A 252624-nucleotide genomic window follows, 5' to 3' on the forward strand; every position below is an offset into this window, starting at 1 on the left:
AAACGGAGGTAAGTAAACAACAAACCAACAAGGTGCAAAAACAACAAAACTAACGCTAGAAGCTCTAAGACTGATACTCTGGTAAACCTACTGTTCATGGCTAACCGATCCGGCAGGGAATGGATGTTAGGCCAGAGCCTAAGAAGGGTGATGATCAGGACCAGGTGTGCAGATTGCTGATGGGATGCAGGTGCGGAAATCAAGAGAGCTCCCCGGAGCGTTCCAGAACCCTCGGGAAACTGGAGATCACGAGCAGAAAAACTAGTCCACAGACAGGACCCGACTCAGACTGCCGGGATCGTTACAGTACCCCCCTCCGACGAACGCCACCGGGCGGACTCCCCGGAGCGCCAGGATGGAGGCGGTAGAAGTCACGGATGAGGTCAGCATCTAGGATCTGTCGCCGCGGAATCCAACTCCTCTCTTCAGGACCATACCCCTCCCAGTCCACGAGATACTGGAAACCCCGGCCCCGCCGTCTGGAATCCATGATGCGTCGCACCGTGTAGGCAGGACCACCTCCGATCATCCGAGGAGGAGGAGGAGGAGGCGGAGGAGGCAACAGAGGACTGAGGAAAACAGGCTTGAGGCAGGAGACATGAAAGGTGGGATGGACTCTGAGCGTCCTCGGTAGTTTGAGTCGAACTGCCACTGGATTGATCACCTTCTCCACCACAAACGGACCAATGAACTTCGGTAACAACTTCCTAGACTCAGTCCGTAACGGAAGATCCCGTGTGGCCAACCAGACCCTATCTCCGATGGTATAGGTGGGAGCGGGGATCCGGCGACGATTCGCCTGGAGCTGATACCGGTCCGAAACTCTAAGGAGTGCCTTTCTGGCCCGATGCCAGGTCCGGTGGCAACGACGAATATGGGCCTGAACAGAGGGCACTGAGAGCTCCTTCTCCTGAGAAGGGAACAAGGGAGGTTGGTAGCCATACAGGCACTGGAAGGGAGACATCCCAGTGGCAGATGTAGGGAGAGTATTGTGGGCATACTCAACCCAAGGCAACTGAGAGACCCAGGAGGTGGGGTTGGAAGAGACCAGGCAGCGTAGCGTGGATTCCATCTTCTGGTTGGCTCTCTCCGCCTGACCATTGGATTGGGGGTGAAAACCAGATGTGAGACTGACTGTAGCTCCAATGGCCAAACAGAAGGACTTCCAGACAGCAGAGGTAAACTGAGGGCCACGGTCGGAAACGATATCACTGGGCAAACCGTGGACCCTGAAAACCTCCCTAACCAGGATCTCGGACGTCTCCGAGGCAGAGGAAGCTTGGCAATTGGCACAAAGTGGGCGAACTTGCTGAATCTGTCCACGATAGTCAGAACGACCGTGTTCCCCTCAGAAGCGGGCAACCCAGTGACGAAGTCCAGGGCCAGATGCGACCATGGTCGCGGGGAATAGGAAGGGGGGTGAAGTAGTCCAGAGCTGGGCCGATTGGTACTCTTATTCTGCGCACACACTGGACAGGCAGCCACAAAACCCCGAGTATCCTCGGCCATGGCAGGCCACCAAAAACGTCTGCGAAGAAACGCCATCGTCCGAGCCACGCCAGGGTGACAAGCCATCTTGCTGGCGTGGGACCATTTGAGGACAGCAGGACGAACCGACTCAGGCACAAACAACCGACCGGGTGGACCGTTACCGGGACCGGGCTGAGTCCGAAGGGCCGCCATCACCTCCTCCTCAATCTTCCACATAACTGCTCCCACGACGCAGTTCCGGGGGGAGAATTGTCTCGGTCTTGGACCCACTCTCCTCCGTCTTGGAGAACATCCGGGACAAGGCGTCCGCCTTGCCGTTCTTAGATCCAGGTCGGAACGTCAGGGAAAACTTGAATCGTCCGAAAAACAACGCCCACCTGGCCTGACGGGAGTTGAGACGTCTAGCCGATTGCACGTAAGCAAGATTCTTGTGGTCAGTCCAGACAATAAACGGTTGCTCCGCCCCCTCCAACCAGTGGCGCCACTCCTCCAAGGCAAGTTTCACCGCGAGAAGCTCCCGGTTACCCACATCGTAATTCCTCTCCGCAGGCGAAAGGCGACGAGAGTAGTAGGCGCAGGGATGGAGTTTACTGTCCGTGGAGCATCGCTGCGACAGGATGGCGCCAACTCCCACATCAGACGCGTCCACTTCAACGACGAACTGACGGGCCGTGTCCGGTTGAGAGAGAATCGGTGCGTTGGTGAATCGCCTCTTCAAATCCAGAAACGCTCGATCCGCCTCCGGATTCCACTTGAAGGTCCTGATACTGGAAGTCAAGGCAGTTAACGGAGCGGCCACACGGCTGTAATCCCGGATGAATCTGCGGTAGAAATTCGCAAACCCCAAAAAATCTCTGGAGCTGCAATCTCGTACCGGGCTGGGCCCATTCCAGAACCGCTCTAACCTTCTCCTGGTCCATCCTAATCTCTCCCCTGGAGATGATGTACCCGAGAAAGGATGTCGTGTGGGCGTGAAACTCGCACTTCTCGGCCTTCACGAACAGGCGATTCTCCAACAATCGCTGCAGAACCTGCCGGACATGCTGGACGTGGTCGGAAGGTTCCTTCGAGAAGATCAGAATGTCATCCAGGTAAACAAACACAAAGAGACCGATCATATCTCTCAGGACGTCGTTCACCATACTCTGGAATACCGCTGGAGCATTGGTCAGTCCAAACGGCATCACCTGATACTCGAAGCGACCCATCGGTGTATTGAAACCCGTCAACCACTCGTCCCCCTCTCTGATCCGGACCATGTGATACGCATTGCGTAGGTCTAGCTTGGTGAACACCGTAGCACCCTGTAAGGAGTCGAAGGCAGAACTCATCAAGGGCAGGGGATACTTGTTCTTGACCGTGATGTCATTCAACCCCCGATAATCAATACACGGTCGAAGAGAGCCATCCTTCTTACCCACAAAGAAGAATCCTGCCCCCAGGGGTGATGACGAGGGACGAACGAGACCAGCAGCTAGGGACTCCTTGATGTAGGTCTCCAAAGCCTCACGTTCAGGTCGGGAGATACTGTATAACCTTCCCTTGGGGTAGACAGCTCCAGGGAACAGGTTGATGGCACAATCATATGGTCGGTGGGGAGGGAGTGACAGAGCCTTCTGCTTACTGAAAACTTCCCCCAAATCGTGATATGTCTCGGGAACCAGGGACAAATCTGGGGGTTTAGCCTCAATCACCTGACTGGGAACCGAATGGGGACAGGCAGTCTTGAGACAGTTAGCATGACAATCAAGGCTCCAACTCGTTACCTTGCCCGTCACCCAATCGAACGTGGGATTGTGTTCCTTCAGCCAGGGGTATCCAAGGACCAGAGGAACATGGGAAGACGGCAGAATGAAGAATGAAATCATCTCAGAATGATTCCCCGACAACAGCATCTTAACCGGTTCAGTCCTCATCGTGATACGTGCCAGACTACTGCCGTCCAGAGTGGTAGCTTCAATGGCTTCCGGCAATTGCTCCTTGGAAAGCCCCAGCTGTTCCACCAACTCGGCATCTAGAAAGCTTCCACCGGCACCTGAATCGATAAAAGCGTTAATCGCTAAGCTCTGATTCCTGTTCATAAGGGTAGCCGGGAAACGGGGTCTGACAGAGGTATTGAGAGGTCGAAACTGGCTCGCTAAAAGTCCTCCCAACTTTAGCGAGCCGCGCAGTTTGACGACCGCCGGGAACCAGTGGCGAGGTAATGTCCCGAACCACCACAGTAGAGGCAACAGTTAGTCCTACGTCTGTGTTGGCGCTCCTCCTTGGTTAACCCGTGCCGCCCCACTTGCATGGGTTCAGAATCGGGAGACAGAACCTCTCCACTAATCCTGTGTGGTGGCCGATGATCGACGTATTCTGATCCAATCCCCGACCCGACTGGAACCTGAGAAGCTGATCGGTTGGACGGAACCCATTGCTTCTCCCTCCTTCGCTCTCGGACTCGATTATCCACCCGAATAGACAAGGCTACCAAGCTGTCCAGGTCACTAGGCTCCGGATAGGAGATCAACTCATCCTTGAGCTGCTCCGACAGACCCTGGTAAAAGGCCGCTTGCAGAGACTCCTCATTCCACCCACTCTCCACAGCCAACGTCTTGAACTCGATCACGAAGTCGGCCACGCTGCGAGTTCCTTGGCGAAGCGAAAACAGGCGCCTAGCTGCGTCCCTCCCTCGGACGGAATGGTCGAAGAGCTTCCTCATCTCGGCCGTGAACCCCTGGTATGAAGCCATGCAGGGATCCTGTCGTTCCCAAACGGCTGAAGCCCACTCCAGCGCTCGACCACGCAGCAACTCAATCACAAAGGCTATCCTAGCCTTGTCTGTGGCATAAGAGTAGGGCTGTAGATCGAACACTAATCCACACTGCATAAGGAAGGAACGGCATCTTCCCAGCTCCCCCTCATATTTATCCGGCGTCGGAACCTTGGGCTCACGGAAGGACACAGCTCCAGAAGCGGCAGGCGAGATGGGTGAAACCGGTAGTGGATCCTCCACCGGAAACTTGCGTTGGTTCTGGACCTCCGTCAGACCGGTAGAAAGGTTCCGAACTGACAACGCGATCTCCTGTAGTACCGTGCTATGATGGCCCAACATCTTCTCCTGATGGGTAATGGCATGGCGAACAGAGTCCAGGTCCGCTGGGTTCATTACTGGCCGGATCGTTCTGTCACGAGTTACAAAGCCAGAACCCAGAAGCAGACCAGGACAAGGTAAGTTGAAACGAAGGTGAGTGTTTATTTACAAATTCAAGAGTGATGCTGAATAATCCAGGGAACAGAGCGGGCGGCGTTGATTAGTTGTTGGGGGTGCAGTGGTTGATCCCATCATGGCTCGGCAGCCGCCGACCACCAGGCAGAGGTTGGATGAAGGTTCCGGACGAGTGACTGCAGATGGAACAAAACGGAGGTAAGTAAACAACAAACCAACAAGGTGCAAAAACAACAAAACTAACGCTAGAAGCTCTAAGACTGATACTCTGGTAAACCTACTGTTCATGGCTAACGATCCGGCAGGGAATGGATGTTAGGCCAGAGCCTAAGAAGGGTGATGATCAGGACCAGGTGTGCAGATTGCTGATGGGATGCAGGTGCGGAAATCAAGAGAGCTCCCCGGAGCGTTCCAGAACCCTCGGGAAACTGGAGATCACGAGCAGAAAAACTAGTCCACAGACAGGACCCGACTCAGACTGCCGGGATCGTTACACTTTTTGTCCTGAATACAACGTGTTGTGCTTGGGGCAAATCCAATACAACACATTACTGAGTACCACTCTCCATATTTTCAAGCATAGTGGTGGCTGCATCATGTTATGGGTATGCTTGTAATCGTTAAGGACTGGGGAGTTGTTCAGGGGGGAAAAAATAAATGGAATGGAGCTAAGCATAGGCAAAATCCTAAAGGAAAACCTGGTTAAGTCTGCTTTCCATCAGACATTGGGAGATGAATTCACCTTTCAGCAGGACAATAACCTAAAACACAAGGCCTAATCTACACTGGAGTTGCTTACCAAGAAGACAGTGAATCTTCCTGAGTGGCCGACTTACAGTTTTGATTTAAATCTGCTGGTAAGCTTTGAAAATGGTTGTCTAGCAATGATCAACAACCAATTTGACAGATCTTGAAGAATTTTGAAAATAGTCATGGACAAATATTATACAATCCAGGTGTGCAAAGCTCTTAGACTTTCTCAGAAAGACTCACAGCTGTAATCGCTGCCAAAGGTGATTCTAACATGTATTGACTCAGGGGTGTGAATACTTACTGTATGTAAATGAGATATTTCTGTATTTAATTTTCAATAAATGTGCAATAATTTCTAAAAGCATGTTTTCACTTTGTCATTATGAGGTATTGTGTGTATATGGGTGAGAAAAACATAAATATTTAATCAATTTTGAATTCAGGCTGTAACCCAACAAAATGTGGAATAAGTCAAGGTGTATGAATTCTTTCTGAAGGCACTGTAGATCTCACTAGACATATTTTACTAATGTAAATCCAACCAAAACTGCAGCTTTATCTCGCATCCAGATTAGTGATAATCTGACTGTGGCAGGACAATCAGGACTAGGTTACCTCTGGTTATCGCCACAAGGTACTCCAGGTTATTGGAGGTGAATGACATCTCACATCTTTGTCTTCATGCTATCATCTCAACAGTAGTAATGACAATGTAGTAGGCCTAGGCCATAGACTTACTAGAAATACATTTTTTCCTGAGGGAAATTTATAGAACAAAAAATAAATGCTGTTATGAAGTCACAGGTACAGTCAATTGCATATTTTGGAAGTAGTATAACTGAGAAAAAAAAGTCCTGCACTGTATACACTGTAATAGTTGCAAAAGTAACTTTTCTTTTTTTGCATACCCGTGTATAGGCCTACTTGCATTATTGCAACTGTTAACAACTGCAATTGCTTTTTGCAAGGGATGCTTCTGGGAGATATTATACAATGCTCAGTGAAATATCAATACCAGTCTTAACGTCAACAGTGAAGAGGCGACTCCGGGATGCTGACCTTCTAGGCAGAGTTGCAAAGAAAAAGCCATATCTCAGACTGGCCAATAAAAAGAAAAGATTAAGATGGGCAGTCTGAGATATGGCTTTTTCTTTGCAACTCTGCCTAGAAGGTCAGCATCCCGGAGTCGCCTCTTCACTGTTGACGTGAGACTGGTGTTTTGCGGGTACTATTTAATGAAGCTGCCATTTGAGGACCTGTGAGGCGTCTGTTTCTCAAACTAGACACTCTAATGTATTTGTCCTCTTGCTCAGTTGTGCACCGGGGCCTCCCACTCCTCTTTCTATTCTGGTTAGAGCCAGTTTGCGCTGTTCTGTGAAGGGAGTAGTACACAGCGTTGTACGAGATCTTCAGTTTCTTGGCAATTTCTCACATGGAATAGCCTTCATTTCTCAGAACAAGAATAGACTGACGAGTTTCAGAAGAAAGTTATTTGTTTCTGGCCATTTTGAACCTGTAATCGAACCCACAATTGCTGATCCTTCAGATACTCAACTAGTCTCAAGAAGGCCGTTTTAACAGTTTTCAGCTGTGCTAACGTAATTGCAAAAGGGTTTTCTAATGATCAATTAGCCTTTTAAAATGATAAACTTGAATTAGCAAACACAACGTGCCATTGGAACACAGGACTGATGGTTGCTGATAATGGGCCTCTGTACGCCTATGTAGATATTCCATTAAAAATCAGCCGTTTCCAGCTACAATAGCCATTTATAACATTAACAATGTCTACACTGCATTTCTGATCAATTTGATGTTATTTTAATGGACAAAAAAATTGCTTTTCTTTAGAAAACAAGAATTTCTCAGTGACGCCGAACCTTTGAACGGTGGTGTAAGTTGATTTACATTATATAGGGATTCTGTATCTGAAGATATGAAAGGAGAGAATACTATTCCCGAATATGCTGTTAAATAGAACACTCGTGTAAATATTTAAACCCCTGTATGAATAGAACACTAGTGTAAAGGAGGGATTTGTGAAGAAGAGTATAATGAGTTACTAGAGACTTGATAAAGTAACAATGGAAGAAAAAAATATAATAATATACAACTTGCACACCCACACGTAGATGTACGTAAGTGGTGTTAAAGTATTCTGAGAAATGTTCAGAGTGGTCTCTTTATGGATATATATGATAAAGTTAAAGCATTGTATGACTGTCTAAAGGCTCTGGGAAATAAAGTCTCAGACAAAGATTGGCGCATATCCACTTTTGGTAAAGGTACGGGACCTGACTTACCCCTAACAAATAAAACTATAAACGCTTATGAGATTTCCTCCACCCCGGTTATACATTTTGAAACAATACCCATGCCCTGTTAAATAGAACCAATGAATGTTGAACATGTAGAGACTTACAATTTATTGTACTCCCAATTGAGTTTTTGTTGATATCCCAAATGAAGTTCGAAAACCGATTAGTGAGTAGGCAAAATGTAACCACTCCCCGAAACGGAGTCGGAAATTGGAAATTGTTTCCCATCCAGTCTATCCTGTCTCAGGTGCCAGACTTATTATGGACAGAGCATTCCATCTACAGTGGACTGATAGACAGTGCCAGCCCAGTTATAATACATGTTGATCCCAGAAAGTTTCTCTTCCCTTCTGAATTGGCCGACGTATTTTATAAATACGGCGCATTACATGTTAATCTTAAAATAATAGACATTTAATAAGTGTGAAGCAGAAAGTGAATATCCAACAGAAATTGGTAACAGATATATAGAGTAAGATTGTTAGGGTAGACTAAAATGAAAACAATGCCTTCCAATAAGGAGAAAGTTATCATGTTTGTTTTTAAACCTTACAATAGGGGTAAAAGCAGAACATTGTTTGAGAGTGATCCGTGTGTATTAGCAGTTGTGATTGGGAGGGTCTTGAGAGTCCTAGTTGAAGGAAACAGATATGGAGACTAGTGAGAGTAACAAAGTGAATGGTAATATTAGTGGCTTTCAGATAGCACTCTAATGTATTATCTTAGTAATTTGAAGTAAATGTTTCAATACAAGGTCACAAGACGAACAGCGGGATTGAGCCTTGGGCCATTATATTAGAGGCTGCCATCTGGTGTTTGGGTTAGAGGTAAGCTTCCTGTGGAAAATAAGTAGTACTCAAACAGGTTGTAAGGGACACAGTGGAACATTTGGGACAGAGGTTTGAATAATTGAATAAGATACTTTTTTGACAATTTCCAATTATTATTACTCAATTCTATAGTTTGGGTAACACCAGTGATTTAAGTAAGAACATAATGTCATCTAAAACAATCTGTTTCCATTACGTGGAACTGTGTCCAAAATTGAAGTAGATCCAAGTAAATGTTTTTAGTACCGAATATTGAGCTGATAACCCAGCACCAACTTTTTGAAGGACCTAGCAGATGTGTTAAACAACAGGTTTCATATTTTGACTAGTTGATGTCACAGGGACAGTCAGTACAGGACATATGTCAATGCAACAGGTCAAAATGATAAGATTACAAGAGAGGGGCTCTGGGATTGTTTACTTTAGAAGGTGCCTATTCCGCTTAATGGGACACTGTATCATCTGACGTGTCTGAAGTATGATTCTGTATACGCATGGTTTTATCAAATCTCCCTGCCCAAGATGCAGTAAACTTAGTTAAGATTCTGAATTTTTAGGAGTAAGACGTAACATAGTGAAAATTAAGTAAGGTTTTTTTTTTTTTCTTCCAGGAATGAATGATTCTGTATCCTCCCATTGAAAGGCTTCCTGAGGCAGGTGCCTTAGGAGAGCAGTTATTGAGACTGTGTACTATACAGTATAAAGGTACCCGGATCCGGCTGTTAAGGGAGCTCCCACATTAAGTAAGGCCTGGCCATTTTGTTTGTTTTTACCCTATGTTTTACCACACGCCAGCACCCACACACAACCCACATGTTATGAATATTTGTTAGTGGTGTTAATACTGTTTGATTTATTGTGTGGGGTCTTTTTATTTTGGTTTTAGTGGGTTTTTCACGGGTTAGAAAGGATGCACCTTAAAGGGCACACAAATGACATTTTCTGAAGTATCTATTGTCCAAGTTTTGGTTGCACACATGTACAGGGAAAGAAAAGGGAAAGAAAATGACCTCTGACCTCTGTTCTGACTTTCTGGTGGGGCCTGATCACCCTCACTAGAAAGGCTAGAGACATTGGGTGAGATTTAAATGTAATATGTAAACACTGATAATTAGGAAGAAGTTAATAATTTATCAATAGTCCTATGTGTGATTCGGACCGCGAGTGGTGTTTATTTTTTTGGGATGCATGAATTACGATGTGAGTCATGTGTCAAAAGGGAAGACGTGTATGTTGTTGTGTTTTGTTTTTGTCTTGCTTCAATACAAATCTCATCAGATTGGGTCTGCTGTATGGTCGGGATTTCTCCCTAAGGATTAGCCCTCTAACTCCCTGACCCTGTAACTCTGCGGTGAGATCGCCAATTTGCAAAAATGGTTTCAACTATGTGTTGTTATTCTCTTTGACATTTGTCTTAGACATTTGTATAAAAAATACTGGTAGAAGTAATAATGTGTCATACAGTGAATAGTTTGTCTGGATTTCCTGAATCAGAAATGCTCTAAACTAAACTGTTGTTCTGGTCTGTCCTCTCTCGAGGTTATGGCGAAGGTGACCACAGATGGTATCTAGATGCACGGAAGGGATAATTCGACCAAGAACAGTGTGAGCCTCACCCCCTCTAACCGGCTGAAGTAATGGCGACAATGGCGTTCACTATGGTCCTTCACCACTTCTGCCCGGAGACCTGAGTCTGAGCCAGCAACCTGTGCACAGCATCCAGTCGAAGCTATCAACTGCCTTTTCTCTCATGCCTTTTCTCTCAGGAGTGCGACATGAGTCCACGTGGAGTGAGCATGGAGAGAGATCCTGTCCAAACTTCTCTCATGCTGCTGGTGTACTGGTAGGAAAATGGACAAGACATAATGGACCATAAAGGATGGTGGTGGCGGCTCAGGTGAGAGATTCGTCTGCTTGGGAAAATCTGATTATTCCCAGATATTGAAATTGGGATATGATCAAGGGCCATCCACTTTGAACATGTGCCATTCGGAGTGTCTGGTTTAATATGTTGATTTTGCTTACTTTAAGAGAAGAACCTCCTTTTGATAGAATCTATAATCTAATGCTTACCTTAAAATGTAATGATAATTATCACAGAGTGATAAAAGGTGAAGGTGAATGTGAAGGAACATTTTATGTTTGTGCTTTTCTAATAACCAATTCGACTGGGTACATGCAAGTGACTGATTGATCATGCGAGGGAGGAATCCTCACTATCAGTATAAACAATATGGCAGTACGCCCAGAACATTGTTTTGAGAACTAAAAGGAGTGTCTAAGTTTCAAGGTCTCATCTTGGAGAGAAGAAGCCTCGTGAGGTATTGGTCAGTCACATGCATGAACCAAATGTTAATGATGAATAATGTAAATCATGCAAATATAACTTGTCTATGTAAGCAGTATATAAGAGAACTAACGGGACTGCCCCGACAGAGCTCACTTCAGACCGGTACTTTATGCATCTAAGTTTGACTGTGACCTCTCCAGCTTGCTGACAATAAAGAGTGATTTATTTAATATTGACTTCGAGTGTATTCTGTACAGTCTTCCTTGTTTTCTACTCTACAATGTTGTTGATCCATCCTCAGTTTTCTCTTATCTCAGCCATTAAACTCTAACTTTTCTAAAGTCACTATTGACCTCATGGTGAAATCCCTGAGCGGTTTCCTTCCTCTCCGGCAATTGAGTTAGGAAGGATGCCTGTATCTTTGTAGTGACTGGGTGTACTGATACACCATCCAGTGTAATTAATAACTTCACCATGCTCAAATGGATATTCAATGTCTGCTTTTTGAAAGTTTTACCCATCTACCAATAGGTGTCCTTCTTTGCGAGGCAATGGACAACTTCTCTGGTCTTTGTGGTTGAATCTGTGTTTGAAATTCACTGCTCGACTGAGGGACCTTAAAGATAATTGTATGTATGGGGTACAGAGATGAGGTAGTCATTCAGAAATCATGTTAAACACTATTATTGGACACAGAGTGAGTCCATGTAACTTATTATGTGACTTGTTAAGCAATTTTTTCTCCTGAACTTATTTAGTTTTGCCATAACAAATGGGTTGAATATTTATTGACTAAAGACTTTTCAGCTTTTCATTTTTAATTAATTTGTGAAAATGATGAAAAACACAATTCCACTTTAACATTTATTTTTATGTAGGCCAGTGGTAAACAATATTAATTTAATCAATTTTAAAATCAGGCTGTAACACAACGAAAAAGTGAAGCGGTGTGAATACTTACTGATGGCACTGTATCTCTTCAACATCAGATTTGCAACTTTTCTGTTTACATTAACCTTAGATGTGGTGTGGTCAAAGCCACATTCCCACTTAATGTGTAGGTGCAGCTATTAGCATACCGTAAGTACCACAGTATATAGACAAATAAAATAAGGATAGCAATTCAAACTATACAGGAGCTTCTCATCTAAACCATATTGCACATAGTGTTGCACACTTGATTAATGCAATGATTCACAAATGTGTGGATATTTTAAAAGCCTTTAATTTTCAATTTGGCTAACAGAGCAAAAATGCTGTCTACTGGTATTAGGTTAATTAAGGTAATTATTGCGGGGACATGTGGTGTGGGAGAGTCATTGTCTTTACACTGTACCACTCAGAGCGGGGTATGTGGTGTAGATGTCTCCCAACTCTACGTCTCTTAAAGAGAGATTTGAATCTAGATCCGTCTCTTTACACTACACAAGTACTGTATCTCTCCTGGACCTAGTTTGTGTCATCAAAGTAGTGTAAAGAGGCCATTTGTCACCTGTCTGCTTCTGTCTGCTTCACAACTCTAAGGGTAATTAACTCACAGTCCCAAGGAGAAATGAGGTAGCCTGGGCCGTCTATCGTAATGTCATTGAGGTACCATTAATCTGCCTGTAGTAGCCTAATTAAACATGGAAACACCAGTTTCCTAGAATGTGTTATGATGCTTGTAGACCCTGCACACTTTTCTCGCCTTTAATTCCCAGGTTTGTAATGCTTGTCACCTGGAAATTCAGACTGAATTCAGCGCTGTTGCTCATTTGTTTCACTCCACTAGTGAAACATAGGCTAATCTTTGAAGACAGGATCACACTATCTACCAGCCTCACAGTTTCACGTCAGAATTAGACATTCATCCATGTTTCTCAAACATCAAATGTAGAAGTTGTCCAAACATCACATTTCAAAGTGTTTAAGCATTAACTCCAAATTATTAAGGTTGGGCATTAACTCAGAATGGTTAAAGTAAGGGTTAGGTTTTGGGAAAATATCAAAAATAACTTTCTATTGCTGGATTCAAACTTTCAACCTTTGGAATCAGAGGCAGATGTCCATCCGCCATCCCGTCCACAATGCCCTAGCACAACTGAACCCTAGTTGAAGGTAACAGCACTCACTGTTGCCCCTAATGGTCCGGTTTCCACGTCATCTCCCAACAACCTCAAACATGGATGGATGTCGAATACTGACTTGTATCACGGGTGACCTGGCTGAGCCTATATTCATTACAATGTCCAAGGCTAGCCTATTTTCACTCAATTATCTTATTCTCAAAGTTCCAGTCATAGAGACTGTTGCATGTAGTATTTTGAGGAGACAGTAACTGTAGGACCTTATATCGCTTGCTTGGTCTACAGCCAGGGTATTTAATTGGAGGGAATCGACTAATCTCATAAGAGGCTAAAGCTGCTTGAGAACCAAGGGGAAGGGATGTAGACTAGTTAGGGGACTAATTGATTGTGGTAGGCTTGCTTGACATTTTATTGCAGTGAAAAAGTGAACATGCACTCCATTTTAAATGTGCCAGGCCTTTTTGGACTGACTTTTTGAGTCAGATCTGAAAGGTCATAGCAACACCAATGGAGGCTGAAGATGGCAGACATTTGTTATTGATGTTTCAGATCTGGATTACATGTTAGGCTATGCAGTGGTGGAAAAAGTACTAAATTGTCATACTTGAGTCAAAGTAAAGATACCTTAATAGAACATTACTCAAGTAAAAGTCACCCAGTAAAATACTACTTGAGTAAAAGTCTAAAAGTATTTGAGTTTAAATATACTTGAGTATCAAAAGTAAATGTAATTGCTAAAATATGCTTAAGTATCAAAGGTAAAAGTATAATAATTTCAAATTCCTTATATTAAGCAAACTTTTGGGTTTCAGGGAAAATGTAAGGAGTAAAAAGTACATACTTTTCTTTAGGAATGTAGAGAAGTAAAAGTAGTCAAAAACATAAATAGTAAAGTAAAGTACAGATACCCCAAAAAACTAATTAAGTAGTACTTTAAAGTATTTTTACTTACTGTAAGTACTTTACACCACTGAGGCTTGTATGCTAGCATTTTGGCTATGGTCTTGATTGTTACTAGCCTATTATTATGGCTAGCAGGGCCATGTATGTATTAAATTGTTTTGCTGTTTAATCATATTCTTAAAATAGCCTATATTTTGGACCAAATAAGTGTGTCATATGGTCCATGTTTGGAAATGGCATAGCCTAAGCTAAGTTTTGAAATAACAAGCCAGTTTGATTAGAATTGACAGCTTATAGACCTAGCTACTCAACAAAATGTAACAATGACTTAAAATATTAACACAAAAAATAAAAAGGGTGTGATATGAATATTATGTGCTTAGGCTATTGGGGTATAAAGCTAGAGCAGAGATAATACTAATGTAAGCCTAGATATTGCATTGCCTCTGTTTGATCATAATGCTATTTTTACTGCATAATAATGTCAAGTTGACTCTGGTTTCACCTGTAGAGCGACAACAATGCTACTTTTGGAGGTCTGCTGTTGCCTGATTGCCTGGATCTCACTCTACTTTGTATTATGTTATGTGAATGGCCAGCGTGGCAAGGAGTGGAACTGCAGGCTAGTGACACACATGGGATCCTTTAGTACGTCTTACTGCATATATTAGCTTCGTAACAGTGCGTTCAGAAAGTATTCAGACCCCTTTAATTTTTCCACATTTTGTTACGTTACAGCCTTATTCTCAAATTGATTTTTTTTAATGTCCTCATCAATCTATACACAATACCCCATAACGACACAGCAAAAATATATACAGTACCAGTCAAACGTTTGGACACACCTACTCATTCAAGGGTTTTTCTTTATTTTTACTATTTTTTACATTGTAGAATAATAGTGAAGACATCAAAACTATGACACATTTTTTCTTTGAGATTCTTCAAATAGCCACCCTTTGCCTTGATGACAGCTTTGCACACTCTTGGCATTCTCTCAACCAGGTTCACCTGGAATGCTTTTCCAACAGTCTTGAAGGAGTTCCCTCATGCTGAGCACTAGCTGGCTGCTTTTCCTGCACTCTGTCGTCTGACTCATCCCAAACCATCTCAATTGGGTTGAGGTCGGGGGATTGTGGAGGCCAGGTCATCTGATGCAGCACTCCATCACTCTCCTTCTTAGTAAAATAGCCCTTACACAGGCCAGAAGTGTGTTGGGTCATTGTCCTGTTGAAAAACAAATGATAGTCCCACTAAGCCCAAACCAGATGGGATGGTGTATCGCTGCAGAATGCTGTGGTAGCCATGCTGGTTAAGTGTGCCTTGAATTCTAAATAAATCACAGACAGTGTCACCAGCAAAGCACCCCTACCCATACCATAACACCACCTCCTCCATGCTTTACGGTGGGAAATACACATGCAGAGATAATCTGTTCACCCACACCGTGTCTCACAAAGACATGGCGGTTGGAACGAAAAATCTCCAATTTGGAATACAGACCAAAGGACACATTTCCACCGGTCTAATGTCCATTGCTCATGTTTCTTGGCCCAAGCAAGTCTCTTCTTCTTATTGGTGTCCTTTAGTAGTGCAATTCGACCATGAAAGCCTGATTCAAACAGTCTCCTCTGAACAGTTGATGTTGAGATGTGTCTGTTACTTGAACTCTGTGAAGCATTTATTTGGGCTGCAATTTCTGAGGCTGGTAACTCTAATGAACTTATCCTCTGCAGCAGAGGTAACTCTGGGTCTTCCATTCCTGTGGCGGTCCTCATGAGAGCCATTTTCATCATAGCGCTTGATGGTTTTTGTGACTGCACTTGAAGAAACTTTCAAAGTTCTTGAAATGTTCCGTATTGACTGACCTTCATGTCTTAAAGTAATGATGGACTGTCATTTCTCTTTGCTTATTTGAGCGGTTCTTGCCATAATATGGACTTGGTCTCTGTATACCCCCACCTTGTCACAACACAACTGATTGGCTCAAACGCATTAAGAAGGACATAAATTCCATAAAATAACTTTTAAGAAGGCACACCTGTTAATTGAAATGCATTCCAGGTGACTACCTCATGAAGCTGGTTGAGAGAATGCCAAGAGTGTGCAAAGCTGTCATCAAGGCAAAGTGTGGCTATTTGAGGAATCTCTAATATAAAATATTTTGATTTGTTTAACACTTTTTTGGGTACTACATGATTCCATATGTGTTATTTCATTGTTTTGATGTCTTCACTATTATTCTACAATGTAAAACAAATAGTGAAAATAAAGCAAACCCTTGAATGAGTAGGTGTGTCCTAACTTTTGACTGGTAGTGTATATTTGTACTGTTGCAAATGTATTACAAATAACAGAAATACCTTATTTACATAAGTATTCAAACCCTTTGCTATGAGACTCTTTGCTATGAGACTCGAAATTGAGCTCAGGTGCGTTCTGTTTCCATTGATAGTCCTTGAGATGTTTATTCAAGTTGATTGGAGTCTACCTGTGGTAAATTCAACTGATTGGACATTATTTGGGAAAGGCAAACACCTGTCTACGGTGCCTTTTTCCACATTTTGTTACGTTACAGCCTTATTCTTAAATTGATTAAATCGTTTTTTCCCCTCATCAATCTACACACAATACACCATAATGACAAAGCAAAATCAGTTTTTTTGAAATGTTTGCTAATATTTATTAAAAATAAAAAACTGAAATATCACATTTATATAATTATTCTGACCCTTTACTCAGTACTTTGTTGAAGCACCTTTGGCAGCGATTACATCATCAAGTCTTCTTGGGTATGACGCTACAAGCTTGGCACATCTGTATTTGGGGAGTTTGTCAAATTATTTGCAGATTTTCTCAAGCTCTGTCAGGTTGGATGGGGAGCGTTGCTGCACAGCTATTTTCAGGTCTCTCCAGAGATGTTCAATCGGGTTAAAGTCCGGGCTCTGGTTGGGCCACTCAAGGACATTCAGAGACTTGTCCCGATGCCACTCCTGCGTTGTCTTGGATGTGTGCTTAAGGTCGTTGTCCTGTTGGAAGGTGAACCTTCGCCCCAGTCTGTGATCCTGAGCACTCTGGAGCAGGTTTTCATCAAGGATCTCTCTGTACTTTGCTCCGTTCATCTTTCCCTCGATCCTGACTAGTCTCCTAGTCCCTGCCGCTGAAAGACATCCCCACAGCATGATGCTGCCACCACCATGCTTCACCGTAGGGATGGTGACAGGTTTCCTCCTTGTTTCTCATGGTCTGAGAGTCTTTAGGTGCCTTTTGGCGAACTCCAAGCGGGCTGTCATGTGCCTTTTACAGAGGAGTGGCTTCCGTCTGGCCAATCTACCATAAAGGCCTGATTGGTGGAGTGCTGCAGAGATGGTTGTCCTTCTGGAAGGTTCTCCCATCTCCACAGAGGAACTCTAGAGCTCTGTCGGAGTGACCATCAGGTTCATGGTCACTTCCCTGACCAAGGCCCTTCTCCCCCGATTGCTCAGTTTGGCAGGGCGACCAGCTCTAGGAAGAGTCTTGGTGGTTCCAAACTTCTTCCGTTTAAGAATGATGGAGACCACTGTGTTCTTGGGAACCTTCAATGCTGCAGAAATGTTTTGGTACCCTTCCCCAGATCTGTGCCTCGACACAATCCTGTCTCGGAGCTCTACAGACAATTCCTTCGACCTCATGGCTTGGTTTTTGCTCTGACATACACTGTCAACTGTGGGACCTTATATAGACAGGTGTGTGCCTTTCCGAATCATGTCCAATCAATTGAATTGACCATAGGTGGACTCCAATCAAGTTGTAGAAACATCTAAAAGATGATCATTTGAAACAGGATTCACCTGAGCTCAATTTCGAGTCTCATAGCAAAGGGTCTGAGTACTTATGTAAATAAGGTATTTTTATTTTATTGTTTTATACATTTGCAAACATTTCTAAAAACCAGTTTTCGATTTGTCATTATGGGTTTTTGTGTGTAGATTGATGAGGATTTTTTTTTGTTTAATCCATTTTAGAATAAGGCTGTAAAGTAACAACATTTGGAAAAAGTGAAGGGGTCTGAATACTTTCCGAATGCACTATAGATACACATTACACACGCACACACACACTTTTACACTCATCATTTGCTGCTGCTAGTCTGTTCTTTATTTTAGTCTTATTATTATTATCTATCCTGATGTCTAGTCACTTTACCCTGTCTTCATTTACACATCTACCTCAAATACCTCGTACCTCTGCAAATATGGTACTGGTATATAGCTCCATTCTTCTGTATTTTATTCCTCTTGTGTTACTATTAAATGTTTTATCATTAAACTCTGCATTGTTGGGAAGGGCTCATAAGCAAGCATTTCACGGTAAAGTTTACACCAGTTGTATTTGGCGCATGTGACAAACACAATTTGATTTGTCATAAATAATATACATGCAAGTAGACCGCTGTTTGACCAGCTCATCCTTCTCAGGAGTATGACATTATACTCTGAGGAAATAGCAATATTTTTTTTAATGGTCTGTTTGAGATACAAGTTTGAGGTGGGGTTTGGAGTCAACAACATTATTTGGGTATGAGTTAACTAAATATTAACTTTTAAAAGTGAGATTTCCACTCTACAGTTACTTTAAAGAGCGACTGCCCCTTAAAAGCAACTTCTCATTTTGAAAACGGCCCATGTGGTATGGATATGAGTCCGAAAAATGTATTCTGTAAAAATTTACTACAAAGTATAAATATGATAATTTTGGTCATTAAGTCAGTCTCATCCAAAACTGAGATTTGCGAGATTATAGGGAAAAATTGTGTCACAGAATGAAGGGTACCGTAACAGTTTTCCTTGGGTTCTGTTTATTTTAATCCTGTGCACATGCCCACAGCTGGCAGCACCCAAGTAATCATCAATTCGGAGAGCAGCTGCACAATTTGCTTTGACATTCGATATCCCTATGGGGCTAGTTATGGACCATCAGTAAATAACACAATGTACATGGGACAATATTTTAAAGATTTTCAAACCTTAACCAACTATAAATTGTAGAAATTCATAAACAAATATAGAAAGCATTTAATGATACAACTAAAAGATGTGCAACATTGACTGTCCCAAACTAGCCCCAGATATAGGCTATCCAATGTCAAAGCAACATTGCCATGGTCCACACCATCTGGCTGAAGCTAATTGGCGAAAGAAGTTGGCTAGCACTAGCTAGCCTAGGCGACTTCAAGACACAAGAGCTGGTTAGACTGTTTCAAGTTATCTAGAAGGGTGAGTGACTGTAACAGTGTACTGTTTTGGCAGAGTGAATGTACACATTTTTGCCATGTGCGAACACACACACTGTGTTCTCCTAACCTGTCAAGTTAGTTATCCTAAACTTCCACATTAATTCTCCTCACCTGCTATGTAAACAAACCACCATTGCCGACAAACCATCCGTCTCACTGTGATGTTTTCTGCCGTAGGATTGGATAGAGCGCAATCACCTCAACTGTCAATTTTGACACTAGAATAAATGTTTCTGACTAATATCGATGCCACATGGGCTGTTTTCTATCAGATAAGTTGTGTATTGCTTTCAGTTGCGCTTTAATGACTAAGACAAAAAACGAGGCCAAATCAGGAAGTTCAGCCCCACTTGAAAGTGATCCTGCAATACTTTATACGTCCTCTGGGTGTCAGTGTACTCCAATTTTATGTTTCCATGAGCAGCCAAGATTGAAATTGCACTAAGAGAAGTTCCTCCACAACAGTAGGCCCCTACCTATCAGTATTGATGCAAGTGATGTGGTGAAATGTTCACGCCCTGAATACTGTTATTGTTTGTCAGCAGGTAAATGTTATATACTAAACATGATGATTTCGGGAATCTCTTTTTGTACAGATTATTCTATTGAACATAGATCTAAGGAGGTTTCTATGGAGGTATTGACATCAATCACCTACTATAACCAATTGCATTGAACTGAATGTCAGAGCCACTTTGATGCACCGCTTTGTGGTTATTTTGTGACTAAATAATGATTAACTGCAACGTCCAATAACTAATCCTGATTATAATTAAGAAAGATTTGTGATGAGACAAAAAGCTTATTTCTCCCAAATGTATATGCACAAATTTGATTACATCCCTGTTAGTCAGCATTTATCTTTTGCCAAGATAATCCATCCACCTGACAGGTGTGGCATATCAAGAAGCTGATTAAACAGCATGATCATTACACAGGTGCACCTTGCGCTGGGGACAAAAAAAAAAGGCCACTCTAAAATGTGCCGTTTTGTCACACAACACAATGCCACAGATGTCTCAAGTTTTGAGGGAGTGTGCAATAGGCATGCTGACTGCAGGAATGTCCAAATCAAATCAAATGTTATTTGTCAAATGCACTTGTTTAGCAGATGTTATTGCGGGTGTAGCAAAATGCTTGTGCTTCTAGCTCCGACAGTGCAGTAATATGTAACAAGTAATATCTAACAATTTCACAACATATACCCAATACACACAAATCTAGTAAGGAATGGAATTTAAGAATATATACATATATAGACAAGCAATGACAGAGCGGCATGGACTAAGATACAGTAGAATACTATAGAATAGAATACAGTATATACATATGAGATGAGTAGTGCAAGATAAGTAAACATTATTAAAGTGAGTAGTGTTCCATTTCTTAAAGTGGCCAGTGATTTCAATAGGCAGCAGCAGCCTCTAATGTGCTAGTGATGGCTATTTAACAGTCTGATGGCCTTGAGATAGAAGCTGTTTTTCATTCTCTCGGTCCCAGCTTTGATGCACCTGTACTGACCTCACCTTCTGGATGATAGCGGGGTGAACAGGCAGTGGCTCGGGTGGTTGATGTCCTTGATTATCTTTTTGGCCTTCCTGTGACATCGGGTGCTGTAGGTGTCCTGGAGGGCGGGTATTTTGACCCCGGTAATGCGTTCGACAGACCGCACCACCCTCTGGAGAGCCCTGCGGTTGCGGGCGGTGCCTTTGCCGTACCAGGCGGTGATACAGCCCGACAGGATGCTTTCAATTGTGCATCTGTAAAAGTTTGTGAGGGTTTTAGGTGCCAAGCTTCAGCCTCCTGAGGTTGATGAGGCTCTGTTGCGCCTTCTACACCACACTGTCTGCGTGGGTGGACCATTTCAGTTTGTCAGTGATGTGTATACCAAGGAACTTGAAGCTTTTCACCTTCTCCACTGCGGTGCCGTCGATGTGGATAGGGGAGTGCACCCTCTGCTGTTTCCTGAAGTCCACGATCATCTCCTTTGTTTTGTTGACGTTGAGTGAGAGGTTATTTTCCTGGCACCATACTCCCAGAGCCCTCACCTCCTCCCTGTAGACGGTCTCGTCATTGTTGGTAATCAAGCCCACTACTGTTGTGTCGTCTGCTAACTTCATGATTGAGTTGGAGGCGTGCTTGGCCACGCAGTCATGGGGGAACAGGGAGTACAGGAGGGGGCTGAGCACGCACCCTTGTGGGGCCCCAGTGTTGAGGATCAGCGAAGTGGAGATGTTGTTTCCTACCTTCACCACCTGGGGGCGGCCCGTCAGGAAGTCCAGGACCCAGTTGCACAGTACTGGAGTAGTGGAAACGCGTTCTCTGGAGTGATGAGTCACGCTTCACCATCTGGCACTCCGATGGACGAATCTGGGTTTGGCGGATGCCAGGAGAATGCTACCTGCCCGAATGCATAGTGCCAATTGTAAAGTTTGGTGGAGGAGGAATAATGGCCTGGGGCTGATTTTCATGGTTTGGGCTAGGCCCCTTAATTCCAGTGAAGGGAAATCTTAACGCTACAGCAAACAATAACATTCTAGATGATTCTGTGCTTCCAACTTTGTGGTAACAGTTTGGGGAAGGCCCTTTCCTGTTTTAGCATGACAATGCCCCCGTGCACAAAGAGAGGCCCATACATAAATGCTTTTTCAAGGTCGGTGTGGAAGAACATGACTGGCCTGCACAGAGCCCTGACCTCAACCCGAACGAACACATTTGGGATGAATTGGAACGCCGACTGCGAGCCAGGCCTAATCGCCCAACATCAGTGCACGACCTCACTAATGCTCTTGTGACTGAATGGAAGCAAGTTGCCGCAGCAATGTTCCAACATCTAGTGGAAAGCCTTTCCAGAAGAGTGGAGGCTGTTATAGCAGCAAACAGGGACCAACCCATGATTTTGGAATGAGATGTTCGACGAGCAGGTGTCCACATACTTTTGGCCATGTAGTGTACATAAGAAAATCTATAAATCAGTACATAGTACAATAGAATGCATAATCTAGATTATATACTAGGTATACAAAAGCGGACAGAGAAACATCACCAATTATTGCTTATATGTATACCATGTGAACATTTCCTCAGAATGTCTGTAATAAAGCCCTTTTGTGGGAAAAAAAACCCTAATTCTGATTTGCTGCCAAGTGGGTGGGCCCATGCCCTCCCAGGCCCACCCATGGCTGCGCCCCTGCCCAGTCATGTGAAATCCATAGATTAGGGCCTAATTAATTTATTTCAATTGACAGATATCCTTATATAAACTGTAACTCAGTAAAATTGTTGCAGTTATATTTTTGTTCATAAATAGCTCTTCAGACTTGAGTAATTTAGGCCTACTACTTATATAACCTATAAATATGTATCTAGCCAATATAATATCATGTAGTTGATAAATATAAACGAATAAGTTTAATTTATCTGTTGGAATGTGCAATAATAGGCTAAATAAATGGGCCATCTACTAGTGTGTCATATATAGCATGGAGATGAGCTGTTGAATCATGACCATCCATCCCATTTAGCCAGCCTAGCTAAACTAACATCAAAGGTTTTGAAAGTGCTATTCCGAAAACGTACTCCGGCGTTTTGATTCCAATGCATGTACTGTAATTCAATGAAAAGTAGTCGTCTCTAACGCAAAATAAACTAGGTTACAGAAAACGGAATTTGTCGAGATCTGTGTGCTGCTTTCAAAAGTTGCTGTTACGAATTGCTGTTTCGGGACCCGGTTTGGATGGAGAGGAAAGATGATTTTTTTATTTCCCTTTTCCATCCGCACTATAGTACAGTAAAGAGTGAGAGGCCTGTGCGAAAGTGTGGATAGCTCATGTAAACTGAACGATATTTGGAACAGAGTGGTGAAACAATGTTTCACATTTCGTGAAAACCTTTAGAACGCAGGGAGGATCACTTTCATTGTTGTCAAAGTTGACGAAATTCTTCCGGGCATGAAGGACCAAATCCGTCTGGGTTAAGGGGCGAATCGGATGGGAATTCTACCATGGAAATATTTTTTGAAGGGAAAATAAGCGAACTATTCGAGAGAAACCAAGCTTCATTTGAGAGAATTTAACGAAAAGAAAACTATGACAAGAAGTCTTCTGAACGATTAGACCAGTCTTGTCAAGGCATTGGTCAAAGGAGTAACTTTGTGCAGTGTTATTTCACATGGAAACGAATTAACAATAGGTAGCCAGTGCTAATATTTTCCCGGTAGTCTATTGACAAAGACGGATGCAGATAGCGGCAGGCGATGCCCAGGATACAGTGTGTTCGCAAGTAATGTTTCTCCTAAAGATATTGAGAGGTTAACGTTTTATTTTCTAGTAACATTTCACCATATTCAGAGTTATCAGTGTAACATTGGCAATGCGTTATTTCATGCACGCCCCCGTAATGGTTTTGAAGAAGAATGTTTACAGTAACCTCTGATTTCTTGTCTGAACAATTGTTTTACATCAATTGTTGAAAACTAAATAAACCAAATAATTGAAGTCTTCACTGTGGAATCACCCATGTTTTCTTATTTTAATGGATTAAACGAATTTGAATCGTTGTGGAACGCCCTTGGACGGACATTGAACGCCAAGACGAAGCCATTCTCCAAAATACAGTTTGTCATTTTTGGTAAAAATGCTAGTTGGATAAAATCCGTGGGGAAAAAACAACGGAAGCCCAATGAGCAGCACACAGTCAACACTCACTGACAGGTAAATAATATCTAATTCCCACGATGCATGAATGGTAGCTAAACTCCTATACGGCTTATGCCGTTGCATTTGTCCCTCCCTTCCCAAGGCTATGTTTTGGTATTTTAATGTAACCAGCAGCATATTGTCATGTAACCTAGCTATGCACATTATGTAATTTGGCCATGTCATGTTTTCAGGCCAGGGGACCAACGCATTTGTTGTTTGTTATCAAACCCCATGTCCTTTTTTTTCCTTTCTAATGTAATTAGATGTGTCTGATTTGCTCCTACCCCATTCATAGAAGCTAACTGCTTTAGCGCCTATTGAAGATACTGTAGTAGCTTCTGACCGGGGGAGTTTTGTTTAGAGCCCTTACGCTTGCACATAACAAGCATTGCTTGCGTTAAGTTTTTGGAAACATAAGCAGTGGTGGAAAAAGTATCCATCTGTCATACCTGAGTAAAAGTAAAGATACCTTAAAAGAAAATTACTCAATTTAAAGTCACCCAGTAAAATACCACTTGAGTAAAAGTCAAAGTATTAGGTTTTAAATATACTTAAGTATCAAAAGTAAATGTAATTGCTAAAATATATAAGTATCAAAAGTAAAAGTATAAATCCTTTCAAATTCCTTATATTAAGAAAACCAGACGGCACGTTTTTTTAAATTTACGGATAGCCAGGGGCACACTCCAACACTCAGACATCATTTACAAACGAAGCAATTGTGTTTAGTGAGTCCGCCAGATCAGAGGCAGTTAGTTGGCATGACCAGGGATGTTCTCTTGATAAGCAAAATGTAATGAGTACTTTTGGGTGTCAAGGAAAATGTACGGAGTAAAAAGTACATAATTTTATTTAGGAATGTAATGGAGTAAAAGTTGTCAATAATATAAATGGTAAAGTACAGATACCCACTAAAACTACTTCATTAGTACTTTAAAGTATTTTTACTGAAGTACTTTACACCACTGAACATAATGAACGGATCTTTCATATCAGCAATAAATCATTTTCAAAAACAAAATATTAAATTACTACATACCTTTTATAGTGTTAGTGTTCCCACACGGACATATCGCCATGTTACATCGCTTGTTTACGTAAGACATAGGCGTCCACCTGTGATAATTAGCAATCTAGCGTGCTCCGAACATCTGTGTGTAAGCATAACTGGGGAGGAAGTGTAGTTCGTTAACTGGAGGCACACACAGCTGGTGGATCTGTGCAAAACTGTTACAGTAAGTGTATGATGATATGAAAGATAATGAGCATATCAGCATATGTTTGAAAGCGATTATTGACTTTTCTAAACGTTAAAACACAGCGTCAGAATTGTAGTACACATGCAGCCAAATGTGGGCGAATGTAACCGCTGAAAACCCTACATACGGAGAAGGGTTTTCAAGAGCTAATTTGCTCCATAAGTACGGTAGTAAGATAAGATACAGTGCATACGGAAAGTATCTACACACAATACCCCAAATGTATTACAAATAAAAAACAGAAATATCACATTTACATAAGTATTCAGACGATTTACTCAGTACTTTGTTGAAGCACCTTTGGCAGCGATTACAGCCTCGAGTCTTCTTGGGTATGACGCTACAAGCTTGGCACACCTGTATTTGGGGAGTTTCTCCCATTCTTCTCTGCAGATCCTCTCAAGCTCTGTCAGGTTGGATGGGGAGTGTCGCTGCACAGCTATTTTCAGGTCTCCAGAGATGTTCAATCGGGTTAAAGTCCGGGCTCTTGCTGGGCCACTCAAGGACATTCAGAGACTTGTCCCGAAGCCACTCCTGCATTGTCTTGGCTGTGTGCTTAGGGTTGTTGTCCTGTTGGAAGGTGAACCTTTGCCCCAGTCTGAGGTCGTGAGCGCTCTGGAGCAGGTTTTCATCAAGGATCTCTCTGTACTTTGCTCCGTTAATCTTTCCCTCGATCCTGACTAGTCTCGCAGTTCCTGTCGCTGAAAAACATCCCCACAGCATGATGGTGGCGAATCGCATCTCTGCATGTCTGGCCGACATATCAGTATGGATGACGGATCACCACCTCAAGCTGAACCCTGGCAAGACGGAGCTGCTCTTCCTCCCGGGGAAGGACTGCCCGTTCCATGATCTCGCCATCACGGTTGACAACTCCGTTGTGTCCTCCTCCCAGAGTGCGAAGAGCCTTGGCGTGACCCTGGACAACACCCTGTCGTTCTCCGCCAACATCAAGGCGGTGACCCGATCCTGCAGGTTCATGCTCTACAACATTCGGAGAGTACGACCCTGCCTTACACAGGAAGCGGCACAGGTCCTAATCCAGGCACTTGTCATCTCCCGTCTGGATTACTGCAACTCGCTGTTGGCTGGGCTCCCTGCCTGTGCCATTAAACCCCTACAACTCATCCAGAATGCCGCAGCCCGTCTGGTGTTCAACCTTCCCAAGTTCTCTCACGTCACCCCCCTCCTCCGCACACTCCACTGGCTTCCAGTTGAAGCTCGCATCCGTTACAAGACCATGGTGCTTGCCTATGGAGCAGTGAGGGGAACGGCACCTCCGTACCTTCAGGCTCTGATCAGTCCCTACACCCAGGCGAGGGCATTGCGTTCATCCACCTCTGGCCTGCTGGCTCCCTTCCTCTGCGGAAGCATAGTTCCCGCTCAGCCCAGTCAAAGCTGTTCGCTGCTCTGGCACCCCAATGGTGGAACAAGCTCCCTCACGACGCCAGGACAGCGGAGTCACTCACCACCTTCCGGAGACATTTGAAACCCCACCTCTTTAAGGAACACCTGGGATAGGATAAAGTAATCCTTCTACCCCCAAAAAAAAAAAAGTATAATTGTAAAGTGGTTATCCCACTGGCTATAGGGTGAATGCACCAATTTGTAGTCGCTCTGGATAAGAGCGTCTGCTAAATGACGTAAATGTGCCCTTGAGCAAGGCACTTAACCCTAATTGCTCCTGTAAGTCGCTCTGGATAAGAGCGTCTGCTAAATGACTAAAATGTAAAATGTAAATGTGCTTCACCGTAGGGATGGTGCCAGGTTTCCTCCAGACGTGACGCTTGGCATTCAGGCCAAAGAGTTCAATCTTGGTTTCATCAGACCAGAGAATCTTGTTTCTCATGGTCTGAGAGTCTTTAGGTGCCTTTTGGCAAACTCCAAGCGGGCTGTCGTGCCTTTTACTGAGGATTGGCTTCCGTCTGGCCACGCTACAATAAAGACCTGATTGGAGGAGTGCTGCAGAGATGGTCACCTCCCTTCTCCCCCGATTGCTCAGTTTGGCCGGGCAGCCAGCTCTAGGAAGAGTCTTGGTGGTGCCGAACTTCTTCCATTTAAAAATGGTGGAGGCCACTGTGTTCTTGGGGCCCTTCAATGCTGCAGAAATGTTTTGGTACCCTTCCCCAGATCTTTGCCTCGACACAATCCTGTCTCGGAGCACTAAGGACAATTCCTTTGACCTCATGGCTTGGTTTTTGCTCTGACATGCAACTGTGGGACCTTATATAGACAGGCGTGTGCCTTTCCAAATCAGGTCCAATCAATTGAATTTACCACAGGTGGACTCCAATCAAGTTGTAGAAACATCTCAAGGATGATCAATGGAAATAGGATGTACCTGAGCTCAATTTGTTGTCTCATAGCAAAGGGTCTTAATACTTATGTAAATGAAGTATTTCTGTTATTTTATTTTGTATACATTTGCAAAAATTTATAAAATCCTGTTTTCGCTTTGTCATTATGGGGTATTTTGTGTAAATTGATGAGGAAATGTTTTTATTTAATACATTTTAGAATAAGGCTGTAACATAACAAAATGTGGAAAAAGTCAAGGGGTCTGAATACTTTCCGAATGCACTGTATACCCTGTGTGGGGCATCTCCCCTCTGAAACATCACCTATTCAGGTATTGCTGCCTTAGTACCAGGAACATTATTGCATTTCTAGTTAATCCTAGAAATGTCATATACCAAAGATGATATGGGTATTCAATGTGCTTATCTCCCAGTGAAAATGGATAGCAAAACACACAAATTTGAATGGTGACCGTAGCCTGTGCAATGGACGAAGGGGAATGTCTTTTCACATTTGTATGACCTGGAAACTGTGCCCTATTCAGTTTGTGTGGGTGTGTGGTGTGTCTGGGGGAAGTTTGCAACATAGTACCTCTGGGTTCACAGGGACTGGGGACTTAAACCTGGCTTGGGGACATTGGGAACCAGCTAAATTCTCCATGTTGAGTTGTACTTGAGTTTAAATCACCTGTTTATTGGTGGGGGGAGGGGACATTAACAGGTGCGACTGTAGCAAGAGCTCACAATAAAACATGAAGACTAGGACAATACAGAAACTAAACACTAGCATGTGGAATAAAGAGTCATGCATCTCTGTCTAATATATTCCTATTTGAAACATGAATGGTCTGCCCTGTCGAATAAACCCACCAACTTATTTGGACAACAGAACATGCTGTGGTAGAGTAGACAGACATGCCTCCTTTGCTTTTGCCATTGTACACTAAACAAAAATATAAACGCAACATGTGAAGTGTTGGTCCCATGTTTCATAAACTGAAATAAAACATCTCCAACATTTTCAATATGCACAACATCCCTGATAGTGAGCATTTCTCCTTTGCCAAGATAATCCATCCACCTGACAGTTGTGACATATCAAGAAGCTGATTAAACAGCATGACATTACATAGGTGCACCTTGTGTTGGGGACAATAAAAGGCCATTTAAAAATGTGCAGTTTTGTCACACAACAAAATGCCACAGATGTCTAAAGTTTTGAGGGAGCGTGCAATTGGCATGCTGATTGCAGGAATGTCCACCAGAGAATTGAATGTTCATTTCTCTACCATAAGCTGCCTCCAATGTTGTTTTAGAGAATTTGGCATTACGTCCACCTGGCCTCACAACCGCAGACCACGTGTAACCACTTCAGCCCAGGACCTCCACATCCGGCTTCTTCAATATTTGTGTCGTCACAAGGAATTCTAGAACCCAAAAGCTTTTGGATTTTGCAAAACTGTTGTAAAATGTTCCATTGGTGCCAGTCTCAAACGCTTCGGCTGGCGTTCCTTTCATTGCACTTTATTAGCCTAAATGTCAGGGAATGGAATATACATTTCTTTCAGCAGTTTTGTTTCCATCACATTCACAGTACTTCATGTATTTATACAGTCTCGACACTCCATTGTCTCTGCACTCTTCTATGGAAAGACAAAAGCTAGAGGCAGTCATGATTGGCATCCAAAGTCTAACAAAGTCATTTGATGTCTTAAACCTCTATAATATGTATACAGATAACAGGATTACCCTTTTACTGCGGTTGGCTTAAACAGGGGTCCACACAGAACGTTTCTTGATAGTCTTAAACATATCTACTTTGAGACAAAAGTATACACCTCAAACATGGGTATGGGCTTACATTTAAGAATACACCTGTACCATGTATGATATAAAGTTGAAATATGTTTGTTTCCATCCCAATATTACACTTTATATACATCACAGAAGACTGAAATATAACAAAACGTCTAGTTTGTTTATTGAGCTGTACACTGAGGTGACTATTCAAAGATGCTCAGCTGGTTAATATTCCTCTTCAGTGATTCCCCAATATCTTTTCAGCATGTGCCCTGAAAATGGAGCAGATAATTTATACCAATCAGACTGTATATGCTTTTATCCACATCAAGGCCTACATGTCTTTTAGGTGTCCAAAACCTTTAAAAATCTTAAAATGTCTAATTGTGTAAGATCTTTCTATTCATTCCTATAACTTACATGACAGATTTTTATGGTCAAAATGACCTTTTTTGTTGTAGACAATCATTTTTTCATGTTTTCATGAGTGTTTGGGTTTAGGCCCATAAGTGGCCAACAACCTCTTCAAACACGTACGGTTATAGACCTATTCACAAAATATCTTACAGATATCTTACAGGCCTTTTCTCCCTCTCTCTTATCATGTTACAAGCTGACAGGCGCAGACCATAAAAGGCTCCAGCTCACTCATCTACACCTCCCCCTCTCCAGCATCAAGCAGATAAGGATCTGGCTCCACTGAACTGACTAATCAGCAGTGAGGAGACTTGACAGGCAGTGCACTCTGTGACCCCTTCAACACCAACTTTTATATCACCAACAACAAGTATATCATTCCATCTAGTGGAGAGGTGTCAGTTGCACAGGTCATGACAGTTTAGCTTTACCGAACATGTAGCTGTACCGAACACAGGCCATAGCCCATTTTTGAACTGTTCCAGCTTTACTCCATGTGGATGTTATACAGTCACCACAAATACAGAGCAAAAGACAGGCAAGGGAAATACAGGTAGCCTTGGTTCATGCAAAGGGGAGCTCTGGTCAGGGGCACAGATGCAGTGAGTAGTAGTACTTCGTTTTCTGTCATCCAGGGGAGAGGTTGCATCACAGAGGTCATCATTCCTGAAAGGTGAAATAAATACAATAGTGTTAATGCCTAGTAGTTTTGTCTAGGATTTTTTTTTAAATCCTGGGTAGCCAGCCTAAAGACACTATAATAATAAATAATAATAAATAATAATAATAACACTATAAAGAGGGGCCCTTGTGGGACCACAATTGCTTGGCAGCATATAAAGGATTTCTTTCAAAAGCGAGTCAGTAGGCTATACCATTTGAATAAACTAGATATCCTAAATAGGGTTCTGCTTGCATTGGCTCAAAGTGGCTATACAGCACTAACTCAGCCAGCCAGGAGTACCTGTGGTAGGTGAGGATGGAGGAGAGTGACTGGCGTGGATCAATTGTTTCATTCAAGCCAGGGTTTGAACATCATTCCTGAAGTAAAATAGAATAAAGGAATTATTCAAAAAGCTCTAAAAATGGCACTAAATACAAAATACACTCTACTGAATGTGCTGGGTAACGTCCGTGAATGTGTGGTAGCGTTAGCCTGCCGACTAAGACAGATAACATTATCATAACAACATGTTTCCAAAAGAAGACGCGCTAAACTGGTGTTGCTATTGAAGAATCCACATTGAATAGGTCAAAATACTAATGTCCAACTTCATAAATGCATTCTTTATTGATTGGAAAGTTATATTCGATAGAAGAATCCCCCACTACATCTCCTCTGTCCAGATGTAGTAATTGTTTGTGTGTGTCTGTAAGTTGTTGTTCGTATGTGTATGTTTGTATTATGAGGGGAAAAAAAGGGGAGGTCACAATTCTGTTTGTACACTTGTTTACATGGAATGCTTCTTAATAAATCAAGCCATTACACTTTGTTATTATCATGGCATTTCATCATTATTCAGGTTATTACTTAAATCAACAATTTAAGAAATGCCAGGCTGTCACATTTTTGTATTACACAACATGAACAGAGTCCAAATAAAGATACACTATATATACAAAAGTATGTGGACACCCCTTCAAATTAGTGGATTTGGATATTTCAGCCACACCCGTTGCTGACAGGTGTATAAAGTCGAGCACACAGCCATGCAATCTCCATAGACAAACCTGGGCAGTAGAATGGCCTTACTGAAGAGCTCAGTGACTTTCAACGTGGCACCGTCATAGGATGCTACCTTTCCAACAAGTCAGTTCGTCAGATATCTGCCCTGCTAGAGCTGCCCTGGTCAGCAGCAGCCTCTAATGTGCTAGTGATGGCTATTTAACAGTCTGATGGCCTTGAGATAGAAGCTGTTTTTCATTATCTCGGTCCCAGCTTTGATGCACCTGTACTGACCTCGCCTTCTGGATGATAGCGGAGTGAACAGGCAGTGGCTCGGGTGGTTGATGTCCTTGACAGAGCTTGAAGAATTTAAAAAAGAATAACGTGCAAATATTGTACAATCCAGGTGTGCAAAGCTCTTAGAGACTTACCCAGAGAGACTCGCAGCTGTAATTGCTGCCGAAGGTGATTCTAACATGTATTGACTCGGGGGTGTGAATACTTATGTAAATTAAATGTTTCTGTATTGATGTCTAAAAACATGTTTTCATGTTGTCCTTATGGGGTATTGTGTGTAGATGGGTGAGATTTTGTTTGTTTGTTGTTGATCCATTTTGAATTCAGGCTGTAACACAACAATGTGGAATAAGTCAGGGGTATAAATACTTTCTGAAGGCACTGTAAGTTATTTTATTTTTTTTACCAATGGCTTTTTGGTGGTTTATTGGGAAAAGTATTGTTGTGATCAAACTGGATATGTATTGGTTTCAATGGCTGACGTGAGCAGGGAAAATATATAATATGCATTTGTTAATTCCACTTTTAAAGTTGGTAATTTTATTTGTGTATTGGAAAAGGATTTATCAGAGTTGAAGTTCTCTGTTTTGGGGCACTTTTAACATGTAGGTGTGAGGGAAACTGAGGACGGGCAGGCAGCAGGTGATTTAATGCTCTGCTGACAGCTGTTGATTTATGACCATTTGTCAGAGGGGAGAGAGGCTGATAAAGATATCAACTGGTGATTTGGCTGGCTGAGGGCCTGTTTGACTAGGAATACTGGATTTTCTGCAAAATAAATAAATAATACAGTTTATTAAAATATGAATAAATGGAGCCTGGGGAGCCACTAGAGGGCGCTAAAGCAGGATCAGGTTTTAAGCAATTATCTTTTTGCGCAGTTGTTGTGCAACCAATAGCCTTCTTCACATTGTTTTGCTTGCCTCTGATGTTTTTCTATCACCAAGCCAACACCATTTTTGTTTCCAGGACTGTAGCTTCTGGTTTCATGATCAGGTCATGCGGCTGTCCAGATTTCATAAGGTACTTATTGTTTTGTTGAACTGAAAGCTCTCCTTTTCTTGTCTATTAGCTCCCTTCTAACTTTTGGTTTGACCACCTAGTAGCCTAATCATTTCCTTGTCCCAGGCCCCAAGAACCTGCTTTAAGATGATGGGCTAATTCAATAATATGAGCGATAGTCAACCTGAGCATGGAAATCTGCAGTATACTATTCGTGCTACCTGTAATTATTAAATCCTACGTTTAATAATTAACATTTTTTGAAATGTTTCAGATGACTACAAATGTGTTATAGCTTTTGATCAACAACTTTTAAAGGTTTGAGTGTTTCAAACTCTGAATGTCAGACTCTGTAACATCCATACTCTCTAAAGTAATAATACAAATTAAAATGTGTGTTCAGCCAACCTTTTCCTTCGAAATAGCTATCCATGTTTTGACCTAAGACAGACTTTTGCTAATATGTTTCGTCTTTTCAAAAAGCTTGCCCATTTCATGTAACATGCATAATGCCTCCCTTTCTCTTTTTTGGAGTATCCATTCCCCCCAACAGGTGCTATAGTCACACGCTTTACAAGTTTCATTTATAATTTGTTTGTACATTCTGTGAGACACTAAAGTTGTGATTTTGCATGCAAGTGTAACATCCGTAATGCTGGAATCGCCTATATGCATTGACCAATACTAGGCGAATATTATCAACATTCTAAACGGTCCAACCATGCCCTCTACAAAATGCTGTAGACCACCAATCCCTTATTAAGGTTTCTACAGACATCACTCTGTCGATCGACGTGTGCGTGTGCATGGGCGGAGTCAGATTTGTTTTTTGCAGCGCACACTTTGTCCACGTCATTGCGTTCCATCCAGAGAGGAAGTCCGCCTTGTGTAGTGTACAGTGTCTACAGAAAGTATTCACACCCTTCGATTTTTTTCCACATTTTGTTGTGTTACAGCCTGAATTTAAAATGGATTAAAGTGAGATTTTATGTCACTGGCCTACACACAATACCCCATAATGTCAAAGTGGAATTATGTTTACATTTCTTTTTTTTATGTATTACAAATGAAAAGCTGAAATATCTTCAGTCAGTAAGTATTCAACTCCTTTTGTTACGGCAAGCCTAAATAATTAGTTGCATGGACTCACAATGTGTGCAATAAGTGTTTAACATTATTTTTGAATGACTACCTTATCTCTGTACCCCACACACAATTATCTGTAAGGTCCCTCAGTCGAGCAGTGAATTGCAAATACAGATTCATCCACAAAGACCAGGGATGTTTTCCAATGCCTCGCAAAGAAGGGCACCTATTGGTAGATGGGTAGAAATAAAAAAGCAGACATTGAATATCCCTTTGAGCATGGTGAAGTTATCAATTACACTTTGGATGGTGTATCAATACACCCAGTCACTGCAAAGATACAGGCATCCTTCCTAACTCAACTGCCGGAGAGGAAGGAAACCGCTCAGGGATTTCACCATGTGGCCAATGGTGACTTTAAAACAGTTACAGATTTTAATGGCTGTGAAAGGAGACAACAATACTAACCTAATTGACAGAGTGAAAAGAAGGAAGCCTGTAAATAATAAAAATATTCCAAAACATGCATCCTGTTTGCACTAAAGTAATACACTTTTTGTCCTGAATAGAAAATGTTATGTTTGGGGCAAATCCAATACTACACATTACTGAGTACCACTCTTCATATTTCCAAGCATAGAGGTGGCTGTATCATGTTATGGGTATGCTTGTAATTGTTAAGGATTGGGGAGTTTTTCAGGATAAAAAAGAAAGGGCGCTAAGGGATGGATTGAAATGTACAGAATTGGTAGCTGGAGGAAAATGCTTTTTCAATTTCAGTCAAGGGGAGGGTTTAGTATTTTTTTTATGTAATCCAGGGGAGGTCATGCAATTTGTAATTGATGAAATTTCAATATTTCTCAGTGTTTTAGAATTAGTTGCTTATTAGGCTATATATCAATGTGCCTATAGGCTATTTAGTGTGGTCTCAATCAAATGATCCATAGCCAATAGGCTATAGGCTACGAAGTGCATGCTCGGAGAAGCACAGAGCAAAGTTATATTTCTAAGATGAATGGTGTAAGTAAAACTAGGCCGCATTACACACTGCAATGGATATTCGAACCCTGAGCCCCGGCCTGCTCTGCTCTTGCTGATCAAAAACCTTTTTGTGTGCTACCTAACCAATGACTGTGCTGTGTAGGTCTACAGTGGCAGTTCAGGAGGAGAGTCAAAGGCTTCTTCCAAAAATATATTTTGATTAGGCCGAGTCCAAAAAATGTACTATCTTGCATGCGGGCTAGCCTATAGCCCATGTTCTGTTCAGTTTGAGAAGGAGAGCGCAAAGATGAGAAGGACTGGAGGTCAACTTTTATAGCTTGCTACTACTATAATTGATTTTATTAAAAACCATATGTTTCTTGCCCATGATGTATTTATCAAGAGTTATTGATCTCACAATAAGCCAGATTCTAGTAACTTACATTGTGGTGCTGAAACTTGAAGCAGCAGCCGTGGCACAATCAATCGGAAATGGACAGCTCATGGTGCTGAAAGTAGGCAAATTCCAGTAGGCATAATTCATTTCAACCATCTTCATTTTAATTTACTAACAACAAGAGGGCTTTGTGTTGGAGCCTATTTCTTCCTATTCAAGAAATAAGAGGCAGCACTACCTGTTTGACAGACGAGATTAGGGTATAGGCTGCTACAGTATATCCATAGATTTGTCAGTCAATTCCTCCACCCACCATGCACTCTGTAAATAGCCTGTCTCTGTCAGTGAAGGTTATGAAAGGGTATACTATAGGCCTACCTTTTATTAAAGAAAATGGTAAAGATTTAGTTTAAGATTTTGAAGAAAATAAAAATGGATCAGATTATGTAAAGATACTACTGTATAACAGCGCTTTGGTCTGTCTAATTTGTGGAATTGCTTTCCTTAATGCGTTTGAGCCAATCAGTTGTGTTGTGACAAGGTAGGGGGGTATACAGAAGATAGCCCTATTTGGTAAAAGACCAAGTCCATATTATGGCAAGAACAGCTCAAATAAGCAAAGAAAAATGACAGTCCATCATTACTTTAAGACATGAAGATCAGTCAATACGGAACATTTCAAGAACTTTGAACATTTCTTGAAGTGCAGTCGCAAAAACCATCAAGCGCTATGATGAAACTGGCACTCATGAGGACCACCACAGGAATGGGAGACCCAGAGTTACCTCTGCTGCAGAGGATAAGTTCACTAGAGTTACGAGCCTCAGAAATTGCAGCCCAAATAAATGCTTCAAAGAGTTCAAGTCACAGACACATCTCAACATCACTTTTCAGAGGGCACTGTGAATCAGGCCTTCATGGTCGAATTACTGCAAAGAAAGCACTACTAAAGGACAACAATAATAAGAAGAGACCTGATTGGGCCAAGAAACACGAGCAATGGACATTAGACCGGTGGAAATTTGTCCTTTGGTCTGGAGTCCAAATTTGAGATTTTTTGTTCCAACCGCCGTGTCTTTGTGAGACGCAGTGTGGGTGAACGGATTATCTCTGCATGTGTATTTCCCACTGTAAAGCATGGAGGAGGAGGTGTTATGGTGTGGGGGTGCTTTGCTGGTGACACTGTCTGTGATTTATTTAGAATTCAAGGCACACTTAACCAGCATGGCTACCACAGCATTCTGCAGCGATACGCCATCCCATTCAACAGGACAATGACCCAACACACCCCCAGGCTGTGTAAGGGCTATTTGACCCAGAAGGAGAGTGATGGAGTGCTGTATCAGATGACCTGGCCTCCACAATCCCCCGACCTCAACCCAATTGAGATGGTTTGGGATGAGTCAGACCGCAGATTGAAGGAAAAGCAGCCAACAAGTGCTCAGGATTTTTGGGAACTCCTTCAAGATTGATGGAAAAGCATTCCAGGTGAAGCTGGTTGAGAGAATGCCAAGAGTGTGCAAAGCTGTCATCAAGGCAAAGGGTGGCTATTTGAGGAATCTCAAATCTGAAATATATATTTATTTGTTTAACACTTTTTTGGTTACTACATGATTCCATATGTGTTATTTCATAGTTTTGATGTCTTCACTATTATTCTACAATGTAGAAAATAGTAAAAATAAAGAAAAACCCTTGAATGAGTAGGTGTGTCCAAACTTTTGACTGGTACTGTACATCCCCGATATCTCCTTCTTCTCCTGCAAATGACAGGGATTTGGGTCTTGTCGGGTGTCTGAAGTAAATCCTTCGTGTCCGACTCGTTGAAGAACAAATCTTTGTCCAGTACGAGGTGTGTAATCGCTCTCCTGATATCCAGAAGCTCTTTTCAGTCGTAAGAGTCTGTGGCAGAAACATTATGTACAAAGAAAGTTACAAATAACGTGAAAATACACACATAATAGCACAGTTGGTTAGGAGCCCGTAAAACGGCAGCCATCTCCTTTGGCTCCATTATATTGTTGAAGCCAACAGATGTTGTCGCCCTCATAATAACCACAAATGGTTTTACCACAACAAGAGTAGGGCAACACCCTTCAGTTGAAGCGGCGGAAAACAATCAATTGGCCACATCTCTCACAAAAACGGATGAAAAAAATGAACTCATGGATAATTATAAGGGAGCAGAACTTAGAAATTAGCTAAAATAATTACAAGGACTTTTCTAGCACCAAATTGAGGAAATGTCTGATTTTCAAGATGGGCCTATTGCAGTACTTGGATTTCTGAGCTCCAAATTCACATTCAAGTACCCTACTTCAAGGACCTTGTATTGTTTAAAATTGCAGGTGTAAAATGGAAAACAACATGTATTTGTCATGTTATTTAATTTCCAGATCATATTGTGAATAAGCCCACTAGGTTATGTAATTTGTTGTCATTATATCCAGAATAATTAATAGGAATAGCGTTGGGTATTGCACAATAGTCTATCCTACACAATTGCGCGCAGTAGGCTCGGTGTCCAAACCGAGGCACAAAAACATATGAAAACATGAAATCATTACCTTAATGCTTTCTCTGTTAAATCTAATGAGAATCTGCTGTAAATCAAGCAGACGACAACAGATGATGAACATCAATTCGCTAGGGATATTAGATGCAACGTGGATCCAGGCAGAACTGTTCTTGACATTCCTCACGAACACCTTTTTTCCTGCACTTGGGCTGTTGTTGCATCGCATCCACTATCACAACAGCTGTTTGTGACTTGACTGTCATTCGGAAAATTCCTTCCTGGATCAGATGATGTGTGAAAATATCACAGATTAACTAATCAGCTGGACAGCAAATGCGTATCCAACAAGTATTATGCATAAATATGGAAGAACCACATTAATGACAGTATCGATTTAGGTTTTTATTATCAAGGTAAGGTGACTCTTTTGGTTAGAAGCATTGGATTTGTGTGCCCAAGAAAACTGTTTTCACCCAGTAACATAAGGAGACACGAAATGTTACGTAGTTACACTGCATTTCTGAGATCTCTAAACAAAAACTGTCCAAAGACGAGATCCAGGATTATTACAGGGTTCAAGTTCAATGTCTAATTTAAATGATTAATGCTTAATATATGATATAACGACAACTTACACTGCCATAAATGCAAGGACAGAAAAGTATTGGACAAATCCGTCAAGACACCAACCATGATAAAGGGTTAAACAGGTTTTAAATCAACTCATTCATTTTATTGAATATAGCTATGATCCCCACTTATATCTTCATGTAATGACATAAAAAAAAATAGGCAGATTATTATCAATGACTTATCAACAGCTCTAACAGGTTTTCCAGTGTAGGAAATCCTCACTGGTATCTAAGTTTTTAGAAAGACCAATATCCACTAGGGGGCTTGGGGTGCCAGAGTAGCTTACCAAGTAAGATGATCCGAGGCACTATTTGACTCTAGCTAGTGACGACATTTGAACATCCGGATCCGGTGTTCTATGCCTTTTTGTTTTACAAATACTAGCTAGCTAACTAGCTACATGTCTGGCTAGTATGGTGTTCTATGCTTTTCAACGCTACTTTTTAAGGATTTAACTATGCTGAAGAAAAATATAAACATAACATGTAAAGTGTTTCATGAGCTGAAATAAAAGATCCCAGAAATTGTACATACGCACAAAAAGCTTTTTTCTCTCAAATTTTGTGCATATAGTTGTTTACATCCCTGTTAGTGAGCATTTCTCTTTTGCCCAGATAGTCCATCCACCTGACAGGTGTGGCATATCAAGAAGCTGATTAAACAGCATGATCGTTACACAGGTGCACCTTGTGCTGGGGACAATAAAAGGCCACTCTAAAATATGCAGTTTTGTCACACAACACAATGCCACAGATGTATCATGTTTTGAGGGGGCATGCAATTGGAATGCTGACTGCAGTAATGTCCACCAGAGCTGTTGCCAGATAATTTAATGTTCATTTCTCTACCACACAACCGCAGACCACGTGTAACCATGCCAGCCCAGGACCTCCGAATCCGGCTTATTCCCCGCGGGATCATCTGAGACCAGCCACCTGGACAGCTGATGAAACTGTGGCTGCAGAAGCAAACATGTCTCTAAGAATACTTACTACTCAGGAGGATAAATAAAAGCAAACGAGAGAGAATATGGCATGTTCATCCACTGAACACTACAAGAGGGGACAATGGAGAATACATGTCTCTTGTCCAACCTATGCGAAGCATTGACAAGGAAATACATTTTCAATACTTTCGGATTTCGTCTGCCAGATTTTACGACTTGCTTCAGCGACTTGCCCCTCACATCTCGCACGAGAGAACTCACATCTTGCCCGTAGCTAAGTGCTGCAAAAAGGCTGGCTGTGACCCTTCGGTTTTTGGCGAGTGTCAGCACACAACAAAGTTTCGCTGCAAGGTATAAACTAGGAATCTCAACAGTTTGTGCCATCATCACGGAAGTCTACCAGGCTGACTGGCATGTCCTGAAGGAGGATTTTGTTGCTTATCCCTCCATGGCTAAATGGTCCAGAATCGCCAAAGTTTTGGAATCGTTAAAATTATCAATTTTGTGCACCAGCTGGTCGAGTGTCTTTCCAGTATGCTGCTATCACGCGTGGCATCCTACAGTAAATGTTCAAATGTTGGTGTGGTTTGGAAAATGTGTGCACCTACAGTATGTTCTCTTCCTCTGGATGATGACTGTTTATGTCATGTTGTGAGCTACACACTTGATTTGACTGTTTTTCTTATTCACACTTTACAAATCACAATAGAGTACCCTAATGACAGCCACTAAATCCTCGTGTTTTAGTTTGTAATATTTTTTTAAGGCTAAATACATTTACCTAATTTACATGGCCATGTACAACCTTATGTTGTGTAGTGGACTTTCAACATTTCAATGAGGACTTTCCTGTTATGGTACACAGGTGCCAATAAGAAGAGCATTGCGCAATATCAAACAAAATGTGCATTAAGAAGACTGTGCTCTCAAAAGACTGTGCTCTCAAGAATCAAGGTTCCGTTTTTATGAGTGTATTTTTGGTCTCATCTCCTTCACTCTTTCTGTGCTGTGTGCACTGTGCACCTTCCCACTCGCACACAGACACCAAGCCCCTCCCTCTGCCACTCACAACAACAAAGACTAAAGATCATCTTCTTCCTCTCTGATAACAAGCAGTTTCAACTCGCTATAAACAGTTGAGGTTTGGTCCAACATAATCGGTCATATGGACACCGAAACAAACACATTGAGACATTATTTTACTGTAATAGGAGAACGTAACCTTAATATCGATACCCTTTTTATGTCTCAACTCCCAACATTTTGAACAGAACAGACTCAACTAAAACGGGAGTATCATTGAACATGATTGTGGAAAATGAATGCTCCGTTTCTGGCACTCTAGCAGCATTTCGGCTGTTATGTGCCTGTCTAGTCTGTGTGTTATAAATGTGCAATGAGCATAAAAATACACATTTATATAAGGAATTGGCAACTCGTTCTCATTCTGAGAAATAAGCGTCTTATCCAGGTAGGCCACTTGATTTCAACATCAAAACAAAGTGAACAGGCTATGCTGTTCAAACAGACAGGAGGGTGTATTCATAACAGTTAAACTGTTCTACCTTGTCAGCAAGCAAATACAGTGCATTCAGAAAGTATTCACATCCCTTGACTTTTTCCACATTTGGTTGTGTTACAGCATGAATTTAAAATTGATTAAATTGAGATTGTTTTCCCACTGACCTACACACAATACCCCATAAACTAAAAGTGGAATTGTGTTTTTCAAAATAATTAATAATAATTAATTTAAAATGAAAAGCTGAGATGTCTTGAGTCAATAGGTATTCAACCCCTTTGTTATGGCAAGCCTAAATAACTTCAGGAGTTAAAAGTTGCTTAACAAGTTGCATAATAAGTTGCATGGACTCAATACAAGTGTTTAACATGATCTCTGTACCCCACACATACAATTATCTGTAAGGTCCCTCAGTCAAGCAGTGAAATTCAAATACAGATTTAAACACAAACACCAGGGAGGTTTTCCAATGTCTCGCAAAGAAGGGCACCTATTTGTAGATGGGTAAACGTTTAAAAAGCAGACATTGAATATCCCTTTGAGCATGTTGAAGTTATTAATTACACTTTGGATATAGTATCAATACACCCAGTCACTACAAAGATACAGGCGTCCTTCCTAACTTAGTTGCCGGAGAGGAAAGAAACCGCTCAGGGATTTCACCATGAGGCCAATGGTGACTTTAAATGGCAGAGTATAATGTGATAGGAGAAAACTGAGGATGGATCAACAACATTGCAGTTACTCCACAAGACTAAACTAATTGACAGAGTGAAAAGAAGGAAGCCTGTACAGAATACAAAATATTCTAAAACATGCATCCTGTTTGCAACAAGGCACTAAAGTAATACTGCAAACAATGTGCTAAAGCAATTCACTTTTATTTCTGAATACAAAGTGTTATGTTTGGGGCAAATCCAATACAACACATTACATTTTACATTTACATTTTAGTCATTTAGCAGACGCTCTTATCCAGAGTGACTTACAGTTAGTGAGTGCATAATTATTTATTTTTTCATTCATTACTGAGTACCACTCTCCATATTTTCAAGCATAGTGGTGACTGCATCATGTTACGGGCATGCTTGTAATCGTTAAGGACTGGGGAGTTGTTCAGTATAAAAAAAGAAATGGATTTGAGCTAAGCACAGGCAAAATCCTAGAGGAAAACCTGGTTCAGTCTGCTTTCCACCAGACACTGGGAGATGAATTCACCTTTCAGCAGGACAATAACCTAAAACACAAGGCCAAATCTACTCTGGAGTTTACCAAGAAGACAGTGAATGTTCCGGAGTGGCCGAGTTACAGTTTTGAGTTAAATCTGCTTGAAAATCTATGGCAAGACCTGAAAATGTCTAGCAATGACCAACAACCAATTTGACAGAGCTTGAAGAATTTTGAAAAGAATAATGGTCAGAATGTTGCATAATCCAGGTGTGGAAAGCTCTTAGAGACTTTCCCAGAAAGACTCACCGCTGTAATTACAGTCAAAGATGCTTCTACAAAGTAATGACTCAAAAATGTCTAAAATCATGTTCTCATTTTGTCATTATGGGGTATTGTGTGTAGATGGGTGAAACCTTTTTTATATTTAATCCATTGTGAATTCAGGCTGTAACAACAAAATGTGGAAAGTCAAAGGGTATGAATACTTTCTGAAGCTCTGTAGATCCAAGTTGGCTAGATTTTAAATATAAAGATTAGCTGGCTACTCACTAGCAGGTGGGCTTGTGCTTGAGAGATTGTTTTTGAGACCTCTGTTCAATTTCTATAATGCCTGCTACCAGAAGTTGGTCATTATTAGTGGATGTTTATTAATAGCATTTCGCTACACTCACAATAACATCTGCTAATTATGTATATGTGACCAATACAATTTGATTTGCATGGTTCTGGTTACGAAAGGGGACATTTTCATAGACTTGAAAGCCAGATTAGTTATTATTGACTGTTTTGATAAAATAATTTAATTATTAGTGGGTCTTATGGTTGAAGGCTTATATTTAGCCTAGGTATAATTTTACAAAGCCCTGAATTCATTAGATTATTCCCAACTATTTGAAATGTAGTGTATTGATCTTTAATTGTGCATCAAATCTTATTTAGAGAAAACTTTAAAATATATATATATATAGATGCACTACATGACCAAAAGTATGTGGATACCTGCTCGTCTAACATCTCATTCCAAAATCATGGGCATTAATATGGAGTTGGTCCCCCCTTTGCTGCTATAACAGCCTCCACTCCTCTGGGAAGGCATTCCACTAGATGTTGGAACATTGCTGCGGGGACTTGCTTCCATTCAGGCACAAGAGCATTAGTGAGGTCATGCACTGATGTTGGCTGATTAGGCCTGGCTCGCAGTCGGTGTTCCAATTCATCCCAAAGGTGTTTGATGGGGATGAGGTCAGGGCTATGTGCAGACCAGTCAAGTTCTTCCACACCGATCTCGACAAACCATTTCTGTATGGACCTCGCTTTGTGCATGGGGGCATTGTCATGCTGAAACAGGAAAGGGCCTTCCACAAACTGTTGCCACAAAGTTGGAAGCACAGAATCGTCTAGAATGTCATTGTATGCTGTAGCGTTAAGATATTCCTTCACTGGAACTAATTGGCCTAGCCCGAACCATGAAAAACAGCCCCAGACCATTATTCCTCCTCCACTTTACAGTTGGCACCATGCATTCGGGCAGGTAGCGTTCACTTGGCATCCAAACCCAGATTAGTCCGTTGGACTGCCAGATGGTGAAGCGTGATTCATCACTCCAGAGAACGCATTTCCACTGCTCCATAGTCCAATGGTGGTGAGCTTTACATCACTCCAGCCGACGCCTGGCATTGCGCATGGTGATCTTAGGCTTGTGTGCAGCTGCCCGGCCAAGGAAACCCATTTCATGAAGCTCCCGACGAACAGTACTTCTGCTGACATTGCTTCCAGAGGCAGTTTGGAACTTGGTACTGAGTGTTGCAACCGAGGACAGGCGATTTTACGTGCTTCACCACTCGGCGGTCCTGTTCTGCGAGCTTGTGTTGCCTACCACTTCGCGGCTGAGCCATCATTGCTCCTAGACATTTCCACTTCAAAATATCAGCAGTTACAGTTGACTGGGGCAGCTCTAGCTGAGCAGAAATTTGACAAATTGACTTGTTGGAAAGGTGGCATCCTATGACGGTGCCACGTTGAAAGTCACTTTGCTCTTCAGTAAGGCCATTCTACTGCCAATGTTTGTCTATGGAGATTGCATGACTGTGTGCTCGATGTTATACACCTGTCAGCAACGGGTGTGGCTGAAATAGAATCCACTAATTTGAAGGGGTGTCCATATACTTTTGTATATATAGTGTATATCGTGAATCACCCATACATTTGAAAATAAACGAGATACTGTATGATTTTTGGGCCATATCGCCAGCCCTACTACAAGCAGATGGCGAATACTTTAGAATACATTGCCATCTTAAAACATCTCTATGGGCTCCTTTGAGTTAAAATGCTCAAAGAACTGATTTCATACACACAGTGTCTGTTTTCAGATGTTTGAACTAGCCCTGCTAATCATTATGATAACAACACAGGCACAGGATATTTCCCACTCACAATTTCTCCCATCCAGAAATGAGCTGATTTCACATTTTCTAACTAGGCCTGCTAAACATAAGATCACTAACACACACAGACACTGTACAAAAGGACGCAGCTGCATGACAAGACTACATACCATATCTGGCATATTGGTGTCTGTCTGATGATGTTTTGCGTAAACACAAAGCCAGCCTAGTTGTCGGGCAATCGGCAGCAGACTTTCATGAATGTGATGACTGTTATTTATCGATTCAACTAACTATGATTAATTGTCACTCGATTAAATATACATGTAACAATTAACTCATTAGGATTTTGGGGCACCACGGAATAAGTTGTTTAACTAGTTACCATCTCCCGAATTAAACTCTTAGAAGATATATGTTATATATCGCTAATAGTCACTTATTAATCATTACCTCATATCAGTCTCATTCTGAACGTCGCATAATCCTTGAATCCGCAAGAACCCTAACCTTACTTATGAGTCAGCAATACACAAATTGGCTTAATTATTTATTTACTAGCTAACTAAATAATAACACAAAATACATACATACTTCATACATGAGAAAAGTCCCTAGTGGACTAACAACAGCATGACTGCTTGGTTATCAAAAAGGGAGGGGTCAATAGAAGGAGGGAGAGAGGGACAAAGAGAGTCAAACTTATCGTACATACATTTGGAAACTACGCTCACGGTAATCAGAATACTTAACACCCTAACCACCGCCCGTTCGGAGTAAGAAACCAATGAATGTATTTACGTATTTGCCGCTCGTCTATCTCTGTTGACCCAAGCCCTCTTGGAAAGGAGGTTTTGGCTGGGTCTTCGCTCAGCTCACTTGTAAGGCTCTGATTGTCAACCAGAGGTCACAATGTCCATTTTCTTTGTAGAGCTTCTATGGTAGTGAAGTGTTTGTTAGAACAGTTACTTCAGATGCACCAATGGTTGTCTCAGATGGGATTCTCCTTTCTTCCCACCTCGTGTCTTTAGTCAACGTTCTAGACTACTTTACATGTACAGCTGCAGACTGCCAATGCTTTTTGGTCTAGTGAGTTTATCTTCTTCACCTCATGTAGAGATTGAAAGTTCTAACCATTTTCAGCCACGTAGCCACAGCTACACGCTTTCTGATCTTTCTGGTCTAACCATTTTGTAATGTTGTAACGCTTTCGTTACAAAACGCCGACACAATGTCTGTGCTCACTTGGGGCGTGGTTACTGACTGGGCAAAACTTTATATGAAAAACAATTATCTCATTAGAAGACTAAAATCACATTCCTATCTTCACCAAAATACTCTCATACTTAATCATATATTTTATAAAACATTTAGATGTAAAGTTGACAAATAGAATGTGTAATCTTTCCGAGTGACAGTTATTTCTTGATACCATCCTTAATGACATCACAAAATAATAAACAATATGACATGATTATTCTTTAGGTCCCCCTGACCATTCGTAACATTCGAATGGTAAAAATAAATGTTCCAATTTGCCTAGCTGATCTGAGTCCTTTGATCCACTGTCAGGAGAGTAATGACAGTATGTGTGTTCAAATTTCGTGATATCTCCATACAGCTGTTATCTTTTCCTGAATACAACTGCATCGAAGGATTGTAGAGGTCATCGTATTGTCTCACCTCCTCACACAGATGCTCCTCAAAACTGGACAGAGACATAATTGAGTGTAGCAAATGTTGAAATAAAAGCACAAAGGACGCTTGCAGGTAGAATAGCAGTAGCAGCAAAATAGCAGCATGTCCATCTCTTCTGTGTTTATTCCAGAAGGGATGTGATGTTGACACAGGGCGGGACTTCTGTTGCAAAACTCATTCAATACTGCCCCTCATGTCTTCGCAAGGAATGTTACGGCACGTCTCAATTTCCAGGTAGCAAAAAAACTGTGTCAAATGCTGGCGCGCATTACAAGGTGCCGCCCCTTTGGTGAGAAAAAACAACATTGCAACACTGCACTACGCTCTGTACCTTTCGTCTCTGTAGTGTGTGAATTTACCTTAAGGCTGTGGGTTAGATTTTCTGTGCTTTGCCTATAGCCTAAAGCCCTTTTTGTTGGCTCCGGTATATCCTACCTCTGGTGTCCACCTGCAGAAATGCATGCTAGTTGGTGGAGCTCCTTCACAGTGCCTAAGAAGATGAGTTCCTCCACCTTCCGGCACAACCCTGCTCATTAAGCAGAGACTCTTGCAGGCTCCCAGGGAAGCATGCACTACCCAGGGCCGGATACAACCATGAGCTGATAGGGTCTGACATACAGTCAAGCCAGGAAGCAGGGTCATCATGATCATCATCTCCTTTGTATGCTCAGTCCATTGCCTCTGCTCATGGAGAGAGCACCAGCACAGTGGAGCAGCACTTTTATTGTGAAGTGATGATTTCTTTGGGCCTCTATTGGTTTTCCTCCTAGATTGCTATTTCTCCAGAGGGTCCACAACAGAAGGAGCATGACCGTTTAATTTACATTTCATTTTGGTTGAAAGCAGCAAATCAAAGATGTACGCTCGTGAAGATTCAGAAATGGTTTCGTACAGCTCTTACGTGATACGGCGATTTTGACTGAATTTCCCATACCATGCACGCAATGCACAAAGTCTTATTTTAAATCTAGAGATCCTCACTGTATTTGACAGACTGATCTTTTAATTTTGATATTGATCACACAGACACATACCAAATGGATTGCCCTTTGTCATCTGAAAATCAGAGCATAGTTTGATTAATTGCCAGAAAAACTCTTATGCGCCTCTTCCCCCTCAGGAAGTTGAAAAGGTTTGGCATGTGCCCTCAAATCCTCAAAAGTTTTACAGCTGCACCATTGAGAGCATCTCGACTGGCTGCATCACTGCTTGGTATGGCAACAGCACCGCCCTCGATCGCATGGCGCTACAGAGGGTGGTTAAGAACAGCCCAGTACATCACTGGGGCCGAGCTCCCTGCCGTCCAGGACCTATATATCAGGCAGTGTGAAAGCAAGGGCCGGAAAATTGCTATACACTCCAGTCACCCAGCCGTAGACTGTTTCTCTGCTTCCGCGTGGCAAGCGGTACTGGTGCATCAAGTCTGACACCAACAGGCTCCTGAACAGCTTCTATCCCCAAGCCGTAAGATTGCTAAACAGCGAACAAAATGGCTACACAGACTGTCTGAGTTGACCCTCTTTTTTCACTGTCTTTATGCACACTCACAGGACTCTACACACTCACGCACACTGACTCTCCAACACACACATAACATGCACACACATTTATACGGACTCTACACACACACACTCACATACAATCTTCATTTACGCTGCTTCTACTCTGTTTATCATTCGTCCTGATGCCAAGTCACCTTACCCCTATACATATCTACCTCTTATCACTCCAGTTTTTGTTCTACCTTATGTTATTTTTTTGTACTACATTGATATTGATCACTGCATTGTTGGGTTTAGGGCTTGCAAGAACGGCATTTCACTGTACTTGTGCACATGACATTAAAACTTTAAACTTTAAAACGTGAAAATATGTCTGTATGTCCATGACTGACTGCCACAGAGGTCCAGGGCATTCAGGGCCAGTTGGAAGTATCATGCAGCTGAATGACTGATGAAGGCTGGGAAATGCAACTGGTTCTATTTGCTCTTTGTCACACAGTTTAGCTGATATGGGTATTTTCTCTCTCCCCCCTCTCCACCCGCCCTCGCGGGAAGTGGTGACATCACTGATAAACAATGTTTGTCAGCCCGGCCAGGCCACCAGCCCTTCCTGACAGAGCTTCTGGCCAGAGTGGTGCAGGATGGGAATGAGCGGAGCCTTGCTGTCATTCTGCACCCATAACAAATTACAGCATCAAGGGCCTTGTATGTGTTTGAGCAGAGGTTCAGCTACAATGTTTTGACTATATTAGAACATTCATTCTGAATGTCAATTAGTCATGTCTCCTCTGCTTATTTCATGCAAAATTGCTTGTGAGTGGAGTTTAATTAACCAGTTATGGTCATATGAATGACTGTCTAGGGATACCAATATCCCTGTAGCTCAATTGGTAGAGCATGGCGCTTGTAACGCCAGGGTAGTGGGTTCGATCCCTGGGACCACCCATACGTAAAAATGTATGCACACATGACTGTAAGTCGCTTTGGGTAAAAGCGTCTCCTAAATGGCATATTATTATATATTATTATAACATCTGTATTCCTACACATGGAGGAAGTCAGACGGATGTAGTGGTTGCACTAGTTGAAATATATCAACACAGTGACAAATAATATCCCACAATTAAATGGTAGCTTTCTGTTTAGCTGATTATTGATCTATCAATTTTAGAGGCTTAATTTAAACTTTGTTGTCTGGCTTCTACATATAACCACAGTTTAACCGCATGTGTCCTATCGGTACGCACATGTGCCTCTTTCCCATAGATCTCTCTGATAGATCAATATATCCCCAAGCAACTGGAAGCGAATGAGCGGTCAGTTATGTACAACACCGAACCAATCACTTGGTAAAGCAGCACGGCGACATGAATCAAACAAGCCATGGCTTCCCCCAGAGGAAAAGACAAGGATCAACTTGGAGATGCAAACGAGAGTAATGAACAGCTAAAGGATATCCAGGAAAACAGCTAAAATGCTCTCAGTGCACACCAAAACAAACAAACTGCTACAATCTGTTGTTAAAAAAAGTAGATTTGCTCGAAAAGAAAGTAGTCTATCGTGTCAGACATGCACATACAAGGCGTGCGCATGAACGAACAAGACAACACAATTCTGGAAAGAATGTTGCGAACTTAAGAATATGAATTGGACCAGCAACAAAACAGAATGAGACTAAACAACATGGGAATATTGTCCTTACCGGAAAATGAGGAAAAGGGAGACCTTTCCAGCTACATGGTCAAACTGATATCAGAGGAACTTGACATGGATATATCACCAGAGGATCTGGAACGATGCCATGGGATCGGCGTGAAACAGAAAATGTTTAGGTACCCTCACATGGTAATCTTCAAGCTATCAGACCAAAGTCAACCATCTGAAGGCACAGGGGGGAAAGGAAATCAAAATCCACGGCCAGTCCATTCGATTCGTCCAGGACCTGTCTGCTAGGCGTAAAAAAACAAACAAGCAATACATTCCGATCAGACAGTCACTGGAGGACAAAGGAATCAAATCTCAACTCCGCTTCCCGGCAGTGCTGTGGGTATGGAAGGATGAAGCGGGAAAAAGTGATAAGCACACTAGGCTACATACAGTGCCTTCAGAAAGTATTAATATCCCTTGACTTATTCCACATTTTGTTGTGTTACAGCCTGAATTCAAAATGAATTCAATAGATTTTTTTCTCACCCATCTACACACAATACCCCATAATGACAAAGTGAAAACATGTTCTTATTTTTTGCAAATGTATTGAAAATGAAATACAGAAATGTCTAATTTACATAAGTATTCCCACCACTGAGTCAATACTCTGTAGAAGCACATTTGGCAGCAATTACAGCTGTGAGTCTTTCTGGGTAAGTCTCTAAGAGCTTTCCACACCTGGATTGTGCAACATTTGCCCATTTATTATTTTCAAAATTCTTCAAGCTCTGTCAAATTGGTTGTTGATCACTTGATTGGAGTCTACCTCTAGTAAATTCAATTCATTGGACATGATTTGGAAAGGCACACACCTGTCTATATAAGGTCCCACAGCTGACAATGCATGTCAGCACAAAAACCAAGCCATGAGGTCGAAGGAACTGTCCGTAGAGCTCCGAGACAGGATTGTGTCGAGGCACAGATCTGGGGAAGGGTACCGAAACAATTCTGCAGCATTGAAGATCCCCAAGAACACAGTGGCTTCCATCATTCTTAAATGGAAGAAGTTTGGAACCACCAATACTCTTCCTAGAGCTGGCCGCCCAGCCAAACTGAGCAAACGGGGGAGAATAAACTTGGTCAGGGAGGTGACCAAGAACCCGATGGTCACTCTGACAGAGCTCCAGATTTCCTCTGTGGAGATGTGAGAACCTCCCAGAAGGACAACCATCTCTGCAGCACTCCACCAATCAGGCCTTTATGGTAGAGTGGCCAGACGGAAGCCACTCATCAGTAAAAGGCACATGATCGCCCACTTGTCGTTTGCCAAAAGGCACCTAAAGGACTCTCAGACCATGAGAGACAAGATTCTCTGGTCTAATGAAACCAAGATTGAACTCTTTGGCCTGAATGCCAAGCGTCACGTCTGGAGGAAACCTGGCACCATCCCTACGGTGAAGCATGATGGTGGCAGCATCATGCTCTGGGGATGTTTTTCAGCGGCAGGGACTAGGAGACTAGACAGGATCGAGGGAAAGATGAACGGAGAAAAGTACAGAGAGATCCTTGATGAAAACCTGCTCCAGAGCGCTCAGGACCTCAGACTGGGGTGAAGGTTCACCTTCTAACAGGACAACAACCCTAAGCACACAGCCAAGACAACGCAGCAGTGGCTTTGGGACAAGTCTCTAAATGTCCTTGAGTGGCCCAGCCAGAGCCCGGACTTGAACCCGATCGAACATCTCTGGAGAGACCTGAAAATAGCTGTGCATCAACACTCCCCATCCAACCTGATAGAGCTTGAGAGGATCTGCAGAGAAGAATGGGAGAAAGTCCACAAATACAGGTGTTCCAAGCTTGCAGCGTCATACCCAAGAAGACTTGAGGCTGTAATTGCAGCCAAAGGTGCTTCATCAAAGTACTGAGAAAAGGGTCTGAATACTTATGCAAACAAAAATATATAAATTTGCAAAAATGTCTTAAAACCTATTTTGGTTTGTCATTATGGGGTATTGTGTGTAGATTGATGAGGGGGAAAAACACAATTTAATCAATTTTAGAATAAGGCTGTAACGTAACAAAATGTGGAAAAAGTAAAGAGGTGTGAATACTTTCCGAATGCACTGTATGTGGTCAGTGGGAGCTGTGTTGTGTTTGTGGGCCCTTTTTGGTGCTCAGTTCCCACAGGCAGAGAGGGAGACAGAGGGAGAAAGAGAGAAATACCCCTCTTGAAGAGGGAGGAAACGTACTCCACTCTCTCGGTCTCTCCTGTCGCCTGGTGTGTGTTTGTGTGTGTGCATGTGTGTGTGAGCGTGCATGTATTAGTGTGTGTGTGAGAGCAGTCCAGCACAGCGCCTCATGCCCCACACACATAACAAAGCGCTCAACTTTCCCAGCTGTGTCAGTCACCATGGAGACTGCCAGTAATATGCGGCTGCTTTCCCATCCTCCTCCCCCTCTTCCCTGTTCTTTCCTCCCTCCCTCTGCCAGCAGTGAAGAGGGAGGAAAAATGACTTCCTCAGGATAGCCTGACTGGCGACTCTCACACTGACCCCCACCAGCCCACTGCTCCTCTACACTTAACAACTATGCGTGCTATCACTTCACAGGCCACTGAGATCGATACTAAGATGGCGCCAACAGATGGCACCTCGCGTTGAGCTCTTACAAAACATTGCAGGTTTTTCTAGTGTTTTTCTAGTGTTTTTATATATTATTATGATTTTTCTATTGTTTCATGCACACCTGCACTGTTGGAGCTCAGAGCTTAAGAATTTCACTGTAGACTGCAACTACATCTGTGACCCTGTGCATGTGACAAAAACATCTAAAATCAAAATCAGGCCACTGAGATCTAACCGACTCTTTTCGGTTCTCACCACCAAGTCCATTCACATATCTATTACCTTGTTTTATACCTTGTCTGTGGGTTCATTGTTTACTCCAACAGAAAGTTGTCCTATTCTGTTGTTGAATCCCTTATTTTAGGACAGGCTAGGTCCACTCTAGAACTTGGGTCTGACTTTTAAGGACATTACATTTTTTATCACCCTTCCAGTATGGTGCTATTGTGTTTTTTCTAAAGCCATAATCTTCACAGCCCTAGCCATACGATAACCTTAAACTGGTTTTACATTAGCAATTGATCATTTGAAATATGCATGTGCTCTTTTTCTTGAAGCATATCCAAACATATGCCTGGCATCCATCATTAGCAACACAGCACTCTGTCCTTTGATATTGTTGTCTTCAATAGCGTGATTTCATAGCAGCTACAACAGACATGCTGATGACCTTCTCCCTCAGAATGATCCAGTAATTGGGTCAAGCACATCATGTTGCTGGGGGGGAAACCATTATCTGAACGTTACAGTCCAGGATGGCTGTTATGTTGCCCAATATTGTGTTGGCCTGAAGTGAGTTGGATTGATAGCAGCCCACCTCGGAGAATACTCCTCTGAAGTGAAGCCAGAGTCAGTCCATGTCTGGAGAGAGAAAGTGAGAGAGAGACGTGCCAATCTAAACATTACAGAGAAGTGTTATAGCTGCTGATTTGTTTCTGGACTTGTGATGTTTGCCTATGTAAAATGTTAAACATGAGTTGTGTTCTCAATGAGAATGTCAGTAAAAATATATATATATATATATATATATATATTTTTGTTTGGAAAATGTGACCACAAAAAAATATGCACCTGTTGGGTATATGTAGTCTATCTTTCATGTTCAATAAGCCGGCATATTTGGTGCACAAATAGTGTGCACATTTTATTTTTATTTTCAAAACTAGCCATCATTCATGAGTCAGTGACTTACAGTATCTCATTTATTTCATCTAGCTATTTAAAAAAAAAATCATTTGCTTAGAGCTTCAAATCACATTGTACCCCACAGTCACGATTAAGCGACTTTATTCACACAACATAGGAATTGCATGTGTAAGTGAAGGAAATTAGCCATATGCTTCAAGGTGAGTTGGCTTGGCGTACATGTGTCCCATGCACCAGGGAGAGAGAGAGAGTGGGGACCACTGCTGCTACTGCTGACTCCCATGTAGCTCTGAGGCAGTGCACCTGGACTGCAGGCCTTTAGTTCCTGTTCCTGTATCCCCCGCATGCCTCGCTTTCTCAGGCCCACTGGAGCGTGAGTCTCAACAGGAGGCGCGGTCACCCCGCCACTATCTTCACACACACTCTCACATGCACAATGCGCACACATATACATGCATGGACAAACTCAAACACATTACACACACACTCAAACACATTATGAACAGAGACACAACCCATGTTGTGCAAGCCTACCCAGCTGGCAACATCTGGTCTGGCTGCAGATAAGAGAGATCGAGTCACTAGCTACACCCCGCCGTGCCTTTATCACTACCATCGAATCAAAGTCAGCCAACTTCCAGCACTAACGGACCATTAACCGCCCCCCACGTGTGTGTGTGAGATAGAGGGGGAGAGAGAGAGTTAGTGGGTGTATGAAAGAAAGAGGGAGAGACTTGGCTTTTTGTGGAAGTGTGTGTGATCACAAAAGGGACTGGAACGAGCTGCAAAAAACACTCAAACTGGACAGTTTTATCTCCATCTCTTCATTCAAAGACTCAATCACTGACACTCTTACTGACACTTGTGGCTGCTTCGCGTGATGTATTGTTGTCTCTACCTTCTTGCCCTTTGTGCTGTTGTCTGTGCCCAATAATGGTTGTACCAGGTTTTGTGCTGCTACCATGTTGCGCTGCTGCCATGATGTGTTGCTACCATGCTGTGTTGTCATGTGTTGCTGCCATGCTGTGTTGTCTCTACTTTATGTAGTGTTGTGGTGTCTCTCTTGTCGTGATGTGTGTTTTGTCCAATATTTTTATTTTTTATCCCCCGTCCCTGCAGGAGGCCTTTTGCCTTTTGGTAGGCCATCATTGTAAATAAGAATTTGTTCTTAACTGACTTGCCTAGTTAAATAAAGGTTAAATAACATTTTAAAAATAAGCGGGGTATTGGGCATTACCTGATATTCGGTATCAAGGGTCATTTTAGTCTGGCAATGAACAGGTAAGCTCCTGTGGGTTCATGCGTTTGGGGTTCTATGTTTCGGCCTTGGTGTGGTATTCTCCCACATGCATAGACAGCAGCTGTGTGGAGGGCCATTGAAATGTTTGCACACTGTTCACACTCACTCTTAGTTAGGCCTACCCTACCACAAAGACAACTGCTGAGCAAAGGGCTTTTGGTTTTGTTCTCCCTAAACAAAGTAGGAAAACATTTAGAGCCCCACTAGTTATAGTGAGCACGTTTGTGCCGAAATGGACTCAGTAGAGGAGATGCGTCTTTGTCTAGCAAAGAAACCACTTGAAATCCTACAGCTGTTAGATGTTAAATGGACTTGTGTACAATGGAGGACTTTTCAAACCTCAGTTCTCAAACGGGTTTGAAGTCCAGACATGAACTTCTGTGACATTGAGGAGCTTGCTCAGGTTCTGCTGATCTTCTATGCAGGTTCCACAAACTAGCGTGCCATCTTGATATATCCCTCCCAGGCTTACTTATTTGATGCCATTTCAAATCAAATCAAATTTTATCTGTCACATACACGTGTTTAGCAGATGTTATTGCGGGTGTAGCGAAATGCTTGTGCATCTAACTCACAGAATCTAAGTAAGGAATGGAATAAAGAATATACTGTATACATATATGGACGAGCAATGACAGAGCGGCATGGACTAAGATACAGTAGAACATTATAGAATACAGTATGGGATGGACCGCGGGAATTATTTGCTAGGATAATAATTGCTTGTCAATGAATTAAATGTAATACAATGGCAATCCTGGTTATATGTTAGAATCCTATGCGTGAACTGCCGACATTATTACGCATATTAATTGATAATGATGGAAAATAGGATATGCATAATAAAAAATAAAAAAATAGTTATATAGATATATATATAGAGAGGTGAAAGCATTGGAAATGCTTTTGGCGGTTAACCTGCTTCTGTTTTGTGGGTGGCACTGTGTGCTGTTTTCGATGGATGGGTCCTGGCCTCTCGGGGCCTTAGGGATACGGAGGGACGTGGGGGGATGCTGATCACTGGGATGACGGCTCAACTTGGGATGGGGAGGGGCTTTAGCGGGGGAATTAGTGGAGAACAATTGAAGGGTTACTCCGTAGCAATGCAAATATCACGGTACAGCTATATGGACACTCAATCATTACGCTATTTTTTATTGGTAAATTTACAAACATATATAATGATAAATAGACTTGAAACTTGTATCTCATTATGGTGTATGGTGAAATAAGTATAGCCAGTTATAATTGTAATGGCTTAGCTGATAATAACAAAAGAAGAACAATATTTACATGGCTCAAAGAGAAGGAATATAATATCTATTGTATACAGGAAACTCATTCAACAATTCGAGATGAAGTAGCGTGGAAAAAGAATGGGGGGAATATACTTCTCCCATGGGCAAAGAAATTCAAAAGGGGTGATGATATTAATTAATAGTAATTTCGATCCGAATGTGCAAATTGTCCAAATAGATACGCAAGGTAGATGGATTATTTTAAATATGGTATTGGACAATAAACAGATATGGCTCATTAACCTTCTACGGACCAAATAATGATGATCCACAATTCTTTGACAATATATATAATAAATTATCAAGCCTGCAAGCAACTCAAGACAATATTATTATGGTGGGGGATTATAATACTGTTTTAAATAGCTCAATGGACCGAAAAGGAAATCACACCACAAACAATCACCCACATGCTCTTAAGGAAATTGTGAATGTCATGGATACATTAGAACTAGTAGATATATGGAGGCTTAAATATGCTGATCTAGTGAGATATACATGGCGGAGACTGAATCAAGCTAGTCGTCTTGACTTCTTTCTTATCTCATTCTCGTTGGCACCAAAAGTAAAAAAGTGTTGATAGGGGACAGAATGCGGTCGGACCATCATATAATAGGCATATACATTACTCTGACTGAATTTCCACGTGGCGAGGATATTGGAAATTTAATCAAAGCCTATTAGATGATAATTTATTTATAATTAGAACAAAGGAATTTATAACTGACTTTTTCCAACATAACTTAGGTACAGCGAATCCCCTTATTGTATGGGACACCTTTAAATGTGCCTTTAGAGGCCATGCAATTCAGTACTCATCTCGAAAACAAAAGCAATTTAGGTCAAAAGAGTTTATACTAAGAAAGGAAATAGAAAGTCTAACAGAACAGATAGATGGCAATAAAAACTGTAACATAGAGGCTCAGAATAAATTAGAGGAAAAACAAAAAGAAATGGAAAAACTTATTCAAGAAAGATCAAGTGTAATATATTATAAAAATAAAGCAAACTGGATGGAATATGGGGAAAAATGCACAAAATTCTTTTTTAATCTTCAACATAGGAATGCTACCAAAAAGAACTTAAGGAAACTGGTTACAATTGACGGAGTCACCCATAATTCACCTAATGATATTTTGAAGGAAGAAACAAAGTATTTTAAGCATATGTTTTCTTTTCAGTCGCCTCCATCTCCTCTAACTGAAGCTAATTGTAGAGATTTTTTCCTATTGATAATGTCAAATTAACAGCCACACAGAAAGACTCATGTGAAGGTGAAATTACAGAGGAGGAACTTCTGGATGCAATTAAAGACTTTAAGTCCGGGAAAACTCCAGGGTTGGATGGCATACCAATCGAGGTATACCAAACCTTTTTGATATACTAAGAGGACCGTTATTAGCATGTTTTAACCACTCCTATGTAAATGGTAGATTATCTGACACTCAAGAAGAAGGTCTGATCTCATTATTACTGAAACAGGATACAAGTGGAAAATATAAAGATCCAGTCCATTTACAAAATTGGAGGCCCCTTACACTTCAGTGTTGTGATGCAAAAATCCTAGCAAAATGTATAGCGCATAGAATTAAAAAGGTATTGTCGGATATTATTCATTCTAATCAGACAGGTTTTTTACATGGAAGATACATTGGAGACAATATAAGGCAAGTATTGGAAACAATAGAACACTATGGAAAATATGGGGAAACCAGGCCTGCTATTCATAGCAGACTTCGAAAAGGCATTTGATAAAGTTCGACTGGAATTCATATATAAATGCCTGGAGCATTTCAATTTTGGAGAATCTCTTATAAAATGGGTCAAAATCATGTATAGTAACCCTAGGTGTAAAATAGTAAATAATGGCTATTTCTCCGAAAGTTTCAAACTGTCAAGAGGAGTGAAACAAGGTTGTCCACTATCGGCATATCTATTTATTGTGGCCATCGAGATGTTAGCTATTAAAATCAGATCCAATAATAATATCAGAGGATTAGAAATACAGGGCTTAAAAACAAAGGTGTCATTGTACGCAGATGATTCATGTTTTCTTTTAGATCCACAACTAGAATCCCTCCACAGCCTCATAGAGGATCTAGATACATTTTCTAACCTCTCTGGATTAAAACCAAATTATGACAAATGTACTATATTACGTATTGGATCACTAAAAAATACAATTTTTACATTACCATGTAGTTTACCAATAAAATGGTCTGATGGTGATGTGGATATACTCGGAATACATATCCCAAAGGAAATAAATGATCTCACTTCAATAAATTTTAATAGAAAGTTAGCAAAAATAGATAAGATCTTACTACCATGGAAAGGAAAATACCTGTCAATTTGTGGAAAAATCACCCTGATTAACTCTTTAGTATTATCCCAGTTTACCTATTTGCTTATGGTCTTGCCTACGCCTAGCAAACAGTTTTCTAAATTATATGAGAAAAAAATATTCAATTTTATTTGGAACGGCAAGCCAGACAAAATTAAAAGAGCATATTTATATAATGAATATGAATTAGGAGGACAGAAATTATTAAATATTAAAGCATTAGACCTATCACTAAAATCTTCAGTCATCCAAAAGTTATACTTAAATCCGAACTGGTTCTCAAGCAAATTAGTAAGATTGTCTCACCCACTGTTCAAGAAAGGCCTTTTTCCCTTTATTCAGATTACAACCTCTCACTTTCAGTTATTTGAAAAGGAAATAATCTCCCAAATGTCACTATTTCTAAAACAAGCCATAGAAAGTTGGTTGCAATTTCAATTTAATCCTCCAGAAACGACAGAACAAATAATGCAACAAATATTGTGGTTAAATTCAAATATACTAATTGACAAAAAACCTTTATTTATTGACAGAATGTTTAAAAAAGGTATAATCTTCGTAAATGATATCATCGGTAGGACTGGTGGAGTTATGTCGCACATGCAGCTAATAAAAACATATGGAAATGTCTGCTCTACCCAAAATTACAACCAAATAATTGCAGCCTTACCGCAAAAGTGGAAGAGGAAAGTTGAAGGGGGAGAAAGTAAGGAACTTGTCTGTCGGCCTTGCATTAAAGAACATAATTGGTTAAGGAAAACTGTGATAAATAAAAAAGTATATCAGTTTCACTTAAGGACCAAAGGATTGACAGCAGTCCCATATAGATTGCAAAATAGTTGGGAAGAGATCTTTGACGTGCGATCCCATGGCATAGTGTTTATGAACTGACACGCAAAAACGACACGGATTCAAAAATTAGAATCTTTCAATTTAAATTATTATATAAAATTCTTGCTACCAATAGAATGTTATTTATATGGGGGATACAATCTTCCCAGCTCTGCAGATTTTGCTGTGAAGAGATAGAATCATTAGATCATTTGTTTTGGTTCTGTCCATTTGTAGCTTGTTTTTGGTCACAGGTCCAGGAATGGCTAAAGGATTGCAATATTTACCTGGAACTAACCTTGCAGATAGCATTACTGGGTGATCTGAAAAGTCATAGTCAATCAATCAATAATATAATAATACTTAATAATAATAATAATACTAGCAAAAATGTTTATTTTTAATTCACAATCTGTAGAAGCAATGAGAATAGAAAGGTTCAGAACTTTTGTAAAATATCACAGTATGGTTGAAATATATATGGCAAATAGAAATCCTATATGGATGGTGTTAAGAGATAGATGGGAGGTATTGAATAGAGTTGAAGGATGGGACTAATAACAAATAACAACAAATAATAACAAAGATAGCTAATAATGTAAGCATACTGTGTCCATAATAAGTATATAGGTTGTATGTTGGGAGCTTTTGGGAAAGAGCACAGTTAGAAAGATATGGCATTTAGAAGCAAACCGGATGGACATCATGAAAATGATCGGAGAGGTTGAGAGTAGAAGAAGTTCAGGAGCAAAAAAATAAATAATATATATATATATATATATATATATATATATATAATAGAATTATTGTAAAATTAACTGTGTCCATAAGGTGTAGATAGTAAGTATAGACCGGAAGTAGAGGCCTGGGCGTTGTTGTTCACTAATTTACTCCAAGTAGGGAAAGGATGGTGGGGTTGAAAAGTAATAAAGGGGAATATATATATATAAAAAATTAAAAAAACATGGGGGATTGGAAGTGATGCAGACAATTACATTGATAGAAGATACAATCTATCTGCAATATTAAGCTGATCCATCCCCCCGAAAAAAAAAAAAAAAAAAAAAAAGTACCACTCTTCATATTTTCAATCATGGTGGTGGCTGCATCATGTTATGGGTATGCTTGTCATCGGCAAAGACTAGGGAGTTTTTTTTGTTGATTAAAATAAACGTAATACAGCTAAGGATAGGTAAAATCCTAGAGGAAAACCTGGTTCAGTCTTCTTTCCAACAGAAACTGGGAGACATATTCACCTTTCAGCAGGACAATAACCTAAAACGCAAGGCCAAGTCTAAAGTGGAGTTGCTTACCAAGACGACATTTAATTCCTGAGTGGCCTAGTTTTGACTTAAATCGGCTTAAATCTATGGCAAGACTTGAAAATGGCTTTTTAGCAATGAACAACCAACTTGACAGAGCTTGAATAATTTTTTAAAGAATAATGGGCAAATATTATACAATCCAGGTGTGCAAAGCTCTTAGAGACTTACCCAGAAAGACTCACGGCTGTAATCCCTGCCAAAGATGATTCTAACATCTATTGACTCAGGGGGTTGAATACTTATGTAATTAAGAAACATTTTTTTTATAAATGTAAAAAAAAATCTTCCACTTTACATTACAGAGTATTTTGTGTAGATCATTGACCTTAAATGACAATCAAATCCATTTTAATCCCACTTTGTAACACAACAACATTTGGAAAAAGTCAAGGGGTGTGAATACTTTCTGAAGGCACTGTAGGTTACTCAACCTGATCTAACCTTAGCAAGGTTCATGAACCTGGCAAGGTAGGCTACAATGGTTCTAATGGTTTTTTGTGCGGTGCTTGACTGGTCACTAAAATGAGAGGAAATGCAGCTAGCTATAGTAAACAAAGTGTATTTGTGGGCATTGGTCCTCTTTAATGTGAATACACTCAATAAAGCGGCACTGTCTAGCAGTGGCTTTATTTCACTCTTTTCTAAAGAGGCTGAGGCAGAAGTGTTTAAGGCCCGTTGGTGGCCCATTGTCAATCATGAAATCTTGGCCAAGTCAGTGACCAATTAACTTGTTTCGATATTATGAGCGACAAAGTAGGAGAACTCTTTAAAGAGATATTGCGAGATTTGGGCATTTAAGCTGTTTTTCTACTTACCCAGATGTCAGCTCAATGACTGGAAGTCTATAGGTACAGTAGCATACACTAGCAGTCATTGTGCTAAAGATAGTTAGCATTAGCTGGTTAAACTACCTCTAATTTCCTTCATACTGCAAACAGAGACATTAAAATGGTATCCACGAGTTCATCTGACTCTGGTTAAGTAGCCATACTTAATTGTCAGAATGTCGCAGTATCCCTTTAACTCTTTAGCCCTGTTCTGCTGTAGCCTTAGTCTGTATTTTCTCAATGGCAGACAGTCTTCTATTGAAGACGGTTTCAGAAATGTCCTGGTCCTCGCTGCTCAGCCACCACAGAGGTCCTGTAGATCAGGGTTTCCCAAACTCGGTCCTGGGGCCCTCCCAGGGTGCACGTTTTGGTTTTTGCCCTAGCACTACACAGCTGATACAAATAATCAAAGCATGATGATGAGTTGGTTATTTGAATCAGCTGTGTAGTACTAGGGCAAAAACCAAAATGTGCACCCGGTTGGGCAGGACCTAGTTTGGGAAACCCTGGTCTAGACATTAACGACCCAGTGTTTGGCAAGCGCTCTCAGGAAAAGGGATTATGTCCCTTCACTGTTTATAATAAATCTGCAATTAACTTCGCTCTAAGTACCACAGAGAGTTACTTCTTAAAGAGCTTTGTACTGTACTGCACCCTCCAGATGTAGAGTAGGCAAGACATGACAAACACACACACTGTCAGAGAAATGGCTTCGTAATGGGCCATAGGAGTTCTAAAATGACCTTTTTCTATTCCTCAGCTTTTTGGAATATGTACAGGCACAGTGTAGGCCTACTTTTGCAAACGTGCGTAATCATAGGCTATGTGCTCGATAACCCACGGACAACGCTGAAAAAACGGATTGTCTGGTATGGCACCAGAGTTTTACTCAACCCCTGATGATCCAGTTAAACCTATCAAAGGTTGTTTTCTTGTGTAATCTTCACGGAAGACTAGTCAATTTGGTTCAAACAACCTAATTGGGTCCAGTCAGTCTGCGGAGACTGAAATAATTGAATCGATGTAATTGGAGCATGTCTGGGGTATTGATTTGTGTAGCGACGTGGAGAATCGTCTCCTCAGCTGCCAAAGCTGTGACACTGACTCCACTACCATCATTAGGCTACCCCTAGCCAGACAGCGAGGACATGGCTCGCCTACTCTCACCCTAGTTATGACACGAGGGGCTGCCACTATTGATCTCTCTCTAATGTATTCACTTGGAGATTAGCACTGAATTGGATTGATTTGATTGTTCTTGCCATTCTCTCCACCACCCCATGTGGTTAAATGCCTCCTCAAATTCAGTTTGGCACATTTTGCTTGATGTTCTGCTGTAAGTTCATTTCGTCTATATCATAATGTTGATGTAGCTTCATCTCATTTTTTTCAGATCTAATTATCAACTGCTCCCCAATGGCATATTGTGTTAGAGAATAAAGAACAGATCGTTTTTTTCAAAACAGACAACTAGAGGTTGTGAATGACTCTTTATAGTATTCTATGTTGCTAGCGGTAATGAAAAAAAGTGAGAAAAACACACTCAACCCTCTTATGCTGTGCTTAATTCACATTCCAGGCTAAATAACTATTAATGAGCCTAGTGCTCACTGATCTGCCCTAAGCTTGAAGGTTAATCCAAGGTTCTGTTATTACAAATCACTGGAATCTGATGCATGTTTGTCAGTTCCTCCACCGTGTTGGGGTGTGTGGGTGGTTGGGTGGGTGGGTCTCTCTGTGTCGGTATGATCCACACGGATGGGGGGGTACACTGTATTCTGTTTGGGAAGCCAGATGTACCACTCCCCATCTGGGGGGCACAATGGACGACCAATGGAATCAGACCTGTGGCAGGTTGCATAGTAGCCTGGTCTATGGCAGACACCGCAGGGGGCCTCCACACTACAGGGGCTTTTATGAGCTTACCTCACCACCAGTCTGGTGTGAAAGGTGCACACACTTACACAGGGTTGCTAGCAGACAATAAACACATACACACACTGGTAGACGACACACACACACACACACACACACATGGAGTGAGTGTAGCTGGCACACCGAGGCGGTGTTGTCAGCTCAGCTGCTGGTGAATCATCTGTTTGCCCAAGCCTCCCCCGCCTTCCCCTGACTGGAGCATGTCTCCATCTAGCCCCAGCTCTCACCTCCCCATGACCTCACTTGGGGGTTTAGCCTTACAGCACTGCTGCAGTGCAGCTAGGGTAGCCCTGACCCCAGACACACACTCAAGTGTTGTCTGTCTCAGTAACATTTGCCATTTGTGTTACATCATCATCATGACATAGTTTACTTGAAGCTCTGAGCCATATTCAAATGATGTGAGGTACTGTATATTGGTATGGCATCTCCCCTTTTGAAAACTACCGTTAGAAATAACCATGGAATGGATTCAGTCTCTGTGCTCCCATGGAACATTGTTTCAACGATGTTTCAATGTAAAAATAGATGGCTGTATGTGCAGTATTTGTTCTTAGATCTCCTGCACCTGCTTAAAACCACGGGATATGCATATAGTTTTTCCCCAAAAGAGGTCAGTGTCTACGTTTAACTTGAATGTGTCATTGTATCTACAATTGACTAACCTCCCAATGCCTCCCAATTATACACAGTGATGTAGTGGTAAAGAAAATTGGTGGGTAAATGCAGATAGAATAATCTGAAAATGTATTCTAAAACTCACAGGCAGCCAGTGCAGAGACTTTAAAACCGGTGTATTGTGTGCTCTCCGTCTGGTCTTGGTCAGTACCCGTGCTGCAGCATTCTGTATGTTTTGCAGTTGACCAATGGCTTTCTTGGAACAGGAGAGCATTACAGTAGTCAAGCCTGCTTATAATAGAAGCATGGATGAGTGTCACTGTACCAGCCTGAGATGGAACGTGTCGTACAACGTGGATGTGTAGGGCCCTATAAAATCTGTGATGCAGAGAACACAGATGGAATCACAGAATCCAGACATTAAAACGGAATTCAACAATATAAAAACATGTATTGAACTTAGTAGGGAATCAATTAAATATATTGGAAATGAATACATTTGCCCAAGTTTATCATAAGACATTAACAGAATGTGTCAGTGATTCGTATTTCCTGCAACTTTCTGAAGAGGCAACGAAAATTCCCCATGTCTATGTATGTGCATTGTGTAGCCATTAGCGATGATGCTAATAAAAAATATTCTGGTACAGTAGATGGAAAAGCTTTCCCAAAAACATTCTCAATTAAGTATTAACTACAAAGTAGCCTATGCTTACCTGGCAGAATTATATCATGATTACTTTCATCAATCCAGTGGGTACTTGTTTTGCAAACTATTCCATCACGTGTGCAACAAAAACGCTGCTAAACATCAGCCTCTTGCTAGGTGCACACTGGAATTAAAGTTGACATTTTAGAATTTTTTTCCCAGACCTCAAATGTGGTATCCTGCTGTGGTTTAAGCATTGTTGTGGAACATCCAATGTAGTTGTTTTTCTATTAAAGTGTGATTTTCAGCACAAAAACCTGAAAAAACTGTGGAAACGGAAACCTGGAAAAACTAAATGGAGAAAACTGAATTTTATAGGGCCCTAGATATGTGTGCCAGCATTTCGTATGTTTATTCTGTGCTTGCTGGGAGGTCATTAAAAGTGTCTGACCAGTGGAGATTGAGGTAGCCTGGCTGTGCAACAGGGCATGTGGTGGATGGGAAAGAGGAGAGGGGGAGGGGGAGGGGGAGGGGAAAGGGGTAAGTCAGGGTCTTGTGTCCACTTCCTCCATCCCTTGCATGATACAAATGGAAACGGACGTTGGGAAACGTCCACAGTTCACAAAACGCTGCAAGGCCAAGGATCTGGCCCAAATGGCACCCTATTCCCTATAGGACAATACTTCTGACCAGATTCCTATGTGCCCTGGTCAAAAGTAGTGAACTATAAAGGGAATAGGGTGCCATTTGGGACACATTCCAAGTAGCACCTCACTGCAATGCCAAACACCTCACAGGGGGTGGTTATGCATTTTCATTGTTTTACTGTCATGCCAGGAAAACTACACGGCATAGGGTTGTGATAATTTATTTCACTGAAGTGTGTGTGTGCGTGTCTTTGTTTGTTTGTTTATGATCCTATCAACATCTGGTAGACCTCTAAAGCCTGGGAGATTAACCCATCTGAGCGGTGTCACGGTGCTTTGTTACCCTGACGTGACACTACTAACACGCACGCACACGCACGCATGCACCACAGACAGACACAGCCGGACAGCCAGACAGTCAGACAGACAAACACACACACACTGTGTCAGTTCACTTCAGCTGCTCCCCACACTGTGGATAGTCTAGGGGGATGGAGAATCGTCTACACGCCCTGGCCCTGTATATTCAGAACAACAAGGGCTGTGGCGGTCATAACATTTTGTCACGCGGTTATTGTCATGCAAAAGACTGCCGGTCTCACGGTAATTGACCGTTAATTAACATGAACACGTTTAGTATCTCCAGGCCTCCAAGCATACAAGCTGCATACAAGTCGCTGATGCGCGCCTTTGCAACATCTACATTTAAAAGAGTCTAATAAATCTATTTAATATACACCATCACAATAAATTCATTATTTATTTTAGTCAGGTCTAAAGGAACATGATATGAATAAAATGTATTTAAGAAGAACAGAATGAGTTGGCCTACTGTATGTTATCTGGCTATGCTCCATGCCATAGGCTGTAGACTTGTACTTTAGCTGACAAGATATGCTTATAAGTCCTGTGCCATTATTTAAAATTTTTATGATTTTATAGTAAGAACAATATAATTGAACTTAGCTGAATAAAATAGAAAGGAAATTTTTCCCATTCCAGAGTGAGTGCACATATGAAGTGGCTATGTTGAGCGTAAAAGTAATCATTTGCAACAGGTCCTATATGCTAGATTTAGAGTTATTTGGAAACTTGAGTTGTGAAAGATACAAACCTTAGAATGTCTTAGAAATAAAAAAATAATATGCCATTTAGCAGACGCTTTTATCTAAAGCGACTTACAGTCATGTGTGCATACATTTTTACGTATGGGTGGCCCCGGGGATCGAACCCACTACCCTGGCGTTACAAGCGCCATGCTCTACCAATTGAGCTACAGAGGACCGACATATATGTGAACGATTCGGTCTTATGTATCAAAATTTGAAATTGTGTTTTTTACATTGGATAAAAGTAGAGAGTCAGAGCTACAAAATGGTATACCATACACTACAGTAGAGGAACAATGAGAAAGTAATTCTGCTTTGAAAGTTGATAAACTTGTAACCCCACTTTTGAGTAAATGGCCCTTGAATGTTTTGGTACACCTACTGGAGAGCTCTTCTTTGTCTACACCCATTCAGCATCGTTCACACCCTCTTAAGCCTTAGCCCCACCCATCTCTTTAAGGGTTCACATGTGTGGCCATGTACTAAACAACCAAAGATTTCAAGAGACAGTTGTCTATAGACAGTTGTCTCTGTGACATCATGAACATTCTATTGTCGTCCGAAATCAAACTTGTCGTTATGAAAAAGTATAAAAACCAAAACAACAGGCTGTATGGCATCAGCAGCCTGGTGGTCCAAAATAGCATAACTGGTGTATTTTAACACCAATAAACCCACCCGTTTAAAAATGAATTTAGTATATTTCAATCTAGCAAACCAGGCAACTAAAAGCAACTTTCGAAACAATATTTTGGTTCATTTCTAGCTTGTTAGCTAGCTAGCTAGCTAACTTTAAGTTAGCTGGTTAGCCAGTTCAAATAATGACCATATAATATAGCTGACAATGTCTTAACTTTAGCTCATTTGTATTCATTATTACAGGAAAATAAACTCACAACAAGGTCATTATTTACAAGTTAATGGTGAGCCAATTACAGAAAATAGCTTATGGTTTTGTGTGACGAACTAAAAGCAGGGCATTCTATCGAATAATTTTTGAACTTGGATACTGTCTCGTTGGCCTAATATTATATCCTAAATTGACTTTGGTGCAGGTCATGTTGTTTCTCACATTACCGTCACTGGTAAACACATACTGGTAAACACATACTATATCAAATAAAATCCAAGTTTATTTGTCACATGCACAGGATACAGAAGGTGTAAACGGTACAGTGAAATGTTTACTTGCATAGTGGAGTCTTTTGTTTAGACATGTAGCTAGCTAGCTAGCTAAACAATGAACCATAATCCCAACTCATAATGTTACTACCCTGCATGAATCTGCAGGTAGCTAACAAACCAGGTTTAATGTTAGCTAGCTTGCTAACATTAGGCTATAACAAAAAATGCAAATGGCTCTGAGATATGAATAATATTACTACACAGATCATACACGTAACATTAGCTAGCGAGCCAACCAGCTAACGTTAGCAAGCTAGCTAACAGCACGCTTTAACTTGCAATGAAAATGACTTTCTGACAAAATTTGGAACATATAATATCTGAAAATGTAGCTAACTAGACTCTCTTACCCGAATACATAGTGAACGCTTATCCCTCTCTGTCACGGATGCCATGGTTTCCTTAGTTTGAAGATGTAATCCGGAGATAAGTGTTTTATACAACAGCCTTCTGTGTGTTCTGTTTTCGACTCCCTCTGCTTATTTGCAATCAAATGCCAGAATTCTGTCCATCTCCTTACATATCATACTCTGCTTCCACTGGGCATTCCACTGTCCAAAATCCATGGATTACTGGCAGTATCCGTGCTGGGCTAAAGGCTAGAGCTACCGCTTTCAAGGAAATGGACATGGACATGGACGATTACAAGAAAACCTGCTAGATAGAATCCAACTACAACAGCTCCGATGCTCGTCGGATGTGGCAGGGTTTGCAGACTATTATGGATTACAAAGGGAAACCCAGCCAGGAGTTGCCCAGTGACGCAAACCTCCCAGTCGAGCTGAATGCCTTCTATGCTAGTTTCGAGGCAAACACTGAGCCAGGCATGAGAGCCCCTGCTGTCCCGGACGACTGTGTGATCTCGCTCTCTGTGGCCAATATGAGTAAGATTTTTAATTAGGTTAACACTCGCAAGGCCGCTGGGCCAGATGGAATACCAGGGCGCGTTCTCAGAACATGCACAGAACAGCTGGCAAGTGTCTTCACAGACATTGCCTTGTCCCAGTCTGTAATCCCAATATGTTTCAAGCAGACCACCATTGTCCCTGTTCCTAAGAACTCAAAGGTAACCTGCCTAAACGACTATCGTCCCGTAGCACTAACATCTGTAACCATGAAATGCTTTGAAAGGCTGGTCATGGCACACATCAACACCATTATCCCAGACACCCTGGACCCACTCCCAATTTGCATACCGCCCATCAGATCCACAGATGAGGCAATCTCTATTGCAATCCACACTGCTCTCTCCCACCTGGACAAGATAGCTCAGCGTTCAACACCATAGTCCCCTCCAAGCACATCACCAAGCTTGGGACCCTGGGACTGAACACATCCCTCTGGAACTGAATCCTGGACTTTCTGACTGGCTGGCCCCCAGGTGGTGAGGGTAGGTAGCAACACATCTGCCACACTGACCCTCAACACGGGGGCCCCTCATGGGTGTGTACTAAGTCCCCTTCTGTACTCCCTGTTCACCCACGACTGTGTGGCCACACACAACTCCAACACCATCATCAAGTTTGCTGACGACGCGACAATGGTAGGCCTGATCACCGATGACGATGAGACAGCCTACAGAGAGGAGATCAGAGACCTGGCAGTGTGGTGCCAGTACAACAACCTCTCCGTCAACATACAAAGGAGCTGATCGTGGACTACAGGAAACGGAGGGGTGAGCACGCCCCCATCCACATTGACAGGGCTGTAGTGGAGCGGGTCGAGAGCTTCAAGTTCCTCAGTGTCCACATCACCAAGGACTTAACATGGTCCTCTCACAGCTCCTCTTCCCCCTCAGGAGGTTGAAAAGATTTGGCATGGCCCCTCAGATCCTCAAAAAGTTATACAGCTGCACCATTTAGAGCAGGGTTCTTCAATTCCGGTCCTGGAGGGCCGAAACACCTCTGTTTTTCATCCTCTCCTTCTAATCAGGGGCTAATTCAGACCTGGGACACCAGGTGAGTGCAATTAACTACCAGGTAGAAATAAAAAACAGAAGTGTTTCGGCCCTCCAGGACCGGAATTGAAGAACCCTGATTTAGAGCATCTTGACTGGCTGCATCACCGCTTGGTATGGAAACTGCACCGCCCGCGATCGCAAGGCACTACAAATGGTGGTGCGGACGGCCCATTACATCACTGGACATTTTTCAACAACCCCAGGCATCAAAGCCATAGACTGTTGACTCTGCTACCACACAGCAAGCGGTACCGGACTGCCAAGTCTGGGACCAAAAAGCAGCTGAACTGCTTGTACCTCCAAGCCATAAGACTGCTGAACATTTAACCAAATGGCTACCTGGACTATTGCATTGATCCTTTTTCCCACTGACTCTCTTACACTGACTCTATGCATCGTCATTGGACTCTACCCACACAGTCACATATACTTACACTCCAACACGCACATATACGCACACACATCATACGCTCACACACACAAAACACACACACACACATGCATATTGACGCCACACACATACACACACTTTCACACTCTCCATATTCGCTGCTGATACTCTGTTTATTATCTATCCTGAGTGCCTAGTCTTTTACCCTTAACTACATGTACAAATTACCTCAACTACCTCGTACCCCTGCACATTGACTCTGGACCGTTACTCCTTGTATATAGCCTCGTTATTGCTATTTATTGAGTTACTATTTTCTATTTTTATTTTCTAATTGAAATACTTTTTAACTCTGCATTGTTGGGAAATGGCTCATAAGTAAGTATTTCACGGTAACGTCTACACCTGTTGTATCCGGCGCATGTAAGCAATACAATATTTGACTGTGGGCAGGGAATTTGGTTTTAGACAATTCTTCATACTGTACATTAAAACTGTAGGATCATTCCACGTCAAAAAGCATAAGAAAGAGGATTTCGACACCCACCGTCTCAGATTGTTCTGAAATACAGTACCAGTCAAAAGTTTGGACACACCTACTCATTCAAGGATTTTTCTTTATTTTTACTATTTTCTACATTGTAGAATAATAGTGAAGACACCAAAACTATGAAATAACACGTATGGAATCATGTAGTAATCAAAAAAAGTGTTAAACAAATCAATATATATATTTTATATTTGAGATTCTTCAAACAGCCACCCTTTGCCTTTATGACAGCTTTGCACATTCTTGGCATTCTCTCAACCAGCTTCACCTGGAATGCTTTTCTAACAGTCTTGAAGGAGTTCCCACATATGCTCAGCACTTGTTGGCTGCTTTTCCTTCAATCTGCCGTCCGACTCATCCCAAACCATCTCAATTGGGTTGAGGTCGGGGGATTGTGGAGGCCAGGTCATCTGACGCAACACTCCATCACTCTCCTTTTTTATTTTTATTTATATTTTTTAGGAGGTAGATCAGCTTTAATATTGCAGATAGATTGTAACTTCCATCAATGTAATTGTCTGCATCACTTCCAATCCCCCATATGTTATTTTTTTCTCGTATATATATACATATATATATACACATACATACACATACATACACACATATATATACACATATACACATATATACATACATACACACATATATATATACACAACATACATATATACATACATACATACATATCCTTTAAAAATATATATATTTCCCTTTATTACTTTCCAACCCCACCATCCCCTCCCTAATTGGAGTAAACTAGTGAGCAACAATGCTTAGGCCTCTACTTCATGCTTATACATACTATATACATTTTATGGACACAGTCACTAATGATATTTTGTTTGTTTTCTTGAACTTCCTCCGATCATTTTCATGAAGTCCATCTGGTATGCTTCTATATGCCATATCTTTCTAACTGTGCTCTTTCACAAAAGCTCACAATATATAACCTATATACTTATTATGGACACAGCATGTCTTACACTAGTTATCTTGTTGTTATTAGTTGTTGTTATTAGTCCCATCCTTCAGCTCCATTCAACACCTCTCCTTCTTGGTCAAACAGCCCTTACACATCCTGGAGGTGTGTTGGGTCATTGTCCTGTTGAAAAACAAATGATAGTCCCACTAAGCCCAAACCAGATGGGATGGCGTATCGCTGCACAATCCTGTGGTAGCCATGCTGGTTAAGTGTGCCTTTAATTCTAATTAAATCACAGACAGTGTCACCAGCAAAGCACCCCCACACCATAACACCTCCTCCTCCATGCTTTATGGTGGGAACTACACATGCGGAGATCATCCGTTCACCCACACCGCGTCTCACAAAGACACGCCGGTTGGAACCAAAAATCTCCAATTTGGACCCCAGACCAAAGGACAAATTTCCACCGGTCTAATGTCCATTGCTCGTGTTTCTTGGCCCAAGCAAGTCTCTTCTTCTTATTGGTGTCCTTTAGTAGGGGTTTCTTTGCAGCAATTCAACCATGAAGGCCTGATTCACACAGTCCCCTCTGAACAGTTGATGTTGAGATGTGTCTGTCACTTGAACTCTGTGAAGCATTTATTTGGGCTGCAATTTCTGAGGCTGGTAACTCTAATGAACTTATCCTCTGCAGCAGAGGTAACTCTGGGTCTTCCATTCCTGTGGCGGTCCTCATGAGAGCCAGTTCATCATAGCGCTTGATGGTTTTTGCGACTGCACTTGAAGAAACTTTCAAAGTTCTTGAACTTTTCCGTATTGACTGACCTTCATGTTTTAACGTAATGATGGACTGTCATTTCTCTTTGCTTTTTTGAGCTGTTCTTGCCATAATATGGACTTGGTCTTTTACCAAATAGGGCTATCTTCTGTATACCTTGTCACAACACAACTGATTGGCTGAAATGCATTAAGAAGGAAAGAAATTTCACAAATTAACTTTTAAGAAGGCACACCTGTTAATGGAAATGCATTCCAGGTGACTACCTCATGAAGCTGTCATCAAGGCAAAGGGTGGCTATTTGAAGAATCTCAAATATAAAGTATATTTTGATTTGTTGTCACGGTTTCGGCCGAGGCTGCTCCTCCTCCTGGTTCGGGCAGGCTTCGGCGGTCGTCGTCCGCGGAGTACTAGCTGCCACCGATCTATGTTTCATGTTCGTTTGGTTTTGTCTTGATGTTGTACACCTGTGTCTTGTTAGTCCTCGTTAGTGTCCTATTTAGTTCTCGTTGTGTGTGTTTGTCTTTGTGTGTGATTGCTCTTCTGTTTTGTGTTGGAGCTACGTATTTCCCTCCAGTGTTTTGGAGAGGTTTTTCGCACATGTTAGTGCTCCGTTTGTTTGACGCCTGTGTGCGACGTTATTTCGCCTTCGGGCTTATTGTGCTTATTTTCTACGTGAATATTGCACTAAAGTCTTTTGGACTGAGCTTCTGCGTCCTGCGCTTGATTCATGCACCACACCCACCTTCAGCACCCCTTGACAGAATCACACACCATAATGGAATCAGCAGGATCTGCAGTTACGCCTGAGTCGCTCGAGGAGCATGTTCGCGGCCAAGATGACCAGATACGACAACTGGGGACCGCTCTACAGGACGTCATCAACACCCTGCACCGATGGGAGGCCAGCGGGGTACCCACACCTCCACCTACCCTGCCAACCCCATCGGCCGGTCCACCAGTCCCAGGTCCGGAACCCAGGGGGATTCGGCTCTCGCTCCCGAGGGCGTATGACGGAACAGCTGCCGGGTGTCAGGGGTTCCTCCTGCAGGTGGATCTCTACCTGGCCACTGTACACCCGGTGCCCTCGGGACACGAGAGCGTTTCCGCCCTCATCTCCTGTCTCACGGGCAAGGCGTTGGAGTGGGCTAACGCCGAGTGGAGGAAGATGGACGCCAACACCATCTCCTACGCCGAGTTCTCCCGCCGCTTCAAGGCCGTGTTCGACCATCCACCTGAGGACAAAGCGGCGGGGGAGCGTCTAGTCCACCTAAGACAGGGGAGGAGGAGCGCACAGGCCTTTGCTCTAGAGTTTCGGACTCTAGCGGCGGAGGCAGGGTGGAATGAACGGGCCCTCATCGACCATTTTCGATGTAGCCTACGGGAGGACGTTCAACGTGAGTTGGCCTGCAGGGATACCCATCTCACCTTCGACCAGTTGGTCGATATGTCCATCCGTCTGGACACCCTGCTGGCCACCCGTGGACGTCCCGAGGGGGGTCCGTCCATTCCGCCCTCCGGCACCTCCGAGCCGAGCCCTATGGAGCTCGGGGGTGCCGGCGCTAGAGAAAGGAGGAGGAGGAGCCCGAGGGGGGCCTGTCTCCTGCACCAAGTGCGGTCGTGGAGGGCACACTGCGGCCAGGTGCTGGGGAGGGTTCTCCGGGGGAGAAGACAACAGGCCACGCACTGGGGGGGCCTCCCAGGTGAGTAGACGTCCCACTTACCCAGAGCTTTCTGTTGCACACTTTTGTATACCTGTGTGTTTTCCACAGGTTGCACCTCATTCCCAGCATAAGGCGCTAGTAGATTCAGGCGCAGCTGGGAATTTTGTTGATCGGAAGTTTTGTTTAGATTTAGGGATCCCTCTCCTACCTGTTGACAAACCTTTTCCCGTTCATGCCTTAGATAGCCGCCCGTTGGGGTCGGGGTTGATTAGGGAGATCACAGCACCACTTAGGATGTGTGCGCAGGGGGGTCATGAAGAGACTATACAGCTGTATCTGATCGACTCTCCTGCGTACCCAGTGGTGCTGGGAATTCCCTGGTTAAGCACCCATAACCCTGCTATTTCGTGGCAACAGAGGGCTCTCGATGGGTGGTCTGCTCAGTGCGAGGGGCGATGTCTGGGTGTTTCCGTGGGGGCGACTTCGGTGGAAAGTCCAAACCAAGTGCCCGCACTGCACATTCCGCCTGAATATGGGGATTTAGCTCTCGTGTTTAGTAAAACTAGGGCGACGCAGTTGCCTCCTCATAGACAGGGGGATTGTGCGATTGATCTCCAGGCAGGAGCAGCGCTCCCACGGAGCCACGTGTATCCTTTGTCTCAAGAGGAGAGAAAAGCTATGGAGACTTACATAGCCGAATCTTTGAGACAGGGATACATTCGGCCCTCCACTTCTCCCGCCTCCTCGAGTTTCTTTTTTGTGAAGAAGAAAGATGGAGGGTTGCGCCCGTGCATTGATTACCGTGGTCTCAATCAGATTACTGTGAAATACAGTTATCCACTCCCTCTGATTGCGACCATGACAGAGCCAAAATTGGATCTCAGGAGCGCGTATAACTTGGTGCGCATTAGGGAGGGCGACGAATGGAAGACAGCGTTTAGTACCACATCAGGTCATTTCGAATATCACGTCATGCCATATGGGTTGATGAATGCTCCATCAGTCTTCCAATCCTTCGTAGATGACATTTTCCGGGATATGCAGGGACAAGGGGTGGTCGTGTACATTGATGACATTCTGGTGTACTCGTCTACCCGAGCCGAGCATATAACCCTGGTGCGTCGTGTATTGAGGAGGCTGTTGGAGCACGACCTATATGTCAAGGCAGAGAAATGTCTGTTTTCCAGGAGTCGGTCTCCTTTTTTGGGTTATCGGTTGTCCGCGTCAGGGGTGAGAATGGAGGTGGATTGTGTGTCCGCTGTGCGTAATTGGCAAACTCCAACCACTGTAAAAGAGGTGCAGCAGTTCTTGGGCTTTGCGAATTACTACCGGAGGTTTATCCGGGGTTTTGGACAGGTGGCAGCTCCCATCACGTCCCTTCTGAAAGGGGGTCCGGTGCGCCTGCAGTGGTCAGCTGATGCGGACAGGGCCTTTAGGAGACTGAAGGACCTGTTTACGTCGGCTCCGGTGATGGCGCATCCGGATCCCGCATTACCCTTTCAGGTTGAGGTAGACGCGTCTGAGGCTGGTATAGGGGCCGTTCTCTCTCAACGGTCCGGCACACCACCTAAACTCCGCCCCTGTGCTTTTTACTCAAAAAAGCTCAGCCCGGCGGAGCGTAACTATGACGTTGGGGACAGGGAGCTGTTAGCTGTAGTTCAAGCCCTTAAGGTGTGGAGGCATTGGCTTGAGGGGGCTCAACACCCTTTCCTCATTTTGACTGACCATCGGAACCTGGAGTACATCCGGGCAAGCGAGGAGACTGAACCCTCGCCAGGCTCGATGGAGTATGTTTCTCACCAGGTTCGTATTTAAAATCACGTACATCCCTGGGTACCAGAATGGTAAGGCAGATGCGCTGTCCCGGTGGTATGACACGGAGGAGAGGTCCGTTGAGCCTACTCCCATACTACCGGAGTCTTGCCTTGTGGCACCGGTGGAGTGGGAAGTCGATGCCGAAATCGAGCGAGCGTTGCGTACCGACCCCAGCCCTCCACAGTGTCCTGAGGGTCGGAAGTACGTTCCGCTCGAGATTCGGGATCGACTCATTTACTGGGCTCACACGTCACCCTCCTCTGGACATCCGGGTATTGGCCGGACAGTGCATTGCCTTAGCACTAAATACTGGTGGCCCACTTTGGCTAGGGATGTGAGGGTTTATGTCTCCTCCTGCTCGGTGTGCGCCCAGTGTAAGGCGCCCCGACATCTGCCCAGGGGTAAGTTACAACCCCTGCCCGTTCCACAACGACCATGGTCCCACCTCTCGGTGGATTTTGTGACAGACCTTCCCCTCTCTCAGGGGAATACCACCATCCTGGTCGTTGTGGACCGGTTCTCTAAGGCCTGTCATCTTCTCCCTATGTCGGGTCTTCCTACTGCCCTACAGACCGCTGAGGCCCTATTTACCCACGTCTTCCGGCATTACGGGGTACCCGAGGATATAGTGTCTGATCGAGGCCCCCAGTTTACCTCCCGTGTTTGGAGAGCGTTCATGGAGCGTTTGGGGGTCTCGGTTAGCCTTACCTCAGGGTACCACCCGGAGAGTAACGGGCAGGTAGAACGTGTCAACCAGGATGAGGGTAGGTTTCTGAGGTCGTATTGCCAGGGCCGGCCGGAGGAGTGGGCACGGTACATTCCCTGGGCCGAGATGGCCCAGAACTCTCTCCGCCACTCCTCTACCAACCTAACCCCCTTCCAATGTGTGTTAGGTTACCAGCCGGTTCTGGCACCTTGGCAGCAGAGCCAGATCGAGGCCCCTGCGGTGGATGATTGGATGAGGCGCTCGGAAGAGACGTGGAACGCTGCCCACGTCCACCTGCAGCGGGCCGTCCTTCGTCACAAGGCGAGCGCCGATCTCCACCGCAGTGAGGGGCCGGTGTACGCACCCGGAGATCGAGTCTGGCTCTCTACCAGAAACCTACCCCTCCGCCTGCCCTGCCGGAAGCTGGGTCGGCGGTTTGTGGGGCCCTTTAAAGTCCTGAGAAGATTGAACGAGGTGTGTTATAGGTTACATCTACCTGTTGAGTATAAGAATATTAACCCCTCGTTCCATGTGTCTCTTCTCATGCCGGTGGTAGCTGGTCCACTCCAGGACAATGAGATAGGGGAGACTCCTCCGCCCCCACTGGACATCGAGGGGGCTCCGGCGTATACCGTTCGGTCCATCTTGGACTCAAGACGCCGGATGGGGGGTCTCCAGTATCTCGTGGAGTGGGAGGGGTACGGCCCGGAGGAGCGGTGCTGGGTGCCGCGGAGGGACATCCTAGACCCATCTCTCCTGTCGGAGTTCCACCGGGACCATCCCGCGCGCCCTGCTCCGCGTCCTCCTGGTCGTCCCCGAGGCCGGGGTCGGCGCACGGCTGGAGCCGCGCGTCAAGGGGGGTACTGTCACGGTTTCGGCCGAGGCTGCTCCTCCTCCTGGTTCGGGCAGGCTTCGGCGTTCGTCGTCCCCGGAGTACTAGCTGCCACCGATCTATGTTTCATGTTTGTTTGGTTTTGTCTTGATGTTGTACACCTGTGTCTTGTTAGTCCTCGTTAGTGTCCTATTTAGTTCTCGTTGTGTGTGTTTGTCTTTGTGTGTGATTGCTCTTCTGTTTTGTGTTGGAGCTACGTATTTCCCTCCAGTGTTTTGGAGAGGTTTTTCGCACATGTTAGTGCGCCGTTTGTTTGACGCCTGTGTGCGCCGTTATTTCGCCTTCGGGCTTATTGTGCTTATTTTCTACGTGAATATTGCACTAAAGTCTTTTGGACTGAGCTTCTGCGTCCTGCGCTTGATTCATGCACCACACCCACCTTCAGCACCCCTTGACATTTGTTTAACACTTTTTTGGTTACTACATGATTCCATATGTGTTATTTCATAGTTTTGATGTCTTCAATATTATTGTACAATATAAAAAATAGTACAAATAAAGAAAAACCCTTGAATGAATAGGTGTGTCCAAACCTTTGACTGGTAGTGTAATTTATTTAGTTAGAAACAGATCAGATAAGATTATTTAGTTGAAATATAATTTGATCTGTGAGAAATTAAGCTAATTGTTTTCACCCAAAGTGGCCATTTTAATTCATAGGTTTCATATAATATTCAATAAATATTGTACCCAACATCTGATTTGGACAACACAAAAAATCTAACAATGAGTAAGACATGAGGATTCCAAATAAATGGTCAAAAGCCACCCATGGACCCCCCACACCAATCCCAACCCAACAACGAGTATACAGTATCTGTTCTCTGTGTTTGACAAGTAGTATGGAGCTGCGGCTCTGAGTATTGTTTATTCATCCTATGTAATGCTAGATGGTGCTGTTCCTGCTATTAGGTGCTTTTTTAAACAATGTTAATTGGATAGTTCACCCAAATTACAAAATGACATGTTGGTTTCCTTACCGTGTAAGCAGTCTATGGACAAGGTACGACAGCAACCCATGCTTTGGTTTTGTTTCAAATGCTAACTTTTTAGCATTTGTGGCACAAATCCAATGCAAGTCAATGGTACCTATATTATCACTTTCACGCTTCATGTTCAACTCATCCTAAAGTATCTAAAAATGTATTGTCTAACTCAATTATCTTACTTGAGATGATTTGGATATGAAGACCCTCAACTTATTAGGTGCTAGTTACTTGCATTGAGACACGAAATTGGCTTGCACAGATTGCCCCTTAGCCATATTGATAATTTAATACACAAGCTCCCTTTCCCGCATAGCTATACATTACCAAATGGAGAGAGGGAGATAGAGACAGGGTTGTTGATTTGTCTCTGCACAGCTGGATCAGACATGACGGCGTAAGGGATACAAACACCCCCTCTGTCACTACTAGATCTTCTCACTCTGTCTCTGTCTGTGTCCCAAATTGCACCTTATTTCCTTTATAGTGCACTACTTTTGATAGGGCTCTGGACAATAGTAGTGCACAATATAAGGTAAAATGGTGCCATTTGGGATGCATCCTTTGTTTCACTTTCTCTACCCTCTTTTCCCCTCTAGCCTCTCCCACCATCTCGTCCCTCCCTCCCCTCTCTCTCCTCTTTCTTTTCTCTGTGATAAAACAAGGTTTCCCCTATGTGGGCCTCTCTCTCAATTCAATTCAATTCAATTCAATTCAATTTCAATTTAAGGGTTTTATTGGCATGGGAAACATATGTTAACATTGCCAAAGCAAGTGAAGTAGATAATAAACAAAAGTGAAATAAACAATAAAAATGTACAGTAAACATTACACTCACAAAAGTTCCAAAAGAATAAAGACATTTCAAATGTCATATTATGTGCAAACAGTTAAGGTACAAAAGGTAAGATAAATAAACATAAATATGGGTTGTATTTACAATGGTGTTTCTTCTTCACTGGTTGCCCTTTTCTTGTGGCAACAGGTCACACATCTTGCTGCTGTGATGGCACACTGTGGTATTTCACCCAATAGATATGGGAGTTTATCAAAATTGGGTTTGTTTTCAAATTCTTTGTGGGTCTGTGTAATCTGAGGGAAATATGTGTCTCTATGGTCATACATTTGGCAGGAGGTTAGGAAGTGCAGCTCAGTTTCCACCTCATTTTGTGGGCAGTGTGCACATAGCCTGTCTTCTCTTGAGACCCAGGTCTGCCTATGGCGGCCTTTCTCAATAGCAAGGCTATGCTCACTGAGTCTGTACATAGTCAAAGCTTTCCTTAAGTTTGGGTTAGTCACAGTGGTCAGGTATTCTGCCACTGTGTACTCTCTGTTTAGGGCCAAATAGCATTCTAGTTTGCTCAGTTTTTTTGTTAATTCTTTCCAATGTGTCAAATAATTATCTTTTGGTTTTCTCATGATTTGGTTGGGTTTAATTGTGTTGCTATCCTGGGGCTCTGTGGGGTCTGTTTGTGTTTGTGAACAGAGCCCCGAGGACCAGCTTGCTTAGGGGACTCTTCTCCACGTTAATCTCTCTGTAGGTGATGGCTTTGTTATGGAAGTTTTGGAAATCACTTCCTTTTAGGTGGTTGTAGAATTTAACGTCTCTTTTCTGGATTTTGATCATTAGCGGGTATCGGCCTAATTCTGCTCTGCATGCATTATTTGGTGTTTTACGTTGTACACTGAGGATATTTTTGCAGAATTATGCGTGCAGAGTCTCAATTTGGTGTTTGTCCCATTTTGTGAATTCTTGGTTGGTGAGCGGACCCCAGACCTCACAACCATAAAGGGCAATAGGTTATATAACTGATTCAAGTATTTTTTGCCAGGTCCTAATTGGTATGTCAAATGTTATGTTCCTTTTGATGGCATGGAAGGCGTTTCTTGCCTTGTCTCTCAGATCGTTCATAGCTTTGTGGAAGTTACCTGTGGCACTGATGTTTAGGCCGAGGTATGTATAGTTTTTTGTGTGCTCTAGGGCAACGGTGTCTAGATGGAATTTGTATTTGTGGTCCTGGCAACTGGACCTTTTTTGGAACACCATTATTTTTGTCTTACTAAGATTTACTGTCAGGGCCCAGGTCTGACAGAATCTGTGCAGAAGATCTAGGTGCTGCTGTAGGCTTTCCTTGGGCGGGGACAGAAGCACCAGTAGACATTTGACTTCAGATTCTAGTAGGGTGAGGCCAGGTTCTGCAGACTGTTCTAGTGCCCTCACCAATTCGTTGATATATATGTTGAAGTGGGTGGGGCTTAGACTGCATCCCTGTCACACCCCACGGCCCTGTGGAAAGAAATGTGTGTTTTTGGCATATTTTTACCGCACACTTGTTGTTGTGTGTACATGGATTTTATAATGTCGTATGTTTTTCCCCCAACAACACTTCCCTCAATTTGTATAGCAGACCCTCATGCCAAATTGAGTCAAAAGCTTTTTTTAAATCAACAAAGCATGAGAAGACTTTGCCTTTGTTTTGTTTGTTTGTAAATTAGGGTGTGCAGGGTGAATACGTGGTCTGTCGTACGGTAATTTGGTAAAAAGCCAATTTGATATTTGCTCAGTACATTGTTTTCACTAAGGAAATATACGAGTCTGCTGTTAATGATAATGCAGAGGATTTTCCCAAGGTTACTGTTGACGCATATCCCACGGTAGTTATTGGGGTCAAATTTGTCTCCACTTTTGTGGATTGGGGTGATCAGTCCTTCGTTCCAAATATTGGGGAAGATGCCAGAACTAAGGATGATGTTAAAGAGTTTAAGTATAGCCAATTGGAATTTGTGGTCTGTATATTGTATCATTTCATTGAGGATAGCATCAACACCACAGGCCTTTTTGGGTTGGAGGGTTTGCATTTTGTCCTGTAGTTAATTCAATGTAATTGGAGAATCCAGTGGGTTCTGGTAGTCTTTAATAGTTGATTCTAAGATTTGTATTTGATCATGTATATGTTTTTGCTGTTTGTTCTTTGATATAGGGCCAAAAAGATTGGAGAAGTGGTTTACCCATACAGTGGGGAAAAACAGTATTTAGTCAGCCACCAATTGTGCAAGTTCTCCCACTTAAAAAGATGAGAGAGGCCTGTAATTTTCATCATAGGTACACGTCAACTATGACAGACAAAATGAGAAAAAAAAATCTAGAAAATCACATTGTAGGATTTTTAATGAATTTATTTGCAAATTATGGTGGAAAATAAGTATTTGGTCAATAACAAACGTTTCTCAATACTTTGTTATATACCCTTTGTTGGCAATGACACAGGTCAAACGTTTTCTGTAAGTCTTCACAAGGTTTTCACACACTGTTGCTGGTATTTTGGCCCATTCCTCCATGCAGATCTCCTCTAGAGCAATGATGTTTTGGGGCTGTCGCTGGGCAACACAGACTTTCAACTCCCTCCAAAGATGTTCTATGGGGTTGAGATCTGGAGATTGGCTAGGCCACTCCAGGACCTTGAAATGCTTCTTACGAAGCCACTCCTTTGTTGCCCGGGCGGTGTGTTTGGGATCATTGTCATGCTGAAAGACCAAGCCACGTTTCATCTTCAATGCCCTTGCTGATGGAAGGAGGTTTTCACTCAAAATCTCACGATACATGGCCCCATTCATTCTTTCCTTTACACGGATCAGTCGTCCTGGTCCCTTTCGAGAAAAACAGCCCCAAAGCATGATGTTTCCACCCCCATGCTTCAGTAGGTATGGTGTTCTTTGGATGCAACTCAGCATTCTTTGTCCTCCAAACACGACGAGTTGAGTTTTTACCAAAAAGTTATATTTGGGTTTCATCTGACCATATGACATTCTCCCAATCCTCTTCTGGATCATCCAAATGCACTCTAGCAAACTTCAGACGGGCCTGGACATGTACTGGCTTAAGCAGGGGGACACGTCTGGCACTGCAGGATTTGAGTCCCTGGCAGCGTAGTGTGTTACTGATGGTAGGCTTTGTTACTTTGGTCCCAGCTCTCTGCAGGTCATTCACTAGGTCCCCCCGTGTGGTTCTGGGATTTTTCCTCACCGTTCTTGTGATAATTTTGACCCCACGGGGTGAGATCTTGCGTGGAGCCCCAGATCGAGGGAGATTATCAGTGGTCTTGTATGTCTTCCATTTCCTAATAATTGCTCCCACAGTTGATTTCTTCAAACCAAGCTGCTTACCTATTGCAGATTCAGTCTTCCCAGCCTGGTGCAGGTCTACAATTTTGTTTCTGGTGTCCTTTGACAGCTCTTTGGTCTTGGCCATAGTGGAGTTTGGAGTGTGACTGTTTGAGGTTGTGGACAGGTGTCTTTTATACTGATAACAAGTTCAAACAGGTGCCATTAATACAGGTAACAAGTGGAGGACAGAGGAGCCTCTTAAAGAAGAAGTTACAGGTCTGTGAGAGCCAGAAATCTTGCTTGTTTGTAGGTGACCAAATACTTATTTTCCACCATCATTTGCAAATAAATTCATAAAAAATCCTGCAATGTGATTTTCTGGATTTTTTTCCCTCAATTTGTCTGTCATAGTTGACGTGTACCTATGATGAAAATTACAGGCCTCTCTCATCTTTTTAAGTGGGAGAACTTGCACAATTGGTGGCTGACTAAATACTTTTTTTCCCCACTGTACATCTCCATTTTGGATAGACAACTCTTTGTGTTGTTGTTTGTTTAGTGTTTTCCAATTCACCCAGAAGTGGTTAAAGTCTATGGATTCTTCAATTACATTGAGCTGATTTCTGACGTGCTGTTCCTTCTTTTTCCGTAGTGTATTTCTGTATTGTTTTAGTGATTCACCATAGTGAAGGCGTAGGCTCAGGTTTTCTGGATCTCTATTTCTTTCTTAGGTTTTTGCGTTCTTCATCAAAACATTTGTCATTGTTGTTCATTTTCTTCTTTTAGATTTGATAGGGAAGCTGAGAGGTCAAATATACTGTTTAGGTTTTCTACTGCCAAGTTTACGCCTTCACTATTACAGTGAAACATTTTGTCCAGGAAGTTGTCTAAAAGGGATTGAAATTGTTGTTGCCTAAAATTTTTTTGGTAGGTTTCCACGCTACTTTCCTTCCATCTATAGCATATTTTAATATTATTCAGTTCCTTTGGCTTTGATGACGCATGATTGGGTATTGCTCTGTTCAAGTAGGGTGAAAATGGGCTGACTGTGAACGCTCTGAGAGACTCTGAGATGAGGTCAGTGATAAAGTAGTCTAAAGTACTACTGCCAAGAGATGAGCTATATGTGTACCTACTGTAGGAGTCCCCACGAAGCCTACCATTGACTATGTGCATACCCAGCATGCGACAGAACTGCAGGAGTTGTGACCCGTTTTTGTTGGTTATGTTTTCGTAGTTGTGGCTAGGGGGGCATATGGGGGAGGGTATTCTCTCTCTCTCTCTCTCGTTCTTAATCTCTCTCTTCATCTCCCCCCTTTCTCTCTCTCTCTCTCTCTCTCTCTCTCGATTATATACTTTGACCAGGGGAGCGTTCGGTCTGCAGTGCTTTGAAGAGTTCACTGCCGTCAGGAGCCTCAGAACTACATGGCATCAACATGCTTCTCTCTGCCTGGAGCTTCTCTTTAAACTCACTTTAACTATTTTCCATGTACTTTCCACCCCCGACTATACATTTCACTGGAAAACCGTGACCATTTAGTTTTAATGTCGCCGCATTACCCAAACACCTAGTTTGGCTAGGATCACCTTCCATATCTCGCCAATGGTATTAGAATAATGGATAATGATGATGATGGATTGGATTTATATGGTGCATCAAAAACTAAATTAATTATTTCACACTTTTAAAAGATAAATACATAATAACACTTTTTCCAAGTGCTCAAAGCACTTTGCATTGTAATGGGGCAACACATTTTACCCTCGTAAATCAATCTCTCTATCCAATACATATTTATTGGGGGTGCAGTAGGGATGTCCATCCTCCCCTCTAGTTTATCCCACAGAGGTTCCAGTTCTCATGTGACATCAGTGTTTCTAATGGATCAATGCATTATTCATTGCCGAGTCTCCAAAGTTTGTTTTCCCCCCAAGCCTTAAACGATAAGACAAATAATACATTAATTTATTCATAAAAGCACAGTTTCAACCTCCCGGCACTACAAAAACGACTTATCCTCAAGCATTTCACCCTCAAACCTCTTATGTTGGTCTCTTTGTTACTATAGGCTAGTACACTGCTCAAAAAAATAAAGGGAACACTAAAATAACACATCCTAGATCTGAATGAATGAAATCATCTTATTAAATACTTTTTTCTTTACATAGTTGAATGTGCTGACAACAAAATCACACAAATATTATCAATGGAAATCAAATTTATCAACCCATGGAGGTCTGGATTTGGAGTCACCCTCAAAATTAAAGTGGAAAACCACACTACAGGCTGATCCAACTTTGATGTAATGTCCTTAAAACAAGTCAAAATGAGGCTCAGTAGTGTGTGTGGCCTCCACGTGCCTGTATGACCTCCTTACAACGCCTGGGCATGCTCCTGATGAGGTGGCGGATGGTCTCCTGAGGGATCTCCTCCCAGACCTGGACTAAAGCATCCGCCAACTCCTGGACAGTCTGTGGTGCAACGTGGCGTTGGTGGATGGAGCGAGACATGATGTCCCAGATGTGCTCAATTGGATTCAGGTCTGGGGAACGGGCGGGCCAGTCCATAGCATCAATGCCTTCCTCTTGCAGGAACTGCTGACACACTCCAGCTACATGAGGTCTAGCATTGTCTTGCATTAGGAGGAACCCAGGGCCAACCGCACCAGCATATGGTCTCACAAGGGGTCTGAGGATCTCATCTCGGTACCTAATGGCAGTCAGGCTACCTCTGGCGAGCACATGGAGGGCTGTGCGGCCCCCCAAAGAAATGCCACCCCACACCATGACTGACCCACCGCCAAACCGGTCATGCTGGAGGATGTTGCAGGCAGCAGAACGTTCTCCACGGCATCTCCAGACTCTGTCACATCTGTCACGTGCTCAGTGTGAACCTGCTTTCATCTGCTTTCACCTCCTCCACGTCTCCTGATGTACTGGCCTGTCTCCTGGTAGCGCCTCCATGCTCTGGACACTACGCTGACAGACACAGCAAACCTTCTTGCCACAGCTCGCATTGATGTGCCATCCTGGATGAGCTGCACTACCTGAGCCACTTGTGTGGGTTGTAGACTCCGTCTCATGCTACCACTAGAGTGAAAGCACCGCCAGCATTCAAAAGTGACCAAAACATCAGCCAGAAAGCATAGGAACTGAGAAGTGGTCTGTGGTCACCACCTGAAAAACCAGTTCTTTATTGGGGGTGTCTTGCTAATTGCCTATAATTTCCACCTGTTGTCTATTCCATTTGCACAACAGCATGTGGAATTTATTGTCAATCAGTGTTGCTTCCTAAGTGGACAGTTTGATTTCACAGAAGTGTGATTGACTTGGAGTTACATTGTGTTGTTTAAGTGTTCCCTTTATTTTTTTGAGCAGTGTATATAGCCTAGCTATGTGGAAACAAGACCAGGCTCGGCCTTGCCTTCACTGCCTGCCTAAAGGGATCTAACATGGTGGATATGGAGGTGCTGGCTGGTCTCTCTCGGGGGCTGGCTGGCTGTTCTTCTAGTGGATTTATCATTCTCTCTCTCTCTGCACCCCCTCCCCGCCCCCACCAGTCCCTGGCCACGCTAATAAAACATGAACAGACAGTGTAGCGTGAAGAAATGTACGTCCCCAAGCCGCTTCAGGATGCACACTCTCTGATCAGGCTTATTGGGGCAGAAAGAGAGGGGAGTGCCTGTTCCCTCCCTTCAGGCCCTGGAGAATGAGGTATGGCGAGAGAGGGAGGAAGAGAGGAAGGGCAGGGATAAGGGTGTATGTGTGTGTGTGTGTGTGTGTGTGTGCATGGTCTGTTCTGACCTATGTTGAGTTAGACTGAGTATAGGGTCTTCAGATACCCTTTCAAGGCCAATTACTTTAATTTCCCTAGTTAGCATTACTGTGCATGCAACACAATATAAACACCTTTGTTTTGAATAAGAGTATGGTCCCCATTCAAGAAATGACTTCACAGTACTCTGTTCCGTGGTTGTTGAAAGCCTATTTGATTCTTCAAGTGTAATATTAAGGGATTAGTAAGTACCACCAATGGAGTGGTAGTAAGTCTTTTAGCAATCACATCACTATAGTGTCTTTATTCTTGATGTGGCAATGTACGACATACAATCTTTACAGACTTTACAGAAATGCATTAATAATATTGACAGCCTTGAGTTTAATCGGCTCTTGGGTTTCAGTCGCAGACTTCATGTGCTACAACGATGCATTGATACAACGGGCTGACGTTGATAGGCCTGATTTCTCTCTCTCTCGCTCTCACTCTCTCTTCAAATGCTCTCTCTCTTCAAATGTGCTCTGGTGTTGATCACACTGTGCTGTGCTCTGGTGTGTTCAGTGGAGGAGGCAGTGTGTTCGAGACGAGTTGTCATCTCACAAGCCCAGATCAAATCAGCCAAAATATAATTATTGTAAAATTGACTGTGTCCATAAAATGTATATAGTATGTATAAGCTGGAAGTAGAGTCCTAAGTGTTGTTGTTCACTAGTTTACTCCAATTAGGGGAGGGGTAGTGGGGTTGGAAAGTAATAAAGGAAAATACATTTAAAAAAAGGATATGTATTTATATGTTTGTACTGTATATGTATGTATGTGTATGTATGTAAACTCAGCAAAAAAAGAACCGTCCACTCACTGTCAACTGCGTTTATTTTCAGCAAACTTAACATGTGTAAATATTTGTATGAACATAACAAGATTCAACAACTGAGACATAAACTGAACAAGTTCCACAGACATGTGACTAACAGAAATTGAATAATGTGTCCCTGAACAAAGGGGGGGTCAAAATCATTGCATTAAGTACTGCAGTGCATCTCCTCCTCATTGACTGCACCAGATGTGCCAGTTCTTGCTGTGAGATGTTACCCCACTCTTCCACCAAGGCACCTGCAAGTTTCCTGACATTTCTGGGGGGAATGGCCCTAGCCCTCACCCTCCGATCCAACAGGTCCCAGACGTGCTCAATGGGATTGAGATCTGGGCTCTTTGCTGGCCATGGCAGAACACTGACATTCCTGTCTTGCAGGAAATCACACACAGGATGAAAAGTATGGCTGGTGGCATTGTCATGCTGGAGGGTCATGTCAGGATGAGCCTGCAGGAAGGGTACCACATGAGGGAGGAGGATGTGTTCCCTGTAACGCACAGCGTTGAGATTGCCTGCAATGACAACAAGCTCAGTCCGATGATGCTGTGACACACCGCCCCCAGACCATGACGGACCCTCCACCTCCAAATCGATCCCGCTCCAAAGTACAGGCCTCGGTGTAACGCTCATTCCTTCGACGATAAACGCGAATCCGACCATGAGACAAAACCGCGACTCGTCAGTGAAGAGCACCTTTTGCCAGTCCTGTCTGGTCCAGCGACGGTGGGTTTGTGCCCATAGGCGATGTTGTTGCCGGTGATGTCTGATGAGGACCTGCCTTACAACAGGCCTACAAGCCCAAAGTCCAGCCTCTCTCAGCCTATTGCGGACAGTCTGAGCACTGATGGAGGGATTGTGCGTTCCTGGTGTAAGTCGGGCAGTTGTTGTTGCCATCCTGTACCTGTCCCGCAGGTGTGATGTTCGGATGTACCGATCCTGTGCAGCTGTTGTTACACATGGTCTGCCACTGCGAGGACGATCAGCTGTCCGTCCTGTCTCCCTGTAGCGCTGTCTTAGGCGTCTCAAAGTACGGACATTGCAATTTATTGCCCTGGCCACATCTGCAGTCCTCATGCCTCCTTGCAGCTTGCCTAAGGCACGTTCACGCAGATGAGCAGGGACCGTGGGCATCTTTCTTTTGGTGTTTTTCAGAATCAGTAGAAAGGTCTCTTTATTGTCCTACGTTTTCATAACTGTGACCTTAATTGCCTACCGTCTGTAAGCTGTTAGTGTCTTAACGACCGTTCCACAGGTGCATGTTCATTAATTGTTTATGGTTCATTGAACAAGCATGGGAAACAGTGTTTAAACCCTTTACAATGAAGATCTGTGAAGTTATTTGGATTTTTACGAATTATCTTTGAAAGTCAGGGTGAGTTTATATGTATATTACCGTTCAAAAGTTTGGGGTCACTTAGAAATGTCCTTGTTTTCGAAAGAAAAGCAAATTTTTTGTCCATTAAAATAACATCAAATTGATCAGAAATACAGTGTAGACATTGTTAATGTTATAAATGGCTATTGTAGCTGGAAACAGCTGATTTTATAATGGAATATCTACATAGGCATACAGAGGCCCATTATCTGCAACCATTAGTCCTGTGTTCCAATGGCACGTTGTGTTTAAAAGGCTAATTGATCATTAGAAAACCCTATTGTAATTATGTTAGCACAGCTGAAAACTGTTGTGCTGATTAAAGAAGCAATAAAACTGGCCTTCTTGAGACTACTTGAGTATCTGGAGCATCAGCAATTATGGGTTCGATTACAGGCTCAAAAATGGCCAGAAACAAATAACTTTCTTCTTAAACTCATCAGTCTATTCTTGTTCTGAGAAATGAAGGCTATTATATGCGAGGAATTGCCAAGAAACTGAAGATCTCGTACAACGGTGTGTACTACTCCCTTCACAGAACAGCGCAAACTGGCTCTAACCAGACTAGAAAGAGGAGTGGGAGGCCCCGGTGCACAACTGAGCAAGAGGACAAATACATTAGAGTGTCTAGTTTGAGAAACAGGCGCCTCACAGGTCCTCAACTGGCAGCCTCATTAAATAGTACCCGCAAAACACCAGTCTCAACGTCAACAGTGAAGAGGCAACTCCAGGAAGCTGACCCTCTTGGCAGACTGCCCATCTTAATTTTAGGCAGAGTTGCAAAGAAAAAGCCATATCTCAGACTGGCCAATAAAAAGAAAAAATTAAGATGGGCAGTCTGCCTAGAAGGTCAGCATCCTGGAGTTGCCTCTTCACTGTTGACGTTGAGACTGGTATTTTGCGGGTACTATTTAATTAAGCTGCTAGTTGAGGACCTGTGAGGCGTCTGTTTCTCAAACTAGACACTAATGGATTTGTCCTCTTGCTCAGTTGTGCACCAGGGCCTCCCACCTGTATATGTGCTTTCTTGAGCAGGGGAAACTTGCGGACGCTGCAGGATTTCAGTCCTTCACGGCGTAGTGTGTTACCAATTGTTTTCTTGGTGACTATGGTCCCAGCTGCCTTGAGATCATTGACAAGATCCTCCCGTGTAGTTCTGGGCTGATTCCTCACCGTTCTCATGATCATTGCAACTCCACAAGGTGAGATCTTGCATGGAGCCCCAGGCCGAGGAAGATTGACAGTTTTTTTGTGTTTCTTCCATTTGTGAATAATCGCACCAACTGTTGTCACCTTCTCACCAAGCTGCTTGGCCATGGTCTTGTAGCCCATTCCAGCCTTGTGTAGGTCTACAATCTTGTCCCTGACATCCTTGGAGAGCTCTTTGGTCTTGGCCATGGTGGAGAGTTTGGAATCTGATTGATTGATTGCTTCTGTGGACAGGTGTCTTTTATACAGGTAACAAACTGAGATTAGGAGCACTCCCTTTAAGAGTGTGCTCCTAATCTCAGCTCGTTACCTGTATAAAAGACACCTGGGAGCCAGAAATCTTTCTGATTGAGAGGGGGTCAAATACTTATTTCCTTCATTAAAATGCAAATCAATTTATAACATTTTTGACATGCGTTTTTCTGGATTTTGTTGTTGTTATTCTGTCTCTCACTGTTCAAATAAACCTACCATTAAAATCATAGACTGATAATTTCTTTGTCAGTGGGCAAACGTACAAAATCAGCAGGGGATCAAAGACCTTTTTCCCTCACTGTATATATTTGCGGTTAAAAAAATATGGGGATTGGAAGTGATGCAGACTATTACTACATTGATGGAAGTTACAATCTATCTGCAATATTAAAGCTGATCTACCCCCTAAAAAAAAAAAAGGAAGAAAATATAATAGGTTAAAAAAATAATAAAAACAAAAACAAATAGATTAAAACAGTAAAAATAAAAATATAAAAAGTAATCAGCCATCACTAGCCATCTACCAGGTGATGCACTCACACAAAACACACACACACACACACTTCATACTCACACACACACAGCCAACTGTGCTGTCCAATGCTATAGAGACATTGAACCTCTGGTCGCATACCGTTTCACACTGTGTATTTAAATACTTTATCCCCAACGTAGCTCATCATAATATTTCTACTGCTGTACATTGTATTTTAGTTACACTGTTTATATACACTACATATTTATTAATGCACTGGATTATCCCGGTGCACATATGTATAGATTGCATTTGACTACTGCTACAGTGCTATTTAAGTTGTTAATCAGTTTAGCAGGTGTTATAGCGGGTGAAGCGAAATTCTTATATTACAAGCTCCTGACAATGCAGTAAAATGTCAAATAATTAAAATGTAAGGGAAGAAAATACGTATGTACACTGGGAGAATTTACAGAAGATCAGCTAAGAATGATATGTACAGCAGTAGATATATTAGAGTAAGCTATGTCAAGAATCCAGTGCATAAATACATTTGCCATTTGTGTAAAAATATTATGATGAGCTACGTTAGGGATACAGTATTTAAATACACAATGTGAAATGGGAAGTGACCAGTGGTTCAATGTCTCTATAGCATGGGACAGCAGCGTTGGCTGTGTGTATGTGAGTGTGTATGTGAGTGTTTGTGTGTTTGTGAGTATGAGGTGTGTGTGTGAGTGAGTGTGCATCACCTGATAGTGATGGCTGTTCAACAGTCTGATGGCCTGGTAATAGAAGCAGTTTTTTAGTCTCTCGGTCTTAGCTCTTATGCACCTGTACTGTCTGTCTGTCGGACGATAGCCGAGTGAAGAGTCCGTGGCTCGGGTGGCTGAGGTCCTTAATTATATTCTTGGCCTTCCTTTGACACCGGGTGCTGTATATGTCCTGGAGGGCAGACAGTGTGCCCCCAGTGATGCGTTGGGCTGCCCACACAACCCTCTGGAGAGCCATGTGGTTGAGGGTGGAACAGTTGCTGTACCAGGCGGTGATGCAGCCCAACAGAATGCTCTCAATGGTGCATCTGTAGATGTTCGTGAGGGTCTCAGGGGCCATGCCGAATTTCTTCAGCCTTCTTCACCACGATGCCGGTGTCTTGAGACCATTTCAGGTCCTCCGTGATGTGCACGCTGAGGAACTTTAATATTTTTATCCTATTCACTCCGGCCCCATCAATGAGGATGGGGGCATGCTCTCTCTTCTGTCTCCTGTAGTCCACGATAAGCTTCTTAGTTTGCTTGACGTTGAGGGAGAGGTTATTAAAAAAAAAAAAAAAAAAAAAAATGGCGTTTTCATCTTTTGAGCTTCTAGTCATGAAATCTATGCAGCCTACTCAATCACTTTTTATAGCTACTGTTTACAGGCCTCCTGGGCCATATACAGCGTTCCTCTCTGAGTTTCCTGAATTCCTATCAGACCTTGTAGTCATAGCAGATCATATTCTAATTTTTGGTGATTTTAATATTCACATGGAGAAGTCCACAGACCCACTCCAAAAGTCTTTCGGAGCCATTATCGACTCAGTGGGTTTTGTCCAACATGTCTCTGGACCTACTCACTGCCACAGTCATACTCTGGACCTAGTTTTGTCCCATGGAATAAATGTTGTAGATCTTAATGTTTTTCCACAAAATCCTGGACTATCGGACCACCATTTTATTACATTTGCAATCGCAACAAATAATCTGCTCAGACCCCAACCAAGGAGCATCAAAAGTCGTGCTATAAATTCTCAAACAACACAAAAATTCATTGATGCCCTTCCAGACTCCTTCTGCCTACCCAAGGACGTCAGAGGACAAAAATCAGTTAACCACTTAACTGAGGAACTCAATTTAACCTTGCGCAATACCCTAGATGCAGTTGCACCCCTAAAAACGAAAAACATTTGTCATAAGAAACTAGCTCCCTGGTATACAGAAAATACCCGAGCTTTGAAGCAAGCTTCCAGGAAATTGGAACGGAAATGGCGCCACACCAAACTGGAAGTCTTCCGACTAGCTTGGAAAGACAGTACCGTGCAGTACCGAAGAGCCCTCACTGCTGCTCGATCATCCTACTTTTCCAACTTAATTGAGGAAAATAAGAACAATCCAAAATTTCTTTTTGATACTGTTGCAAAGCTAACTAAAAAGCAGCATTCCCCAAGAGAGGATGGCTTTCACTTCAGCAGTGATAAATTCATGAACTTCTTTGAGGAAAAGATCATGACCATTAGAAAGCAAATTACGGACTCCTCTTTGAATCTGCGTATTCCTCCAGGGCTTAGCTGTCCTGGATCTGCACAGCTCTGCGAGGGCCTGGGATCGGGAGAGACACTTAAGTGTTTTAGTACTATATCTCTTGACACAATGATGAAAATAATCATGGCCTCTAAACCTTCAAGCTGCATACTGGATCCTATTCCTACTAAACTGCTGAAGGAGCTGCTTCCTGTGCTTGGCCCTCCTATGTTGAACATAATAAACAGCTCTCTATCCACCGGATGTGTACCAAACTCACTAAAAGTGGCAGTGATAAAGCCTCTCTTGAAAAAGCCAAACCTTGACCCGGAAAATATAAAAAACTATCGGCCTATATCGAATCTTCCATTCCTCTCAAAAATTTTAGAAAAAGCTGTTGCGCAGCAACTCACTGCCTTTCTGAAGACAAACAATGTATACGAAATGCTTCAGTCTGGTTTTAGACCCCATCATAGCACTGAGACTGCACTTGTGAAGGTGGTAAATGACCTTTTAATGGCGTCAGACCGAGGCTCTGCATCTGTCCTCGTGCTACTAGACCTTAGTGCTGCCTTTGACACCATCGATCACCACATTCTTTTGGAGAGACTGGAAACCCAAATTGGTCTACACGGACAAGTTCTGGCCTGGTTTAGATCCTACCTGTCGGAAAGATATCAGTTTGTCTCTGTGAATGGTCTGTCCTCCGACAAATCAACTGTACATTTCGGTGTTCCTCAAGGTTCCGTTTTAGGACCACTATTGTTTTCACTATATATTTTACCTCTTGGGGATGTTATTCGAAAACATAATGTTAACTTTCACTGCTATGCGGATGACACACAGCTGTACATTTCAATGAAACATGGTGAAGCCCCAAAATTGCCCTCGCTAGAAGCCTGTGTTTCAGACATAAGGAAGTGGATGGCTGAAAACTTTTTACTTTTAAACTCGGACAAAACAGAGATGCTTGTTCTAGGTCCCAAGAAACAAAGAGATCTTCTGTTAAATCTGACAATTCATCTAGATGGTTGTAAAGTCGTCTCAAATAAAACTGTGAAGGACCTCGGTGTTACTCTTGACCCTGATCTCTCTTTTGACGAACATATCAAGACTGTTTCAAGGACAGCTTTTTTCCATCTACGTAACATTGCAAAAATCAGAAATTTTCTGTCCAAAAATGATGCAGAAAAATTAATCCATGCATTTGTTACTTCTAGGTTAGACTACTGCAATGCTCTATTTTCCGGCTACCCGGATAAAGCACTAAATAAACTTCAGTTAGTGCTAAATACGGCTGCTAGAATCCTGACTAGAACCAAGAAATTTGATCATATTACTCCAGTGCTAGCTTCCCTACACTGGCTTCCTGTTAAGGCAAGGGCTGATTTCAAGGTTTTACTGTTAACCTATAAAGCGTTACATGGGCTTGCTCCTACCTATCTTTCCGAGTTGGTCCTGCCGTACATACCAATACGTACGCTACGGTCACAAGACGCAGGCCTCCTAATTGTCCCTAGAATTTCTAAGCAAACAGCGGGAGGCAGGGCTTTCTCCTATAGATCTCCATTTTTATGGAACAGTCTGCCTACCCATGTGAGAGACGCAGACTCGGTCTCAACCTTTAAGTCTTTACTGAAGACTTATCTCTTCAGTAGGTCATATGATTGAGTGTAGTCTGGCCCAGGAGTGTGAAGGTGAACGGAAAGGCTGGAGCAACGAACAGCCCTTGCTGTCTCTGCCGGGCCGGTTCCCCTCTCCACTGGGGTTCTCTGCCTCTAACCCTGTTGCAGGGGCTGAGTCACTGGCTTGCTGGTGCTCTTTCATGCCGTCCCTGGGAGGGGTGCGTCACTTGAGTGGGTTGAGTTACTGACGTGATCTTCCTGTCTGGGTTGGCGCCCCCCCTTGGTTTGTGCTGTGGTGGAGACCTCTGTGGGCTATACTCGGCCTTGTCTCAGGATTGTAAGTTGGTGGTTGGGGATATCCCTCTAGTGGTGCGGGGGCTGTGCTTTGGCGGAGTGGGTGGGGTTATATCCTTCCTGTTTGGCCCTGTCCGGGGTTTCTTCGGATGGGGCCACAGTGTCTCCGGACCGCTCCTGTCTCAGCCTCCAGTATTTATGCTGCAGTAGTTTATGTGTCGGGGGGCTGGGGTTAGTTGGTTATACCTGGAGTACTTCTCCTGTCTTATCCAGTGTCCTGTGTGAATTTAAGTATGCTCTCTCTAATTCTCTCGTTCTCTCTTTCTCTCTGAGAACCTGAGCCCTAGGACCATACGTCAGGACTACCGGGCATGATGACACCTTGCTGTCCCCAGTCCGCCTGGCCTTGCTGCTATTCCAGTTTCAACTGTTCTGCCTGCGGCTACGAAACCCCTACCTGTCCCAGACCTGCTGTTTTCAACTCTTTAATGATCGGCTATGAAAAGCCAACTGAGAGACCTGAGCCCTAGGACCATACGTCGGGACTACCGGCCGTGGTGACTCCTTGCTGTCCCCAGTCCGCCTGGCCTTGCTGCTATTCCAGTTTCAACTGTTCTGCCTGCGGTTATGGAACCCCTACCTGTCCCAGACCTGCTGTTTTCAACTCTTAATGATCGGCTATGAAAAGCCAACTGAGATTTATTCCTGATTATTATTTGACCATGCTTGTCACTTATGAACATTTTTGAACATCTTGGCATGGTTCTGTTATAATCTCCACCCGGCACAGCCAGAAGAGGACTGGCCACCCCTCATAGCCTGGTTCCTCTCTAGGTTTCTTCCTAGGCTTTCGCCTTTCTAGGGAGTTTTTCCTAGCCACCGTGCTTCTACACCTGCATTACTAGCTGTTTGGGGTTTTAGGCTGGGTTTCTGTACAGCACTTCGAGATATTAGCTGATGTAAGAAGGGCTATATAAAATAAAATTGATTGATTATCCTGGCACCACTCCGCCAGGGCTCTAACCTCCTCCCTGTAGGCTGTCTCGTCATTGTTAGCAATCAGGCCTACCACTGTCGTGTCGTCAGCAAACTTGATGATTGAGTTGGAGTTGTGCGTGGCCACGCAGTCATGGGTGAACAGGGAATAAAGGAGGGGGCTGAGCACACACTCCTGGGTGGCCCTCGTGTTGAGGATCAGCGTGGCGGAGGTGTTGTTGAAAGTTGACCTCAAAGTTATCTGGGAGCTAGCAACAGGGCGACCATCGCAGGCGTCATCTTGTGTGAAGGTCCACCTGTCTTGTGAGCAGAGCAGCAGAGTTCACTTCAAATCCACTTCAATTTGTTTTATGGTTAGGACTGAGTGCAGGTCAAATGTGTCCATAAATGTTTAAAGTTGACCATTTTGTAATGGAACGTGCTTGAATCAAGGGCAGTTGCGATAGGAAAGAAGGTGTGAAGTCCATTTAAGGATATCACTGTTTCTACCTGAGGAGGCAGGAAGTTCACCCCCAAACTGGATGTTATTTCTAAATGCCACTCTTCCTCAAACTTTGACCTCATATGGAACAGAGGTTGAAGTGAAAGATGTAGCCAGAACTGGTGAGTCACGATGAGATTCTCTCTGAAAACGTGTGCTTTGGATCCAACACAAGGGAAAAGGGTTAGGGGTTGTTCCATGTCATTTCAGCAAGCCATGACACCCATCATCTCCAATTGTTCTGAATAGTTCTCTGTAGTTAGAAACAGATAAGATTAGCATTCCAGCAACATTATTTTGTTGTTAGACAATTTTAACTCTGAAAAATTAAGCTAGTTGATTTCACCTAAATTGGCCATTTCAATTGATAGTATTCATATAATATTCAATAAATATAGTGCCCAACATCCGATTTGCACAAAACTCTTCTTAACAATGATGTAGATGTGAGGAATCCAAATAAATGGTCAAAAGCCACCTACAGACCCCCCAAACCCCACACCAAGCCCACCCCAATGGCCAGTATACAGTATCAGTTCTCTATGTTTGGTGGGGGTTTTTCCGTTCAGAGAAATTAACCATTAAAGTCACTTGCATTTTCCCCATAGATCACAATATCTACTAAGCTAACATAATATCTACTAAGCTAACATATATAACTGTTTTAAGATGGTCATAAAATGGATAATTTAGCCATTTGGTTTGGAATTTTAGGAACCCTGTAGGTATAAAAACAAATATATGAAACAATTTTTTTATGAAACATTGAATTTGGCCGTTACTGCTATAGTCCATAGAAACGATTTGAATAACACATTTGTACATGGCAAAACAGATAATAAGAAATAATAAGAAATAACGTTTTGAAGTATTCGTTCTATATCTGAGAGACTTAAGAAAACTCTGAATGTATTTTATTTTTTAGACCCATGTTTAGTCACTTTATTCATGGTACTTTTTACCCCATATGCACGTTGTGCCATTTTTACAGCCTGGTACTGGGTTATCTTCATATGACTCCCCAGAAGCTTGTGTGCGTCATAGAGCAAAACAACCGACACCTTCATGTTCGTCAGAGTCTCCCCTTTCCATATTGATTTGTAGCTCAAATGGTTCGGTCTGGACAGTTGGCTTTGTGAGAAGACGTCTTCGAAATTAGGACGTTCACGACAGAGTTCACGTCTTCGAAATTAGGACGTTCACGACAGAGTTCAGACGACTGCCGTAAAACTTGTGGATGTCATAGAGCAAAACAGTTCATGAGAGTCATATTTTAATGGTCGTGACTTATTAGTTTAGCTGAAACGTTTTGGGTTTTAAAGACTATTTCATGATGATTTTCTTGTAGAAAAACACCGCTTTCACAAACCCCATGTTACAGAATAGGCGCAAGCTTTATATCGTCGGAAAGAGGGGATTGCGCTGCAGCCAACAGTAAGTCTAACATAAACACACGGGGAGCAATTCAATATTCAAAAAGACGTCACCGTCCGGGTGCGTCAATCGACTCTAGGAGTTAGTGCTGAGCGATTAGCCGAAATGTCGGTTTATTTTTGGTTTTTAAAAAGCTAATTGATTATTTTAATTCCATTTAGTTTTTTTTTATATCCGTGAGCTCAACGCACAAATCAAGCATGAACTGCGGGACGTTATAGGAAGGTGTAGTTTTCAACAGGTTAATATTCATCATAGTTAGCGCAGAAAACGTGGTAATTAACTATAATGACAAGAATCCATTGTGCCTACAGCTGCCTGTTTTTATTGGTCCTTGCATGACAAGCCTGTGGGGCCAGCCTGGCAGACAGACAGACACAGAGAGGAAAGGAGGGAGTGGGAAGGAAGGTGTCGCGAACGAGATGGATATAGAGAGCAGTTGCTTAGGTATCTCTGCACGACACTACATCTAATTGATAGTTGTTATTCAGCAGTCTTAAAAGTATGCCTTATCTACTTTGAATAACTACTGAAATAGTGATTTTGTCGGACAGCAGGCAGCTAGCCAGCTAGGCTACTAGACTGAATAGGATGACTCTTTGGGGAGCACAGAGATTGATGGCTGGTTGGCTGCTACTGCCAGAGCAGAGATGAGATGATGACTTGGAATTAAATAATAAGTCATCAAATATTTGTTTAAATATACACAAAAACTGAAATATGTTATTAAAGTAATGTGAATATAGGATGCTTTATTAATTGAGTTTGTATTAATTAAATAACAAAGTCATCATCATACTAAAAAGCAATATCTAATATGCACAACCAAAATATTTAAAGTAATGTGAATAAATGGTTAGAGCCCTAATAAGTGATAGTAATGGGCAGTCACTACCATCAATTGTTTTATTCTTTGTTGTTACAGAATTCGACCCACATAATCCCTTTTATTGTTTAAAAAAAATCCTAACAAAAATTGAAAAACGTGATTATTTTTCTAAAACCAAACCGAAGCCGAACCCACCTCAAAAAGCACTAATCGCTCATCCCTATTAGGGGGTTAAGTGAAAGTAGCAGGTTTCGCCCACTAGATGCCCTTTTCCTTCTACTGGCCTTTTGTCCATTTTGCTGGTCTCTTGTGTTTATCAAATCTATCACAACATTTTCTTTGCAACTTTGGGTAGAAAACCAATAGTTTTGCTCATGAGGCGGCAGGTAGCTTAGTGGTTAAGAGCGTTGTGTCAGTAACCGAAAGGTCGCTGGTTCTAATCCCCGAGCCGACTAGGTGAAAAATCTGCCGATGTGCCCTTGAGCAAGGCACTTAACCCTAATTGCTCCTGTAAGTCGCTCTGGATAAGAGCGTCTGCTAAATGACAATAAAAAATAAAATAAAATGATGAAAATCAATTGTGTGGTTATGCTCACAAATCAAGCCAGTCCTCCATGAAAGCAATTCAGTTTGTTATTTTCTTAGCAACCTAATGCTTCAACCCAATTCTTCTTGAATAGTCCAACAAGTGGCAGCTCTCTGAGAGGGCTATTCCTATTGTGCAATTCTCATATGAAGCCCCAAAATTTGATGGAGAAATGGGCTAGTAACTCAAATGTTCTGACAAACCTAATAAAATAATACAATTATAAACCATTGTGTTTTTTTTGTTTTTTTTTATACAATTATTACAAAACATCTCTATATGTTGTGTGATTAGTGACATTTACCATTATACCTGTGGGAACTTTACAAGGATTATCCACACGTGTTTCAATGTTCATTGCCTTTGCTTGCAAACTACAAAATAATGGGGTATAGCCCTGTAAAAAAGGTCGAAAACAGGAGAGCAAAATACCCAAGTCAACATGAGGTAGTGTCCCATTGAATACTGAGCCAACTCTGGGTGATGACATCACAGGAGGGTAAAGGTCACGGTCAACACCAATGTCCATAATAACCATGCTCCCATGAATAGTAATAATACTATACTGCAGTGAAGTACACCACATATTCAGTAGGAATTATTTATATAGTGACATTTACATTTTTTTTCATTTAGCAGACGCTCTTATCCAGAGCGACTTACAGTTAGTGAGTGCATACATTTTTTTTTATACTGGCCCCCCGTGGGAATCGAACCCACAACCCTGGCGTTGCAAACGCCATGCTCTACCGATCAGGTCAGATCCCAAAGACTTACCTTTTCATGTCCTGCTGCTGCAGTGCTGCTGCCCTCTCTGCAATTTCCAACTTCCCCCCTCTTCTCTGTGTTGTTTTGAACCTCTTCCATAGACCTGACTGTCTTAGAAATCTTAAAAAACAACAGTGTCCCCGTGCCAGGCCCCCTGGGCAAACCTGTTACCTCAATCACACTTTCCAAGAAGCTTCATTTAGCTTAGCAGGCACCACTAAGCACTCAGTCTGTTATTGTAACCGTTTTAGCGACTCCACTGCAGTGAAGAGTTGAAGCATTTACACATCTCAGACCGGTGAGGTAGTCATGTTCGAGGCATGCAGGAATGGTGTTCATCCCTCTACATATGAGACTGGCACAAAATGGACATCCTTGAGTGCATCCCTCCATAGAACTTTTGTGCTGTTTTCTTTTTTTCCCCTCTACCTTGTTCACTTGTGCAAAACTGGGGTCAGGTCAGTAACATCAAAGAGGATGTGAAGCCAAGACGATTCATTCATAGCATTATCTGTCACACTTTTTTTGCATTGTTGTTCCTATGGAAATATTTCCTGTCTTAGTAATAAGTGTCTTTGACGACATTGGTCATAGGAAAAATAGACAAGTGATTTCACGAGGGAGGCAATGGGATATGACAATCACAGAACTGTTTACATGCAGTGTCTCGAGTGTCTCATCAGTAATGATTTTTGCTTGCCATTTAAAACTTTATTTAGGCTGGCATTGCTGCACTGCCAAGGCTATATATTTGCTAATTTACCCATTTTCTTTAGCTTTTCTGTAGTATTTAATGTAATAAATTAAAGGATCATTCAATTATTTCAAGATAACCATAAGGTTTACTTGATTTTCGCTACATAGTTGTCAATTTCTGGGTGGTCTCTTGCTAGATGGTGTTAACTTGGCCTTTATTGTTAAAGTATAACATAAACGTAATATTGATAAAGATTATTCAATTTAAAGGCTCGGTAGCATAAACGTAACCACATGTAACATATGGATTTGTATTAGAATACGCATCAAAAGTCCCAATGCAAAGTGACACCTCACTTTCCAAACTTACCGATTGAAGGCTGAGTTAGCTACCAAAGTCAAAGAAGAGCCAAGGCGAGGCCTTCAGAGGGAGAGGATGTTTCACCGGCCAAGGGAGAGTCAGCTAATCCAAAAGATGTAAATCCATATTGACTTTACCCGGTTTGTCTCCATCAATGCTGACACTGGCAATGTACTGGTAGGTTGGTAGGAAATAGAGGTTGCAGGCTTCACATTCATGCTCGTCACAGCATCTGGTTTCAGTCAGTCTCATTCCGAATCCTGCCTTCCACTGGTTAGACTAAGCCATCGAAAGTCCTCCGGGGTGAAATGAGCACCACATACAGTAGACGTGCACATGGTTCCCATACTCCAACCCGCTCGCTTCAACCAGATAAACCGGTCCCACTTCAAAGCTAGCTTCTCATTTTTGGGCCACAAATGAGTCGTAACCCCGTTCTTGTGGGTATTACTGCACTATGTGGGTATAACTGCACTAGCTACGAATGATGGAAAACTACTACAACGCTCGCTCGCTTGACTACCACTACCAAACGCACAGGAGAAGACGAGATACAATTTTTCGCATGAATTTATATGGCTTCATTATAAATGATATGGCTTTTTCTTTGTTTGGAATGTAATTACATGCTGGCATGGCTAGTAGCTAACGTTAGCCAGCTGGAACTAGCTAGGTAGCACCAGTTCTCCAAATTATGTTGAGAAATAGTGCATTGTAGTAGTTCCAAAGATATCCGGAAATAAGTTAATAAATATCTAAAAACCCTAAAACATGACTATGTTTGTAATTATAGGTAACCCGTGACTAGCGTAGACTGGTGTAGCGTAGGTAGCCTAGCTGTTAGAGCGTTGGGACAGTAACTGAAAGGTTTCTTGTTCAAATTCCTGAGCCGGCGAGGTGGAAAAATCTGCCGTTCTGCCGTTGAGTAAGGCAGTTAACCCCCACAACAACTGCTCCCCGGGCGCCGATGACGTGGACGTTGATTATGGCAGCCCCCCGCACCTCTGTGATTCAGAGGGGTTGGGTTAAATGCGGTAGACATTTTCGGTTGAATGCATTCAGTTGTGCAACTAGGTATGCCCTTTCTCACTAAGTTATTAAGTCTTTGACCACACTGTGTTGTTACTTAGGTGAGTAAAAACTCATGGTTCCTAACCTTTAAGGAATTCATTTTATAACAAGACTAAATAAATGGAAAGCTACTTGCAGTGGGACCTAACCTTCCGCTAAAGCTAACGGATCATCGTTAAAGGCAAGCAATCAATTTCCCTGCACTTGAATCTTTGTGTTTTCCATTGATCAGCCTTGTTAGCTTTAACATGATAACAAGCGCATTGTTCCCCTCAGGCTTTCAACGTACCCATTAGGCCTCTCTTTCTCCATTTTGAATGAGTCTGCATTTAAGGGTCTTTAGACTGCTTAGCCACCACCCAGTGAGCATGATGTCTTTCCTCACCCAGACAGTCTATCCCCTATCCCCTCCTAATCTCCTCAGGGCACATCAGAGGAGAACCAGTTTAATAACTCATCCTGTTCCCAAACAGTATAGTAGTGAATCCCATGTCACTCTAATTGGCAGGGGTTCAATATGCCTGGCTTGATGTCAGCTTTTTTATTGAATGATGTTAATTTACTTTTATAAACGGCGCTATTTGGTCGAATTAAGTAACTTTTAAACTATAAAGAGCTGTTCTCAAATCCAAGGCAGTAGTAGTGGAGTGTTGTATCACAGTGTATTCGGTAAACGTTATATATTACGGATCTCGTCCATTGTTACACTGAGTGACGTTTTTCTGTCAAAAGAGACTTCCAAGTACGAGCTCTGCAGTCTGGGTACTAGCACAGGATTTCCCAAATCCTACCCTTCCTGCCTTCTCTGAAACATACCCACTCCCCTTTATCCCCCTCCTCTTCTCCTCCCCTCTCACCCCCCACCCTCCCACATTCAGGAAATGGGAGCCCTGCCAGAAGCCCTCTCTGTTTCCGGGAATCTGTCCCACAATGCTGCAGTGTAGTAAGTTGGCTTTGACGTGAACGCCATTGTTCAAAGTGCAGGCCCCATTGTCTGAGAGAAGGAACAGCAACAAAAACAAAAACCACCCGCGGAAGGATGTGGAGGGGTAAAGAGAGAGAGAGAGAGGGGCCTGTGCTATTTATATGAATATCCCTCCCAGCCTCCTCCTATCTGTCAGACTTAGGGATCAGGGTAGGGTAAGGATCTACATGTTTGATATTTTAACCAGTGGAACAACTTGAAGCCAGAGGGTGCCTGAGGACATGGGGCTTATGTTGGCATCGTCACACCACCGCCCTTTTGATTATGAAATTAATTACTGTGGGTCTTGAGTCATTTCTGGTCCCCCTGTGTTATGGTGGTGGTGGTGATCCTGTGTTGTGTAAGCAGAGGATGACAGATGTTCCTATGATAGTGCACTCTGCTGGTTGGCAGCATTTTATGGGCAGTACCGGCAGCAACTTGGCAAGGTCAGTTTAGAGGTGGGGGAGTTAGAAGCTAGCTGTGGCTCATTGAGGATGTCACTGCACCACTACCAGAAACACAAACCTAAGTATACAGAAACATGCAGATGACAAGGGAGACAAGAGCTTATTCATAAAGTGCATCAGAGTAGGAGGGCTGATCTAGGGTGTACAGGGGGGACCTAATCCTGGATCAGCACTTATACTCGAAGATGCTTTATGAATACAGGCCCTGGTTACCCCGGGAACTGTTCATTTACTGTATATACGTATCATTTCTGAAAATGTATGTTTATTGTGTAACATTCTTGATGTAGCATGCAATGCAATCAAAAGTTGTAGAATATAGTCACGTGGTAGCAAATGAAGAATATCAGGGTGAACATTGGGTCGGTTTCTCAAACCCAGATTGAGCCTATTCCTGGACTAAAAAGCACTTTTAATAGATTCTCTATTGAACATGTTTTAGTACAGATACAGGCTTAATCAGGGTCTGGGAAACCAGCATATTTTTGCTAGAACATTACACTTGTTGCTTGATTTAACACTTCTGTACCTCACAGAGGTCCAAATTCTACAGGCCCAAGGGGTCTTCATACAGTTGACGAAAATTAACCTGTCTAGAAAAAATCTGAATAGGCATCACAATATAGAATTAGAACAGGACTTCACCAATGACAAATAGTAGTATGGGGGTGGCAGGTAGCTTAGTGGTTAAGAGCGTTGTGCCAGTAACCGAAAGGTCGCTGGTTCTAATCCACGAGCCGACTAGGTGAAAAATCTGTCGATGTGCCCTTGAGCAAGGCACTTAACCCTAATTGCTCCTGTAAGTCGCTCTGGATAAGAGCGTCTGCTAAATGACAAAAAAAAAATAAAAAAAAATTGCATAATAGTTTTCTAATCCTTTCTCATCTTTGTTTTCACAGGATTCCCAAAAAAGCAACCAGGTAAGTTGTTTCCTTGTTTCGGTAATGTTTGTCCACATTGTTCATCACAAAGGACTGCAATCATGACATCCAGACGAATATCTCCATATAACTAGAACGTCTTACCACAAAATAAACCATACGCCCCCAAGAGTTGGGACACCTGGTATGCGTCCGAAATGGAACCTTATTAGATGCAGCCCTGTATTTGAGTGGATTTAGCCCGATGTGATTAGGCTTTAGGACCCCATACCGTGCCTGACACTCTGCTCAGCATGTTAAGATTACACTTAATGTGTCTAGAATCTGACAATGCAGACTTTTTCCTCAAGCATAGACATTTGGCTGTCTACCTTGTCTGGTAAAATAGATGAAGTGTTTGTAAGTCCTTGGTGTCTAAGATCCAGTATGTCTGAGAGAGTATTGTTGCAGATAATATGTGGAAGTGTGAGATATTGAATGATATATTACATGTGAGTTATTTTTACGTCTTATGGTTTGGATGTCAAATTTGATTGGTCGCATACACATGTTTAGAAGATGGCATTGCGTATGCAGTGAAATGCTTGTGTTCATAGCGCCAACATTGCAGTAAAATCTAACAATACACAACAATACATACAAATCTAAAAGTAAAATAATGGAATTAAGAAATATATAAATATTAGGACGAGCAATGTCGGAGTCCGGAGTATAAATCAATATGAGTTGAAGTCGGAAGTTTACAGTTTACATACACCTTAGCCAAATACATTTAAACTCAGTTTTTCACAATTCCTGACATTTAATCCTAGTAATTATTCCCTGTCTTAGGTCAGTTAGGATCACCACTTTATTTTAAGAATGTGAAATGTCTGAATAATAGTAGAGAGTGATTTATTTCAGCTTTTATTTCTTTCATCACATTCCCAGTGGGTCAGAAGTTTACATACACTCAATTAGTATTTGGTAGCATTGCCTTTAAATTGTTTAACTTGGCTCAAACGTTTCGGGTAGCCTTCCACAAGCTTCCCACAATAAATTGGGTGAATTTTGGCCCATTCCTCCTGACAGAGCTGGTGTAACTGAGTCAGGTTTGTAGGCCTCCTTGCTCGCACACGCTTTTCAGTTCTGCCCACACATTTTCTATAGGGTTGAGGTTAGGGCTTTGTGATGGCCACTCCAATACCTTGACTTTGTTGTCCTTAAGCCATTTTGCCACAACTTTGGAAGTATGCTTGTGGTCATTGTCCATTTGGAAGACCCGTTTGCGACCAAGCTTTAACTTCCTGACTGATGTCTTGAGATGTTTCTTCAATATATCCACATAATTTTCCTTCCCCATGATGCCATCTATTTTGTGAAGTGCACCAGTCCCTCCTGCAGCAAAGCACCCCCACAGCATGATGCTGCCACCCCTGTGCTTCACGGTTGGGATGGTGTTCTTCGGCTTGCAAGCGTCCCCCTTTTTCCTCCAAACATAACGATGGTCATTATGGCCTGAGGACATTTCTCCAAAAAGTATGATCTTTGTCCCCATGTGCAGTTGCAAACTGTAGTCTGGCTTTTTATGGCGGTTTTGGAGCAGTGGCTTCTTCCTTCCTGAGCGGCCTTTCAGGTTATGTCGATATAGGACTCGTTTTACTGTGGATATAGGTACTTTTGTATCTGTTTCCTCCAGCATCTTCACAAGCTGCTGTTGTTCTGGGATTGATTTGCACTTTTCGCACCAAAGTACGTTCATCTCTAGGAGACAGAACGCGTCTCCTTCCTGAGCGGTATGACGGCTGTGTGGTCCCATGGTGTTTATACTTGCACACTGTTGTTTGTACAGATGAACGTGGTGCCTTCAGGCGTTTGGAAATTGCTCCCAAGGATGAACCAGACTTGTGGAGGTCTACAATTTGTTTTCTGAGGTCTTGGCTGATTTCTTTTGATTTTCCCATGATGTCAAGCAAAGAGGCACTGAGTTTGAAGGTAGGCCTTGAAATACATCCACAGGTACACCTCCAATTGACTCAAATGATGTCAATTAGCCTATCAGAAGCTTCTAAAGCCATGACATCCTTTTCTGGAATTTTCCAAGCTGTTTAAAGGCACAGTCAACTTAGTGTATGTAAACTTCTGACCCACTGGAGTTGTGATGCAGTGAATTATAAGTCAAATAACCTGTCTGTAAACAATTGTTGGAAAAATTACTTGTGTCATGCACAAAGTAGATATCCTAACCAACTTGCCAAAACTATAGTTTGTTAACAAGAAATGTGTGGAGTGGTTGAAAAACTAGTTTTAATGACTCCTACCTAAGTGTATGTAAATTCCAACTTCAACTGTATGTATATGTGTGTGATGTATAGACATTATGGACAGTATGTGGATAGAATATATAGTATACAGTATGTAAAGAATACGTGGATAGAATAGTATATTTACAGCAATAGTTGAATAGGATGGACTTGACTAGAATACAGTATATACATATGAAATGGGTAAAACAGTATGTTAACATTATTAAAGTGAAAACGAAAAGGAGAGTTTTTGTACCTAATTGTGCTACGATGCTCTGAGATTCGTACTTTTAATATGCGCTTTGTTTTACCCACATAATTTCTACCACAAGGACAAGTTATAAGATAAATAACTGCCTTAGTGGAGCACGTAATAACACCTTTGATTGGGATATGTTTCCCTGTTTGGGGGTGTTTGAAGGATCTACATTTGTAAGTGCCATTGCATTGAGCGCAGCCATTACACTTGTAGTTTCCATCCGGTAGAGGCGCAAATAAACGTTGTGCAGGGATATTTAGGGGTGGTAAATCAGAGTTTACCAATTGATCTCTGAGATTTCTGCCTCACCAGAATACGACCAAGGGAGGGTCCGAAAACACATTACTGATACTGTCATCGGATCTTAGAATGTGCCAATGTTTGTGAATGATTCCCTTAATTTGTTCAGAGCACTTTGAATAGCGTGTAGTTAGAATGCAAGAATGCTTCTTTTTACGAGACTGTCTTTGAAAGAGATCAGGTGTCGATTTGTTTTGAATTTTCTCAATGGCAGTATTAATCAGACCATTTTTGTACCCCCTCTCCTTGAATTTTCTTTGCGTCTCAGCCATATTTATGTTGAAATCTGATTGTTTTTTGCAAATTCTTTTGATTCGACAGAATTGGCTGTAGGGCAAACTGTTTTTCAAGGGAAGCGGGTGACAACATTATCAAAGTGACCAGTGTTCGATTATTAAAGTGACCAGTGTTCCATGTCTATGTACATAGGGCAGCAGCCTCTAAGGTGCAGGGATGAGTAACTGGGTGGTAGCAGGCTAGTGACAGTGACTAAGTTCAGGGTAGGGTACTGTGTGGAGGCCGGCTAGTGATGGCTATTTAACAGTCTGATGGCCTTGAGATAGAAGCTGTTTTTCAATCTCTTGGTCCCAGCTTTAAAGCACCTGTACTGACCTCACTTTCTGGATGATAGCTGTTGTGTCTAGACAGATGCGTCAAGTCTGTTTTTCCTGTGTGTGTGTGTGTGTGTGTTTGTGTGTGTCTGTCTGTGTGTATGTGTGTGTTACTCACCATGCCATCTGTGTTTTTGTGTTCCCAGGACCCCTAGCATTCTCAGCAAGGACCACCCCCCAGACAAGAAACCTAAGAGTGACAAAAACACAGTGCCACCTGTGCATGAGTTCGACCCTACAGGTAAGAGTTTGACTCTAGAGGTAGAAGCTGTTCAGGTGCCTTTTGGTCCCAGACTTGGCACTCTGGTACTGCTTGCCATGCGGTAGCAGAGTGAACAGTCTATGGCTTTGGTGGCTGGGGTCTTTGACAATGTTTCGGGCCCGTCAGAAAGTCCAGGATCCAGTTGCAGAGTTCAGTCCCAGGGTCCCGAGCTTGGTGATGAGCTTGAAGGGGACTATGGTGTTGAACGCTGAGCTGTAGTCAATAAACAACATTCTCACATAGATATTCCTCTTGTCAATGTGGGAGACAGCAGTGTGGAGTGCAATAGAGATTGCGTCATCTGTGGATCTGTTGGGGCGGTATGCTAATTGAAGTGGGTCCAGGATGTCTTGGATGATAATAATAATAATAATAATATGCCATTTAGCAGACGCTTTTATCCAAAGCGACTTACAGTCATGCGTGCATACATTTTTTTTTGTGTATGGGTGGTCCCGGGGATCGAACCCACTACCTTGGCGTTACAAGCGCCGTGCCATGACCAGCCTTTCAAAGCATTTCATGGTTACAGATATGAGTACTACCGGACGATAGTCGGTTAGGCAGGTTACCTTTGAGTTCTTAGGAACACGGACAATGGTGGTCTGCTTGAAACATGTTGGGATTACAGACTGGGACAAGTAGATTTTGAAAATATGCGTGAAGACACTTGCCAGCTGGTCTGCACATGCTCTGAGAATGCGCCCTGGTATTCTGTCTGGCCCAGCAGCCTCTCGAGTGTTAACCTGTTTAAAAGTCTTAATCACATCAGCCACGGAGAGCGAGATCACACAGTTGTCCGGGACAGCAGGGGCTCTCATGCCTACCTCAGTGTTGTTTGCCTCGAAGCGAGCATAGAAGGAATTCAGCTCATCTGGGAGGTTTGTGTCACTGGGCAACTCATGGCTGGGTTTCCCTTTGTAATCCATAATAGTCTACAAACCCTGCCACATCCGACGAGCTTCGGAGCCGGTGTAGTAGAATTCTATCTTAGTCTTATATTGACCTTTTCCATGTTTGATGGCTCGTCGGATGTCGTAGCGGGCTTTCTTGTAAGTGTCCATGTCTGTGTCCCATTCCTCGAAAGCTGTAGAGGGAGGGACAAAAGCAAACATTGCCCCCTCCCTAACTGATAGTGGAGTGGTAGATGCCCACTTTCCCTTATGGCTCAGCTCAGGTGCCTAATTACACCATAGACATATACACTGAGTGTACACAACATTAGGAACACCTGCTCTGTCCATGACATATACTGACCAGGTGAAAGCTATGATCCCTTATTGATGTCACCTGTTAAATCCACTACAGTCAGTGTAGATGAAGGGGAGGAAACAGGTTAAAGAAGGATTTTAAAGCATTGAGACAATTGAGACATGGATTGTGTATGTGTGCCATTCAGAGGGTGAATGGGCAAGAAAAAATATTGAATGCCTTTGAACAGGGTATGGTAGTAGGTGCCAGGCGCACCGGTTTGAGTGTGTCAAGAACTGCAGGGTTTTTCACACTCAACATTTTCCCGTGTGTATCAAGAATGGTCCACCACCCAAAGGAGATCCAGCCAACTTGACACAACTGTGGGAAGCATTGGAGTCAACATGGGCCGGCATCCCTGTGGAACGCTTTTGACACCTTGTAGAGTCCATGCCCTGACGAATTGAGGCTGTTCTGAGGGCAAACGGGGGTGCAACTCAATATTAGGAAGATGTTTCTAATGTTTTGTCCCTTAGTGTATATCATTTACACACACACACAAACACACACGTCAGCTCAGACAGATCCAGGTCAGAGAGGCCCAGCTCATGAGCTCCATCAGCAGCAGAATGGAAAATGAATGTGTTTATGCAACAAATGTTAGTGCATTGAATCGTATCGCATCAAACCGAATCGCATCGATTCGTTCCTCTAATCAAACCGAATCGCACCGAATCATTAAAAAAATAATAATATCGGAGCCCATGTATCTAACTACGTATCAATTCATCTTGAAAGGCCTTTAGTCTCCCATTGACATCAATGCATGCTGAAGACAATCATTTGTTATCGGCCCCTTTAGGACTGTAAACTTGTCATTGATCCTGCGGTAGGTAGCACTCCAATTCTCTCACTTACACATATTTGATAATTGAACGTTAATTTTGCAGTGTCTCGACGTGAGAAAGTGCTGCGGTGACATGCTATATCCTAGGTGAGAGCTGTAGTGCTTTAATACCAGTGTTGTATTCACTAGACACCAAACCGAAGAAAACAAACCGAAGCGTGGTGGGACTACCTTGTCCAATAAGAAAGGTTCATTTTTGTTTTCCATAGCAAACCGTTTTTCAACGTAAAATGTTTCACAACGAAAACAACATTATTTTTGCCTCCCACAATGTACCTGTTGCCTATAGTCCGAGACTGTTAATGAATATGACCCTGATATTAAAGCTCCACTCTGGAGACCAGGAGCTAATGTTTGGTCTGGGGTGGGGGGTGAAATGGGAGCACCGTGGCTCCCCAGCTGACAGACGGATAAACAGCCAGCACCAGGCTGATGCTTATCTTCTGTTAGGCTGGGGAAATGCCAGCAGCAGCAAGATTAAACACACACATTATCACACACACACACACACACACACACACACACACACACACACACACACACACACACACACACACTCACACAGTCACAGTAATACTTGCACACATGTCACTGCTGCTGGAGTTTGAGGTTGAAAGTGCACTAGTCATGTGATGAGGTAGTCTGCTCTAGACTATGTGAAAGGCTTTCTTGGAGTGACTATTCAATGCCCTAGTGACAGCATGTTTCCTAGTCAAAGCTGTTTGTAGTGTAAATGTATCCTCAGTACTGGGCGTTGTCGCTTTGAAAACTGTTCTTCTCACTGAGTTCTACTCAATGATAAATTGGACTAAACAGAGAAGTGGTATGGTGTCTACTACACTAAGGTTCCAGGTCTGAATTTTAATTATGCTAAACAGTAATGGTGTTGTAACATTCACCGCTGGTGTAAAAAATGCCCTCATAGGATATTCTGAATGGATAGTCTGGTACCACAGAAGGTTGTTAGTGTATTGTAAATGTTACTTGTAGGTCTAGGGAATGATGAAAACATGCCATTAAGCCTAACAATATACAGTATATATCAGTGTATCTCAAACTCCAGTCCATGGTATGTTGCTGACCGGTCCCTGAGACTCTAATCTGGTCAGTTATACAGAGCTAGTTTTAATGTAAGCTGTCCCGCAAGGAGGAAAAAACTAGTACAAAAAAGGTTGAGAAACATTTATCTTCATGCCTTCTTTTTCTTTGTATGAGCGCCATTTTAGGCTTGGCCTTCCTCAGAATCCTTCTTCTTTTGAATACTGCTCATCTTTTTTAACATTCATAACCTCAGTTACCTTCATTTCAGTTTTGTTTGTTTTCAAGGGTGCGTTATCTAAAACAATTACTAATTGCAACAAAATTCAGACTGACTGCTCACACTGTAAGGTGCATAGTCACACTGGTAAGAAAGACTTTCACTCACCCCCCCCCCCCCCCCTGGCACTAGGCTTTTTCACATTTCACCTATAACTTATCCCATCTGGCACTAGGGTTTTTTTCACATTTCACCTATAACTTATCCCCCTGTTGTTCACTCACGTCCTACACCTTTGTTCTCAGTTTATTTTATTTTGATTCAACTCACCTTTGCCTTTCATTGCCCTGGCAGTGAACTTTCCCACAGTGTTTGACAAACATTGTCTGGATGTTTTAGTGTTACCTGGCCAGAGCAGCGAGAAGGAAGATGTTTGGGTTGATGAGGGAACGCTACCAGGAGGATTTGAGGGGGGAAAGATGCACATGTTTAAGTCAATGTATGACGACTCCTATTTAGGCCTGAAAAATAATGTCAGTCTGAAATTTTAAAGGGGCAGTTCAGCCAAATTATCTATTTATTTACATGCTTTGGTGTCGTTAAACTAGCTACTGCCACCAAACGTTAATGTTAGAATTTTGTATCCAAAAACCTATGTATGTCAATGTCCACCAGTTAGCATGCTTTCAATTTCATGTCCAGAATATCTCTGAAAGGGATTGTGTTGCCCAATGACCTTGATGTGGGTCCCGTGTAGCTCAGTTGGTAGAGCATGGTGTTTGCAATGCCAGGGTTGTGAGTTCGATTCCCACGGGGGACCAGTATGAAAATGTATGTACTCACTAACTGTAAGTTGCTCTGGATAAGAGCGTCGACTAAAATGTAAAAAGATGTGATTTGGGCATGACATTTAAAGCATGCTAACTGGTGGACATGAACTTACTTTTGTTCTTGGCTAGAAAATGCTAATATAGCAGGGATTTTTCTGTATCAAAGTGGGGCTTAGGTGGTGGGCGTGGCAAATGGCATGGTGGGCGTGGCAAGTGGCAGGTAGCTTAGTGGTTAAGAGCATTGGGCCAGTAATCAAAAGGTCGCTGGTTCGAATCCCCGAGCCGACTAGGTGAAAAATCTGTCGATGTGCCCTTGAGCAAGGCACTTAACCCTAATTGCTCCTGTAAGTCGATAAAATGTTGCTGTTTTAAAGCGAATTTCATGCAATTCTACACATTTTGCCATGGGAATTTCCTGCATTTCTACACGTTTTGCCATGACTTATGCCACGTTCTTATGCTATCTGAGTGCCACAAACATTATAACAAAATCAGTGGGGGCCCCATGTCATTACAAAAATACTCCTGAATGCATCATTATTGTTTATTTTTTTTTATTCTCCCTGACTGTCTAGCTTTTATTTTGGTGATTGCTAGTTCTCAAAGATGATATTATTTTAAAAAATGTATAGGTCCATTATCTTTTCGCAAACGTCATATGAAGTTTACACTGAAAACTATTTTCCATCCCTAAAATAACTTTCTAAAAAATAGAAAAAGGTGTCCCATAAAGAACACCTTGGCAGTCCGCCCAATACTTTTACATTTTAGTCATTTAGCAGACGCTCTTATCCAGAGCGACTTACAGTTAGTGAGTGCATACATATTTTTTTTCACACTGGCCTCCCGTGGGAAACGAACCCACAACCCTGGCATTGCAAGCGCCATGCTCTACCAACTGAGCTACACGGGACCGTTTCTATGTTGAAAGAAGTATGTACAGTATCAGTTTAATAAAACCAAAGCAAGGATTGCAGTCTTTCTTTCTTCATAGACTGCTTTTAAGGTAAGGTAACAAATATGTGCATTTTAAATTTGGCTGAACTGTCCCTTTAAAGTGCTTCAAAGTGAGACAGCACCACATTTTGTCACACGTGCAATACATAATAAGTTGTTGGGTTGCAACATTAGCCATTATTTGACATTGCAAAATGTCTTACTGTACCTACTGCAACTTGGATTACTAGTTTAATCTGCTTTCTCGTTTGGCTTTTACAATATGCACTCACTGTATATAGTGATGATATTGGTTTGGATTAACCATTGTATTTGACTTCTGTTAGTGAAACTCACCTGCACGTGAACTGGTGTGATGAGTCAATGTCAAACCATGAGTGTGATCCATCCTGTGTGTCTCTCTATTTGCAACTCAAACAACTCACAATCTGTGTTCAAGGAAACATGACAGGGGGTGTTGTTGTCACTTATATCAATGTTCCCCAAACAACGTGTCCTTTTAAACTGTCTTTCAAAGATAATTCGTAAAAATCCAAATAACTTCACAAATCTTCATTGTAAAGGGTTAAACACTGTTACCCATGCTTGTTCAATGAACCATAAACAATCAATGAACATGCACCTGTGGAACGGTCGTTAAGACACTAACAGTTTACAGACGGTAGGCAATTAAGGTCACAGTTATGAAAACTTAGGACACTAAAGAGGCCTTTCTATTGACACTGAAAAACACCAAAAGAAAGATGCCCAGGTTCTCTGCTCATCTGCGTGAACGTGCCTTAGGCAAGCTGCAAGGATCGGTACATCCGAACATCACACCTGCGGGACAGGTACAGGATGGCAACAACAACTGCCAGAGTTACACCAGGAACGCACAATCCCTCCATCAGTGCTCAGACTGTCCGCAATAGGCTGAGAGAGGCTGGACTGAGGGCTTGTAGGCCTGTTGTAAGGCAGGTCCTCACCAGACATCGCCGGCAACAACGTCGCCTATGGGCACAAACCCACCATCGCTGGACCAGACAGGACTGGCAAAAAGTGCTCTTCACTGACGAGTCGCGGTTTTGTCTCACCAGGGGTGATGTTCGGATTCGCGTTTATCATCGAAGGAATGAGCGTTACACAGAGGCCTGTACTCTGGAGCGGGATCGATTTGGAGGTGGAGGGTCCGTCATGGTATGGGGCGGTGTGTCACAGCATCATCGGACTGAGCTTGTTGTCATTGCAGGCAATCTCAACGCTATGCGTTACAGGGAAGACATCCTCCTCCCTCATGTGGTACCCTCCAGCATGACAATGCCACCAGCCATACTGCCCGTTCTGTGCGTGATTTCCTAAAAGACAGGAATGTCAGTGTTCTGCCATGGCCAGCGAAGAGCCCGGATCTCAAGCCCATTGAGCACGTCTGGGACCTGTTGGATCGGAGGGTGAGGGCTAGGGCCATTCCCCCCAGAAATGTCTGGGAACTTGCAGGTGCCTTGGTGGAAGAGTGGGGTAACAGCTGGTGGCCACACCAGATACTGACTGTTACTTTTGATTTTGACCCCCCCTTTGTTCAGGGACACATTATTCAATTTCTGTTAGTCACATGTCTGTGGAACTTGTTCAGTTTATGTCTCAGTTGTTGAATCTTGTTATGTTCATACAAATATTTACACATGTTAAGTTTGCTGAAAATAAACGCAGTTGACAGTGAGAGGACATTTCTTTTTTTGCTGAGTTTATGAGTGTCAAACTGGGTTCTTAAAGGGTCATGTGTTATGCCATTATTCATAACAGCCTATCTTGGCATCATACTGATATTAAAGGGATAGTTCATCAAAATTGTTTAGATATGTGTTTCCTTACCTTAAAAGCAGTCTATGTACAAGGAGTGACTGCAATCCACACACTTTTGTTATTCTCTCCTTGCATAGACTGCTTTCAAGTTCAGGGAACAAAATATCTAATATGCAATTTTGCTGAACTATCCCTTTAACAACAATAAGCACTTTTCAAAATGCATCCATTTATTAAAGGCTTTTGAAGAAGAGAGTGAAGTACTATAATAACTGTGGTGTATTATTAAGTATTTGAAACGTGTGTGTGTGTAACACACCATATCTTTCTCTTCTGTCTGTCTGTCTGTGTGTCTGTCTGTGTAGGGCTTGTCCAGCGTTGTGTGATCATCCAGAAAGATGAGAATGGCTTTGGGCTGACGGTGAGCGGAGACAACCCTGTATTTGTGCAGCTGGTCAAAGAGGGTAAGGCCTTTTACATCCTATTCTAATCTACACCTTCCTGTGCTCAAGTCAAGGAAATGATGATGATACCCATGGACTTCCAGTCATTGCGCTAATGCTAGTTAGCATTGGCCCTCGAGAAACTACCTCTAACTTCCTGCATTCTGGACACAGAGATTTAAAAATGGTATCCACAAGGTCATCTGACTCTGGGGAAGTAGATAAAGGGCCAACAAATCCCAAAGTATTCATTTAATTGGTAAAGCATGGTGCTTGCAACACCAGGGTTGCTGGTTCGATTCCCACTAAGGCCACCCATATAAAATGTATGTATAATATATATAATGTTATAAGGAAATTTAAGTGCATATCTTGGGGGTGTAAACCTCTGACGTTAGATCAACATGTTTGATTGGGGGCAGAGCAGAATATTAATATATATTCTACATCATATAGTCTTGATACCCAAGGCAAAGATACAATGTATTGGATTTATCTCTGAATGTGTCATTATACAGTTGGATACAGTAATATCGCTAACCTTTTATCATTCTCACTCCCATTACCTGTCCTGTCCTGTCCTCTTCTGCAGATGGCGCTGCCATGCGAGCGGGCGTCCAGACGGGTGATAGGATCATCAAGGTGAGGCTCATTCCCTCTCTGGGGCCCATTACACTCTTCCTAGACAGTACCCTTAGCCTAATATTTCATTGACAGATGCATGTAACATAAATGGTAGTAGCATCTGTCAACAGACTGTGGGATGGGACGACTAACGAGGAACTTTGTTTCTGGTACGCTGATTTTTCGTCTCTGATCATTTTGGACAAATCACAATTTTGCAGGTGCTATTTGGCCTATAGACTTGCCCAAAACTTGCTGAGAGTTTTTGTTTAGAGGGGTGGCGACTTCGCTAGTGTCATTAGTTAGTACATTTTCTAACATGTCTCCCCCCAGAACTTAATTGAGCAAGTGACGCAATTACGCAAGATTTTAAATATTGTCAGAGATTACCCTTAGCCCTTAGCCCTTAGATTTAGGATCAGTTTATCTTCCCAAAATCTTACCTTATGCATTTTAACCAACATGCTAAACTGAACCTAGATCAGTGTGAAGGGGGGAACTTCATTCTGCCACTGTCTCTCAGACAGAGACCGATCAGGGGTGAAGTTTCCCCTAGGTACAGATCTAGGATCAGTCTCCCCTAACCTTAACATTAGTAGAGAAAATGCTAAACTGACCCAAGATCAGTGTGTTGGGGCAACTTCATCCTGTCTCAGACAAGAGAACCCTGCAGGCTACAAAGGTAGGTAATGGGTAATGGTTTAGGCCCCCTGCATACTTTACCACTCTGCCCCCTGCTGGGTTGATGAGGAGCTACACCATAACATGGCAATGTAATCCAATGTCATTGGAAAGGGCAGGATGCCTTCGTGCTGTGCATAGTGTCAGTGCAGAAAATGAATTGTTAGTCTGTGAGGGGGAATCCAAACTTTCCCATAAAGGGATAGTGTGAGACTTTGGCAATGAAGCCCTTTTTCTTCTTACCCAGAGTCAGATGAACTCATGGATACCATTTTTATGTCTCTGCGTTCAGTTTAAAGGAGTTGAAGGTAGTTTTGCGAGCAGTTGCTAACTAGCATTTGCACTATGAATGGAAGTCTACAGGTACAGCTTCCCTTTAAGTAAAATATTCACTTAGTCATGCATTGATGTTAGGATTTACACTTGAATGGGCAGATAGTGTGGCAGGTTGAGCCAGGAACCGAAAGGTAGCTGGTTCGAATCCCTGAGCCAACTAGGTGAAAAATCTGTGGATGTGCTCTTGAGCAAAGCACTTAACCCTAATTGCTCCTATAAATTGCTCTGGATAAGAGCGTCTGCTAAATGACTAAAATGTAAATATAAAATGAATGAACATTTAGAAATAAATATGGTGTTTCTTGGCATAGAAAGAGTTGGTATGTACACCTGCTCCTGTTGAACGTACCCATGAACTAATATGGGGCTTCCAATCTGGAACAGAATGCATAGTCCTCCCATAGAACGTTTTTTATTTTTATTTGATTGACGTTGATGTGACATGTAGCTGATGTTCTGTTTTTGTTGCAGGTTAACGGGAGCTTAGTAACACATTCAAACCATGTAGAAGTCGTCAAGTTAATAAAATGTAAGTCAAAGTGGCAGTTATATCTCTAATTGTTCGTAGACATGAAAAATCACAGTTTCTTCAAGAGATGCACTTTCTTAAAGCCAACAAATAGTAGGCTTTAATGCATTTTGAACTGCTTATAATGCATTCTAAGACTTGTCATAAGCATGTAGTGTATGTCTTATCTCGTAATGATCCTGACCATATAATAGGCTAGCCATTGTGAGTGAAGTAAGTGTTCAGTCAATTTGAGTTGAAAGCTACATAAAGAGACATAACATATTATAATGTTTTATAATAAGACATTATAAATGCTCATACATGCTTATAACAAGTAATAAAGCTACTGTAACCGAACCCTCTTGTCTCTCTGTGTCAGCGGGCTCCTATGTTGCCCTCACGGTGCTGGGGAGGCCCCCGGGACTAGCCCAAATCCTCCTGTCGGAGGGCGAGGGTGGAGACCTGGGGGGCCTGTCCTCGTCCCTCTCCTCACCCCACTCTCTGGGAACAATAGGGGGAACAGGGGAGCGCTGCTCCACCTCCACCAGCCCCCAGGACCACATCACCTCCCCGCTGCCCCTCTGGGTATGACCGACAGCCACCTTGCTCTGTGGCTGCAACTGAAATGGCATCCTATTCACTATATAGAGTAGGGTGCTATTTCAGACATGTGTCTCTTTAGTTCTCTCTCTCTCTCTCTCTCTCTCTCTCTCTCTCTCTCTCTCTCTCTCTCTCTCTCTCTCTCTCTCTCTCTCTCTCTCTCTTGGTCTCCACAGTTCCACATCCCTTCTTCACCCCCCTTCCTCCTTCCCACCTCAGCCTCCACCCACCCTCGCTCACTCTACCTCTTTCACTTTCTATTTGGATCTTTACTCTCACGCTTCTCTCACTAGTTTCCTCTATTTTGTCCTAAAGCTGTCACTCTCCCTCTGCTGCACTTGTCAGTGAAGTCCTGTCCCCAAGCACTCTTATCATTTCAGTTTTTCTTATTTTCGGTTGGTCCCTAAGAAGGAGAATAACGCTGTACACAACCAGAAGGTGGACATCTTACAGAAGATGCTGACCAAGGAGCAGCAGGACTTACAGGCAAGACACACACACACATACATAGTATCACCATGAGGAAATGAGACAGTCATCTAGTGTAACTTTGCGTCTTTGATTTGAATGAGAGAATTCAAATCCAGAGTATTCTTTTTTTACATTGGATTTTTTACATTGGATAAAAGTACAGACTCAGAGCTTCAAAATGGCATATCATACACTGTAGTCCGAGGAAACATGGGAAGTAATGCTGCTTTAAAAGTTGCTACATTTATAATCCCATTTAGGAGAGAAAGGCATTCAAAAATGTTGCTGTGATTTTCACACTTGCTCTACATTAATCCTTGGGAAACATATATTTAGAAAAGGAATACTTTCACCAAATTGCCTAAATGGATTCTCTGAACATGTTCTCACCAAGTTCCCCTATTAGGAAAACCATGTACAGTATTAAATTGCCTATTGTTGTATAATAAAGATAACCTTTCACATTGAACAGCTACAGTGCTGTTCATTGCTTACGCCCATTTAGCATCGTTCACACCCTCTAAACCAGGGGTGTCAAACTCATTTTAGCTCAGGGGCCACATGGAGGAAAATCTATTCCCAAGTGGGCCGGACCGGAAAAATCATGGTATATATAACTTAAAAACAACAACTTCAGATTGTTTTCTTTGTTTTAATACGATCAACATACAACATAAAGCTGGAGCCTGAGGACAGTGTGTCCAAAATAGTACAAGCACAACATCACTATTAATCATAAAACACGTCAAGTTTATTTGAAAATTCTAAAGAAAAAGAACACACAATGCCTCAGTGATTAACAGAACTGTTTCACAGATCACATAACTATATCAGGGTGTCATTTCTCAGGCAGAAATGTAGATAAAAATAATGAAATCCTGTTCCCCAAACAAGTGCAAGAACCACAGAGTCAAGAATAGGTTAAATATACAAATAAAATAAAAACAATTAAAAACAATAGCACATCAACATAAAAACATATAAACATAAAGCTGGAGCCTGAGGACAGTGTCCAAAAGCACAACATCACTATTAATCATAAAACACCTCAAGTTATTTGAAAGTTCTGAGGACAAAGAACACACAAACACACAATGCCTCAGTGATTCACAGAAGTATATCACAGATCACAGAACTATATCAGGGTGTCATTTCTCAGGCAGAAATGTAGATAAAAATAATGAAATCCTGTTCCCCAAACAAGTGCAAGAACCACAGAGTCAAGAATAGGTTAAATATACAAATAAAATAAAATCAATTAAAAACAATAGCACATCAACATAAAAACATATAAACATAAATCTGAAAGCGTTGCTCAAACTCCCGTAACAGTCCCGTTATTTTATCTTTGAACCGCTTCACGTCTGCCACATGTTGGGTCACGCACACATTTTTCAGACAGGGGAAGTGAGCTGCATCACTACCGGCAAGTTGCGTCTCCCACAATGACAGCTTCAACTTGAAAGAACGTATGCTGTCATAATACTGCGTGACAACTTTGTTGCGCCCTTGCAGCTGTTTGTTCAAGTTATTCAGGTGCTCTGTAACATCCACCATAAATGCAAGGTCCTGCATCCATTCTGCGGAATGAAATTCTAACACTGGTTTGCCCTTTTCTTCCATGAACTGTTCAATTTCTTCTCGTAAATCAAAGAAACGCCTCAGCACAGCACCTCGGCTTAACCATCTTACCTCAGTGTGGTATGGCAGGCCATAGATGTGGTCTTTCTCTCTGAGAAGGCTGTCAAACTGACGGTTTTTTTTTTATTTTTATTTCACCTTTATTTAACCAGGTAAGCCAGTTGAGAACAGGTTCTCATTTACAACTGCGACCTGGCCAAGATAAAGCATAGTAGTGCAATAACAAAAAAAAACAACAACACAGAGTTACATATGGGGTAAAAAAACATAAAGTCAGAAATACAACAGAAAATATATATACAGTGTGTGCAAATGTAGCAAGTTATGGAGGTAAGGCAGTAAATAGGCTATAGTGCAGAATAATTACAATAGTATTAACACTGGAATGCTAGATGTGCAAGAGATTATGTGCAAATAGAGATACTGGGGTGCAAAAGAGCAAAATAAATAACAATATAGGGATGAGGTAGTTGGGTGGGCTAATTTCAGATGGGCTGTGTACAGGTGCAGTGATCGGTAAGGTGCTCTGACAACTGATGCTTAAAGTTATTGAGGGAGATAAGAGTCTCCAGCTTCAGAGATTTTTGCAATTCGTTCCAGTCATTGGCAGCAGAGAACTGGAAGGAATGGCGGCCAAAGGAGGTGTTGGCTTTGGGAATGACCAGTGAGATATACCTGCTGGAGCGCAGACTACGGGTGGGTGCTGCTATGGTGACCAATGAGCTAAGATAAGGCGGGATTTGCCTAGCAGTGATTTATAGATGGCCTGGAGCCAGTGGGTTTGACGACGAACATGTAGTGAGGACCAGCCAACAAGAGCGTACAGGTCACAGTGGTGGGTAGTGTATGGGGCTTTGGAGACAAAACGGATGGCACTGTGATAGACTACATCCAATTTGCTGAGTAGAGTGTTGGAGGCTATTTTGTAAATGACATCGCCGAAGTCAAGGATCGGTAGGATAGTCAGTTTTACGAGGGCATGTTTGGCAGCATGAGTGAAGGAGGCTTTGTTGCGAAATAGGAAGCCGATTCTAGATTTAACTTTGGATTGGAGATTCTTTATGTGAGTCTGGAAGTTGAGTTTACAGTCTAACCAGACACCTAGGTATTTGTAGTTGTCCACATACTCTAGGTCAGACCCGTCGAGAGTGGTGATTCTAGTCGGGTGGGCGGGTGCCAGCAGCGTTCGATTGAAAAGCATGCATTTAGTTTTACTAGTGTTTAAGAGCAGTTGGAGGCTACTGAAGGATTGTTGTATGGCATTGAAGCTCGTTTGGAGGTTTGTTAACACAGTGTCCAATGAAGGGCCAGATGTATACAAAATGGTGTCGTCTGCGTAGAGGTGGATCTGAGAGTCACCAGCAGCAAGAGCGACATCATTGATATACACGGAGAAAAGTGTCGGCCCAAGAATTGAACCCTGTGGCACCCCCATAGAGACTGCCATAGGTCCAGACAACAGGCCCTCCGATTTGACACACTGAACTCTATCTGAGAAGTAGTTGGTGAACCAGGCGAGGCAGTCATTTGAGAAACCAAGGCTATTTAGTCTGCCAATAAGAATGCGGTGGTTGACAGAGTCGAAAGCCTTGGCCAGGTCGATGAAGACGGCTGCACAGTACTGTCTATTATCAATCGCGGTTATAATATCGTTTAGGACCTTGAGCGTGGCTGAAGTGCACCCGTGACCAGCTCGGAAACCGGATTGCATAGCGGAGAAGGTACGGTGGTATTCGAAATGGTCGATTATCTGTTTGTTAACTTGGCTTTCGAATACTTTCGAAAGGCAGGGCAGGATGGATATAGGTCTGTAGCAATTTGGATCTAGAGTGTCATCCCCCTTTGAAGAGGGGGGATGACCGCGGCAGCTTTCCAATCTCTGGGGATCTCAGACGTTATGAAAGAGAGGTTGAACAGACTAGTAATAGGGGTAGCGACAATTTCGGCGGCTAGTTTTAGAAAGAAAGGGTCCAGATTGTCTAGCCCAGCTGATTTGTAGGGGTCCAGATTTTGCAGCGCTTTCAAAACATCAGCTGTCTGAATTTGTGTGAAGGAGAAGCGGGGGGCATGGGCAAGTTGCAGCAGAGGGTGCAGAGTTGGTGGCCGGGTTAGTGGTAGCCAGATGGAAAGCATGGCCAGCTGTAGCAAAATGCTTGTTGAAATTCTCGATTATTGTAGATTTATCGGTGGTGATAGTGTTTCCTAGCCTCAGTGCAGTGGGCAGCTGGGAGGAAGTGCTCTTATTCTCCATGGACTTTACAGTGTCCCAAAACTTTTTGGAGTTAGTGCTACAGGATGCAAATTTCTTTTTGAAAAAGTTAGCCTTTGCTTTCCTGACTGCTTGTGTATATTGGTTCCTGACTTCCCTGAAAAGTTGCATATCGCGGGGGCTATTTGATGCTAATGCTGTACGCCACAGGATGTTTTTGTGCTGGTCAAGGGCAGTCAAGTCTGAGGAGAACCAGGGGCTATATCGGTTCTTAGTTCTGTATTTTTTGAATGGGGCATGTTTATTTAAGATTGAGAGGAAATTACTTTTAAGGAACAACCAGGCATCCTCTACTGACGGAATGAGATCTATATCCATCCAGGATACCTGGGCCAGGTCAATTAGGAAGGCCTCCTCGCTAAAGTGTTTTAGGGAGCGTTTGACAGTGATGAGGGGTGGTCGTTTGACCGCGGACCCGTTACGGACGCAGGCAATAAGGCAGTGATCGCTGAGATCCTGGTTGAAGACAGCTGAGGTGTATTTAGAGGGTATGTTAGTCAGGATGATATCTATGAGGGTACCCATGTTTACGGATTTAGGGTTGTACCTGGTAGGTTCGTTGATAATTTGCGTGAGGTTGAGGGCATCTAGCTTGGATTGTAGGATGGCTGGGGTATTAAGCATATCCCAATTTAGGTCACCAAGCAGTACAAACTCTGAGGATAAATGGGGGCAATCAATTCACATATGGTGTCCAGGGCACAGCTGGGGGCTGAGGGGGGTCTGTAGCAAGCGGCAACAGTGAGAGACTTATTTCTGGAAAGGTGGATTTTTAGAAGTAGAAGCTCAAACTGTTTGGGCACAGACCTGGATAGTATGATAGAGCTCTGCAGGCTATCTCTACAGTAGATTGCAACTCCACCCCCTTTGGCAGTTCTATCTAGACAGAAAATGTTATAGTTGGGGATGGAAATTTCAGAATTTTTGGTGGCCTTCCTGAGCCAGGATTCAGACACTGCTAGAACATCAGGGTTGGCAGAGTGTGCTAACGCAGTGAATAACTCAAACTTAGGAAGTAGACTTCTGATATTTATGTGCAAGAAACCAAGACTTTTGCGATTACAGAAGTCATCAAATGATAGCGCCTGGGGAGTAGGAGTGATACTGAGGGCTGCAGGGCCTGGGTTAGCCTCTACATCACCAGAGGAACAGAGGAGGACTAGAATAAGGATACGGCTAAAGGCTTTAAGAACTGGTCTTCTAGTGCGTTGGGTACATAGAATAAAGGGGGGCAGATTTCCGGGTGTTATAGAAAAGATTCAGGGCATTATGTACAGACAAGGATATGGAAGGATATGAGTAAAGTGGAGGTAACCCTAAGCGTTGGGTAACAATGAAAGAGATAGCATCGCTAGAGTCATCAATTGAGTCGGTCTCCGCGTGTATAGGGGGAGGTGCAAATGAGCTATCTAAGGCAGGTTTAGCTAGGCTGGGGGTCTACAGTGATATAGTACAATTAGAAATAACCGAAACAACAATAAACTAACCATGTTTGGGCTGAGGCTAAACATAAACAGGATGTAGTACCGTAAAAAGGAACAGTCCAGCAGATATCAGCTGTATAGCTGAGTTATCATAAGGTCCGGTGGTGAAGCACTAGTAAGAGGCCACGGCTAGCGTGTGCTAGCGGGCCAGGGCTATCAGATGGATGGAATCTTCGTGGTTAACGTCGTAACCACATCAGACGATTTCGTCGGCAGACCAGTCGTGTAGGATCGGCGGGGCTCCGTGTCAACACTAGGTGGTCCCGTCCGGTTGACAGAGAGGTAGATAGCCGGGAGATGGGCGATGGGCCTAGTTCAGGATGATTAGCCAGGCCACAGCGTCCATTTAGTTGAAGCTAGCTGGTAGCGATGAATCCGGAGTTAAAGGTCCAGTGATTCAGTGATTCCGGCGGAAAAACTGATATGTTCTGGGTCGATAACGCGCTGTGCAGACTGGCCGAATATCCGGTGATCAATGTCCAGTGATTAAAATGAATCCCGCAGAAAAAAATCAAATGTCCTGGGTGAAACACCGCTAGCTGTGGCTAATAGCAAATAGCAAGTAGCTAGTTAGCTGGCTAGCTAGTTTCAACTGGAGATTCTAGATTCTAGATAAAAGTAAGTCAAGGTAAGTCAATAATAGAATCCGTTCCACATTGAGTGAGGCGGGTTGCAGGAAAGTATATCTTGTAGAAGGATGAAAAGTCTGATAGGGAAATATGTACGAAAAAATAGGGTATTTACAGGCTATTTACAGACAGACGATAAAAACACAACTGCACTACTACGCCATCTTGGAATTGGTGATTCAGGCTTCTGGATCGGATGAAATTAACAGTTTGGATGACCACCTTCATGACGTTATCCATCTTTAATGACTTGCAACACAAAGCCTCCTGGTGCAAAATACAGTGAAAAGTAAAAAAATCACGTCCTCCATTTGCAGATTGCACTTTCTCTCTGAACTTTGTCACAACGCCTGCTTTTTTCCCGATCATTGAGGGCGCACCATCTGTAGCCAGGCTGACAGCGCGGGACCAGTCCACTCCGACCCTGTCCAGCGCGCCGGGCGAGTGCGGTAAAAATATCAGCTGCTGTCGTTGTATCTGTCATCGGCACCAACTCCACGAACTCCTCGGTGACGGTCAATGTGTCATCAACTCCGCGGATGAAAATGGCCAGTTGTGCAACATCTGTAATGTCCATGCTTTCATCAATTGCAACCGAAAACGCAATAAATGACTTTACTTTTTGCTTCAACTGGCTGTCCAAATCCACTGAAAGATCGGAAATCCTGTCTGCAACTGTGTTTCTTGTCAGGCTGATATTTGCAAAAGCCTGCCGCTTTTCAGGGCACACAATCTCCGCTGCCTTCATCATGCATGTTTTTACAAATTCACCCTCACTAAATGGTTTTGAAGCCACTGCGATTTCATTAGCAATGAGGTAGCTAGCTTTCACTGCAGCGTCACTGATGTCTCGGCTGTGAGTAAACACAGACTGCTGTTTCTTCAGACCAGCCAACAGTTCATTCACCTTCTCTCATCTCCGCTGTCCTTGAAAGTTGTCATATTTGTCGGCATGAAGACTCACATAGTGGCGACGAAGGTTATATTCTTTCAGCACTGCAACATGCTCTGAACACACCAAACATACAGCTTTCCCATTCAATTCCGTGAATAAATAGGATGACCATTTTTCTTGGAACACTCTGCACTCTGCGTCCACTTTTCTCTTTTTTGACAGAGACATATTGGGGCAATGAGGGTGCCAAAGCACATAATGTTAAAAGTAGAAGCCGTAATAAATATCGCGGGCAAAACAAAGTAGCTCATTGGCTGCACGTGCTTGACCTACTTGCTCTGCCCCGGTATAAACAGTATGCTTGCTTAACACAATTGCTATTGCGCCATCCAGTGGACACAATTGGAACAGCAGTTTATTTTATTGAAAAATTGCAGCGCATTTTTATACTTTACAAAATTATTATTATTATTATTAAAAAAAAAATCAAAATCATCTCGCGGGCCGGATTAAACCCGTTTGCGGGCCTGATCCGGCCCGCGGGCCGGACGTTTGACACCCCTGCTCTAAACCCTTAGACCCACCTAGGGCTGTTGAGGTGACCTCATTACCGCCACACATTTAAAAGAAAAATCATTTAGCAGATGCTCTTATCCAGAGCAACTTACAATAGTGAGTGCGTGCATCTTTCATACTGGTCCCCCATGGGAAGCGAACCCACAACCCTGGCATTGCAAGCACAATGCTTTGCCAACTGAGCCACACCGGACCGTCATGGTAATCTCCTCTTATGCACTCTGGACATTCGTTGGTGGTACCCAACTCGTTTAAAGAGTTAGCCCACAATTATAGTGAATTTGTATTTGATTTTGAATAGCCTAGTAATAGGGCATATTTTTTCTCATATATGATGACACATTATCTTTAGTTACAGAATATCTCACCACCTTGCGTTTACATCTCCTCTCTCTCCTTCATTCATTTCTCGAGCATGCAGAGAGAGGGGCTGTCAACAGTTTAATGAAATATGTTTCCTTGTGAAAACATGTTACTATCGATGTTCCCGAACAGATTTCACTTGCTTTCCCAAAATAAGCACTGGGTAGCTGCAGGAACAGGGTTGGAGAGCCCATGGCATACAGAGTTTGGGCAGAATATCAACTGTCGCGCAGCGAGAGGCTACATGCTCCTCAAACAGTGATTTATGCGTGGAGTGAAATAACCTGAGTAGCCTACCCAGCATGAAAAACTAACCGGCGGGAAAGCGGCCTCCATTCGCTAATCGAGTGCATACGGATTACCTGTCCCTGTTCCGGCCCATTTGATAATGGTCCATTCTAAATGTAAACTAATTTTACATACAGTATTAGTAAAGGCATTGAGAAAAGTTTGATTGTTGAAAATGTGATCACTTGATAAGAGAACAGCGTTTGCAGCCTGAGGCAAGGAACATAGCACAAGCTTTTTTTGTGACTTTCTCAAACCGTCAATAGCCTACAGTCGCATCATGCAGCCCATATATGTTCTGATTTCTAAGGTATTCTAAGGTTTGTATCATTCAACTAAAGTTGCCAAATAACTCTAAATCTAGTGTATAGGACCTGTTTCAAATGATCACTTTTACGCTCAACATAGCCACTTCATATGCACACTTGCTCCTGAATAGGAAAATATCATTTTTATTTTATTCAGCTAAGTTCAATTATATTCTTCTTACTGTAAAATCACAAAATATCCGATAATGGCACAGGACTTACAGTGTATTCGGAAAGTATTCAGACCCCTTTACTTTTTCCACATTTTGTTACATTACAGCCTTATTCTAAAATGGATCAAATAATTTTTTCCCTCATCAATCTACACACAATACCCCATAATGACAAAGCAAAAATAGTTTTTTAAAGTTTTTTACGGACATTTAACATTTACATAAGTATTCAGACCCTTTAGTCAGTACTTTGTTGAAGCACCTTTGGCAGCGATGACAGCCTCAAGTCTTCTTGGGTATAATGCTACAAGCTTGGCACACCTGTATTTGGGGAGTTTCTCCCATTCTTCTCTGCAGATCATCTCAAGCTCTGTCAGGTTGGATGGGGAGCGTCGCTGCACAGCTACTTTCAGGTCTCTCCAGAGATGTTCGATCGGGTTCAAGTCTGGGCTCTGCCTGGGCCACTCAAGGACATTCAGAGACTTGTCCCGAAGCCACTCCTGCATTGTCATGGCTGTGTGCTTAGGGTCGTTGACCTGTTGGAAGGTGAACCTTCGCCCCAGTCTGAGGTCCTGAGCGCTCTAGAGCAGGATCTCTCAGTACTTTGCACCGTTCATCTTTCCCTCATCAAGGATCTCTCAGTATTTTTGCACCGTTCATCTTTCCCTCGATCCTGACTAGTCTCTCAGTCCTGCCGCTGAAAAACATCCCCACAGAATGATACTGCCACCACCATCCTTCACCGTAGGGATGGTATTGGCCAGGTGATGAGCGGTGCCTGGTTTCCTCCAGATGTGACACTTGGCATTCAGGCCAAATACACTGCTCAAAAAAATAAAGGGAACACTTAAACAACACAATGTAACTCCAAGTCAATCACACTTCTGTGAAATCAAACTGTACACTTAGGAAGCAACACTGATTGACAATGAATTTCACATGCTGTTGTGCAAATGGAATAGACAACAGGTGGAAATTATAGGCAATTAGCAAGACACCCCCAATAAAGAAGTGGTTCTGCAGGTGGTGACCACAGACCACTTCTCAGTTCCTATGCTTCCTGGCTGATGTTTTGGTCACTTTTGAATGCTGGCGGTGCTTTCACTCTAGTGGTAGCATGAGACGGAGTCTACAACCCACACGAGTGGCTCAGGTAGTGCAGCTCATCCAGGATGGCACATCAATGCGAGCTGTGGCAAGAAGGTTTGCTGTGTCTGTCAGCGTAGTGTCCAGAGCATGGAGGCGCTACCAGGAGACAGGCCAGTACATCAGGAGACGTGGAGGAGGCCGTAGGAGGGCAACAACCCAGCAGCAGGACCGCTACCTCCGCCTTTGTGCAAGGAGGAGCAGGAGGAGCACTGCCAGAGCCCTGCAAAATTACCTCCAGCAGGCCACAAATGTGCATGTGTCTGCTCAAACAGTCAGAAACGGACTCCATGAGGGTGGTATGAGGGCCCGACGTCCACAGGTGGGGGTTGTACTTACAGCCCAACACCGTGCAGGCCATTTGGCATTTGCCAGAGAACACCAAGATTGGCAAATTCGCCACTGGCGCCCTGTGCTCTTCACAGATGAAAGCAGGTTCACACTGAGCACTTGTGAAAGACGTGACAGAGTCTGGAGACGCCGTGGAGAACGTTCTGCTGCCTGCAACATCCTCCAGCATGACCGGGTTGGCGGTGGGTCAGTCATGGTATGGGGTGGCATTTCTTTGGGGGGCCGCACAGCCCTCCATGTGCTCGCCAGAGGTAGCCTGACTGCCATTAGGTACCGAGATGAGATCCTCAGACCCCTTGTGAGACCATATGCTGGTGCGGTTGGCCCTGGGTTCCTCCTAATGCAAGACAATGCTAGACCTCATGTGGCTGGAGTGTGTCAGCAGTTCCTGCAAGAGGAAGGCATTGATGCTATGGACTGGCCCGCCCGTTCCCCAGACCTGAATCCAATTGAGCACATCTGGGACGTCATGTCTCGCTCCATCCACCAACGCCACGTTGCACCACAGACTGTCCAGGAGTTGGCGGATGCTTTAGTCCAGGTCTGGGAGGAGATCCCTCAGGAGACCATCCGCCACCTCATAAGGAGCATGCCCAGGCGTTGTAGGGAGGTCATACAGGCACATGGAGGCCACACACACTACTGAGCCTCATTTTGACTTGTTTTAAGGACATTACATCAAAGTTGGATCAGCCTGTAGTGTGGTTTTCCACTTTAATTTTGAGGGTGACTCCAAATCCAGACTTCCATGGGTTGATATTTATATTTGTGTCAATACCAGCAGATGTATTCAGGACAACACTGTTATTAAAAGCTGTAGCTACACCTTGCATGTTGTCCATGATGAAAATATGAGTAAATCCATATTCTATGGATCTTTCAGATATATGCGGTAGCAGAGAGCAGGACGTGCCATTTGACCCCTCATTATCTCAACCAATCATGGCTAGGCTAGCGGACTAAACTCCACTCCATGGTGAAGGAAGTTTCTGATTAACTTCACCAACAGCGTTGCGCCGAGAACATGCTTTGTGGTATCTAGCTCTGACTACAAATCAAATCAATTTTCTTTTGTCACATGCACTGAATACAACTGTTGTAGACTTTACCATGAAATGCTTGCTTACGAGCCCTTCTCAACAATGCAGAGTTAAAAAATAAAAGGGTAAAATAGTAACACGAGGAATAAAATAAAATACACAAGAATGGAGCTATCAATGTGCAGAGGTACGAGGTATTTGAGGTAGACGTGAAGGCATGAAGGCAGGGTAAAGTAACTAGGCATCAGGATAGATAATAATAAGAGTAAAATAAAGAACAGAGTAGCAGCAGCAAATGATGAGTGTAAAAGTGTGTGTGAGTGTGTTTTTGTTGTGGGTTTTGTGTGGGAGTGTCAATTTAGTGTGTATATGGTGTGTATATATAGTCTAGTTCGGGTACCATTAATTAACTATTTAGCGTTCTGGCTTTTTAGCGGTCTTATGGCTTGGGGGTAGAAGCTGTCTCGGTGCCTGTTGGTCCGAGAGCCGATGCGCCGATACTGTTTGCCGGACGGTAGCTATGGCTTGGATGGCTGGAGTCTTTCGCAATTTGTTGGGCCTTCCTCTGACACCAACTGATATAGAGGTCCTGGATGGCAGGGAGCTCGGCCCCAGTGATGTACTGGGCTGTCCGCACCACCCTCTGTAGCGCTTTGTGGTCAAGGGCTTTGCATTTGCCATACCAAGCGGTGATGCAGCCTGTCAAGATGCTCTCGATGGTGCAGCTGTATAACTTTTTGAGGATCCGAGTGCCCATGCATCATCTTTTCAGCCTCCTGAGGGGGAAGAGGCGCTGCCGTGCCCTCTTCACGACTGTGCGGGTGTGTGTGGACCATGTTAAGTCCTTAGTGATGTGGACGCCACGGAACTTGAAGCTCTTGACCCGCTCCACAACAGCCCAGTTGATTTGGATGGGGACGTGCTCTTCCCTCTTTCACCTATGGTCCATGGTCGGCTCCTTGGTCTTGCTGACGTTTAGGGAGAGGTTGTTGTCTTGGCACCTCACTGCTAAGTGTCTGACCTCATCCCAGTAGGCTGACTCATTGCCGTCGGTGATCAGGCCTACCACTGTCATGTTGTCAGCAAACTTGATGATGGTGTTGGAGTCTTGCGTGGCCATGCAGTTGTGTTGAAGGTCAGCGTGGCGGTGGTGTTGTTGCCTACCCTCACCACCTGTGGCTGGCCTGTCAGGAAGCCCAGGATCCAGTTGCAGAGGGAGGGGTTCAGTCCCAGGGTCCCTAACTTGGTGATGAGCTTGGAGGGGACTATGGTGTTGAATGCTGAGCTGTCTTTGAACAGAATTCTCACATAGTTATTTCCCTTCTTGTCCAGGTGGGAGAGGGCAGCGTGAAGTGCAATTGAGATTGCGTCATCTATGGATTTGTTGGGGCGGTATGCAAATTGGAGTGGGTCTAGGGTGTCGGGGATGATGGTGTTGATGTGTGTCATGACCAGCCTTTCAAAGCACTTCATAATTACAGATGTGAGTGCAACAGGGTGATAGTCATTTAGGCAGGTTACCTTGGAGCTCTTGGGAACAGGGACAATGGTGGTCAGCTTGAAACATGTTGGGATTACAGACTGGAGTAAAGATTGAAAATGTTTGTGAAGACACTTGGCCTGTGCATTCTTTGACAACACGCCCTGGTATTCCATCTGTGATTGCTAACCTGTTTAAATGTTTTGTTCACATTGGCCATGGAAAGGGAGATCACACAGTCATCCAGAAAAACAGGGGCTTTCACGCAAGGCACAGTGTTATATTCCTCGAAGCAAATATAAAAGGCACTTCGCTCATTTGGGAGTTTTGCGTCGTTGTAATCAGTTATTGTCTGTAAGCCCTTCGACATACGATGCCGAAGGAGATGGCTGCCGTTTTACGGGCTCCTAACCAATTGTGCTATTTTGTGTGTTTTTTCACGTTGTTTGTAACTTATTTTGTACATAATGTTTCTGCCACCGTCTCTAATGACCGAAAAGAGCTTCTGGATATCAGAACAGCGATTACTTACCTCGAACTGGACGAAGGTTTTTTATTTAATGAGTCGGACGCGAAGGATTTACTGCTGATACCGGACCAGGCCCAAATCCCTGTCATTCGCATGAAGAAGAGACACCAATATGGAGGACACAGGTCCGGGTGCCTTGTGAGAATTCGCCAGCTAGTGGGTAACCCGCCGCTACCATCCGTCCTACTGGCCAACATGCAATCGTTGGAGAATAAACTGGATGATCTCCGTTCAAGACTATCCTACCAACGGGACATAAAAAAACGGTAATATCTTATGTTTACCTGTAGTCCCCTGTAGCTCAGTTGGTAGAGCATGGCGCTTGCAACGCCAGGGTTGTGGGTTCGTTTCCCACAGGGGGCAAGTATGAAAATGTATACACTCAATAACTGTAAGTCGTCTGCTAAATGACTAAAATGTAAATGTTTCACTGAGTCGTGGCTGAACGACGACATAGATAAAATACTGTTGTCTGGGTTCTCCGTGCATCGGCAAGACAGAACAGCTGCCTCCGGTAAGACAAGAGGTGGTGGTCTGTGTTCTATTTGTCAATAACAGCTGGTGTGTGAAATGTAATATTAAGGAAGTCTCTAGGTTTTGCTCGCCTGAGGTAGAGTATCTCATGATAAGCTGTAGACCACACTATTTACCAAGAAAGTTTAAATCTATATTTTTCATAGCTGTCTATTTACCACCACAAACCGATGCTGGCACTAAGACCGCACTCAGCGAGCTGTATAAGGCCATAAGCAAACAAGAAAATGCTCATCCAGAGGCGGAACTCCTAGTGGCCGGGGACATAAATGCAAGGAAACTTACATCCGTTTTACATAATTTCTACCAGCATGTCACATGTGCAACCAGAGGAAAAAAAACTCTAGACCACCTTTACTCTACACACAGAGATGCATACAAAGCTCTCCCTCACCCTCCATTTGGAAAATCTGAACATACTTCAATCCTCCTGATTCCTGCTTACAAGCAAAAGTACCAGTGACTTGCTCAATACGGAAGTGGTCAGATGATGCAGAGGCTAAGCTACAGGACTGTTTTGCTAGCACAGACTGGAATATGTTCCGGGATTCATCCGATGGCATTGCGGAGTATACCACATCAATCACCAGCTTCATCAGTAAGTGCATCGATGACGTCATCCCCATAGTGACCGTACATACATACCCCAACCAGAAGCCATGGATTACAGGCAACATCCGCAATGAGCTAAAGGGTAGAGCTACCACTTTCAGTGGGACTCTAACCCGGACGCTTATAAGAATTCCCGCTACGCCCTCCGACGAACCATCAAACAGGCAAAGCGTCAATACAGGACTAAGATTGAATCCTACTACACCGGCTCCGACGCTCGTCAGATGTGGTAGGGGTTGCAAACTATTACGGACTACAAAGGGAAGCCCAGCCGCAAGCTGCCCAGTGACACAAACCTACCAGACGAGCTAAATGACTTCTATGCGCGCTTCGAGGCAAGCAACACTGAAGCATGCATGAGTGCACAATCTGTTCCGGATGACTTTGTGATCACGCTCTCTGTAGCCAATGTGAGTAAGACCTTTAAACAGGTCAACATTCACAAGGCCGCAGGGCCAGACGGATTACCAGGACGTTTACTCAGAGCATGCGCTGACCAACTGGCAAGTGTCTTCACTGACATTTTCATCCTGTCCCTGACCGAGTCTGTAATACCAACATGTTTCAAGCAGACCACCATAGTCCCTGTGCCCAAGAACACCAAGGTAACCTGCCTAAATGACTACCGACCCGTAGCACTCACATCTGTAGCCATGAAGTGCTTTGAAAGGCTAGTCATGGCTCACATAAACAACATCATCCCAGAAACCCTAGATCCACTCCAAATCGCATACCGCCCCAACAGATCCACAGATGACGCAATCTCTATTGCACTCCACACTGCCCTTTCCCACCTGGACAAAATGAACACCTATGTGAGAATGCTGTTCATTGACTACAGCTCAGCGTTCAACACCATAGTGTCCTCAAAGCTCATCACTAAGCTAAAGGACCCTGGGACTAAACACCTCCCTCTGCTACTGGATCCTGGACTTCCTGACGGGCCGCCCCCAGGTGGTAAGGGTAGGCAACCACACATCTGCCACGCTGATCCTCACCACAGGGGCCGCTCAGGGGTGCATGCTTAGTCCCCTTCTGTACTCCATGTTCACCCATGACTGCGTGGCCAAGCACGACTCCAACACCATCATTGCGTTTGCCGACGACACAACGGTGGTAGGCCTGATCACCGACAACGATGAGACAGCCTATAGGGAGGTCAGAGACCTGGCAGTGTGGTGCCAGGACAACAACCCCTCCCTCAACGTGATCAAGACAAAGGAGATGATCGTGGACTACAGGAAAAGGAGGGCAGAGCAGGCCTCCATTCTCATTGACGGGGCTGTAGTGGAGCAGGTTGAAAGCTTCAAGTTCCTTGGTGTCCACATCACCAACAAACTATCATGGTCCAAACACACCAAGAAAGTCGTGAAGAGGGCACAACAACGCCTATTCCCCCTCAGGAGACTGAAAAGATTTGGCATGGGTCCTCAGATCCTCAAAAAGTTATACAGCTGCACCATCGAGAGTAACCTGACTGGTTGCATCACTGCCTGGTATGGCATCTGCTCGGCGTCCTGGCATTGCAAACGCCATGCTCTACCAACTGAGCTACATATTACCTCAATTACCTCAACTAACCTGTAACCCTACACATTGACTCGGTACCGGTACCCCCTGTATATAGCCTCGTTATTTTATTGTTACTCTTTTATTTTTTTTACTTTTGTTTATTTAGTAAATATTTTCTTAACTCTTATTTTTCTTAAAACTGCATTGTTGGTTAAGGGCTTGTAAGTAAGCATTTCACGGTAAGGTCTACACCTGTTGTATTTGGCGCATATGACAAATCAAAGTTGATTTGGTTTGAGCGTCAGAGACGGTGTAATAGGATTCCACCTTCCTCCTAAATTTTCCTTTTGCATGTTTGATGTCTCGTCGGCGGTCGTAGCGGGCTTTCTTGTATGCGTCCATGTCCCTTTCCTTGTAAGCAGTAGCTCTAGCCTTTAGCCCAGCGCGAATATTGCCTATAATCCATGGTTTTTGGTTTATAGTCACTGTGGGGACGACATCGTCTATGCACTTACCTATGTACCTACAAAGATTCGACCAAGGTCAATACTTGTAAATAAAAAAAAAGTTAATTATGAAGCGCCCACCTTGTACCTATGTTTGTCCTCTGTAGTTGCGTGCCTTTCCGTGTTTGCTGCATTCCATGCTTTTTCAATAAACGTTCATCAAATACCACCACGACTGTTTCCTTGTTGAGATTCAATGAACACGTGCGCATTTGCGCTGAGTTGCCGTCTTAGAGAAACAGCAATGAGCAAACAGTCGGTGGTTGTATTTGATTAACATTTATAGAAAAAGTATGGATTTCAGCAAACATAGAAAGGCACGCAGCTTTAATATTACTTTTTTCCCCCTACCCTACCATCCCTACACTGATTGGAGTAAACTAACGGACAACAATACTTCTACTGCTATTTACAGCTAGTTTTGCTCATTTCTACCGTACCTGTAGTTAAATAATTATACATGTATTCGTAATTTCCTCTTTCTTCAAGTGTAGGATTTTGACCCACAGCAGCCAATCCACCATTCATTCTGATCTTAACTCCAACCCTCCGATGTCCACAGATTAACCCATCTTTCCCATTGCCATTTTGCTATTTCCTTTCGCAATACATCCCTCCTTTTTACTATGATGTCTTACGAGGGTCCTGAACCTCCCTATTTGTAACATTTCTACCGATATTGCCCTAAAAATAACAACTTTATCAAAGAGTATAATGATATTACCCATTGATTGATCGTGGATTTTCAGATCCCCTAACAATACCGTTTGCAGGTCCATCTGAACCCTGATATTATGACATAACAACCATTCCTGGATCTGACTCCAAAAGCGAGCCACCGACTGACAGTACCATACAAATGTTCTGAGTCTGTTTCCTCATGGCAGAGTCCGCACAAGGCTGACTGTTCATGCCCCATATATTGAGCATTCTTTTTGTAGCAAGTATTTTATATAATAGCTTCAATTGAAACAAACAGATTGATGTGTCAATTATTGTTTTATATGTCAGTTCATAGTCCCGATGCCAAGGTATTGGGACATCAAAAACCTGTTCCTAACTGACTTGAATTTTATACGGTATTGCTATCAAACCTTTTGACTTTAAGTGAAACGGATACATTTAGGCTTATCATTTTAAGCCATTTATGAATTTCAATTGGTGGCAGACAGACTCATTCTATAAGTAAATGTCTCTTCCAATTTTGTGGCAGAGCCGCGATGAGTTGGTTATAATTTTGTATTGAGCATATACCTCCATACACTGTTGTTAGTTGCTTGTGTGACATAATTTTACCATTCTTGTTTACAATGTCCTTCATAAATATTATAACCTTGAACATTTTTTTGAAGAAAATTCTTTTTTTCTCTATCAGTACATTGGAGTTTAGCCATATTATTTGCTGTAATATTAGATCTGCCTTTTCTGGAGGATGAAATTGAAATTGTAGCCAACGCTGTATGACTTCATTAAAAAGGATACTTTAAAACATGGATCCATTATCAATCCACTGAACATTTTAGTTTTAATCTGCAAAACACCAAAGAGCCCTGTCTTAAACATAGGATGGGCCTCTTTTAGTAGCTTGCTGGAAAACCAGTTTGGATTTAGATACACATTTTGTACAATAAAGGCTTTAAGAGAGATGTTTGTTTTATTTAATAGTTGTAACTCTCCAAACTCATGTTCATTATACATGTGCTCATTTAACTTTATCTGGTTTGACATTCCAAATAAAGTGAAATATATTTTTCTCGCATGATTTGAAACAGGATTCTCCTGGAACCATGAATAAATTTGTAAACTGCGATATCACTAGAGAATTAATCTAGGTATTCTTCCTGCAAATAGATTGAATCTTGAAACCGTGGAGAGGGAACTTTGCTAAGTTTTCGATCAAAATTAATCGTTGCAAGATCGCTAAACTTTTCCGGGATAAAGTTTGTATCTTTTCGACTTCACCATCTGCCCATTTAACCGGGAGACCACATGGCAATTTAAAGTTTGTATCTTTTAGAGACCCCAATCCATAATATAGTACACTTATTGTAGTTGGGTTTTAGTCCAGAGAAACTGGAGAAATTATCCAGGTCCTCAATGAGGACCTTAAAGATTGAGGACTCAAGAGAACTTGAATCATTGGCATAGATTGATACTTTTGTCACTAATCCCTTCATTTTTAGCCCCTTAATGGTATCATTAGCCAGAATGCTAAATATTTAAAGCTAACAGTTCAATGGCCATAATAAATAGGTATGGTGACAGAGGGCAACCTTGTTTTATGCCTCTTGACAATTCAAAGTTCTCAAAGAAGTAACCGTTATTTATTATTTTGTTGTACGTGACCTTTACCCATTTTATGAAAGATTCTCCAAAGTTGAAAAAATCCAGTCACTTATAAACAGATTGTAGACCTGGTTTCTAGTGGTTGTCTAATGTTGTCTCCAAAATATCTTCCTTTTAAGAATCCCATCTGATCATGATGAATAATGTTCGGTAGGGCCTTTTTGGTTCTATGAGCAATACAAGAGAACATTTGTTTAAAACATTTTACTTCCTCATTCAAGATCTCTGTTGGTGAGATAAGGATTCTCCATCATTTGTAACAATCTTTTGTAGGTTCTTTTTGGTTGCGTTTCTATATTGAAGGTTCAGGAAAAACGTTGATGCATTTTTTGCCGTTCTCTATCCAATTTTTTATTTTTTTATTTTTTGTAAATGAAACCTAATCTTTCCTGAATAAGTTCCTCAAAGTCCTTTTGTTTTGCCTCTAGAATATTCAGTGCTTCTGTAATGTGTAATGTTAGATTTTATATTTCTGCTGTAAGTCTTTTCTGTTTCTGTTGTAAGTCTTTTCTGTTATGAATTCCTTTCGTTTTTGTTAAGAAAGTAGTGGTTACATTTCCCAAAAGCCAATCATTCTTAGCACTAAACAGATACACTACAGTTACCATGTGTAACCACTGATAAACACTGATCACATCTTGCCCTCCCCTTACTTTCACTTCCTTGAATGAAAGACCATGAACTAAAACTAGGACTGTGGGAACTGGACACATTAACACGCATGTACACTCGTACACTCGTACACACACACTCACACACTCACACAGTCACACACACACACACACACACACACACACACACACACACACACACACACACACACACACACACACACACACACACACACACACACACGCACACACACACACACACACACACACACACACTACACCACCTCTTCTCTCTTTTCCCCCTCCCTTCCTGTGTGTTATGTCACGTTATGTCACTTTATGTCCAGGCTATGAAGGAGGAGTACAGCAGGAACCCCACAGAGAAACTACTGAAGGACATCCAGGAGGCCAAGAAACACATTCCTCTGCTGCATGGCCAGCTCAGCAAGGCCACAGGCACACCTCAGGTATACACACCTACGTATGCACATACACACATACATATGTTCACACACACACGTGTACGTGCATACGTATACAAGCACACACAAAAACACTTACACAATGACACTCTCTCTCCCATAGACACACACACACACATACACACACAAACACTCTCTTGCTGTCTCTATCTCACAGGGACAGACACACTCTCAAAGGGACAGCCCAGTTACTGCCTGGCCTGCCACACATTTATGGTAGGCGTGTGTGACACACAACTCTAACGATTGTGTGTGTGTGTGATTGTGTTTTCAGGATGGCTCCCTCTCCCCCTGGGACAGTGAGGTGGAGGAGGGGGGCGTTGGGGCGGCCGATGGAGAGCAGACCCCCTCCTCGCTGGTAGAGAGCGGCAGCGATGGAACCTGGACCAATAACACTGTGAGTCAACCTGGCCAATTAGCCTGTCTGTTATTATCACCAACAGATGCTCCATGACAACTACATGTGAATTGGTATTCTGAATACAATACCATTGTACTGAAATAAAAAATAAAAATAATAATCCTATGTTTTATTGTCGCATACACCCGATAGGTGCTGTGAAATGTGCCTTTACAGGGTCAGCCAGGCGCCCGTGGAGCAAATTAAGGAGAAGTGCCTTGCTCAAGGGCACATCAACAGATTTTTCACCTTGTCGGCTTGGGTATTCAAACCAGTGACCTTTCGGTTACTGGGCCAATGCTCTAACCGCTAAGCTACCTGCCAACCAGGGTTAGGGTCCATTCCATTTCAATTTGGTCAAATCAGGAAGTAAACTGAAATGCCAATTCCTATTTTCCTCAATGCTTTTCTATCAGAAAGTTTTACTGGAACATGTGGTATCGCTACCACAATGCCCATTCAAAATTGGAGACTGGCAAATGTTATACAGTATATGAATGGTGTGTGTGTCTCTCTATTTCAGGTGTCTCCCAGTCCCCTCCCTGAGAGTCCGTGCCAAAGAGAGACCCCCTGCCACAGCCCAAAGACCACCCCCCGAGACAGCCTCAACTCCTGCCCCTCGCATGACGCCGAGGACACGCCGGACTTGGTGAGACACACACACAGACGCCCACACAGACACTGTATATTTGTTGTTTACTCCAAACACTAGATTTAGAAGGAAGTAATGCTCATGTCTGTGTGTGTGTATGTGCGAATTAGAACTGTAACTTCCAGTGTAGTGTGGGCAGTCCCTCGTCTCGTCTCAACCCCCAGATCATCGGAGCAGAGGACGACTACTTTGATACAGAGCATAAAGAGGTACTGGTGGACTACTGCTAGACAGCTGGCTAACTGTCGGGTCTGTCTGGCTTTGTCTGGCTCTGTCTTTCTGGCTCTTTCTGTCTGTCTTTGTCTGTCTGGCTCTGTCTGACTGTCTGGCTGGCTGACTGTCTCTGGCTGTCTATCTCTCTCTCTCTCTCTCTCTCTCTCTCTCTCTCTCTCTCTCTCTCTCTATCTCTCATTTTGTGCCTGTCTGTCTCATTCTCTCAATGACTCTCTCTCTTAGCAAGCCTGGGAAAATAAAGCCAGAACGGCCCATAGGGGCAGGAGCTCTCCTAATTCTGTAGCGTGAGGCAGCTTGATGTAAAAGTACACCCCCTGGACAGGTCGCTAGTCTGTCGCAGCGCCTTACCGCAATCCATCTCCTTAATGCTGAATGCCAAGCAGAGAGGCATCAGGTCCCATTTTTAGAGTCTGGTATGATTCAACCGGGTATCGAACCCCCAACCTCTCAATCTCAGGATGAAAACACTTTAACCACAAGACAACTGAGTTGGTATCTCTTTCTCTCTTACTCAACTATACCTTTCTGTTGATCTCTACCCTCTCTCTCTCTTTCTCTCTATCTATCTCCCTGTCTCTCAGATCAACGGTCAGTGTAGTTGTTTCCAGAGTATAGAGCTGCTCAAGTCTCGGCCCGCTCACCTGGCCGCCTTCCTCCATCACGTGGTCTCTCAGTTTGACCCTGCGCCTCTGGTAAGACCACCACATACAGTGGGGAGAACAAGTATTTGATACACTGCTGATTTTGCAGGTTTTCCTACTTACAAAGCATGTAGAGGTCTGTAATATTTATCATAGGTACACTTCAACTGTGAGAGACGGAATCTAAAACAAAAATCCAGAAAATCACATTGTATGATTTTTAAGTAATTAATTTGCATTTTATTGCATGACATAAGTATTTGATCACCTACCAACCAGTAAGAATTCTGGCTCTCACAGACTTGTTAGTTTTTCTTTAAGAAGCCCTCCTGTTCTCCACTCATTACCTGTATTAACTGCACCTGTTTGAACTCGTTACCTGTATAAAAGACACCTGTCCACACACTCAATCAAACAGACTCCAACCTCTCCACAATGGCCAAGACCAGAGAGCTGTGTAAGGACATCAGGGATAAAATTGTAGACCTGCACAAGGCTGGGATGGGCTACAGGACAATAGGCAAGCAGCTTGGTGAGAAGGCAACAACTGTTGGCGCAATTATTAGAAAATAGAATAAGTTCAAGATGACGGTCAATCACCCTCGGTCTGGGGCTCCATGCAAGATCTCACCTCGTGGGGCATCAATGATCATGAGGAAGGTGAGGGATCAGCCCAGAACTACACGGCAGGACCTGGTCAATGACCTGAAGAGAGCTGGGACCACAGTCTCAAAGAAAACCATTAGTAACACACTACGCCGTCATGGATTAAAATCCTGCAGCGCATGCAAGGTCCCCCTGCTCAAGCCAGCGCATGTCCAGGCCCGTCTGAAGTTTGCCAATGACCATCTGGATGATCCAGAGGAGGAATGGGAGAAGGTCAAGTGGTCTGATGAGACAAGAATAGAGCTTTTTGGTCTAAACTCCACTCGCCATGTTTGGAGGAAGAAGAAGGATGAGTACAACCCCAAGAATACCATCCCAACCATGAAGCATGGAGGTGGAAACATCATTTTTGGGGGATGCTTTTCTGCAAAGGGGACAGGACGACTGCACCTTATTGAGGGGAGGATGGATGGGGCCATGTATCGCGAGATCTTGGCCAACAACCTCCCTCAGTAAGAGCATTGAAGATGGGTTGTGGCTGGGTCTTCCAGCATGACAACGACCTGAAACACACAGCCAGGGCAACTAAGGAGTGGCTCCGTAAGAAGCATCTCAAGGTCCTGGAGTGGCCTAGCCAGTCTCCAGACCTGAACCCAATAGAAAATCTTTGGAGGGAGCTGAAAGTCCGTATTGCCTAGCGACAGCCCCGAAACCTGAAGGATCTGGAGAAGGTCTGTATGGAGGAGTGGGCCAAAATCCCTGCTGCAGTGTGTGCAAACCTGGTCAAGACCTACAGGAAACGTATGATCTCTGTAATTACAAACAAAGGTTTCTGTACCAAATATTAAAGTTCTACTTTTCTGATGTATCAAATATTTATGTCATGCAATAAAATGCAAATTAATTACTTAAAAATCATACAATGTGATTTTCTGGATTTTTGTTTTAGATTCCGTATCTCACAGTTGAAGTGTACCTATGATAAAAATTACAGACCTCTACATGCTTTGTAAGTAGGAAAACCTCGGCAGTGTATCAAATAAAAAAATCGGCAGTGTATCAAATACTTGTTCTCCCCACTGTATGTATATACACACACACAATGTACATATACACACGCGCACACACCAAGGTTATTACAATTTGTGTTTTTCTATTCATTTTTCCATTAGATTCTCTAGTTTTTATTTAGTTGAAGTTTAGGTGTTAGGGACAGAAGGCATGGGTGGGAGGCTAAGAACCATTTGGGTTGTATAGTTTTTTTGTGTTTTTTGAGATGTCACTTCTTGCAACAGGGTGACAGTAATACATAAGGTGATGGGTCAGGTCATAGGTTAGGTTAGCCCATCTTATGACTCCAATACTATATTGGACTCATTCTACGTGCCTTTTGATTAGCTGAGGTGATCTGGTCGAGTGTGAAGTGCTCTATCTAGAAACAAATTATCTTTGGTTGCGAAATGGTTTTGGAAACCTTGAATACTCAACTTAATTATAATCCAAAAATAACTTTACGAATACAAAAGATATTGCATCTTTTGTATTTGTAAAATAATTCCAAAACCGTATTGTACGCTGTGATTATTAACAGTTAGACAGATCGTTGAGACAGTTGTACACATTGGCCCCGCTGTGGTCAATTGTTCAAATGAGAACCTTATGGCTGTATGGCCTTGGATTCTCAAGCGCTAAGGTTATAAAGTCAATCTCAATGTGACTTGGATTTAAAAGGAATAGCATCGACACTGGTGCAAAAAATATGGTGAAAGGAAACTCTCTCTCGCTCATGTTTACACCAACCCATTGCTTTTTAACCTTAGTAGTACATTAAGAAGAATCGAGTTAGCTATAGAGGAATTTTTTTCACCTATTAGCTAGTGATAGCTAGTGATAGTGATACACAAGCAAGGCCTTTTTGAAACATCGCCATCTCTTGGCCACATTTACCCGCCAGATTCAGTAGCTTGAAAACCCCATTAGATTTGTATTTTTATTAGTTTTGTAGTCAAAGATATGTTTCATTATAGTTGTAGTTTTTCAGACGGGTATGTTAATTATTTTATTTCAGTTGACTAAATCGTTTTTTCATGATCAGTTTTAGTTTACTATAATAACCTTGGCTCACACACAAACACACACACACACACACACACACAATCAAAATCCATGCCTAACACACACATGTTCTTACGCTCATTCACAATGCTCATAAAGTACATTCAAAATAGCTACTGTAGGCACATTTCCAATTGAGGATTTACCCCAGTGTTTTACCCAAAAGGCACAGACTTTTCTGTTTCCAATTAAATGTCTAATTTGGAGCCAAGGCAAGACCCTGGGTACTTTTCAGCTGGCATTTACATAACACTGGTTAATTGTGAACTTTAACACCTTCTCACAAAGCAACAGTCTTGAATGATGCAGAGGTTGTTGATTCTGCTCGCCACCAGTCTTAAGTGTCAGATTCCTGTTGGAAACACGAGCGACATTAACATAAAACACTGGCAGCCCACTGGTGTGGGGGTAAGTCTCATTGGAAAAGCACCATAAATGAACTGCAGGGGCTCTATTTTCGTCTGCCGTTAATTTCGTCATGTAAAAACTGGCGCACTGGCATTCTCCAGCGCTAACACCAGATTCAGCAATTTACCTGTCTTATATCAGCTCGCTTGCGCTCAGATGGGCAGGGCAGAAATATTTGAGGTGTGTCCTTAAAAACATTATCCAAAGTGATAATTTCAGGCAGCGCTGATAGGGATATTTAAGACCAACCAAAAGTAGCTGCTTTTGGTGCCTGTATACTTTGTATTTAGAAACCAATGTTTTTTCCCAAGCATAGCCTCCCCTCCTCTCAATGAAGGCTTTTTTTTGTCCTGCCCAAGGCAGTCATGGAGTAGTCAAGACTGTCGATAAAGGGTTTGGCTCCTGAGACCGTTTGGAAATAAATCTTAATCACCAAAGCTTTATTAATATATCACGTTTGAGAGGAGCAAAACAGTGAGCTGACGTTTCCTTTTTATCTATGCATTGTAGGCAGGCCCACGTTATTTGAGCCATGCAGGTCTTGTTTTGGACGTGCATAAAACCCCCTCCATGATGTAGGCTACATGTCCATCAGTGGCGGTCAGTGCCGTTTATGATGAGGGAGGACACATTTTTTTTTAATGAGCATGGCCTTATTTCTATTACAGCATGTTGGACGACTGTCATTCATATTCCATTCACCCAGTTCAATGTAATCGATAGGTTTAGGCTACTACATGACTCAAATTTTCCCTATACCCATCATGAGGTTGCTACAACCTAGCCTGTGAATGAAAGTTTACAACGTAGGTGCACACAGGTCGAGAGACACATTTGAGATGACAGACAGTGACACATGGACAGACAGTGACATTCAATACCGCCTTGCACACTCTTGCCTGCATCTAGCTGATATCATTAGTCCAACAGTTGCAAACAAGAGTTTTTATTGGACAAATTCAAGTATGTTTATCCCCGTTTTGTTCTGTTTGCTTCCGTTTAAGAAACGTTTTTCAACAGAATTGGCAGAATGAATATACCCCTGATCATGCGTAAATACACAGCCACGTTGTATTCCTTCTCGCATGCGCTCTCCTCCTCTCACCTCTTCCCTTCGCTTGTGGACTTCAATGCACAACACATCAGCTGGATGTGACCAGGTGAAAAAACCTTTCCAAGCCAAACCACTACACACAGCCTACATCGTTGTCACAATTTTAGCTAAAGTAACGTCATAGTCAGCATAGCTAATAGAACTAACGTGTTAGTAAACCCGCTACAATCATGCAGTGACGTTACAGTGTACAGTCAGTAAGCAGTTACACTGGCAGGCCCCGGTGGCAATAAATTAGTAAAACCAAAAGCTTACATTGACTTGGAAGAGTTCCTGTGTTGTGTTGGATAGTCATAGCCAGCTAGCTAACATAGCATCCCTCTGTTTGAGCAGGGTGTTTCAGTAGGCTAAACGAGCTAGCTGCATTTGCTAGCTAAGTAAGTGAAAATGAAAGTGAAAAAAAAAGGACATCTCTCTCTATATAAATATCTCTCTTGCTTCTCCTTCATTTTGGAAGAAATTAATTTGTTCAAAACTGTTCAACTATTGTCTTTCTCTCTCTTTGAGTCAACTACTCACCACATTTTATGCACTGCAGTGCTAGCTAGCTGTAGCTTATGTTTTCAGTACTAGATTACTTCTTTGATTTGGTGGACAACATGTCATTTCATGCTGCAAGAGCTCTGATAGGTTGGAGGACATCCTTCGGAAGTTGTCATAATTTCTGTGTAAGTCAATGGAAGGGGGTGAGAACCATGAGCCTACTAGGTTTTGTATTGAAGTCAATGTACCTAGAGGAGGATGGAAGCTAGCTGTCCTCCGGCTACACCATGATGATACCCTACAGAGTGCTGTTGAGGCTACTGTAGACCTTCTTTGCTAATTAGTGTGTTTTAATCAATTATTTGGTGACGGGATTATATTTAGTATAGTTTTATCTAAAAAGGATAACATTTTCAATGTTTTACATGGATGGGTGGCTATTTGAAGAATCTCAAATATAAAATATATTTTGATTTGTTTAACACTTTTTTGGTAATACATGATTCCATATGTGTTATTTTATAGTTTTGATGTCTTCACTTTTTTTCTACAATGTAGAAAATAGTTTTTAAAATAAAAATAAATTTTTTTGAATTAGTAGGTGTTCTAAAACTTTTGCAGTTGAGGAACAATGGGAAAGTAATTCTGCTTTGAAAGTTGATAAACTTGTAACCCCACTTTTGAAAAAATGGCCCTTGAATGTTTTGGTACACCTAATGGGGAGCTCTTCTTTGTCTACACCCATTCAGCATCGTTCACACCCTCTTAAGCCCCACCCATCTCTTTAAGGATTCACGTGAGGCCTTGTGGTAAACACACTCTATCTCAAATCAAATAGAAGTTTATTTGTCACATACACAGGATACAGAAGGTGTAAACTCTACAGTGATAGTACTAGCATAGTAGCAATATCAAAAACAGAAAGTGTCCAGATAAAAATATTTTATAAAAATGTATCGTTATTAGATGACGCTTACCCGACACACTTGTCTAAATTGATGGGTCATATGAAGGAAATGCTATAACCACTCCCCAGCCATATCTAGCTAAGTGGATGGGTCACTATTGTCTAGACATGTACACATGTTCATGAAATACAATAGATGGCCATAATCACCCCCAGACACACCTGGCTAATTTGATGGGTCATGTAATAATCCGGCCGAAGTGGAGTCTTTTGTTAGACATGTAGCTAGCTAGGTAGCTAGCTAGCTAAACAATGAACCGGCATAACCCCAACTCATACTACTACCAATACAAACATTGTCATAGCTGTAGTATGAATCTGCAGGTAGCTAAAGCTAACAAACTAGGTTAAATGTTAGCTAGCTAACATTAGGCTATAACTAGCAATGCAAATGGATTTCTGATTAGAATAATATTGCTACACACATCATACACATAATGTTAGCTAGGGAGCCAGCAAGCTAATGTTTGCTAGCTAACTAACAGTACGCTTTAACTTGCAATAAAAACGACTTTCTGACAAAATTAGAAACTTATATCTGGAAAATTTAGCTAGACTCTTACCCGTATACATGGATGAACACTTCACGGCAGACTGGAACTTTTTAACTCTGTTTTGTTTGTAGCTACATCTTGTTTGGCCAGCTTTGTGTCAAGTCACTCCGGTTCACACTGACCGTGGCGTGTGCAGAAAGTAGCCCATCACTTTTTCCTACTGAGCTGTCAATAGCGCCTGCTAAATTCAGGGCATTTTTATTTTTTATATATATATTTTTTACATATTTAGCAGACGCTCTTATCCAGAGCGACTTACAGGAGCAATTAGGGTTAAGTGCCTTGCTCAAGGGCACATCAACAGATTTTTCACCTAGTCGGCTCGGGGATTAGAACCAGCGACCTTTCGGTTACTGGCACAATGCTCTTAACCACTAAGCTACCTACCACCCCAACATCAATGTTGTTGAGAAAAGTAGCAAAACTTGTGTAGTTCTCGATGTAACGTTATATCTTTCAAAAACGGCACTCACATTATAGACAGAAGCGTGCTACATGGCAGACCAATCCAAACTCATCTCCCGGCATGTCCAGCCCATCCATTATCTCAGCCAATCATGGCTAGCGGGAAGGTTCCGGTCTTTTTCCGTGGCTAAACCAACTAGGCTCTAATTTAACCATTTTATTCGTATTTATGGATGGAATACAAGTTTGTTATTAAGGCACATGAAAGTTCACATGTTCCAGACGGCAATTCTGCCAAAAAAACGCATTTTGATAAAAAACTAATGTTTACGTTCAAATGCCGCTCCTGAGAAGTAGTGACTTGCAACATATGCCTAGTTTCCTGAAACGAGTCACATATTTCGCCATGGAGCACGTTCTGATTGGCCAGTGAAGAGCCTCGACACACACACAACTTGTTTATTCATCAAAACCCAGCCCTTTCACTGCAATGCCAGCAAGTGTGCCGAAAATTGTAATAGTGAAAATAACACAAATATTTCTGACACATCCATGAACCTATAGCGCTACCGCTTGCGCTTAGATTTACCATTGCCTTAAATTTGTTGAAATAGAGCCCTAGGCATACAACATTCTGGTAACTGTCCCAAAATCACAATTCTTTTCAGAAAATGTCCAGGGAATTTGGTGACATTCTACAACCCTAATAAACTCTTTTTTTCTAATAGGGTACAGCAGTTACTCTCTAGCACTTTGGTGGTTTGACCCCAGAATGCATTGGTCAGTATTTAAGACCTAACCACCTCTCGTCCTCTCCTAGCTGTGCTATCTTTACGCTGACCTGTACAAGCAGACCAACTCCAAAGAGACCAGACGGATCTTCATTGATTTCTATACTTTCTTCATGGACCGAGCAGCGGTAAGACACACATGTACACATACATTATGTGGGAGCACACACAAAGGCACGCACTGACGCATGCATTTACAAATGCATACACACACACTAGCAGTTAGAGTGGCGAGCTGGCAACCGGAGGGTTGCTGGTATCAAATCCTTGATGTCATTGCCTGCCGTTGCTACCTTAAGCATCACACTTAACCTCACAAGCAACAGCTCCCAGGCACTCAGTGTGGCAGCCCCCCGCACCTCTCCAAAACCTTTATGATTTTCTGGACAAAATGTTCAAATGACATCAGTTTGACCGGTTGTAAGGAAATAGAAAGCTGTGAAAACGACCCAACATGTTCTGATAAGATTTCAGTTCGGCTTGGAAGCATATTTTATGTGGTAGAAATACTATCAGCTTTTATGATGCTGATAAAGATAGCACCTCTACAGACAGTATCTAACTCAAGATGCTGAAATAAAGAAATCATATTTCTCCACTGCTGTTCCAGAGTAAATTTGTTGCCTACATTTGGAATGTCATTTTACTGCAAGAAATGCTTAATTCTGCAGGAGTTAATATTAACGCTATGTGCGAGGTTATAGACCTACAATCAGTGTCCAGATTTCATTTTCCATTTAACCCATCTGAACAGTAGGCTATAGTTTCCTTGACGTGTCATAGGCCTATTTGAAGTCCTCGTCTTGTGACTGTCGAATTTGTACAGCACCTCACACATAACATAGCCGGCAATGCTATCATCCTCTTTTACCACTTCACCAAATATTTTCCAAACATAATTTTTCTGGCCCTCCCTTCTCTTTATTTTCAACTCTCCATTTCTCAGCTTTTCTCTAATTGAATTAAACTCCGACATTGTTCTTTTTTAGCCTCCGTGGATTGACATTAACTTTTTCTGCCCGTTCCCAAAAGTATTTGACGATTGGCGTGTAGGCTATTTGGTGCACGTACAGGCCCTAAATCTTAGGCTTATGCACTAGTGCCAGATAGCCTAACATAATTAAAGAAAAACCTCAATGTAGCCTATAGATATAAATTGCACAATAATTATACATTTATGGATTTTTTAAGGTATTGTTTTCTCTTTATTCAACCTGCCAATCACCCACCCACCCTTCATCCACACAGTATTTCATGACCCTAAACCCACGCTGCGGATATAACCGCGGTGACTGCGGGTTATGAGTCAACACGCGCATTACTTGCGTTTGTGTGTGAATTAAAACCCCAGCACCATCCATTAGTTCCTCTTTTTGCCTCTCTCTTCTGCTCCTGTCTCTTCTGCTCCTCTTTCTTCTGCTCCTATCTCTTCTGCTCCTCTTTCTTCTGCTCCTCTCTCTTCTGCTCCTCTCTCTTCTGCTCCTCTCTCTTCTGCTCCTCTTTCTTCTACTCCTCTCTCTTCTGCTCCTCTCTCTTCTGCTCCTCTCTCTTCTGCTCCTGTCTCTTCTGCTCCTCTTTCTTCTGCTCCTATCTCTTCTGCTCCTCTCTCTTCTGCTCCTCTTTCTTCTGCTCCTATCTCTTCTGCTCCTCTCTCTTCTGCTCCTCTTTCTTCTGCTCCTCTCTCTTCTGCTCCTCTCTCTTCTGCTCCTCTCTCTTCTGCTCCTCTCTCTTCTGCTCCTCTTTCTTCTGCTCCTCTTTCTTCTACTCCTCTCTCTTCTGCTCCTCTTTCTTCTACCCCTCTCTCTTCTACTCTTTCTTCTACTCCTCTCTCTTCTGCTCCTCTCTCTTCTGCTCCTCTCTCTTCTCTCTTCTGCTCCTCTCTCTTCTACTCCTCTCTCTTCTGCTCCTCTCTCTTCTGCTCCTCTCTCTTCTCTCCAGTCTTCCTTCTGTTGCCTGAGGAATCTTTGTCCACTAAGTGTGTGAGTGTGTCTGGACAGCCAAGTTCCTTTACTAACGGTGTGCTTCTGCTGATCTCCAAGATGCTTAGTATCCTCTTAAATGTACAGTCTTTATCTGCTATGATGGGTGCAAAGGAAATGGTATTTGTGTTTGTTGGGATTGAATTGCTGAAAGTCTCTGTTCTTTTTTTGCTAAGATACTTGAAACTCTCTCTTTCTCTTGCAGAATTTGAAAGTAGCTGTGCCTGAGTCTATTGCCTCTGAACTAGGTAAGATGGTTCAACCCTTTTTGTTTACACTTAATCCTCTCAGATCTTGTATAAGTTTAGCAACAGTTATAGCAATACAGTACTGTATCGTCTACTGTAATTGATTAGAACGTTTCCAAAAAAGGGAGACAGCTTGAAACTGTGTGAGTGCAGTTGGCCCGTGTAGCTCAGTTGGTAGAGCATGGCGCTTGCAACGCTAGGGTTGTGGGTTCGATTCCCACGGGGGGCCAGTATGAGAAAAAAAAGATGTATGCACTAACTGTAAAGTTGCTCTGGATAAGAGCCTCTGCTAAATGACTGTAATGTGTGTGTCTAAATGTGTGTATGTCTGTTGACTAACATGCTGTTGTGTGTTCCCAGATCGGCGGAGACCTGAGCTGATCCCAGAGGAGCTGCACAGACAGTACACACAGCTGCTACAGGACACACTGCTACCAGACATCCAGGGGAACCTAGAGGACTTCAGGTCACACACACACACACATTCAGACAGACACATGTACACCAGTGGCGGTCAGTGCCGTTTAAGATGAGGGAGGACACATTTTTTTCATGAGCATGGCCTTATTTCTATTACAGCATATTGGATGACTGTCATTCATATTCCATTCACCCAGTTCAATGTAACAGCGATAGGTTTAGACTACTACATCATACTCAAATTTTCCCTATACCCATCATGAGGTTGCTACAACCTAGCCTATTAAATAAAGTTTACAACGTAGCTGCACACAGGTCGAGAGACAAATTTGAGGTGACAGACAGTGACACATGGACAGACAGTGACATTCAATACCGCCTTGCACATTCTTGCCTGCATCTAGCTGATATCATTAGTCCAACAGTTGCAAACGAGAGTTTCTATTGGACAAATTCAAGTATGTTTATCCCCATTTTGTTCCGTTTGCTTCTGTTTAAGAAACGTTTTTCAACAGAATTGTCAGAATGAATATACCCCTGATCATGCGTAAATACACAGCCACGTTGTATTCCTTCTCGCATGCGCTCTCCTCCTCTCACCTCTTCCCTTCGCTTGTGGACATCAATCCACAACACATCAGCTGGATGTGACCAGGCGAAAAAACCTTTCCAAGCCAAACCGCTACACACAGCCTACATCGTTGTCACAATTTTAGCTAAGGTAACGTCATAGTCAGCAAAGCTAATAGAACTAACGCGTTAGTAAACCCGCTACAATCATGCAGTGACGTTACAGTGTACAGTCAGTAAGCAGTTACACCGGCAGGCCTCGGTGGCAATAAATTAGAAAACCAAAAGTTTACATTGACTTGGAAGAGTTCCTGTGTTGGGTTGGATAGTCATAGCCAGCTAGCTAACATAGCATCCCTCTGTTTGAGCAGGGTGTTTCAGTAGGCTAAACTAGCTAGCTGCATTTGCTAGCTAAGTAAGTGAAACTGAAAGTGAAAAAAAAAAGACAAATCTCTCTCTATATACAGTGGGGAGAACAAGTATTTGATACACTGCCGATTTTGCAGGTTTTCCTACTTACAAAGCATGTAGAGGTCTGTAATTTTTTATCATAGGTACACTTCAACTGTGAGAGACGGAATCTAAAATAAAAATCCAGAAAATCACGTTGTATGATTTTTAAGTAATTAATTTGCATTTTATTGCATGACATAAGTATTTGATCACCTACCAACCAGTAAGAATTCCGGCTCTCACAGACCTGTTAGTTTTTCTTTAAGAAGCCCTCCTGTTCTCCACTCATTACCTGTATTAACTGCACCTGTTTGAACTCATTACCTGTATAAAAGACACCTGTCCACACACTCAATCAAACAGACTCCAACCTCTCCACAATGGCCAAGACCAGAGAGCTGTGTAAGGACATCAGGGATACAATTGTAGACCTGCACAAGGCTGGGATGGGTTACAGGACAATAGGCAAGCAGCTTGGTGAGAAGGCAACAACTGTTGGTGCAATTATTAGAAAATGGAAGAAGTTCAAGATGACGGTCAATCACCCTCGGTCTGGGGCTCCATGCAAGATCTCACCTCGTGGGGCATCAATGATCATGAGGAAGGTGAGGGATCAGCCCAGAACTACACGGCAGGACCTGGTCAATGACCTGAAGAGAGCTGGGACCACAGTCTCAAAGAAAACCATTAGTAACACACTATGCCATCATGGATTAAAATCCTGCAGCGCACGCAAGGTCCCCCTGCTCAAGCCAGCGCATGTCCAGGCCCGTCTGAAGTTTGCCAATGACCATCTGGATGATCCAGAGGAGGAATGGGAGAAGGTCATGTGGTCTGATGAGACAAAAATAGAGCTTTTTGGTCTAAACTCCACTCGCCGTGTTTGGAGGAAGAAGAAGGATGAGTACAACCCCAAGCCGTGAAGCATGGAGGTGGAAACATCATTCTTTGGGGATGCTTTTCTGTAAATGGGGACAGGACGACTGCACCGTATTGAGGGGAGGATGGATTGGTCCATGTATCGCGAGATCTTGGCCAACAATCTCCTTCCCTCAGTAAGAGCATTGAAGATGGGTCGTGGCTGGGTCTTCCAGCATGACAACGACCCGAAACACACAGCCAGGGCAACTAAGGAGTGGCTCCGTAAGAAGCATCTCAAGGTCCTGGAGTGGCCTAGCCAGTCTCCAGACCTGAACCCAATAGAAAATCTTTGGAGGGAGCTGAAAGTCCGTATTGCCCAGCGACAGCCCCGAAACCTGAAGGATCTGGAGAAGGTCTGTATGGAGGAGTGGGCCAAAATCCCTGCTGCAGTGTGTGCAAACCTGGTCAAGACCTACAGGAAACATATGATCTCTGTAATTGCAAACAAAGGTGTCTGTACCAAATATTAAGTTCTGCTTTTCTGATGTATCAAATACTTATGTCATGCAATAAAATGCAAATTAATTACTTAAAAATCATACAATGTGATTTTCTGGATTAGATTCCGTCTCTCACAGTTGAAGTGTACCTATGATAACAATTACAGACCTCTACATGCTTTGTAAGTAGGAAAACCTGCAAAATCGGCAGTGTATCAAATACTTGTTCTCCCCACTGTATATATTTCTCTCTTGCTTCTCCTTCATTTTGGAATAAATTAATTTGTTAAAAACTGTTCAACTATTGTCTTTGTCTCTCTTTGAGTCAATTACTCACCACATTTTATGCACTGCAGTGCTAGCTAGCTGTAGCTTATGCTTTCAGTACTAGATTCATTATCTGATTCTTTGATTGGGTGGACAACATGTCATTTCATGCTGCAAGAGCTCTGATATGTTGGAGGACATCCTCCGGAAGTTGTCATAATTACTGTGTAAGCCGATGGAAGGGGGTGAGAACCATGAGCCTCCTAAGTTTTGTATTGAAGTCAATGTACCTAGAGGAGGACGGAAGCTAGCTGTCCTCCGGCTACACCATCGTGCTACCCTACAGAGTGCTGTTGAGGCTACTGTAGACCTTCTTTGCTAAATAGTGTGTTTTAATCAATTATTTGGTGATGTGATTATATTTAGTATAGTTTTATCTAAAAAGGAAAACTTTTTCAATGCTTTATCATTTTTATTTTTATGAATTTCACTGAGAAGACTGGTCTTCCCCTTCCTCCTCTGAGGAGTCTCCACTGATATACACAGTCTCTTTTTTTCTCTCTCTCTCTCTCTCACACACACACACACACAAACCCACACACCATAAATGCACACTACAAACACACACGTGAGCACACTCACACTTCTCAAAGATGATGATTTGCACATAATTAATGAATGGATTAATCATACGTGTTTGTTTGCGTGTGGGCGCGCATGTGTCTGCCTGTGTCTGTCTGTGCATCTGTGCTTATCTGCCTATATGTGTCTACAGGCAGAAGCGCAGCATGGGTCTGACCCTGGCAGAGGGGGAGCTGGCTAAGCTGGACACAGAGAGGGTGAGAGACCGCGTGGCGCTGGAGAGAGAACGCTCCTGTGCCGAACACATAATCTCCAAGATAGAGGACGTGCTGTAAGTCTCTGAAATACATGCATACACACACAGGGACAGAAAAACGTGCGCGCAACACAGTGACAGAAACACGTGCGACATGGCACAAGAGTCAGGTCGAATACAGCTGTTGGCTCTGTTTTCCACGTACCCTTTGAGATAGACAGGAGGCGAGTGTAGTATACAATTGCACATTCTTTCTTACACACACACACATGCCACTACAAACACAGGAGCATGATGTTATCAGCTCCATAAGGATGATCTAGTCTGGTAATGGCATAAGGTGTAGGTTAGAGTACAATAGAGTGTTGTCTCCAGTTACTGTGTGTGTGTAGAATAAATTGTACCACATGCACACACACAGACACACCGACACACACACACACAGACATTCTGGGGGTTATTTCCAGGTCAGTGAGTGCTTGCGTGTCTCTGCAACTCCGGGCCTCAAACACTCCAAACTGGACAGATCACAGGGATTTAGATAGATAGATAGAGCTCTATCTTCTCACTCTCCGAAGACCGTCTCTCCTCCCTGAAATGCAGCCTTTTGTTTTGTGTTTTTGATGTCAGTGTGAAGTTTTAGGCCATTTCGGCATGTACTGTAACTAATAGCTACCAATGTTTTGACGTTTGCATGCCCATGCAGATTTGGGCCTTTTGAAACTGCGGTGCAAATATTTCTGTCCTTTGGGGTTTTGTTTGATAAGATAATAAACCTCAGTCGGTGTCTCTACTTACTGTTGTGAGTTATAATAGTAGAATATACCAGGTGCAATTTCGAAATTTGGTTGTCCATCAGCAGTTTTTCTCTTGTTGTCAGTCACTGACAGTCACTCAATTAGCCCATGTCAGCTACATTTTTTTTAGATTGGTAAATTAGTCTAGCCAGCTATCAAACCTTGTAGTAATCATGGTCAATTACCGACCGGGGGGCCCCCATTGATTTTGTTTGTCACCCTCACTCAGATATCATATTAAAAACTGCAAACATTTCTCTCCACCCTATGGCAAAATGTGAAGAATTGCAGGAAATTAACTCAAACTTTTTTCTCTCTCTACTGTCAAGAGGGGTGGGTGGGGCAACAAAATGTCACTTAGCGCCCCAAAAAGGCTAGGACCTGCTCTGACTGCATGTGTGGGTATGGATGTGGGTATGCAGACCCTCATGATGAGTTCAGATTTTTTGTGGCCCCCACCCCTATCAAAGTTGCCCATCCCTGAGATAAAGGCTAATGGAACTGTATTGCCATTACACCAGAAGACTTCACATTTGTCCTTTTGTAGTATAAGGGAAACTGTGTGTGGTGTGTGTCAGTTAACCCTGTGTGTGTTTTTCTCCTTCCAGGCTGACGTCACAGCCCACAGAAGAGGAGAAGTGGTAAGAAGGGGGATCTTTCCATGTACAGTGTCTAACTATAACCAAATGATGTTAGAATAAGTCTAGGACTCAATAGGTCTGTTGTCATACTAGAGTCTAGACAGTGGAAGTAGCGGTGTTGATTGTTGAATGAATTCAAGTGAGTGTGTGTTGTCATACAGTGGTTGTAGCGGGGTGTGGGCGGCAGGTAGCCTAGCGGTTAAGAGCATTGGGCCAGTAACTGAAAGGTTGATGGTTCGAATCCCTGAGCCGACTAGGTGAAAAATCTATCGAAGTGCCCTTGAGCAAGGCACAACCCAAATTGCTCCTGTAAGTTGCTCTGGATAAGAGTGTCTGCTAAATGACTAAAATGTAAATGTATGTATTCAATTACTCGTCAAGGTGAATCACACATACTTTATCTGGGCCAGTATTCTCTGTGTAGGAGTGCTGATCTAAGATAATTTCGCCCCTTTTGGATCATAATTAATATTATTATATTGACAGGGGGGACCTGATCCTAGATCCGCACCCCTACTATCATACGCTTTGTGAATGCGGGCCCTGTTCTGAAGTCAATGTGTATTGGAATCAGGTTCTCTGATACTTGGTTTAATACTCTATTCAGTGATTATTAGCGAGCTGGACACAGTCAAGAAACTGTATGAATGTAGGTCCATTATATTTTATACATAGTTTCGATTTGGTTTGAGTCATTTTAAAGTATATTGAGTTGCATGAATTCCATCAGCATGTTGTGTATCCATCCTGTGAGAAAAGCTGTTGGAGTGGCACAGGTTACTTTTGCCCAAAAGTAGTGCACTATATAGGGAATAGGGTTCCATTTGTGATGCATCCTGAGAGTCTGCCATCAGTGGTTATCATAGTGTCCTCTCACTCTATCTGCTGGAGATCTGTGGTACTACACACTTTCAGTTAGGTCGTGTTCATTAGGCACCAAATGGTAGAAAACAGACCGAAAGGGGGAGGGACTACCTGGTCTTGACCAATGCAAAAAGCCCATTTTAGTTTTCTGTTGCAAAACGTTTTCGGTTGCACGCCCTTATGAACACGACCCTGTTTTGAGATAATTAATCGTATTGAAGAATAAGGTGATAGTAAAAACTGATCAGGTCAGGTTTAAAGAAACGTGACCTAACCTTTTCATTCGATTTTCCCCAAATGTACTTCTAGTGATTGATAACGTGTCATATTAGACTGTTTTCAAAGAGCCTTGGGAGACATTTATGTATCATGAGATTTTCTTTTAGAAAATATAATTATTATTTCAGTTAATCAATATGATGGTTGAATGATTATAAATTATTTCATATTATTAAGATCAAGATGGCTGTACTGGACCTTTAATGTTAATTAAAAGTGTATTAATGGTAATATTAACAGTTAATTAAAGACATGCTCCAGAACTTTGGCACTACTAAGTATTTTTTAAACCTCCCGCTTTGGGCTGGATGTGTCAATGTGTAGTTCATACATGCATAATCTATGAGCAGAATTACTGTCTTACCTCAATTACCCACGAAATCCCTAGTTTGAAAGCAACAGTTTTTCTGGAAGCTGTGCTGCACCATTTTCCCTACAAATTGCTAGGGCCCTAGCAATTTGAGTTCAACCAATGAGCTTCAGCCCCTCACCGTATGAATGACTAGCAACATGCACATGATGCACCAACAGCAGAGCGAGAGAGAGAGCAATGACATGGTGCACATATCTGCACATATGTGACGTAGTACGCAATTATCTAGGATCACTTTTTGCTCGTGAGCGCTACTTTCAGAACTACTGGCTAAAAAGTATACAAAAGTACCAGAGAATCCCTTTAATAGTGTATTGTGTTGTGTTCCAGCACTACTATGCAGTATGTCATCCTCACCTATATGAAACATCTGGGAGTTAAAGTGAAGGAACCGCGTAGCCTAGAGCCCAAACGAGTCCGCATCAACTTCCTGCCCAAGATCAAGGTACAACACACACACACCTAGACGCATCAATTATGCATTTGAGCACAATACCGTAGTCTTTTACTGCTTGTAGGAACTTCACTTTTTAGTACTACCCAATTGGTAGTTACAGTCTTGTCCCATCGCTGCAACTCCTGTACGGACCCGGGAGAGAGCCATGCATTCTCCGCAACACGACCGCGCCAAGCCGCATGCTTCCTGACACCAATGTGTCGGAGGAAACACCGTACAGCTGGTGACTGAAGTCAGTGTGCATGCGCCCAGCCGCCACAAGGAGTCACTAGAGCGCGATGGGACAGGGACATGCCAGCCAAACCCTCCTCTAACCCGGACGACGCTGGGCCAATTGTACGGTGCCTCATGGGTCTCCCGGTCGCGACCGGCTGCAACACAGCCCGGGATCGAACCCGGGTCTGTAGTGACGCCTCTAGCACTGCAGTGCCTTAGACCGCTGCACCACTCAAGAGGCCAGGAATTCACATTTGATGTAGCATAAATCATTCTGTTTCTTCCCATGGTGGCACTGTTTTACTCACACTTGTTAACATTATTCCAGGGCAGCGTTCAGCAGGGTGCAATGTTGTGCAATGTTCAGATAGTAGCATAGCATAGAACAAACATGCCTCTCTGACATGTAGAATATGTGTAATGAAGGATAAAGGATCACATCAGCTCTATTCATGACATGTCTATCTGCAACGTTCCACAACGTTTGCTTACTAAATGTGGCCCAGCTTTAAATTCTCTGACTGGGTGGTTTGAATTTGTTTTTGTTCTGTGGAGCAGAAGAGCATCAAAACTGAGAAAGAGGGGGAGGAGAAGGTGAAGAAGCCTCGTTTTCCAAACATCCTCGGCCCTCCTCGTCGGCCCAGCCGTGTGGACTCAACTTCAAGTAAGTGTAGAAGTCTACAAAGTGTTCCCTCCTAGTGTGCAGCACCAGTGTGGAACAAAAAAAACACAATGGTTAGTTTGAGATGCGTAACAGGCTCTGTAGTGATGTCAAATATCAAGTTGAGATATGATGTTAATATTGAGCCTGTTACACATCTCAAACTAACCATTGTAATTTTTTGTAATTCTTAACTTTTTTTGAGATTCTCAACGATTCCATTTCGATTCAGTCAATTCAGGAAGTAAACTGAAATTCCAATAACGAGTTTTCCTCATAGAAAAGCATTGAGAAAGTTCTGAATTGGAATTTCAGTTCACTTCCTGATTTTACTGAATTGAAATGGAATTGACCCAAACCCTGAGAGGAATCCACGTAAAAAAGCCACAATTCCTGACATTTAATCCTAGTAGAAATTCCCTGTCTTAGGTCAGTTAGGATCACCACTTTATTTTAAGAATGTGAAATGTCAGTATAATAGTAGAGAGAATTATTTCTTTCAGTTTTATTTCTTTCATCACATTCCCAGTGGGTCAGAAGTTTACATACACTCAATTAGTGTCAATTATTGCTTTTAAATTGTTTAACTTGGGTCAAACGTTTCGTGTAGCCTTCCACAAGCTTCCCACAATAAGTTGGGTGAATTTTGGCCCATTCCTCCTGACAGAGCTGGTGTAACTGAGTCAGGTTTGTAGGCCTCCTTGCTCGCACAGCTTTTTCAGTTCTTCCCATACATTTTCTATATGATTGAGGTCAGGGCTTTGTGATGGCCACTTTGTTGTCCTTAAGCCATTTTGCCACAACTTTGGAGGTATGCTTAGGGTCATTGTCCATTTGGAAGACCCATTTGCGACCAAGCTTTAACTTCCTGACTGATGTCTTGAGATGTTGCTTCAATATATCCACATAATTTTCCTTCCTCATGATGCCATCTATTTTGTGAAGTGCACCAGTCCCTCCTGCAGCAAAGCACCCCCACAGCATGATGCTGCCACCCCCGTGCTTCACGTTGGGATGGTGTTCTTCGGCTAGCAAGCATCCCCCTTTTTCCTCCAAACATAACTATGGTCATTATGGCCAAACAGTTCTATTTTTGTTTCATCAGACCAGAGGACATTTCTCCAAAAAGTACAATCTTTGTCCCCATGTGCAGTTGCAAACCGTAGTCTGACTTTTTTATGGTGGTTTTTGAGCAGTGGCTTCTTCCTTGCTGAGCGGCCTTTCAGTGTGGATATAGATACTTTTGTACCTGTTTCCTCCAGCATCTTCACAAGATCCTTTGCTGTTGTTCTGGGATTGATTTGCACTTTTTGCACCAAATTACGTTCGTCTCTAGGAGACAGAACACGTCTCCTTCCTGAGCGGTATGACGGCTGCGTGGTCCCATGGTGTTTATACTTGCGTACTGTTGTTTGTACAGATGAACGTGGTACCTTCAGGCATTTGGAAATTGCTCCCAAGGATGAACCAGACTTGTGGAGGTCTACAATTTGTTTTCTGAGGTCTTGGCTGATTTATTTTTGATTTCCCATGATGTCAAGCAAAGAGGCACTGAGTTTGAAGGTAGGCCTTGAAAGACATCCACAGGTACACCTCCAATTTACTCAAATGATGTCAATTAGCCTATCAGAGCTTCTAAAGCCATGACATCCATTTCTGGAATTTTCCAAGCTGTTTAAAGGCACAGTCAACTTAGTGTATGTAAACTTCTGACCCACTGGAATTGTGATACAGTGAATTATAAGTGAAATAATCTGTCTGTAAACAATTGTTGCGAAAATTACTTGTGTCATGCACAAAGTAGATGTCCTAACCGACTTGCCAAAACTATAGTTTGTTAACAAGAAAGTTGTGGAGTGGTCAAAATGATTGGCACCCCTGTTTTCAATACTTTTGTATGTATTGTACTTTATTTTTTCCCCTTGTGAGAATAACGACACTGTGATTATTGTGGATAGTCGGTTAATATAATAGTTCGTTTAAACGTTTATATGCTTTGGAAGAATAACAATTTCCCTAATAATCCTGTTTACATGAAATCAGGCTACTGATGGTACTTTTGATAAAAGCAGAAAATTGGCAATCAAAATAAACGTTCTACCACAGTGACCATGTTATTTTTGCGAAGACTTTGATTCTGAGTTCAGACATATAAGGTTTATGTGAAAACTATTTATAAGATGCATACTTTCAGTTTTTCCGAACTCACTTCACTCGCGCATAAGAGGGAGCCTTAGTTTTTCTGCTAAGGGGACAGGACAACTTCACCGCATCAAATGGGTCGTGGATGGGGATTCCAGCATGACAATGACCCAAAACACACGGCCAAGGCAACAAAGGAGTGGCTCAAGAAGAAGCACATTAAGGTCCTGGAGTGGCCTAGCCTGTGGAGGGAGCTGAAGGTTTGAGTTGCCAAACGTCAGCCTCGAAACCTTAATGACTTGGAGAAGATCTGCAAAGAGGAGCGGAACAAAATCCCTCCTGAGATGTGTGCAAACCTGGTAGCCAACTACAAGAAATGTCTGACCTCTGTGATTGCCAACAAGGGTTTTGCCACCAAGTACTAAGTAATGTTTTGCAGAGGGGTCAAATACTTATTTCCCTCATTAAAATGGAAATCTATTTATAACATTTTTGTTATGCGTTTTTCTGGATTTTTTTGTTGTTATTCTGTCTCTCACTGTTCAAATAAACCTACCATTAAAATTATAGACTGATCATTTCTTTATCAGTGGACAAAAGTACAAAATCAGCAGGGGATCAAATACTTTTTTCCCTCACTGTATTTTTTGCACATATTGCCCAGCTCTACTCTGGTGTCAAAATTACCCCAGTCGGTAGCATGAAGGTTAAATGATGCGCAAAGCCACGAACCCTAAGACTCCTCCAGAAATAACAGGAAATTGTATACTTCTGACATCAAAGCCAACAACAAGCTACTGACGTAATACAGTATTATGGAAAATCTACAGTGTGCCTGTCTTTCATATGTCCACTCAACCATAGTCCCTCATGTATTATATAGATTATATATTTAAATATCTGTGATGAACATGAATTCAACTACTCAACTGGCATCCTTTCTTCAAATGAGATGTATTCATAAATGTGTACAGTATGGTCATACTTTGGTAGAACCACTGAACAAGCTAAATCTGTGTGATCTGTCCCTACAGTAGCATTCCTATTAGTGCACTTTCTCTGTCACAGCCCAGAGCAGGTCTTGCCTTCTCAATAGATGCCATTTAACCGGCTGTCACAATCTCCGTACAATCAGCACGAACCCCTCGGGATGTAGCGTTCAACAGTGCATCCCACAGAGCACATCTTGATGTTCTTCTTTATCAATAGCTACCGCAGCGCTTTTCCATTTCAGATAAGCGCGCTCTTCCATCCACCGTCACTTGTTACGCTCTGTGTCGCCCAGTACTCTCTCTCTCCTGAGCTGTCACTTCATTCTCTCTTTCCAGATCCTTGATATCCTTCGTCTGCTTCAATTCAAACCACAGGTTTTCAATGAGGTTCAGTGGAAGCAAAATAGCCCCATAACATCAAAGATCCACTACTATATTGTACTGTAGGTATGAGGTACTTTTCTGCATATGCTTCTGTTTTTCAACACCAAATCCATCACTGGTGTTTGTGGCCAAGGAGCTCTATTTTCATGTAAAGTGACCATAGCACCTCCTAGAGTTTGATAAATGGCATTGACACTTGGTTTGGAACCGGTGCTATTGTCAGAAGACATGAAAATAGAGCTCTTTGGCCACGACATCAGTGGTGGGTTTGGCCTTAAAAACAGAAGCATATGCAGGAAAGTACTTCGTACCTAAGGTAAAATATGGTGGTGGATCTTTGATGTCATGGGGCTATTTGGCTTCCACTGGTCCTGGGGCCATTGTTAAGGTCAATGGCATCATGAACTTTATTACCGTGGATTGCCCATGGATATGTGAGCTACAGTACTGACTGTAGTTTATTTTAACATGCACGTGTGCTTGTGTGTTTGTTTGTTTGCTTGTTTGTGTGTGTGTGTAGTCAGCAAGGCCATAGAGATGAACAAGCAGCGGGGCCCCCAGAAGCAGCTCTCCCAGCCTGCCCTAAGCGTCCCCGATCACCCAGAATCCTCAGCGGGCAGCACCCGCGGCAGCCAATCCAGCGAACCAGGCTTGGATGTGGCCACCCACCCCTCTGCCTTCATCGCAACACCCCCCCACAGTGCCCCAGCCAGCCAGGGCTCCGACCCCACAGGACGCGATTTTGACTCGGGTAAGGACCCCTTGTCTCTTCCCCACCCCCATGCCTTTCCTCCTTACTCTTTCTTCCTATTTGCCTTTTCCTCTCCAATTCTCTCGAATAATGATAGAAGGTAAAGGACTGTGTTATAGCGCTGAAGTGCTTTTCCAAGTGCTCAAATTGCTATATATTTGAGGGGCGGACTCACCTCATCCAATATCAACTATCTCTTTCTCTCTCTCTCTCTCTCTCTCTCTCTCTCTCTCTCTCTCTCTCTCTCTCTCTCTCTCTCTGCTCTCTCTGTCTCTCTCTGTCTCTCTCTCGCTCGCTCTCTCTCGCTCTCTCTCGCTCTCTCTCTGTCTCTCTCTCTGTCTCTCTCTCTCTCTCTCTCTCTCTCTCTCTCTCTCTCTCTCTCTCTCTCTCTCTCTCTCTCTCTCTCTCTCTCTCTCTCTCTCCATGTCTTCCCTCTAGCTTCCTCTCTAGCTTCCTCTCTATATTTCCCTGCACCACCCCATCCCTATCTCTCCCACGCTGTTTGTTTGCCTTTGTTCTGTGGTCCACTCCTCTCTGACAAGTTCGCTCCCTGGCTTTTTGTTGTCAGGACTTCATTACACTGGCTTAGCCTGTCTTACAGTGGCCCAGCCTTCTCGAAAATAATAGCCTTCTTTGGTTCTTCTTGTTTATTCATAATTGGGGGGCGGCCTTATTGTCCGAATGTCGTCTAGTCTTTGTCTGCATATGATCTGTCGAAACAACCCCTCTCTATTTTAGTTTTGGACGTCCTGCTATATCTCATACGGATATTCTTTCTTGCACTGCTTTTAGACTAAAGGGGATCTTTTTTTTGTTCCATCACACGATAAGACAATGAACACAGCGTAAATGTGGACTAACATGCTTCTCTTCGATGGAGATCTTGTTTGACCTTCTGAATGAAGAAACTTCTGTGAGCCTTCACCGTATTACTTAGGACATTATTGCCTCCTGTAGGACTTAAGTGGAGTAGAATATGACTTTATTAATTTACATGGAGAGGAACATTCACCCTGGTAGAATTGAATACAGCTTTATTAATCCACTTGGAGAGGGACATTGTGGATTTAGGATCAGTCTTGCCTTTTAGATCACAGCGAAAATAGGATTACAGGGCCAGTAGGGACATGATTGTAGATCAGCACTCTTACTCAGAGATGCTTTTTACATACAGCCCCTGACCTCTCCTCTCCTCCTTTGTTCTCTCCTCTCCAGGTCTCACTCCCTCCTCTGCCCTGCCCAGACTGAGCTCTGACGGGCTCCACTCGGGCGACGCCCAGGACAGGATGGCCCACACCACCAGCACACGCTTTGACTTCAGCCCCTGCACCCTGGACCAATTGCAGGAGGAGGAGCGCGAGAGTGACAGGTAAGTACGGGACAAGGTCATGGTGTCAGGGGTTGGATTAAACTCATGCTGACTATGCGGTGCTAACTGCTAGACCACACAAGCCACAGGGTCTATACACTTTTGATTGTATCTGTCTTATTATAACACACAGCTAGGTGTTGATTATACTTTGGGGAATATACAACTTAAATATGGAGGTGGATAGACATGGGGGCTTGGAATCATTGCCATCATTGGACATTCCTAGACAGTCGCGACCATTGTCATTCGAAATTCAGGCTAATGGGGCCATTGAAGTCAATTGGCTCCATGAGCCTTTTTCACGTGACCTTTTTTTTTTTAGAAAGTGCTATTTATTTATTTTACTAAACTATGAGGTAAGCGAGAAAACATGAATCAATGTATTTTACAACCCATGCAAAAAACAAAAGGAACAAAATAGTTTGATAATTTCTTTGCTTGCTGTGGCGTTTACCCCCCTCAAAAATCATATTGTTTACAGGTTATAGTGACATAGGCTTATCGACTTGGTGACAGCACCTTTCCATATGATGTGCTAGTTACTTAGCCTACATGACCATTGAGCAGTATGCCGCGTAGAAATACAGAGTGCAGATCTGCTGTAATCAAATGTGATGGTTTCAGCAATACATAGTGAATGTCTAATCTGCTCAAGGGTTGATAAACTCTAATCTATACCATCCTTTCATCTCAAACGGTAGATCTAATCTGAGTCAGGACTGTCTTCTGGGTCAACACAAATCTATGCTAAGTCTACATCCCAAATGGCACCCTATTCCTTATATAGTCAAAAGTAGTGCACTAAATAGGGAATAGGGTGCCATTCGGGATGCAAACTAAATCGCATGCTGGGTGAATTGCATGATCACTGAACTATTGGTCCGAGGAGGGAGCAAGCTTTCCCAGAAAAAGCCTTCCAAGGCAGAACGTTTTGCTGATGTGTTGGTCCACTGCCAAGCTCATTCGTTATCATCCAACATGACTGATCAACAGCAAAGTCTGCTGTCTCACAGTCACAGTCTCATTCGGCCATTGTGCCGGGATACACAGCCCATACTCAGAGCCATATCTGTTCTACTACAGCACTCAGTGACATACTGAAGACTGGAGCAATTGAAATACCTTTCTTTGTCTCTCCGATCATTCATTACATTGAAACTCATTGAGATAAAAGGTCCTCTTATGGTGTTTTACTTGGAGACTGGGAATTCTCCAACCTATGCCTTACGACCTCCGGGATTTGGTGTCCGGTAGAAAGTGTGTTGACGGGGACTGTGATCTTCTCTCTCCAGGGTTCAAGATGGAGGCACCCCCAAACCAGCCCGGAGGTGAGTCTTTTTCAACTTTTATTTGTGTTGTTGTTGTCAATTTCATGTAATGTTGTTTACAGACCTGGGTTCAAATACTATTTGAAATCTTTCAAATACTTTGAGCAGTTGCTCTAGCCTGCCTGGAGTGCCAGTTGGGTGGGGTTTGCAGTTTAAGGACTGTTCTATTCTATTTAGCCTGGCAAGCTCAATCAAGTACGGATAAAGAATTTGAAATGATTTCAAATAGTATTTGAATCCAGGTCAGTTTTTTTTTTTTTACATCTCTGTAGTTATATGAATGTTTGGCATGAATGGGAACTGATTTTCCTCAGTTGTTCTGTGGCACCAGCTATTCAAAGGGTTTGCGTTGCCCACACAATTTAATGAACTGAATCAGTGGTGCTTGATTAATCATGATTAACGTGATTAAGCTTTAACTTAACTCTGGCAAAACCTTTGAATAGAATTGATTTAGTTACTAGTCCCCCTCTCTCTACCCATTATTAAAGGCTTGACATCTGCACTTAGTAACTCGGTAACTTTCCCAATTAATCACACATTGATCTCAATCGTAGAGTTGCGCTTTAATGTTGTTTAAGTGGGCCCATGGCTGTGTTCATTAGGTACCAGGTCTCCCTTGTAAAAGAGGTCTTCTGACCTCAACGGGACTTCCTGGATAAATAAAGGTAAATAAAACCAAACAGAAGAAGACTGACTGAAACAGGGAGGGACTACTGTCCAATAAGAAATGCTTGTTTTCCATTTCCGTTGCAAAAATGTTGCCACTGCATGCCCTAATGAACACAATCCAGGTGTCATCACCAGAGACTTGTTGTTCTCATGTCAGGATGGAGGGTTTAGGCTGTGCAGATGTGCCGAGTGAGGACGACCTGGGGAATGAGATCGAGTGCGAGCAGGACCCTCCCAACTGGCAGACGCTGGTCAGCCGAGAGATCCTGGCAGGCCTGACGCCACAGGAGATCAAGAGACAGGAAGTCATCAACGGTGAGGCCGGTGACCATTTTTGTTCCACATAATGTACAGCTGCCTGGGGATCAGTCATACAGATAGAGTAGTTTCATGCTATCAGTCTGCTAAAGATAGATTTGTTGAATATTGCAAGTAGTTTCATGTTAGCTGTTAAGCCTTTGAGACATTGTTATTGAGATGGCAAGTATGATGTGCTGTATTAGAATGTGTCCTTTATATTTTCATACATAGCTTCATATCCTAGCCGCCCCAGCCTGACCTTATTAGTTATTTGAGTTTGTGTCCATGACCAAGGCTATTGTGTCCATTCAAGTCAAGTGGTGAACTTTTTCACCATGAGTATCAGTGATGGTGGGTCCGCTAGCTAAACAACAAGCCACTAAAGTGTGTGTGATGTTTTCATAGAAAACCTCAATGTCTTGTCAGATGCGGTCACTTTAGAATGATGCCATCTGTCGGAAGAAGATGGGTTCCACCTAGTTTATGACGGTCTGACCATAGAGATATATAATACACTAGTGGCTGATGTCATAGGCCTGCATAGCTTTAGAATGTGCTGACAATGGCAGCCATCTTGTTCTGTTTAATTATTTGGTTCTGACTTTGTGCGTCTCCACAGAGCTGTTCTACACGGAGCGAGCCCACCTGAGGATGTTGAAGGTGCTGGATAACGTGTTCTACCAGAAACTAACCCGAGACGGCATCCTGCCTCCTGGAGACATTAAACACATCTTCACTAACCTAGAGGAGATTGTCCAGCTACATGGTATGCTGTGTGTGTGTCAGTGTCGGTGTCTGTGTGCAATGCTAGCTATACTTACCATCGGGCCTCCTCTTCAGAGCTAGAGTTAAACTCCTCTCTCAGGGCTAATCCTAACTTCCACTTCACTCGGATTTTCACTTCCTAAATATTGAAATGGACCAATTCCCAAACAAATGTCTTATTTTCCCTGACTTTTTATGTTTTGCAGATCCAATCCTTGCTATCTCATTTTATGTAATCACTTAGCTATTTTCTCTTCCTCCCTACAGTGTCGATAACAGAACAGGTGACAGTCATTCGGAAGAAGAACGAGACGTCAGTGATAGACCTGATAGGAGACGATCTACTAGCTTGGGTAAGAAAAGACTCAACCTGCGTCCTAAATGGCACCCTATTCCTTTTATAGTGCATTACTTTTGACCAGAGCCCTATGGGCCATTTGGGACAAACCTTCCGTCACTGCAGGAGAGAAGAGGGGGGAGTATTACTGTACATCCAAAATTCATTGGGATAGCATTGTTGCGCGTGTGCGCGTGTGACATTTTCTGTGTCCGTGTGTGTGTTTGTGTGTCCATGCCCGTGTGTGTGTTTGTCTCTGTGTCCCTCCATGCGTGCGGGTGTGTCCATGTCCCCCCATGCGTATGTGTGTGCGCACATGTTACCATGTCCCTCTGTGTGTGCATGTGTAGTTCAGTGATGGCGAGGAGGAGAAGATCAAGCGGGCGGTGGGCACGTTCTGCAGTAACCAGCCCTTCGCTCTGGAACTCATCAAGACCCGGCAGAAGAAAGACCAGCGCTTCACCTCCTTTATGCAGGTACGACACAATATACTATATTTGTGAAGGTTCTGAAGGACTGGACGTTCTACTCAATGCATTTATAATTGCCGCTAATGAAGATTTTGTCTAAAGTGCATGATAGTGGCTTGGACACACAATTAGATTTCTAAAGGAAGCTAAACATTTGTAGAAAAAAACTGACTTTTGTCATCATTGTGATGTCATCAGATTGACTTTAGATGTAGTATAACGTTAGCTAGATAGGTAAGATTGAAGGAAAAGCACCGGATTTTAGCTAGCTAACTTTTCTTTTGCGAATGACAATATTGTCTAAATAAAATTTGACGACATCATAATATTATTTTTGGTTTCCTACTAACTATTCGCCTACTTTAGCAATGTCATCGTATTTCCAAGCCACTATAGTGTAATTTAGACTAAATGATCATTAGCCCCCATGGATGAGATGTCTTTAGAATTTTCAGGAGTCACTGTGAGTGAGACTCCTTTCTGGAGTCACTATGGATGAAACTCCTTTCTGGAGTCACTGTGAGTGAGACTCCTTTCTGGAGTCACTATGGATGAAACTCCTTTCTGGAGTCACTGTGGGTGAGACTCCTTTCTGGAGTCACTGTGGGTGAGACTCCTTTCTGGAGTCACTATGGATGAGACTCCTTTCTGGAGTCACTATGGATGAGACGTCTTAAGAATGTTTATAACAATGGCATGACGTGACCAACTGACTTGAGGTGCAATCATGAATACCAAACTATACTATACTATGCTTTTCTAAACTATGTATGTTATACTATTATGCTATTTTACTATATACTATTAAATACTATACTATATTATACAGTATTATACTATACTGCACTACACTACACTATATACTATACTTTGCAATTCAATACTATACAATATAGTACAATACGATGATAATCACTCCCTCAAGCGCGTCTTAGAGGGCATCATCGTAACCATACAAGCTCAGTTATAGATGGGGAGATTCAAGACATGGATGAACTGGGGTGATCTGGAGTGAGTGACTGTAGTATTGACTCGGGTGTGTCTCTCGTCCTATAGGAGGCTGAGAGCAACCGTCTGTGTCGCAGACTGCAGCTGAAGGATATCATTCCAGTGGAGATGCAGAGGCTGACCAAGTATCCACTACTGCTGGAGAGCATTGCCAAGTACACAGGTACAGTAGACAGACACCACTATAAAACACAATGTCTGTCCACACAATTTATAAAGGTTGAGACTTGGGCCTGAAAAGAATTTGGAATACATTTAATCTCTCTTCTTCTGAGTCCACCTGTTGGAAGATAAGTATTGCATTTCTTTATAGTTGATTGAAGAGGGGTGTATATCCAAGCCCTATGATCTTCTAATATTTAATACAATTACTGAACTGAGGGGGAAAAAAGGCAGTTCTGCAGATTTAGCTACTGAAACTTTTATAACCAGAGATTGTAAAATCTGAAGAAGAAATAATCCTGAAGATTAGGCTATAAATGAAGCCGTCATCATCATCCCTTCACATTCTTGGTCATGTGTTTTTTGTAGTGCACTTATTTGGCCCATTCCATAAGACTGTATTGCACTTATTTGCAGGCCCAGCTCCAGGATGACATGCTTGAGGGGGCATTTTAAATCCATGGGAGGGCACAACTAGTATTGCTTTAGCGCCTTAATAACACAAAGTAGATTAGTCCTACTACTGTTCAAATGTACAAACATGTATCTGAAATGAAGCTGTGCACATCAACAGCCGTCGCTTTATATAATAACAAAAGAAAGAGACAGTATGCACCCCACTACAACATGTGTATCCGAAATGCAACCATAGATGCAGTAGGCCTACACATAATTTGCGCCTACCAACACGCACAGATCAGCTCGACAGGATGAGCACCACTAGCTTATCAAATATTCTTACAGGTTTCATAGCTTAAACTTCAATAATTAGAACTATAGGCTAAATTTCTGTCGAATTTGTGACACTACGCAATGGGCGTAACCAAGCCGCTACTTCTCCAGGTGTGCAATATTTTCTGTGTGGGAGAGTTTCAGAAAAGCAAACTAAATCAAACTAAGTGCATATTCTATAGTAATAGCTGATGTGAAATGTCCTACCTGGCAGTAGCTAATTTGAATCTGCCGCGAATAAGAGTACATGCCCATTCCGATAGCAACACACACACACTATAGCAAGAGAGCAGAGATGGTGCGAAAAAGTAGGCTTTGTGTCATTTTGATAGTATTGACATCACTTTTACAGTAGCCTATCACACAATGACTGTGTAATGCAAATGTATGATAAGAGTGAAAGTGTGCCTACTTCTTTTAGTAGGCTACACATGGTATTGGTCCTACATACAAAATGTAAAAAAAAGATGTAGACCTATCTGGATTCGGAAAGTATTCATACCCTTTCCCCTTTTCCACATTTTGTTACGTTACAGCCTTATTCTAAACATTTTTTTTTCAACATCCTCATCAATCTATACACACTTCCCAATAATGACAAAGCGAAAAAAGGTTGTTTAGAAATATAAAAAACAGAAATACCTTATTTACATAGGTATTCAGACCCTTTGTTATGAGACTCGAAATTGAGCTCCGGAGCATCCTGTTTCCATTGATCATCCTTGAGATGTTTCTACAACTTGATTGGAGTCCACCTGTGGTAAATTCAATTGATTGGACATGATTTGGAAAGGCACACACCTGTCTATATAAGGTCCCACAGTTAACACTGCAAATCAGAGCAAAGACCAAGCCATGACTTTGAAGGAATTGTCCGTAGAGCTCCGAGACAGGATTGTGTTGAGGCACAGATCTGGGGAAAGGTACACATTTTATTTTCAGCATTGAAGGTCCCCAAGAACACAGTTGCCTCCATCATTCTTAAATGGAAGAAGTTTGGAACCACCAAGACTCTTCCTAGAGCTGGCCGCCCGCCAAACTGAGCAATCGGGGGAGAAGTGCCTTGGTCAGGGAGGTGACCAAGAACCCAATAGTCACTCTGACAGAGCTCCAGAGTTCCTCTGTGGAGATGGGAGAACCTTCCAGAAGGCAACCATCTCTGCAGCACTCCACCAATCAGGTCTTTATGGTAGAGTGGCCAGACGGAAGCCACTCCTCAGTAAAAGGCACATGACAGCCCGCTTGGAGTTTGCCAGAAGGCATATAAAGGACTCTCAGAACATGAGAAACAAGATTCTCTGGCCTGATGAAACCAAAATTGAACTCTTTGGCCTGAATGCCAAGCGTCACATCTGGAAGAAACCTGGCACCATCCCCACGGGGGGCCAGTATGAAAAATGTATGCACTCACTAATTGTAAGTCGCTCTGGATAAGAGCGTCTGCTAAATGTCAATTGGATTGGACAACATCATGCTGTGGGGATGTTTTTCAGCAGCAGGGACTGAGAGACTAGTCAGGATTGAAGGAAAGATGAACAGAGCAAGGTACAAAGAGATGCTTGAGGAAAACCTGCTCCAGAGTGCTCAGGACCTCAGACTGGGGTGAAGGTTCACCTTCCAACGACCCTACGCACACAGCCAAGACAACACAGAAGTGGCTTCGGGACAAGTCTCTGAATGTCCTTGATTGGCCCAGCCAGAGCCCAGACTTGAACCTGATCGAACATCTCTGGCGAGACCTGAAAATAACTGTGAAGGAATGTTCCCCATTCAACCTGACAGAGCTTGAGAGGATCTGCCGAGAAGGATGGGAGAAACTCCCCAAATACAGGTGTGCCAAGCTTGTAGCATCATACCCAAGAAGCCTCGAGGTTGTAATCATTGCCAAAGGTGCTTCAACAAAGTACTGAGTATATGGTCTAAATACTTAGAATAAGGCTGTAACATAATAAAATGTGGAAAAAGTCAAGGGCTCTTTTTACACACAAGAAAGCAAGCAATGTTGAAGAAAAGCACGATAAAGGATAACGTTAGATGCACTGCCAATTTCAGTGTCACCTCAGAGCACAACCAGTACACTACATAGGTCATTGTCCCTATACCCGTCAAATAACACAAAGCTGTATATCTATCAATAGCAATTAGACCCACAAAAGCAAGCAATGACATTAAGAATCAAAGATAAATCTAAAAGATGCATTGAAGTAAATAGCAAACTTCTAAAACTATGCGTTACATAAAAAAATCTGCCAAACAACCAGTAGGCTTACATGAGGGAAAACCAAATAATTAATCATTCTGGCACGGCGGCCAGGCCCATAAAGGTTGTAGCTTACCATTTAGACGAGTTGCAGCCTCCTCCATGCTGTGTTGAATCTCATGAGACGTTTCTGATTCCATTCTCATTCCTGGCTAAATTTACTTTTCTGGCCCCCTATCAAATGCCAGCTGGACAAGCTGGGCTTTTCGTTAATGTAACATGCTGCGTCTGTGTTCACTGAATACATTCTTCAGAGTGGAGAAGGAATTTTCGCACATTGTTGTAGATGTCCCAAATGTTAATCAAAATCCATGTTCCAGTGACAACAGCTGACAAAGGCCCGCCGTAACTTTGAAGAACACTGAGTGGAGTCCATTTGTTGTTGCTGGCTGTGGTTCCGATTTCACTTTGCAAGAATCAATAAACTCTGCTTCCACTGGTTCAGTTTTGGTTAGATCCAACAGGTCGTCAGATGCTAGTGGCTGGAGTAATGGAGGTGCAGATGCTTGTTGTGATGTTACCCTCATGCTGCTGATGCTAGGCCCAGGCTCTTCTCAATCTTGTTGGTCAGCAGGCAGCGTGGGGGATGGGCGGGTATTACATTTGCTGCTAGTCTCCTCAACCTCGGTGGATGGCGCAGAAGGCTGCTCGGTGAGCACGGCATCGCACTCCACATGGTGGTCCTCTGTTTTTTTGCTCTTGGCAGTGCCTAGCCATTTTCGGATATCCATACTGATTAGCCAGCTTTAATTATTCAGCTTGCCGCTACCAAAACTTAACAAAGCTAGTAGCTACTAGCTAGCCTATTATTAGCTGTAGCTGTCTGGAAAAGTGAACAAATTTTTTCCCTCTCTGTGACAAAATTACTGTCAATTTAACCCCGCCCTGGTACCTTATGACATTGCATGGCGAGGTGCCCAATCAGAATGCATTTTTGAATTTGAACTACTAAATATTACATTATTACATCCCCCCTCCCTCCCCCCTCCTCAGATCATGAGCGCACACCCAGCATAGACTCTGTCCCGGTCTGCACTACTGGCAGGCCCGACAACGCTACATTGCCAAAACCGGGCATTGTAATTCATATACCATTTGTTATGTTTATGGGGAGGGGTCCATGCCTGGCTTTGCCACCCCGTAGAGCAGACTCTGCTTATTTGGTCCACTCCTTAAGGCTGTAGTGCACTTATTTGATACACACCAGAAGATTGTAGTGCACTTATTTGGTCCAATCCATAAGACTGATTTCATCCGTTTGTGTGTTTTTTCCTGACAGAGGATGCAGAGGAGAGGGACAAGGTGAAGAGGGCCGGAGAGTGCTGCAGGACGATTCTCAACTATGTCAACCAGACAGTGAAAGAGGCAGAGAACAAACAGGTAACTGAATATGGAGAGGAGAATCACTGGGACTAGACACATGGTCAACATTGGTGAACACATGCGCACAGCTGAGCTACACCAACAGTTGTCCTGGTGGAGTCATGTTGATGGTGTATATTAAATGAATCGGTTGAAAACTGTTTGAGACTTGCAAGCAATATTAAGCGAAGCCAGTCAAGACGGGAAACTCAAGTGTTTGCATAAAGGGATTCAAACAACACTTCCTACCTTAATATGGCGGTCTATTTAAGTTGACCAGTTCTGCACACACATCCTAGCTATGCGATTGGCTTGTCTTTGCTGCTTAATATTGCTGCTGCTGTAACTATTGCTGCCACCTGCTATGCATTGTCTGTTTTCTGCTAGTCCACCACCACTCCAGCCTCAAACTGTTTGGTTCTGCTTTTGTTCCCATCAGCGGGATTGGAATATATCTCACTCATTGCCTGTATTAAATGTTAATAATTTATGCATTGCTCTGGCAGTGAGATCACCTGAAGGAGCAGAGCCTAACACCAAGACCAAATGGGTTCTCTTCTATTTTATAATAAATGGTTAAACGAATACATGAGTTTCCTGTCTGAACCGTATTCATGCAAAATGTAGTAAACGATGCAACTCTTATGCCTTCCACCTTTCTACCACAATATATCAGCTAAGGGACTGAATAGGTCCTGTCTAGCCACTGCTGATGAGTCTGTGTGCTCCTCTCCCTACAGAGGTTAGAGGACTACCAGAGACGCCTGGACCTGTCCTCACTCAAACAGAGTGAGAACCCAATGATCTCAGAGTTCAAGGTGAGACTCAACTCCTATATTCCTCCACTTGTCTCACCATTTATTTACATGTATGTACCTTTATTTGACCAGGGAAGTTGATTTAGGACATATTCTCATTGACAACAACCCCAGTTGGCATAAAGCTTTAGAAAGGTGCCTGTTCTGACGTGTGCGTCTGTCTGTGTGTGTTTGTATGTAATTGTCAGTGTCGCCAGCTGCATACCACCCTAGATCCCACTGCTGGCTTGCTTTTGAAGCTAAGCAGGGTTGGCCCTGGTCAGTCCCTGGATGGGAGACCAGATGGTGGTGTTGGTGGGCCAGTAGGAGGCACTCTTTCCTCTGGTCTAAATCTTTTTTTATCCCAATGGAGCCCCACAGTGGAGGTCATAATACCCATAAAACGTAGCGGTCAAACAGGGAAATGGTTCCAATTGTTTTTTCCACATATTTCCCATAGGGGATTTTAGAATCACTTAAAATAAGGGCTGTGTTTCGTGTAGGCTTACCCTGGCGTGACGTTTTGATAACCATGTAAATCTCTCTCGTACAAGGTGACTTTTATCAGTATATTCATCTCTATTTACTCTCAGATTTGAAAATGCTAATTAGCATCAAAGTAAACATCACGCAAGACTACAAATCCCTGCAAGCTCCTGCACATCATCTCTAGCTGACAATTTAAATACATTTTGCCAATTTATTTATTTCTAGATTTAGCTAACATTAGATAGTTCATCCAGAGATTCTTACCTTTGCCTCGATTCGTCGGTCTCATCCAGATCATCAAGGCATTTGTAGTTTTTTATGATAGCCGCATTGGCAGCCAATTAGCGTTTCATTTTTGGGGGGTAAATACAGGCAAATATATTAATAAAAGTCACCTAGTCCTATTTGCACGATTATGAAAACGTCACGCCAGAGTAAGCCTACACGGAACACAGCCCTTTTTTTAAGTGTTTCTAAAATCCCTATGGGAAAATTGAATGGTGGAAAAACTATAGGAATCATTTCCCTGTTTGACCGCTAGGTTTTATGGGCATTATGACTCATACTGTGGTACTCTATGCCCCAGGGCAGTGATTGGGGACATTGCCCTGTGTAAGGTGCCGTCTTTGGGATGGGATGTTAAACGGGTGTTCTGACTTTCTGTGGTCACTAAAGGTCCCATGGCACTTATCGTAAGAGTAGGGGTGTTAACCCCGGTGTCCTGGCTAAATTCCCAATCTGGCCGTCATACCATCATGGCCACCTAATCATCCCCAGCTTCCAATTGGCTCATTCATCCCCCCTCCTCTCCCCTGTAACTATTCCCCAGGTCGTTGCTGTAAATGAGAATGTGTTCTCAGTCACCTGGTAAAATAAGGGTTAAATAAAATAAAATAAAATGTGCGTGTGTCTTTAGAGCCTGGACCTGACCAAGAGGAAGATGGTGCACGAGGGACCTCTCTCCTGGAAGGTCAACAAAGACAAGACAATCGGTAGGTGCCCACAATTCAACATAATGTGTTTTAGCTGTGTAGAAATGTGGATAATGTAGTCAATTTATTTGTTAACCTTTAGGACAATGGCTAATTCCATTTTCAGCTTAGCCATTTCGTACACTAGAGTTGTCCTCATCAAATGCTGAAAAACTAAGTAGGCTACAACACACAGTAGAAAGCAGAAGGGTACACATGCTAGTTTTAGCCCACATAAGCACTAGCTTGTCTTCTTTAGTGTAAGTGCTTTTCTGTGTGTTGTAAACCATCTGCTCTCTATACCAAACGCCAGGACTGAGAGATACAAAACGTTCCCATACCTTACTCCCAATTAATCAACAAAATTTGCATCATATTGTCATGAATTTCACTTGTGTTTATCCATGTCTGTGACTTCCATTTGGGTATCAATAAAAACTTTAAAGCCCAGTGCAGTCAAAAACGTGATTTTCCTGTGTTTTATATACATTTCCACCTATGAGGTTGGAATAATACTGTGAAATTGTGAAAATGATGACAATGGCCTTTTAGTGTAAGAGCTGTTTTGAAAAGACCGCCTGAAATTTCAGCCTGTTTTGGAGGGATGGAGTTTTGGCCTGCCTGGTGACATCACCAGGCGGTAAATTAGTTAAGAGACCAATAGGAAAGAGAGTTCCAAACCTCACTGCCAATAACAGCTAATTTTCACTTTCCCACTCAGACCATTCCCAGACAGTCCTAGCAAAATTCTTGCTTGAGAAATTGTTTTTTGCTAAGAAGCTATATATAAAAAAAAAAATGTATTACTATTTTTATTGAAAACAATCACATTAAGGTACTTCATTGTTACCCATAAATTATTTGATATTGAGATAAAAACGGCTTCATTGGACCTTTAACTATTGAACTTCCTCCTACTCCCTCAGAGCTGTACACACTGCTCCTAGAGGACATCCTGGTGCTGCTGCAGAAGCAGGACGAGCGGTTGGTTCTAAAGTGCCACAGCAAGAACCTGGCGGGCTCCGCCGACACCAAGCACATCTTTAGCCCCATCATCAAGCTCAACACTGTGCTGGTGCGCTCGGTGGCCACCGGTGAGTCCATTCAATTCAGTTTAGTTCAATTCAAACTTTATTGTCCCCACAGGGAAATCCATTCTGCAGGAGTACATAAGACACGATACATACAGTATACACAAAGATACAAAGACACACATGCAAGCACTAACAAGCCACGCCCACTTTTTTAAATAAAGAGTTTTGTTTCAGTGGTGTGAAATGTTTTTTAAAATTCAGATAGAAATAGTTTGTGTAGAGCAGATGTAATTCTCTGTTATGCCGAATGGGCATTTGTGTCAGCTTTATATGTTCCATTTCTATCTGTCACATTCTGAATATTTCAGTGTCCCACTGAAAAGGCTCTTGGAATCAATGTCCAATAACATTTCTTCAAGCAACATATCTGTGGTAGCCTGGTCCCAGATCTGTTTGTGCAGTCTTGCCAACCGTCATGTTTGGCATGACAATGACATTGGACTAAGTTTGTTGGAACCCGCTTGATCTTGCGATAGCTCACATTCTGTTTTACTGAAGTGACCAGGCTACATTGGAGTTGGCTATACAGCACAAAGAGATCTGGGACCAGGCTATATCTTGTGGGATTTGGAGAGGAAAGACAACATAGTAAAGACAACATAGCAGACTGTCATAATATATGTTCTAATGATATGCTGTCTCTTCCCCTGACAGACAACAAGTCCTTCTTCGTGCTGTCTATGTCCGACAACGGAGCCCAGATCTACGAGCTAATGGCCCAGACCGTGTCCGAGCAAAGAACGTAAGTCTGTCTGTTTTCATCCCAAAGTCACTTAATCCAAGCTTCCCATTCAGTTGTCACCTGGCTAACACTTTATCAAAGTTCCCAGGTTTTCCAGAAATTCCAGTTAACGAATTCCGGGGGGGAATAAGCAGGGACAGGATCCTCCAACTAATATTTCTGAAAAAGCTGAATTTGCTTGGTTTTAGTTGTATTTTAAGTTGAATCCCTCCAGGCAAAGTTGCTCTCATAGAGATAGATGGCACTTGCCAGAAAGACGTGATGGGCTCTCTTTCTATCTCTTTGGTTGCTAAGTTTCTCATTAGCTCCTCCCATCCACTAGGTGGCAGTGTCTGATAACGCAGAGGGCAGACACCATGAAGACGAAACCGCACAACATAATACCTTTACCTCAGACCGAGTAAGTTCACTGGCCTTTTTGTGCTTTTTATATATATTATATTTTAAATATTTAACTTGTTATATATTCTGCTGTCTAATGAAAAAAGGCTCCCATTTTACATCGCCCTAGTTTATAATTTACGTGTGTGTGTGCGTTTGTGTGTGCGTGCGTGCATTTTTCATGTGTGTTGAAGTGCTGAGCGAGACACAGTGGAGGTTATCAGCACGGGGATGCCCAAACTGAGCAAAGACCCAGACCGCCTCTCCACGGAAAGTATCCAGTTCGCAGGTATCAATTACAAGATATTTAATCTAGTTTTTCAACCCTATGAAAAGTTATGTGAGTTTGACTATTCTTCATGCAGCTTTAAAACAACTTCATTACCCATGTTTCTGTATCCCCTAGAAAAATGTGTAACTTCCTCGCCTGGTCTGCAACCCACGCCCACATTGATCAACCCATTTGACAGCGTCAAATCAGACGACAAGGAAGAAGTGTCGCCGCCGCTGTTAGACAGAAGAGAAGAAGAGGAGGAGGAGGAGGAAGTGGAGGAGTTAGACGAGGAGGAAGTTGAAGTGTTTATGGATGGCGAGCTGGCAGACAGACTGCCCTTCCAAGGCATTGCCATCGACGACCAGGAGCCCCATGACGCCTTTGGCATGCCCCCCTCCAGAGCCGAGGAGGCCCTAAGAACCTGTGAGTTTACTACCTTGTCCTTAGTTAGACCAATATGACACATACAGTGATAGAATGACACACTATCATAATGTTTTGCTACGGAAACAGAAAATGAGTGTTGCTTATTGGCTAGTGCTGAGCGATTTGTGCTTTTTGAGGATGGATCGGTTTCATTTCGATTATGAAAAAATTATCACCGTTTTCGATTTCGGTTTCGATTACTTTGGATTGAATGCTGTAACAACACAGAACAAAACAATTAATAAAAGTCACATGATGGTAGTGACTGCCCATTACTGCTTATTAACCATAATTTATTCACATTACTTTACTTTATGAAAATATTTCAGTTGTTGTGTATATTACATTTGTTTTATTTTATAACTTTATTATTTTATTCCAAGTCATCATCACATCTCTATAGAGCTGCTGCATATGCTGACTGAAAAAAATCACTATTTTGTAGTTCTTCAAGGTAAATAGCCCTCCTGTAGCTCAGTTGGTAGAGCATGGCGCTTGCAATGCCAGGGTTGTGGGTTCGATTCCCACGGGGGACAAGAATGAAAAATGTATGCACTCACTAATTGTAAGTCGCTCTGGATAAGAGCGTCTGCTAAATAACTAAAATGTTTTAAAAAATTCTATGACTGCTGAATACCAACTCTCAATCACTTAGATCATGTATTTTCAGGTAGAGATACCTCGCGAAGGAACAGCTGCTGTCTATATCCCCATACGATCAAGCATTGTTCTGCCTCTTCTGTAGCAGGCATAAAATAATCACAGACCGGGCAAGTAGAGGCCCAATGGATTATGGTCATTGTAGTTAATTACCACATTTTATGCGCTAAACTACGTAGAATATTGGCCTGTTGAAAACTACAACTGTAAATCTTGGTGGGGCAAACTCAATCATTTTTTTTAGATGCATACCAGCAACGCCACTACACAACACACTAAACTATACATCAATTGCACTATAACGGTGACAAACGGAGCCCACAAACTGTTACGGCTTACATAAAGCAATTCAGATAGATGTTAGTTCAGATAAATTCAGCAAGATGTTGACTTTACTCTTCTTTAAGTCACCACACAGAGAGAGAGAGAGAGAGAGAGAGAGAGAGAGATACGCGCCGTTCGCTTACTATTTGAAGTATTTTATTAGGCCTATGTTGTCTAAAAAGGAAGGAAAATACAATCACGAGGATCCACTTTTATAGACAATATACCGAAGCACAGACAGCGCATTGTGCAAACAAAACAACCCTCGCAATATTAACTGGAATTACTGAACTTTTTGTTGAAAACAAATATTTGAATGGGAAGAGACTGTCACTGGCAAACATGGCTACATTCCCAACAACATTATATAGTATCCCCTCCTCGTGAAGAAAAGCACATGAGCTAATTTATGCAGAAGCATACAAGACAGTCGTTCTTGTGGGCAAATTTTGTCATCAAAGGTGCTTTCAAGACAACTGGGAACTCTGAAAAAAACAATGTCAAATCATGACGTTTAGTGATCTTCAGCTTGGAGCTCTAGAAAGAGGCCTGAGTTCCTGGCTTGGAATTCCGAGTTGGATGACCGGAGCTCGTTTTTTTCAGAGTTCCCAGTTGTCTTGAACTCACTGAAGTCTGAGATTTCCCAGTTCCGAGTTTCCAGTTCTTTTGAACGTGGCAGAAGTCATGCTGGATTGACAGCATGGCCAATGTATTCAACCTTTTCTCGTCCATGGTGTTGCATGTGAATGTTTATCCTTTTAAGCTTGGAAATTAGACCCTTAAACCCAGACTTGGACCACACACCCACTCCACTGAATAGCAGGCTAGTGATTGCTTTGCAACGCTTGCAGTTAGCCACTGATTCCTTCCAAACCACTCCTTGTTGAATTTGCCATTTCCGACTTGTTGTGTAATGTGTATGTCCAATGGCCGATGAGCACCAATACCTTTTTGCCAGTAGATTGTCAACGTGATTCATGATGATGACTGCTTGTCTAGCTTGCTAGCTAAGATTTTAAAAGTAACATGATCAGTCCAATCAAAGCTACGGAAGATATAACGTGATTTGACGTCATTTTGTTTGTGGCCAATGACCTTGAGCCTTCTTGGATGGGCACTTCTAATGTAAATCTATGGCAGCACCCAAGGGGGCTAGAACTGCCTAGCTCTCCCTGTAGATTCTGCGGTGACGTAGTGTCCCCATGAGTGACAGAATACTGAGCCAATCACGGCGCAACTAGAGAATATTATCAACGCCTACGCTCTGTATATTCCGCTGGCTGCCCCTCCACCACAGAAAGCACTGAGCTAGGCTGAAACACCTGCATTTTGGAGCTGCCTTACTCAAGAAATAAACTATGTTCGTATGCAGCTTTATTAACTCAATATTAATCGCTCAGCACTATTATTGGCCTAATGAACATGACCATGTAGCAGTTTTAACACACCACAGTTATGGAATACCTTACAAAACGAATTACACCTGGATTACCTGTTGTATTGATGGATTTCTTTTGTCCTCAGGGCACCATTGTAAATGAGACACTGGTCTCAATTGTGTTCCCCTGAATTAATAAAAGTTTATACAAATATATAAAAAAGTAACCTCTCTCTCTCTCTCTCTCTCCTTCTCCCAGTGGCAGCCCTGAGGCAGGTCCTTCTCAACCACATGACGAGCAGAGAGGAGGGCAGCGACAAGGACAAAGAGAATAGGAAGGAGAAGGAGCAGAGGAAGTGCCGGGCCCGTGGGGCACGCCTGCTGAGGACCACGTCACTGAGGGACCCAGAGGACAACAACACCAGTACATCGGGCCCTAGGAGTGCAGCAGCATCCTCTCCTGGCTCCTCTGAGAACAGCACATCGGAGAGGACCGAGTCGGGGAGGGAGGAGGGGGCCCCAGGGTCCTCGGAAATCCCGTCTGGGGACACAGGCTTCTTCGAGACATCTGAGGACTACGGTGAGCCAACTGGAACATTCAGGGAGCTGGACAAGTCATGGGAGGGCAGAAAACCTAGTGGCGAATCCCCTTCTCCTTAAGTCAAATTTTCACTTAGTCATTGATGTCAATAGGAGACCAAGTCCGAATTCGACTTAAGCGGAAGTTAGGATTCACCCTGTAATGTGTATTGTTCAAATATCCTCATAGCTGAAAAAGTTGTGTTTATAGCCGTTTTATTGCTTTTATAGAAAGTTGTTTTTATAGCTGATGTTTTATGATATCATTATGCATGTGTGAGGTTCCTCCTTTTTAATTGTGAAAGTTAAAGTTTTCAGGTGGGCATAATTTACACTTTTCAGAGATTATCTGCTTTATGGCTCTAAACCGGCATTTCCCAAACTAGGGGGGGCGACCCCATGTGGGGTCACCTGGTTTGAAAATGGGGTCGCGAGAGAAACTCTCTCTCTCAAAAAAAAAATGATTGCGCTTGGTTCATAGAACCAGGGTTACGTCAGTAAATGCGGTTGTAATAAACAGAGCGGTTTCTGTTTTCTTCCTGCAAATGTGACTCTATCTTTTGAACGGTTTAAGCTACAAAATAGTATGACCACATCACTGATAGATAAGACTAAGGAAAAAGTATGTGTCTTCTGTTTCCCTCTACAATGTCCACAAGCCGTGCAGGACTCATTAGAACAGAGTGGACAAGACCAGGCACTAAATCAAAATCTCTCTCTCTCTCCCTCTCCCTTTTCAGGCAGTTACATTGTCCTGGGGGGCTTGGGGGAGAGCAGCACAGACGACGACGGTCAGGCGAGTGGCGAGGGTGGGGGCGGGGCCCAGTGGGGCTCGGACTCGGGCATCGACCTGAAGAAGCTGCTCTCCTCATCCTCGCAGACAGGGGATGCCGGCCCCAACCTCAGGCGCCAGGTCATGACCCACCTCCGCCTGCTGCAGGCCAACCTGCAGCACCTGAAGGTACACCATCAACCCCCCTTTGAGTACCATGCAGAAGTTGCCCCCCTAGATCAGACCTGGGTTCAAATACTATTTTAAATAATTAGAAATACTTTCTGTGCTTTATTGTGTTCGCCCATTTAGCTCTTCAGGCAGGCTAGAGTAAACACTTAAAGTATTTGACAGATTTCAAATAGTATTTGAAGCCAGGACTGATCTAAGGTCAGTTTTGTGTTTTTAGCTGATCATTGATGGATGCCTCAGGGCAGCTTCGGCACAGAATCAAATAAAATAAAATGTTATTTGTCACATGCTTTGTAAACAACAGGTGTGGACTAACAGTGAAATGCTTACTTACGGGCCCTTCCCAACAATGCAGAGAAAGAAAATGGAGTAAAACACGTAATAATAAAAGTAATAATAGATACACAATGAGTAATGATAACTTGGGTATATACAAGGGGTGCCAGTACCGAGTCGATGTGCAGGGGTACGAGGTAATTGAGGTAGATATGTACAAATAACTAGGAATAAAGTGACAGATAGAAATCAGCAGCAGCGGCGTATGTGATGAGTCAAAATAGTTCGTGCAAAAAGGGTCGGGTAGCTATTTGGTTAACTATTTAACCAACTATTTAGCAGTCTTATGGCTTCGGGGTAAAAGCTGTTCAGGGTCCTGTTGGTTCCAGACTTGGTGCATCGGTACCGCTTGCTGTGCAGTAGCAGAGAGAACTGTCTATGACTTGGGTGGTTGGAGTCTTTGACAATTTTTAGGGCCTTCCTCTGACACCGCCTGGTATAGAGGTCCTGGATGGCAGGAAGCTTGGCCCCAGTGATGTACTGGGCCCTACGCACTACCCTCTGTAGCGCCTTGCGGTCGGATGCCAAGTGGTAATGCAGCCAGTCAAGATGCTCTCAATGGTGCAGCTGTAGAAACTTTTTGAGGATCTGAGGGCCGTTGCCCAATCTTTTCAGCCTCCAGTGGGGTAAGAGGCTTTGTCGTGCCCTCTTTACGACTGTGTTGGTGTTTTTGGACCATGATAGATCCTTAGTGATGTGGACGCCAAGGAACTTGAAGCTCTCGACCAGCACCACTTCAGCCCCGTTGATATGAATGGGGGCGTGCTTGGCCCTCTGTTTCCTTTAGTCCACAATCAGCTTCTTTGTATTGCGGACGTTGAAGGAGAGGTTGTTGTCCTGGCACCACACTGCCAGGTCTCTGACCTCTTCCTTATAGGCTGCCTCAACGTCGTCAGTGATCAGACCTACCACCGTCGTGTCGTCTGCAAACTTAATGATGGTGTTGGAGTCGTGCGCGGCCACGCAGTCTTATGTGAACAGGGAGTGCAGGAGGGGACTAAGCACACACCCCTGAGGGGCCCCCGTGTTGAGGGTCAGCGTGGCGGATGTGTTGTTGCCTACACTCACCACCTGGGGGAGTCCCGTCAGGAAGTCCTGGATCCAGTTGCAGAGGGAGGTGTTCACTCCCAGGGTCCTTAGCTTAGTAATGAGTCAATGAACAGCATTCTCACGTAGGTGTTCCTTTTGTCCAAGGGCAGTGTGGAATGCAATAGAGATTGTGTAATCTGTGGATCTGTTGGGGCGGTATGTGAATTGGAGTGGGTCCAGGGTGTCTGGGATGATGGTGTTGATGTGAGCCATGACCAGCCTTTCAAAGCATTTCATGGCTACATATGTGAGTGTTACGGGGTGAGTCAATTAGACAGGTTAACTTGGTCTTCTTGGGCACAGGGACTATGGTGGTCTGCTTGAAAGACTGGATCAGGGAGAGGTTGAAAATGTCAGTGAAGACACTGGCCAGCTGGTCAGCGCATGCTCTGAGTACGCGCCCTGGTAATCCGTCTGGCCCTGCGGCCTTGTAATGTTAACCTGTTTGAAGGTCTTACTCACATCTGCTACGGAGAGCATGATCAAAAAGTCGTCCGGAACAGCTGGTGCTCTCACGCATGGTTCAGTGTTGCATACCTCAAAGTGAGCATAGAAGGCATTTAGCTCGTCTGGTAGACTCGTGTCACTGGGCAGCTCACGGCTGGATTTCCCTTTGTAATCCGTGATAGTTTGCTCAGTGCGGATGTTGCCTGTAATCCATGGCTTCTGGTTGTGATATTTACGTACGGTCACTGTAGGGACGATGTCATCGATGCATTTATTAATGAAGCCAGTGACTGATGTGGTGAACTCCTCAATGCCATCGGATGAGTCCCGTAACATATTCCAGTCTGTGCTAGCGAAACAGTCCTGTAGCTTAGCATCCACTTCATCGGACCCCTTCTCTATTGAGCGCGTCACTGGTACTTCCTGTTGAGATTTTGCTTGTGTAAGCAGGAATCAGGAGGATAGAGTTATGGTCAGATCTGCCAAATGGAGAGTGAGGGAGAGCTTTGTATGCGTCTCTGTGTGTGGATTAAAGGTGATCTAGAGTTTTTTTCTCCTCTAGTTGCACAGGTGACATCAATCAATCAATCAAATGTTATTTATAAAGCCCTTTTTACATCAGCAGATGTCACAAAGTGCTATACAGAAACCCAGCCTAAAACCCCAAACAGCAAGCAATGCAGATGTAGAAGCACGGTGGCTAGGAAAAACTCCCTAGAAAGGCAGAAACCTAGGAAGAAACCTAGAGAGGAACCAGGCTCTGAGGGGTGGTCCCCTTCTGGCTGTGCCGGGTGGAGATTATAACAGTACATGGCCATTAAGACATGATGGTAGAAATTAGGTAAAACGGATTTCAGTTTTCCTGCATTAAATCACTGGCTATTTTCTTGTTTGCTTATGGCCCTATACAACTCGTTGAGTGCAGTCTTAGTGCCAGCATCGGTTTGGTGGTAAATAAACAGCTACGAAAAATATAGATGAAAATGTTCTTGGTAATAGTATGGTCTCCGGCTTATCATGAGGTATTCTTATTCGAACCTCAAGACATCCTTAATATTAGAGATTGCGCACCAGCTGTTGTTAACAAAGAGACACACACCGCCCCCCTTGAGCTTACCCGACGCTGCCGTTCTGTCCTGCCGATGCATAGAAAAAACAGCTAGTTGTATATTATCCATGTCCTTGTTCAGCTCTGTTTTCGAGAAACATAGGATATTACAGTTCTTCAAGTCCCGTTGATTGGATAGTCTCGAATGGAGCTCGTCCAGTTTGTTCTCCAGTGATTGTACAGTCACCAATAGAAAAGAGGGTAGAGGTGGTTTATTTACTCTCCACTGTAGTTTCATCAGGGTGCCCGCACGTCGGTCTCTATATTGCCGTCTCTTTCTCTTCCGAGTGTCCGGTATTAGGGCCTAGTCAGGGTGAGCAGTATGTCCGGCGCCGCCGACCTGTTGAAGTGGAAATCTTCATCCAAATCGAGGTTAGCGATCACTGTTCTGATGTCCAGAAGCAATTTTTGGTCATAGGAAACAATGGTGGAATCATTATGTAAATTTTTTTTAAGATCAGCACAAAAAAACACACAAAATAGCAGAATTGGTCAGGAGCCCGTAAAGTGTCTACAACACATTCCAGCGCCGTACCAGAACTGTATGAGAAGCACTTTAAGTAAAGTCATTCAATTTCTATAATTTCAGTCTCTCATGCGTTTGCCCATACTATTATATTTTTCTATTCATCCATCCATTCACCCATCCATCAACACACTAATTTTATCCCTCTCTCCTTATGTCTGTTCATCTGTTCTACCAGAGCTAAGTTTGTGTCAACAATCTACTTTCAGGAAGTGGAAACCAAGTATAATGAACTGCGCCAAAGGCTGAGTGAAACAGCTACTGACACAGAGGAGAACAAAGGTACTGTGAATTATTGATATTGCGTCCCATATGGCACCCTATAGCCTTTATAGTGCACTATTTTTGAAAAAAGGCTTTGTAAAAATTAGTGCACTTTATAGGGAATAGGGTGCCATTTGGGACACACCCTGATACTGTACTGATCATGAACAGATACAAGAGTAGTTTGCATGCACAAGATGCTTGAAAGGTCTTTTGGAGTACATGAGCGTAGATATCTTGTGCTCCACCAATGCATTGTAATTTCTGCAAGCATTGAAGTTTGAGTAAACCGTACACACGGGACAACAAACAGAATGCGTATCTCAACTTCGAACTAGATTTGTTGTTGGATATCGTATGTATACGTTTTGTGGTCAGATATCAAAGAGCAAAACACGATGAGGAAAACAAAATCAAAATATGTTTTCACTATTTCTCTCTTCTTTGTTTTCTGTCTCTCTTCAGATAAGAGTTAGTGGTGACAGAGCCCCTAATCCTCCACCACAAGAGAACAAAATAGTGACATTGATAGGGAGGGGGACACCTGGTCACCTCTCCCTGTCCTCTTGATACCCCCCACCTCACCCCCTCACCCCTCCCATACTGCTGTGACCTAAAGTGGAGACTGGGACTCGCGCAGGCCCTCCCAGGCACACATGGCAATCAGGGAAGAACACCACAACTCTCCACAGCCTTCTCACAAGGACCATTTGGCTATACCCCCTCAACCACCAGATATTTTCTCCTCCTGTGGATAAGAGTGTCATCTTCCCATTGCTCGCGTGCATTGGGCCTTCGGAACTCATCACTTTCAATGTATCCAGCAGGGTCCAGAAACACAACTGTACGTGATGCTATAGTCCAACTTAAAGCACCCCCATGTGGTGGCTAATGCTTTGGGCCTAGAGGATTATGTACCATAGCAAAGGCATACCAAAGTGAAAAGTGTGCAGAAGATATGGGGGGGGGGGTCAATATACTGTACCTATTCAGTTGTAATCATGCCATGATCGATCAAATTGCGCTAGAACAAAATATTTGAAGTTTAGAGAATGGTCAGTGGTTTTTACTAAACTTCAAAACGTAATAGTATGTTAAGTTAGCCCACCATCATGCCTACAATGACGTTCTGAAGTGATTATTTAATCACTTAGGGGTGAATCCAAACTTCCACTTAAGTAAAATGTTCCCTTCGGTAATCATAGATGTCAATGGAAGACTATTGGAAGTGGAAGTTAGGATTATCCCCTTAAGAGGTCCTCAAGTCATTTATTGGGTCTCAAGAAAAACAAGCAGTTCTCCAAAAAAAGGAAAATGTTGTGAATATCAAGAAAAAGGACTAGTTCGGTCTGCTAGATAGGTCCACTTTGCCAACCCAGTGAAATGCTGTTAGTAGTCACCGGTAAGAGCTCTTTTTCTTCACCTTTTACTGTGGCTGTATCTCCTCTGGCTGGCATTAGTGGCACTTGGGAAGCACGTGTGATATAGCAAAATACGAGAGGACAGTCCGTCGTTCCTGTTATTGACTTTCCCCTGAAGTAATGTGGTATTCATCCATTCCTAATCGACAGTGACCCTCCTAGATTGGGGAACATCTCCCCCAGCTCTGTGCCAAGTTGCTGTTTACCTTCCCTTTTCTCCGTTTTTGGAACTCCAAACTATCTGTGTTACTGTACATCATCCTTTGGATACAAGCTACTGAGGAACTCTTCACGCACAAATTAGCTTCTGGGGTGAGAGCACAGACCTCTGTGATTTCATGGTTGGATTGAGAAAAGACTGGCACAACAAATACTGTATATTAATTTCACTCCAATGTTAGCCCAGCCGGAAGACTGTGTTCAAATATGAAGTTGTGGCTTGGATTCTTGGATGAAAAAAAAAGAAGTAAACAACAACAAAGCTGAAAATAAAGATTTTTTTTAAGGACTTCTATGGACTATTTTAAATGTTTAAAAAAATACAATTACGTACAATAATGACCAACACTGCACCTCTTAAAGTAAGAGCAATCTTCACATTTCCTTGGTTTTGTTGTTTTTTCTTCTGCTTTCTACATCATACAATCATGTATTATTTTAACAGAAACTACTAAAAAATTTGAACAAATAAAAGACTGCAAGGTATCGCTAAAATATTAATGTAATCTGTATTTTTATTATTTTTGTCTAGATGTTATTATATTTGTATTATATTATTATGAGCACTATTATTAATATGGTCTCTGGCTCTGAAAACGTAAATAGTTATTTTTAGATGAGCGATTAAAATCTGACTGATCTATTGTTTAAAATGAAGGGAAAGATTGCAAAATGTGTCTTTATTTTATTTCAGTCGATCTTCCTGGGTAGAGAGAGGGAAATATGAGTTGGAAATATGATTAAAGAAGCTTGCTGGAAACACTGATGATGGTGGAGTATTATTCTCTGAGCTTGGATGTGAAAATACTGCAGCATATTTTGGTATACCTTCTTGTTTCGCATGTTTATGTTTCATTTCATGGGCAATGCAATGAGACCACAAACATTTTGCCCAAATACTTGGTAAAGACACTTAAAGGGGAAGTTCAGTATTTGACAACTTAGGCCGGGATTCAATCTGATCGCGCTTTGTCAGCTATGCAGCTTTTAAAGGCAATGTTCCCGTGTTCACGGAGACCGCATTCACGGTAAACGCTGCATATGTTGGTTCAATCAGAAATTACATTTAAATAGCCGACAAAGCATGATCGGATTGAATCCTGGCCTTAATGTTATATGATTCCTCACCTTGAAAGTATTTTACACACGCTATTCTTCAAGGTATGCCAGGGTTCTTTCAGAACTGATCCCAAAAATGCTGTACCTGTGTTGCGAATTAACAAGTGTGTATTAGCAAGGGGAGTCTCAATCAGCCGCTTTGGAATTGATATATTCTGACCAAGACAATTCAGACTTCGTTGAGCTCTTTTTCTAGAATACGCCCAAACAGAGCCCTGTAGTCCTACATGTGTTGATTGATTTATTGACATTGATTTTACTGGGAAAAAAAGATGCACTGAGTACAACCGAGGGAATAACACGTTAAAGCGAAATTCACTTGTCTACAACATAGTCCCTGATGGAATACAAACAATACAGACAAAACACAAGAACAAAACAGTAATCCCTACAGTACAAGACCACATCATACTGCGTAGAATAAATAAATAACTAACAAAGAAGATATAGTTCTAATCTCATCCTAATCTCATCTCCTGGACTCTAATATGTCGTTATCAACAATACTATAACAGCTAAGATTGCCTCTGGGCCAGACCTATGCATGCACCTTTCGGATGTAGCAGAGACATAAATGCCTGTCAGTGACACTAAGTGCTACTCAACTTTATCCGAAGATGAGCTCTGACCTGTCCTTTAAAAACACTCCTGGACTGGGACAGTTTAATAGGCAGTGGGAGCAGTGGCGGTCTGTGATGTTTATTTCTATTACACTTATTTTATTCATATTCCATTCATTCAGTTCAATATAACATCACATTTTCCCTATACCCATCATGAGGTTGCTACAACCTAGCCTATGAATGAAAGTTTACAACATAGGTGAACCAGTGGCGTTCGGTGCCGTTTAAGATGAGGGAGGATTATTTTTATTTTTTTATGAGCATGGCCTTATTTCTATTACAGCATATTGGATGAATGTCATTCATATTCCATTCACCCATTTCAATGTAACATCGATAGATTTAGGCTACTACATGATACTCAAATTGTCCCTATACCCATCATGAGGTTGCTACAACCTAGCCTATAAATTAAAGTTTACTACATAGGTGCACACAGGTCGAGAGAAAGATTTGAGGTGACAGACAGTGACATTCAATACCGCCTTGCACACTCTTGCCTGCATCTAGCTTATCTAGGGTGTAATCGTTAGTCCAACAGTTGCAAAGGAGAGTTTCTATTGGACAAATGTAGGTATGTTTATCCCCTTTTGTTCAGTTTGCTTCCGTTTAAGAAATGTTTGAACAGAATCGGCAGAATGAATACACACCTGATCACACGCAAACAGTTCACTTTCATAGCCACATAGAAACAGCTCGTTGTATTCCTTCTCACATCTATGCGCTTTCCTCCTCTCACCTTTTCCCTTCGCTTGTGGACTTCAATGCACAACACATCAGGTGTAGCTAATAGCTAATAGAACTAACATGTTAGTAAACCCGCTACAATCATGCAGTACAGTCAGTAAGCAATGAGCAGTTACACCGGCGGGCCCCGGTAGCAATACATTTGTAAAACCAAAAGTTTACCTTGACTTGGAAGAGTTCCAGTGTTGGATAGTCATAGCCAGTTAGCTAACATAGCATCCCTCTCTCTTTGAGCAGGTGTTTGAGTAGGCTAAACTAGCTAGCAGCATTTGCTACCTAAGTAAATGAAAGTGAAAGTTAATTTTTTTTAGAAATATATCTCTCTCTCTCTCTCTGTCTCTTGCTCCTTCATTTTTGAAGAAATTAATTTGTTCAAAACTGTTCAACTATTGTCTTTCTCTCTCTTTGAGTCAACTACTCACCACATTTTATGCACTGCAGTGCTAGCTAGCTCTAGCTTATGCTTTCAGTACTAGATTCATTCTCTGATCCATTGATTGGGTGGACAACATGTCAGTTCATGCTGCAAGAGCTCTGATGGGTTAGAGGATGTCCTCCGGAAGTTGTCATAATTACTTTGTAAGTCTATGGAAGGGGGTGAGAACCATGAGCCTCCTAGGTTTTGTATTGAAGTCAATGTACCCAGAGGAGGATGGAAGCTAGCTGTTCTCTGGCTACACCATAGTGCTACCCTACAGAGAGCTGTTGAGTCTAGTGTTGACCTTCATTGAAAAACAGTGTGTTTTAATCAATTATTTGGTGACATGAATATATGTAGTATAGTATTATCTAAAAAGGATAGCTTTTTTTTATGTTTCACTATTTTTATTTTTATTAAATTCACTGAGGAGGCTATTCCACAACAGAACACCAGTGTAGAAGAACGAGCTCCGTGCCACACTACATACTCTTGGCACCTTACAGCTGTGCACACTGGCTCTTGTGCTATGGCTATGTTGAGTATGAACCATAGCTAAGGTTGTTTTTTTAACACAGTCAGGCATGGACATGTTGGACATGATTTGACCTGTAATCTCTCGGTCACCCAGAAGATGGTGTCAAAATCTAAGGAAAACCAATAAGAGTAAAGCACTGGTGCAGGTTAGAGTTTAAGGCCAGGCACCACACCCTCACAGGGTAATTTCCCCCCCTTAATCATATCACAGTCATACGGACCCCTTAGGGGTCAAGGTGGAGAAAAAAAACAGCCAGGCTAAACCATTCCCTCATCTTTTTTATTCCTTCCCTCAATTTTTTAAAATCCATTTCCTTGTTTTTTTTATCCATTCCCTCCTATTTTGTATCTGTTTCCTCATATTTTTTTATCCATTCCCTCTGATCTTTTAACCGTTCCCTCAGATTTTTTATCTATTCCCTTGTTTTTTATTTGTTCACTCTTCTTCTTGTGTAGGCTACCATGACGGTCCCACTTGGCCGATAACATATTGCAGCCTAAATGTAATTCTATTTAGTTAATTACATGTTACTAATGGTGATGATCACTGACCATTCAATAGCTTATTTCCAGTTTATGTTTCATTCCCTCAATTTATTAATTCGATTTTGTCCCCTTGGATCTCCCCTGCAGATTCCAGCGCATGTGCTTACTGCTTATCATGGATCGATCAGAGTTAATTAAATTCTACTTCAATTTGGGTTTGAAATACAAAGATATTCTTCGCATTTTTTGTGTTAAACACAAGATCGTTCTCAGCCTAGCAACTCGTTTCCTGCGCCAGCAAGGGCTTTTTCGTCGTAAAGACTTTGACAACTTGGCAGATACTTTACAGTTTATTAGAGGTGAGCTACAGGGCCCTGGGGCTTTGCACAGGTACCGGTGGATGTACAGTAAGTGCAAAGAAAGGGGGTTGCATGTACGGAAAGAAGACGTACCCCTAATTCTACCCACACTTGACCCAACTGGCACAGAGATTCGAAGGAGCTGAAGACTTACAAGCCAAGCATACTTTGCCGAGGGGTCCAACTATGTGTGGCATGTCGATTCCTATGATAAATTGAAGCCATTTGGGATCTGCATTAACGGTGCCATCGACGAGGTCTCACGAAAAATGCGGGCTCAACGCATACAACACCAGCAGCAACCCCAAAGTTATTGGTGGCTATATCCTTGATACAGTTTGGGAAGTGGGGGGCTGTGCCCACATTGTAAGAGCAGACATGGGGACTGAGAACTATCGTGTCCGGGACATGCAACGGTACCTACGACGCAATGATGATGATGCCAATGGGGGTGAGAGAAGCTTCTTATACAGTCGATCCACCAGCAATCAGAGAATCGAAAGCTGGTGTGTTTCTGCGTAAAGAGTGTGTTGATTTTTGGCTTAAACACCTGCATAGACTGAAATATGAAGGTGTTGGATTCTAGTTTGGAATATACTTATTCATGTTATCATACTACTTTACATGTATAATTAATATATACATTGGGGTCAATGGAGGGTGGATAAGAGGGAGTGCAGAAAGTTTACATTCTGTCAGAACATGTTATTGTCTAATCTCATGTATCTTATTGAAATAGTATATCATACACTACAGTTGAGGAACAATGGGAAAGTAATTCTGCTTTGAAAGTTGATAAACTTGTAACTTCACTTTTGTGAAAATGGCCTTTGAATGTTTTGGTACACCCACTGGAGAGCTCTTCTTTGTCTACACCCATTCAGCATCGTTCACACTCTCTTAACCTATAGCCCGCCCTTAAACTCAGAGCGTTGTCAGATTGTCCATTCGTAAATTCAGAGCGGTTCACTCTCGGAGCGTTCAGAGCGTACACTGGACGCTCTGGCCAAGGAGTAGGGTTGATCCGAGCATTCTGTCCTAACAACAGCAGTCAAGCACCCAAGCTAACGTTGGCTAGCTTGCTAGCTATTTCCAGACACAAATGAGAGAACAGCTCACTCTGACCATTTTATTCGCCCTAGCAGAAATGGTTAGGCTGTTTTTATGTTATCCAGAGCGTTGGTGACTGCAACTGTGCTGCTGGCAACAATTTAATTCCGCTTTTTTGCCAATGTTTACTGACACCAGCCATATTCAACGGGTGTTGAGCGTTGGTAAATTATTCAGTTATTCTGCGCTCTGTGTGTGTAAAGTTTCAGACTGATCCAGTGAAGAATTACATTACTACACAATAGTTTGTATCAAGTCTGCCAGGAGTTTTCCCAAATTTCCCAAATTGTCAATTTATACATTGTCAAGTACATAACTATAGAGAGCCAGAGACAGCAGGGGGTCAAACTGTAGAACCCAGTTCCTACATTTGAATATAAAAACGGATTTTATCAAACAAAACTATGCTACATTTTATCTCTGGGACGATCAGGATGAGAAATCAGAGCAAGATTACTGAATTAAAGTACATTATTTACCTTCAGAGGTGAATGTATCAAACCAGTTGCCGTGACAAAAGTGTTTGTTGTTGTGCACTATCGTCAAACAATAGCATGGTATTTTTTTGCTGTAATAGCTACTGTAAATTGGATACTGCAGTTAGATTAAGAAGACTTTAAGCTTTCTGCCGTTACAAGACATGTCTATATCCCGGAAAGTGGGCGTTGTTTTATATACACTACCGTTCAAAAGTTTGGGATCACTTAGAAATGTCCTTGTTTTCGAAAGAACAGCAATTTTTTTGTCCATTAAAATAACATAAAATTGATCAGAAATACAGTGTAGACATTGTTAATGTTGTAAATGGCTATTGTAGCTGGAAATGGCTGATTTTTAATGGAATATCTACATAGGCGTACAGAGGCCCATTATCAGCAACCATCAGTCCTGTGTTCCAATGGCACGGTGTTTGCTAATCCAAGTTTATCATTTGAAAAGGCTAATTGATTTTTAGAAAACCCTTTTGCAATTATGTTAGCACAGCTGAAAACTGTTGTGCTGATTAAAGAAGCAATACAACTGGCCTTCTTGAGACTAGTTGAGTATCTGGAGCATCAGCAATTATGGGTTCGATTGCAGAATCAAAATGGCCAGAAACAAATATCTTTCTTCTGAAACTCGTCAGTCTATTCTTGTTCTGAGAAATGAAGGCTATTCTATGCGAGAAATTGCCAAGAAACTGAAGATCTCGTACAACGCTGTGTACTACTCCCTTCACAGAACAGCGCAAACTGGCTCTAACTAGAATAGAAATAGGAGTGGGAGGCCCCTGTGCAGAACTGAGCAAGAGTACAAATACATTAGAGTGTCTAGTTTGAGAAACAGATGCCTCACAGGTCCTCAACTGGCAGCTTCATTAAATAGTACCCGCAAAACACCAGTCTCAATGTCAACAGTGAAGAGGCGACTCCAGGATGCTGACCTTCTAGGCAGAGTTGCAAAGAAAAAGCCATATCTCAGACTGGCCAATAAAAAGAAAATATTAAGATGGGCAAAAGAACACAGACACTGGACAAAGAAAGATTGGAAAAAACGTGTTATGGTGTCACGCCCTGGCCTACAGAACTCTAGCTAGTTTGGTCAGGGTGTGAACATTCTAGATTTGTATTTCTATTTTGGCTGGTGTGGTTCCAATCAGAGGCAGCTGTCGCTCGTTGGCTCTCATTGGGAATCATTCTTAGGCAGCATTTTGGCACTGTCTAGTTGTGGGTTCTTGTTCCGTGTAAGGTTTGGTGTGTTGTATCTTTGGACTTCACGTTTCGTTTCCTTTGTTGTTTTGTCGTGTGTTTATCGTTAAATAAACATGTACGCATATCACGCTGCGCCTTGGTCCGACCCATCATTCAACGAACGTGACATATGGACAGACTAATCAAAGTTTGAGGTGTTCGGATCACAAAGAAGAACATTTGTGAGATGCAGACCAAATGAAAAGATGCTGGAAGAGTGCTTGATGCCATCTGTCAAGCATGGTGGAGGCAATGTGATGGTCTGGGGGTGCTTTGGTGGTGGTAAAGTGAGAGATTTGTACAGGGTAAAAGGGATCTTGAAGAAGGAAGGCTATCACTCCATTTTGCAACGCCATGCCATACCCTATAGACGGCGCTTGATTGGAGCCAATTTCCTCCTACAACAGGACAATGACCCAAAGCACAGCTCCAAACTATGCAAGAACTATTTAGGGAAGAAGCAGTCAGCTGGTATTCTGTCTACAATGGAGTGGCCAGCACAGTCACCGGATCTCAACCCTATTGAGCTGTTGTGGGAACAGCTTGACCGTAAGAAGTGCCCATCAAGCCAATCCAATTTGTGGTAGGTGCTTAAGGAAGCATTGGGTGAAATCTCTTCAGATTACCTCAACAAATTGACAACGAGAATGCCAAAGGTCTGCAAGGCTGTAATTGCTGCAAATAGAAGATTATTTGACGAAAGCAACGTTTGAAGGACACAATTATTTTTTCTATTAAAAATCTTTATTTCTAACCTTGTCAATGACTACATTTCCTTTTCATTTTGCTATATTTCCTATTCAAACTCATTTTATGTATGTTTTCATGGAAAACAAGGACATTTCTAAGTGACCCCAAACTTTTGAATGGTAGTGTATATTTCCACACGATGAGGTTGGAATAATACTGTGAAATTGTGAAAATGATTATCATTACATTTTAGTGTAAGAGCTGTTTGAAAAGAACGCCTGAAATGTCGGCCTGTTGTGGTGGGATGGAGTTTTGGCCTTCCAGGTGTCATCACCTGGCGGTAAATTAGTTAATAGACCAATAAGAAAGAGTTCCAAACCTCTCTGCCAATGGTGATTTTAGCATGTAAATATTGGTGGGGCAAACACAATTTTGGGGGGAGGATGCATGCGAGCAAAGTCACTACAACACTAAGCAATACATTAATTGCACTATAATGGTGCCAAACAGTGCCCACAAACTGTTAAGGCCTACATAAAGCTATCCCAACAGCAGAGTCCCAACAGCAGTCCCAACACCTTATCACTGCTACACCTGGCTATCAGCGGAGCCTTGTCTGGCATCGAAACAGCCTTTAAAAAAAACTAAGCTGATATGGGTGACTTGCTTAAACAAATGTGCTTTCTACTGACAGTTGAGATATACAAACTATGGCATAAGGGGACGATGAGCAGATAAAAAGCAATCTGTCATTTCAATTAAGACTTTAATGAGCGAGCTAGGACGGACGTAGTTAATATAACTATTTGTTCAGCACTTTTGAAATGTACAGCGACACAATTCAGAACATGGGCCATTCTTACAGTATTCTCCCTGTACACCAAGTCAGAATCGTAGTATAAATAAAGGGTGCATATAAGCAGACAATGAAAGCTCTTACAATATTCGATGATGACATTTCTCTAAAACAGGCTATAGGCTACATGTGCACCACCAAGTCAGAACAGTAGGCTAAGTTATGAGGAGAAAAGGGACCAAATTATTACGGTGAGGCACATGGGATACTAACAGCTTACTACACATTTTACATTTACATTTAAGTCATTTAGCAGACGCTCTTATCCAGAGCGACTTACAAATTGGTGCATTCACCCTATAGCCAGTGGGTTAACCACTTTACAATATTTATTTTTATTTTTATTTTTATTTTATTTTTTATTTTTATTTTGGGGGGGGGGGGGTAGAAGGATTACTTCATCCTATCCCAGGTATTCCTTAAAGAGGTGGGGTTTCAAATGTCTCCGGAAGGTGGTGAGTGACTCCGCTGTCCTGGCGTCGTGAGGGAGCTTGTTCCACCATTGGGGTGCCAGAGCAGCGAACAGTTTTGACTGGGCTGAGCGGGAACTATGCTTCCGCAGAGGAAGGGGAGCCAGCAGGCCAGAGGTGGATGAACGCAATGCCCTCGTTTGGGTGTAGGGACTGATCAGAGCCTGAAGGTACGGAGGTGCCGTTCCCCTCACTGCTCCATAGGCAAGCACCATGGTCTTGTAACGGATGCGAGCTTCAACTGGAAGCCAGTGGAGTGTGCGGAGGAGGGGGTGACGGAGAGAACTTGGGAAGGTTGAACACCAGACGGGCTGCGGCATTCTGGATGAGTTGTAGGGGTTTAATGGCACAGGCAGGGAGCCCAGCCAACAGCGAGTTGCAGTAATCCAGACGGGAGATGACAAGTGCCTGGATTAGGACCTGTGCCGCTTCCTGTGTAAGGCAGGGTCGTACTCTCCGAATGTTGTAGAGCATGAACCTGCAGGATCGGGTCACCGCCTTGATGTTAGCGGAGAACGACAGGGTGTTGTCCAGGGTCACGCCAAGGCTCTTCGCACTCTGGGAGGAGGACACAACGGAGTTGTCAACCGTGATGGCGAGATCATGGAACGGGCAGTCCTTCCCCGGGAGGAAGAGCAGCTCCGTCTTGCCAGGGTTCAGCTTGAGGTGGTGATCCGTCATCCATACTGATATGTCGGCCAGACATGCAGAGATGCGATTCGCCACCTGGTTATCAGAAGGGGGAAAGGAGAAGATTAGTTGTGTATCGTCAGCGTAGCAATGATATGAGAGGCCATGTGAGGATATGACAGAGCCAAGTGACTTGGTGTATAGGGAGAAAAGGAGAGGGCCTAGAACTGAGCCCTGGGGGACACCAGTGGTGAGAGCACGTGGTGCGGAGACAGCTTCTCGCCACGCCACTTGGTAGGAGCGACCGGTCAGGTAGGACGCAATCCAGGAGTGAGCCGCGCCGGAGATGCCCAGCTCGGAGAGGGTGGAGAGGAGGATCTGATGGTTCACAGTATCAAAGGCAGCAGACAGGTCTAGAAGGACAAGAGCAGAGGAGAGAGAGTTAGCTTTAGCAGTGCGGAGAGCCTCCGTGACACAGAGAAGAGCAGTCTCAGTTGAATGACCAGTCCTGAAACCTGACTGGTTTGGATCAAGAAGGTCATTCTGAGAGAGATAGCAAGAGAGTTGGCTAAAGACGGCACGCTCAATAGTTTTGGAAAGAAAAGAAAGAAGGGATACTGGTCTGTAGTTGTTGACATCAGTGGGATCGAGTGTTGGTTTTTTGAGAAGGGGTGCAACTCTCGCTCTCTTGAAGACGGAAGGGACATGGCCAGCAGTCAAGGATGAGTTGATCAGCGAGGTGAGGTAGGGGAGAAGGTCACCGGAGATGGTCTGGAGAAGAGAGGAGGGGATGGGGTCAAGCGGGCAGGTTGTTGGGCGGCCTGCAGTCACTAGTCGCAAGATTTTATCTGGAGAGAGAGGGGAGAAAGAAGTCAAAGCATAGGGTAGGGCAGTGTGAGCAGGACCAGCAGTGTCATTAGACTTAACAAACGAGAATCGGATGTCGTCAACCTTCTTTTCAAAGTGGTTGACGAAGTCATCCACAGAGAGGGAGGAGGGGGGTGGGGGGAGGATTCAGCAGTGAGGAGAATGTGGCAAAGAGCTTCCTAGGGTTAGAGGCAGATGCTTGGAATTTAGAGTGGTACAAAGTGGCCTTAGCAGCAGAAACAGATGAAGAAAATGTAGAGAGGAGGGAGGAAAAGATGCCAGGTCGGCAGGGAGTTTAGTTTTCTTCCATTTCCGCTCCGCTGCCCGGAGCTCTGTTCTGTGAGCTCGCAATGAGTCATCAAGCCACGGAGCTGGAGGGGAGGACCGAGCCGGCCGGGAGGATAGGGGACACAGGGAGTCAAAGGATGCAGAAAGGGAGGAGAGGAGGGTTGAGGAGGCAGAGTCAGGAGATTGGAGGGAGAAGGATTGAGCAGAGGGAAGAGATGATAGGATGGAAGAGGAGAGAGTAGTGGGAGAGAGAGAGCGAAGGTTGCGGCGGCGCGTTACCATCTTTGTAGGGGCAGAGTGAGTAGTGTTGGAGGAGAGCGAGAGAGAAAAGGATACAAAGTAGTGGTCGGAGACATGGAGGGGAGTTGCAGTGAGATTAGTAGAAGAGCAACATCTAGTAAAGATGAAGTCAAGCGTATTGCCTGCCTTGTGAGTAGGGGGGACGGTGAGAGGGTGAGGTCAAAAGAGGAGAGGAGTGGAAAGAAGGAGGCAGAGAGAAATGAGTCAAATGTAGACGTAGGGAGGTTGAAATCCCCCAAAACTGTGAAGGGTGAGCCATCCTCAGGAAAGGAACTTATCAAGGCGTCAAGCTCATTGATGAACTCTCCAAGGGAACCTGGAGGGCGATAGATGACAAGGATATTAAGCTTAAATGGGCTAGTGACTGTGACAGCGTGGAATTCAAATGAGGAGATAGACAGATGGGTTAGGGGAAAAATTGAGAATGACCACTTGGGAGAGATGAGGATTCCTGTGCCACCACCCCTCTGACCAGATGCTCTCGGGGTATGCGAGAACACATGGTCAGACGAGGAGAGAGCAGTAGGAGTAGTAGTGTTTTCAGTGGTAATCCATGTTTCCGTCAGCGCCAGGAAGTCGAGGGACTGGAGGGTAGCATAGGCTGGGATGAAGTCAGCCTTGTTGGCGGCAGAACGGCAGTTCCAGAGGCTGCCTGAGACCTGGAACTCCAGGTGTGTGGTGCGTGCAGGGACCACCAGGTTAGAGAGGCAGCAGCCACGCGGTGTGAGGCATTTGTGTAGCCTGTGCGGAGAGGAGAGAACAGGGATAGGCAGAGGCATAGTTGACAGGCTGCAGCAGATGGCTACAATAATGCAGAGGAGATCGGAATGAAATGAACTAAACATCTGGGAAAGGAGAGAGCAGGCCTCCCTCACCAAAAAAAATATAACTCTCCCAACTTCCACCTCAGAAACTATAATTGTTTCACTGAACCACCCGAATAAAACTCTCCCAACTTCCACTTTAGAAATTAGAATTGTTGTAAACTACAGCGGTTCAATGTTTCAATGAATAGACTCAACTTACTTTATTCAGCTAACTATGACGCCATAGCTAACTAGCATGCTAGCATCCAATAACACACAGTTTAGCACCAATACTTGGTTACAACAAACTACCAATAGTGTGTGAACACACTAAACAGATAATTCGTGTCCGTGTCTAGTTCTTTCATAACGCAGCAATGATTAAAAGTTGGCTAGCTAGCACAAAGATATTGTATTTAGCTACTACAGTACAGCCAGCTGGTAGTGTTGGCTAGCTAGCAATGGCTGCTGTGTTGACTTTGTTTGAAAAAACGGCGTCGCTGCGAACGAATGAAGCTGGCTAAAAGGATATTGTTTTTAGTTGCTACCGTTGCTAATAGCTACTCGCCAGCTAATCCAGGAGGTGAGTTAGCTAGCTAGCTTCGTGCTACACCCGGCACCGCGACTACAAAAGTAACCTACAATAACTACCCACAACAGCCCACGATGCCTACCTATACTACTTAATAATATACAGCCCACGATGCCTACCTATAATACCTAACTACAATCTAAATACATAGTTTAAGCCTTACTCGACAAAGCCCAAGCTATGTATAAAGCTAAACTGGCAGACTGCAATCAGTAGCTGTAATTAAGTACAGCAGCTACCAACCACCTAACGTTAATGCCTCGGATAATGAGGTTAGAAAAACAGCTGAATGGTGGCAGCTAGCTGGCTCAATCACAGGTACTCTTAAGCGTGAAATAACATTGGAAACAACTAACCACAGTTGCTAAAAGTTACCAGTAGCTACCCGCTAGCTAGCTAGATAGCTTTGTTGGTCCAAGTAGTGGGTAGGCTAGCCTCGTGCTTCGCCGGGGTCCGCCGAATACAATACTTACCTACAATAATTACCTACAATAACCTACAATAACTACCTGAGTAAACTACCTATAATACCTAACTACAATACCTACCTACAATCTAAATACATGGTTTAAGCTTTACTCAACACCATATAAGAAGCCAAGCTTACCTCCTGCTAGAGAAAACACAACCTCTCCCGACAACCGCTCCCGACATACACAACATACACTTAGTATTACTTTCTTAGCTACAGTATACATATCTCCCTGGCATATTACATTATTTATGCAGCAGCATAAAATACATTTTTGGACTCACCTTGTTGTACTGTGCTCACTTGAACAGGAAGGTGGCGCGGCGGTCTTTCATGGGCAAATTTTGTCATAACATTTTGTCATCAAAGTCTAGCACTCTCTGGGAACTCTGAAAAAAACAAGGTCGAATCATGATGACGTCAGTGATCTTCAGGTCGTAGCTCTAGAAAGAGGCCCGAGTTCCAGACTTACAATTCCGAGTTGGATGACCGTTCAAAATGTATTTTCCCAGTTGGAGCTCGTTTTTTCCTGAGTTCCCAGTCAGATTTCCCAGTTCCGAGTTAACAGTTGTTTTGAGTGCGGCAGAAATCATGCTGGATTGACAGCATGGCCAATTTTGAATGGTTATCATTTTAAGATTGGAAAAGAGACCCTTAAACCCAGACTTGGGACCACACAGCCACTGATTACTTTGCAATGCCTGCAGTTAGCCACTGATTCCTTCCAAACCACTCATTGTTGAATTTGCTATTTCCAACTTGTCGTGTAATGGCCGATGAGCACCAATACGTTTTATCTATAATTTCTCTTCATTATTTCTCTTCATATGACAAGGATTAAAAAGGATTTGCCAGTAGATTGTTGACTTGATTCATGATGATTACTGCTAGCTAAGATTTTTTAAGTATGATGTTGACATGATCAGTCCAATCAAAGCTACTGTAGATATAACGTGATTTGATGTCATTTTATCTGTGGCCAATGACCTTGAGCCTTCTTGGATGGGCACTTCTAATGTAACTCCATGGCAGCACCCAAGGGGCTTGAATATTTTAGCTCTACCCTTAGATTTGGTGGTGACATAGTGTCCCCATGAGTGACAGAACACTGAGCCAATCACAGCGCAACTAGAGAACATTACCAACCCCTACACTCCGTATTTTCCGCTGGCTGCCCCACCACCACAGAAATCACTGACCTAGGCTGAAACACCTGCATTTTGGAGCAGCCTTACTCAAGAAAGCAAAAAAGAGACCATGTTTGTATGCACCTTTATTAACTCAATTATTTTTTTAATGTTATTTTTACATTGTTTGCAAACTGAAATGTGACACATATTAATGCCAAAATAACATGCAAAACAGGCAACAATATTTTTTATTTGTATTTCTTTTAGCTAAAAATGTGGGGCTCAAAACAGGTGGGGCTCACCTGCCCTGAATGACGGGTCGCCACTGCTCTCTGCCAATAACAGCTAGTTTTCCCCTCCCCACTCAGACCACTCCCAGACAGTCCTAGCAAAGTTCTTGCTTGAGAAATTGCTCTTTGCTAAGAAGCTATTTTTGTTAATTTTTCTTCTTAATTGTTACCAATAAATGATTTGATATTGACATAAAAACTGCTGCATTGGACCTTTAAAGTTACAGTTCTGACTTGAAAATGGTTGTCAAGCAATGATCCCCAAACAACACGACAGAGCTTAAGGAATTTTGTGAACAATAATGGTCAAATGTTGCACAGCTACAATGTACAAAGCTGCTAGAGACTTACCATAAAAGAGCCAAAGGGCCTTCTAATAAGTATTGGGTCAGTGGGTGAATACTTATCTAACAAACTGATTTATAAACTGTAAATAAATAAATAAATATCTGGTGAGCTCAGAGACCTTATAAAACAGTAACGTAAAGTGCTTAGATTTGGTGAAAAAATGCTACGTGCTGTATATGTCAACATGTTTATGACAACATTTGGACAGTGTTATGATTATGAAATGTTACAGATCAAACTTGACCTTTCTATGAGGATTAAGGTTAAGGCTGCTACAATCTATCTGTTTAAAGAGATTGAACGGGATCTTAAGCATTTACAAATTTGTAAAACATTTGGAATTCGTAACATATCATTAAACATTCAGGACGTAACATATCATACTGGTTATAATGTTTTTAGATCTGATAGAGTTGGCAGAGGAGGGGGTGTCGCCATATACATAAAGAGCAACTCAAATGTTTCTGTATCCATTACCACCTATGTCCCTAAGCAATTTGAATGTCTAGACCTAAATGTGTTATAATGCTCATTTGACACTAGTGAGACTTTATCGCCCTCCCTAGGCATGCTTTGGTGCTCTTAACAAATTGCCTGACCTGCTGTCTAACTATGCTAAATCCAAATTATTAACGGTGGGTGATCTTGTGATGGAAATGTTTATGTTTGTGCTTTTCTAACAACCCATTTCTGTGTTCTGTTTGTGCTTTTCTATAAACCAATTTCTGTTGGTCCTTTGCTGTTGTTCTGGGATTGATTTACACTTTTCGCACCAAAGTACGTTCATCTCTAGGAGACAGAACGCGTCTCCTTCCTGAGCAGTATGACGGCTGCGTGGTCCCATGATGTTTATACTTGCGTACTATTGTTTGTACAGATGAACGTGGTACCTTCAGGCGTTTGGAAATTGCTCCCAAGGATGAACCAGACTTGTGGAGGTCTACAATTCTTTTTCTGAGGTCTTGACTGATTTCTTTTGATTTTCCCATGATGTCAAGCAAAGAGGCACTGAGTTTGAAGGTAGGCCTTGAAATACATCCACAGGTACACCTCCAATTGATTCAAATGATGTCAATTAGCCTATCAGAAGCTTCTAAAGCCATGACATCATTTTCTGGAATTTTCCTAGCTGTTTAAAGGCACAGTCAACTTAGTGTATGTAAACTTCTGACCCATTGGAATTGTGATACAGTGAATTATAAGTGAAATAATCTGTCTGTAAACAATTGTCGGAAAAATGACTTGTGTCATGCACAAAGTAGATGTCTGAACCAACTTGCCAAAACTATAGTTTGTTAACAAGAACTTTGTGGTTGAAAAACAATTTTTAATGACTCCAACCTAAATGTATGTAAACTTCCAACTTTAACTGTATTAAGATTGAAATTTGGATAATAAGAGTGATTGAAATGTGAAAATTAAGCTGATTGAAATTTGGATAATAGGAGATTGAAATTTTGCTATAACGTACTGAGTGAATGAGAGCTGTCAGAGGACTAGCTCGTGTGAATTTGAGCTGAGTTTTCCAGTTCTGTGTGAGAGAGTTTTTCCATCTATAACGTTATCTAGGCGTTCCGTCCACCACCACCCATCATAGTCTGGGACTACTAATAATAGCACGTGGTGTTTTTGATGGGAAGTAGCGGTATATAGGCCTTTCTGAATTGTCTTAGTGGTCTGGGTCCACTGTCTCTGGGAGGCTATAACTGTTGAAAATACATATGGTGCATAGATGCACATTGAGTGGTGTGGGTGTGAATACCTAGGTATAGTTATATAGGGAAAATAATGAATACCCCAACCAGTTTTTCGATCTATAATGTGATCTAGGGGTTCTGTCCACCACCACCCATCGATCTACAGGTAGTGAGCACTGACAGGAGAAGCTATTGAAAAGTTTGAGAGGGTAACAGTTGAGATGGTTAAGGGCTGTAACAATGTTCATTGATGCCCCCGGACACTGTGATTTCCTTGAGAACATGATATGTGTACCTCTCGGGCTGCTGCGCTGTGGTCGTTGCTGCAGTGTGCTGGTGAAATCCTAAAGATTCATAACGTTATAAAGGAATTCTGTATGGAGATATGAAAGAAGCGAGTATTATTCCCGAATACGCTGCTAAATAGAACAGGACGCAGACGCAGGAATCAACAATGTAAAGGTTTACTTAACACTGAGCAAGAGAAAAACAAAGAGCGAGTACACGACAAGACACTAACAATCACACACAACACAACACTGAACAATCCAGGGCTATATAGGGGTGGTGATGAGGTGCAGGTGCGCTGGAGGTGATTAGGGTGCATTGGGTTTCCATTCCGGTGTTGACGAGGTGGTGCGCTCAGACCGGTGGCTCAGTAGACCGGCGAATCAGAGCGCCGGAGGGGAGCAACGGGAGGAGACGTGACAGTATGAATAGAACACTAGTCTAAAGGAGGAATTGGTGAAAAAAAGTATAATGGGTTACTAGAGATAAAGTAACATAATATTGAGTATAATGGGTTACTAGAGATCTGATGAAGTAACAATATAAATAATAATACACAACTTGCACACCCACACGTAGACGAACGTAAGTGGTGTAAAAAGTATTCTGAGAAATGTTCAGAGTGGTCCCTTTATGGATAATTTGATAAAGGTTAAAGCATTGCATGGGACTTGACTTACCCCTAACCAATAAAACTTAAACGCTTATGAGATTTCCTCCACCCACATTTTGAAATAAACCCCATACCCTGTTAAATATAACCAATTATTTTTTGTTAAATAAACTTAAGGCTACAATGCGTCTTCGTTGATATCCCAAATGATGACGTTCTAAACCAATTTGTGAGTAAGCAAAATGGAAACTACATCTGTTTCCCTGTCTATGCTGTCTCAGGTGTGACATGGTGAGGTTGGACCCAGGAGCAGAGAAGAGACCAGACGAGAAATCAGTGGTTAAGGATAAACGTAAATACTTTACTGAGAAACAGAAGGACCACAGTAACACTGGTAAAACAACAAACACTACGTCTCGAAAACTCACTCAGGAGACAAACGAAATCAAGCTTCTGCAAAGGAAAATGGAAAACACACCTCTCTTAACAGGGAAATCATAATGAGTAATAGGACACATCTGTGTCATTAATGTCTCTAGGATGGTCTCTGCCACCCTCTGGTGACAGGTGGAACCATGAAATCAGGTGCCAGATCCCTCCAAAGCATTACATATGAATCTTTAAATAATAGACATTTAATAAATATTGAAACAGAAAGTGAATATCCAACAGAGATTGGTAATACAAATATAGAGTAACTTTTTGAAGGTGACTTTGGAGTAACTTTGGAAAAAGTTATCATGTTTGTTTTGTTTTGTTTTAAACCTTCCAATAGAGGGAAAAGCAGAACGTTGTTTGAGAGTGACCCATGTGTATTAGTAGTAGTAGATTGAGAAGGTCTTCCTATTGGGAAGAAGGGAGTCCTAGTTGAAGGAAACAGATATGGAGACTAGTGAAAGTAACAAAGTGAATGGTAATTGGCTTTCAGATAGCACCCCAATAATGCAATATCTTAATCATTTGAAGAAGTAAGACAGAGGGATTGAGCGTTGGGACTGATATTAAATTAGAGGCCGCTCACTCTTCAAGGCCTGGTCCACTGCTCTAGTGTTTAAGTCATCTGTTGTTTTGGTTAGAGATAAGCTGCCTGTGGAACAATAGATAGGCGCCAGTACACACTGAACTCAAACAAGCTGTAAGAGAGACAGTGGGGAAATTTGGGACAGAGGTATGAATAATTGAATAAGACACGTTTTTGACAATTTATTTCTCAATTCTATAGTTTGGGTAGCACCAGTGATTTAAGTAAGAATGTAATGTCATCTAAAACAATATTCTGTTTCCATTACGTGGAACTGTGTCCATTGATTTAAGTAAGTAATGTCATCTAAAACAATAATATATTTCCATTACGTGGAACTGTGTCCAGAATGAAATAGATCCAAGTAAATGTTTTAGTACCGAATATTGAGCTGATAAGCCAGCACCAACTTTTTGAAGGTCCTATCAGGTTGAAGGTTTCATATTTTGACTTGTTTTATGTCCCAGGGACAGTTTATACAGAATTGTATTTCAATGCAACAGGTCAAACTGACAATGATTACAAGAGAGGGGCTCTGGGATTGTTTACTTTAGAAGGTGCCTATTCAGCTTGACGAGACACTGTATCATCTGATGTGTCTGAAGTATAATTATGTATACGACTGATGGAATGTCCGCTACCAAGTTATTTTTTTCATGTTCATCAATGATTCTCTATCTCTCCCTTTGAAAGGCTTCCAAAGGCAAGTGCCTTTGGAGAGCAGTTAAAGGTACCGTATCCAGCTGTTAAGGGAGCTCCCAAATTAAGTAAGGCCTGGCCATTTAGTTAGTTTTTACCCTACGATTTTTACCACACACACGCCAGCACCCACACACCTGTTAATTAATATTTGTTAATGGTTAATACTCTGTTTGATTTATTGTGTGGGGTCTTTTTATTTTGGTTTTAGTGGGTTCTCCAAGGGTTAGAAAGGATGCTGTACACAAATGGACATTTTCTGAAGTATCTATTGTCAGAGTTTTGGTTGCCCACATGTAAATTATCTTGATAAGAAATGTACTGAAAAACACAATGTAAACCTGATACATAAAATGTTTGAAATATCTTTAAACAATGTCTGAGGTACAAGAAACAAACACTCACTTAATAGGGCTGACTGACCTCTGACCTCTGTTCTGACTTCCTGGTGAGGCCTGATCACCCTCACTAGAAAGACTGGAGACATTGGGTGAGATTTAAATGGGCTATGTAAACACTAAAAGTTAGGAAGAAGTTTATAATTTAGCAATAGTCCTATGTGTGATTTGGACAGAGAGAGAGCGATGCCCCTGAATGAGGGACACCTGTCTCTAGTCTATTTTACCATTACCTTATGGGATACAATTATTTCCTTATGGAGTTATCTTGTAATTCTAATTTGTTTATTTTTGATTTAACAGGCAATGTTGGTGTTTTTTTGGACGCATGAATCACGATGTGAGTCATGTGTTCAAAGGGGGAATTACCAGTCCCCTGGGGCCCTGGCCCTTTGGTAAATATGCAAATTGTTTTTCTTCACATGCCTGCCAGTAAAAGGAAAAATATGTTGGTAATGGTTGACAGTTACTCCAAATTGATTGTTTTTCCCACCTCAAGTGATATATGTGTATTGCTGTTGTTGTTTTGTTTTCTTTGTTTTTGTCTTGCTTCAATGACAAATCTCACCAGATTGGGTCGGCTGGATGGTCGGGATTCCTCCCTAAGGATTAGCCTTCTAACTCCCTGACCCTGTGCCTGTAACTCTGCAATGAGATAGCCAAGATGATAGGGGAGTATAAGCCAATTTGGAAAAAAAGAAATGGTTTCAACGGTGTGTTGTTATTCTCTTTGACATTTGTTTTAGAAATCTGTATTAAGAATATTGGTAGTAGTAATAATTTGTAATTCAGTAAATAATTTGTCTAGATTTCCTGATTCAGAAATGCCCTAAACTAAACTGTTGTTCTGGTCTGTCCTTTCTCGAGGTTATGGCGAAGGTGACCACAGATGGTATCTAGATGCATGGAAGGATAATTTGACCAAGAACAGTGTGAACCTCAACCCCCCTAACCGGCTGAAGTAATGGCGAAAATGGCGTTCAATATGGTACTTCACCACTTCTACCTTGAGACCTGAGTCCGAGCCAGCAACCTGTACACAGCATCCAGTCGAAGCTATCAACTGCCTTTTCTCTCATGCCTTTTCTCTCAAGAGTGCAACATGAGTCCACGTGGAGTGAGCATGGAGAGAGATCCCATCCAAACTTGCTGGTGTACAGGTAGGAAAATGGACAAGACATAATGGACTGTAAAGGACAGTGGCGGCTCAGGTGAGAGACATTTTCAAGGGACATCCACTTTGAACATGTGCCATTAATGTTAGGCTTGGTGGGGACTCAGGTGCAGAGACGGACACACGGACAAAGAGGGTGAATTAGGATGTTGTTTATTCAGCGTGTTTTGGCAGAGAGAAACAGTTCAGGGTGGAGTAGCTTCAGACCGGGGTAGGAGCTGAGTGGGGTGGAGAGCCAGTAGTACTGAGAGCTGGATGACGAGGATATCAGACAACAGATGAGCAGGTTGCGGCGTGGGAATGGCAGGCAGGCAGGCAGCAGGAACAGACGGGATCACAGGTGGTGTAGGAACGAACTGGCGCTGGAGAGGTGTCCAGCCCGGGTAGATAACTGCTGGTTGATTGGTGACAATGAGCTGCAGCTGGATGTAACTGAGCATGAGAGAGAATGGCCACGCCCCCTGACCTAGATCCTCTGACTGGGCTGCACAGCAGGGGGAGACAGACACAGACAACACACACAGGGAAAAAAGGAAAAGGAAAACAAGCGGGGACAGGACCAACAGTGCCGGACCGTAACAGTACCCCCCCCTCAACGGGCGCCACCCGGCGACCCACCCGGCTTGTCAGGGTGGTCCCTATGGAAGTCAGCCACCAGCTGCGGATCCAGTATAAACCGTCGGGGGAATCCAGGACCTCTCCTCGGGACCGTATCCCTCCCAGTCCACCAGGTACTGAAGCCCTCTACCACGCCTCCGGACGTCCAGCAGTCTCCGCACCGTGTAGGCTGGATGGTCACACATATCTGCGGTGGCGGAGGGGGATCCACAGGCGGACACAAAGGGCTGGAGGAGACCAGCTTCAGCTGGGACACGTGAAATGTAGGATGGACTCTCATGGCCTGGGGAAGCTTCAACCGAACAGCCGAAAGAGTTGATGATGGAGTCGATCTCGAAAGGACCCAAATACCGGGGCGACAGCTTACGGGAGTCAGTGCGCAGGGGGATGTTGCTGGAGGAGAGCCAGACTCGCTGACCAGGCTGGAACTGGGGGAGCGACTACCCTGTGCCTGTCCGCCACTCTCTTGTTACGCTCTGCTGTCCGTAGAAGGGCCTCACGGGTGTCCACCCACACCTTGCGGCAGCGACGAAGGTTATCCTGAACTGACGGGGACGGCTAACTCCTTTTCCTGAGACGGGAACAATGGCGGTTGGTACCCCAAAGCCGCCTCAAATGGTGAAAGGCCGGTGGCAGATGAGGTGAGGGAATTGTGGGCATATTCGACCCACGGGAGGTGTTTGGCCCAGGTGGACGGGTTCTGGGATGTCACACAGCGTAGAGCAGCCTCCAGGTCCTGATTGGTCCTCTCAGTCTGGCCATTGGACTGGGGATGGAAACCTGATGAGAGACTGACAGAGGCACCCAGAGCAGAACAAAACTCCTTCCATACCCGAGAAATGAACTGTGGGCCTCTATCGGACACTATGTCCACAGGTATTCCATGGGGACGGAATACATGTAGGACAAAGAGGTCGGCTGTCTCACTGGCAGACGGTAATTTTGGTAATGCAACAAAATGGGCAGATTTAGAGAATCTGTCCACGATGGTGAGTATGGTGTCATTACCCTCAGACATAGGAAGTCCAGTGACGAAGTCCAAGGCCACGTGAGACCAAGGACGACTCGGGACTGGGAGAGGCCGCAGCAGGCCCGAAGGAGCCCGGTGGGAAGCCTTATTTTGGGCACAGATGGAACAGGCCGCCACGTATTCCCCGGACGTCAGTCTCGACGGATGGCCACCAAAAGTGCCTCTTCAGTAGCGACAGTGTACGGTTCATACCAGGGTGGCAGGAGAAGCGCGAGGTGTGGATCCAGTTGAGCACTTGCGGCCGCACGGCTGCGGGAACATAGAGAAGGTCGGGGGGGCCATCGGCCGGTCCAGGTTCCGACTCTTGTGCCGATCGGACGAGGGACTCAATTTCCCAGTGAACAGCCGCCACCAAACAGGAAGCGGGCAGAACAGGTTCAGGATTGCTGGAGTCTTCATTGTCTGTAAACTGGCGAGAGAGAGCATCAGGCTTGACATTACGTGTGCCAGGACGATATGTTAAAATAAACTTGAACCTGCTGAAGAACAGAGCCCATCTGGCCTGACGGGAGTTTAGCCTCTTGGATGACTGGATGTAAGCCAGGTTCTTGTGGTCTGTCCAGACTATGAAGGGTTGCTCTGCTCCGTCTAGCCAGTGCCTCCACTCCTCCAACGCCAACTTGACAGCAAGCAACTCCCGGTTACCCACGTCGTAGTTCTTCTCAGCAGGGGTCAATCTCCTGGAGAAAAAGGCCACAGGATGGAGCTTCTGGTCCGTGGGGGAACGTTGTGACAGGACAGCCCCCCACCCCGAATCAGAGGCGTCCACTTCCACAATAAACTGCAAACTAGTGTCTGGATGAATAAGAACAGGTGAGGTGGAGAACAGTTCCTTCAATGTACTCACGGCTGACTCGGCCTCAGGCGTCCACAGGAATGGCACCTTTGGGGAGGTGAGCTTGGTCAGGGGGCAACCACTCGGCTGAAACCCCTGATGAAGCGGCGGTAGAAGTTGGCGAAGCCCAGGAAGCGTTGTAGCTGCTTCCGAGACGTGGGTGTGGGCCACTCCGCAACCGCTCTGATCTTGTCAGGGTCTGGTGACACTTGTCCCCGCTCGATAATAAAGCCCAAAAAGGGGACGGACTGCCGGTGGAACTCACATTTTTCTGCTTTCACATACAGTTTATTTTCCATGAGGCGTTGGAGAACCAGACGGACGTGGGAGACGTGTTCATCCTGTGACTTAGAGAATATTAGAATGTCATCCAAATAGACAAACACAAAACGGTGTAGAAAATCCCTCAACACATCGTTAACCATGGCCTGAAACACTGCTGGGGCGTTAGTGAGACCGAATGGCATGACTAGGTATTCAAAGTGTCCGAGAGGGGTATTGAACCCAGTTTTCCATTCGTCTCCCTGCCTGATCCTAACGAGGTGGTAAGCGTTACGCAGGTCGAGTTTGGTAAACACGGTGGCACCATGAAGGGGTTCAAATGCTGAGTTGATGAGAGGCAGGGGGTACGTATTTCTGACTGTGATGTTATTTAGTCCTCTGTAGTCAATGCAGGGGCGTAATGTTTTGTCCTTCTTCTCTACAAAAAAGAACCCAGCACCAACAGCGGAAGATGAGGGACGAATGATGCCAGAGGCTAGGGGAGTCGCCTATGTAGGTTTCCATAGCTTCTCTCTCAGGACGGGACAGATTGAAAAGCCGACTGGACGGCAAAGGGGCTCCAGGCAGTAACTCAATAGCGCAATCGTATGGCCTATGAGGTGGTAGTGAAAGTGCTTTGGACTTACTGAATACCTCGGCCAGGTCCAGGTACTCTTCAGGGACGGAAGAGAGGTCTGAGGGTTTGACAGGGGAAGCAGGGGAACCTACCGAGGGCGGAATAGCCGACCCAAGGCAAGCAGAATGGCAGTGAGTGCTCCAACTGTGTATTTTGTGGTTTTGCCAGTCAATATGGGGGTTGTGAAGGCTAAGCCAAGGGAAACCGAGGATAAGAGGGGAGGCCGCGGAGGAGACTACTTTAAACTGGATGGTTTCTTTGTGATTGCCGGACAGCATGAGAGAAACGGGGACAGTTTGGTGGGTGATGTTGGCAAACTGATGGCCGTCTATAGCGGTTACTGTTATAGGCTTAGGCAGGGGCTTAACAGGGATCTCAGCCTGAGTGACCAGGTTAACGTCAAGGAAACTATCCTCAGCACCAGAGTCAATGAGAGCAGCTAATGGGAGAGACAGATTCCTGAACTGGACTGTAGCTGGGATAACTAGACGGGGTGCTGTGGGCATTGAGTCAGGTGTAGCACTGCAAGTACGCCCACCTTTACTTGCGAGCTTGGTCTTTTGGGCGAACCGGACAGTTAACCAGGAAATGAGTGCGGTCCCCACAGTACATGCACTCACCAGCCCGCATGCGCCCGTTCCTTTTCGGCAGGGGACAGACGAGCACGGCCCAGCTGCATGGGCTCGTCTAGTTCCGTGGAGGGATCCGCTGAGGTGTGTGGGCGGTGTCCGAGTGGTGGTGTTGCTCGGGTTGCAGAAAGCGAGGGGGGCCCCGCCTGCGGTGTGGACCCGACCGCCCCTCTCCTGTCTCCTCTCCCGTAGCCTGTTGTCTATTCGTGTAGCAAGGGAAACGAGAACATGAAGGTTAGCAGGCTCATCACGAACAGCTAGTTCATCCTTAATCGTGTCACTTAAACCGTTAACAAACGCTCCCTGAAGAGCGTCATTCCACTTGGAATCGGCTGCCAAGGTCCAAAAATCAATGGCGTATTCAGCCACGCTACCCGTGCCCTGTCGTAGCTTCAACAGTCTCTTTGTGGCGGTCCGGCATGGTCCGGGTGATCAAACACAACTTTCAATTGAGAGGAAAAATCGTCAAACGACAGGCTGGCAATCTGCTGAGTAGAACAAGCCGCTTCTGCCCAAATCAAAGCTTTGCCCTCAGTAACCCCAGAGCGTAATGTACCTTTGAGGATTCCGTGGAGAAAGACAGGGGCTTCTGTTGGAACACCAAGCGGCACTGAAGCAGGAAACCACGACATTTGTTCAGGTCCCCGGTGAAAGGTTCGGGTGAGGTTGTAGGGGGTTCCCGAAGGGCAGGAGCGGAAGCCGAGCCTGGAGCAACTGTAGGAGGAACAGGCGGAGGAGAAGCAGAGGGAGGAAAAGTAGTGAGTGTTACCAGGTTAGCTACCTGAGAGGTGAGCTGAGATACTTGATCCAACAACCGCTGGTTGTTATCCAATAGAGACCGGATGAATTGGTCGTGTTGTCCCAATAACATTCCCTGTGAATGGAGGGCGCGTTATGCGCCATCACCCGTTGTTTCATGTGGCATCTCTGCTGAGTCCATGTTTGGCCAGTTCGTTCTGTTAGGCTTGGTGGGGACTCAGGTGCAGAGACGGACACACGGACAAAGAGGGTGAATTAGGATGTTGTTTATTCAGCGTGTTTTGGCAGAGAGAAACAGTTCAGGGTGGAGTAGCTTCAGACCGGGGTAGGAGCTGAGTGGGGTGGAGAGCCAGTAGTACTGAGAGCTGGATGACGAGGATATCAGACAACAGATGAGCAGGTTGCGGCGTGGGAATGGCAGGCAGGCAGGCAGCAGGAACAGACGGGATCACAGGTGGTGTAGGAACGAACTGGCGCTGGAGAGGTGTCCAGCCCGGGTAGATAACTGCTGGTTGATTGGTGACAATGAGCTGCAGCTGGATGTAACTGAGCATGAGAGAGAATGGCCACGCCCCCTGACCTAGATCCTCTGACTGGGCTGCACAGCAGGGGGAGACAGACACAGACAACACACACAGGGAAAAAAGGAAAAGGAAAACAAGCGGGGACAGGACCAACAGTGCCGGACCGTAACAATTAAAAGGACGAACTGAAACACTATCTGAAGAAGAACATGAACAAACGCCAGAAGGATGAGTGCCGGGAGGGAGGGGGGTGGTCAACCCTTAATTTAAAGCGATAGAACCAACGTGAAGCACTAAGGACTGTCATTCTAAATTTGGGTTAGATAATTTATCAATAGTTATAATTATGATTTGGAAATGCTTCTAGAGACAGAGCTATGCCCCTAAAATGTGAGGAGAGCCACTAGATTGTAGCTTGGGCTACTTGCCCCAATCTCATTCTTATCAAGGTTGGTGTGAAACTGTTATAACATGTGTTCTCTCTCTCTTCCATGTGAAGGTCAATATGCATGTGCCCTAGACCAAATTCGGGAGATCTCTAGAGATGTAGAGAAAATTGGAAATGCTAAAATAATTGTGTAAATTGGCTCTGCAAAACAGAGACTATCTTTTGGCAGGTCAAGTGGGCACTTGTGCAATCATTGGAGATGAATGTTGTACTTTTGTCCCAGATCACTCTTCTAATATTACTGATTTCACCGAATACATTGCCACTGTTGCTAAAAATAATTCCCAACAACCAGAGTGGACGCCTGCAACTTGATTGGAATCCCTGTTTGGAAGTTGGGGATCCCAAATTGCCAAATGGGCTGCAGCGTGTGGTTATTTTCTTAGTTTGTCTAAATTGTATTATTTAACATGCTGTGTATGTGTGTGTATTTTTGATGAATTCACTCCCATTAATAGAAGTATAACCTTTATTATGATGATAGTATTACCATACTAATTCGATTGTACAGTGAGGGAAAAAAGTATTTGATCCCCTGCTGATTTTGTACGTTTGCCCACTGACAAGGACATGATCAGTCTATAATTTTAATTGTAGGATTATTTGAACAGTGAGAGACAGAATAACAACAAAGAAATCCAGAAAAACACATGTCAAAAATGTTATAAATTGATTTGCTTTTTAATGAGGGAAATAAGTATTTGACCCCTCTGCAAAACATGACTTAGTACTTGGTAGCAAAAACCTTGTTGGCAATCACAGAGGTCAGACGTTTCTTGTAGTTGGCCACCAGGTTTGCACACATCTCAGGAGGGATTTTGTCCCACTCCTCTTTGCAGATCTTCTCCAAGTCATTAAGGTTTCGAGGCTGACGTTTGGCCACTCGAACCTTCAGCTCCCTCCATAGATTGTCTATGGGATTAAGGTCTGGAGACTGGCTAGGCCACTCCAGGACCTTAATGTGCTTCTTCTTGAGCCACTCCTTTGTTGCCTTGCCCGTGTGTTTTGGGTCATTGTCATGCTGGAATACCCATCCACGACCCATTTTCAATGACCTGGCTGAGGGAAGGAGGTTCTTACCCAAGATTTGACGGTACATGGCCCCGTCATTCGTCCCTTTGATGCGGTGAAGTTGTGCTGTCCCCTTAGCAGAACAACACCCCCAAAGCATAATGTTTCCACCTCCATCTTTGACAGTGGGGATGGTGTTCTTGGGGTCATAGGCAGCATTCCTCCTCCTCCAAACACGGCGAGTTGCATTGATGCCAAAGAGCTCGATTTTGGTCTCATCTGACCACAACACTTTCACCCAGTTCTCCTCTGAATCATTCAGATGTTCATTGGCAAACTTCAGATGTTTTCTTGAGCAGGGGGACCTTGCGGGCGCTGCAGGATTTCAGTCCTCCACGACATAGTGTGTTACCAATTGTTTTCTTGGTGACTATGGTCCAAGCTGCCTTGAGATCATTGACAAGATCCTCCCGTGTAGTTCTGGGCTGATTCCTCACCGTTCTCATGATCATTGCATCTCCACGAGGTGAGATCTTGCATGGAGCCCCAGGCTGAGGGAGATTGACAGTTCTTTTGTGTTTCTTCCATTTGTGAATAATCGCACCAACTGTTGTCACCTTCTCACCAAGCTGCTTGGCGATGGTCTTGTAGCCCATTCCAGCCTTGTGTAGGTCTACAATCTTGTCCATGCCGTCCTTGGAGAGCTCTTTGGTCTTGGGCATGGTGGAGAGTTTGGAATCTGATTGATTGATTGCTTCTGTGGACAGGTGTCTTTTATACAGGCAACAAACTGAGATTAGGAGCACTCCCTTTAAGAGTGTGCTTCTAATCTCAGCTCGTTACCTGTATAAAAGACACCTGGGAGCCAGAAATCTTTGTGATTGAGAGGGGGTCAAATACTTATTTCCAAATGCAAATCAATTTATAACATTTTTCACATGCGTTTTTCTGGATTTTTTTGTTGTTATTCTGTCTCTCACTGTTCAAATAAAACTACCATTAAACTTATAGACTGATCATTTCTTTGTCAGTGGGCAACCGTACAAAATCAGCAGGGGATCAAATACTTTTTTCCCTCACTGTAGATGGGAGGTGTTGAATGGAGCTGAAGGATGGGACTAATAACAACAACTAATAATAACAAGATAATAGTGTAAGACATGCTGTGTCCATAATAAGTATATAGGTTATATATTGTGAGCTTTTGTGAAAGAGCACAGTTAGAAAGATATGGCATATTAGAACATCATGATGGACATCATGAAAATGATCGGAGGAAGTTCAGGAGTAAAAACAAACAAAATATAATTAATTAGTGACTGTGTCCACAAAATGTATATAGTATGTATAAGCATGAAGTAGAGGCCTAAGCATTGTTGTTCACTAGTTTACTCCAATTAGGGAGGGGATGGTGGGGTTGGAAAGTAATAAAGGGAAATATATATATTTTTAAAGGATATGTATGTACAGTGGGGAAAAAAAGTATTTAGTCAGCCACCAATTGTGCAAGTTCTCCCACTTAAAAAGATGAGAGAGGCCTGTAATTTTCATCATAGGTACACGTCAACTATGACAGACAAAATGAGAAAAAAAAATCCAGAAAATCACATTGTAGGATTTTTTATGAATTGATTTGCAAATTATGGTGGAAAATAAGTATTTGGTCAATTACAAAAGTTTCTCAATACTTTGTTATTTACCCTTTGTTGGCAATGACACAGGTCAAACGTTTTCTGTAAGTCTTCACAAGGTTTGCACACACTGTTGCTGGTATTTTGGCCCATTCCTCCATGCAGATCTCCTCTAGAGCAGTGATGTTTTGGGGCTGTCGCTGGGCAACACGGACTTTCAACTCCCTCCAAAGATTTTCTATGGGGTTGAGATCTGGAGACTGGCTAGGCCACTCCAGGACCTTTGAAATGCTTCTTACGAAGCCACTCCTTCGTTGCCCGGGCGGTGTGTTTGGGATCATTGTCATGCTGAAAGACCCAGCCACGTTTCATCTTCAATGCCCTTGCTGATGGAAGGAGGTTTTCACTCAAAATCTCACGATACATGGCCCCATTCATTCTTTCCTTTACACGGATCAGTCGTCCTGGTCCCTTTGCAGAAAAACAGCCCCAAAGCGTGATGTTTCCTCCCCATGCTTCACAGTAGGTATGGTGTTCTTTGGATGCAACTCAGCATTCTTTGTCCTCCAAACACGACAAGTTGAGTTTTTACCAAAAAGTTATATTTTGGTTTCATCTGACCATATGACATTCTCCCAATCCTCTTCTGGATCATCCAAATGCACTCTAGCAAACTTCAGACGGGCCTGGACATGTACTGGCTTAAGCAGGGGGGACACGTCTCGCACTGCAGAATTTGAGTCCCTGGCGGCGTAGTGTGTTACTGATGGTAGGCTTTGTTACTTTGGTCCCAGCTCTCTGCAGGTCATTCACTAGGTCCCCCTGTGTGGTTCTGGGATTTTTGCTCACCGTTCTTGTGATCATTTTGACCCCACGGGGTGAGATCTTGCATGGAGCCCCAGATCGAGGGGAGATTATCAGTGGTCTTGTATGTCTTCCATTTCCTAATAATTGCTCCCACAGTTGATTTCTTCAAACCAAGCTGCTTACCTATTGCAGATTCAGTCTTCCCAGCCTGGTGCAGGTCTACAATTTTGTTTCTGGTGTCCTTTGACAGCTCTTTGGTCTTGGCCATAGTGGAGTTTGGAGTGTGACTGTTTGAGGTTGTGGACAGGTGTCTTTTATACTGATAACAAGTTCAAACCTGTGCCATTAATAAAGGTAACGAGTGGAGGACAGAGGAGCCTCTTAAAGAAGAAGTTACAGGTCTGTGAGAGCCAGAAATCTTGCTTGTTTGTAGGTGACCAAATACTTATTTTCCACCATAATTTGCAAATAAATTCATTAAAAATTCTACAATGTGATTTTCTGGAATTTTTTTCTCAATTTGTCTGTCATAGTTGACGTGTACCTATGATGAAAATTACAGGCCTCTCTCATCTTTTTAAGTGGGAGAACTTGCACAATTGGTGGCTGACTAAATACTTTTTTTCCCCACTGTATATATGTATGTATGTGTATATATATATATATATATATATATATATGAGAAAAAGAAAAAAAAATGGGGGATTGGAAGTGATGCAGACAATTACATTAATGGAAGTTACAATCAATCTGCAATATTAAAGCTGATCTACCCCCTAAAAAAAACAAGAAAAAAAAACTTCCACTTAAAGTGAAAGTAGCATTTTGGCCTGCTATATAACGCACACAATCCACTGATTATTAAAAATAAAAATAAGTCCCAATACAAAGTTCCCTCTCACTTTTAATATTTCAGTCGTAATTAAAAACAAAAGATGATCATTTGATCAACCTACTAAAGCATGCCAATGAATTTAAGCATGGATCATGACATCCTCGAGAAAATCGGCAAGGAATTTCCAATGCATTTCAATGCAGACTTGCTATTGTTTCCAAATTGCCTCCACTTTAAAAATAGGAGTTCAATTTAAGCAAAAATACTGCCTGTACATGACTGAATAACTGCAGTGTATATTCAGTACAACAAACAACGTTTTGTCCTTGCAAAGCCAGCCCTTTAAATTAGCTAGCTAGCTGAGTACTATGGTCTACCACATGTGCAGCTGGCAGGCAGCTGGCAGCTAACATTACTGCCACCATTGAAAGCAAGACCGTCATCTGTCTAGCTTAACACATAGCTATAGCTGTCTCAGCTCAAGATACTAGCTACTTCAAATACAACTAAAGTATTATCTGTATTATCGATGTATACGATGATGGCGCTGAAGAGGGCACACGTCTTGTCGGTTCCTACTCGACTTTGCTTTTTTATGGCTATTTTTGAGTTAATTATTACTTTGTTTGCTCAGAATGTTCATGTAATCATTTCTTACGACCGACAAACCCTTCTGGATCATGAATAGGAAGCTACACACTTCTCTCAGCCTCCCACAGCTGGAATACTACATTCCCTCCTTTGTTCCCCGCACAGCGGGCCTACCTGTTGCTACTGACCAAGATGACTGAGGGCAACGCCGGCGACGAAGAAGAGAAAGGAAAGGGGGACTCCAAGCTGGGCTGAAATAGACGGGCTACACGGCCTTCTCTTCCTAGTATCCTGATGGTTAATGTCCAATTGCTGGAAAATAAACTTTGAACTCAGACCAAGGCTTCAATCGCAGAGGGACATCTTTGCTGTGTCTTTGTTTTTACAGAGACATAGCTTACTGACAAATACACTTGACTCTGCTAATCAACCAGACAGCGTTTCCTTTTTCCGTATGGCATGAACGGTGGCTTCTGGTAAGAGTAGGGGGAGGTGTATGCTTCCTCATCAACAATTCCTGGTGTACCATAGTTGAAAATATCTCTACCTCCTGTTCACACGACCTGGAGTTTCTGATGATAAAATGCCGACCCCACTATACGGCGAGAGAATTCACATAGGTTATTATCACAGCTGTGTACATACCGCCTCAAGCAAACACCAAGGCAGCACTCTGTACAGCGAAATGTACAAGAACATTAGCTAGCAAGAATCCTCTCACCCGGAAGCAGTCTTTATTGTCACGGGTGATTTTAACCAAACACATTTTTCAAAAATATGGCAACATGTATCCTGTCTCACAAGAGGAAACAACGTGCTGGACCATGTTATACAAACCTCTGCGACGCGTACAAAACCCATCCCCCACACCCCACACTTCGGCCAATCAGGTCACTGTCAGGTCTCTCTGTTCCTACTCCCCCGCCTATAAGCAGCAACTCAAGAGAGAGCCACCAACACAGAGAATAGTGAGGCGCTGGACAGAGGAGGCAGACTCAATGCTGCAGGAATGTTTTGAGAATACTGATTGGAAAACATTATTCAACCCAGGACTCATCCCATCAACATTGAGGAATGTACAAAACATTATGAGCTCTTTCCATGACATAGACTGACCAGGTGAATCCAGGTGAAAGCTATGATCCCTTATTAATGTCACTTGTTAAATCCACTTCATTCAGTGTAGATGAAGGGGAGGAGATGAAGGTGTTCTTAATGTTTTGTACGATATGTGTACATCATCAGTCACAGGCTTCATTAGGAAATATATTGATGATGTTCTACCAACAATAACAATCTGGACATACCCCAAACAAAACCCTGGATGAACGGAGATATCCGTACCATGCTGAGAGCCCATGCTGCAGCATTCAATGTCAGCAGGGCGAACCCTGACAACTCGATGGCGGGTGACGTGTACAAGGCAAGCAGGTACGAGCTCCCCAAATCCCTTATGGACGCAAAAAGACAATACAGACTCAAACTTGAATTGATGTTTCGACAACTCAGACTTGCGACGCATGTGACAAGGACTACAAACTATCACGGACTACAAAGGCAAATCCAGCTGTATGGTTCCCACCAAAGTCTCCCTCCCATACGAGCCTAACACATGCTGTGCTCGCTTCGAGGCAGACAATACCAAGCCATCTAGGAAGACTCTCGCTGCTCTGGACGACCAGGTGCTTTCGCTGGCTGATGTGAGGAAAACTTTCAAAAGGGTGAATACTCACAAAGCCGCAGGCCCAGATGGCATCCCTTGCCGCGTCCTCAGTGTGTGTGCTGACCAGCTGGTGGGCGTCTTCTCTGACATCTTCAACCTGTCCCTGTTCCAGGCTGTAGTCCCCACCTGCTTCAAGGAGACCACCATCGTCCCAGTGCCTATGAAAAACAAGGTGACGTGCCCAAATGACTATAGCCCCATTACATTTAACATTTACATTTAAGTCATTTAGCAGACGCTCTTATCCAGAGCGACTTACAGTTAGTGAGTGCATACATTTTCATACTGGCCCCATTACACTCACCCTAGTCATCATAAAGTGCTTCATAGCTCAAATCAAGGCAGCATGCCAGGCACCCCTCCAATTTGCCTACCGCTCCAACAGATCCACGGAAGCCATTTCCATCGCTATTCATACGGCCAATAACACATTTGGACAAGAGGAACACCTATGTGAGAATGCTGTTCATTGACTACAGTTCAGCATTCAACACTATTGTTCCCTCCAAGCTCAACACCAAGCTCAGAGCCCTGGGTCTGTCTTGCAACTGGATCCTGGACTTCCTTACGGGCAGAACACAGGCTGTGAGGATTGGCAAAAACACCTCCTCCACAATGACTCTTAACACAGGGGCCCCCCAGGGTTGTGTCCTCAGCTATCTTCTGTACTCCCTGTTCACCCACGACTGCATGGCTTTGCACTACACCAACTCCATCATCAAGTTTGCTGACGACACTGTGGTTGTAGGCCTGATAACCAACAATGACAACTCATCCTATAGGGAGGAGATAAGTGAACTGGCATTGTGGTGCCAGGACAACAACCTCTGTGATAGTCTTAGGCAAACCATCTTCATTATCTGGCATTGAACTTGGTAGTAGTAGTTTTGTGTATGTTTTAAGGATCCCATCATCTTCTTCCATACATTTCACTACCTATTACAAGGGTTGGATTTGCACAAAAAAATCCAACCCGGGGCGGAACTACACAGCAACCAGGCAAGAAGGACCTTGGTCAGGAATGTGACCAAGAGCCCAATGACTACTCTGATAGAACTACAGAGTTTGGCTGAGATGGGAGAACCTGCCAGAAGGACAGCAGTCTCAACAGCACTTCACCAATCTGGGTTTTATGGGAGAGTGGCCAGACGGAAGCCACTTCTGAGAAAAAGGCACATGACAGCACGCCTGGAGTTTGCAAAAATGCATGTGAAAGATTCTGAAATCAAAATGCAAAATATTCTGTGGTAGCCCATTGCATTTTGCGGATGGGGAGAGCGTGAGAGAGGGTTGAGGAGGAGGCTTGAAGAGCTGGGCATCTTGTTATGACGTGCTTTATCTGAATTAGTTCCACAGAATTATACCTAGGAGGAGCGGCTTCTATGGAGGAACTTCAAATGTCCTTTTGAGCTAGCTAGCTAACAAGCTTGATCTAGCTGGCTAACAAGCGTGTGCATGCAGCGCAGCACCAGAATTAAAAACAGGTCTTACCTTTTTGTAGCTAATAAATCCAATGTGAAATGTGATAACTGGGCCAAGAGTATCCTTAACTAGCATTTGAAAAAGTGAATCCATTCTTCTCTAGCTTATTAAAAATCTCTCTTCCTATCTTCTGAATCACGATTGTAACGTCAGTGCAGTAGCCTATGCTTCGGAGGCGCAGGTAGCCTAAACGCGCACACACTGGCAAAGATTTTCAGCTTGCAGGCAGACACTGGAATACGTTTCTATAGTCATTGAGTGCTAGGTATATGGGACCAAATACTAAACTTTTGACTACTTTATTTCTAAAAATCTTTAGCGGTGTCAACTTTGACCCCTACCTTTTTTGAGAAAAAAAATATATTACTTGTTAAACAAAATCTCTCTCTGAGCAACAAATATTAAATAATATAATTTCCCTTTTTTTTTGCATACAATATACCATGCAACATGCAACAATTTCAAAGATTTTACTGAGTTACAGTTCATATAAGGAAATCAGTCAATTGAAATAAATAAATTAGGCCCTAATCTATGGATTTCACATGAATGGGAATACAGATATGCATCTGTTGGTCACAGATACCTTAAAAAAAAAAAAACACTCAGTCAGTATCTGGTGTGACCACCATTTGCCTCATGCAGCACTACATCTCCTTCGCATAGAGTTTTTCAGGCTGTTGATTGTGGCCTGTGGAATGTTGTCCCTCTCTTCTTCAATGGCTGTGCGAAGTTGCTGGATATTGGTGGGAACTGGAATACGCTGTCATACACGTCAATCCAGGGTATCCCAAAAATGTGCAATGGGTGACATGTCTAGTTAAGAATGCAGGCCATGGAAGAACTGGGACATTTTCATCTTCCAGGAATTATGTACAGATCCTTGCGACATGGGGCCTTGCATTATCATGCTGAAACAAGAGCAGATGGTGGCGGATGAATGGCACGACAATGGGCCTCAGGATCTCATCATTACAATTGCCCTCGATAAAATGCAATTGTGTTCGTTGTCCGTGGCTTATGCCTGCCCATACCATAACCCCACCGCCACCATGGGTCACTGTGTTCGCTTGAGTTTGAAGTGATTGTGTTAGCTGTGTTGTTGGCTAGCTCCTCTGAACAACAACAGTGTCCTGACGAGTGAGCACATTTTCTATGCCAGGCAAATTCACGCCTCATTAGCTCATTGTTATGGATGTATCCAAATAAATGTCACTAGAAAACAGCTTAAACAAATTAAATGTGGCTACTTTGCTGTTATTCTGGCTGCACTGTTTGACATGACTAAGTTAGCCGCAGTTGGCTAGCTAGCAAGCAAGGGATAAGATCGTTGCCAGCCATTATGGCAATGGAACATTTAGAACGAACGACTGCAGCCCTCTTAAGAGCCAATCACAAAATTTCCCTCAGGCCAGGTTTCAATCCAAGGGGTGTTATGGAACAGCGCACTATACAGCCGACAATGCATCTTTTAAAGCCATTTTCCCTGGTGTTAGGAGATCACATTCATGGTAAAAGCTGAGCATGTCGGCTCAACCGAAAATTACCTTCAAAAGGTTGTTATAGTGCGCTGCTGTAATACACTAATTGGATTGTATCCTGGCCTTGGTCTTCCATTGACATCAATGCATTACTAAGTGAAAATGCTACTTTAGTGAAAGTTAGGCCCCTTAGTAACCTCATTTCAAACCAGCCTGGCTAAGACTGCACATAGCTCCCTAGCAGCTAGCACATTTATAAGGCTTAGTTTTTTATTCAGTATGTAAGGTTTCACACCAGCTTGACAATGCAACTTTACATGTGAAGTTAAATAAACAAATTGGAACCTAGACCTCACGAAGAATGCAAAGCGGAGGAAAAAAGCTTTAAAGCACTGAAAACAATGAATCCTCCTCTGTTTAAATGTTTTTATGTGTATAGTACTTCAGTTGGCTCAATAAAATCTGACGAAGAAGTTACACTTATCGTTGTGCCCTTTCCTGTTCTCTCCTAGCGTACAGAGATGCTAAGGGCTCTCCATGGGATCCTGCTGTGCGAGGACAGTATGGCACTGCATGGTTTACGAGGCCCAGGGACATTACTACAGACACTTCCAGAGGAGCGCGGGCCAGGGACAGCCAGTTGCATCCTCAGTAACGGCATGATGTGTGGGATGGACAACAGTAACAGTGGTTCTATTGCGCCTCTGTCTCATAGACTGGCACAGGAAGCCATTTTGGCTCCGCGAGGCTGTGCTCACGTCCACATCTGCCCAGAGTGCAGGGGATTAAAAGGACTGCTGATGCAACCACCACCGCCCAGAGAACACTCACCAGACCTCAGAGAGGAGAATGTGTAGGTAGGGTGGTCAGAGACAGCAGTGGATCTGAGTAGTGAACCATCCCCGACCAGTGACCCTGGGCCACATGTCTGTCTTTGCACTTGGTTTAGTTCATTAGATGAGACATCAGGTCTGACATTTTGACAAACCTGCATTTCATCCTCAGCCTTAATCTTTGACATCAAATCAAATCAAATTTTATTGGTCACATGCGCCGAATACAACAGGTGCAGACATTACAGTGAAATGCTTACTTACAGCCCTTAACCAACAGTGCATTTATTTTAACAAAAAAAGTAAAAATAAAACAACAACAAAAAAAGTGTTGAGAAAAAAGAGCAGAAGTAAAATAAAATAACAGTAGGGAGGCTATATATACAGGGGGGTACCGGTGCAGAGTCAATGTGCGGGGGCACCGGCTAGTTGAGATAATTGAAGTAATATGTACATGTGGGTAGAGTTAAAGTGACTATGCATAAATAATTAACAGAGTAGCAGCAGCGTAAAAAGGATGGGGTGGGGGGCAGTGCAAATAGTCCGGGTAGCCATGATTAGCTGTTCAGGAGTCTTATGGCTTGGGGTAAAAGCTGTTGAGAAGTCTTTTGGACCTAGACTTGGCACTCCGGTACCGCTTGCCGTGCGGTAGCAGGGAGAACAGTCTATGACTAGGGTGGCTGGAGTCTTTGACAATTTTGAGGGCCTTCCTCTGACACCGCCTGGTATAGAGGTCCTGGAAGGCAGGAAGCTTGGCCCCAGTGATGTACTGGGCCGTACGCACTACCCTCTGTAGTCAACAGATGTCACAAAGTGCTATACAGAAACCCAGCCTAAAACCCCAAACAGCAAGCAATGCAGATGTAGAAGCACGGTGGCTTGGAAAATCTCCCTAGAAAGGCAGAAACCTAAGAAGAAACCTAGAGAGGAACCAGGCTCTGAGGGGTGGCCAGTCCCCTTCTGGCTGTGCCGGGTGGAGGTTGTAAGAGTACATGGCCATTAAGGCCAGATTTTTCTCCAAGATGTTCAAACGTTCATAGTTGACCAGCAGGGTCAAATAATAATCATAGTGGTTGTAGAGGTTGCAACAGGTCAGTACATCAGGATTAAATGTCACTTGACTTTTCATAGCCGGGCATTTAGAGGTTGAAATAGCAGGTGCGGTAGAGAGAGAGAGTTGAAAACAGCAGGTCTGGGACAAGGTAGCACGTCCGGTGAACATGTCAGGGTTCCATAGGCGCAGGCAGAAGAGTTGAAACTGGAGCAGCAGCACAACCATGTGGACTGGGGACAGCAAGGAGTCATCAGGCCAGGTAGTCCTGAGGCATGGTCCTAGGGCTCAGGTCCTCTGGGAGGGGAGGGAGAGAGAGAGAGAGGGAAATTAGAGGGAGCATACTTAAATTCACACAGGACACCGGATAAGACAGGAGAATAACACAAGATATTACAAACTGACCGTAGCCCCCCGGCACATAGACTATTGCAGCATAGATACTGAAGGCTGAGCTGCGATCTCCACAAACGCGGTAACATTGCCTCTTGAAACCGCATTGTCTATGAGCGCGGTTGGATTGAATCCTTGCCATTGTTGTTCTTATACAACTGTTGCCATCACACACACACACTTGAGAGGATCCATAAATTTTTTCCCCTGAAATCGTTTTTTTCATGGTTTCCAAACCAAAGGTAGGAGTTTTTTTTCCAAACTGATCAATCCATTTCATTCTGAAACATTTCTCAATAACTATGTACAATACATACTCTATTTACAATACAAATCAATAGTGTTCATTCAATGTTGTTCAGGCGGTTTGGGTTTCTTCGTTCCCTCGGCACAGTGATCCCTCTCTTTTATCTGTCCCTCTTCCTCTCTGAACTGGTGCCTAGTAGAGCAAAACAGAAAGTTAACTTCACACAAGATAGACCCTCATTTACTATACACAAGAAATACCCCTATTTGCTTTTCACAAGAAATAGCCTCATTTGCGATCCACAAGGAATTACCCTCAATTGCTATCCTCAAGCACTCCTTGGGTCCGAGATCATTTCACTTCCATCCCATGCATGTTACACGTAAGTGCTATGTAAATTGAAACTGTATGGTTAGTTTTTGTAGCTGCAGAAAAAAAGTTAATCACCTGGATTGCCAGCGGTGACCGCTGTTCCACACCCGGCCAAAAGAGGGCAGCCAGTTGGCGTCGGTCTGGGAGCTGTGGTAAAAATTGGCCCCCACCCAGTTGGGGGGCAGTTTCCTCAGCTTCTGCTGCTCCTCTGTGTGGGTAAAGATGGCAACCTGTGTCAGGGGTCATATTCATTTGGCACCAAATGGAAGAAAACTGACTGAAAGGACTACCTGGCCTTGTCCAATAAGAAATGCTCATTTATATTTTTACATTGCAAAACATCAGTCATGTCTCCTGTTCTACAAATTGAACATGACCATGGTCTACAAAGGACAAGATGGGCTGTGGTCAAAGAAAGCCAAACCTAGTTTGGACTAATGGACTGAATTTATAGAGCCCTTTTCACCTAGTGGTCCCAAAATTACCTGTGTGAACGTTTCCACTGGTGGAAGAATCCTGTTGTCCAAAAGGAAAAAAACATTAGTCAAGAATTTTATTATTTATTGACAGATCACTTACACATTAAGAGAAAGTATATAGTTGTCATGATTGACACGCAACGTGTCAGCGTACCTGGTAGCCAATGAAGGTCAGGTCTTGTCCAGGACCCGCCCACTGCTTGTCCACCATTTGGTCTACCCGGCTAGGCCTGGCCTGATTATCGGCTCAAGGGGCCCTAAATAAAATTCTCATTAACGTCACCAGAGAAATGTATATACAGAACTCACACAAAGACACAATACAGATTACCAGAATAACAATAGATGCAGCCCATTTAAAAGTGCATCCTGTAAGATTTCCAAATGTAAGGAGACCCCGATGTCTATAATATATCTGCCATGGTCTAATGTGTACCAACAGCTTCTTAGCAAATTCTAACAATATCCATGCAAATAATGGATGTCAAATGAGTTATACTAAGCCAGTGGTACCAAGCTAGGTTAGACATTCATACGTTATATTCTGCAAAACATATAGGGGTTTATTTAAGTCATTTGGAAAGACCATTGAGTAGAGGGATATCTTACAGGTTGCAGTTTCAATTTGGGAATACATCTGAGTCATATTTATTTTGGACTAAATGAAACACAGGCCCAATCCCAAATCGACCCCTAGACCCTATGCACTTGTGGAGATCTGAAAGATTTTGACAGGTGTAAGCAACATAGAAATAGCTACACTTGCTTACCGATAGGCTAGGTTGAAGTTTAACCATATTGCTTATACCTATCAAATCCTCTTAAAACTCCACAAGTGCATAGGGTGTAGGGTTCGATTTGGGATTGGGCCATCGACTGAAACAGCAAGGGACTACCTGGACTTCCAACAATAAACAATTTTTAGTTTGCTTGGCCCTGTGCTTTCGATAGCGCTGCCTCATGCTGAGGTTGATTCAGGAAAAGCCAACAGTGGTTCATACACCAGTTCTCATCACACAACGGGGCCCTGACTCCCACAATATGAAGTTATTTTTCTTTCAATATGTGACAAAATGTGAATTTACATCAGAGCATATATATACAAAATATCAATGAATGAATAGAAAAAAGTAGATGACATTTTGCCCTGGTCAAAAGTGGTGCACTGTGGAGCGCAACCTTGGATACCTTCTCACTACAAATACACAAGTGTACAAAACATTAGGAACACCTGCTCTTTCCATGACAGACTGACCAGGTGAAAGCTATGGTCCCTTATTGATGTCACTTGTTAAATCGACTTCAGTCAGTGTAGATTGGGGAGGAGACGGGTTAAATAAAGATTTTCAAGCCTTGAGACAATTGAAACATAGATTGTGTGTGTGCCATTCAGAGGGTGAATGGGCAAGACAAAATATTTAAGTGCCTTTGAACAGGGTATGGTAGTGGGTGCCAGTGTGTCAAGAACTGCAACGCTGCTGGGTTTTTCAAACGCCCTGACTCTGGGGACTCTTATTTGTTGAGTCAGGGTGTGTATGTTCTATGTTGTGATTGTCTATGTTGTTTATTCTAGTATGTGTATTTCTATGTTGGCCGGTGTGGTTCCCAATCAGAGGCAGCTGTCGCTCGTTGTCTCTGATTGGGAACCATACTTAGGCAGCCTATTGGCACTAGTGGGTTGTGGGATCTTGTTCCGTGTGAGGTATGTTGTTTGTGTACCGTGGACGTCACATTTAGTTTAGTTTGTTGTTTTGTCGCTTGTTTATTCGTTCCAAATAAACATGTATGCATATCACGCTGCGCCTTGGTCTGACCCGTCGATGAACGAACGTGACAGAAGATCCCACCACCCACTAGTGCCAATAGGCTGCCTAAGTATGGTCCCCAATCAGAGACAACGAGCTACAGCTGCCTCTGATTGGGAACCACACCGGCCAACATAGATCTACACATAATAGAACACCAACATAGAAATACACAACATAGAACATACACACCCTGACTCAACATAAAGTCAGGGCGTGACAGCTGAAATAGGCTACTGAGGATGGCGTCATAATTTCAATCACTGAATTAAATATTAATAATATGTATATGACCTGAATATGCTTGTCAACAACAAACTGCTGCCACATAGTGGCCAAAATCTAAATTGTGCCTAAACTGCAATATTATATTGTGGCCTTTCTCTTGCATTTTTCAAAAAAATAAATAGAAAACGCATATTTTTTGTTTGTATTATCTTTTACCAGATCTAATGTGTTATATTCTCCTACATTAATTTCACATTTCCACAAACTTCAAAGTGTTTCCTTTCAAATGGTATCAAGAATATGCATATCCTTGCTTCAGGTCCTGAGCTACAGGCAGTTAGATTTGGGTATTCCATTTTAGGTGAAAATGGAAAAAAAGGGTCCAATCCTTAAGAGGTTAACACGGAACGCCTGCTCCCTCTGACCAGCAGAAAAATAAACAATTATCACTAGCACCCAACTCTGTTTTCACCCACACTGAAACCACAAATGGATCAGCCGAAAGGCAAGGGTCCACTTTTTCCAAAAACTTCTCTTCTACTGTCACATACTCATCTTTATGCTGACCCTCAGTGCAAGCCTCGGGCTCCGAGAACTTCACCACACCTACCACCTCCGATACTTCACCCTCATTCACTTCCATTTCTCCTCCTGTCTTCAACTCACTCTGCTTACACTTTCTACCATTCTTCTTTGACAAACCATCTCCCTTTTTCCCGCCATTCTTAACCAACTCAAGCTCACCCTCTTTCTCCCTCTCTCTCTTAGACCTCCTCTGCCTCTCTTTTTCCCTCCATTCCTCCTCCATATTCCAAGTATATGTCTCCTTATGATAATACTGCACTTCTCCTGACATACATCTTGTTCTTGCCTTGTCAAGGGACGCTATTTAACAGGCTGTCACAATCTCCATACAATCAGCACGAACCACTCGGGATGTAGTGCTCAACAATGCATCCCACTTGTAGATCAGCTTCTTCGTCTTGATGTTCTTCTTTATCAATAGTTACCGCGACGCTGTTCCATTTCAAACAAGCGCACTCTCTTTCTCCCGGATTCCTTGATTCGCTTGCCCCCGGATCTCTTTCCAGGAGTTCAAACTAATGTGTCTGAAATCTCTACGAGGTATTGTTTTTTGTATTTGTGAACTTGTTCTAATAGTCTTTTGTGAAAGCTTTCCATATTTCTTGTCAAGGAAGTCACTTTACCGCCCCCACCTACTGTCAACCAATCATATCAAATGCGGAGCTATATGGAGCCCTCCGCATTGTTAAAACATTTGGGAGGCGCCAGGCGATGCGGTACAGAGCTCGATTTGGTCTCCGCAAGCCTCTGGAGCAGGCAACCCTGTTCCTGGAGTGCCGCAGGTACTGCAGGATTTTGTTCCAACTAGACACCACACCTGACCAACTGAGGTAATTGAGCAGTTCTGTGATTGCCTTCTTCTTTGTCTTCTTCTGTGGATTTTATATGGCAGTTGGCAACCAACTTTAAGGTGCATTACCGCCACCAACTGAACTGGAGTGTGGACCAGAGACAGCGAAGGTCTAAATCCTACCCAATAATCTAATCTCCCTAAGGAAACAATGATCACACCTCCCAGTCGGATGTTTCGCCACCACTTTCAATGTACTATTCTGCCTTGTGTGTCCAGTCTCAGCCTTGTGACTACACTTTCCTCCCTTCTCTCTTGGCCTGAGGACCTCCCTGCCCCCACCTTTTCCTGGATCTTATACAGGTGTCTTCCCTTACTCTCCCTGTTCCACAACTCTTGCCACTTATTTTTAACCACTGTTCTTATTAATCCCTTGGCTTCTGCTTTACTGATTGACAATTCCATCTCAACATTAGGATGTTTAAGAGCCTGCTTGGCAATAATATCCACTTCCTCATTCCCCTCTACTCCCACATGAGCTGGTACCCAGAGGAACATCACAAATACCCAATCTGTTTCACCCTATGCAAACACTGCAAAACCACATACAATATATCCTGTCTGCTCTGAGACAATTTAAGCTCATCAGTGCTGCACAGCAGTCAGAGCAGATGACTACCCTGTCTGGCCTCACCTCCTCCACCCACTCTGCAGCCAATAGTATGGCCAACAACGCCATTGTGTAAACAGATAAATGATCTGTTGCTCTTTTTGTCACTGCCACATTTAACACCGAAACACTAAAAGCTGCTCCTGTCCTCCCTGTTTTAGGGTCCTCAGATCCACCTGTGAATATATTCAAGAAAGCATAGTATTGTGCTCTTAAATGTTCACTTACAACTGAATCTACTCCTTCCTCAACATCTCTTACCCTCTCAAGCAACCCTAGATCTATCACTGGTTGAGGGAGAAACCAAGGTGGGATAGCAGGAAGAACCCCATCTCTCTCGCCATGCAATTGCCTATCCACCCAAAGCTTGCTTTCTGATTTTGTTCATGTTCCCAGCACTTTAGGAGCACCTTTGTTGTAGGATGAGTAACATTATGTCCTTGTAGATTTACCCAATATGTTATGGTTAGCTGTTGTCTTCTTAACTATAACAGCATCTCTCCCAACTCTACCTGCATCGCTGCCACCGGGGAGGTCCTGAGTGCTCCACAACATATTCTTAGGGCTTGGGCCTGGATAACATCTAGCTTTTTTAAAGATGTCTGAGCTGCTGATCCATATGCTATACTTCCATAATCCATTGATGACCTTAACAGCGCTATTTATATATCATTTTCAACTGCATTCTAGCTGCCCCCCACTCCATTCCTGACAAGCAACGCATTACATTCAATATTTTATTTCCTTTGACAACTAAAATTAATATGCTCTGCCCTTGTCATTCGAGTGTCAAACCAGACCCCCAGGAACCTAAACCCTCCCAGCCTCTCTAGATTCCTTCCATACCACTTCAAGTATATTTCCTCCCCAACCTTCCTTCTAGAAAAAAACACAGTCTGTGTTTTCTCAACTGAAAACTTGAAGCCCCAAATGAGGGACCATTGCTCTACTTCACTAATCGCTTCATTAACTATTTTGGCTGTATGGGTAATATTTCTCCCTCTCTTCCACAGCGTTCCATCATCCGCAAACAATGACCTCCCAATATCAGGTCTCACCTGAGAGAATACATCGTCAATCATAATGGAGAACAACAAAGGACTAATAACACTTCCCTGGAGGGTACCATTTTCCACCTCATAGCTTTCTGACATAGAGCTCCCCAACCTCACTTGTATTGATCGCCCAAAAAGAAAATCCTTTATCCAGTTAAAAAAAAAAAACTTCCTCCAACCCCCATGTTATTCAGCTTGATAAGTAGGCCTTCCTTCCACATCTTAAGCCTTCTCTACATAAAAGAAAACGGCTACCACCTCCTTATTTGTCTGTGCCTTCCGTATGACTGACTCAAGGCACAGTACAGGATCCATCGTTCCCCTGCCTTTCCTGAACCCACTTTGATCTTGTGACATTAGTCCTCTACTCTCCAGAAAGTAAGTCAGCCTTTCCATTATCATCCTTTCCATAAGTTTACATACGTGAGACGTCAACGCTATCGGCCTATAGCTTGAAGGACTAGTAGGGTCTTTCCCTGGTTTCTGTATTGGCACCACTAAGGCCTGCTTCCAACTTCCAGTCAGTTTCCCTTCCTGCCACACCTTATTGTAAAGGCCCAATACTTTCCCCATTGCAGTGTCACTGAGATGAGCCATCATGATGTAACACATCTTTCCCAGGAGATGTTACCCCAGCTTTAGCTAATGCTCTCTTAATCTCAGCCAATGTAAAAGGGCTATTCAATGTATCCCCCACCATCTCTCTCTGATCCAGGACCCCCGGATGTTCTCCTCTGACCCGCTCTCTCCCACGCTGCCCCTCTTCTGTCAGATTATTTGAGCTGTGCACCTTCACATATGCCTGGGCTAACATCTCTGCCTTCTCCATATCTCTCACTGCAACAATCTCCCCACTTTTCAGCACAGGGAGATCCCAATCGCTTCTGACCCCACTCATCCTATTAATCATCCCCCAAACCTCTCCCACAGGAGTGGTCCTGCCTATGTTTCCACAGAACCGGCACCAATACTCCCTCTTAGCTGTCCTAATGGTCCTCCTTACTACTGCTTGTGCTTGTTTATACTGAAACAGGTGATGGTAATTATGGAACCTTTTCAACATTCTGAAAGCGCTGTTCCTACTCTTCACTGCTTCTCTACACTCCTCAGTCCACCAGGGGACTGCGTTACCCTTTCTCCCCCCTGTCCCCATAGGAATCACCTGGCTTGTGGCCCCTACTATTGCTCCTCTTATTCCATCATTGACTGTTTCTATATCCGAATTCAGATCTACCTGAGACAGCTCCTGTTCACTCAACTCCACAAACTGACCCCACTCCGCTTTCCCTAATATCCATCTCCTCAATCCATTTCCTACTGATTCTTCCTCCCTCAATCCTACAGTACACATGATAGGATAGTGAAAAATATATATATATAATAATATGTATTCACTAACTGTAAGTCGCTCTGGATAAGAGCGTCTGCTAAATGACTAAAATGTAAAATGTAAAATGATCACTACCCACTGTAGATTCCTCCAAAACCTCCCAACTACATCTGCCTGCCATTGAACTTGAGATCAAAGTAAGATCCAGAGCAGATTCATTTCCAGTTACTGGGTCAATCCTTGTTCCCCAGCCGTCATCACAAGCCTTTTCTCATCCAGTAGTTCTTCCAACACTTGTCCATTTACATCAGCCCGTAACCCTCCACAGAGCGTACTATGAGCATTAAAATCCCCACACCACATTACCCGTCTCCTATCTTGACCTTCTACATTCCCAAAGGCCAGCAACTCCAGTCAATTACACGGGTTGTAAAAGTTCACTATTACCATATTTCCCCCTCCCAACTACACCTCTACCACTATATACTCCTGTTCCACTCCCTCTCCCACACACCTATATGGGATCCCCCGCTTTATAAAGGTAGCACACCCTCCCCCTGCCACCCTATCTCTACGGACTGCAACATAACCTTGTAATACAAAATCTAGAGTAGGTTTTAGCCATGTCTCCTGGAGACATATCACATCAGGTTTGGCTGGTAACTCCTCAAGAAACTGTTTGAACTCTTGCCCATTAGCCATAATGCAAATTAACCAATACATGATTCCTGGCTGGACTGATTCTCAATCTTATTGAGGTCATCCTGTACAATTTCCCATGTCAGCCCTGTGATCCCAAGATACCTCACTGCCTGCTCCACTATGACCTTTATCATCTTAGTCCTCCATTGTAATTTTTCTGCGCAATTGATTGATGCTGTCACAAAAGTAACAACCTCCCCCATTCTGCACACCCAACCTGCATCTCAATCTGCCCTGGAATACCTGCTCTTCTAGGTGCCCCGATTGTATCTGCGTGAACTACCTTCACTGCTTCTGAGATGTTACGCTCACTCCTCACCTGCTGCACTTCCACGTCTTTTCATCACTGAACAACCCCCATACGCTACACTATGGGCGCCCCCACAGTTACAGCACTTTAACTGGACCCCATCTCCACATATGCATGTTCTCCCCCACACATCTCCTTTTGCCTTTACACACCGCCACCACATGCCCAAACCATTGACAGTATGACTATGCTCGCACCTAGTAACTCAAATACCCAATCCTAACTTTTCCTGGCAATACCAGATCCTCAAAGTTTAGTAGCACTGACAAGCTATCCACCTTTTTCCCATCTCATCTGGAGGCGCCTTGCCTCAATAAGAGAGCCTCCCTTCAAGTGGTCCTTTATTTCTTGCATGTTAACAATTTATGGAACTCCTGTAATAACTCCCTTCACCCACTTCTGTCCAGTTTGATCCGGCATGCTACTATCAACCACACGTTTACATACCTGCTTGAGTTTGAGCGCCTTCTCATACTGTTTAACATTGAAACACACCACCAAACTTCTATCACTAAGAACTTTAGCAGACAAGCTTTTCCTACTTTAGTCTCCAAATCCCTAGCCAACGCAATCGGACTCACCGTGACTCCACCTTGATCCTTAAATTTCACTAATACCTTGAACTCCACTTCTCTCAGTACAACACTGCGACCCGAACCTCCCTCGTCACTACTCTCCTCTGACAATACCTGCAAAGGCTCCTCAGACTTCCTCTTCACCTTTACTAGACCTCCATCTTCCACTCCGCCACATTGTCCTCAACTCCTAACCCCCCTACCTTTCCATCCATTTCTGCTCCAGTCACAGCCCAGAGTTGCTCAACCACCTCCACCGGATTTCCTGTTTCATTTATCTTTGTTCAAATCTATTAACTTAGTTATATTGAATAATTGTTGTTTATCTATCCTAATTCACCAAACGGGGACAGCTTCTCAGCCGTCGTTTCTCCAGAAGCCTCCATTCGCTCCTCCCACTCGGATCTTCAGTGATTGCCTAAATTCAACACACCTGGTATTCCAGGCTGGTTAAGTCAAAAACATGAAGTTCCTGTGGCACCCCAGGACTAGGGTTGCCTTCCCCTGTTCTGGAGGCGCCGCATTGCATCACACCCTCCAGATCAAGCATAAATTGGCTTTAAAACTGGTACAAAAAGTATATTCTGACAAAAGCTGGATCCCTTCTAGCTATGATCAAAGTCTGTGAGTTGTGATTCTGGATGGCTAGATAGCTACCAACAATGACAAGAATCTACCATGTGGGGAATCGTAAATGCCTAATTTCAGCTGGTTTCATGATACAATGTCTATTGTAGATTTTTTTTTTTTACTATCCATCATTATATATGCAAAACAATTTTTATATTTATTAATAATATCTCCATCAGCCAACTGAGAAAATATTGAATGGGCAACTTGTTTGGAGTCGTGGCATTTGCCCAAAGTATTATTTGAAACATTTTTATTTTCAAAACAAATAAATCCAAAAGCACAGTTAGTGATAAATTCATAAAGGATATCTGAAAAACATTAGCACACCCCCAAAATCCATAATTACCCAAAAATATACAGTCTAAGGAAAACATAATTGAAGTGCTCCTGTTCGCGTATCCATTAATGCCCCTTGCATCACAGCCAATGTCCCAAGGTCCCACCTTCTCAGTTTGGGGTAACCTCTAAGGCACAGATCATAGCTCGAACAACGTCTGAATCATATCTGTCAAAGAGGGGAAAAAACCATTTCAGTCATGTACACGTTGCCACACCCATGTAACTGACACCATTTCCAGCTCGGTATGAAAATCCTCATTGTCCACCCACTTCCTTAGCCTCATTTGAAAGCCTGGCCCATACATTAGTATAAAAACTACCGGTATGTACAATGGTGGACATCATTGGACCATCGACATCCAATAATAATCAAATACAGCCCTACACATGTAAATAGTAAGAAAACAAAAGGTCCTGTGTCACCCCCTAATAAGACAGCTCTGCACATAGAGGTCCTATAATCTACTTCTATGGCTCTATATGTAATTTTATGGCTATGCCCCTGAAACGCACCAGGATTATTCATGCTTCTCTTCAACACTCGGTACGAGTCCCCAGTAAGGGTGTGGATTTCATCCCTCAGCCTCCGGCGCCCTTCCAGAGTCAGGTGCCACAGACAGGACTTCCTCTTCCCCTCGCTGCACACCTGCTGGGGAGTCTTGCGAAAGCTGTTGCTGAAACACAGGTTGTGGCGGATAGTGTTCTTCCAGCCATCAGGGGCTGTCTGGAAGAATGGGAAGTGCTCTCTGGGAGAGGGAGCCGTGAGAATTTCACACAAAAGCATCATCCATTACACATTCAAGGACTGCGACCTCAAAAGTGTTCCAACACAGACAGATGGAAACGTTAGATGGTACAATCACAAATCCATCCCTAAACTCTATTCTGTATGCGCTTGTGGAGAGCTGAGAGGATTTTATTGGTATAAGTAATATGGTGAAACCTCCACCCTTGGGCTATCAGAGGACAAGGTGACTCCATTACCATACTTACACCTGTCGAATCCTCTCAGATCTCCACAAGTGCTTAGGGGTCGATTTGGGAATAGTCTCTCCAGCTTCAACCCAGCGTCAACAAAATAGTAACTGTAGTGTTACTGGTCTGGTAATCTCCACCCATCAGTTCAAAAACACATTCTCTGTGGTTCCTACCTTGTGAAGTTATAGATCTGCTGGACATTGAGGCTGCCAGTGCGGTTGCTGCCAATAGCCATGGCGATTAAGATGCAGTAGTTGACAGGGGGACGCAGCCAGGCTCCGCTCTTTAGGTTGTTGCTGTCCTGGAGGACTCGCTGGAGGCGCTTGCTTTGGGCCAGACTGAGCTTTCGTGGTCCACCCTTAAGGGCCTTTGCCTTGTGGACAGTTTTGGCTTTCCGACAAACGGAGACATCCACCGAAGAGGAGTCATCCTCATCTGTAAGCTATGAAAAATATGTCACAAGATGTAGTTATTGAAGCAAGTGATCAATTGAGTGCAAGATGTCCAATGTGCTCTTAAATGCTTATACATATTGCACTGATGTAATCTTGTTTGAAAACCCTGAACTAAATACATATATTTTTGCATTATTAAAGTTTGCTCTCCTGATCAGAGTTTACCTACCATGTACTCGCTGGAGGAGGCATCATGTAGAGAGTCGGCCAAGCAGGTGTCCGCAGTAGGTGAAACTGGGAGCACATTTGGGATGGACTTGGGTTTGACATGGGTGACTGTGGGCTTGGGTACTGGTGCCAGGTGTTTCAGTGGCATCTTGGGACTCAATATCTTTGTTACTGTTTTGGGATACTTAATTGGGCAGGCTAGGTTGGGGTTGACCATCAACCATAGATTTGGCTGCATTGGAGATTCTGAAATGCAAGTACATTTTAAGATAACATTGAAGCACCAAATACATACATGAAACATTCATGGGGCTAAGACTAAAGTTAATAATTCACTTCTCCATTAGGCATGTTACTCTCACCTGATTTCTGATAGTTTTGACAAGAGAGGTCATCCTTTCTTCTCGATATTTTTGCATAGTGCCACTGAACCAGATACTGATCATTCCGTTTATCACCTGCCAATGAGTAATGTGCAGACTAATGAAATACAAATGTTTAAAAAAAAGTATACCACAACTGTTTTGGGCGGCATGACATCATTAATCCCGTTCCGAGTGTAAATTGCACACAGGTGATTTGGGGGGGATCAAAATGTTCAAAATGTTTTTCTTACCTTGGTAAAATTGGTCAGTTGTTGTGGTCAGCTTGATCTCTTCATCCATATCCCAGTCATTAAGGCTGGTTGAAAGATGGAGCTCAAGAAATCTGCTTCGGGTTTGGAATTGTAGACACATTCTCGTTGATATGAGTAGCGTAAACACCACTTTTCTAAATGAATCACACACACCAAAATACCCCCCTCTTGAAACTCATGAGAAGTTCTGACTGAATTCACTCAAATCTCCAATTATAGGTAAGGCCCTTGCCACAGCATTTATGCCAGGTGTGAAGAATTAGCCGTTAGTGCCTTGATCATTTCTGGCTTTCTCTCCTATATAATGTCGAAATGACATTTGGTTAGGCCTCATAAAAAAGATGATCATAATTCCTAAATAAATACAATAGTGCTATTTGTCATCAAGAAATACTTTAAATGTTTTATAAAATGTATTACCACATTTGTGTTTTCTAATAGCCGTCATCCACAGGAAGCCGGTGGCACCTTAATTAGGGAGGACGGGCTCATAGTAATGTTTGGAATGGAGTAAATGGAATGGTATCGAACACATCAAACACATGGTTTCCATATGTTTGATACCATTCCATTTACTCCATTCCGGCCATTATTATGAGCCGTCCTCCCCTCAGCAGCTTCCTGTGCCGTCATCACTGCAAAAGAGATGCTCAATTAACTTCCTTGATACTGTAGCGAACGGCAAAGCAGGTAAGCGAAGAATCGCTTGTGTGAAAGGCAAAGAAATTGTAACGTGGCTCGCTACATTGCCCCCTCAGAACAGGAAGGCATGGCCCCATGCTTCAACTTCTCAGCCCCCTTACACATCCAGGCCTAACAACCGCCATCCCGCTTCTGACACCACTGTAGGGAATGGTGGGGCAGAGAAGTGAACCCGGGCCGCTGGCATGAAAGGCAAACATCCTACGCATAGCGCCAATAGGGTTAACCTACTTGGTGGAATTTGGAACATGGCTCATACAAGGATCACTACAGTACAATAACTTATCATTGTCAAGCATATATAAACAAAAGAATGTCATGGTACCGATATTATAATTTTTTGCGCATCATGTATCGAAAAATGCTAATATGGATACCATAACTTGAATGGGATTTGTGCCACAAATGCAAAAATGTTAGCATTTGGAAAATATGCCAGGGAAATAAAACCAAAAAATGGATTGCTATCATACCTTGTCAATAGAACTGCTTACAGTGTAAGGAAACCAGTGTGTCATTTTGTAATTGTAATTTGTAATCTCTTTAAAGATTCTTGTTTTGAGAACAGAAAACTGTATTGAGATCTGAAACATCCATGAGAAAATGTGCAGAATGCCGACCCAGTTTTATCTTGCTCTATCTTCTCCCTCTGCCTGTCACTGGATTTCCTCTCACCACTATATTTGGTGGGGAGTGGAATCCCCAACCAGATGCTTCAGGCTTTTACCCATAGTGATGTAAAGAGATCATTGAATGGAAATAAACTGTTTTTGCATGGCCATTGCGACTGAGGGCATTCGACATTTTAAAGTAGTCAAGTGGGTGGGGATTCTTATGGGTTGGGAGCGATCAGTCAATGATCAGAGCATTGTCTTCTTCAAATTGGTTTGCCTAGTTTGTATTGCCTTTAAGCAATATGACCGCCATCTAGTGGCTACAATAAATGAATGACACAAGATTTGGTTCAACTCCATTTGGTTCAACTCCAGCACTGCATGTGGCGTTAAATCACCAATATTAACTTTACACTTTTTCAAACATCAAAAGAATAAGAAAATATACTACTTTAAAATGGAGATAGCCTCAATGGCGCTTCCCATGCTGTCACAGACGCCATGATGCCACAGACCCCTCCTCTCTCTCCCTCTCTCTCTATGTCTCCTTATTTATCTCTCTCTCACCTGCTGTCTCAACCTCTGAACGCTCGGCTATGAAAAGCCAATTGACATTAACACCTGAGGTTTTGACCGGTTGCACCCTCTATAACTGTGACTATTATTTGACCCTGCTGGTCATCTATGAACGTTTGAACATCTTGAAGAACGATCTGGCCTAAATGGCCATGTACTCTTACAATCTCCACCCGGCACAGCCAGAAGAGGACTGGCCACCCCTCGGAGCCTAGTTCCTCTCTAGGTTTCTTCCTAGGTTCCTGCCTTTCTAGGGAAGGTTTCCTAGCCACTGTGCTTCTACATCTGCAATGCTTTCTCTTTGGGGTTTTAGGCTGGGTATCTGTATAAGCACAATTCCCCTTTCATTGTGGTTAAAGCAGAGTCGGAAGAGGAAGCGAACTAAGTCAATAAACTAAGCAGACCAGACCCAGCTGCTAATGCATTTGTGCCTATGGGAGAGCCACCCCGCTAAAAGCCAATTTATGCTTGATATGAAAATGTGCTCGGCTCCGTATGGAGGGTGTGATGCAATTGCGGTGCCTCCGGAGGCATGCAGAGGCCAAACTGAGCTCCGTACTGAATCACTGTGCTCCTACAAAATGTTTTAACAATGCGGAGGGCTCCGTATAGCTCCGCATTGACATGTCTGGATGACAGTAGGTGGGTGCGGGAGGTCCTGTATAAACACAAACTCACTTCCTTGACAACTTCCTTCATAAAAGCTCTACTCAACAGCTCTGCGCTGCTCCGCGAAGCGCAAGAAGTATGAATGCCCTGAGTTCTGCAGAGGCCATATCACCCTAAATGCTGCACGGCCAATGCAGATGTCGGATTGACCATGCAGCACCTTTAAGCAGACCGGAACTGACCATTTTTGTCAATGGTAAACAGTGGGACATCTTCATTTATCCACCATCTTTGGTCAAATTTTGGCCTCCAGGAAGTTACATGCACTGGCAGGAATGACCACTCCAACTGCTGTGTGTGAGAAAACTAAAGTACCTGTTCTGAGCCCGGTTTCCCGATAGTGATGGAACTTCTGCTTACCAGTGTTTTAATGATGCATCTTTCCTACAACGGCCAAAGATGCAACATGCATTTCCCAAAACACCATGCAGGCACAATGGTCGCTAAGTGTATCGTTGGAGCATGTGTCGATACTGATAGGATCGAAAGAAAGGGAGTGCTGCTCTCGTATCAGTTTTCTCCATTCAAATCTTTCCTAAACATTATAATTATTTCACAATACTGACGACGAATCAGCTCCTAGAGAGATATTATAGGGTCCCTGTAGCTCAGTTGGTAGAGCATGGCGCTTGCAACGCCAGGGTTGTGGGTTTGTTTCCCACGGGGGGCCAGTATGAAAATGTATGCACTCACTAACTGTAAGTCGCTCTGGATAAGAGCATCTGCTAAATGACTAAAATGTAAATGTAAAATATTACCACCTACAGCTGCAAATATTGATGCGGCTTATTCTAATGCTTACCCAATAAAAATGCACTAAATCACAGATTTAGCTCATCATTGCACACATGTTAGGCTACACATCATGAAATATATTGAGACATATTAAAGACAGTAGCCTACAAGTACCCCATTTATAGACGCTAACGACTTTAGCGCCTATTGATTTGTTAAGAGCCCCGACGCTTGCTGTAAACATTAACATGCATCGCTTGCGGTACTGTTTTGGAAACTGTATCTTTCATATCATTGAGAAATAATTTTCAAAAAACACAAGGTAAATTACTGTACACCTTGATAGGGTTAGTGTTGCCACACGGCCATATCTCCATGTTACAGCGCTTGTTTACGGAAGACAGACAGAAGACATGGGCCGCCACCTGTTCTAATTAGCTATCTAGCATGCTCCGAACACCTATGTGTAAACTAACTGCTACAGTAAGTGTATATATTTTTTGGGGGAAATCTTATTTCTCGCTGACATGAAAGATAAGGGGTATATCAGCATATGTTTTGACATTTCGAAACGTTCAAATTGTAGTTTACATAGAGCCAAATGTGGGTGAATGTAATGGCTGAAAACAATACATACAGAGAATAATGGTTTTCAAGAGCTAGCCTATAAGAAGCAAAATAGGACTCAACTGATGAAACATTAAATGTATTTCAATATGATTGAAATAGGCTTATAGACTACTGTTTCTATTTTATTGTAGTCATCTCAGTTTTCATTTGAAGCATATTTTTATACGTCGCTTGTTTGTACCAATTGTAAAGATATTGTCAACTTTGTATTTGTAGTCAACTTTGTTCTGAAGTTATCAGAGGTCACAGAGAGATGGATAAACCATTTGATTCTATGTTTAGCGGACATCTTCTGTTTATAAAGTGACGTGGGAGGGCAAAAAAAGCATCTAACGACGCACTTAGCTGTTCAATGAGTGGTCTGAGGCTAGGGTGACCACAGTCCCGCATTTTGGCCCTTTGTTCCACATCCCGCGTCTTTATCAACAAAATAAAATATTGATTTGTCCTGTATTTGTCAGACATTCCAACCCATCTCTTGCAATCCCGTTGTGCTTATGAAAAGATACAGTATCATTAGGATATGGTAGCCTAAGCCTACTGGTGATGTTAAACACGGCAATCATTGTTGAGAGCTGATATCTTGTGAAGCGCAAGATGAGACGTAGGCCAATATCATAGGCCTATCGTCAACCAATCATATTTCTCAAATCCTTTCAGGCTAAATTCCAGCTAAACTTGGAGAGGATGGTTAGGCCTCTTAACTACTTATAAAGAGCGTGCTTCTGAGGAAGATCTACTAAAGTAAGTAAATAGCTGTATTAGACTGAAAGATATAAGGTAATTTCGTCAAACTTGTGAGGCTCTCCATGCTCATTAGTTGCTCATTCAACATATTTGCTGCTACTTCACTCAATCCCGTTTTAAAAGACTCCCATCCTAACTGTTTACATTCCCTGAGACCAACCAGAAATGTTTCATTCGCCAAATATTCAGAGATTTCCATAAAACAGCCACACATGGTCTCTCGTTTCCACATCAAGAGTAGGCTACACTTCAATTGCTTGGTTGGTGCAGCGGACTGCAGGGGTGCTGGAGTACAACAAAGAGCCACTTCTCACAATGGTCCTTGTTTAGTTAGATCAAAGCTGAATCAATGTCTTGGAAGATCACATTGATAGTATAATGTTACTGTTACACCAAAAACACCACCTAATTTCTTGAGATTTTAGGATGGTTAGCTGAATAGTCCCAAAAAAGTATAATGCGGCCAAAACTCAACAGCGCGCGCACACAGTGGCGTGTATTCATGGTTGCCAAGGGAAGCCAGGCTTCCCTCAAAAATGTACCACGAAAAAAAACATAGAAACTAATTTATCTTTCGTCTCTCTGTGTTTCATAACTTTTCCATCAATTCGCAGGAGGCTGAATGTATCTCACTGGAGAAGGCATCCAAGCAGGCGAAACAGCGCCCCTCTGTCTCAGTATGTGTAGCCCATCTATCTTATGCTGTCTGGTCAAAAAGAGTATGACATTGATGCCGCCCATAGCACTGAATGCAAGGGAAGCCAGTGAGCATTTGGCCTCCCTTGATAATTTTTTGGGGGTCTTTTTTTTTTATAGCCAATCAGCTAAACTGAGTGAGCCCAACTGTGAATGGCCTTGGTGCACCAAAATAAAATTTCAAGGGAAGACAATTTGGATTTGGCTTCACACCAATCACATCAAAAGCAAAACATAATTGACAGAAAAAACTTGAATTCTTGCATCTCGTCCTCCGGTGGCTGGCTAGCTAGCTAAAATTGTCCCTTTCCTAAATTAGCCATCGATGGAGATAGGGATTTGGACTTGTGGTTTTACTTAATTATCCATTCCCGGCAAATGATTATTCATACATTGTGCCCCTGGCCTGTGAGGATGTAAATTCAATATGTAGCTAGATGTAGCTAGAAGGCTAATGTTAACTAGCTAGCTCGTCGTTGCCCAAGAAAGGAATTTGGTTAGTGAGCAGGCATTTTAGACAGGTATCCCAGGACAACAAAAACTGAAAGCATGTACTGTATGACAGAGTCATAGACCGTTTCGGTCTATGGCAACATGAAAGTGGAGGATGGCTTTGGCGTTTCTCTGCATGTTGGGTGAGTCAACATTACATTTACATTTACGTCATTTAGCAGATGCTCTTATCCAGAGCGACTTACAAATTGGTGCATTCACCTTATAGCCAGTGGGATAACCACTTTATAAAACGTTTTTTCTTTCTTTGGGGTGGGGAAAGGGGGGGTAGAAGGATTACTTTATCCTATCCCAGGTATTCCTTAAAGAGGTGGGGTTTCAAGTGTCTCCGGAAGGTGGTGAGTGACTCCGCTGTCCTGGCGTCGTGAGGGAGCTTGTTCCACCATTGGGGTGCCAGAGCAGCGAACAGTTTTGACTGGGCTGAGCGGGAACTGTGCTTCCGCAGAGGTAGGGGGGCCAGCAGGCCAGAGGTGGATGAACGCAATGCCCTCGTTTGGGTGTAGGGACTGATCAGAGCCTGAAGGTACGGAGGTGCTGTTCCCCTCACAGCTCCGTAGGCAAGCACCATGGTCTTGTAGCAGATGCGAGCTTCAAATGGAAGCCAGTGGAGTGTGCGGAGAAGCGGGGTGACGTGAGAGAACTTGGGAAGGTTGAACACCAGACGGGCTGCGGCATTCTGGATGAGTTGTAGGGGTTTAATGGCACAGGCAGGGAGCCCAGCCAACAGCGAGTTGCAGTAATCCAGACGGGAGATGACAAGTGCCTGGATTAGGACCTGTGCCGCTTCCTGTGTAAGGCAGGATCGTACTCTCCGAATGTTGTAGAGCATGAACCTACAGGATCGGGTCACCACCTTGATGTTAGCGGAGAATGACAGGGTGTTGTCCAGGGTCACGCCAAGGCTCTTCGCACTCTGGGAGGAGGACACAATGGAGTTGTCAACCGTGATGGCGAGATCATGGAATGGGCAGTCCTTCCCCGGGAGGAAGAGCAGCTCCGTCTTGCTGAGGTTCAGCTTGAGGTGGTGATCTGTCATCCACACTGATATGTCTGCCAGACATGCAGAGATCCGATTCGCCACCTGGTTATCAGAAGGGGGAAAGGAGAAGATTAGTTGTGTGTCATCTGCGTAGCAATGATAGGAGAGGCCATGTGAGGATATGACAGAGCCAAGTGACTTGGTGTATAGCGAGAATAGGAGAGGGCCTAGAACTGAGCCCTGGGGGACACCAGTGGTGAGAGCACGTGGTGCGGAGACAGATTCTCGCCACGCCACTTGGTAGGAGCGACCGGTCAGGTAGGGACGCAATCCAAGAGTGAGCCGCGCCGGAGATGCCCAACTCGGAGAGGGTGGAGAGGAGGATCTGATGGTTCACAGTATCAAAGGCAGCAGACAGGTCTAGAAGGACAAGAGCAGAGGAGAGAGAGTTAGCTTTAGCAGTGTGGAGAGCCTCCGTGACACAGAGAAGAGCAGTCTCAGTTGAATGACCAGTCTTGAAACCTGACTGGTTTGGATCAAGAAGGTCATTCTGAGAGAGATAGCAAGAGAGTTGGCTAAATACGGCACGCTCAAGAGTTTTGGAGAGAAAAGAAAGAAGGGATACTGGTCTGTAGTTGTTGACATCAGAGGGATTGAGTGTTGGTTTTTTGAGAAGGGGTGCAACTCTCGCTCTCTTGAAGAAGGAAGGGACATAGCCATTCAAGGATGAGTTGATGAGCGAGGTGAGGTAAGGGAGAACGTCACCGGAGATGGTCTGGAGAAGAGAGGAGGGGATAGGGTCAAGCGGGCAGGTTGTTGGGCGGCCGGCCGTCACAAGTTGCAAGATTTCATCTGGAGAGAGAGGGGAGAAAGAAGTCAAAGCATAGGGTAGGGCAGTGTGAGCAGGACCAGCAGTGTCATTTGACTTAACAAACGAGGATCGGATGTCGTCAACCTTCTCTTCAAAATGGTTGACGAAGTCATCCACAGAGAGGGAGGAGGGGGGAGGAGGGGGAGGAGGATTCAGCAGGGAGGAGAAGGTGGCAAAGAGCTTCCTAGGGTTAGAGGCAGATGCTTGGAATTTAGAGTGGTAGAAAGTGGCTTTAGGAGGAGGGTTGAGGAGGCAGAATCAGGAGATTGGAGGGAGAAGGATTGAGCAGAGGGAAGAGATGATAGGATGGAAGAGGAGAGAGTAGCGGGAGAGAGAGAGAGCGAATGTTGCGACGGCGCATTACCATCTGAGTAGGGGCAGAGTGAGTAGTGTTGTAGGAGAGCGAGAGAGAAAAGGATACAAAGTAGTGGTCGGAGACTTGGAGGGGAGTTACAGTGAGATTAGTAGAAGAACAGCATCTAGTAAAGATGAGGTCAAGCGTATTGCCTGCCTTGTGAGTAGGGGGGGACGGTGAGAGGGTGAGGTCAAAAGAGGAGAGGAGAGGAGTGGAAAGAAGGAGGCATAGAGAAATGAGTCAAAGGTAGACGTAGGGAGGTTGAAGTCACCCAGAACTGTGAGGGGTGAGCCATCCTCAGGAAAGGAACTTATCAAGGCATCAAGCTCATTGATGAACACTCCAAGGGAACCTGGAGGGCGATAAATGACAAGGATGTTAAGCTTGAATGGGCTAGTGACTGTGACAGCATGGAATTAAAATGAGGAGTTAGACAGATGAGTCAGGGGAAAAAGAGAGAATGTCCACTTGGGAGAGATGAGGATTCCTGTGCCACCATCCCGCTGACCAGATGCTCTCGGGGTATGCGAGAACACATGGTCAGACGAGGAGAGAGCAGTAGGAGTAGCAGTGTTTTCAGTGGTAATCCATGTTTCCGTCAGCGCCAAGAAGTCGAGGGACTGGAGGGTAGCATAGGCTGAGATGAACTCTGCCTTGTTGGCCGCAGAACAGCAGTTCCAGAGGCTGCCGGAGACCTGGAACTCCACGTGAGTCGTGCGTGCAGGGACCACCAGGTTAGAGAGGCAGCAGCCACGCGGTGTGAGGCGTTTGTATAGCCTGTGCGGAGAGGAGAGAACAGGGATAGACAGAGGCATAGTTGACAGGCTACAGAAAATGGCTACAATAATGCAAAGGAGATCGGAATGAAATAAACATCTGGGAAAGCGAGAGAGCGGGGCCTCCCTCACTTACGTTTCACTGAAACACCCAAATATAACTCTCCCAACTTCCACCTCAGAAACTATAATTGTTGTAAACTACAGCGGTTCAATGTTTTCTAGGAATATACTAACTTAGTTTATTCAGCTAGCTAACTTGGTACAGTATTCTTCTGTGAAAACCATCCAGGGCACCTAGTCATATGACGCTACAGCCAGCTAGTATGCCGGCCTCCAACAACACGGTTTAGCACCAATACTCGGCCACAACAAACCACCAGTGTGTCAACACGCCAAGCAGATCATTCGTGTCCGTGTCTAACATTGTGGGTTAGTCCCGACAGCTTGAGCGAGTCCGTCGTCAACTTATTCAGCCAGTTAGTTAGCTAGAATAGTTAGCATACTAGCTAGCCATTGCTTTCTGCCAACGAAGAAACCCGTCCTCCCACGGCACAAACACACAGAGAGAGCCAAGCTAACGTTAACTAGTCACCCATGTCCCGAATTCCCTTGAACGACTCTGGCTACCAGTATGTAAAAACAAAACACAAATGTAGGTTATAACTTACCCCTAGCAGCTACTGTTAGCTAGCCAAGTGCAAAGCTAGCCACTGAATTGACTCAGCCAGTTCGCGTCTGTTAGCTAGGTCGTTCCAGCTATTGTTTAGTAGCTATCCAGGTAGCAACAAGCTAGCTACATTTCGAGCACAGAAGCTACTTACTACCTAACGTTAACGCTTCAGACAGTGAGGTTAGAAAAACAGCTGAATGGTAGGCATTATTGTATGTAATTATTGTAGGCAGCTAGCTGGCGTAATTACAGGTACTCTCAGACGTGAAACAACTATCCACAGTTGCTAATAGTTACCAGTAGCTAACCGCTAGCTAGTCCAGGTAGTGGGTTAGCTAGCTTCGTGCTTCACCGGGCTCAGCCGAATACAACACTTACCTACAATAATTACATACAACAACCCACGATAACTACCTACAATACCTAACTACAATCTAAATACATAGTTTAAGCTTTACTCGACAAAGCCATATAAGTATATAAGCCATATAAGCCAAGCTTACCTCCCGCCAGAGAGAGACACAACCTCACCCGACGACGACGGCTCAAATCACAGATTTTTCCTACCCACCCCATGCCCCCCACTCCCGCAAAGAGGGCCTCAACATGTTTCTTTGTACTTACATGCATGCATGCACACACACATAAATTAGTACCATGGACAGCCACATCATATATAGCTTACGTTGATTGGACTACATTGTTTTTGGCATATTTTAGTTGTCACTGTATAAGACTAAGCATAGGTGATTTGATTATGTTGACATTTTGAAGTTGAAATGGTGCTGGAATAATGGAGGCAGCTCCTGTTTTTTTTGTTCGACTTGCGGTAACTCTCCATGGTTCTAAATCAATAGTTTTTTTAGTAGTCCGAACATTTCGGAAATATTAACTTGCTTGTAGGTTATGTAACTGTTTGTTACATGCAATATGCTTTGTGGACTTCACCGGACAGATGTTGCTTTCTGGTTTTGTGGTTGAATTTATTCTGCCACTTCTTATTTCCTTGGCCCTAGGCCTATCACGGTGGCAAGGCATATGAACTAACAGGTTATAGAGTAAACAACGCAATTATCACAACACATAGGTTGTAATATGGCTTTTTTCCCTGGCTTGGCTTCCCCAGTGATTTTACCCACGCACCACTACTGCCTCCAAACTCCCAAGGACCCACAGTTTACATTAAGTTGCTGTTAAGTTGCACCGCTACTGTGCGCATACTAAGCATAATGTGTTTTGATTGAAACAAAATACAGGAAGGATACATAGTTTGTTAACACCGTCTGCTGTAATTTGCTCACAAAACATTAATTCAAAGAAGATCTAAATGCATATTCCCATGAAACTGATTGAGATCAAATGATTGGCATGCAGACAGTTTGGACATTTCACTGGTAAAACGTGAAGAAGTATCTATTTTGGTGTTTGAAGTTATACAAAAATTATTCATGTAGGTTACACTGGTCCTGCAAATGTCCTGCAAAATCATCCTGTTGTCCCGCATTTTGGTATTTTAAATGTGGTCACCCTATCTGAGGCAGGTGTTAGATTATGAGCGTTTTCAAGTGCAATGTTAATAACAATGGTTTTGGAAAACAGCTCTGAGATTTAACGATGCTCTTACGAAGGTTCTAACGATGGACTTAGCCTTAAGATGCTTTTGGGAAACTGGGCCCTGAACGGTAAGTTGTATTATAGCTTTCTTTGGTTTTCTATAACAATATTGTCTCAAAAACACACAGTATCACTGAACAATGTGTATCATCTATGGAATTCATGCAATTTATGGCAGGCTGCATTGCAGCATAACATTTGAACTAATGTACTATAATGTACCTACTTTCTGCTCTGTCTCTGTGTGTGTGTGTTCAAGATGGCAGAGACTACAGAACAGGAATCAATCATTGTCCGATCGGTTTGGATGCACTGAGAGATCCAGTGACCATTCCCTGTGGACACAGCTATTGTATGGGCTGCATTAAAGGGTACTGGGATCAGAATGATCTGAAGAGGGTCTAGAGCAGCCAAACTCAACTGGTGGACCACGGTCCGGGTCCGGACCCAGAGAAGGGTCAATCTGAATCAGACAACATCACATTTTGTTATATAAAAGTCAATAAATCATTTTTAGACAGCTTTAAAAAATCAACTGGACGCAGCGGCCTCTTTAACTCAGCAACCTCTCTTTCTAGCTCTCTCTCGAAGCAATGCCCACCTCTACTAGTGCCCCGTCTAATCCAATCAAGTGGTTATATGCAAATACAAGAGGCCACGTCTTACCCAATCACATTAATCCAAATATCCTCAGTGGAACCTTGGGACAAGCAGGCAGAAAGAAACATAAAGATTTGACTGCGGTTCACTGTTAATATCACAGATAGAAGGAGCTTAGTTACCAGTATCTTTGTTAATATGGCTTGTTCAAAAAAGGGAAAAGTTGACTCTGAAAACCGTATATTCAAAGACGAGTGGATGGAACAGTAATTATTCATTCTCCCCATAACTAGCACAAAACCAATGTGCCTGATATGCAGTGAGTCTGTAGCTCTCGTGAAAAGTGCCCATGTTAAGCTCCATTATGACACGAGGCATAGTAAATTCGATCAGACGTATCCCCTAAACACAGAGGTGAGAACAAACAAGATTAACCAACTCAAATCCCAATATGAGAGGTCTACCAAAGTCCTTGCCAATTCCCCGACAGCCCATCAACGTTCAATGGAGTGTTCACTGAGGATAGCTTGGGTTTTGGGAAAACACAAAAAACTATTTTCAGACACTGAGATGGTAAATTAATACATGTGTGAAGTTGCTGACACCTCGCTTGAAGGTAAACAAAAAGATGAGCTCAGGGAAAGATCAAACTGATCCCACTGTCAGATTCCACAGCAATGAGGAGAACTGAAATATTAGCTGAAGATTTAACTTCACAACTTGATGAGGCCATTCATAATGCACCGTGCATTTCATTAGCTGTGGCTGAATCAACAGATAACACTGATAATGCTCAGCTTCTGGTGTTTGTCAGATTTTATAACGAAACAAAGAAGGAATTCTGTGAGGAGCTGTTGGGCTTAACAAATCTAGAAGCACACACACGGGGAGAGGATATCCATGAGGCCATCAAAGGGATTCTGACAAAAAGGGGGATGGATCTGAAGTCAGTGGTCTCCATCACCACAGATGGAGGTCCAGCCATGATAGGAAGAGGGAGGGGACTGGTTGCACAATTGAAAGAGGACCACCCTGACCTGACATCATATCACTGCATCATCCATCAATCTGTCCTGTGTGCCAGTCTGGGAAAAGACATATTCTGAGGTCATGACAACGATGATGAAACTGATCAGCTTTTTGAGGGCAACATCATCCCTACAACACCGCCTGCTACAAGACACTCTGACAGAGGCCAATACCAGTTTTGATGACTTACTACTGCACAACAATGTCAGATGGATCAGCAAAGGCAGGGTTTTGGAATGCTTTTGGGCCATTCAGGAAGAAATCAAAGCATTCTTATCAGAGCAAAAGAGTGACAAAGCAACTCAGTTTTCAGAGTTTTTGGAAGATGATGAGAAGATGGAAACAGTTACATTTTTTACAGACTTTACATCACACCTTAATCAACTGAATGTTAAGCTGCAGGGACAGGACAACACAGTGTGTGATATGATAACAGCAGTCCGGGCTTTCCAGAATAAATGTGAGCTTTTCAAGAATGATCTCCAGGGAGAACTTGTCCACTTCTCCAATCTTCTGGTGCAAACGCAGGGAGACAAAGATGTTCCCAACCATGTTGATTTAATCCAGAAGCTTATGGATAACTTCAAGGCTCGCTTTGATGACTTCACTGTTGGAAGAAAACTGCTGCTGCTCATCCAGAACCCCTTCTTGGTCACAAATGTGACAAAGTTGTCAGAAGAAGCAAAACAGATCTTCAGATGGGTATATGTTGCATCACTGCACATGGAGTTGATTGAGCTGCAAGAAAATGTGACTTTGAAGGAGCAGGCTGGTGATTGTGACCCTGTCACTTTCTGGGGAAAGATGGTGCCTGCAGCTGATGTCCCTGTTCTCAAGAAACTGGCTCTATACATCCTGACCATGTTTGGCTCCACATACAGCTGTGAATCAGCCTTCTCCACAATGAACTTGATTAAAAACAAATACTGCACCAGGCTCACCAATGAACACCTGCACCAGTGTCTCAGAGTTGCTCTCACACCATTTGTGCCAAAGTTCAAAGCATTGGCAGGAGACAGAAAGTGTAATTTCTCTCATTGATGCAAGGGCAAGGCCCAGAGTGACTTATACATGAATATTGCATGGCCCACAGTGACGTTCTGTGTATTCAGATTATAATTTTTATTCAACTCTCCTTTGTTCTCCAGAAAACATGCACTTTATTTAATTTAAAAATATATATATTTATTCAAGGCCGATATACAATGGTTCACAGTGCACTTTTTGCATAGACAATTACACAACAACTTTTGTTCTTCAGCAATGTTGATGCAATGTTGCACATGTTTACATTCAAAAGAAGTTGTAATTAATTCAAATTCTTAGTCTCATTTAATGTATTTAATGTACATTTTATATAACACCATGTTTCCTAAGTCGTAGACGACTATGTTTGTTACTACGCTGTACCACAGCGCCAATAAAGGACAATAACTATCCAGACCTTTGCCACCTAGGAAATTGTGTCACTGGACCTTCTCAAATAGTAGTTGAGTACTACTGGTCTAGAACTCCCCCAGTGCAGACAGAAATTCATTCCACTGCCTGTTTTGAGGAAAAGCACCATGCTAGCCGAATTGGTGGATAAACTGAAGAAGACAGGACTATAAACTGCTCCTCTTGTTCACTGTTATGTTGGACCTGGAGATGTGGTGTATGACGTCTGCAATGGGAGAAAACTCAAAGCCGTCAAGTCCTGTTTGGTGTGTCTGGCCTCTTACTGTGAGACTCACCTAACTATGAATCTCCTGCTTTTAAGAAGCACAAGCTGGTCAAAGCCTCCACACAACTACAGGAAAATATCTGCTCTCGTCATGACAAGCCGCTGGAGATTTACTCCCATACTGCAGTGTATCTGTCTGCTGTGTCTGATGGATGAACATAAAGGTCATGAAAGGCAGCTGCATTAGAGACTGTCAGAATCTGTTGGATCTGAAACAGATGACGTACCAGCAGATGATCCATGAGAGGGAAAGGGAGCTGCGAGACATGAAACTGGGTGTGTTCCACATCACATGCTCTTCACATGAAGCAGTGGAGAACAATGAGAGGATCTTTGCTGAGATGATCTGCTACATTGAGAGAGAGTGCTCTGAGGTGAAGGAGCTGACCAGAGCCCAGGAGAGGGCAGTAGTGAATGAGGCTGAAGGACTCCCGGAGCGACTGAAGCAAGAGGTTGGTGAGCTGAGGAAAGATGCCGAGCTGGAGCAGCTCTCACTCACAGAGGATCACATCCACTTTCTCCAGAGTGTCCAGTCTCTCGGTTCTGTGCTGGACCCCAAGGTTGTACCTAGCACTTCCTGTTGCCAACTTCTCTGGTTTGTTTTGGTACTGTCCATTTGTAGCTTGTTTTTGGACACAGGTCCAGGAAT

At 43.2% G+C, this 252624-nt stretch overlaps 2 protein-coding genes across 3 annotated transcripts; one reads left to right on the top strand and one right to left on the bottom strand.

Moving 5' to 3' along the window:
- Positions 1-22710: 22710 nt before the first annotated feature.
- On the top strand, positions 22711-187542 carry LOC121537727 (rho guanine nucleotide exchange factor 12). Its single transcript, XM_045206985.1, has 40 exons — positions 22711-23849; positions 103397-103417; positions 106980-107074; positions 114383-114481; positions 115053-115102; positions 116573-116630; positions 116992-117197; positions 117621-117698; positions 137324-137443; positions 137733-137855; positions 138382-138507; positions 138621-138719; positions 139326-139436; positions 146858-146956; positions 149013-149055; positions 149416-149521; positions 152902-153039; positions 154370-154402; positions 156249-156363; positions 157150-157255; positions 161291-161521; positions 162737-162890; positions 164186-164221; positions 165051-165208; positions 165813-165959; positions 166226-166311; positions 166646-166771; positions 167822-167936; positions 172207-172307; positions 173030-173107; positions 174492-174567; positions 175473-175640; positions 176295-176382; positions 176705-176782; positions 176958-177052; positions 177170-177460; positions 180085-180405; positions 181145-181365; positions 185084-185156; positions 185604-187542. The coding sequence occupies exons 1-40, from the start codon at positions 23818-23820 to the stop codon at positions 185612-185614; spliced, it is 4512 nt and encodes a 1503-aa protein (XP_045062920.1). The 5' UTR covers positions 22711-23817; the 3' UTR covers positions 185615-187542.
- Positions 187543-235129: 47587 nt separating this feature from the next.
- foxr1 (forkhead box R1) lies at positions 235130-237703 on the bottom strand. 2 transcript variants are annotated; one of them, XM_041844983.2, is made up of 6 exons: positions 237453-237703; positions 237199-237294; positions 236838-237082; positions 236387-236655; positions 235749-235909; positions 235130-235401 (listed from the first exon to the last, which is right to left on the bottom strand). In XM_041844983.2, the coding sequence occupies exons 1-6, from the start codon at positions 237571-237573 to the stop codon at positions 235373-235375; spliced, it is 921 nt and encodes a 306-aa protein (XP_041700917.1). In that variant the 5' UTR covers positions 237574-237703; the 3' UTR covers positions 235130-235372. The 2 variants fall into 2 exon arrangements, with proteins under 2 accessions (XP_041700917.1, XP_041700916.1); XM_041844982.1 differs by having other exon boundaries at positions 235749-235981; positions 237453-237701.
- Positions 237704-252624: the final 14921 nt, after the last annotated feature.

This window comes from Coregonus clupeaformis, chromosome 24 (assembly GCF_020615455.1).
Source record: "Coregonus clupeaformis isolate EN_2021a chromosome 24, ASM2061545v1, whole genome shotgun sequence".
Taxonomy (NCBI): domain Eukaryota; kingdom Metazoa; phylum Chordata; class Actinopteri; order Salmoniformes; family Salmonidae; genus Coregonus; species Coregonus clupeaformis.

Excerpts from the sequence above, each read along its gene's own strand:
- foxr1 (XM_041844982.1), bottom strand. The coding sequence starts at position 237,573 with ATGTGTCTACAATTCCAAACCCGAAGCAGATTTCTTGAGCTCCATCTT. Across the intron at positions 237,295-237,452 it reads AACTGACCAATTTTACCAAG|GTGATAAACGGAATGATCAG; the intron begins GTAAGAAAAACA and ends ACTCATTGGCAG. Across the intron at positions 235,402-235,748 it reads GAGAAGCATGAATAATCCTG|ATATGATTCAGACGTTGTTC; the intron begins GTGCGTTTCAGG and ends CCTCTTTGACAG.
- LOC121537727 (XM_045206985.1), top strand. The coding sequence starts at position 23,818 with ATGAGCAGCACACAGTCAACACTCACTGACAG. Across the intron at positions 157,256-161,290 it reads CCGTGTGGACTCAACTTCAA|TCAGCAAGGCCATAGAGATG; the intron begins GTAAGTGTAGAA and ends GTGTGTGTGTAG. Across the intron at positions 167,937-172,206 it reads GAGCATTGCCAAGTACACAG|AGGATGCAGAGGAGAGGGAC; the intron begins GTACAGTAGACA and ends TTTTCCTGACAG.